Here is a 288,358-nt window from a genome sequence, read left to right on the forward strand (position 1 = left end):
CATCGGAATTAAATATAAGAGACACATTGCCGACTTAAGTACAGGAAGAATGAGTCTTCCTACTGTCTATGTGTTGAGCGTTTCCTGTGTCATCAGTTTTACATTCTGATGCACCTCTGCAGGTTTACTGTATCCCTTGGACCTTCCCATTGACGATGAAAAACAGAAATTGCATAGGAATTAAAAATATAAGAGACACAATGCCCACTGAAGTATAGGAAGACTAAGTCTTCCTACTGTCTATGTTTTGAGCGTATCCTGTGTCATCAGTTTTACTTTCCGATGCACCTCTGCAGGATTACTATATCCCTTGGACCTTCCCATTCACGATGAAACACAGAAATTTCATCGGAATTAAATACAAGAGACACAATGCCGACTTAAGTACAGGAAGACTGAGTCTTCCCACTGTCTATGATTTGAGCGTTTCCTGTGTCACCAGTTTTACATTCCGATGCACCTCTGCAGGTTTACTGTTTCCCTTGGACCTTCCCATTGACGATGAAACACAGAAATTGCATTGGAATTAAATATAAGAGACACAATGCCGACTTAAGTACAGGAAGACTGACTCTTCCTACTATCTATGTTTTAAGCGTTTCCTGTGTCACTAGTTTTACATTCCGATGCACCTCTGCAGGATTACTGAATTCCTTGGACCTTCCCATTGACGATGAAACACAGAAATTGCATCGGAATTAAATATAAGAGACACAATGCCGACTTAAGTACTGGAAGAATGAGTCTTCCTACTGTCTATGTGTTGAGCGTTTCCTGTGTCACCAGTTTTACATTCTGATGCACCTCTGCAGGTTTACTGTATTCCTTGGACCTTCCCATTGACGATGAAACATAGAAATTTCACGGAAATAAATATAAAAGACACAATGCCGACTTAAGTACAGGAAGACTGAGTCTTCCTACTGTCTATGTTTCGAGCGTTTCCTGTGTCACCAGTTTTACATTCCGATGCACCTCTGCAGGTTTTCTGTATCCCTTGGACCTTCCCATTGACGATGAAACACAGAAATTGCATCGGAATTAAATATAAAAGACACAATGCCGACTTAAGTACAGGAAGACAGAGTCTTCCTACTGTCTATGTTTTGAGCGTTTCCTGTGTCACTAGTTTTACATTCCGATGCACCTCTGCAGGTTTACTGTATCCCTTGGACCTTCCCATTGACGTTGAAACATAGAAATTTCACGGAAATAAATATAAAAGACACAATGCCGACTTAAGTACAGGAAGACTGAGTCTTCCTACTGTCTATGTTTCGAGCGTTTCCTGTGTCACCAGTTTTACATTCCGATGCACGTCTGCAGCTTTACTGTTTCCCTTGGACCTTCCCATTGACGATGAAACACAGAAATTGCATCGGAATTAAATATAAAAGACACAATGTCGACTTAAGTACAGGAAGACAGAGTCTTCCTACTGTCTATGTTTTGAGCGTTTCCTGTGTCACTAGTTTTACATTCTGATGCACCTCTGCAGGTTAACTGTATTCCTTGGGCCTTCCCATTGACGATGAAACACAGAAATTGCATCGGAATTAAATATAAGAGACACAATGCCGACTTAAGTACAGGAAGAATGAGTCTTCCTACTGTCTATGTGTTGAGCGTATCCTTTGTCAACAGTTTTACATTCTGATTCACCTCTGCAGGTTTACTGTATCCCTTGGACCTTCCCATTGACGATGAAACATAGAAATTTCATCGGAAATAAATATAACAGACACAATGCCGACTTAAGTACAGGAAGACTCAGTCTTCCTACTGTCTATGTTTTGAGCGTTTCCTGTGTCACCAGTTTTACATTCCGATGCACCTCTGCAGGTTTACTGTTTCCCTTGGACCTTCCCATTGACGATGAAAAACAGAAATTGCAGCGGAATTAAATATAAGAGACACAATGCCGACTTAAGTACAGGAAGACAGAGTCTTCCTACTGTCTATGTTTTGAGCGTTTCCTGTGTCACTAGTTTTACATTCCGATGCACCTCTGCAGGTTTACTGTATCCCTTGGACCTTCCCATTGACGATGAAACACAGAAATTGCATCGGAATTAAATATAAGAGACACAATGCCGACTGAAGTACAGGAAGACTGAGTCTTCCTACACTCTATGCTTTGAGCGTTTCCTGTGTCACCAGTTTTACATTCTGATGCACCTCTGCAGGCTTACTGTATCCCTTGGCCCTTCCCATTGACGATGAAACACAGAAATTGCATCGGAATTAAATATAAGAGACACAATGCCGACTTAAGTACAGGAAGACAGAGTCTTCCTACTGTCTATGTTTTGAGCGTTTCCTGTGTCACTAGTTTTACATTCCGATGCACCTCTGCAGGTTTACTGTATTCCTTGGACCTTCCCATTGACGATGAAACACAGAAATTGCATCGGAATTAAATATAAGAGACACAATGCCGACTTAAGTACAGGAAGACTGAGTCTTCCGACTGTCTATGTGTTGAGCGTATCCTGTGTCAACAGTTTTACATTCTGATGCACCTCTGCAGGTTTACTGTATCCCTTGGACCATCCCATTGACGATGAAACATAGAAATTTCATCGGAAATAAATATAAGAGACACAATGCCGACTTAAGTACAGGAAGACTGAGTCTCCCTACTGTCTATGTTTTGAGCGTTTCCAGTGTCACCAGTTTTACATTCCGATGCACCGCTGCAGGTTTACTGTTTCCCTTGGACCTTCCCATTGACGATGAAACACAGAAATTGCATGGAACTTAAATTTAAGAGACACAATTCCGACTTACGTACAGGAAGACTAAGTCTTCCTACTGGCTATGTTTTGAGCGTTTCCTGTGTCATCAGTTTTACTTTCCGATGCACCTCTGCAGGTTTCCTATATCCCTTGGACCTTCCCATTCACGATGAAACACTGAAATTTCATCGGAATTAAATACAAGAGACACAATGCCGACTTAAGTACAGGAAGACTGAGTCTTCCTACTGTCTATGTTATGAGCGTTTCCTGTGTCACCAGTTTTACATTCCGATGCACCTCTGCAGGTTTACTGTTTCCCTTGGATCTTCCCATTGACGATGAAACAAAGAAATTGCATCGGAATTAAATATAAGAGACACAATGCCGACTTAAGTACAGGAAGACTGAATCTTCCTACTGTCTATGTGTTGAGCGTTTCCTGTGTCACCAGTTTTACATTCCGATGCACCTCTGCAGGTTTACTTTTTCCCTTCGACCTTCCCATTGACGATGAAAAACAGAAATTGCATCGGAATTAAAAATAAGAGACACAATCCCGACTTAAGTACAGGAAGACAGAGTCTTCCTACTGTCTATGTTTTGAGCGTTACCTGTGTCACTAGTTTTACATTCCGATGCACCTCTGCAGGTTTACTGTATCCCTTGGACCTTCCCATTGACGATGAAACACAGAAATTGTATCGGAATTAAATATAAGAGACACAATGCCGACTGAAGTACAGGAAGACTGAGTCTTCCTACACTCTCTGCTTTGAGCGTTTCCTGTGTCACCAGTTTTACATTCTGATGCACCTCTGCAGGCTTACTGTATCCCTTGTACCTTCCCATTGACGATGAAACACAGAAATTGCATCGGAATTAAATATAAGAGACACAATGCCGACTTAAGTACAGGAAGACAGAGTCTTCCTACTGTCAATGTTTTGAGCCTTTCCTGTGTCACTAGTTATACATTCCGATGCACCTCTGCAGGTTTACTGTATTCCTTGGACCTTCCCATTGACGATGAAACACAGAAATTGCATCGGAATTAAATATAAGAGACACATTGCCGACTTAAGTACAGGAAGTCTAAGTCTTCCTACTGTATATGTTTTGACCGTTTCCTGTGTCATCAGTTTTACTTTCCGATGCACTTCTGCAGGATTACTATATCCCATGGACCTAACCCATTCACGATGAAACATAGAAATTTCATGGGAAATAAATATAAGAGACACAATGCCGACTTAAGTACAGGAAGACTGAGTCTTCCTACTGTCTATGTTTTGGGCGTTTCCTGTGTCACTAGTTTTACATTCCGATGCACCTCTGCAGGTTTACTGTATCCCTTGGACCTTCCCATTGACGATGAAACACAGAAATTGCATCGGAATTAAATATAAGAGACACAATGCCAACTGAAGTACAGGAAGACTGAGTCTTCCTACACTCTATGCTTTGAGCGTTTCCTGTGTCTCCAGTTTTACATTCTGATGCACCTCTGCAGGCTTACTGTATCCCTTGGACCTTCCCATTGACGATGAAACACAGAAATTGCATCGGAATTAAATATAAGAGACACAATGCCGACTTAAGTACAGGAAGACTAAGTCCTCCTACTGTTTATGTTTTGAGCGTTTCCTGTGTCATCAGTTTAACTTTCTGACGCACCTCTGCAGGTTTACTATATCCCTTGGACCTTCCCATTCACGATGAAACACAGACATTTCATCGGAAATAAATATAAGAGACACTATGCCGACTTAAGTGTGGGAAGACTGAGTCTTCCTCTGTCTATGTTTTGAGCGTTTAATGTGTCACCAGTTTTACATTCCGATGCAACTCTGCAGGTTTACTGTATCCCTTGGATCTTCCCATTGACGATGAAACACAGAAATTGCATCGGAATTAAATATAAGAGTCACAATACCAACATAAGTACAGGAAGACTGAGTCTTCGTACTCTCTATGTTTTCAGCGTTTCCTGTGTTACCAGGTTGACATTCCGATGCACCTCTGCAGGTTTCCTTTATCCCTTGGACCTTCCCATTGACGATGAAACACAGAAATTGCATCGGAATTAAATATAAGAGACACAATGCCGACTTAAGTACAGGAAGAATGAGTCTTCCTACTGTCTATGTGTTGAGCGTTTCCTGTGTCACCAGTTTTACATTCCGATGCATCTCTGCCGGTTTACTGTATCCCTTGGACCTTCCCATTGTCGATGAAACACAGAAATCGCATCGGAATTAAATATAAGAAACACAATGCCGACTTAAGTACAGGAAGACTGAGTCTTCCTACTGTCTATGTTTTGAGCGTTTCCTGTGTCACCAGTTTTACATTCTGATGCAATTCTGCAGGTTTTCTGTATCCATTGGACCTTCCCATTGACGATGAAACACAGAAATTGCATCGGAATTAAATATAAGAAACACAATGCCGACTTAAGTACAGGAAGACTGAGTCTTTCTACTGTCTATGCTTTGAGCGTTTCCTGTGTCAGCAGTTTTACATTCTGATGCACCTCTGCAGGATAACTGTATCCCTTGGACCTTCCCATTGACGATGAAAAACAGAAATTGCATCGGAATTAAATATAAGAGACACAATGCCGACTTAAGTACTGGAAGACTGAGTCTTCCTACTGTCTATGTTTTGAGCGTTTTCTGTGTCATCAGTTTTACATTCAGATGCACCTCTGCAGGTTTACTGTATCCCTTGGACCATCCCATTGACGATGAAAAACAAAAATTGCATCGGAATGAAATATAAGAGACACGATGCCGACTGAAGTACAGGAAGACTAAGTCTTCCTACTGTCTATGTTTTGAGCGTTTCCTGTGCCATCACTTTTACTTTCCGATGCACCTCTGCAGGATTACTATATCCCTTGGACCTTCCCATTCACGATGAAACACAGAAATTGCATCGGAATTAAATATAAGAGACACAATGCCGACCTAAGTACAGGAAGACAAAGTCTTCCTACTGTCTATGTTTTGAGCGTTACCTGTGTCACTAGTTTTACATTCCGATGCACCTCTGCAGGTTTACTGTATCCCTTGGACCTTCCCATTGACGATGAAACACAGAAATTGTATCGGAATTAAATATAAGAGACACAATGCCGACTGAAGTACAGGAAGACTGAGTCTTCCTACACTCTCTGCTTTGAGCGTTTCCTGTGTCACCAGTTTTACATTCTGATGCACCTCTGCAGGCTTACTGTATCCCTTGTACCTTCCCATTGACGATGAAACACAGAAATTGCATCGGAATTAAATATAAGAGACACAATGCCGACTTAAGTACAGGAAGACAGAGTCTTCCTACTGTCAATGTTTTGAGCCTTTCCTGTGTCACTAGTTATACATTCCGATGCACCTCTGCAGGTTTACTGTATTCCTTGGACCTTCCCATTGACGATGAAACACAGAAATTGCATCGGAATTAAATATAAGAGACACATTGCCGACTTAAGTACAGGAAGTCTAAGTCTTCCTACTGTATATGTTTTGACCGTTTCCTGTGTCATCAGTTTTACTTTCCGATGCACTTCTGCAGGATTACTATATCCCATGGACCTAACCCATTCACGATGAAACATAGAAATTTCATGGGAAATAAATATAAGAGACACAATGCCGACTTAAGTACAGGAAGACTGAGTCTTCCTACTGTCTATGTTTTGGGCGTTTCCTGTGTCACTAGTTTTACATTCCGATGCACCTCTGCAGGTTTACTGTATCCCTTGGACCTTCCCATTGACGATGAAACACAGAAATTGCATCGGAATTAAATATAAGAGACACAATGCCAACTGAAGTACAGGAAGACTGAGTCTTCCTACACTCTATGATTTGAGCGTTTCCTGTGTCTCCAGTTTTACATTCTGATGCACCTCTGCAGGCTTACTGTATCCCTTGGACCTTCCCATTGACGATGAAACACAGAAATTGCATCGGAATTAAATATAAGAGACACAATGCCGACTTAAGTACAGGAAGACTAAGTCCTCCTACTGTTTATGTTTTGAGCGTTTCCTGTGTCATCAGTTTAACTTTCTGACGCACCTCTGCAGGTTTACTATATCCCTTGGACCTTCCCATTCACGATGAAACACAGACATTTCATCGGAAATAAATATAAGAGACACTATGCCGACTTAAGTGTGGGAAGACTGAGTCTTCCTCTGTCTATGTTTTGAGCGTTTAATGTGTCACCAGTTTTACATTCCGATGCAACTCTGCAGGTTTACTGTATCCCTTGGATCTTCCCATTGACGATGAAACACAGAAATTGCATCGGAATTAAATATAAGAGTCACAATACCAACATAAGTACAGGAAGACTGAGTCTTCGTACTCTCTATGTTTTCAGCGTTTCCTGTGTTACCAGGTTGACATTCCGATGCACCTCTGCAGGTTTCCTTTATCCCTTGGACCTTCCCATTGACGATGAAACACAGAAATTGCATCGGAATTAAATATAAGAGACACAATGCCGACTTAAGTACAGGAAGAATGAGTCTTCCTACTGTCTATGTGTTGAGCGTTTCCTGTGTCACCAGTTTTACATTCCGATGCATCTCTGCCGGTTTACTGTATCCCTTGGACCTTCCCATTGTCGATGAAACACAGAAATCGCATCGGAATTAAATATAAGAAACACAATGCCGACTTAAGTACAGGAAGACTGAGTCTTCCTACTGTCTATGTTTTGAGCGTTTCCTGTGTCACCAGTTTTACATTCTGATGCAATTCTGCAGGTTTTCTGTATCCATTGGACCTTCCCATTGACGATGAAACACAGAAATTGCATCGGAATTAAATATAAGAAACACAATGCCGACTTAAGTACAGGAAGACTGAGTCTTTCTACTGTCTATGCTTTGAGCGTTTCCTGTGTCAGCAGTTTTACATTCTGATGCACCTCTGCAGGATAACTGTATCCCTTGGACCTTCCCATTGACGATGAAAAACAGAAATTGCATCGGAATTAAATATAAGAGACACAATGCCGACTTAAGTACTGGAAGACTGAGTCTTCCTACTGTCTATGTTTTGAGCGTTTTCTGTGTCATCAGTTTTACATTCAGATGCACCTCTGCAGGTTTACTGTATCCCTTGGACCATCCCATTGACGATGAAAAACAAAAATTGCATCGGAATGAAATATAAGAGACACGATGCCGACTGAAGTACAGGAAGACTAAGTCTTCCTACTGTCTATGTTTTGAGCGTTTCCTGTGCCATCACTTTTACTTTCCGATGCACCTCTGCAGGATTACTATATCCCTTGGACCTTCCCATTCACGATGAAACACAGAAATTGCATCGGAATTAAATATAAGAGACACAATGCCGACCTAAGTACAGGAAGACAAAGTCTTCCTACTGTCTATGTTTTGAGCGTTTCCTGGGTCACTAGTTTTACATTCCGATGCACCTCTGCAGGTTTACTGTATTCCTTGGACCTTCCCGTTGACGATGAAACACAGAAATTGCATCGGAATTAAATATAAGAGACACAATGCCGACTTAAGTACTGGAAGAATGAGTCTTCCTACTGTCTATGTTTTGAGCGTTTCCTGTGTCACCAGTTTTACATTCCGATGCACCTCTGCAGGTTTACTGTTTCCCTTGGACCTCTTCCCATTGACGATGAAACACAGAAATTGCATCGGAATTAAATATCAGAGACACACTGCCGACTGAAGTACAGGCAGACTGAGTCTTCCTACACTCTATGCTTTGAGCGTTTCCTGTGTCACCAGTTTTACATTCTGATGCACCTCTGCAGGCTTTCTGTATCCCTTGGACCTTCCCATTGACGATGAAACACAGAAATTGCATCGGAATTAAATATAAGAGACACAATGCCGACCTAAGTACAGGAAGAGAGAATCTTCCTACTGTCTATGTTTTGAGCGTTTCCTGTGTCATTAGTTTTACATTCCGATGCACCTCTGCAGGTTTACTGTATTCCTTGGACCTTCCCATTGACGATGAAACACAGAAATTGCATCGGAATTAAATATAAGAGACACAATGCCGACTTAAGTACAGGAAGAATGAGTCTTCCTACTGTCTATGAGTTGAGCGTTTCCTGTGTCAACAGTTTTACATTCTGATGCACCTCTGCAGGTTTACTGTATCCCTTGGACCTTCCCATTGACGATGAAAAACAGAAATTGCATCGGAATTAAATATAAGAGACACAATGCCGACTGAAGTACAGGAGGACTGTCTTCCTACTGTCTATGTTTTGAGCGTTTCCTGTGTCATCAGTTTTACTTTCCGATGCACCTCTGCAGGATTACTATATCCCTTGGACCTTCCCATTCACAATGAAACACAGAAATTTCATCGGAATTAAATACAAGAGACACAATGCCGACTTAAGTACAGGAGGACTGAGTCTTCCTACTGTCTATGATTTGAGCGTTTCCTGTGTCACCAGTTTTACATTCCGATGCACCTCTGCAGGTTTACTGTTTCCCTTGGACCTTCCCATTGACGATGAAACACAGAAATTGCATCGGAATTAAATATAAGAGACACAATGCCGGCTTAAGTACAGGAAGACTGAGTCTTCCTACTGTCTATGTTTTAAGCGTTTCCTGTGTCACTAGTTTTACATTCCGATGCACCACTGCTGGTTAACTGTATTCCTTGGACCTTCCCATTGACGATGAAACACAGAAATTGCATCGAAATTAAATATAAGAGACACAATGCCGACTTAAGTACTGGAAGAATGAGTCTTCCTACTGTCTATGTTTTGAGCGTTTCCTGTGTCACCAGTTTTACATTCCGATGCACCTCTGCAGGTTTACTGTTTCCCTTGGACCTTCCCATTGACGATGAAACACAGAAATTGCATCGGAATTAAATATAAGAGACACACTGGCGACTTAAGTACAGGAAGACTGAGTCTTCCTACACTCTATGCTTTGAGCGTTTCCTGTGTCACCAGTTTTACATTCTGATGCACCTCTGCAGGCCTACTGTATCCCTTGGACCTTCCCATTGACGATGAAACACAGAAATTGCATCGGAATTAAATATAAAAGACACAATGCCGACTTAAGTACAGGAAGACTGAGTCTTCCTACTGTCTATGTTTGAGCGTTTCCTGTGTTACCAGTTTTACATTCTGATGCACCTCAGCAGGTTTACTGTATCCTTTGGACCTTCCCGTTGACGATGAAACACAGGAATTGCATCGGAATTAAATATAAGAGACACAATGCCGACTTAAGGACAGGAAGACTGAGCCTTCCTACTGTCTATAATTTGAGCGTTTCCTGTGTCACCAGTTTTATTTTCCGATGCACCTCTACGGGTTTACTATATCCCTTGGTCCTTCCCATTCACGATGAAAAACAGAAATTTCATCGGAAATAAATATAAGAGACACAATGCCGACTTAAGTATAGGAAGAATGAGTCTTCTTACTGTCTATGTTTTGAGCGTTTCCTGTGTCACCAGTTTTACATTCCGATGCACCTCTGCAGGTTTACTGTATCCCTTGGACCTTCCCATTGACGATGAAACACAGAAATTGCATCGGAATTAAATATAAGAGACACAATGCCGACTTAAGTACAGGAAGACTGAGTCTTCCTACTCTCTATGCTTTGAGCGTTTCCTGTGTTAAAAGTTTGACATTCCGATGCACCTCTGCAGGTTTCCTGTATCCCTTGGACCTTCCCATTGACGATGAAACACACAAATTGCATCGAAATTAAATATAAGAGACACAATGCCGACTTAAGTACTGGAAGAATGAGTCTTCCTACTGTCTATGTGTTGAGCGTTTCCTGTGTCACCAGTTTTACATTCTGATGCACCTCTGCAGGTTTACTGTATCCCTTGGACCTTCCCATTGACGATGAAACATAGAACTTTCACGGAAATAAATATAAAAGACACAATGCCGACTTAAGTACAGGAAGACTGAGTCTTCCTACTGTCTATGTTTCGAGCGTTTCCTGTGTCACCAGTTTTACATTCCGATGCACCTCTGCAGGTTTACTGTTTCCCTTGGACCTTCCCATTGACGATGAAACACAGAAATTGCATCGGAATTAAATATAAGAGACACACTGCCGACTGAAGTACAGGAAGACTGAGTCTTCCTACACTCTATGCTTTGAGCGTTTCCTGTGTCACCAGTTTTACATTCTGAAGCACCTCTGCAGGCTTACTGTATCCCTTGGACCTTCCCATTGACGATGAAACACAGAAATTGCATCGGAATTAAATATAAAGGCACAAAGCCGACTTAAGTACAGGAAGACAGAGTCTTCCTACTGTCTATGTTTTGAGCGTTTCCTGTGTCACTAGTTTTACATTCCGATGCACCTCTGCAGGTTTACTGTATTCCTTGGACCTTCCCATTGACGATGAAACACAGAAATTGCATCGGAATTAAATATAAGAGACACGATGCCGACTTAAGTACAGGAAGAATGAGTCTTCCTACTGTCTATGTGTCGAGCGTTTCCTTTGTCAACAGTTTTACATTCTGATTCACCTCTGCAGGTTTACTGTATCCCTTGGACCTTCCCATTGACGATGAAACATAGAAATTTCATCGGAAATAAATATAAGAGACACAATGCCGACTTAAGTACAGGAAGACTGAGTCTTCCTACTGTCTATGTTTTGAGCGTTTCCTGTGTCACCAGTTTTACATTCCGATGCACCTCTGCAGGTTTACTGTTTCCCTTGGCCCTTCCAATTGACGATGAAAAACAGAAATTGCATCGGAATTAAATATAATAGATACAATGCCGACTTAAGTACAGGAAGACAGAGTCTTCCTTCTGTCTATGTTTTGAGCGTTTCCTGTGTCACTAGTTTTACATTCCGATGCACCTCTGCAGGTTTACTATATCCCTTGGACCTTCCCATTGACGATGAAACACAGAAATTGCATCGGAATTAAATATAAGAGACACAATGCCGACTGAAGTAAAGGAAGACTGAGTCTTCCTACACTCTATGCTTTGAGCGTTTCCTGTGTCACCAGTTTTACATTCTGATGCACCTCTGCAGGCTTACTGTATCCCTTGGACGTTCCCATTGACGATGAAACACAGAAATTGCATCGGAATTAAATGTAAGAGACACAATGCCGACTTAAGTACAGGAAGACAGAGTCTTCCTACTGTCTATGTTTTGATTGTTTCCTGTGTCACTAGTTTTACATTCCGATGCACCTCTGCAGATTTACTGTATTCCTTGGACCTTCCAATTGACGATGAAACACAGAAATTGCATCGGAATTAAATATAAGAGACACAATGCCGACTTAAGTACAGGAAGAATGAGTCTTCCTACTGTCTATGTGTTGAGCGTGTCCTGTGTCAACAGTTTTACATTCTGATGCACCTCTGCAGGTTTACTGTATCCCTTGGACCTTCCCACTGACGATGAAAAACAGAAATTGCATAGGAATTAAAAATATAAGAGACACAATGCCCACTGAAGTATAGGAAGGCTAAGTCTTCCTACTGTCTATGTTTTGAGCGTTTCCTGTGTCATCAGTTTTACTTTCCGATGCACCTCTGCAGGATTACTATATCCCTTGGACCTTCCCATTGACGATGAAACATTGAAATTTCATCGGAAATAAATATAAGAGACACAATGCCGACTTAAGTACAGGAAGACTGAGACTTCCCACTGTCTATGTTTACAGCGTTTCCTGTGTCACCAGTTTTACATTCCGATGCACCTCTGCAGGTTTACTGTTTCCCTTGGACCTTCCCATTGACGATGAAACACAGAAATTGCATGGAACTTAAATTTAAGGGACACAATGCCGACTTACGTACAGGAAGACTAAGTCTTCCTACTGTCAATATTTGAGCGTTTCATGTGTCATCAGTTTTACTTTCCGATGCACCTCTGCAGGTTTACTATATCCCTTGGACCTTCCCATTCACGATGAAACACTGAAATTTCATCGGAATTAAATACAAGAGACACAATGCCGACTTAAGTACAGGAAGACTGAGTCTTCCTACTGTCTATGTTATGAGCGTTTCCTGTGTCACCAGTTTTACATTCCGATGCACCTCTGCAGGTTTACTGTTTCCCTTGGACCTTCCCATTGACGATGAAACACAGAAATTGCATCGGAATTAAATATAAGAGACACAATGCCGACTTAAGTACAGGAAGACTGAGTCTTCCTACTGTCTATGTTTTGAGCGTTTCCTGGGTCACTAGTTTTACATTCCGATGCACCTCTGCTGGTTTACTGTATTCCTTGGTCCTCTTCATTGACGATGAAACACAGAAATTGCATCGGAATTAAATATAAGAGACACAATGCCGACTTAAGTACAGGAAGAATGAGTCTTCCTACTGTCTATGTGTTCAGCGTTTCCTGTGTCACCAGTTTTACATTCTGATGCACCTCTGCAGGTTTACTGTATCCCTTGGACCTTCCCATTGACGATGAAACATAGAAATTTCACGGAAATAAATATAAGAGACACAATGCCGACTTAAGTACAGGAAGACTGAGTCTTCCTACTGTCTATGTTTCGAGCGTTTCCTGTGTCACCAGTTTTACATTCCGATGCACCTCTGCAGGTTTACTGTTTCCCTTGGACCTTCCCATTGACGATGAAACACAGAAATTGCATCGGAATTAAATATAAGAGACACACTGCCGACTGAAGTACAGGAAGACTGAGTCTTCCTACACTCTATGCTTTGACCGTTTCCTGTGTCACCAGTTTTACATTCTGATGCACCTCTGCAGGCTTTCTGTATCCCTTGGACCTTCCCATTGACGATGAAACACAGAAATTGCATCGGAATTAAATATAAAAGACACAATGTCGACTTAAGTACAGGAAGACAGAGTCTTCCTACTGTCTATGTTTTGAGCGTTTCCTGTGTCACTAGTTTTACATTCCGATGCACCTCTGCAGGTATACTGTATTCCTTGGACCTTCCCATTGACGATGAAACACAGAAATTGCATCGGAATTAAATATAAGAGACACAATGCCGACTTAAGTACAGGAAGAATGAGTCTTCCTACTGTCTATGTGTTGAGCGTTTCCTTTGTCAACAGTTTTACATTCTGATTCACCTCTGCAGGTTTACTGTATCCCTTGGACCTTCCCATTGACGATGAAACATAGAAATTTCATCGGAAATAAATATAAGAGACACAATGCCGACTTAAGTACAGGAAGACTGAGTCTTCCTACTGTCTATGTTTTGAGCGTTTCCTGTGTCACCAGTTTTACATTCCGATGCACCTCTGCAGGTTTACTGTTTCCCTTGGACCTTCCCATTGACGATGAGAAACAGAAATTGCATCGGAATTAAATATAAGAGACACAATGCCGACTTAAGTACAGGAAGACAGAGTCTTCCTACTGTCTATGTTTTGAGCGTTTCCTGTGTCACTAGTTTTACATTCCGATGCACCTCTGCAGGTTTACTGTATCCCTTGGACCTTCCCATTGATGATGAAACACAGAAATTGCATCGGAATTAAATATAAGAGACAGAATGCCGACTGAAGTACAGGAAGACTGAGTCTTCCTACACTCTATGCTTTGAGCGTTTCCTGTGTCATCAGTATTACATTCCGATGCACCTCTGCAGGTTTACTGTATTCCTTGGACCTTCCCATTGACGATGAAACACAGAAATTAAATCGGAATTAAATATAAGAGACACAATGCCGACTTAAGTACTGGAAGAATGAGTCTTCCTACTGTCTATGTGTTGAGCGTTTCCTGTGTCACCAGTTTTACATTCTCATGCACCTCTGCAGGTTTACTGTATCCCTTGGACCTTCCCATTGACGATGAAACATGGAAATTTCACGGAAATAAATATAAGAGACACAATGCCGACTTAAGTACAGGAAGAGAGAGTCTTCCTACTGTCTATGTTTTGAGCGTTTCCTGTGTCACCAGTTTTACATTCCGATGCACCTCTGCAGGTTTACTGTTTCCCTTGGACCTTCCCACTGACGATGAAACACAGAAATTGCATCGGAATTAAATATAAGAGACACAATGCCGACTTAAGTACAGGAAGACAGAGTCTTCCTACTGTCTATGTTTTGAGCGTTTCCTGTGTCACTAGTTTTACATTCCGATGCACCTCTGCAGGTTTACTGTATCCCTTGGACCTTCCCATTGACGATGAAACACAGAAATTGCATCGGAATTAAATATAAGAGAGACAATGCCGACTGAAGTACATAAAGACTGAGTCTTCCTACACTCTATGCTTTGAGCGTTTCCTGTGTCACCAGTTTTACATTCTGATGCACCTCTGCAGGCTTACTGTATCCCTTGGTCCTTCCCATTGACGATGAAACACAGAAATTGCATCGGAATTAAATATAAGAGACACAATGCCGACTTAAGTACAGGAAGACAGAGTCTTCCTACTGTCTATGTGTTGAGCGTTTCCTTTGTCAACAGTTTTACATTCTGATGCACCTCTGCAGGTTTACTGTATCCATTGGACCTTCCCATTGACGATGAAACATTGAAATTTCATCGGAAATAAATATAAGAGACACAATGCCGACTTAAGTACAGGAAGACTGAGTCTTCCTACTGTCTATGTTTTGAGCGTTTCCTGTGTCACCAGTTTTACATTCCGATGCACCTCTGCAGGTTTACTGTTTCCCTTGGACCTTCCCATTGACGATGAAACTCAGAAATCGCATCGGAATTAAATATAAGAGACACAATGCCGACTTAAGTACAGGAAGACTGAGTCTTCCGACTGTCTATGTTTTGAGCGTTTCCTGTGTCACTAGTTTTACATTCCGATGCACCTCTGCAGGTTTACTGTATTCCTTGGACCTTCCCATTGACGATGAAACACAGAAATTGCATCGGAATTAAATATAAGAGACACAATGCCGACTTAAGTACTGGAAGAATGAGTCCTCCTACTGTCTATGTGTTGAGCGTTTCGTGTGTCACCAGTTTTACATTCTGATGCACCTCTGCAGGTTTACTGTATCCCTTGGACCTTCCCATTGACGATGAAACATAGAAATTTCACGGAAATAAATATAAGAGACACAATGCCGACTTAAGTACAGGAAGACTGAGTCTTCCTACTGTCTATGTTTTGAGCGTTTCCTGTGTCACCAGTTTTACATTCCGATGCACCTCTGCAGGTTTACTGTTTCCCTTGGACCTTCCCATTGACGATGAAACACAGAAATTGCATCGGAATTAAATATAAGAGACACAATGCCGACTTAAGTACAGGAAGACAGAGTCTTCCTACTGTCTATGTTTTGAGCGTTTCCTGTGTCACTAGTTTTACATTCCGATGCACCTCTGCAGGTTTACTGTATCCCTTGGACCTTCCCATTGACGATGAAACACAGAAATTGCATCGGAATTAAATATAAGAGACACAATGCCGACTGAAGTACAGGAAGACTGAGTCTTCCTACACTCTATGCTTTGAGCGTTTCCTGTGTCACCAGTATTACATTCTGATGCACCTCTGCAGGCTTACTATATCCCTTGAACCTTCCCATTGACGATGAAACACAGAAATTGCATCGGAATTAAATATAAGAGACACAATGAAGACTTAAGTACAGGAAGACAGAGTCTTCCTATTGTCTATGTTTGAGCGTTTCCTATGTCACTAGTTTTACATTCCGATGCAACTCTGCAGGTTCACTGTATTCCTTGGACCTTCCCATTGACGATGAAACACAGAAATTGCATCGGAATTAAATATAAGAGACACAATGCCGACTTAAGTACAGGAAGAATGAGTATTCCTACTGCCTATGTGTTGAGCGTCTCCTGTGTCAACAGTTTTACATTCTGATGCACCTCTGCAGGTTTACTGTATCCCTTGGACCTTCCCATTGACGATGAAACATAGAAATTTCATCGGAAATAAATATAAGAGACAGAATGCCGACTTAAGTACAGGAAGACTGAGTCTTCCTACTGTCTATGTTTTGAGCGTTTCCTGTGTCACCAGTTTTACATTCCGATGCACCTCTGCAGGTTTACTGTTTCCCTTGGACCTTCCCATTGACGATGAAACACAGAAATTGCATCGGACTTAAATTTAAGAGACACAATGCCGACTTAAGAACAGGAAGACTAAGTCTTCCTACTGTCTATGTTTTGAGCGTTTCCTGTGTCATCAGTTTTACTTTCCGATGCACCTCTGCATGTTTACTATATCCCTTCGACCTTCCCATTCACGATGAAACACTGAAATTTCATCGGAATTAAATATAAGAGACACAATGCCGACTTAAGTACAGGAAGACTGAGTCTTCCTACTGTCCTTGTTTTGAGCGTTTCCTGTGTCACCAGTTTTACATTCCGATGCACCTCTGCAGGTTTACTGTATCCTTTGGACCTTCCCATTGACGATGAAACACAGAAATTGCATCGGAATAAAATATAAGAGACACAATGACGACTTAGGTACAGGAAGACTGAGTCATCCTACTGTCTATGTTTTGAGCGTTTCCTGTGTCACTAGTTTTACATTCCGATGCAAATCTGCAGGTTTACTGTATCCCTTGGACCTTCCCATTGACGATGAAACACAGAAATTGCATCGGAATTAAATATAAGAGACACAATGCCGTCTTAAGTACAGGAAGACTGAGTCTTCCTACAGTCTATGTTTTGAACGTCTGCTGTGTCAACAGTTTTACATTCTGATGCACCTCTGCAGGTTTACTGTATCCCTTGGACCTTCCCATTGACGATGAAACACAGAAATTGCATCGGAATTAAATATAAGAGACACAATGCCGACTTAGGTACAAGAAAACAGTCTTCGTACGGTCAATGTCTTGAGCGTTTCCTGTGTCACCAGTTTTATATTCCGATGCACCTCTGCCGGTTTACTGTATCCCTTGGACCTTCCCCTTGTCGATGAAACACAAAAATCGCATCGGAATTAAATATAAGAGACACAATGCCGACTTAGGTACAAGAAAACAGTCTTCGTACGGTCAATGTCTTGAGCGTTTCCTGTGTCACCAGTTTTACATTACGATGCACCTCTGCAGGTTTACTGTATCCCTTGGACCTTCCCATTGACGATGAAACACAGAAATTGCATCGGAATAAAATATAAGAGACACAATGCCGACTTAAGTACAGCAAGACTGAGTCTTCCTACTGTCTATGTTTTGAGCGTTTCCTGTGTCACTAGTTTTACATTCCGATGCAAATCTGCAGGTTTACTGTATCCCTTGGACCTTCCCATTGACGATGAAACACAGAAATTGCATCGGAATTAAATATAAGAGACACAATGCCGTCTTAAGTACAGGAAGACTGAGTCTTCCTACAGTCTATGTTTTGAGCGTTTCCTGTGTCACCAATTTTACATTCTGAAGCCACTCTGCAGGTTTACTGTATCCCTTGGACCTTCCCATTGACGATGAAACACAGAAATTGCATCGGAATTAAATATAAGAGACACAATGCCGACTTAAGTACAGGAAAACTGAGTCTTCCTAGTGTCTGTAATGTGAGCGTTTCCTGTGTCACCAGTTTTACATTCCGATGCACCTCTACAGGTTTACTGTATCCCTTGGACCTTCACAGTGACGATGAAACACAGAAATTGCATCGGAATTAAATATAAGAGACACAATGCCGACTTAAGTACAGGAAGACTAAGTCCTCCTACTGTCTATGTTTTGAGCGTTTCCTGTGTCATAAGTTTTACTTTCTGACGCACCTCTGCAGGTTTACTATATCCCTTGGACCTTCCCATTCACGATGAAACACAGACATTTCATCGGAAATAAATATAAGACACACAATGCCGACTTAAGTATGGGAAGACTGAGTCTTCCTCTGTCTATGTTTTGAGCGTTTCCTGTGTCACCAGTTTTACATTCCGATGCAACTCTGCAGGTTTGCTGTTTCCCTTGGACCTTCCCATTGACGATGAACACAGAAATTGCATCGGAATTAAATATAAGAGTCACAATGCCAACTTAAGTACAGGAAGACAGAGTCTTCCTACTCTCTATGTTTTGAGCGTTTCCTGTGTCACCAGTTTTACATTCCGATGCACCTCTGCAGGTTTACTGTATCCCTTGGACCTTCCCATTGACGATGAAACACAGAAATTGCATCGAAATTAAATATAAGAGACACAATGCCGACTTAAGTACAAGAAAACAGTCTTCGTACGGTCAATGTTTTGAGCGTTTCCTGTGTCACCAGTTTTACATTCCGATGCACCTCTGCCGGTTTACTGTATCCCTTGGACCTTCCCCTTGTCGATGAAACACAGAAATCGCATCGGAATTAAATATAAGAGACACAATGCCGACTTAAGTATAGGAAGACTGAGTCTTCCTACTGTCTATGTTTTGAGCGTTTCCTGTGTCACCAGTTTTACATTCTGATGCTCCTCTGCAGGTCTTCTGTATCCATTGGACCTTCCCATGGACGATGAAACACAGATATTGCAACGGAATTAAATATAAGAGACACAATGCCGTCTTAAGTACAGGAAGACTGAGTCTTCCTACTGTCTATGTTTTGAGCGTTTCCTGTGTCAGCAGTTTTACATTCTGATGCACCTCTGCAGGACTACTGTATCCCTTGGACCTTCCCATTGACGATGAAACACAGAAATTGCATCGGAATTAAATATAAGAGACACAATGCCGACTTAAGTACAGGAAGACTGAGTCTTCCTAGTGTCTATAATTTGAGCGTTCCCTGTGTCACCAGTTTTACATTCCGATGCACCTCTACAGGTTTACTGTATCCCTTGGACCTTCACAGTGACGATGAAACACAGAAATTGCATCGGAATTAAATATAAGAGAGACAATGCCGACTTAAGTACAGGAAGACTAAGTCCTCCTACTGTCTGTGTTTTGAGCGTTTCCTGTGTTACCAGTTTGACATTCCGATGCACCTCTGCAGGTTTCCTGTATCCCTTGGACCTTCCCATTGACGATGAAACACAGAAATTGCATCGAAATTAAATATAAGAGACACAATGCCGACTTAAGTACAAGAAAACAGTCTTCGTACGGTCAATGTTTTGAGCGTTTCCTGTGTCACCAGTTTTACATTCCGATGCACCTCTGCCGATTTACTGTATCCCTTGGACCTTCCCCTTGTCGATGAGACACAGAAATCGCATTGGAATTAAATATAAGAGACACAATGCCGACTTAAGTATAGGAAGACTGAGTCTTCCTACTCTCTATGATTTGAGCGTTTCCTGTGTCACCAGTTTTACATTCTGATGCTCCTCTGCAGGTCTCCTGTATCCATTGGACCTTCCCATGGACGATGAAACACAGATATTGCATCGAAATTAAATATAAGAGACACAATGGCGTCTTAAGTACAGGAAAACTGAGTCTTCCTACTGTCTATGTTTTGAGCGTTTCCTGTGTCACCAGTTTTACATTCTGATGCACCTCTGCAGGTTTTCTGTATCCATTGGACCTTCCCATTGACGATGAAAAACAGAAATTGCATCGGAATTAAATATAAGAGACACAATGCCGACTTAAGTACAGGAAGACTGAGTCTTCCTACTGTCTATGATTTGAGCGTTTCCTGTGTCATCAGTTTTACTTTCCGATGCACCTCTGCAGGATTACTATATCCCTTGGACCTTCCCATTCACGATGAAACACAGAAATTTCATCGGAAATAAATATAAGAGACACAATGAAAACTTAAGTACAGGAAGACTGAGTCTTCCTACTGTCTATGTTTTGAGCGTTTCCTGTGTCACCAGTTTTACATACCGATGCACCTCCGCAGGTTTACTGTTTCCCTTGGACATTCCCATTGACGATGAAACACAGAAATTGCATCGGAATTAAATATAAGAGACACAATGCCGACTTAAGTACAGGGAGACAGAGTCTTCCTACTGTCTATGTTTTGAGCGTATCCTGTGTCACTAGTTTTACATTCCGATGCACCACTGCAGGTTTACTGTATCCCTTGGACCTTCCCATTGACGATGAAACACAGAAATTGCATCGGAATTAAATATAAGAGACACAATGCCGACTTAATTACAGGAAGACTGAGTCTTCCTACTGTCTATGTTTTGAGCGTTTCCTGTGTCAGCAGTTTTACATTCTGATGCACCTCTGCAGGATTACTGTATCTCTTGGACCTTCCCATTGACGATGAAACACAGAAATTGCATCTGAATTAAATATAAGAGACACAATGCCGACTTTAGTACAGGAAGACTGAGTCTTCCTACTGGCTATGCTTTGAGCGTTTTCTGTGTCATCAGTTTTACATTCAGATGCACCTCTGCAGGTTTACTGTTTCCCTTGGACCTTCCCATTGACGATGAAACACAGAAATTGCATCGGAATTAAATATAAGAGACACAATGCCGACTTAAGTACAGGAAGACTGAGTCTTCCTACTGTCTATGTTTTGAGCGTTTCCTGTGTCACTAGTTTTACATTCCGATGCACCTCTGCAGGTTTACTGTATCCCTTGGACCTTCCCATTGACGATGAAACACAGAAATTGCATCGGAATTAAATATAAGAGACACAATGCCGACTTAAGTACAGGAAGAATGAGTCTTCCTACTGTCTATGTGTTTAGCGTTTCCTGTGTCACCAATATTACATTCTGATGCACCTCTACAGGTTTACTGTATCCCTTGGACCTTCCCATTGACGATGAAAAACAGAAATTGCATCGGAATTAAATATAAGAGACACAATGCCGACTTAAGTACAGGAAGACTGAGTCTTCCTACTGTCTATGATTTGAGCGTTTCCTGTGTCACCAGTTTTACTTTCCGATGCACCTCTGCAGGATTACTATATCCCTTGGACCTTCCCATTCACGATGAAACACAGAAATTTCATCGGAAATAAATATAAGAGACACAATGAAGACTTAAGTACAGGAAGACTGAGTCATCCTACTGTCTATGTTTTGAGCGTTTCATGTGTCACCAGTTTTACATTCCGATGCACCTCTGCAGGTTTACTGTTTCCCTTGGACCTTCCCATTGACGATGAAACACAGAAATTGCATCGGAATTAAAAATAAGAGACACAATGCCGACTTAAGTACAGGAAGACTGAGTCTTCCTACTGTCTATGCTTTGAGCGTTTTCTGTGTCATCAGTTTTACATTCAGATGCACCTCTGCAGGTTTACTGTATCCCTTGGACCTTCCCATTGACGATGAAAAACAGAAATTGCATCGGAATTAAATATAAGAGACACAATGCCGACTTAAGTACAGGAAGACTAAGTCTTCCTACTGTCTATGTTTTGAGCGTTTCCTGTGTCATCAGTTTTACTTTCCGCTGCACCTCTGCAGGATTACTATATCCCTTGGACCTTCCCATTCACGATGAAACACAGAAATTTCATCGGAAATAAATATAAGAGACACAATGCCGACTTAGGTACAGGATGACTGAGTCTTCCTACTGTCTATGTTTTGAGCGTTTCCTGTGTCACCAGTTTTACATTCTGATGCTCCTCTGCAGGTCTTCTGTATCCATTGGACCTTCCCATGGACGATGAAACACAGATATTGCAACGGAATTAAATATAAGAGACACAATGCCGTCTTAAGTACAGGAAGACTGAGTCTTCCTACTGTCTATGTTTTGAGCGTTTCCTGTGTCACCAATTTTACATTCTGAAGCCACTCTGCAGGTTTACTGTATCCCTTGGACCTTCCCATTGACGATGAAAAACAGAAATTGCATCGGAATTAAATATAAGAGACACAATGCCGACTTAAGTACAGGAAGACTAAGTCTTCCTACTGTCTATGTTTTGAGCGTTTCCTGTGTCATCAGTTTTACTTTCCGCTGCACCTCTGCAGGATTACTATATCCCTTGGACCTTCCCATTGACGATGAAACACAGAAATTGCATCGGAATTAAATATAAGAGACACAATGCCGACTTAAGTACAGGAAAACTGAGTCTTCCTAGTGTCTGTAATGTGAGCGTTTCCTGTGTCACCAGTTTTACATTCCGATGCACCTCTACAGGTTTACTGTATCCCTTGGACCTTCACAGTGACGATGAAACACAGAAATTGCATCGGAATTAAATATAAGAGACACAATGCCGACTTAAGTACAGGAAGACTAAGTCCTCCTACTGTCTATGTTTTGAGCGTTTCCTGTGTCATAAGTTTTACTTTCTGACGCACCTCTGCAGGTTTACTATATCCCTTGGACCTTCCCATTCACGATGAAACACAGACATTTCATCGGAAATAAATATAAGACACACAATGCCGACTTAAGTATGGGAAGACTGAGTCTTCCTCTGTCTATGTTTTGAGCGTTTCCTGTGTCACCAGTTTTACATTCCGATGCAACTCTGCAGGTTTGCTGTTTCCCTTGGACCTTCCCATTGACGATGAACACAGAAATTGCATCGGAATTAAATATAAGAGTCACAATGCCAACTTAAGTACAGGAAGACAGAGTCTTCCTACTCTCTATGTTTTGAGCGTTTCCTGTGTCACCAGTTTTACATTCCGATGCACCTCTGCAGGTTTACTGTATCCCTTGGACCTTCCCATTGACGATGAAACACAGAAATTGCATCGAAATTAAATATAAGAGACACAATGCCGACTTAAGTACAAGAAAACAGTCTTCGTACGGTCAATGTTTTGAGCGTTTCCTGTGTCACCAGTTTTACATTCCGATGCACCTCTGCCGGTTTACTGTATCCCTTGGACCTTCCCATTGACGATGAAAAACAGAAATTGCATCGGAATTAAATATAAGAGACACAATGCCGACTTAAGTACAGGAAGACTAAGTCTTCCTACTGTCTATGTTTTGAGCGTTTCCTGTGTCATCAGTTTTACTTTCCGCTGCACCTCTGCAGGATTACTATATCCCTTGGACCTTCCCATTGACGATGAAACACAGAAATTGCATCGGAATTAAATATAAGAGACACAATGCCGACTTAAGTACAGGAAAACTGAGTCTTCCTAGTGTCTGTAATGTGAGCGTTTCCTGTGTCACCAGTTTTACATTCCGATGCACCTCTACAGGTTTACTGTATCCCTTGGACCTTCACAGTGACGATGAAACACAGAAATTGCATCGGAATTAAATATAAGAGACACAATGCCGACTTAAGTACAGGAAGACTAAGTCCTCCTACTGTCTATGTTTTGAGCGTTTCCTGTGTCATAAGTTTTACTTTCTGACGCACCTCTGCAGGTTTACTATATCCCTTGGACCTTCCCATTCACGATGAAACACAGACATTTCATCGGAAATAAATATAAGACACACAATGCCGACTTAAGTATGGGAAGACTGAGTCTTCCTCTGTCTATGTTTTGAGCGTTTCCTGTGTCACCAGTTTTACATTCCGATGCAACTCTGCAGGTTTGCTGTTTCCCTTGGACCTTCCCATTGACGATGAACACAGAAATTGCATCGGAATTAAATATAAGAGTCACAATGCCAACTTAAGTACAGGAAGACAGAGTCTTCCTACTCTCTATGTTTTGAGCGTTTCCTGTGTCACCAGTTTTACATTCCGATGCACCTCTGCAGGTTTACTGTATCCCTTGGACCTTCCCATTGACGATGAAACACAGAAATTGCATCGAAATTAAATATAAGAGACACAATGCCGACTTAAGTACAAGAAAACAGTCTTCGTACGGTCAATGTTTTGAGCGTTTCCTGTGTCACCAGTTTTACATTCCGATGCACCTCTGCCGGTTTACTGTATCCCTTGGACCTTCCCCTTGTCGATGAAACACAGAAATCGCATCGGAATTAAATATAAGAGACACAATGCCGACTTAAGTATAGGAAGACTGAGTCTTCCTACTGTCTATGTTTTGAGCGTTTCCTGTGTCACCAGTTTTACATTCTGATGCTCCTCTGCAGGTCTTCTGTATCCATTGGACCTTCCCATGGACGATGAAACACAGATATTGCAACGGAATTAAATATAAGAGACACAATGCCGTCTTAAGTACAGGAAGACTGAGTCTTCCTACTGTCTATGTTTTGAGCGTTTCCTGTGTCAGCAGTTTTACATTCTGATGCACCTCTGCAGGACTACTGTATCCCTTGGACCTTCCCATTGACGATGAAACACAGAAATTGCATCGGAATTAAATATAAGAGACACAATGCCGACTTAAGTACAGGAAGACTGAGTCTTCCTAGTGTCTATAATTTGAGCGTTCCCTGTGTCACCAGTTTTACATTCCGATGCACCTCTACAGGTTTACTGTATCCCTTGGACCTTCACAGTGACGATGAAACACAGAAATTGCATCGGAATTAAATATAAGAGAGACAATGCCGACTTAAGTACAGGAAGACTAAGTCCTCCTACTGTCTGTGTTTTGAGCGTTTCCTGTGTTACCAGTTTGACATTCCGATGCACCTCTGCAGGTTTCCTGTATCCCTTGGACCTTCCCATTGACGATGAAACACAGAAATTGCATCGAAATTAAATATAAGAGACACAATGCCGACTTAAGTACAAGAAAACAGTCTTCGTACGGTCAATGTTTTGAGCGTTTCCTGTGTCACCAGTTTTACATTCCGATGCACCTCTGCCGATTTACTGTATCCCTTGGACCTTCCCCTTGTCGATGAGACACAGAAATCGCATTGGAATTAAATATAAGAGACACAATGCCGACTTAAGTATAGGAAGACTGAGTCTTCCTACTCTCTATGATTTGAGCGTTTCCTGTGTCACCAGTTTTACATTCTGATGCTCCTCTGCAGGTCTCCTGTATCCATTGGACCTTCCCATGGACGATGAAACACAGATATTGCATCGAAATTAAATATAAGAGACACAATGGCGTCTTAAGTACAGGAAAACTGAGTCTTCCTACTGTCTATGTTTTGAGCGTTTCCTGTGTCACCAGTTTTACATTCTGATGCACCTCTGCAGGTTTTCTGTATCCATTGGACCTTCCCATTGACGATGAAAAACAGAAATTGCATCGGAATTAAATATAAGAGACACAATGCCGACTTAAGTACAGGAAGACTGAGTCTTCCTACTGTCTATGATTTGAGCGTTTCCTGTGTCATCAGTTTTACTTTCCGATGCACCTCTGCAGGATTACTATATCCCTTGGACCTTCCCATTCACGATGAAACACAGAAATTTCATCGGAAATAAATATAAGAGACACAATGAAAACTTAAGTACAGGAAGACTGAGTCTTCCTACTGTCTATGTTTTGAGCGTTTCCTGTGTCACCAGTTTTACATACCGATGCACCTCCGCAGGTTTACTGTTTCCCTTGGACATTCCCATTGACGATGAAACACAGAAATTGCATCGGAATTAAATATAAGAGACACAATGCCGACTTAAGTACAGGGAGACAGAGTCTTCCTACTGTCTATGTTTTGAGCGTATCCTGTGTCACTAGTTTTACATTCCGATGCACCACTGCAGGTTTACTGTATCCCTTGGACCTTCCCATTGACGATGAAACACAGAAATTGCATCGGAATTAAATATAAGAGACACAATGCCGACTTAATTACAGGAAGACTGAGTCTTCCTACTGTCTATGTTTTGAGCGTTTCCTGTGTCAGCAGTTTTACATTCTGATGCACCTCTGCAGGATTACTGTATCTCTTGGACCTTCCCATTGACGATGAAACACAGAAATTGCATCTGAATTAAATATAAGAGACACAATGCCGACTTTAGTACAGGAAGACTGAGTCTTCCTACTGGCTATGCTTTGAGCGTTTTCTGTGTCATCAGTTTTACATTCAGATGCACCTCTGCAGGTTTACTGTTTCCCTTGGACCTTCCCATTGACGATGAAACACAGAAATTGCATCGGAATTAAATATAAGAGACACAATGCCGACTTAAGTACAGGAAGACTGAGTCTTCCTACTGTCTATGTTTTGAGCGTTTCCTGTGTCACTAGTTTTACATTCCGATGCACCTCTGCAGGTTTACTGTATCCCTTGGACCTTCCCATTGACGATGAAACACAGAAATTGCATCGGAATTAAATATAAGAGACACAATGCCGACTTAAGTACAGGAAGAATGAGTCTTCCTACTGTCTATGTGTTTAGCGTTTCCTGTGTCACCAATATTACATTCTGATGCACCTCTACAGGTTTACTGTATCCCTTGGACCTTCCCATTGACGATGAAAAACAGAAATTGCATCGGAATTAAATATAAGAGACACAATGCCGACTTAAGTACAGGAAGACTGAGTCTTCCTACTGTCTATGATTTGAGCGTTTCCTGTGTCACCAGTTTTACTTTCCGATGCACCTCTGCAGGATTACTATATCCCTTGGACCTTCCCATTCACGATGAAACACAGAAATTTCATCGGAAATAAATATAAGAGACACAATGAAGACTTAAGTACAGGAAGACTGAGTCATCCTACTGTCTATGTTTTGAGCGTTTCATGTGTCACCAGTTTTACATTCCGATGCACCTCTGCAGGTTTACTGTTTCCCTTGGACCTTCCCATTGACGATGAAACACAGAAATTGCATCGGAATTAAAAATAAGAGACACAATGCCGACTTAAGTACAGGAAGACTGAGTCTTCCTACTGTCTATGCTTTGAGCGTTTTCTGTGTCATCAGTTTTACATTCAGATGCACCTCTGCAGGTTTACTGTATCCCTTGGACCTTCCCATTGACGATGAAAAACAGAAATTGCATCGGAATTAAATATAAGAGACACAATGCCGACTTAAGTACAGGAAGACTAAGTCTTCCTACTGTCTATGTTTTGAGCGTTTCCTGTGTCATCAGTTTTACTTTCCGCTGCACCTCTGCAGGATTACTATATCCCTTGGACCTTCCCATTCACGATGAAACACAGAAATTTCATCGGAAATAAATATAAGAGACACAATGCCGACTTAGGTACAGGATGACTGAGTCTTCCTACTGTCTATGTTTTGAGCGTTTCCTGTGTCACCAGTTTTACATTCCGATGCACCTCTGCAGGTTTACTGTTTCCCTTGGACCTTCCCATTGACGATGAAACACAGAAATTGCATCGGAATTAAATATAAGAGACACAATGCCGACTTAAGTACAGGAAGACTGAGTCTTCCTACTGTCTATGATTTGAGCGTTTCCTGTGTCACTAGTTTTACATTCCGATGCACCTCTGCAGGTTTACTGTATCCCTTGGGCCTTCCCATTGACGATGAAACACAGAAATTGCATCGGAATTAAATATAAGAGACACAATGCCGACTTAAGTACAGGAAGAATGAGTCTTCCTCCTGTCTATGTGTTGAGCGTTTCCTGTGTCACCAATTTTACATTCTGATGCACCTCTGCAGGTTTACTGTATCCCTTGGACCTTCCCATTGACGCTGAAAAACAGAAATTGCATCGGAATTAAATATAAGAGACACAATGCCGACTTAAGTACAGGAAGACTGAGTCTTCCTACTGTCTATGATTTGAGCGTTTCCTGTGTCATCAGTTTTACTTTCCGATGCACCTCTGCAGGATTACTATATCCCTTGGACCTTCCCATTCACGATGAAACACAGAAATTTCATCGGAAATAAATATAAGAGACACAATGAAGACTTAAGTACAGGAAGACTGAGTCTTCCTACTGTCTATGATTGGAGCGTTTCCTGTGTCACCAGTTTTACATTCCGATGCACCTCTGCAGGTTTACTGTTTCCCTTGGACCTTCCCATTGACGATGAAACACAGAAATTGCATCGGAATTAAATATAAGAGACACAATGTCGACTTAAGTACAGGGAGACAGAGTCTTCCTACTGTCTATGTTTTGAGCGTTTCCTGTGTCACTAGTTTTACATTCCGATGCACCACTGCAGGTTTACTGTGTCCCTTGGACCTTCCCATTGACGATGAAACACAGAAATTGCATCGGAATTAAATATAAGAGACACAATGCCGACTTAAGTACAGGAAGAATGAGTCTTCCTACTGTCTATGTGTTGAGCGTTTCCTGTGTCACCAGTTTTACATTCTGATGCACCTCTGCAGGTTTACTGTATCACTTGGACATTCCCATTGACGATGAAACACAGAAATTGCATCGGAATTAAATGTAAGAGACACAAAGCCGACTTAAGTACAGGAAGACTGAGTCTTCCTACTGTCTATGTTTTGAGCGTTTCCTGTGTCACCAGTTTTACATTACGAAGAACCTCTGCAGGTTTACTGTATCCCTTGGACCTTCCCATTGACGCGAAACACAGAAATTGCATCGGAATTAAATATAAGAGACACAATGCCGACTTAAGTACAGGAAGACTGAGTCTTCCTACTGTCTATAATTTGAGCGTTTCCTGTGTCACCAGTTTTACATTCCGATGCACCTCTACAGGTTTACTGTATCCGTTGGACCTTCACAGTGACGATGAAACACATAAATTGCATCGGAATTAAATATAAGAGACACAATGCCGACTTAAGTACAGGAAGACTAAGTCTTCCTACTGTCTATGTTTTGAGCGTTTCCTGTGTCATCAGTTTTACTTTCCGATGCACCTCTGCTGGTTTACTATATCCCTTGGACCTTCCCATTCACGATGAAACACAGAAATTTCATCGGAAATAAATATAAGAGACACAATGCCGACTTAAGTATAGGAAGACAGAGTCTTCCTACTGTCTATGTTTTGAGCGTTTCCTGTGTCACTAGTGTAAAGGATGAGCCAGACAATAAGGGATTTTACTTTATTATATGAGCCTCCAACCGGTAACTTCATTTTTCCATTACGGCCAAGCCACGGCCGGCAGTGTTAGCTGCCTGTAAATTCTTTCGTCCCACGGTCTAGTAACAGGAAGTCTGCACCGAGGAAGGGCACCTTGTTCACGCGCCTCTCTCGTGTGCTGACGAGGTAACGCCGTCCCAGGCGTCGCTTAGCAGGCAACGCTCTGGAAAGTTCCTTGCCGCCCGCACGGTTTGCTCGGTCCTGACCAATCAGGAAGCCGCGTGGTGCGTCGAATATACCCGGCCGCCCGTCGCCGGGCCCGCTCTCTTGTATTCTTGCTCACCCGCGAGTCGGATGCGCGCCCTGTAGCATTGAACATCTCCCGCTTCTCCCGGTGCTACGGCACTGCGGACTTAGTTTTGGCAGACAACCACTTTCGGTAGCTTCGCGAACAATGTTCGCCAAATTGCAAGCTCTGGCTCACCCTCACCTCCCTAGGCCTATGTAGCCCCGTTCAACATGCTTTAGCCAATAAATGGCCTTTCTCTAAAAATTACTCTATTATTCCATAACGCCCACCGCCTGCCCATACCCGCCATCCTGTACAAATTGGTGTCAGAAGTGGGATTCCGTTCCCGTAGTGACTTTGTCGCTACACTAAATTTCTCCCGGCAAGACGCCGTACACTTCGCGCATGGAATGCGCCAACCGGCCGCCACGTTTGCTCCACGTGGGCCGTGGCTGCTCCACTAAACACGCACAGGGCGCGCGCTGCAGCGAGGCAGCCCACGCTAGTCAGCCACGTGAGCCGGGCGCCGCCGCGCTGCCCGCTGCCTGAGTTCGAGGGGCCAGCGGTGCGCTGCGCGACCGGCCGGGCCGCCGTCATCCGCCGCCGCGCCAGCCGCCGCCGCGCCAGCCGCCGCCGCCGCGCCGCCCACCGTCGCCCGCCGCCAACACATCTGCCGCCGCCCGAGGGTCCGGACGCCGCCGCCGCCGCCCGCTGCCGCCCACCGACCACCGACCACCGCCGCCGCAGCCACTGCTCCACGCCGTCGCCGCCACCACTGCGTCGCACCGCGTCCATCGCCATGTAAGTCGCCGCGATGCTTACAACTATAGCTTCGACGATCTTCCGCCGCTGGATTGAGAATCTTTGTGGCCGTCCTTTTTTTGTAACAATCATTACTTTTTTCTGGTCACTAGCGTCCCATAAAATTGTAAACATGCCGATAGGGACACGAGCGACGGAACGGGATACCCCCGTAGAGGCACCTGTCGCACAAGACCCGCTCGAGGCCATAAATGCACAAACGCGCCAGTTATTCGCACAAAATCAGGAGCTACTTGAGCAAAACCGCGTCTTGAAACAGACGCTGGAAGCTAGTGCGCGAACTTCCATACCTGTGGCTAGCTCCGCCCCTGTAACAAATGCTCAAACAGAGACAACTAACACTAATTCTGTCTCTAATACAAACGCCACAATTTCTGCTAACATGGCGACTGTAAGCAATTTTCCTGCGGCTGATTTCATTCCCACATTTTCTGGGAAGTCCCACGAAAATGTGGCTATGTTTTTAGAAAATATTCGTGATGTGGGTCGCACGTGTGCCTGGCCGGATGATCTACTGGTCAATGTAGCTAGACTGAAGTTGACAGGGGAAGCCCGAATGTTCATAGAAACGGTGGACGAATTGCGTGACACGCACGAATTTGAAGTATTGGCCTGCGGATTGACTACGCGTTATTCCGATACCAGAGGTACTGCCTATTACAGAGATCAATTATCAACCCTTAGGCAGAAGCCTAACGAGGATTTTGATGCCTTTGCAGATCGCATACGAGCAGTATCCTGTCGTACATATAAGCTAGGTGAAAATGCCAGTGAAAACAGAATTTTGCGCTCAGAAGCGGAAGCGCGTGCAATTGATGCATTTGTTCGCGGTATTGACCCCCGCATCGGAGGAGAAGTCAAAGCAGCCTCCCCCACTTCTCTGTTTGAAGCTGTTCGTTTGGCAATGCTTCGCGAAGAGGTGTTGCGCTTTTGCGCTGCCGCACCGCGCCCGCCGGACCCAGTACCGGTCCCAGGAAAAGAAGTATTTTGTCAGCGTTGTGGGAAGCCCAACCATACGGCAATGCGCTGTCGCGCGCCGTATTGCACCATTTGCCAGACAGTAGGTCATCCTAATAATGTTTGCCCCACAAAGTCACCATTTTCAAATCAGATGCGCGGCCACCGCCGCAACGCGGGGTCGAATCAGGGAAACGCTTGGGGGGCAGGTTCCGCCACCCACCCGCGCCCCCGACAAAAGTAATACACCCGGTTAGGACCGAAAAATGTAAAGAGGTGGAACACGTTAGTCTATTTGGCGTACTCGGGAACAAATTAGTTAGAATTTTAGTTGATACTGGTGCTGAAGTTAGTGTACTGTTTGTGGAGAAAAATGATCGAAGGGTGTTACAGCCACCCCGGTACCATATCAGTGGCCTTGGAGAGGAAGTAATTGTCCCTGCAGGTTCGTGTGTAGTGAATCTGCAAATCGACGAGGGTAAATACAGTCAGAGGATGGAGGTAGTAAGGCTAAAGAAGGGTGAATTTGACATCATACTAGGGAATGACTTCCTGCACCGTTATCAGGGGATAGTGGATTATCGAACGCGAACTGTGCAGTTCGGCGAAGCAATTCATCGATTTGGCAGTGCGCACCCCCGTCAGACGCGAGGGAGCTGCGAAAGGCGCCGTTCGCAGTCTCCCATAAAACCGCAGATGGGGGCGATAAAAACCACTGACCCTGTGAGGATAAAAGGCGGAAGTGGAATGATTCTCTGGATAGATGTCAAAAATCAAGAACAGCCCAAGACAGACATTCTGGTTGACCCGCTCACCCAGAATGATGTTTTAGATCGTCAGTCAGTACTTATAAAGAGAAGTATCTGCCGACCGGAAAGGAGACAGAAGGGTTTTGCGATACCAGTGAGTATAGATGATTTTGGTGTAGAAGATGTTGTGATACCGAAGGGTACTATTGTTGCCAGTGGTCAGGAAATTTTTGAGGAAATAAGAGGAGCTGAGAAGCAGCGAGATAAAGATGAGAAAGGAAGGAAAGGAAAGAAATGTTCAGTTAGGGAAGTGCGATATGTCGCGTCGACGTTAAGGAGTAAGTTAGCAGAGAAGTTAGGTCATTTAAACAGTGAGGAGAAAAGAATGTTGCAGCCAGTATTAGAGGAATTTTCGTGGTTGTTTGAAGAGAGGCAGTTTCTACCGGCTACGGATTTGGTTCAGCACGAAATTCCGACCGGAGAAGCTCGGCCAATTGCACAAAAACCTTACCGTATACCATATCATTTGCAGTCTGTAGTTGAAGATACGATTCAGCAGCAATTAGCTGCAGGAATCATACAACCCTCCTCGAGTGCGTGGGCGTCCCCCGTGGTCGTTGTGCCAAAGAAATCAGTAAATGGGGAGAAAGCCTATCGCCTATGTGTCGATATGCGGGCAGTAAATCGGGTAACGACACCAGACACATATCCGTTACCGCGCATTGATGAAACATTGGACCGATTGGGCAACTGTAAGTATTTTACCACCCTTGATTTGCGTTCTGGGTACCATCAAATCCCTGTTGCACCCCAGGACCGCCATAAAACTGCTTTTGTTGTACCTACAGGATTGTATGAATTTGTAAGGATGCCGTTTGGATTGAGAAACGCCCCTGCCACTTTTCAAAGATTTGCAGACTTGCTGCTGCGTGGGTTGAAACCTACAACATGCTTGGTGTATTTAGATGACATTATTATTTTTTCTAAAACGATAAAAGAACATGCAGAAAGACTGAGGGATGTTTTGCAAAGGTTAAAAGGAGCTCATTTGAGTGTAAAATTAGAAAAGTGTGCTTTCGCCCAGTCACAAGTACAATATTTAGGTCATATAATAAGTGGAGAAGGTGTCAAACCGGACCCCCGTTTGACCACCGCAGTAAAGGAATTTCCAACACCGACAAATGTCAAGGAACTACAGTCATTTTTAGGCCTTGCAAACTACTACAGACGTTTTGTGAATAAATATGCCACCCTTGCTAAGCCCCTGACTAATTTATTGAAAAAAGGAGTTAGTTTTATTTGGACCAAAGAATGTGATAAAGCTATGCAACAAATTCAACATGTTTTAACTAGAGCCCCTGTACTAGCGTACCCGGATTTTGAAAAACCATTCATACTGTCAGTGGACGCCTCAGATTATGCTGTAGGAGCCATCCTGTCACAAGAGATAGATGGCGAAGAACGACCAATTGGTTATGCGTCTCGACAGCTAAATAAAGCAGAGTCAAATTACAGCACAACTGAGAAGGAACTACTAGCACTCATGTTTGGTGTAACTTATTTCCGATGTTATTTGTATGGGAGAAAATTCACTGTCATCACTGATCACGCCGCGTTACAGTGGATGTTGAGCTTAAAAGACCCTAGTAGTAGGCTAACTCGTTGGGCTTTGAAATTGAGCGAATTTGAGTATGAGGTGAAACACAAACCGGGCAAGTTACATCAAAACGCCGACGCATTAAGCCGAAAAGTCAGAGTGATCGTAGCTAATGACGTTTCTATTGAAGAATTAAGGGAGGCACAGCAAAGAGACGTCGAATGTCAGAAATATGTGGCTTTGCCTGAATTTTCCGTTGAAGATGGAATTTTATATCGAAAGACCCACTTGGGTAAACAGGCAGTAATCCCGAAAGAATTACGTTCCAAGATTATCGCACAGTGTCACGATAGCCTGCAGGCATGTCATAACGGCCTTCGCGCCACAAATTGCCGAATAGCCGCCCGTTATTTCTGGGCAGGAAGACGGAAAGACGTGCAAAAGTATATACAAAATTGTCTACCTTGCGTTAAGAGGTCATTACCACCTCGAACGAAAGTGCCTTTACAGCAGGTACCAGAAGCCACTTATCCCTGGGCAGTAGTAGCAGCAGATATTGTCGGTCCTTTCCCTGTGAGCCCCCAAAATAATCGGTATATTCTGTCCCTTATAGATCATTTCTCTAGGTTCTTGATTCTCATTCCTATACCAGATATGTCCGCTGAAACAGTAGCGCGTGCTTTTGTCACCCATTTGGTGTTACCATACGGAAGCCCTGAAGCTGTACTCACAGACCAGGGTACGAATTTCATGTCTGCGGTATTTACCGAAGTTTGTCGGTTATTGCGAATTAAAAAGTGGCGAACGACGCCGTTCCACCCAAAAGCAAACGGTCGCCTGGAGCGAGTCCACCGCACCGTTATGCGCATGCTGTCTTACTATGTTAATGAACATCACTCTGACTGGGATAAGTATGTTCAATACGTTACGTCAGCATATAACAGCCGTGTCCATGAAGCTACAGGGTACTCACCTTATGAAGCAGTATATGGCCGCCCTATGAATTCGCCTTTTGAAATTGACAAACTGCCCCCTGGAATTAAATCCAAAGATGTGAAAGGTCTAGCTCGACGTCTAAAATCCATTTGGAAAAAAGTAAGAGGGAACAATGCCCGAGCCACCGCCCAACAGTTAAAGAGAAGTAATCAAAAAGCAAAAATGCCAGAGTACAAAGTAGGAGACCTAGTTATGTTGAGCAATCCAGTCGTAAAAAAGGGAAGAACCAAAAAGTTTACACCTACTTACGAAGGACCGTACCGTATCATCCGGCTTACTTCACCAGTAAATGCGGAAATTCAGTTAGCGGAACGGACAGTGATCGTTCATTTTGACAGATTGAAACTGTATAAAGGACCCGAGCCACCCCCACCTAATAGTGAAACCGGGCCTATTAAGCCAGTAGTTCCACCCAAAAAAGCAAGAAAGAAGGTAATACAACCGCCTAGACAGCAACGTAGATATGCTCTAAGGTCAAACCCCTATGATTTGCGTTCCTGAAAGTAGGTCTGGAATGGTATGTAAACAGTTGGAAAAGTCCTGCATGCAGCAAGAGAATTAATTGACGGAAAACACCGTAGTTACTATACATTTAATTAAATTGTGCATGTTAGTTATAAGTAGACATAAGAATTGGCAACCATTGGTAACTGGTAATAGAATTTATGATGTCACATGTTAATGGAAGAGATGAAAGTTATGTAATCATTTTGTCTTGTCATTTAACGTCTCCAGTAACGTTATCGTAGCAGTCGAGAATTAAAAACACAAACATTCTTTAATCATGGAAGTAAGGGGACAGTTGTCCTTGTCAAAAGAACACGTAGAGAAAGAATCAGTTAATCTTGTATATTTCAAAGGGATTCACATTTCACTTGTTGATTTAGTGTATAGTGAACAAAAACAGCTATTAAAGCTTTACCATAAAAGCATGATAGTAACACGCCTTCGTAACTACCAGTAGATCAGTGACTACATGCTGCCGTCTACCTGTCCCTTGAAATACGCCCAATTACATGTATGTTTTGCTAAATGATCACACAACGATAATAACAAGAATAAATACGTCCAAGTTAAACAACAAATAGGCTACTCTAAAGTAAAAGGAGTCTTCCTCAAGTGCTATTTTATTGTTTTCATGATGCGATGTGAACAGACAAGGTAAGTTTTCTTGGTACCACGTATTTCTGTATATTAAATGCCACGGAAGGAGTCGCGTAAATACCGCCGCTGTTGTCTACAGCTGTTTACATGCGCCGAGTCCCGCCCCTCCCTGTCAGCTGGCGACGCGGCCCCCTTCCCTTCCCTCTCACCGGCCTGCCGAGAGAGCGGCCATTGCAGTTCCCACTCCCCCACCCACCGCCTCTGTCTTTGGCGCATACAGCATCTGCACCTCTCCCCTCGCCCCTCCTCTTCACCCATCCTTCGCCCTGCACGCCACGTGCGTCAGCCACGCTACACCTTCGTACATTCGTACGTTGCAGCTTAAATAGCAAACCTAAATGGATAGTTATAGAAATAAATTCACCAGCTTAATATTGTCCAACAGATTTTACTAGTCCGATCTAACGATGGAAATCTATTTGTTTTGTCGGAGAGAGAACTTTTTCCTGGTATGTATTGTCTAAACCATCAGGATTAGCAAACGTTGGAATTTCAGATCGATCTCCGGCTATGTTGTATCACCACCATGGTTAATAAACGGATGTATATGGTGTCAAGGAAGCCGGCACTTGCCGCTATATCTATCCTGTAAACGACCGCTGTGTGGGAAACGCGTTAGCCAAGGAGTTGGGTTTGGAATGCCATCGCAAAAATACAGTTTATCTAGAAGCCTAACACCTGCCAGTTACCTAAATTTTAGAAGAACAGAGTGTTTAAGTAAAATAATTGGAACCCGATAGTTTTGTGACCTCTAGCGATTTAAGTTATTAGAGTCCATTAGAAAAAAACATCCTCCATGCAGAACTGTCGTGAACAACATAAGATAACTCTGGAAGGAAATTTTGTGACTGTACCGAGAGATTAACTCCACGCGTAACAAGAGGACGGACCGAGCGTGAGCGCCAGTTATGCTGCCGAGCCAGTGAAACCGGACGCAGCCGTACTGTCAGCTGTACTGTCAGCAACTTACAATCTCACGAGCGCGACGCGTGTCGCACCTTAGCACCTCAAGCTGCACTGAATCTCAACACAAAAATACTTAACCATTGTATAACGAACCCTTTGAATAACTTTATGCACATTCTCAATAGTCAGGAACTTACTTTGCTCCCTACACACTTTTTATATGACACATGAACTTTAATTTTATTAAAAACCAAAGCACCGACAGGTAAGTCATATCGACGTCTTCGAGATGCAGCCAGCTTCGTCGAGCCGCCAATATTGATTATATGGAAGCAGGTAAGTGAGAGAATTAACAAAAGGAAGAACCAATACACACCGGAACGATTGACTGGGTGACTGATAATCACAAATATTTGCAAAAGCAAATCAACACAGGAAACGGTTTATCACACGTTTAATAATTATTGGTCTGTCCATTGAAGGAGACATAAAATCATTTTTCATCAGAGTCTTGTTAAAGGGAGTATTAACGTGACATCACACTACTCCACAGCATTACACACAACATTGCCATTACTTAATGACAGTTTTCTTGTGGGTAGAAGTACCAAAGATCAGTTGGTATGGAGATGCAAACGAGAGCATAAAGGAATACCAAGGGATGCTTACATTCATTTTGCTACGAAATGTAACTGGAGGATAAGGAAGTTTTGTTTGAAAGAAATAATATTTTAAACTTTTGCTTTGTTGCGGTTTTGCCATGTCTTGTAGTATCACTATGACGAGTTGCCAATTACTTATGTCTAATTACTTGTGTCCAATTACTTAAGTCCATGTATTATTGTTGTTCATTTTGACTGTTTTATTACTATCTATTTAGAGAATTTTGCTAAAGTTTTGCCAGCACCAGTAATTTAGTATTTGTATCAACCTAGTGTTTCCATGTGTCGCTGTGTTACTATACTGATGAGGATAATCATTTTGTAGGATTTCAAGTATGCTAGAGTAAGTTCCCGAGTACTGCCAATTATTTGTGTAATAATAATGATGTCTTAGGTGATAAATTGTTTTGGAAGAGTAGTTTAGGATGTAACCATGCTTTATTTTGATTTGTATTTGAATGTTTATCTGGATGAACAAGAGAACCACACCCGCAGGGGCACGTACCTGACGTGACGCGAATGGCGATCGCGCGGAACCCTAGCTGTCTATGCCGTTTCTTCACTTTTCATCTTCGCGGCATAGTCTGTTCTAACCACTTTCATCTGTCAACTTTCAACAGACACAAAACTATTCAGCCCAGACTTTGATCTTCCATGTCGAAGAAGAGTTCACGAGAACAGTGTTCCGTGCTCTCTGACGACAGCTGATCAGGCAACGTCAGACGCGAACCGCGTCTAGCCCGCAGCTAAACGCCAGTAAGCGGAAATCTCTGTTCAAAACCTTGAGCCTTCTTTGTTTCCCCATTGTATTTTCCGAAGGAATACCGATTATTGAAGTAGTAGCATTTAACTGTATGACGTGTCCCAGGACACTGCGATACAAGCAAGGATAGACGGAGTTTTAAGCAACCAGTTGGGCCCGAGGAGGCCAGCACTACGGAGTTATGAAGACGGCGAATTTGGCCGCAAAGTAAAGTTTAGTCGCAATATGTTCAGAGGATAAAGACGACGAATTTTGTCGCGCAGTAAAGTTTTGTTTTAGGTGAGAGAAGTCGAGTTTGAAGAAGAAGTATGAAGTAGCTATCTTGGAATCGCAGAATTGTCATATACACAGTTAAGTAGGCGAAAACGTCGTGTCAACGATGCGCCATGCACTGTATCTTCATAAAGGGAAAGTCCTTCAGAAATTACGCTCAACTTAGTCTTTTCTTATCCAATTCCTTACGCTTTCTGTTTCCACTATGGAAATCTCTAGATTCTTGTCGAGTTTTGTTTCCCCCCTCTCGTTAGCAACAGCCTTGACTTCCAACGACACAATCTACGCCCCACCTGCACCAAACTGGTGTCATTTTTCTTGGTCAGTCTCCATTTATGGTGTTCAGCAAATATATTGAGTTACGAGAAATTTCTTCTCAAAATGTGAATGTTATTACACTTGGATGGTTAGCCCAAGGAGACATTTAACTTTTTTGTTTGTTATTGATATGGCATTTGCAACAATTTGATATGATACTTGTGTGCCTCATTTCTACATTTATGTATGTTTATGTAATTTTAAACAGAACCTACGGTAACAACGCGTCTAGCGTGATGACACGCGTAATCCCACTTCTATTTTGTTTGTCGTCAGTGAATAAACCATATCGATTACGCATATCTATTTCCCTTTGGAGAGAATGTAAAATACAGACAGCGCAGTGAACAGCGTCGGTAGGCTTCATCGCTCTCTCTCGCTCTTACATCTGACGCATGCTTCCTGCGCCGCGCACGTGCGCACTTCGCTTCTCAGCTGCCGCGTGCAGCTCTGACGCGGCGCTGCCTTTTGAAGTTATCTGCCGCGCGCCTTTCTGACGTAGCGCGAGATTGGCCTTGCAGTCAGCTGCCACTCTGACGTAGCCTCCGCGCAGATCTTCAGCAAACGGTTCCTGTTGGAACACCATTAATAACCTTTCATGCCACTATGGCTTACTCAATTACTATTCGCGCCCCTTTAATTATGTTTTTTTATACCTGAAAGCCATTTCATGATTCCTCTGTCAGCTAACTTGCCAGCTTTATCTAATCAATCAAATGATCACCTATCGTCAATTGATGATTTGCTAAAAAATGAAAAAGGGACAAATTTCTTACGTTCGCCTGTTAGCACACCTAAATTAATGGCAAACCGCCACTGAATGCCATACAACCATCATACCCAGTACCAAGATAACGCCGGTCACTATTATTCTTCTTCTTATTATTATTATACTAATATGGACCTAAAAAAAAAGAGAAAACAAAAACCTATCAGGCATGTGCCCTCCCTTAGTTTTAAGAGTGAAACTGAGATATCAATTAATGTGGAAAAACTAGTGTAGTGTAGTGAAGTGTTCCCTTAGTGATAACTCCCTTTTCAACTGTGTTTTGAAACATGTGGACCTCCCCTCATACCCCCCCCTGCGCTGAGTTGCAGTGCACGGACCTGGCCACGGCCACGCCCCCTTCCCGCCGGCAGCCTGCGCGCTGCCCGCTGAGGACAACACACCACGCCGCCTCGTGCCACTCGCCCTCGCCGTGACTCATCAGTGGTGATATGTTTATATTTTCAACTTATTCTAACAAAAGAAAAAAAAATATTTTTACTTCAACTTAGCAACAAGAACACTTGACATGTTTACCTAACTCACACAGTATGTTTTGTTCTAATTTTGTGATATTTTATGATGTTCAGATGTTTTACTATGTTTTGATGTTTTAAGATGATTCTTGTATACACACAATATTGTTGACATGTGTAAGTCCCCTTGCGACCCTTAGGAGGTCTTTAGAGTCTCTATACCGTCCCATAGATTAAGACCCCTGCCGTCTTCCGTGAGAGCCAATGTTCACTTTCTTTTGCAAGATAAATTTCTTTACATTCAAATAATAATTACATTGAGCGAATTCACGTACGTTCTCCGCTCCCACGGAAGGGGGAGGAATGTAAAGGATGAGCCAGACAATAAGGGATTTTACTTTATTATATGAGCCTCCAACCGGTAACTTCATTTTTCCATTACGGCCAAGCCACGGCCGGCAGTGTTAGCTGCCTGTAAATTCTTTCGTCCCACGGTCTAGTAACAGGAAGTCAGCACCGAGGAAGGGCACCTTGTTCACGCGCCTCTCTCGTGTGCTGACGAGGTAACGCCGTCACAGGCGTCGCTTAGCAGGCAACGCTCTGGAAAGTTCCTTGCCGCCCGCACGGTTTGCTCGGTCCTGACCAATCAGGAAGCCGCGTGGTGCGTCGAATATACCCGGCCGCCCGTCGCGGGCCCGCTCTCTTGTATTCTTGCTCACCCGCGAGTCGGATGCGCGCCCTGTAGCATTGAACATCTCCCGCTTCTCCTGGTGCTACGGCACTGCGGACTTAGTTTTGGCAGACAACCACTTTCGGTAGCTTCGCGAACAATGTTCGCCAAATTGCAAGCTCTGGCTCACCCTCACCTCCCTAGGCCTATGTAGCCCCGTTCAACATGCTTTAGCCAATAAATGGCCTTTCTCTAAAAATTACTCTATTATTCCATAACGCCCACCGCCTGCCCATACCCGCCATCCTGTACACTAGTTTTACATTCCGATGCACCACTGCAGGTTTACTGTATCCCTTGGACCTTCCCATTGACGATGAAACACAGAAATTGCATCGGAATTAAATATAAGACACACAATGCCGACTTAAGTACAGGAAGACTCAGTCTTCCTACTCTCTATGTTTTGAGCGTTTCCTGTGTCACCAGTTTTACATTCTGATGCACCTCTGCAGGCTTACTGTATTCCTTTGGACATTCCCACTGACGCGAAACACAGAAATTGCATCGGAATTAAATATAAGAGACACAATGCCGACTTAAGTACAGGAAGACTGAGTCTTCCTACTGTCTATAATTTGAGCGTTTCCTGTGTCACCAGTTTTACATTCCGATGCACCTCTACAGGTTTACTGTATCCGTTGGACCTTCACAGTGACGATGAAACACAGAAATTGCATCGGAATTAAATATAAGAGACACAATGCCGACTTAAGTACAGGAAGACTAAGTCTTCCTACTGTCTATGTTTTTAGCGTTTCCTGTGTCACCAGTTTTACATTCTGATGCACCTCTGCAGGCTTACTGTATTCCTTTGGACATTCCCACTGACGCGAAACACAGAAATTGCATCGGAATTAAATATAAGAGACACAATGCCGACTTAAGTACAGGAAGACTAAGTCTTCCTACTGTCTATGTTTTTAGCGTTTCCTGTGTCATCAGTTTTACTTTCCGATGCACCACTGCAGGTTTACTATATCCCTTGGACCTTCCCATTCACGATGAAACACAGAAATTTCATCGGAAAGAAATAGACACAATGATGTCTCAAGTATAGGAAGACTGAGTCTTCCTACTGTCTATGTTTTGAGCGTTTCCTGGGTCACCAGTTTTACATTCTGATGCTCCTCTGCAGGTCTTCTGTATCCATTGGACCTTCCCATTGACGATGAAACACAGAAGTTGCATCGGAATTAAATATAAGAGACACAATGCCGACATAAGTACAGGAAGAGTTAGTCTTCCTACTGTCTATGTTTTGAGCGTTTCCTGTGTCAGCAGTTTTACATTCTGATGCACCTCTGCAGGATTACTGTATCCCTTGCACCTTCCCATTGACGATGAAACACAGAAATTGCATCGGAATTAAATATAAGAGACACAATGCCGACTTAAGTACAGGAAGACTGAGTCTTCCTACTGTCTATGTTTTGAGCGTTTTCTGTGTCATCAGTTTTTCATTCAGATGCACCTCTGCAGGTTTACTGTATCCCTTGGACCTTCCCATTGACGATGAAAAACAGAAATTGCATCGGAAATAAATATAAGAGACACAATGCCGACTTAAGTACAGGAAGACTGAGTCTTCCTACTGTCTATGTTTTGAGCGTTTCCTGTGTCACTAGTTTTACATTCCGATGCACCTCTGCAGGTTTACTGTATCCCTTGGACCTTCCCATTGACGATAAAAACACAGAAATTGCATCGGAATTAAATATAAGGGACACAATGCCGACTTAAGTACAGTAAGACTGAGTCTTCCTACTGTCTATGTTTTGAGCGTTTCCTGTGTCACTAGTTTTACATTCCGATGCACCACTGCAGGTTTACTGTATCCCTTGGACCTTCCCATTGACGATTAAAAACACAGAAATTACATCGGAATTCAATATAAGAGACACAATGCCGACTTAAGTACCAGAAAACATTCTTCTTACGGTCTATACTTTGAGCGTTTCCTGTTTCACCAGTTTTACATTCCGATGCACCTCTGCAGGATTACTATATCCCTTGGACCTTCCCATTCACGATGAAACACAGAAATTGCATCAGAAATAAGTATAAGAGACACAATGCCGACTTAAGTACAGGAAGACTGAGTCTTCCTACTGTCTATGTTTTGAGCGTTTCCTGTGTCACCAGTTTTACATTCGATGCACCTCTGCAGGTTTACTGTTTCCCTTGGACCTTCCCATTGACGATGAAACACAGAAATTGCATCGGAATTAAATATAAGAGACACAATGCCGACTTAAGCACAGGAAGACAGAGTCTTCCTACTGTCTATGTTTTGAGCGTTTCCTGTGTCAGCAGTTTTACATTCTGATGCACCTCTGCAGGATTACTGTATCCCTTGGACCTTCCCATTGACGATGAAAGACAGAAATTGCATCGGAATTAAATATAAGAGACACAATGCCGACTTAAGTACAGGAAGACTGAGACTTCCTACTGTCTATGTTTTGAGCGTTTTCTGTGTCATCAGTTTTTCATTCAGATGCACCTCTGCAGGTTTACTGTATCCCTTGGACCTTCCCATTGACGATGAAACACAGAAATTGCATCGGAATTCAATATAAGAGACACAATGCCGACTTAAGTACCAGAAAACATTCTTCTTACGGTCTATATTTTGAGCGTTTCCTGTTTCACCAGTTTTACTTTCCGATGCACCTCTGCAGGATTACTATATCCCTTGGACCTTCCCATTCACGATGAAACACAGAAATTGCATTGGAAATAAGTATAAGAGACACAATGCCGACTTACGTACAGGAAGACTGAGTCTTCCTACTGTCTATGTTTTGAGCGTTTCCTGTGTCACCAGTTTTACATTCGATGCACCTCTGCAGGTTTACTGTTTCCCTTGGACCTTCCCATTGACGATGAAACACAGAAATTGCATCGGAATTAAATATAAGAGACACAATGCCGACTTATGCACAGGAAGACAGAGTCTTCCTACTGTCTATGTTTTGAGCGTTCCCTGTGTCACTAGTTTTACATTCCGATGCATCACTGCAGGGTTACCTTATCCCTTGGACCTTCCCATTGACGATGAAACACAGAAATTGCATCGGAATTAAATATAAGAGACACAATGCCGACTTAAGTACAGGAAGAAAATGTCTTCCTACTGTCTATGTGTTGAGCGTTTCCTGTGTCACCAGTTTTACATTCTGATGCACCTCTGCAGGTTTACTGTATACCTTGGACCTTCCCATTGACGATGAAACATAGAAAATGCATCGGAATTGAATATAAGAGACACAATGCAGACTTAAGTACAGGAAGAATGGGTCTTCCTACTGTCTATGTGTTGAGCGTTTCCTGTGTCACCAGTTTTACATTGTGATGCACCTCTGCAGGTTTACTGTATCCCTTGGACCTTCCCATTGACGATGAAACACAGAAAATTCATCGGAATTAAATATAAGAGACACAATGCCGACTTAAGTACAGGAAGACTGAGTCTTCCTACTGTCTATGTTTTGAGCGTTTCCTGTGACACTAGTTTTACATTCCGATGCACCTCTGCAGGTTTAGTGTATCCCTTGGACCTTCCCATTGACGATGAAACACAGAAATTGCATCGGAATGAAATATAAGAGACACAATGCCGACTTAAGTACAGGAAGACTGAGTCTTCCTATGATTTGAGAGTTTCCTGTGTCACCAGTTTTACATTCCGATGCACCTCTACAGGTTTACTGTATCCGTTGGACCTTCACAGTGACGATGAAACACAGAAATTGCATCGGAATTCAATATAAGAGACACAATGCCGACTTAAGTACCAGAAAACATTCTTCTTACGGTCTATATTTTGAGCGTTTCCTGTTTCACCAGTTTTACATTCCGATGCACCTCTGCAGGATTACTATATCCCTTGGACCTTCCCATTCACGATGAAACACAGAAATTGCATCGGAAATAAGTATAAGAGACACAATGCCGACTTAAGTACAGGAAGACTGAGTCTTCCTACTGTCTATGTTTTGAGCGTTTCCTGTGTCACCAGTTTTACATTCGATGCACCTCTGCAGGTTTACTGTTTCCCTTGGACCTTCCCATTGACGATGAAACACAGAAATTGCATCGGAATTAAATATAAGAGACACAATGCCGACTTAAGCACAGGAAGACAGAGTCTTCCTACTGTCTATGTTTTGAGCGTTTCCTGTGTCAGCAGTTTTACATTCTGATGCACCTCTGCAGGATAACTGTATCCCTTGGACCTTCCCATTGACGATGAAACATAGAAATTGCATCGGAATTAAATATAAGAGACACAATGCCGACTTAAGTACAGGAAGACTGAGTCTTCCTACTGTCTATGTTTTGAGCGTTTTCTGTGTCATCAGTTTTTCATTCAGATGCACCTCTGCAGGTTTACTGTATCCCTTGGACCTTCCCATTGACGATGAAACACAGAAATTGCATCGGAATTCAATATAAGAGACACAATGCCGACTTAAGTACCAGCAAACATTCTTCTTACGGTCTATATTTTGAGCGTTTCCTGTTTCACCAGTTTTACATTCCGATGCACCTCTGCAGGATTACTATATCCCTTGGACCTTCCCATTCACGATGAAACACAGAAATTGCATCGGAAATAAGTATAAGAGACACTATGCCGACTTACGTACAGGAAGACTGAGTCATCCTACTGTCTATGTTTTGAGCGTTTCCTGTGTCACCAGTTTTACATTCGATGCACCTCTGCAGGTTTACTGTTTCCCTTGGACCTTCCCATTGACGATGAAACACAGAAATTGCATCGGAATTAAATATAAGAGACACAATGCCGACTTAAGCACAGGAAGACAGAGTCTTCCTACTGTCTATGTTTTGAGCGTTTCCTGTGTCACTAGTTTCACATTCCGATGCATCACTGCAGGTTTACCTTATCTCTTGGACCTTCCCATTGACGATGAAACACAGAAATTGCATCGGAATTAAATATAAGAGACACAATGCCGACTTAAGTACAGGAAGAATGAGTCTTCCTACTGTCTATGTGTTGAGCGTTTCCTGTGTCACCAGTTTTACATTCTGATGCACCTCTGCAGGTTTACTGTATACCATGGACCTTCCCATTGACGATGAAACACAGAAAATGCATCGGAATTAAATATAAGAGACACAATGCAGACTTAAGTACAGGAAGACTGAGTCTTCCTACTGTCTATGTTTTGAGCGTTTCCTGTGACACTAGTTTTACATTCCGATGCACCTCTGCAGGTTTACTGTATCCCTTGGACCTTCCCATTGACGATGAAACACAGAAATTGCATCGGAATGAAATATAAGAGACACAATGACGACTTAAGTACAGGAAGACTGAGTCTTCCTACAATTTGAGCGTTTCCTGTGTCACCAGATTTACATTCCGATGCACCTCTACAGGTTTACTGTATCTGTTGGTCCTTCACAGTGACGACGAAACACAGAAATTGCATTGGAATTAAATATAAGAGACACAATGCCGACTTAAGTACAGGAAGACTAAGTCTTCATACTGTCTATGTTTTGAGCGTTTCCTGTGTCATCAGTTTTACTTTCAGATGCACCTCTGCAGGTTTACTATATCCCTTGGACCTTCCCATTCACGATGAAACACAGAAATTTCATCGGAAATAAATATAAGAGACACAATGCCGACTTAAGTATAGGAAGACTGAGTCTCCCTACTGTCTATGTTTTGAGCGTTTCCTGTGTCACCAGTTTTACATTCTGATGCTCCTCTGCAGGTCTTTTGTATCCATTGGACCTTCCCATTGACGATGAAACACAGAAATTGCATCGGAATTAAATATAAGAGACACAATGCAGACTTAAGTACAGGAAGACTGAGTCTTCCTACTGTCTATGATTTGAGCGTTTCCTGTGTCACTAGTTTTACATTCCGATGCACTTCTGCAGGTTTACTGCATCCCTTGGAACTTCCCATTGACGATTAAACACAGAAATTGCATCGGAATTAAATATAAGAGACACAATGCCGACTTCAGTACAGGAAGAATGAGTCTTCCTACTGTCTATGTGTTGAGCGTTTCCTGTGTCACCAGTTTTACCTTCTGATGATCCTCTGCTGGTTTACTGTATCCCTTGGACCTTCCCATTGACGATGAAAAACAGAAATTGCATCGGAATTGAATATAAGAGACACAATGCCGACTTAAGTACAGGAAGACTGAGTCTTCCTACTGTCTATGTTTAGAGCGTTTCCTGTGTCATCAGTTTTACTTTCCGATGCACCTCTGCAGGATTACTATATCCCTTGGACCTTCCCATTCACGATGAAACACAGAAATTTCATCGGAAATAAATATAAGAGACACAATGCCGACTTAAGTACAGGAAGACTGAGTCTTCCTACTGTCTATGTTTTGAGCGTTTCCTGTGTCACCAGTTTTACATTCAGATGCACCTCTGCAGGTTCACTGTTTCCCTTGGACATTCCCATTGACGATGAAACACAGAAATTGCATCGGAATTAAATATAAGAGACACAATGCCGACTTAAGTACAGGAAGACTGAGTCTTCCTACTGTCTATGTTTTGAGCGTTTTCTGTGTCATCAGTTTTTCATTCAGATGCACCTCTGCAGGTTTACTGTATCCCTTGGACCTTCCCATTGACGATGAAAAACAGAAATTGCATCGGAAATAAATATAAGAGACACAATGCCGACTTAAGTAAAGGAAGACTGAGTCTTCCTACTGTCTATGTTTTGAGCGTTTCCTGTGTCACTAGTTTTACATTCCGATGCACCTCTGCAGGTTTACTGTATCCCTTGGACCTTCCCATTGACGATAAAAACACAGAAATTGCATGGGAATTAAATATAAGGGACACAAAGCCGACTTAAGTACAGTAAGACTGAGTCTTCCTACTGTCTATGTTTTGAGCGTATCCTGTGTCACTAGTTTTACATTCCGATGCACCACTGCAGGTTTACTGTATCCCTTGGACCTTCCCATTGACGATGAAACACAGAAATTACATCGGAATTCAATATAAGAGACACAATGCGACTTAAGTACCAGAAAACATTCTTCTTACGGTCTATACTTTGAGCGTTTCCTGTTTCACCAGTTTTACATTCCGATGCACCTCTGCAGGATTACTATATCCCTTGGACCTTCCCATTCACGATGAAACACAGAAATTGCATCAGAAATAAGTATAAGAGACACAATGCCGACTTAAGTACAGGAAGACTGAGTCTTCCTACTGTCTATGTTTTGAGCGTTTCCTGTGTCACCAGTTTTACATTCGATGCACCTCTGCAGGTTTACTGTTTCCCTTGGACCTTCCCATTGACGATGAAACACAGAAATTGCATCGGAATTAAATATAAGAGACACAATGCCGACTTAAGCACAGGAAGACAGAGTCTTCCTACTGTCTATGTTTTGAGCGTTTCCTGTGTCAGCAGTTTTACATTCTGATGCACCTCTGCAGGATTACTGTATCCCTTGGACCTTCCCATTGACGATGAAAGACAGAAATTGCATCGGAATTAAATATAAGAGACACAATGCCGACTTAAGTACAGGAAGACTGAGTCTTCCTACTGTCTATGTTTTGAGCGTTTTCTGTGTCATCAGTTTTTCATTCAGATGCACCTCTGCAGGTTTACTGTACCCCTTGGACCTTCCCATTGACGATGAAACACAGAAATTGCATCGGAATTCAATATAAGAGACACAATGCCGACTTAAGTACCAGAAAACATTCTTCTTACGGTCTATATTTTGAGCGTTTCCTGTTTCACCAGTTTTACATTCCGATGCACCTCTGCAGGATTACTATATCCCTTGGACCTTCCCATTCACGATGAAACACAGAAATTGCATTGGAAATAAGTATAAGAGACACAATGCCGACTTAAGTACAGGTAGACTGAGTCTTCCTACTGTCTATGTTTTGTGCGTTTCCTGTGTCACCAGTTTTACATTCGATGCACCTCTGCAGGTTTACTGTTTCCCTTGGACCTTCCCATTGACGATGAAACACAGAAATTGCATCGGAATTAAATATAAGAGACACAATGCCGACTTAAGCACAGGAAGACAGAGTCTTCCTACTGTCTATGTTTTGAGCGTTTCCTGTGTCACTAGTTTTACATTCCGATGCATCACTGCAGGTTTACCTTATCCCTTGGACCTTCCCATTGACGATGAAACACAGAAATTGCATCGGAATTAAATGTAAGAGACACAATGCCGACTTAAGTACAGGAAGAATGAGTCTTCCTACTGTCTATGTGTTGAGCGTTTCCTGTGTCACCAGTTTTACATTCTGATGCACCTCTGCAGGTTTACTGTATCCCTTGGACCTTCCCATTGACGATGAAAAACAGAAATTGCATCGGAATTGAATATAAGAGACACAATGCCGACTTAAGTACAGGAAGACTGAGTCTTCCTACTGTCTATGTTTAGAGCGTTTCCTGTGTCATCAGTTTTACTTTCCGAAGCACCTCTGCAGGATTACTATATCCCTTGGACCTTCCCATTCACGATGAAACACAGAAATTTCATCGGAAATAAATATAAGAGACACAATGCCGACTTAAGTACAGGAAGACTGAGTCTTCCTACTGTCTATGTTTTGAGCGTTTCCTGTGTCACCAGTTTTACATTCCGTTGCACCTCTGCAGGTTTACTGTATCCCTTGGACCTTCCGATTGACGATGAAAAACAGAAATTGCATCGGAAATAAATATAAGAGACACAATGCCGACTTAAGTACAGGAAGACTGAGTCTTCCTACTGTCTATGTTTTGAGCGTTTCCTGTGTCACTAGTTTTACATTCCGATGCACCTCTGCAGGTTTACTGTATCCCTTGGACCTTCCCATTGACGATAAAAACACAGAAATTGCATCGGAATTAAATATAAGGGACACAATGCCGACTTAAGTACAGTAAGACTGAGTCTTCCTACTGTCTATGTTTTGAGCGTTTCCTGTGTCACTAGTTTTACATTCCGATGCACCACTGCAGGTTTACTGTATCCCTTGGACCTTCCCATTGACGATGAAACACAGAAATTACATCGGAATTCAATATAAGAGACACAATGCCGACTTAAGTACCAGAAAACATTCTTCATACGGTCTATACTTTGAGCGTTTCCTGTTTCACCAGTTTTACATTCCGATGCACCTCTGCAGGATTACTATATCCCTTGGACCTTCCCATTCACGATGAAACACAGAAATTGCATCAGAAATAAGTATAAGAGACACAATGCCGACTTAAGTACAGTAAGACTGAGTCTTCCTACTGTCTATGTTTTGAGCGTTTCCTGTGTCACCAGTTTTACATTCGATGCACCTCTGCAGGTTTACTGTTTCCCTTGGACCTTCCCATTGACGATGAAACACAGAAATTGCATCGGAATTAAATATAAGAGACACAATGCCGACTTAAGCACAGGAAGACAGAGTCTTCCTACTGTCTATGTTTTGAGCGTTTCCTGTGTCAGCAGTTTTACATTCTGATGCACCTCTGCAGGATTACTGTATCCCTTGGACCTTCCCATTGACGATGAAACACAGAAATTGCATCGGAATTAAATATAAGAGACACAATGCCGACTTAAGTACAGGAAGACTGAGTCTTCCTACTGTCTATGTTTTGAGCGTTTTCTGTGTCATCAGTTTTTCATTCAGATGCACCTCTGCAGGTTTACTGTATCCCTTGGACCTTCCCATTGACGATGAAACACAGAAATTGCATCGGAATTCAATATAAGAGACACAATGCCGACTTAAGTACCAGAAAACATTCTTCTTACGGTCTATATTTTGAGCGTTTCCTGTTTCACCAGTTTTACATTCCGATGCACCTCTGCAGGATTACTATATCCCTTGGACCTTCCCATTCACGATGAAACACAGAAATTGCATTGGAAATAAGTATAAGAGACACAATGCCGACTTAAGTACAGGTAGACTGAGTCTTCCTACTGTCTATGTTTTGAGCGTTTCCTGTGTCACTAGTTTTACATTCCGATGCATCACTGCAGGTTTACCTTATCCCTTGGACCTTCCCATTGACGATGAAACACAGAAATTGCATCGGAATTAAATATAAGAGACACAATGCCGACTTAAGTACAGGAAGAATGAGTCTTCCTACTGTCTATGTGTTGAGCGTTTCCTGTGTCACCAGTTTTACATTCTGATGCACCTCTGCAGGTTTACTGTATACCTTGGACCTTCCCATTGACGATGAAACACAGAAAATGCATCGGAATTAAATATAAGAGACACAATGCAGACTTAAGTACAGGAAGAATGGGTCTTCCTACTGTCTATATGTTGAGCGTTTCCTGTGTCACCAGTTTTACATTGTGATGCACCTCTGCAGGTTTACTGTATCCCTTGGACCTTCCCATTGACGATGAAACACAGAAAATGCATCGGAATTAAATATAAGAGACACAATGCCGACTTAAGTACAGGAAGACTGAGTCTTCCTACTGTCTATGTTTTGAGCGTTTCCTGTGACACTAGTTTTACATTCCGATGCACCTCTGCAGGTTTAGTGTATCCCTTGGACCTTCCCATTGACGATGAAACACAGAAATTGCATCGGAATGAAATATAAGAGACACAATGCCGACTTAAGTACAGGAAGACTGAGTCTTCCTATAATTTGAGAGTTTCCTGTGTCACCAGTTTTACATTCCGATGCACCTCTACAGGTTTACTGTATCCGTTGGACCTTCACAGTGACGATGAAACACAGAAATTGCATCGGAATTCAATATAAGAGACACAATGCCGACTTAAGTACCAGAAAACATTCTTCTTACGGTCTATATTTTGAGCGTTTCCTGTTTCACCAGTTTTACATTCCGATGCACCTCTGCAGGATTACTATATCCCTTGGACCTTCCCATTCACGATGAAACACAGAAATTGCATCGGAAATAAGTATAAGAGACACAATGCCGACTTAAGTACAGGAAGACCTAGTCTTCCTACTGTCTATGTTTTGAGCGTTTCCTGTGTCACCAGTTTTTCATTCGATGCACCTCTGCAGGTTTACTGTTTCCCTTGGACCTTCCCATTGACGATGAAACACAGAAATTGCATCGGAATTAAATATAAGAGACACAATGCCGACTTAAGCACAGGAAGACAGAGTCTTCCTACTGTCTATGTTTTGAGCGTTTCCTGTGTCAGCAGTTTTACATTCTGATGCACCTCTGCAGGATTACTGTATCCCTTGGACCTTCCCATTGACGATCAAACATAGAAATTGCATCGGAATTAAATATAAGAGACACAATGCCGACTTAAGTACAGGAAGACTGAGTCTTCCTACTGTCTATGTTTTGAGCGTTTTCTGTGTCATCAGTTTTTCATTCAGATGCACCTCTGCAGGTTTACTGTATCCCTTGGACCTTCCCATTGACGATGAAACACAGAAATTGCATCGGAATTCAATATAAGAGACACAATGCCGACTTAAGTACCAGAAAACATTCTTCTTACGGTCTATATTTTGAGCGTTTCCTGTTTCACCAGTTTTACATTCCGATGCACCTCTGCAGGATTACTATATCCCTTGGACCTTCCCATTGACGATGAAACACAGAAATTGCATCGGAATTAAATATAAGAGACACAATGCCGACTTAAGTACAGGAAGAATGAGTCTTCCTACTGTCTATGTGTTGAGCGTTTCCTGTGTCACCAGTTTTACATTCTGATGCACCTCTGCAGGTTTACTGTATACCTTGGACCTTCCCATTGACGATGAAACACAGAAAATGCATCGGAATTAAATATAAGAGACACAATGCAGACTTAAGTACAGGAAGACTGAGTCTTCCTACTGTCTATGTTTTGAGCGTTTCCTGTGACACTAGTTTTACATTCCGATGCACCTCTGCAGGTTTACTGTATCCCTTGGACCTTCCCATTGACGATGAAACACAGAAATTGCATCGGAATGAAATATAATAGACACAATGACGACTTAAGTACAGGAAGACTGAGTCTTCCTACAATTTGAGCGTTTCCTGTGTCACCAGTTTTACATTCCGATGCACCTCTACTGGTTTACTGTATCTGTTGGTCCTTCACAGTGACGACGAAACACAGAAATTGCATTGGAATTAAATATAAGAGACACAATGCCGACTTAAGTACAGGAAGACTAAGTCTTCATACTGTCTATGTTTTGAGCGTTTCCTGTGTCATCAGTTTTACTTTCAGATGCACCTCTGCAGGTTTACTATATCCCTTGGACCTTCCCATTCACGATGAAACACAGAAATTTCATCGGAAATAAATATAAGAGACACAATGCCGACTTAAGTATAGGAAGACTGAGTCTCCCTACTGTCTATGTTTGAGCGTTTCCTGTGTCACCAGTTTTACATTCTGATGCTCCTCTGCAGGTCTTTTGTTTCCATTGGACCTTCCCATTGACGATGAAACACAGAATTGCATCGGAATTAAATATAAGAGACACAATGCAGACATAAGTACAGGAAGACTGAGTCTTCCTACTGTCTATGTTTTGAGCGTTTCCTGTGTCACTAGTTTTACATTCCGATGCACTTCTGCAGGTTTACTGCATCCCTTGGACCTTCCCATTGACGATTAAACACAGAAATTGCATCGGAATTAAATATAAGAGACACAATGCCGACTTCAGTACAGGAAGAATGAGTCTTCCTACTGTCTATGTGTTGAGCGTTTCCTGTGTCACCAGTTTTACATTCTGATGATCCTCTGCTGGTTTACTGTATCCCTTGGACATTCCCATTGACGATGAAAAACAGAAATTGCATCGGAATTGAATATAAGAGACACAATGCCGACTTAAGTACAGGAAGACTGAGTCTTCCTACTGTCTATGTTTAGAGCGTTTCCTGTGTCATCAGTTTTACTTTCCGATGCACCTCTGCAGGATTACTATATCCCTTGGACCTTCCCATTCACGATGAAACACAGGAATTTCATCGGAAATAAATATAAGAGACACAATGCCGACTTAAGTACAGGAAGACTGAGTCTTCCTACTGTCTATGTTTTGAGCGTTTCCTGTGTCACCAGTTTTACATTCAGATGCACCTCTGCAGGTTCACTGTTTCCCTTGGACCTTCCCATTGACGATGAAACACAGAAATTGCATCGGAATTAAATATAAGAGACACAATGCCGACTTAAGTACAGGATGACAGAGTCTTCCTACTGTCTATGTTTTGAGCGTTTCCTGTGTCACTAGATTTACCTTAAGATGCACCACTGCAGGTTTAGTGTATCCCTTGGACCATCCCATTGACGATGAAACACAGAAATTGTATCGGAATTAAATATAAGAGACACAATGCCGACTTAAAAACAGGAAGAATGAGTCTTCCTACTGTCTATGTGTTGAGCGTTTCCTGTGTCACCAGTTTTACATTCTGATGCACCTCTGCAGGTTTACTGTATCCCTTGGACCTTCCCATTGACGATGAAACACAGAAATTGCATCGGAATTATATATAAGAGACACAATGGAGACTTAAGTACAGGAAGACTGAGTCTTCCTACTGTCTATATTTGAGCGTTTCCTGTGACACTAGTTTTACATTCCGATGCACCTCTGCAGGTTTACTGTATCCCTTGGACCTTCCCACTGACGATGAAACACAGAAATTGCATCGGAGTTAAATATAAGGGACACAATGCCGACTTAAGTACAGGAAGACTGAGTCTTCCTACTCTGTATGTTTTGAGCGTTTCCTGTGTCACCAGTTTTACATTCTGATGCACCTCTGCAGGCTTACTGTATCCCTTGGACCTTCCCATTGACGATGAAACACAGAAATTGCATCGGAATTAAATATAAGAGACACAATGCCGACTTAAGTACAGGAAGACTGAGTCTTCCTATAATTTGAGCGTTTCCTGTGTCACCAGTTTTACATTCCGATGCACCTCTACATGTTTACTGTATCCGTTGGACCTTCACAGTGACGATGAAACACAGAAATTGCATCGGAACTAAATATAAGAGACACAATGCCGACTTAAGTACTGGAAGAATGAGTCTTCCTACTGTCTATGTGTTGAGCGTTTCCTGTGTCATAAGTTTTACATTCTGATGCACCTCTGCAGGTTTACTGTATCCCTTGGACCTTCCCATTGACGATGAAACACAGAAAATGCATCGGAATTAAATATAAGAGACTCAATGCCGACTTAAGTACAGGAAGACTGAGATTTCCTACTGTCTATGTTTTGAGCGTTTCCTGTGACACTAGTTTTACATTTCGATGCACCTCTGCAGGTTTACTGTATCCCTTGGACCTTCCCATTGACGATGAAACACAGAAAATGCATCGGAATTAAATATAAGAGACACAATGCCGACTTAAGTACAGGAAGACTGAGTCTTCCTACCCTCTATGTTTTGAGCGTTTCCTGTGTTACCAGTTTGACATTCCGATGCACCTCTGCAGGACTGAGTCTTCCTCTGTCTATGTTTTGAGCGTTTCCTGTGTCACCAGTTTTACATTCCGATGCAACTTTGCAGGTTTACTGTATCCCTTGGACCTTCCCATTGACGATGAAACACAGAAATTGCATCGGAATTAAATATAAGAGACACAATGCCGACTTAAGTACTGGAAGAATGAGTCTTCCTACTGTCTATGTTTTGAGCGTTTCCTGTGTCACCAGTTTTACATTCTGATGCACCTCTGCAGGCTTACTGTATCCCTTGGACCTTCCCATTGACGATGAAACACAGAAATTGCATCGGAATTAAATATAAAAGACACAATGACGACTTACGTACAGGAAGACTGAGTCTTCCTACTGTCTATGTTTTGAGCGTTTCCTGTGTTACCAGTTTTACATTCTGATGCACCTCTGCAGGTTTACTGTATCCCTTGGACCTTCCCGTTGACGATGAAACACAGAAATTGCATCGGAATTAAATATAAGAGACACAATGCCGGCTTAAGTACAGGAAGACTGAGTCTTCCTACTGTCTATAATTTGAGCGTTTCCTGTGTCACCAGTTTTATTTTCCGATGCACCTCTACAGGTTTACTATATCCCTTGGACCTTCCCATTCACGATGAAAAACAGAAATTTCATCGGAAATAAAGAGACACAATGCCGACTTAAGTATAGGAAGACTGAGTCTTCCTACTCTATATGCTTTGAGCGTTTCCTGTGTTAAAAGTTTGACATTCCGATGCACCTCTGCAGGTTTCCTCTATCCCTTGGACCTTCCCATTGACGATGAAACACACAAATTGCATCGAAATTAAATATAAGAGACACAATGCCGACTTAAGTACAAGAAAACAGTCTTCGTACGGTCAATGTTTTGAGCGTTTCCTGTGTCACCAGTTTTACATTCCGATGCATCTCTGCCGGTTTACTGTATCCCTTGGACCTTCCCATTGTCGATGAAACACAGAAATCGCATCGGAATTAAATATAAGAAACACATTGCCGACTTAAGTACTGGAAGACTGAGTCTTCCTACTGTCTATGTTTTGAGCGTTTTCTGTGTCACCAGTTTTACATTCCGATGCACCTCTACATGTTTACTGTATCCGTTGGACCTTCACAGTGACGATGAAACACAGAAATTGCATCGGAATTAAATATAAGAGACACAATGCCGACTTAAGTACAGGAAGACTGAGTCTTCCTATAATTTGAGCGTTTCCTGTGTCACCAGTTTTACATTCCGATGCACCTCTACATGTTTGCTGTATCCGTTGGACCTTCACAGTGACGATGAAACACAGAAATTGCATCGGAATTAAATATAAGAGACACAATGCCGACTTAAGTACAGGAAGACTGAGTCTTCCTACTGTCTATGATTTGAGCGTTTCCTGTGTCACCAGTTTTACATTCCGATGCACCTCTGCAGGTTTACTGTTTCCCTTGGACCTTCCCATTGACGATGAAACACAGAAATTTCATCGGAATTAAATATAAGAGACCCAATGCCGACTTAAGTACAGGAAGACTGAGTCTTCCTACTGTCTATGTTTTAAGCGTTTCCTGTGTCACTAGTTTTACATTCCGATGCACCTCTGCTGGTTTACTGTATTCCTTGGACCTTCCCATTGACGATGAAACACAGAAGTTGCATCGGAATTAAATATAAGAGACACAATGCCGACTTAAGTACTGGAAGAATGAGTCTTCCTACTGTCTATTTTTTGAGCGTTTCCTGTGTCACCAGTTTAACATTCCGATGCACCTCTGCAGGTTTACTGTTTCCCTTGGACCTTCCCATTGACGATGAAACACAGAAATTGCATCGGAATTATATATAAGAGACACACTGGCGACTGAAGTACAGGAAGACTGAGTCTTCCTACACTCTATGCTTTGAGCGTTTCCAGTGTCACCAGTTTTACATTCTGATTCACCTCTGCAGGCTTACTGTATCCCTTGGACCTTCCCATTGACGATGAAACACAGAAATTGCATCGGAATTAAATATAAAAGACACAATGCCGACTTAAGTACAGGAAGACTGAGTCTTCCTACTGTCTATGTTTTGAGCGTTTCCTGTGTTACCAGTTTTACATTCTGATGCACCTCTGCAGGTTTACTGTATCCCTTGGACATTCCCGTTGACGATCAAACGCAGAAATTGCATCGGAATTAAATATAAGAGACACAATGCCGACTTAAGTACAGGAAGACTGAGTCTTCCTACTGTCTATAATTTGAGCGTTTCCTGTGTCACCAGTTTTATTTTCCGATGCACCTCTACAGGTTTACTGTATTCCTTGGACCTTCCCATTGACGATGAAACACAGAAATTGCATCGGAATTAAATATAAGAGACACAATGCCGACTTAAGTACAGGAAGAATGAGTCTTCCTACTGTCTATGTGTTGAGCGTTTCCTTTGTCAACAGTTTTACATTCTGATTCACCTCTGCAGGTTTACTGTATCCCTTGGACCTTCCCATTGAAGATGAAACATAGAAATTTCATCGGAAATAAATATAAGAGGCACAATGCCGACTTAAGTACAGGAAGACTGAGTCTTCCTACTGTCTATGTTTTGAGCGTTTCCTGTGTCACCAGTTTTACATTCCGATGCACCTCTGCAGGTTTACTGTTTCCCTTGGACCTTCCCATTGACGATGAAAAACAGAAATTGCATCGGAATTAAATATAAGAGACACAATGCCGACTTAAGTACAGGAAGACAGAGTCTTCCTACTGTCTATGTTTTGAGCGTTTCCTGTGTAACTAGTTTTACATTCCGATGCACCTCTGCAGGTTTACTGTATCCCTTGGACCTTCCCATTGACGATGAAACACAGAAATTGAATCGGAATTAAATATAAGAGACACAATGCCGACTGAAGTACAGGAAGACTGAGTCTTCCTACACTCTACGCTTTGAGCGTTTCCTGTGTCACCAGTGTTACATTCTGATGCACCTCTGCAGGCTTACTGTATCCCTTGGACCTTCCCATTGACGATGAAACACAGAAATTGCATCGGAATTAAATATAAGAGACACAATGCCGACTTAAGTACAGGAAGACAGAGTCTTCCTACTGTCTATGTTTTGAGCGTTTCCTGTGTCACTAGTTTTACATTCCGATGCACCTCTGCAGGTTTACTGTATTCCTTGGAACTTCCCATTGACGATGAAACACAGAAATTGCATCGGAATTAAATATAAGAGACACAATGCCGACTTAAGTACAGGAAGAATGAGTCTTCCGACTGTCTATGTGTTGAGCGTCTCCTGTGTCAACAGTTTTACATTCTGATGCACCTCTGAAGGTTTACTGTATCCCTTGGACCTTCCCATTGACGATGAAACATAGAAATTTCATCGGAAATAAATATAAGAGACACAATGCCGACTTAAGTACAGGAAGACTGAGTCTTCCTACTGTCTATGTTTTGAGCGTTTCCAGTGTCACCAGTTTTACATTCCGAAGCACCTCTGCAGGTTTACTGTTTCCGTTGGACCTTCCCATTGACGATGAAACACAGAAATTGCATGGAACTTAAATTTAAGAGACACAATGCCGACTTACGTACAGGAAGACTAAGTCTTCCTACTGTCTATGTTTTGAGCGTTTCCTGTGTCATCAGTTTTACTTTCCGATGCACCTCTGCAGGTTTACTATATCCCTTGGACCTTCCCATTCACGATGAAACACTGAAATTTCATCGGAATTATATCCAAGAGACACAATGCCGACTTAAGTACAGGAAGGCTGAGTCTTCCTACGGTCTATGTTATGAGCGTTTCCTGTGTCACCAGTTTTACATTCCGATGCACCTCTGCAGGTCTACTGTTTCCCTTGGACCTTCCCATTGACGATGAAACACAGAAATTGCATCGGAATTAAATATAAGAGACACAATGCCGACTTAAGTACAGGAAGACAGAGTCTTCCTACTGTCTATGTTTTGAGCGTTTCCTGTGTCACTAGTTTTACATTCCGATGCACCTCTGCGGGTTTACTGTATTCTTTCGACCTTCCCATTGACGATGAAACACAGAAATTGCATCGGAATTAAATATAAGAGACACAATGCCGACTTAAGTACAGGAAGACTGAGTCTTCCTACTCTCTATGCTTTGAGCGTTTCCTGTGTTAAAAGTTTGACATTCCGATGCACCTCTGCAGGTTTCCTGTATCCCTTGGACCTTCCCATTGACGATGAAACACAGAAATTGCATCGAAATTAAATATAAGAGACACAATGCCGACTTAAGTACAAGAAAACAGTCTTCGTACGGTCAATGTTTTGAGCGTTTCCTGTGTCACCAGTTTTACATTCCGATGCACCTCTGCCGGTTTACTGTATCCCTTGGACCTTCCCATTGTCGATGAAACACAGAAATTGCATCGGAATTAAATATAAGAAACACAATGCCGACTTAGGTACTGGAAGACTGAGTCTTTCTACTGTCTATGTTTTGAGCGTTTCCTGTGTCAGCAGTTTTACATTCTGATGCACCTCTGCAGGATAACTGTATCTCTTGGACCTTCCCATTGACGATGAAAAACAGAAATTGTATCGGAATTAAATATAAGAGACACAATGCCGACTTAAGTACAGGAAGACTGAGTCTTCCTACTGTCTATGTTTTGAGCGTTTTCTGTGTCATCAGTTTTACATTCAGATGCACCTCTGCAGGTTTACTGTATCCCTTGGACCTTCCCATTGACGATGAAAAACAAAAATTGCATCGGAATTAAATATAAGAGACACAATGCCGACTGAAGTACAGGAAGTCTAAGTCTTCCTACTGTATATGTTTTGAGCGTTTCCTGTGTCATCAGTTTTACTTTCCGATGCACCTCTGCAGGATTACTATATCCCATGGACCTTCCCATTGACGATGAAACACAGAAATTGCATCGGATTTAAATATAAGAGACACAATGCCGACTTAAGTACAGGAAGAATGAGTCTTCCTACTGTCTATGTGTTGAGCGTTTCCTGTGTCACCAGTTTTACATTCCGATGCACCTCTGCAGGCTTACTGTATCCCTTGGACCTTCCCATTGACGATGAAACACAGAAATTGCATCGGAATTAAATATAAGAGACACAATGCCGACTTAAGTACAGGAAGACAGAATCTTCCAACTGTCTATGTTTTGAGCGTTTCCTGTGTCACTAGTTTTACATTCCGATGCACCACTGCAGGTTTACTGTATCCCTTGGACCTTCCCATTGACGATGAAACACAGAAATTGCATCGGATTTAAATATAAGAGACACAATGCCGACTTAAGTACAGGAAGAATGAGTCTTCCTACTGTCTATGTGTTGAGCGTTTCCTGTGTCAACAGTTTTACATTCTGATGCACCTCTGCAGGTTTACTGTATCCCTTGGACCTTCCCATTGACGATGAAAAACAGAAATTGCATAGGAATTAAAAATATAAGAGACACAATGCCCACTGAAGTACATGAAGACTAAGTCTTCCTACTCTCTATGTTTTGAGCGTTTCCTGTGTCATCAGTTTTACTTTCCGATGCACCTCTGCAGGATTACTATATCCCTTGGACCTTCCCATTCACGATGAAACACAGAAATTTCATCGGAATTAAATACAAGAGACACAATGCCGACTTAAGAACAGGAAGACTGAGTCTTCCTACTGTCTATGATTTGAGCGTTTCCTGTGTCACCAGTTTTACATTCCGATGCACCTCCGCAGGTTTACTGTTTCCCTTGGACCTTCCCATTGACGATGAAACACAGAAATTGCATCGGAATTAAATATAAGAGACACAATGCCGACTCAAGTACAGGAAGACTGAGTCTTCCTACTGTCTATGTTTTAAGCGTTTCCTGTGTCACTAGTTTTACATTCCGATGCACCTCTGCAGGTTTACTGTATTCCTTGGACCTTCCCATTGACGATGAAACACAGAAATTGCATCGGAATTAAATATAAGAGACACAATGTCGACTTAAGTAATAGAAGAATGAGTCTTCCTACTGTCTATGTGTTGAGAGTTTCCTGTGTCACCAGTTTTACATTCTGATGCACCTCTGCAGGTTTACTGTATCCCTTGGACCTTGCCATTGACGATGAAACACAGAAATTGCATCGGAATTAAATATAAAAGACACAATGCCGACTTAAGTACAGGAAGACAGAGTCTTCCTACTGTCTATGTTTTGAGCGTTTCCTGTGTCACTAGTTTTACATTCCGATGCACCTCTGCAGGTTTACTGTATTCCTTGGACCTTCCCATTGACGATGAAACACAGAAATTGCATCGGAATTAAATATAAGAGACACAATGCCGACTTAAGTACAGGAAGAATGAGTCTTCCTACTGTCTATGTGTTGAGCGTTTCCTTTGTCAACAGTTTTACATTCTGATTCACCTCTGCAGGTTTACTGTATCCCTTGGACCTTCCCATTGACGATGAAACATAGAAATTTCATCGGAAATAAATATAAGAGGCACAATGCCGACTTAAGTACAGGAAGACTGAGTCTTCCTACTGTCTATGTTTTGAGCGTTTCCTGTGTCACCAGTTTTACATTCCGATGCACCTCTGCAAGTTTACTGTTTCCCTTGGACCTTCCCATTGACGATGAAACACAGAAATTGCATCGGAATTAAATATAAGAGACACAATGCCGACTTAAGTACAGGAAGACAGAGTCTTCCTACGGTCTATGTTTTGAGCGTTTCCTGTGTCACTAGTTTTACATTCCGATGCACCTCTGCAGGTTTACTGTATCCCTTGGACCTTCCCATTGACGATGAAACACAGAAATTGCATCGGAATTAAATATAAGAGACACAATACCGACTGAAGTACAGGAAGACTGAGTCTTCCTACACTCTATGCTTTGAGCGTTTCCTGTGTCACCAGTTTTACATTCTGATGCACCTCTGCAGGCTTACTGTATCCCTTGGACCTTCCCATTGACGATGAAACACAGAAATTGCATCGGAATTAAATATAAGAGACACAATGCCGACTTAAGTACAGGAAGACAGAGTCTTCCTACTGTCTATGTTTTGAGCGTTTCCTGTGTCACTAGTTTTACATTCCGATGCACCTCTGCAGGTTTACTGTATTCCTTGGAACTTCCCATTGACGATGAACCACAGAAATTGCATCGGAATTAAATATAAGAGACACAATGCCGACTTAAGTACAGGAAGAATGAGTCTTCCGACTGTCTATGTGTTGAGCGTCTCCTGTGTCAACAGTTTTACATTCTGATGCACCTCTGAAGGTTTACTGTATCCCTTGGACCTTCCCATTGACGATGAAACATAGAAATTTCATCGGAAATAAATATAAGAGACACAATGCCGACTTAAGTACAGGAAGACTGAGTCTTCCTACTGTCTATGTTTTGAGCGTTTCCAGTGTCACCAGTTTTACATTCCGAAGCACCTCTGCAGGTTTACTGTTTCCCTTGGACCTTCCCATTGACGATGAAACACAGAAATTGCATGGAACTTAAATTTAAGAGACACAATGCCGGCTTACGTACAGGAAGACTAAGTCTTCCTACTGTCTATGTTTTGAGCGTTTCCTGTGTCATCAGTTTTACTTTCCGATGCACCTCTGCAGGTTTACTATATCCCTTGGACCTTCCCATTCACGATGAAACACTGAAATTTCATCGGAATTAAATACAAGAGACACAATGCCGACTTAAGTACAGGAAGACTGAGTCTTCCTACTGTCTATGTTATGAGCGTTTCCTGTGGCACCAGTTTTACATTCCGATGCACCTCTGCAGGTTTACTGTTTCCCTTGGACCTTCCCATTGACGATGAAACACAGAAATTGCATCGGAATTAAATACAAGAGACACAATGCTGACTTAAGTACAGGAAGACAGAGTCTTCCTACTGTCTATGATTTGAGCGTTTCCTGTGTCACTAGTTTTACATTCCGATGCACCTCTGCAGGTTTACTGTATTCTTTCGACCTTCCCATTGACGATGAAACACAGAAATTGCATCGGAATTAAATATAACACTCACAATGCCGACTTAAGTACAGGAAGACTGAGTCTTCCTACTCTCTATGCTTTGAGCGTTTCCTGTGTTAAAAGTTTGACATTCCGATGCACCTCTGCAGGTTTCCTGTATCCCTTGGACCTTCCCATTGACGATGAAACACAGAAATTGCATCGAAATTAAATATAAGAGACACAATGCCGACTTAAGTACAAGAAAACAGTCTTCGTACGGTCAATGTTTTGAGCGTTTCCTGTGTCACCAGTTTTACATTCCGATGCATCTCTGCCGGTTTACTGTATCCCTTGGACCTTCCCATTGTCGATGAAACACAGAAATTGCATCGGAATTAAATATAAGAAACACAATGCCGACTTAGGTACAGGAAGACTGAGTCTTTCTACTGTCTATGTTTTGAGCGTTTCCTGTGTCAGCAGTTTTACATTCTGATGCACCTCTGCAGGATAACTGTATCCCTTGGACCTTCCCATTGACGATGAAAAACAGAAATTGTATCGGAATTAAATATAAGAGACACAATGCCGACTTAAGTACAGGAAGACTGAGTCTTCCTACTGTCTATGTTTTGAGCGTTTTCTGTGTCATCAGTTTTACATTCAGATGCACCTCTGCAGGTTTACTGTATCCCTTGGACCTTCCCATTGACGATGAAAAACAAAAATTGCATCGGAATTAAATATAAAAGACACAATGCCGACTGAAGTACAGGAAGTCTAAGTCTTCCTACTGTATATGTTTTGAGCGTTTCCTGTGTCATCAGTTTTACTTTCCGATGCACCTCTGCAGGATTACTATATCCCTTGGACCTTCCCATTCACGATGAAACACAGAAATTTCATCGGAATTAAATACAAGAGACACAATGCCCACATAAGTACAGGAAGACTGAGTCTTCCTACTGTCTATGATTTGAGCGTTTCCTGTGTCACCAGTTTTACATTCCGATGCACCTCCGCAGGTTTACTGTTTCCCTTGGACCTTCCCATTGACGATGAAACACAGAAATTGCATCGGAATTAAATATAAGAGACACAATGCCGACTCAAGTACAAGAAGACTGAGTCTTCCTACTGTCTATGTTTTAAGCGTTTCCTGTGTCACTAGTTTTACATTCCGATGCACCTCTGCAGGTTTACTGTATTCCTTGGACCTTCCCATTGACGATGAAACACAGAAATTGCATCGGAATTAAATATAAGAGACACAATGCCGACTTAAGTAAATGAAGAATGAGTCTTCCTACTGTCTATGTGTTGAGCGTTTCCTGTGTCACCAGTTTTACATTCTGATGCACCTCTGCAGGTTTACTGTATCCCTTGGACCTTGCCATTGACGATGAAACACAGAAATTGCATCGGAATTAAATATAAAAGACACAATGTCGACTTAAGTACAGGAAGACAGAGTCTTCCTACTGTCTATGTTTTTAGCGTTTCCTGTGTCACTAGTTTTACATTCCGATGCACCTCTGCAGGTTTACTGTATTCCTTGGACCTTCCCATTGACGATGAAACACAGAAATTGCATCGGAATGAAATATAAGAGACACAATGCCGACTTAAGTACAGGAAGAATGAGTCTTCCTACTGTCTATGTGTTGAGCGTTTTCTTTGTCAACAGTTTTACATTCTGATTCACCTCTGCAGGTTTACTGTATCCCTTGGACCTTCCCATTGACGATGAAACATAGAAATTTCATCGGAAATAAATATAAGAGACACAATGCCGACTTAAGTACAGGAAGACAGAGTCTTCCTACTGTCTATGTTTTGAGCGTTTCCTGTGTCACCAGTTTTACATTCCGATGCACCTCTGCAGGTTTACTGTTTCCCTTGGACCTTCCAATTGACGATGAAAAACAGAAATTGCATCGGAATTAAATATAAGAGACACAATGCCGACTTAAGTACAGGAAGACAGAGTCTTCCTTCTGTCTATGTTTTGAGCGTTTCCTGTGTCACTAGTTTTACATTCCGATGCACATCTGCAGGTATACTGTATCCCTTGGACCTTCCCATTGACGATGAAACACAGAAATTGCATCGGAATTAAATATAAGAGACACAATGCCGACTGAAGTACAGGAAGACTGAGTCTTCCTACACTCTATGCTTTGAGCGTTTCCTGTGTCACCAGTTTTACATTCTGATGCACCTCTGCAGGCTTACTGTATCCCTTGGACCTTCCCATTGACGATGAAACACAGAAATTGCATCGGAATTAAATATAAGAGACACAATGCCGACTTAAGTACAGGAAGACAGAGTCTTCCTACTGTCTATGTTTTGAGCGTTTCCTGTGTCACTAGTTTTACATTCCGATGCACCTCTGCAGGTTTACTGTATTCCTTGGACCTTCCCATTGACGATGAAACACAGAAATTGCATCGGAATTAAATATAAGTGACACAATGCCGACTTAAGTACAGGAAGAATGAGTCTTCCTACTGTCTATGTGTTGAGCGTTTCCTGTGTCAACAGTTTTACATTCTGAAGCACCTCTGCAGGTTTACTGTATCCCTTGCACCTTCCCATTGACGATGAAAAACAGAAATTACATAGGAATTAAAAATATAAGAGACACAATGCCCACTGAAGTATAGGAAGACCAAGTCTTCCTACTGTCTATGTTTTGAGCGTTTCCTGTGTCATCAGTTTTACTTTCCGATGCACCTCTGCAGGATTACTATATCCCTTGGACCTTCCCATTCACGATGAAACACAGAAATTTCATCGGAATTAAATACAAGAGACACAATGCCGACTTAAGTACAATAAGACTGAGTCTTCCTACTGTCTATGATTTGAGCGTCTCCTGTGTCACCAGTTTTACATTCCGATGCACCTCTGCAGGTTTACTGTTTCCCTTGGACCTTCCCATTGACGATGAAACACAGAAATTGCATCGGAATAAAATATAAGAGACACAATGCCGACTTAAGTACAGGAAGACTGGGTCTTCCTACTGTCTATGTTTTAAGCGTTTCCTGTGTCACTAGTTTTACATTCCGATGCACCTCTGTAGGATTACTGTATTCCTTGGACCTTCCCATTGACGATGAAACACAGAAATTGCATCGGAATTAAATATAAGAGACACAATGCCGACTTAAGTACTGGAAGAATGAGTCTTCCTACTGTCTATGTGTTGAGCGTTTCCTGTGTCACCAGTTTTACATTCTGATGCACCTCTGCAGGTTTACTGTATCCCTTGGACCTTCCCATTGACGATGAAACATAGAAATTTCACGGAAATAAATATAAAAGACACAATGCCGACTTAAGTACAGGAAGACTGAGTCTTCCTACTGTCTATGTTTCGAGCGTTTCCTGTGTCACCAGATTTACATTCCGATGCACCTCTGCAGGTTTACTGTATCCCTTGGTCCTTCCCATTGACGATGAAACACAGAAATTGCATCGGAATTAAATATAAAAGACACAATACCGACTTAAGTACAGGAAGACAGAGTCTTCCTACTGTCTATGTTTTGAGCGTTTCCTGTGTCACTAGTTTTACATTCCGATGCACCTCTGCAGGTTTACTGTATCCCTTGGACCTTCCCATTGACGATGAAACACAGAAATTGCATCGGAATTAAATATAAGAGACACAATGCCGACTTAAGTACAGGAAGACAGAGTCTTCCTACTGTCTATGTTTTGAGCGATTCCCGTGTCACTAGTTTTACATTCCGATGCACCTCTGCAGGTTTACTGTTTCCCTTGGACCTTGCCATTGACGATGAAACACAGAAATTGCATCGGAATTAAATATAAAAGACACAATGCCGACTTATGTACAGGAAGACAGAGTCTTCCTACTGTCTATGTTTTGAGCGTTTCCTGTGTCACTAGTTTTACATTCCGATGCACCTCTGCAGGTTTACTGTATTCCTTGGACCTTCCCATTGACGATGAAACACAGAAATTGCATCGGAATTAAATATAAGAGACACAATGCCGACTCAAGTACAGGAAGACTGAGTCTTCCTACTGTCTATGTTTTAAGCGTTTCCTGTGTCACTAGTTTTACATTCCGATGCACCTCTGCAGGTTTACTGTATTCCTTGGACCTTCCCATTGACGATGAAGCACAGAAATTGCATCGGAATTAAATATAAGAGACACAATGCCGACTCAAGTACAGGAAGACTGAGTCTTTATACTGTCTATGTTTTAAGCGTTTCCTGTGTCACTAGTTTTACATTCCGATGCACATCTGCAGGTTTACTGTATTCCTTGGACCTTCCCATTGACGATGAAACACAGAAATTGCATCGGAATTAAATATAAGAGACACAATGCCGACTTAAGTAATAGAAGAATGAGTATTCCTACTGTCTATGTGTTGAGCGTTTCCTGTGTCACCAGTTTTACATTCTGATGCACCTCTGCAGGTTTACTGTATCCCTTGGACCTTGCCATTGACGATGAAACACAGAAATTGCATCGGAATTAAATATAAAAGACACAATGCCGACTTAAGTACAGGAAGACAGAGTCTTCCTACTGTCTATGTTTTGAGCGTTTCCTGTGTCACTAGTTTTACATTCCGATGCACCTCTGCAGGTTTACTGTATTCCTTGGACCTTCCCATTGACGATGAAGCACAGAAATTGCATCGGAATTAAATATAAGAGACACAATGCCGACTTAAGTACAGGAAGAATGAGTCTTCCTACTGTCTATGTGTTGAGCGTTTCGTTTGTCAACAGTTTTACATTCTGATTCACCTCTGCAGGTTTACTGTATCCCTTGGACCTTCCCATTGACGATGAAACATAGAAATTTCATCGGAAATAAATATAAGAGACACAATGCCGACTTAAGTACAGGAAGACTGAGTCTTCCTACTGTCTATGTTTTGAGCGTTTCCTGTGTCACCAGTTTTACATTCCGATGCACCTCTGCAGGTTTACTGTTTCCCTTGGACCTTCCAATTGACGATGAAAAACAGAAATTGCATCGGAATTAAATATAAGAGACACAATGCCGACTTAAGTACAGGAAGACAGAGTCTTCCTTCTGTCTATGTTTTGAGCGTTTCCTGTGTCACTAGTTTTACATTCCGATGCACCTCTGCAGGTATACTGTATCCCTTGGACCTTCCCATTGACGATGAAACACAGAAATTGCATCGGAATTAAATATAAGAGACACAATGCCGACTGAAGTACAGGAAGACTGAGTCTTCCTACACTCTATGCTTTGAGCGTTTCCTGTGTCACCAGTTTTACATTCTGATGCACCTCTGCAGGCTTACTGTATCCCTTGGACCTTCCCATTGACGATGAAACATAGAAATTTCACGGAAATAAATATAAAAGACACAATGCCGACTTAAGTACAGGAAGACTGAGTCTTCCTACTGTCTATGTTTCGAGCGTTTCCTGTGTCACCAGATTTACATTCCGATGCACCTCTGCAGGTTTACTGTATCCCTTGGTCCTTCCCATTGACGATGAAACACAGAAATTGCATCGGAATTAAATATAAAAGACACAATACCGACTTAAGTACAGGAAGACAGAGTCTTCCTACTGTCTATGATTTGAGCGTTTCCTGTGTCACTAGTTTTACATTCCGATGCACCTCTGCAGGTTTACTGTATCCCTTGGACCTTCCCATTGACGATGAAACACAGAAATTGCATCGGAATTAAATATAAAAGACACAATACCGACTTAAGTACAGGAAGACAGAGTCTTCCTACTGTCTATGTTTTGAGCGTTTCCTGTGTCACTAGTTTTACATTCCGATGCACCTCTGCAGGTTTACTGTATCCCTTGGACCTTCCCATTGACGATGAAACACAGAAATTGCATCGGAATTAAATATAAGAGACACAATGCCGACTTAAGTACAGGAAGACAGAGTCTTCCTACTGTCTATGTTTTGAGCGATTCCCGTGTCACTAGTTTTACATTCCGATGCACCTCTGCAGGTTTACTGTTTCCCTTGGACCTTGCCATTGACGATGAAACACAGAAATTGCATCGGAATTAAATATAAAAGACACAATGCCGACTTAAGTACAGGAAGACAGAGTCTTCCTACTGTCTATGTTTTGAGCGTTTCCTGTGTCACTAGTTTTACATTCCGATGCACCTCTGCAGGTTTACTGTATTCCTTGGACCTTCCCATTGACGATGAAACACAGAAATTGCATCGGAATTAAATATAAGAGACACAATGCCGACTCAAGTACAGGAAGACTGAGTCTTCCTACTGTCTATGTTTTAAGCGTTTCCTGTGTCACTAGTTTTACATTCCGATGCACCTCTGCAGGTTTACTGTATTCCTTGGACCTTCCCATTGACGATGAAGCACAGAAATTGCATCGGAATTAAATATAAGAGACACAATGCCGACTCAAGTACAGGAAGACTGAGTCTTTATACTGTCTATGTTTTAAGCGTTTCCTGTGTCACTAGTTTTACATTCCGATGCACCTATGCAGGTTTACTGTATTCCTTGGACCTTCCCATTGACGATGAAACACAGAAATTGCATCGGAATTAAATATAAGAGACACAATGCCGACTTAAGTAATAGAAGAATGAGTATTCCTACTGTCTATGTGTTGAGCGTTTCCTGTGTCACCAGTTTTACATTCTGATGCACTTCTGCAGGTTTACTGTATCCCTTGGACCTTGCCATTGACGATGAAACACAGAAATTGCATCGGAATTAAATATAAAAGACACAATGCCGACTTAAGTACAGGAAGACAGAGTCTTCCTACTGTCTATGTTTTGAGCGTTTCCTGTGTCACTAGTTTTACATTCCGATGCACCTCTGCAGGTTTACTGTATTCCTTGGACCTTCCCATTGACGATGAAGCACAGAAATTGCATCGGAATTAAATATAAGAGACACAATGCCGACTTAAGTACAGGAAGAATGAGTCTTCCTACTGTCTATGTGTTGAGCGTTTCGTTTGTCAACAGTTTTACATTCTGATTCACCTCTGCAGGTTTACTGTATCCCTTGGACCTTCCCATTGACGATGAAACATAGAAATTTCATCGGAAATAAATATAAGAGACACAATGCCGACTTAAGTACAGGAAGACTGAGTCTTCCTACTGTCTATGTTTTGAGCGTTTCCTGTGTCACCAGTTTTACATTCCGATGCACCTCTGCAGGTTTACTGTTTCCCTTGGACCTTCCAATTGACGATGAAAAACAGAAATTGCATCGGAATTAAATATAAGAGACACAATGCCGACTTAAGTACAGGAAGACAGAGTCTTCCTTCTGTCTATGTTTTGAGCGTTTCCTGTGTCACTAGTTTTACATTCCGATGCACCTCTGCAGGTATACTGTATCCCTTGGACCTTCCCATTGACGATGAAACACAGAAATTGCATCGGAATTAAATATAAGAGACACAATGCCGACTGAAGTACAGGAAGACTGAGTCTTCCTACACTCTATGCTTTGAGCGTTTCCTGTGTCACCAGTTTTACATTCTGATGCACCTCTGCAGGCTTACTGTATCCCTTGGACCTTCCCATTGACGATGAAACACAGAAATTGCATCGGAATTAAATATAAGAGACACAATGCCGACTTAAGTACAGGAAGACAGAGTCTTCCTACTGTCTATGTTTTGAGCGTTTCCTGTGTCACTAGTTTTACATTCCGATGCACCTCTGCAGGTTTACTGTATTCCTTGGACCTTCCCATTGACGATGAAACACAGAAATTGCATCGGAATTAAATATAAGAGACACAATGCCGACTTAAGTACAGGAAGAATGAGTCTTCCTACTGTCTATGTGTTGAGCGTTTCCTGTGTCAACAGTTTTACATTCTGATGCACCTCTGCAGGTTTACTGTATCCCTTGCACCTTCCCATTGACGATGAAAAACAGAAATTACATAGGAATTAAAAATATAAGAGACACAATGCCCACTGAAGTATAGGAAGACTAAGTCTTCCTACTGTCTATGTTTTGAGCGTTTCCTGTGTCATCAGTTTTACTTTCCGATGCACCTCTGCAGGATTACTATATCCCTTGGACCTTCCCATTCACGATGAAACACAGAAATTTCATCGGAATTAAATACAAGAGACACAATGCCGACTTAAGTACAGGAAGACTGAGTCTTCCTACTGTCTATGATTTGAGCGTTTCCTGTGTCACCAGTTTTACATTCCGATGCACCTCTGCAGGTTTACTGTTTCCCTTGGACCTTCCCATTGACGATGAAACACAGAAATTGCATCGGAATTAAATATAAGAGACACAATGCCGACTTAAGTACTGGAAGAATGAGTCTTCCTACTGTCTATGTGTTGAGCGTTTCCTGTGTCACAAGTTTTACATTCTGATGCACCTCTGCAAGTTTACTGTATCCCTTGGACCTTCCCATTGACGATGAAACATAGAAATTTCACGGAAATAAATATAAAAGACACAATGCCGACTTAAGTACAGGAAGACTGAGTCTTCCTACTGTCTATGTTTCGAGCGTTTCCTGTGTCACCAGATTTACATTCCGATGCACCTCTGCAGGTTTACTGTATCCCTTGGACCTTCCCATTGACGATGAAACACAGAAATTGCATCGGAATTAAATATAAAAGACATAATGCCGACTTCAGTACAGGAAGACAGAGTCTTCCTACTGTCTATGTTTTGAGCGTTTCCTGTGTCACTAGTTTTACATTCCGATGCACCTCTGCAGGTTTACTGTATCCCTTGGACCTTCCCATTGACGATGAAACACAGAAATTTCACGGAAATAAATATAAAAGACACAATGCCGACTTAAGTAGAGGAAGACTGAGTCTTCCTACTGTCTATGTTTCGAGCGTTTCCTGTGTCACCAGTTTTACATTCCGATGCACCTCTGCAGGTTTACTGTTTCCCTTGGACCATCCCATTGACGATGAAACACAGAAATTGCATCGGAATTAAATATAAGAGACACAGTGCCGACTGAAGTACAGGAAGACTGAGTCTTCCTACACTCTATGCTTTGAGCGTTTCCTGTGTCACCAGTTTTACATTCTGATGCACCTCTGCAGGCTTACTGTATCCCTTGGACCTTCCCATTGACGATGAAACACAGAAATTGCATCGGAATTAAATATAAAAGACACAATGTCGACTTAAGTACAGGAAGACAGAGTCTTCCTACTGTCTATGTTTTGAGCGTTTCCTGTGTCACCAGTTTTACATTCCGATGCACCTCTGCAGGTTTACTGTGTCCCTTGGACCTTCCCATTGACGATGAAAAACAGAAATTGCATCGGAATTAAATATAAGAGACACAATGCCGACTTAAGTACAGGAAGACAGAGTCTTCCTACTGTCTATGTTTTGAGCGTTTCCTGTGTCACTAGTTTTACATTCCGATGCACCTCTGCAGGTTTACTGTATTCCTTGGACCTTCCCATTGACGATGAAACACAGAAATTGCATCGGAATTAAATATAAGAGACACAATGCCGACTTAAGTACAGGAAGAATGAGTCTTCCGACTGTCTATGTGTTGAGCGTCTCCTGTGTCAACAGTTTTACATTCTGATGCACCTCTGCAAGTTTACTGTATCCCTTGGACCTTCCCATTGACGATGAAACATAGAAATTTCATCGGAAATAAATATAAGAGACACAATGCCGACTTAAGTACAGGAAGACTGAGTCTCCCTACTGTCTATGTTTTGAGCGTTTCCAGTGTCACCAGTTTTACATTCCGATGCACCTCTGCAGGTTTACTGTTTCCCTTGGACCTTCCCATTGACGATGAAACACAGAAATTGCATGGAACTTAAATTTAAGAGACACAATGCCGACTTACGTACAGGAAGACTAAGTCTTCCTACTGTCTATATTTGAGCGTTTCCTGTGTCATCAGTTTTACTTTCCGATGCACCTCTGCAGGTTTACTATATCCCTTGGACCTTCCCATTCACGATGAAACACTGAAATTTCATCGGAATTAAATACAAGAGACACAATGCCGACTTAAGTACAGGAAGACTGAGTCTTCCTACTGTCTATGTTTTGAGCGTTTCCTGTGTCACTAGTCTTACATTCCGATGCACCTCTGCAGGTTTACTGGTTCCCTTGGACCTTCCCATTCACGATGAAACACAGAAATTGCATCGGAATTAAATATAAGAGACACAATGCCGACTTAAGTACAGGAAGAATGAGTCTTCCTACTGTCTATGTTTCGAGCGTTTCCTGTGTCACCAGTTTTACATTCCGATGCACCTCTGCAGGTTTACTGTTTCCCTTGGACCTTCCCATTGACGATGAAACACAGAAATTGCATCGGAATTAAATATATGAGACACACTGCCGACTGAAGTACAGGAAGACTGAGTCTTCCTACACTCTATGCTTTGAGCGTTTCCTGTGTCACCAGTTTTACATTCTGATGCACCTCTGCAGGCTTTCTGTATCCCTTGGACCTTCCCATTGACGATGAAAAACAGAAATAGCATCGGAATTAAATATAAAAGACACAATGTCGACTTAAGTACAGGAAGACAGAGTCTTCTTACTGTCTATGTTTTGAGCGTTTCCTGTGTCACTAGTTTTACATTCCGATGCACCTCTGCAGGTTTACTGTATTCCTTGGACCTTCCCATTGACGATGAAACACAGAAATTGCATCGGAATTAAATATAAGAGACACAATGCCGACTTAAGTACAGGAAGAATGAGTCTTCCTACTGTCTATGTGTTGAGCGTTTCCTTTGTCAACAGTTTTACATTCTGATTCACCTCTGCAGGTTTACTGTATCCCTTGGACCTTCCCATTGACGATGAAACATAGAAATTTCATCGGAAATAAATATAAGAGGCACAATGCCGACTTAAGTACAGGAAGACTGAGTCTTCCTACTGTCTATGTTTTGAGCGTTTCCTGTGTCACCAGTTTTTCATTCCGATGCACCTCTGCAGGTTTACTGTTTCCCTTGGACCTTCCCATTGACGATGAAGAAGAGAAATTGCATCCGAATTAAATATAAGAGACACAATGCCGACTTAAGTACAGGAAGACAGAGTCTTCCTACTGTCTATGTTTTGAGCGTTTCCTGTGTCACTAGTTTTACATTCCGATGCACCTCTGCAGGTTTACTGTATCCCTTGGACCTTCCCATTGACGATGAAACACAGAAATTGCATCGGAATTAAATATAAGAGACACAATGCCGACTGAAGTACAGGAAGACTGAGTCTTCCTACACTCTATGCTTTGAGCGTTTCCTGTGTCACCAGTTTTACATTCTGATGCACCTCTGCAGGCTTACTGTATCCCTTGGACCTTCCCATTGACGATGAAACACAGATATTGCATCGGAATTAAATATAAGAGACACAATGCCGACTTAAGTACAGGAAGACAGTGTCTTCCTACTGTCTATGTTTTGAGCGTTTCCTGTGTCACTAGTTTTACATTCCGATGCATCTCTGCAGGTTTACTGTATTCCTTGGAACTTCCCATTGACGATGAAACACAGAAATTGCATCGGAATTAAATATAAGAGACACAATGCCGACTTAAGTACAGGAAGAATGAGTCTTCCGACTGTCTATGTGTTGAGCGTCTCCTGTGTCAATAGTTTTACATTCTGATGCACCTCTGAAGGTTTACTGTATCCCTTGGACCTTCCCATTGACGATGAAACATAGAAATTTCATCGGAAATAAATATAAGAGACACAATGCCGACTTAAGTACAGGAAGACTGAGTCTTCCTACTGTCTATATTTTGAGCGTTTCCAGTGTCACCAGTTTTACATTCCGAAGCACCTCTGCAGGTTTACTGTTTCCCTTGGACCTTCCCATTGACGATGAAATAACAGAAATTGCATGGAACTTAAATTTAAGATACACAATGCCGACTTACGTACAGGAAGACTAAGTCTTCCTACTGTCTATGTTTTGAGCGTTTCCTGTGTCATCAGTTTTACTTTCCGATGCACCTCTGCAGGTTTACTATATCCCTTGGACCTTCCCATTCACGATGAAACACTGAAATTTCATCGGAATTAAATACAAGAGACACAATGCCGACTTAAGTACAGGAAGACTGAGTCTTCCTACTGTCTATGTTATGAGCGTTTCCTGTGTCACCAGTTTTACATTCCGATGCACCTCTGCAGGTTTACTGTTTCCCTTGGACCTTCCCATTGACGATGAAACACAGAAATTGCATCGGAATTAAATATAAGAGACACAATGCTGACTTAAGTACAGGAACACTGAGTCTTCCTACTGTCTATGTTTTGAGCGTTTCTTGGGTCACTAGTTTTATATTCCGATGCACCTCTGCTGGTTTACTCTATTCCTTGGACCTTCCCATTGACGATGAAACACAGAAATTGCATCGGAATTAAATATAAGAGACACAATGCCGACTTAAGTACAGGAAGAATGAGTCTTCCTACTGTCTATGTTTCGAGCGTTTCCTGTGTCACCAGTTTTACATTCCGATGCACCTCTGCAGGTTTACTGTTTCCCTTGGACCTTCCCATTGACGTTGAAACACAGAAATTGCATCGGAATTAAATATATGAGACACACTGCCGACTGAAGTACAGGAAGACTGAGTCTTCCTACACTCTATGCTTTGAGCGTTTCCTGTGTCACCAGTTTTACATTCTGATGCACCTCTGCAGGCTTTCTGTATCCCTTGGACCTTCCCATTGACGATGAAAAACAGAAATTGCATCGGAATTAAATATAAAAGACACAATGTCGACTTAAGTACAGGAAGACAGAGTCTTCTTACTGTCTATGTTTTGAGCGTTTCCTGTGTCACTAGTTTTACATTCCGATGCACCTCTGCAGGTTTACTGTATTCCTTGGACCTTCCCATTGACGATGAAACACAGAAATTGCATCGGAATTAAATATAAGAGACACAATGCCGACTTAAGTACAGGAAGAATGAGTCTTCCTACTGTCTATGTGTTGAGCGTTTCCTTTGTCAACAGTTTTACATTCTGATTCACCTCTGCAGGTTTACTGTATTCCTTGGACAATCCCATTGACGATGAAACATAGAAATTTCATCGGAAATAAATATAAGAGGCACAATGCCGACTTAAGTACAGGAAGACTGAGTCTTCCTACTGTCTATGTTTTGAGCGTTTCCTGTGTCACCAGTTTTTCATTCCGATGCACCTCTGCAGGTTTACTGTTTCCCTTGGACCTTCCCATTGACGATGAAGAAGAGAAATTGCATCCGAATTAAATATAAGAGACACAATGCCGACTTAAGTACAGGAAGACAGAGTCTTCCTACTGTCTATGTTTTGAGCGTTTCCTGTGTCACTAGTTTTACATTCCGATGCACCTCTGCAGGTTTACTGTATTCCTTGGAACTTCCCATTGACGATGAAACACAGAAATTGCATCGGAATTAAATATAAGAGACACAATGCCGACTTAAGTACAGGAAGAATGAGTCTTCCGACTGTCTATGTGTTGAGCGTCTCCTGTGTCAATAGTTTTACATTCTGATGCACCTCTGAAGGTTTACTGTATCCCTTGGACCTTCCCATTGACGATGAAACATAGAAATTTCATCGGAAATAAATATAAGAGACACAATGCCGACTTAAGTACAGGAAGACTGAGTCTTCCTACTGTCTATATTTTGAGCGTTTCCAGTGTCACCAGTTTTACATTCCGAAGCACCTCTGCAGGTTTACTGTTTCCCTTGGACCTTCCCATTGACGATGAAACACAGAAATTGCATCGGAATTAAATATAAGAGACACAATGCTGACTTAAGTACAGGAACACTGAGTCTTCCTACTGTCTATGTTTTGAGCGTTTCCTGGGTCACTAGTTTTATATTCCGATGCACCTCTGCTGGTTTACTCTATTCCTTGGACCTTCCCATTGACGATGAAACACAGAAATTGCATCGGAATTAAATATAAGAGACACAATGCCGACTTAAGTACAGGAAGAATGAGTCTTCCTACTGTCTATGTGTTGAGCGTTTCCTGTGTCACCAGTTTTACATTCTGATGCACCTCTGCAGGTTTACTGTATCCCTTGGACCTTCCCATTGACGATGAAACACAGAAATTTCACGGAAATAAATATAAGAGACACAATGCCGACTTAAGTACAGGAAGACTGAGTCTTCCTACTGTCTACGTTTTGAGCGTTTCCTGTGTCACCAGTTTTACATTCCGATGCACCTCTGCAGGTTTACTGTTTCCCTTGGACCTTCCCATTGACGATGAAACACAGAAATTGCATCGGAATTAAATATAAGAGACATACTGCTGACTGAAGTACAGGAAGACTGAGTCTTCCTACACTGTATGCTTTGAGCGTTTCCTGTGTCACCAGTTTTTCATTCTGATGCACCTCTGCAGGCTTACTGTATCCCTTGGAACTTCCCATTGACGATGAAACACAGAAATTGCATCGGAATTAAATATAAAAGACACAATGCCGACTTAAGTACAGGAAGACAGAGTCTTCCTACTGTCTATGTTTTGAGCGTTTCCTGTGTCACTAGTTTTACATTCCGAAGCACCTCTGCAGGTTTACTCTTTCCCTTGGACCTTCCCATTGACGATGAAACACAGAAATTGCATTGAACTTAAATTTAAGAGACACAATGCCGACTTACGTACAGGAAGACTAAGTCTTCCTACTGTCTATGTTTTGAGCGTTTCCTGTGTCATCAGTTTTACTTTCCTATGCACCTCTGCAGGTTTACTATATCCCCTGGACCTTCCCATTCACGATGAAACACTGAAATTTCATCGGAATTAAATACAAGAGACACAATGCCGACTTAAGTACAGGAAGACTGAGTCTTCCTACCGTCTATGTTATGAGCGTTTCCTTGTCACCAGTTTTCATTCCGATGCACCTCTGCAGGTTTACTGTTTACCTTGGACCTTCCCATTGACGATGAAACACAGAAATTGCATCGGAATTAAATATAAGAGACACAATGCCGACTTAAGTACAGGAACACTGAGTCTTCCTACTGTCTATGTTTTGTGCGTTTCCTGGGTCACTAGTTTTACATTCCGATGCACCTCTGCTGGTTTACTGTATTCCTTGGACCTTCCCATTGACGATGAAACACAGAAATTGCATCGGAATTAAATATAAGAGACACAATGCCGACTTAAGTACAGGAAGAATGAGTCTTCCTACTGTCTATGTGTTGAGCGTTTCCTGTGTCACCAGTTTTACATTCTGATGCACCTCTGCAGGTTTACTGTATCCCTTGAACCTTCCCATTGACGATGAAACACAGAAATTTCACGGAAATAAATATAAGAGACACAATGCCGACTTAAGTACAGGAAGACTGAGTCTTCCTACTGTCTATGTTTTGAGCGTTTCCTGTGTCACCAGTTTTACATTCCGATGCACCTCTGCAGGTTTACTGTTTCCCTTGGACCTTCCCATTGACGATGAAACACAGAAATTGCATCGGAATTAAATATAAGAGACATACTGCTGACTGAAGTACAGGAAGACTGAGTCTTCCTACACTCTATGTTTTGAGCGTTTCCTGTGTCACCAGTTTTACATTCTGATGCACCTCTGCAGGCTTACTGTATCCCTTGGATCTTCCCATTGACGATGAAACACAGAAATTGCATCGGAATTGAATATAAAAGACACAATGCCGACTTAAGTACAGGAAGATAGAGTCTTCCTACTGTACAAAATTGTTGAGGCTTTCGTGGCCACTTGTTGACAAACTGCCTATTGGCTTCTGTCTCGGGTTCTTCGGCCGACGTTCATCTAATGATTTTTCTGACGTTTCGCCAGCACGAGTGGCTGGCATTGTCAAAGCTTCACCCTCCATTGCCGGTGGTAAACTGGAGCCGAGCTCGCGGGCGCAGGCTATATGTACCTGGCGCGCCAACGTCCGAGGGCTTCTCCGCGGTCATTTCCGGTGCGGTTCTCCTCTTGCTACCTGCGACGGTCGTTCGCTGCAGTACGGGAAGCCAGGATCCGTTGACCTTAAGGCTTTCCTCTTTCTTGTTCAAACTGTTCGCGTGTTTTTGTATTTCTACAGCTTCTCTGAACAAGCGCGTGTGATAGTGCTTCTCTACAGCCAGAACTTCCGTGTCGGCGAATTTTATTACATGGTCGGTCTCATTCAGTGCGTGCTCTGCCACGGCCGATTTCTCCACCTGCCCCAACCTGCAATGTCGCTTATGCTCTTTGATCCTGGTGTTAATGGATCGTCCAGTCATTCCGACATAAACTTTTCCGCATGAGCATGGTATGCGGTATATTCCCGACATTGCAAGTGGATCTCTTTTCTCCTTCGCCGATCTAAGACACTCTTTGATCTTCCTTGTCGGTTTGAAAATAGTCTTTACGCCATGTTTGCGCAATATACGGCCGATTCTGTCCGTCACTCTGGGAATGTATGGCAGAAAGGCCGTACCCGACAATTCTTTTTCCGGTTCCTTACTTCGCCGAGGGTTGGGCTCTGTTACACTTCTAATATAATTTGTGGAGTAACCATTGCTCCTCAGGACAGTTTCCAGGTGTTGCATTTCTCGTTTGAGGTGTTGCGGCTCACATATTCGTCCTGCTCTCGTTACGAGCGTACTAATCATGCCTCTTTTCTGGCTCGGGTGGTGGTTTGACAGTTTGTGCAGGTATCGGTCCGTGTGAGTCGGTTTTCGATACACGCTGTGTCCCAGATCTTCGCCGTCCCTTGTGACCAGAACATCTAGAAATGGCAGTTTCTTGTCCTTTTCTACTTCCATGGTAAATGTTATGTTGGCATGGAGGCTGTTCAAGTGTCTTAGGAAGTCACTGAGCTGTTCTTCACCATGGCTCCACACCACGAAAGTATCATCGACGTACCTGTACCACACCTTAGGTTTGCAAGTCGCCGAGTCCAGTGCCTGTGCTTCGAATTGTTCCATGAAGAAGTTGGCCACCACTGGACTGAGAGGACTACCCATGGCGACGCCTTCCAGCTGTTCGTAGAAATCGCCATTCCACGTGAAATAGCTCGTGGTGAGACATGCATGGAAGAGCTTTCTGATGTCTAGCGGAAAAATGGAACCGATGCGCTCCAGAGCGTCACTGAGTGGCACTTTCGTAAATAACGAAACAACATCAAAGCTGACCAGGATGTCGTTTGGTGCAAGTTTCAGTTTCTTCAGCTTCTCAATGAAATGTCCTGAGACCGACCATGTAATAAAATTCGCCGACACGGAAGTTCTGGCTGTAGAGAAGCACTATCACACGCGCTTGTTCAGAGAAGCTGTAGAAATACAAAAACACGCGAACAGTTTGAACAAGAAAGAGGAAAGCCTTAAGGTCAACGGATCCTGGCTTCCCGTACTGCAGCGAACGACCGTCGCAGGTAGCAAGAGGAGAACCGCACCGGAAATGACCGCGGAGAAGCCCTCGGACGTTGGCGCGCCAGGTACATATAGCCTGCGCCCGCGAGCTCGGCTCCAGTTTACCACCGGCAATGGAGGGTGAAGCTTTGACAATGCCAGCCACTCGTGCTGGCGAAACGTCAGAAAAATCATTAGATGAACGTCTTCCTACTGTCTATGTTTTGAGCGTTTCCTGTGTCACTAGTTTTACATTCCGATGCACCTCTGCAGGTTTACTGTATTCTTTCGACCTTCCCATTGACGATGAAACACAGAAATTGCATCGGAGTTATATATAAGAGACACAATGCCGACTTAAGTACAGGAGGAATGAGTCTTCCTACTGTCTATGTGTTGAGCGTTTCCTTTGTCAACAGTTTTACATTCTGATGCACCTCTGCAGGTTTACTGTATCCCTTGGACCTTCCCATTGACGATGAAACATAGAAATTTCACGGAAATAAATATAAGAGACACAATGCCGAGTTAAGTACAGGAAGACTGAGTCTTCCTACTGTCTATGTTTTGAGCGATTCCTGTGTCACCAGTTTTATATTCCGATGCACCTCTGCAGGTTTACTGTTTCCCTTGGACCTTCCCACTGACGAAGAAACACAGAAATTGCATCGGAATTAAATATAAGAGACACAATGCCGACTTAAGTACAGGAAGACAGAGTCTTCCTACTGTCTATGTTTTGAGCGTTTCCTGTGTCACTAGTTTTACATTCCGATGCACCTCTGCAGGTTTACTGTATCCCTTGGACCTTCCCATTGACGATGAAACACAGATATTGCATCGGAATTAAATATAAGAGACACAATGCCGACTGAAGTACAGGAAGACTGAGTCTTCCTACACTCTATGCTTTGAGCGTTTCCTGTGTCACCAGTTTTACATTCTGATGCACCTCTGCAGGCTTACTGTATCCCTTGGTCCTTCCCATTGACGATGAAACACAGAAATTGCATCGGAATTAAATATAAGAGACACAATGCCGACTTAAGTACAGGAAGACAGAGTCTTCCTACTGTCTATGTGTTGAGCGTTTCCTTTGTCACCAGTTTTACATTCAGATGCACCTCTGCAGGTTTACTGTTTACCTTGGACCTTCCCAGTGACGATGAAACACAGAAATTGCATCGGAATTAAATATAAGAGACACAATGCCGACTTAAGTACAGGAACACTGAGTCTTCCTACTGTCTATGTTTTGAGCGTTTCCTGGGTCACTAGTTTTACATTCCGATGCACCTCTGCTGGTTTACTGTATTCCTTGGACCTTCCCATTGACGATGAAACACAGAAATTGCATCGGAATTAAATATAAGAGACACAATGCCGACTTAAGTACAGGAAGAATGAGTCTTCCTACTGTCTATGTGTTGAGCGTTTCCTGTGTCACCAGTTTTACATTCTGATGCACCTCTGCAGGTTTACTGTATCCCTTGGACCTTCCCATTGACGATGAAACACAGACATTTCACGGAAATAAATATAAAAGACACAATGCCGACTTCAGTACAAAAAGACTGAGTCTTCCTACTGTCTATGTTTTGAGCGTTTCCTGTGTCACCAGTTTTACATTCCGATGCACCTCTGCAGGTTTACTGTTTCCCTTGGACCTTCCCATTGACGATGAAACACAGAAATTGCATCGGAATTAAATATAAGAGACATACTGCTGACTGAAGTACAGGAAGACTGAGTCTTCCTACACTCTATGTTTTGAGCGTTTCCTGTGTCACCAGTTTTACATTCTGATGCACCTCTGCAGGATTACTGTATCCCTTGGATCTTCCCATTGACGATGAAACACAGAAATTGCATCGGAATTGAATATAAAAGACACAATGCCGACTTAAGTACAGGAAGACAGAGTCTTCCTACTGTCTATGTTTTGAGCGTTTCCTGTGTCACTAGTTTTACATTCCGATGCACCTCTGCAGGTTTACTGTATTCTTTCGACCTTCCCATTGACGATGAAACACAGAAATTGCATCGGAATTAAATATAAGAGACACAATGCCGACTTAAGTACAGGAGGAATGAGTCTTCCTACTGTCTATGTGTTGAGCGTTTCCTTTGTCAACAGTTTTACATTCTGATGCACCTCTGCAGGTTTACTGTATCCCTTGGACCTTCCCATTGACGATGAAACATTGGAATTTCATCGGAAATAAATATAAGAGACACAATGCCGACTTAAGTACAGCAAGACTGAGTCTTCCTACTGTCTATGTTTTGAGCGTTTCCTGTGTCACCAGTTTTACATTCCGATGCACCTCTGCAGGTTTACTGTTTCCCTTGGACCTTCCCATTGACGATGAAACACAGAAATCGCATCGGAATTAAATATAAGAGACACAATGCCGACTTAAGTACTGGAAGAATGAGTCTTCCAACTGTCTATGTGTTGAGCGTTTCCTGTGTCACCAGTTTTACATTCTCATGCACCTCTGCAGGTTTACTGTATCCCTTGGACCTTCCCATAGACGATGAAACATAGAAATTTCACTGAAATAAATATAAGAGACACAATGCCGACTTAATAACAGGAAGACTGAGTCTTCCTACTGTCTATGTTTTGAGCGTTTCCTGTGTCACCAGTTTTACATTCCGATGCACCTCTGCAGGTTTACTGTTTCCCTTGGACCTTCCCACTGACGATTAAACACAGAAATTGCATCGGAATTAAATATAAGAGACACAATGCCGACTGAAGTACAGGAAGACTGAGTCTTCCTACACTCTATGCTTTGAGCGTTTCCTGTGTCACCAGTTTTACATTCTGATGCACCTCTGCAGGCTTACTGTATCCCTTGGTCCTTCCCATTGACGATGAAACACAGATATTGCATCGGAATTAAATATAAGAGACACAATGCCGACTTAAGTACAGGAAGACAGAGTCTTCCTACTGTCTATGTGTTGAGCGTTTCCTTTGTCAACAGTTTTACATTCCGATGCACCTCTGCAGGTTTAATGTTTCCCTTGGACCTTCCCATTGACGATGAAACACAGAAATCGCATCGGAATGAAATGTAAGAGACACAATGCCGACTTAAGTACAGGAAGACTGAGTCTTCCTACTGTCTATGTTTTGAGCGTTTCCTGTGTCACTAGTTTTACATTCCGATGCACCTCTGCAGGTTTACTGTATTCCTTGGACCTTCGCATTGACGATGAAACACAGAAATTGCATCGGAATTAAATATAAGAGACACAATGCCGACTTAAGTACTGGAAGAATGAGTCTTCCTACTGTCTATGTTTTGAGCGTTTCCTGTGTCACCAGTTTTACATTCTGATGCACCTCTGCAGGTTTACTGTATCCCTTGGACCTTCCCATTGACGATGAAACATAGAAATTTCACGGAAATAAATATAAGAGACACAATGCCGACTTAAGTACAGGAAGACTGAGTCTTCCTACTGTCTATGTTTTGAGCGTTTCCTGTGTCACCAGTTTTACATTCCGATGCACCTCTGCAGGTTTACTGTTTCCCTTGGACCTTCCCATTGACGATGAAACACAGAAATTGCATCGGAATTAAATATAAGAGACACAATGCCGACTTAAGTACAGGAAGACAGAGTCTTCCTACTGTCTATGTTTTGAGCGTTTCCTGTGTGACTAGTTTTACATTCCGATGCACCTCTGCAGGTTTACTGTATCCCTTGGACCTTCCCATTGACGATGAAACACAGAAATTGCATCGGAATTGAATATAAGAGACACAATGCCGACTTAAGTACAGGAAGACAGAGTCTTCCTACTGTCTATGTTTTGAGCGTTTCCTGTGTGACTAGTTTTACATTCAGATGCACCTCTGCAGGTTTACTGTATCCCTTGGACCTTCCCATTGACGATGAAACACAGAAATTGCATCGGAATTAAATATAAGAGACACAATGCCGACTGAAGTACAGGAAGACTGAGTCTTCCTACACTCTATGCTTTGAGCGTTTCCTGTGTCACCAGTTTTACATTCTGATGCACCTCTGCAGGCTTACTGTATCCCTTGAACCTTCCCATTGACGATGAAACACAGAAATTGCATCGGAATTAAATATAAGAGACACAATGCCGACTTAAGTACAGGAAGACAGAGTCTTCCTATTGTCTATGTTTTGAGCGTTTCCTATGTCACTAGTTTTACATTCCGATGCACCTCTGCAGGTTTACTGTATTCCTTGGACCTTCCCATTGACGATGAAACACAGAAATTCCATCGGAATTAAATATAAGAGACACAATGCCGACTTAAGTACAGGAAGAATGAGTCTTCCTAATGCCTATGTGTTGAGCGTCTCCTGTGTCAACAGTTTTACATTCTGATGCACCTCTGCAGGTTTACTGTATCCCTTGGACCTTCCCATTGACGATGAAACATAGAAATTTCATCGGAAATAAATATAAGAGACACAATGCCGACTTAAGTACAGGAAGACTGAGTCTTCCTACTGTCTATGTTTTGAGCGTTTCCTGTGTCACCAGTTTTACATTCCGATGCACCTCTGCAGGTTTACTGTTTCCCTTGGACCTTCCCATTGACGATGAAACACAGAAATTGCATCGGACTTAAATTTAAGAGACACAATGCCGACTTAAGTACAGGAAGACTAAGTCTTCCTACTGTCTATGTTTTGAGCGTTTCCTGTGTCATCAGTTTTACTTTCCGATGCACCTCTGCAGGTTTACTATATCCCTTGGACCTTCCCATTCACGATGAAACACTGAAATTTCATCGGAATTAAATATAAGAGACACAATGCCGACTTAAGTACAGGAAGACTGAGTCTTCCTACTGTCTTTGTTTTGAGCGTTTCCTGTGTCACCAGTTTTACATTCCGATGCACCTCTGCAGGTTTACTGTATCCTTTGGACCTTCCCATTGACGATGAAACACAGAAATCGCATCGGAATAAAATATAAGAGACAAAATGCCGACTTAGGTACAGGAAGACTGAGTCTTCCTACTGTCTATGTTTTGAGCGTCTCCTGTGTCAACAGTTTTACATTCTGATGCACCTCTGAAGGTTTACTGTATCCCTTGGACCTTCCCATTGACGATGAAACATAGAAATTTCATCGGAAATAAATATAAAAGACACAATGCCGACTTAAGTACAGGAAGACTGAGTCTTCCTACTGTCTATGTTTTGAGCGTTTCCAGTGTCACCAGTTTTACATTCCGAAGCACCTCTGCAGGTTTACTGTTTCCCTTGGACCTTCCCATTGACGATTGAACACAGAAATTGCATGGAACTTAAATTTAAGAGACACAATGCCGACTTACGTACAGGAAGACTAAGTCTTCCTACTGTCTATGTTTTGAGCGTTTCCTGTGTCATCAGTTTTACTTTCCGATGCACCTCTGCAGGTTTACTATATCCCTTGGACCTTCCCATTCACGATGAAACACTGAATTTTCATCGGAATTAAATACAAGAGACACAATGCCGACTTAAGTACAGGAAGACTGAGTCTTCCTACTGTCTATGTTATGAGCGTTTCCTGTGTCACCAGTTTTACATTCCGATGCACCTCTGCAGGTTTACTGTTTCCCTCGGACCTTCCCATTGACGATGAAACACAGAAATTGCATCGGAATTAAATATAAGAGACACAATGCCGACTTAAGTACAGGAAGACTGAGTCTTCCTACTGTCTATGTTTTGAGCGTTTCCTGGGTCACTAGTTTTACATTCCGATGCACCTCTGCTGGTTTACTGTATTCCTTGGACCTTCCCATTGACGATGAAACACAGAAATTGCATCGGAATTAAATATAAGAGACACAATGCCGACTTAAGTACAGGAAGAATGAGTCTTCCTACTGTCTATGTGTTGAGCGTTTCCTGTGTCACCAGTTTTACATTCTGATGCACCTCTGCAGGTTTACTGTATCCCTTGGACCTTCCCATTGACGATGAAACACAGACATTTCACGGAAATAAATATAAAAGACACAATGCCGACTTCAGTACAAAAAGACTGAGTCTTCCTACTGTCTATGTTTTGAGCGTTTCCTGTGTCACCAGTTTTACATTCCGATGCACCTCTGCAGGTTTACTGTTTCCCTTGGACCTTCCCATTGACGATGAAACACAGAAATTGCATCGGAATTAAATATAAGAGACATACTGCTGACTGAAGTACAGGAAGACTGAGTCTTCCTACACTCTATGTTTTGAGCGTTTCCTGTGTCACCAGTTTTACATTCTGATGCACCTCTGCAGGATTACTGTATCCCTTGGATCTTCCCATTGACGATGAAACACAGAAATTGCATCGGAATTGAATATAAAAGACACAATGCCGACTTAAGTACAGGAAGACAGAGTCTTCCTACTGTCTATGTTTTGAGCGTTTCCTGTGTCACTAGTTTTACATTCCGATGCACCTCTGCAGGTTTACTGTATTCTTTCGACCTTCCCATTGACGATGAAACACAGAAATTGCATCGGAATTAAATATAAGAGACACAATGCCGACTTAAGTACAGGAGGAATGAGTCTTCCTACTGTCTATGTGTTGAGCGTTTCCTTTGTCAACAGTTTTACATTCTGATGCACCTCTGCAGGTTTACTGTATCCCTTGGACCTTCCCATTGACGATGAAACATTGGAATTTCATCGGAAATAAATATAAGAGACACAATGCCGACTTAAGTACAGCAAGACTGAGTCTTCCTACTGTCTATGTTTTGAGCGTTTCCTGTGTCACCAGTTTTACATTCCGATGCACCTCTGCAGGTTTACTGTTTCCCTTGGACCTTCCCATTGACGATGAAACACAGAAATCGCATCGGAATTAAATATAAGAGACACAATGCCGACTTAAGTACTGGAAGAATGAGTCTTCCAACTGTCTATGTGTTGAGCGTTTCCTGTGTCACCAGTTTTACATTCTCATGCACCTCTGCAGGTTTACTGTATCCCTTGGACCTTCCCATAGACGATGAAACATAGAAATTTCACTGAAATAAATATAAGAGACACAATGCCGACTTAATAACAGGAAGACTGAGTCTTCCTACTGTCTATGTTTTGAGCGTTTCCTGTGTCACCAGTTTTACATTCCGATGCACCTCTGCAGGTTTACTGTTTCCCTTGGACCTTCCCACTGACGATTAAACACAGAAATTGCATCGGAATTAAATATAAGAGACACAATGCCGACTGAAGTACAGGAAGACTGAGTCTTCCTACACTCTATGCTTTGAGCGTTTCCTGTGTCACCAGTTTTACATTCTGATGCACCTCTGCAGGCTTACTGTATCCCTTGGTCCTTCCCATTGACGATGAAACACAGATATTGCATCGGAATTAAATATAAGAGACACAATGCCGACTTAAGTACAGGAAGACAGAGTCTTCCTACTGTCTATGTGTTGAGCGTTTCCTTTGTCAACAGTTTTACATTCCGATGCACCTCTGCAGGTTTAATGTTTCCCTTGGACCTTCCCATTGACGATGAAACACAGAAATCGCATCGGAATGAAATGTAAGAGACACAATGCCGACTTAAGTACAGGAAGACTGAGTCTTCCTACTGTCTATGTTTTGAGCGTTTCCTGTGTCACTAGTTTTACATTCCGATGCACCTCTGCAGGTTTACTGTATTCCTTGGACCTTCGCATTGACGATGAAACACAGAAATTGCATCGGAATTAAATATAAGAGACACAATGCCGACTTAAGTACTGGAAGAATGAGTCTTCCTACTGTCTATGTTTTGAGCGTTTCCTGTGTCACCAGTTTTACATTCTGATGCACCTCTGCAGGTTTACTGTATCCCTTGGACCTTCCCATTGACGATGAAACATAGAAATTTCACGGAAATAAATATAAGAGACACAATGCCGACTTAAGTACAGGAAGACTGAGTCTTCCTACTGTCTATGTTTTGAGCGTTTCCTGTGTCACCAGTTTTACATTCCGATGCACCTCTGCAGGTTTACTGTTTCCCTTGGACCTTCCCATTGACGATGAAACACAGAAATTGCATCGGAATTAAATATAAGAGACACAATGCCGACTTAAGTACAGGAAGACAGAGTCTTCCTACTGTCTATGTTTTGAGCGTTTCCTGTGTGACTAGTTTTACATTCCGATGCACCTCTGCAGGTTTACTGTATCCCTTGGACCTTCCCATTGACGATGAAACACAGAAATTGCATCGGAATTGAATATAAGAGACACAATGCCGACTTAAGTACAGGAAGACAGAGTCTTCCTACTGTCTATGTTTTGAGCGTTTCCTGTGTGACTAGTTTTACATTCAGATGCACCTCTGCAGGTTTACTGTATCCCTTGGACCTTCCCATTGACGATGAAACACAGAAATTGCATCGGAATTAAATATAAGAGACACAATGCCGACTGAAGTACAGGAAGACTGAGTCTTCCTACACTCTATGCTTTGAGCGTTTCCTGTGTCACCAGTTTTACATTCTGATGCACCTCTGCAGGCTTACTGTATCCCTTGAACCTTCCCATTGACGATGAAACACAGAAATTGCATCGGAATTAAATATAAGAGACACAATGCCGACTTAAGTACAGGAAGACAGAGTCTTCCTATTGTCTATGTTTTGAGCGTTTCCTATGTCACTAGTTTTACATTCCGATGCACCTCTGCAGGTTTACTGTATTCCTTGGACCTTCCCATTGACGATGAAACACAGAAATTCCATCGGAATTAAATATAAGAGACACAATGCCGACTTAAGTACAGGAAGAATGAGTCTTCCTAATGCCTATGTGTTGAGCGTCTCCTGTGTCAACAGTTTTACATTCTGATGCACCTCTGCAGGTTTACTGTATCCCTTGGACCTTCCCATTGACGATGAAACATAGAAATTTCATCGGAAATAAATATAAGAGACACAATGCCGACTTAAGTACAGGAAGACTGAGTCTTCCTACTGTCTATGTTTTGAGCGTTTCCTGTGTCACCAGTTTTACATTCCGATGCACCTCTGCAGGTTTACTGTTTCCCTTGGACCTTCCCATTGACGATGAAACACAGAAATTGCATCGGACTTAAATTTAAGAGACACAATGCCGACTTAAGTACAGGAAGACTAAGTCTTCCTACTGTCTATGTTTTGAGCGTTTCCTGTGTCATCAGTTTTACTTTCCGATGCACCTCTGCAGGTTTACTATATCCCTTGGACCTTCCCATTCACGATGAAACACTGAAATTTCATCGGAATTAAATATAAGAGACACAATGCCGACTTAAGTACAGGAAGACTGAGTCTTCCTACTGTCTTTGTTTTGAGCGTTTCCTGTGTCACCAGTTTTACATTCCGATGCACCTCTGCAGGTTTACTGTATCCTTTGGACCTTCCCATTGACGATGAAACACAGAAATCGCATCGGAATAAAATATAAGAGACAAAATGCCGACTTAGGTACAGGAAGACTGAGTCTTCCTACTGTCTATGTTTTGAGCGTCTCCTGTGTCAACAGTTTTACATTCTGATGCACCTCTGAAGGTTTACTGTATCCCTTGGACCTTCCCATTGACGATGAAACATAGAAATTTCATCGGAAATAAATATAAAAGACACAATGCCGACTTAAGTACAGGAAGACTGAGTCTTCCTACTGTCTATGTTTTGAGCGTTTCCAGTGTCACCAGTTTTACATTCCGAAGCACCTCTGCAGGTTTACTGTTTCCCTTGGACCTTCCCATTGACGATTGAACACAGAAATTGCATGGAACTTAAATTTAAGAGACACAATGCCGACTTACGTACAGGAAGACTAAGTCTTCCTACTGTCTATGTTTTGAGCGTTTCCTGTGTCATCAGTTTTACTTTCCGATGCACCTCTGCAGGTTTACTATATCCCTTGGACCTTCCCATTCACGATGAAACACTGAATTTTCATCGGAATTAAATACAAGAGACACAATGCCGACTTAAGTACAGGAAGACTGAGTCTTCCTACTGTCTATGTTATGAGCGTTTCCTGTGTCACCAGTTTTACATTCCGATGCACCTCTGCAGGTTTACTGTTTCCCTCGGACCTTCCCATTGACGATGAAACACAGAAATTGCATCGGAATTAAATATAAGAGACACAATGCCGACTTAACTACAGGAAGACTGAGTCTTCCTACTGTCTATGTTTTGAGCGTTTCCTGGGTCACTAGTTTTACATTCCGATGCACCTCTGCTGGTTTACTGTATTCCTTGGACCTTCCCATTGACGATGAAACACAGAAATTGCATCGGAATTAAATATAAGAGACACAATGCCGACTTAAGTACAGGAAGAATGAGTCTTCCTACTGTCTATGTGTTGAGCGTTTCCTGTGTCACCAGTTTTACATTCCGATGCACCTCTGCAGGTTTACTGTATCCCTTGGACCTTCCCATTGACGATGAAACACAGAAATATCACGGAAATAAATATAAGAGACACAATGCCGACTTAAGTACAGGAAGACTGAGTCTTCCTACTGTCTATGTTTTGAGCGTTTCCTGTGTCACCAGTTTTACATTCCGATGCACCTCTCCAGGTTTACTGTTTCCCTTGGACCTTCCCATTGACGATGAAACACAGAAATTGCATCGGAATTAAATATAAGAGACACAATGCGGACTTAAGTACAGGAAGACTGAGTCTTCCTACTGTCTATGTTTTGAGCGTTTCCTGTGTCACCAGTTTTACATTCCGATGCACCTCTGCAGGTTTACTGTATTCCTTGGACCTTCCCATTGACGATGAAACACAGAAATTGCATCGGAATTAAATATAAGAGACACAATGCCGACTTAAGTACTGGAAGAATGAGTCTTCCTACTGTCTATGTGTTGAGCGTTTCCTGTGTCACCAGTTTTACATTCTCATGCACCTCTGCAGGTTTACTGTATCCCTTGGACCTTCCCATTGACGATGAAACATAGAAATTTCACGGAAATAAATATAAGAGACACAATGCCGACTTAAGTACAGGAAGACTGAGTCTTCCTACTGTCTATGTTTTGAGCGTTTCCTGTGTCACCAGTTTTACATTCTGAAGCCACTCTGCAGGTTTACTGTATCCCTTGGACCTTCCCATTGACGATGAAACACAGAAATTGCATCGGAATTAAATATAATAGACACAATGCCGACTTAAGTACAGGAAAACTGAGTCTTCCTAGTGTCTGTAATTTGAGCGTTTCCTGTGTCACCAGTTTTACATTCCGATGCACCTCTGCAGGTTTACTGTATCCCTTGGACTTTCACAGTGACGATGAAGCACAGAAATTGCATCGGAATTAAATATAAGAGACACAATGCCGACTTAAGTACAGGAAGACTAAGTCCTCCTACTGTCTCTGTTTTGAGCGTTTCCTGTGTCATAAGTTTTACTTTCTGACGCACCTCTGCAGGTTTACTATATCCCTTGGACCTTCCCATTCACGATGAAACACAGAGATTTCATCGGAAATAAATATAAGACACACAATGCCGACTTAAGTATGGGAAGACTGAGTCTTCCTCTGTCTATGTTTTGAGCGTTTCCTGTGTCACCAGTTTTACATTCCGATGCAACTCTGCAGGTTTACTGTTTCCCTTGGACCTTCCCATTGACGATGAACACAGAAATTGCATCGGAATTAAATATAAGAGTCACAATGCCAACTTAAGTACAGGAAGACAGAGTCTTCCTACTCTCTATGTTTTGATCGTTTCCTGTGTCACCAGTTTTACATTCCGATGCACCTCTGCAGGTTTGCTGTATCCCTTGGATCTTCCCATTGACGATGAAACACAGAAATTGCATCGGAATTGAATATAAAAGACACAATGCCGACTTAAGTACAGGAAGACAGAGTCTTCCTACTGTCTATGTTTTGAGCGTTTCCTATGTCACTAGTTTTACATTCCGATGCACCTCTGCAGGTTTACTGTATTCTTTCGACCTTCCCATTGACGATGAAACACAGAAATTGCATCGGAATTAAATATAAGAGACACAATGCCGACTTAAGTACAGGAGGAATGAGTCTTCCTACTGTCTATGTGTTGAGCGTTTCCTTTGTCAACAGTTTTACATTCTGATGCACCTCTGCAGGTTTACTGTATCCCTTGGATCTTCCCATTGACGATGAAACACAGAAATTGCATCGGAATTGAATATAAAAGACACAATGCCGACTTAAGTACAGGAAGACAGAGTCTTCCTACTGTCTATGTTTTGAGCGTTTCCTGTGTCACCAGTTTTATATTCCGATGCACCTCTGCAGGTTTACTGTTTCCCTTGGACCTTCCCACCGACGAAGAAACACAGAAATTGCATCGGAATTAAATATAAGAGACACAATGCCGACTTAAGTACAGGAAGACAGAGTCTTCCTACTGTCTATGTTTTGAGCGTTTCCTGTGTCACTAGTTTTACATTCCGATGCACCTCTGCAGGTTTACTGTATCCCTTGGACCTTCCCATTGACGATGAAACACAGATATTGCATCGGAATTAAATATAAGAGACACAATGCCGACTGAAGTACAGGAAGACTGAGTCTTCCTACACTCTATGCTTTGAGCGTTTCCTGTGTCACCAGTTTTACATTCTGATGCACCTCTGCAGGCTTACTGTATCCCTTGGTCCTTCCCATTGACGATGAAACACAGAAATTGCATCGGAATTAAATATAAGAGACACAATGCCGACTTAAGTACAGGAAGACAGAGTCTTCCTACTGTCTATGTGTTGAGCGTTTCCTTTGTCAACAGTTTTACATTCTGATGCACCTCTGCAGCTTTACTGTTTACCTTGGACCTTCCCAGTGACGATGAAACACAGAAATTGCATCGGAATCAAATATAAGAGACACAATGCCGACTTAAGTACAGGAACACTGAGTCTTCCTACTGTCTATGTTTTGAGCGTTTCCTGGGTCACTAGTTTTACATTCCGATGCACCTCTGCTGGTTTACTGTATTCCTTGGACCTTCCCATTGACGATGAAACACAGAAATTGCATCGGAATTAAATATAAGAGACACAATGCCGACTTAAGTACAGGAAGAATGAGTCTTCCTACTGTCTATGTGTTGAGCGTTTCCTGTGTCACCAGTTTTACATTCTGATGCACCTCTGCAGGTTTACTGTATCCCTTGGACCTTCCCATAGACGATGAAACATAGAAATTTCACGGAAATAAATATAAGAGACACAATGCCGACTTAAGTACAGGAAGACTGAGTCTTCCTACTGTCTATGTTTTGAGCGTTTCCTGTGTCACCAGTTTTACATTCCGATGCACCTCTGCAGGTTTACTGTTTCCCTTGGACCTTCCCACTGACGATTAAACACAGAAATTGCATCGGAATTAAATATAAGAGACACAATGCCGACTGAAGTACAGGAAGACTGAGTCTTCCTACACTCTATGCTTTGAGCGTTTCCTGTGTCACCAGTTTTACATTCTGATGCACCTCTGCAGGCTTACTGTATCCCTTGGTCCTTCCCATTGACGATGAAACTCAGATATTGCATCGGAATTAAATATAAGAGACACAATGCCGACTTAAGTACAGGAAGACAGAGTCTTCCTACTGTCTATGTGTTGAGCGTTTCCTTTGTCAACAGTTTTACATTCTGATGCACCTCTGCAGGTTTACTGTATCCCTTGGACCTTCCCATTGACGATGAAACATTGAAATTTCATCGGAAATAAATATAAGAGACACAATGCCGACTTAAGTACAGGAAGACTGAGTATTCCTACTGTCTATGTTTTGAGCGTCTCCTGTGTCATTAGTTTTACATTCCGATGCACCTCTGCAGGTTTAATGTTTCCCTTGGACCTTCCCATTGACGATGAAACACAGAAATCGCATCGGAATGAAATGTAAGAGACACAATGCCGACTTAAGTACAGGAAGACTGAGTCTTCCTACTGTCTATGTTTTGAGCGTTTCCTGTGTCACTAGTTTTACATTCCGATGCACCTCTGCAGGTTTACTGTATTCCTTGGACCTTCGCATTGACGATGAAACACAGAAATTGCATCGGAATTAAATATAAGAGACACAATGCCGACTTAAGTACTGGAAGAATGAGTCTTCCTACTGTCTATGTGTTGAGCGTTTCCTGTGTCACCAGTTTTACATTCTGATGCACCTCTGCAGGTTTACTGTATCCCTTGGACCTTCCCATTGACGATGAAACATAGAAATTTCACGGAAATAAATGTAAGAGACACAATGCCGACTTAAGTACAGGAAGACTGAGTCTTCCTACTGTCTATGTTTTGAGCGTTTCCTGTGTCACCAGTTTTACATTCCGATGCACCTCTGCAGGTTTACTGTATCCCTTGGACCTTCCCATTGACGATGAAACACAGAAATTGCATCGGAATTAAATATAAGAGACACAATGCCGACTGAAGTACAGGAAGACTGAGTCTTCCTACACTCTATGCTTTGAGCGTTTCCTGTGTCACCAGTTTTACATTCTGATGCACCTCTGCAGGCTTACTGTATCCCTTGAACCTTCCCATTGACGATGAAACACAGAAATTGCATCGGAATTAAATATAAGAGACACAATGCCGACTTAAGTACAGGAAGAATGAGTCTTCCTAATGCCTATGTGTTGAGCGTCTCCTGTGTCAACAGTTTTACATTCTGATGCACCTCTGCAGGTTTACTGTATCCCTTGGACTTTCCCATTGACGATGAAACATAGAAATTTCAACGGAAATAAATATAAGAGACACAATGCCGACTTAAGTACAGGAAGACTGAGTCTTCCTACTGTCTATGTTTTGAGCGTTTCCTGTGTCACCAGTTTTACATTCCGATGCACCTCTGCAGGTTTACTGTTTCCCTTGGACCTTCCCATTGACGATGAAACACAGAAATTGCATCGGACTTAAATTTAAGAGACACAATGCCGACTTAAGTACAGGAAGACTAAGTCTTCCTACTGTCTATGTTTTGAGCGTTTCCTGTGTCATCAGTTTTACTTTCCGATGCACCTCTGCAGGTTTACTATATCCCTTGGACCTTCCCATTCACGATGAAACACTGAAATTTCATCGGAATTAAATATAAGAGACACAATGCCGACTTAAGTACAGGAAGACTGAGTCTTCCTACTGTCTTTGTTTTGAGCGTTTCCTGTGTCACCAGTTTTACATTCCGATGCACCTCTGCAGGTTTACTGTATCCTTTGGACCTTCCCATTGACGATGAAACACAGAAATCGCATCGGAATAAAATATAAGAGACAAAATGCCGACTTAGGTACAGGAAGACTGAGTCTTCCTACTGTCTATGTTTTGAGCGTCTCCTGTGTCAACAGTTTTACATTCTGATGCACCTCTGAAGGTTTACTGTATCCCTTGGACCCTCCCATTGACGATGAAACATAGAAATTTCATCGGAAATAAATATAAGAGACACAATGCCGACTTAAGTACAGGAAGACTGAGTCTTCCTACTGTCTATGTTTTGAGCGTTTCCAGTGTCACCAGTTTTACATTCCGAAGCACCTCTGCAGGTTTACTGTTTCCCTTGGACCTTCCCATTGACGATTGGACACAGAAATTGCATGGAACTTAAATTTAAGAGACACAATGCCGACTTACGTACAGGAAGACTAAGTCTTCCTACTGTCTATGTTTTGAGCGTTTCCTGTGTCATCAGTTTTACTTTCCGATGCACCTCTGCAGGTTTACTATATCCCTTGGACCTTCCCATTCACGATGAAACACTGAAATTTCATCGGAATTAAATACAAGAGACACAATGCCGACTTAAGTACAGGAAGACTGAGTCTTCCTACTGTCTATGTTATGAGCGTTTCCTGTGTCACCAGTTTTACATTCCGATGCACCTCTGCAGGTTTACTGTTTCCCTCGGACCTTCCCATTGACGATGAAACACAGAAATTGCATCGGAATTAAATATAAGAGACACAATGCCGACATAACTACAGGAAGACTGAGTCTTCCTACTGTCTATGTTTTGAGCGTTTCCTGGGTCACTAGTTTTACATTCCGATGCACCTCTGCTGGTTTACTGTATTCCTTGGACCTTCCCATTGACGATGAAACACAGAAATTGCATCGGAATTAAATATAAGAGACACAATGCCGACTTAAGTACAGGAAGAATGAGTCTTCCTACTGTCTATGTGTTGAGCGTTTCCTGTGTCACCAGTTTTACATTCCGATGCACCTCTGCAGGTTTACTGTATCCCTTGGACCTTCCCATTGACGATGAAACACAGAAATTTCACGGAAATAAATATAAGAGACACAATGCCGACTTAAGTACAGGAAGACTGAGTCTTCCTACTGTCTATGTTTTGAGCGTTTCCTGTGTCACCAGTTTTACATTCCGATGCACCTCTCCAGGTTTACTGTTTCCCTTGGACCTTCCCATTGACGATGAAACACAGAAATTGCATCGAAATTAAATATAAGAGACACAATGCCGACTTAAGTACAAGAAAACAGTCTTCGTACGGTCAATGTTTTGAGCGTTTCCTGTGTCACCAGTTTTACATTCCGATGCACCTCTGCAGGTTTACTGTTTCCCTTGGACCTTCCCATTGACGATGAAACACGGAAATCGCATCGGAATTAAATATAAGAGACACAATGCCGACTTAAGTACAGGAAGACTGAGTCTTCCTACTGTCTATGTGTTGAGCGTTTCCTGTGTCACCAGTTTTACATTCTCATGCACCTCTGCAGGTTTACTGTATCCCTTGGACCTTCCCATTGACGATGAAACATAGAAATTTCACGGAAATAAATATAAGAGACACAATGCCGACTTAAGTACAGGAAGACTGAGTCTTCCTACTGTCTATGTTTTGAGCGTTTCCTGTGTCACCAGTTTTACATTCTGAAGCCACTCTGCAGGTTTACTGTATCCCTTGGACCTTCCCATTGACGATGAAACACAGAAATTGCATCGGAATTAAATATAATAGACACAATGCCGACTTAAGTACAGGAAAACTGAGTCTTCCTAGTGTCTGTAATTTGAGCGTTTCCTGTGTCACCAGTTTTACATTCCGATGCACCTCTGCAGGTTTACTGTATCCCTTGGACCTTCACAGTGACGATGAAGCACAGAAATTGCATCGGAATTAAATATAAGAGACACAATGCCGACTTAAGTACAGGAAGACTAAGTCCTCCTACTGTCTATGTTTTGAGCGTTTCCTGTGTCATAAGTTTTACTTTCTGACGCACCTCTGCAGGTTTACTATATCCCTTGGACCTTCCCATTCACGATGAAACACAGAGATTTCATCGGAAATAAATATAAGACACACAATGCCGACTTAAGTATGGGAAGACTGAGTCTTCCTCTGTCTATGTTTTGAGCGTTTCCTGTGTCACCAGTTTTACATTCCGATGCAACTCTGCAGGTTTACTGTTTCCCTTGGACCTTCCCATTGACGATGAACACAGAAATTGCATCGGAATTAAATATAAGAGTCACAATGCCAACTTAAGTACAGGAAGACAGAGTCTTCCTACTCTCTATGTTTTGATCGTTTCCTGTGTCACCAGTTTTACATTCCGATGCACCTCTGCAGGTTTACTGTATCCCTTGGACCTTCCCATTGACGATGAAACACAGAAATTGCATCGGAATTAAATATAAGAGACACAATGCCGACTTAAGTACAGGAAGAATGAGTCTTCCTACTGCCTATGTGTTGAGCGTCTCCTGTGTCAACAGTTTTACATTCTGATGCACCTCTGCAGGTTTACCGTATCCCTTGGACCTTCCCATTGACGATGAAACATAGAAATTTCATCGGAAATAAATATAAGAGACACAATGCCGACTTAAGTACAGGAAGACTGAGTCTTCCTAATGTCTATGTTTTGAGCGTTTCCTGTGTCACCAGTTTTACATTCCGATGCACCTCTGCAGGTTTACTGTTTCCCTTGGACCTTCCCATTGACGATGAAACACAGAAATTGCATCGGACTTAAATTTAAGAGACACAATGCCGACTTAAGTACAGGAAGACTAAGTCTTCCTACTGTCTATGTTTTGAGCGTTTCCTGTGTCATCAGTTTTACTTTCCGATGCACCTCTGCAGGTTTACTATATCCCTTGGACCTTCCCATTCACGATGAAACACTGAAATTTCATCGGAATTAAATATAAGAGACACAATGCCGACTTAAGTACAGGAAGACTGAGTCTTCCTACTGTCTATGTTTTGAGCGTTTCCTGTGTCATCAGTTTTACTTTCTGACGCTTCTCTGCAGGTTTACTATATCCCTTGGACCTTCCCATTCACGATGAAACACAGACATTTCATCGGAAATAAATATAAGAGACACAATGCCGACTTAAGTATGGGAAGACTGAGTGTTCCTCTGTCTATGATTTGAGCGTTTCCTGTGTCACCAGTTTTACATTCCGATGCAACTCTGCAGGTTTACTGTATCCCTTGGACCTTCCCATTGACGATGAAACACAGAAATTGCATCGGAATTAAATATAAGAGTCACAATGCCAACTTAAGTACAGGAAGACTGAGTCTTCCTACTCTCTATGTTTAAGCGTTTCCTGTCTTACCAGTTTGACATTCCGATGCACCTCTGCAGGACTGAGTCTTCCTCTGTCTATGTTTTGAGCGTTTCCTGTGTCACCAGTTTTACATTCCGATGCAACTCTGCAGGTTTACTGTATCCCTTGGACCTTCCCATTGACGATGAAACACAGAAATTGCATCGGAATTAAATATAAGAGACACAATGCCGACTTAGGTACAAGAAAACAGTCTTCGTACGGTCAATGTCTTGAGCGTTTCCTGTGTCACCAGTTTTATATTCCGATGCACCTATGCCGGTTTACTGTATCCCTTGGACCTTCCCATTGACGATGAAACACAGAAATTGCATCGGAATAAAATAAAAGAGACACAATGCCGACTTAAGTACAGCAAGACTAAGTCTTCCTACTGTCTATGTTTTGAGCGTTTCCTGTGTCACTAGTTTTACATTCCGATGCAAATCTGCAGGTTTACTATATCCCTTGGACCTTCCCATTGACGATGAAAGACAGAAATTGCATCGGAATTAAATATAAGAGACACAATGCCGTCTTAAGTACAGGAAGACTAAGTCTTCCTACAGTCTATGTTTTGAGCGTTTCCTGTGTCACCAGTTTTACATTCTGAAGCCACTCTGCAGGTTTACTGTATCCCTTGGACCTTCCCATTGACGATGAAACACAGAAATTGCATCGGAATTAAATATAATAGACACAATGCCGACTTAAGTACAGGAAAACTGAGTCTTCCTAGTGTCTGTAATTTGAGCGTTTCCTGTGTCACCAGTTTTACATTCCGATGCACCTCTGCAGGTTTACTGTATCCCTTGGACCTTCACAGTGACGATGAAGCACAGAAATTGCATCGGAATTAAATATAAGAGACACAATGCCGACTTAAGTACAGGAAGATTAAGTCCTCCTACTGTCTATGTTTTGAGCGTTTCCTGTGTCATAAGTTTTACTTTCTGACGCACCTCTGCAGGTTTACTATATCCCTTGGACCTTCCCATTCACGATGAAACACAGAGATTTCATCGGAAATAAATATAAGACACACAATGCCGACTTAAGTATGGGAAGACTGAGTCTTCCTCTGTCTATGTTTTGAGCGTTTCCTGTGTCACCAGTTTTACATTCCGATGCAACTCTGCAGGTTTACTGTATCCCTTGGACCTTCCCATTGACGATGAAACACAGAAATTGCATCGGAATTAAATATAAGAGACACAATGCCGACTTAAGTACAGGAAGACTAAGTCCTCCTACTGTCTATGTTTTGAGCGTTTCCTTTGTCATAAGTTTTACTTTCTGACGCGCCTCTGCAGCTTTACTATATCCCTTGGACCTTCCCATTCACGATGAAACACAGACATTTCATCGGAAATAAATATAAGACACACAATGCCGACTTAAGTATGGGAAGACTGAGTCTTCCTCTGTCTATGTTTTGAGCGTTTCCTGTGTCACCAGTTTTAAATTCCGATGCACCTCTACAGGTTTACTGTATCCCTTGGACCTTCACAGTGACGATGAAACACAGAAATTGCATCGGAATTAAATATAAGAGACACAATGCCGACTTAAGTACAGGAAGACTAAGTCCTCCTACTGTCTATGTTTTGAGCGTTTCCTGTGTCATAAGTTTTACTTTCTGACGCGCCTCTGCAGGTTTACTATATCCCTTGGACCTTCCCATTCACGATGAAACACAGACATTTCATCGGAAATAAATATAAGACACACAATGCCGACTTAAGTATGGGAAGACTGAGTCTTCCTCTGTCTATGTTTTGAGCGTTTCCTGTGTCACCAGTTTTACATTCCGATGCGCCTCTGCAGGTTTACTGTATCCCTTGGACCTTCCCATTGACGATGAAACACAGAAATTGCATCGAAATTAAATATAAGAGACACAATGCCGACTTAAGTACAAGAAAACAGTCTTCGTACGGTCAATGTTTTGAGCGTTTCCTGTGTCACCAGTTTTACATTCCGATGCACCTCTGCCGGTTTACTGTATCCCTTGGACCTTCCCCTTGTCGATGAAACACAGAAATCGCATCGGAATTAAATATAAGAGACACAATGCCGACTTAAGTATAGGAAGACTGAGTCTTCCTACTGTCTACGTTTTGAGCGTTTCCTGTGTCACCAGTTTTACATTCTGATGCTCCTCTGCAGGTCTTCTGTATCCATTGGACCTTCCCATGGACGATGAAACACAGATATTGCATCGGAATTAAATATAAGAGACACAATGCCGTCTTAAGTACAGGAAGACTGAGTCTTCCTACTGTCTATGTTTTGAGCGTTTCCTGTGTCAGAAGTTTTACATTCTGATGCACCTCTGCAGGATTACTGTATCCCTTGGACCTTCCCATTGACGATGAAACATAGAAATTGCATCGGAATTAAATATAAGAGACACAATGCCAACTTAAGTACAGGAAGACTGAGTCTTCCTACTGTCTATGCTTTGAGCGTTTTCTGTGTCATCAGTTTTACATTCAGATGCACCTCTGCAGGTTTACTGTAACCCTTGGACCTTCCCATTGACGTTGAAACACAGAAATTGCATCGGAATTAAATATAAGAGTCACAATGCCAACTTAAGCACAGGAAGACAGAGTCTTCCTACTCTCTATGTTTTGAGCGTTTCCTGTGTTACCAGTTTGAAATTCCGATGCACCTCTGCAGGTTTCCCGTATCCCTTGGACCTTCCCATTGACGATGAAACACAGAAATTGCATCGAAATTAAATATAAGAGACACAATGCCGACTTAAATACAAGAAAACAGTCTTCGTATGGTCAATGTTTTGAGCGTTTCCTGTGTCACCAGTTTTACATTCCGATGCACCTCTGCCGGTTTACTGTACCCCTTGGACCTTCCCCTTGTCGATGAAACACAGAAATCGCATCGGAATTAAATATAAGAGACACAATGCCGACTTAAGTATAGGAAGACTGAGTCTTCCTACTGTCTATGTTTTGAGCGTTTCCTGTGTCACGAGTTTTACATTGTGATGCTCCTCTGCAGGTCTTCTGTATCCATTGGACCTTCCCATGGACGATGAAACACAGATATTGCATCGGAATTAAATATAAGAGACACAATGCCGTCTTAAGTACAGGAAGACTGAGTCTTCCTACTGTCTATGTTTTGAGCGTTTCCTGTGTCACCAGTTTTACATTCCGATGCAAATCTGCAGGTTTACTGTATCCCTTGGACCTTCCCATTGACGATGAAACACAGAAATTGCATCGGAATTAAATATAAGAGACACAATGCCGTCTTAAGTACACGAAGACTGAGTCTTCCTACAGTCTATGTTTTGAGCGTTTCCTGTGTCACCAGTTTTACATTCTGATGCCACTCTGCAGGTTTACTGTATCCCTGGGACCTTCCCATTGACGATGAAACACAGAAATTGCATCGGAATTAAATATGAGAGACACAATGCCGACTTAAGTACAGGAAGACTGAGTCTTCCTAGTGTCTATAATTTGAGCGTTTCCTGTGTCACCAGTTTTACATTCCGATGCACCTCTACAGGTTTACTGTATCCCTTGGACCTTCACAGAGACGATGAAACACAGAAATTGCATCGGAATTAAATATAAGAGAGACAATGCCGACTTAAGTACAGGAAGACTAAGTCCTCCTACTGTCTGTGTTTTGAGCGTTCCAATGTTACCAGTTTGACATTCCTATGCACCTCTGCAGGTTTCCTGTATCCCTTGGACCTTCCCATTGACGATGAAACACAGAAATTGCATCGAAATTAAATATAAGAGACACAATGCCGACTTAAGTACAAGAAAACAGTCTTCGTACGGTCAATGTTTTGAGCGTTTCCTGTGTCACCAGTTTTACATTCTGATGCACCTCTGCAGGTTTTCTGTATACATTGGACCTTCCCATTGACGATGAAACACAGAAATCGCATCGGAATTAAATATAAGAAACACAATGCCGATTTAAGTACAGGAAGACTGAGTCTTCCTACTGTCTATGTTTTGAGCGTTTCCGGTGTCAGCAGTTTTACATTCTGATGCACCTCTGCAGGATTACTGTATCCCTTGGACCTTCTTATTGACGATTAAACACAGAAATTGCATCTGAATTAAATATAAGAGACACAATGCCGACTTAAGTACAGGAAGACTGAGTCTTCCTACTGTCTATGCTTTGAACGTTTTCTGTGTCATCAGTTTTACATTCAGATGCACCTCTGCAGGTTTACTGTATCCCTTGGACCTTCCCATTGACGATGAAAAACAGAAATTGCATCGGAATTAAATATAAGAGACACAATGCCGACTTAAGTACAGGAAGACTAAGTCTTCCTACTGTCTATGATTTGAGCGTCTCCTGTGTCATCAGTTTTACTTTCCGCTGCACCTCTGCAGGATTACTATATCCCTTGGACCTTCCCATTCACGATGAAACACAGAAATTTCATCGGAAATAAATATAAGAGACACAATGCCGACTTAGGTACAGGAGGACTGAGTCTTCCTACTGTCAATAATTTGAGCGTTTCCTGTGTCACCAGTTTTACATTCCGATGCACCTCTGCAGGTTTACTGTTTCCCTTGGACCTTCCCATTGACTATGAAACACAGAAATTACATCGGAATTAAATATAAGAGACACAATGCCGACTTAAGTATACGAAGACTGAGTCTTCCTACAGTCTATGTTTTGAGCGTTTTCTGTGTCACCAGTTTTACATTCTGATGCCACTCTGCAGGTTTACTGTATCCCTTGGACCTTCCCATTGACGATGAAACACAGAAATTGCATCGGAATTAAATATAAGAGACACAATGCCGACTTAAGTACAGGAAGACTGAGTCTTCCTAGTGTCTATAATTTGAGCGTTTCCTGTGTCACCAGTTTTACATTCCGATGCACCTCTACAGGTTTACTGTATCCCTTGGACCTTCACAGAGACGATGAAACACAGAAATTGCATCGGAATAAAATATAAGAGAGACAATGCCGACTTAAGTACAGGAAGACTAAGTCCTCCTACTGTCTGTGTTTTGAGCGTTTCCTGTGTTACCAGTTTGACATTCCGATGCACCTCTGCAGGTTTCCTGTATCCCTTGGACCTTCCCATTGACGATGAAACACAGAAATTGCATCGAAATTAAATATAAGAGACACAATGCCGACTTAAGTACAAGAAAACAGTCTTCTAACGGTCAATGTTTTGAGCGTTTCCTGTGTCACCTGTTTTACATTCCGATGCACCTCTGCCGATTTACTGTATCCCTTGGACCTTCCCCTTGTCGATGAAACACAGAAATCGCATCGGAATTAAATATAAGAGACACAATGCCGACTTAAGTACAGGAAGACTGAGTCTTCCTACTGTCTATGTTTTGAGCGTTTCCTGTGTCAGCAGTTTTACATTCTGATGCACCTCTGCAGGATTACTGTATCCCTTGGACCTTCTTATTGACGATGAAACACAGAAATTGCATCTGCATTAAATATAAGAGACACAATAACGTCTTAGGTACAGGAAAACTGAGTCTTCCTACTGTCTATGTTTTGAGCGTTTCCTGTGTCACCAGTTTTACATTGTGATGCACCTCTGCAGGTTTTCTGTATCCATTGGACCTTGCCATTGACGATGAAACACAGAAATGGCATCGGAATTAAATATAAGAGACACAATGCCGACTTAAGTACAGGAAGACTGAGTCTTCCTACTGTCTATGTTTTGAGCGTTTCCTGTGTCAGCAGTTTTACATTCTGATGCACCTCTGCAGGATTACTGTATCCCTTGGACCTCCTTATTGACGATGAAACACAGAAATTGCATCTGAATTAAATATAAGAGACACAATGCCGACTTAAGTACAGGAAGACTGAGTCTTCCTACTGTCTATGCTTTGAGCGTTTTCTGTGTCATCAGTTTTACATTCAGATGCACCTCTGCAGGTTTACTGTATCCCTTGGACCTTCCCATTGACGATGAAAAACAGAAATTGCATCGGAATAAAATATAAGAGACACAATGCCGACTTAAGAACAGGAAGACTAAGTCTTCCTACTGTCTATGATTTGAGCGTCTCCTGTGTCATCAGTTTTACTTTCCGCTGCACCTCCGCAGGATTACTATATCCCTTGGACCTTCCCATTCACGATGAAACACAGAAATTTCATCGGAAATAAATATAAGAGACACAATGCCGACTTAGGTACAGGAGGACTGAGTCTTCCTACTGTCAATAATTTGAGCGTTTCCTGTGTCACCAGTTTTACTTTCCGATGCACCTCTGCAGGTTTACTGTTTCCCTTGGACCTTCCCATTGACTATGAAACACAGAAATTGCATCGGAATTAAATATAAGAGACACAATGCCGACTTAAGTACAGGAAGACTGAGTCTTCCTACTGTCTATGTTTTGAGCGTTTCCTGTGTCAGCAGTTTTACATTCTGATGCACCTCTGCAGGATTACTGTATCCCTTGGACCTTCCCATTGACGATGAAAAACAGAAATTGCATCGGAATTAAATATAAGAGACACAATGCCGACTTAAGTACAGGAAGACTGAGTCTTCCTACTGTCTATGATTTGAGCGTTTCCTGTGTCATCAGTTTTACTTTCCGATGCTCCTCTGCAGGATTACTATATCCCTTGGACCTTCCCATTCACGATGAAACACAGAAATTCCATCGGAAATAAATATAAGAGACACAATGAAAACTTAAGTACAGGAAGACTGAGTCTTCCTACTGTCTATGTTTTGAGCGTTTCCTGTGTCACCAGTTTTACATTCCGATGCACCAACGCAGGTTTACTGTTTCCCTTGGACCTTCCCATTGACGATGAAACACAGAAATTGCATCGGAATTAAATATAAGAGACACAATGCCGACTTAAGTACAGGGAGACAGAGTCTTCCTACTGTCTATGTTTTGTGCGTTTCGTGTGTCACTAGTTTTACATTCCGATGCACCACTGCAGGTTTACTGTATCCCTTGGACCTTCCCATTGACGATGAAACACAGAAATTGCATCGGAATTAAATATAAGAGACACAATGCCGACTTAAGTACAGGAAGACTGAGTCTTCCTACTGTCTGTTTTGAGCGTTTCCTGTGTCAGCAGTTTTACATTCTGATGCACCTCTGCAGGATTACTGTATCCCTTGGACCTTCCCATTGACGATGAAACACAGAAATTGCATCTGAATTAAATATAAGAGACACAATGCCGACTTAAGTACAGGAAGACTGAGTCTTCCTACTGTCTGTGCTTTGAGCGTTTTCTGTGTCATCAGTTTTACATTCAGATGCACCTCTGCAGGTTTACTGTATCCCTTGGACCTTCCCAATGACGATGAAAAACAGAAATTGCATCTGAATTAAATATAAGAGACACAATGCCGACTTAAGTACAGGAAGACTGAGTCTTCCTACTGTCTATGCTTTGAGCGTTTTCTGTGTCATCAGTTTTACATTCAGATGCACCTCTGCAGGTTTACTGTATCCCTTGGACCTTCCCATTGACGATGAAAAACAGAAATTGCATCGGAATTAAATATAAGAGACACAATGCCGACTTAAGTACAGGAAGACTAAGTCTTCCTACTGTCTATGTTTTGAGCGTTTCCTGTGTCACTAGTTTTACATTCCGATGCACCTCTGCAGGTTTACTGTATCCCTTGGACCTTCCCATTGACGATGAAACACAGAAATTGCATCGGAATTAAATATAAGAGACACAATGAAAACTTAAGTACAGGAAGACTGAGTCTTCCTACTGTCTATGTTTTGAGCGTTTCCTGTGTCACCAGTTTTACATTCCGATGCACCAATGCAGGTTTACTGTTTCCCTTGGACCTTCCCATTGACGATGAAACACAGAAATTGCATCGGAATTAAATATAAGAGACACAATGCCGACTTAAGTACAGGGAGACAGAGTCTTCCTACTGTCTATGTTTTGAGCGTTTCCTGTGTCACTAGTTTTACATTCCGATGCACCACTGCAGGTTTACTGTATCCCTTGGACCTTCCCATTGACGATGAAACACAGAAATTGCATCGGAATTAAATATAAGAGACACAATGCCGACTTAAGTACAGGAAGACTGAGTCTTCCTACTGTCTATGTTTTGAGCGTTTCCTGTGTCAGCAGTTTTACATTCTGATGCACCTCTGCAGGATTACTGTATCCCTTGGACCTTCCCATTGACGATGAAAAACAGAAATTGCATCGGAATTAAATATAAGAGACACAATGCCGACTTAAGTACAGGAAGACTGAGTCTTCCTACTGTCTATGATTTGAGCGTTTCCTGTGTCATCAGTTTTACTTTCCGATGCTCCTCTGCAGGATTACTATATCCCTTGGACCTTCCCATTCACGATGAAACACAGAAATTTCATCGGAAATAAATATAAGAGACACAATGAAAACTTAAGTACAGGAAGACTGAGTCTTCCTACTGTCTATGTTTTGAGCGTTTCCTGTGTCACCAGTTTTACATTCCGATGCACCAATGCAGGTTTACTGTTTCCCTTGGACCTTCCCATTGACGATGAAACACAGAAATTGCATCGGAATTAAATATAAGAGACACAATGCCGACTTAAGTACAGGGAGACAGAGTCTTCCTACTGTCTATGTTTTGAGCGTTTCGTGTGTCACTAGTTTTACATTCCGATGCACCACTGCAGGTTTACTGTATCCCTTGGACCTTCCCATTGACGATGAAACACAGAAATTGCATCGGAATTAAATATAAGAGACACAATGCCGACTTAAGTACAGGAAGACTGAGTCTTCCTACTGTCTGTTTTGAGCGTTTCCTGTGTCAGCAGTTTTACATTCTGATGCACCTCTGCAGGATTACTGTATCCCTTGGACCTTCCCATTGACGATGAAACACAGAAATTGCATCTGAATTAAATATAAGAGACACAATGCCGACTTAAGTACAGGAAGACTGAGTCTTCCTACTGTCTGTGCTTTGAGCGTTTTCTGTGTCATCAGTTTTACATTCAGATGCACCTCTGCAGGTTTACTGTATCCCTTGGACCTTCCCAATGACGATGAAAAACAGAAATTGCATCGGAATTAAATATAAGAGACACAATGCCGACTTAAGTACAGGAAGACTAAGTCTTCCTACTGTCTATGTTTTGAGCGTTTCCTGTGTCATCAGTTTTACTTTCCGCTGCACCTCTGCAGGATTACTATATCCCTTGGACCTTCCCATTCACGATTAAACACAGAAATTTAATCGGAAATAAATATAAGAGACACAATGCCGACTTAGGTACAGGAAGACTGAGTCTTCCTACTGTCTATGTTTTGAGCGTTTCCTGTGTCACCAGTTTTACATTCCGATGCACCTCTGCAGGTTTACTGTTTCCCTTGGGCCTTCCCATTGACGATGAAACACAGAAATTGCATCGGAATTAAATATAAGAGACACAATGCCGACTTAAGTACAGGAAGACTGATTCTTCCTACTGTCTATGTTTTGAGCGTTTCCTGTGTCACTAGTTTTACATTCCGATGCACCTCTGCAGGTTTACTGTATCCCTTGGACCTTCCCATTGACGATGAAACACAGAAATTGCATCGGAATTAAATATAAGAGACACAATGCCGACTTAAGTACAGGAAGAATGAGTCTTCCTACTGTCTATGTGTTGAGCGTTTCCTGTGTCACCAATTTTACATTCTGATGCACCTCTACAGGTTTACTGTATCCCTTGGACCTTCCCATTGACGATGAAAAACAGAAACTGCATCGGAATTAAATATAAGAGACACAATGCCGACTTAAGTACAGGAAGACTGAGTCTTCCTACTGTCTATGATTTGAGCGTTTCCTGTGTCATCAGTTTTACTTCCCGATGCACCTCTGCAGGATTACTATATCCCTGGGACCTTCCCATTCACGATGAAACACAGAAATTTCATCGGAAATAAATATAAGAGACACAATGAAGACTTAAGTACAGGAAGACTGAGTCTTCCTACTGTCTATGTTTTGAGCGTTTCATGTGTCACCAGTTTTACATTCCGATGCACCTCTGCAGGTTTACTGTTTCCCTTGGACCTTCCCATTGACGATGAACACAGAAATTGCATCGGAATTAAAAATAAGAGACACAATGCCGACTTAAGTACAGGAAGACTGAGTCTTCCTACTGTCTATGTTTTGAGCGTTTCCTGTGTCACTAGTTTTACATTCCGATGCACCACTGCAGGTTTACTGTATCCCTTAGACCTTCCCATTGACGATGAAACACAGAAATTGCATCGGAATTAAATATAAGAGACACAATGCCGACTTAAGTACTGGAAGACTGAGTCTTCCTACTGTTTATGTTTTGAGCGTTTCCTGTGTCAGCAGTTTTACATTCTGATGCACCTCTGCAGGATTACTGTATCCCTTGGACCTTCCCATTGACGATGAAACACAGAAATTGCATCTGAATTAAATATAAGAGACACAATGCCGACTTAAGTACAGGAAGACTGAGTCTTCCTACTGTCTATGCTTTGAGCGTTTCTGTGTCATCAGTTTTACATTCAGATGCACCTCTGCAGGTTTACTGTATCCCTTGGACCTTCCCATTGACGATGAAAAACAGAAATTGCATCGGAATTAAATATAAGAGACACAATGCCGACTTAAGTACAGGAAGACTAAGTCTTCCTGCTGTCTATGTTTTGAGCGTTTCCTGTGATATCAGTTTTACTTTCCGCTGCACCTCTGCAGGATTACTATATCCCTTGGACCTTCCCATTCACGATGAAACACAGAAATTTCATTGGAAATAAATATAAGAGACACAATGCCGACTTAGGTACAGGATGACTGAGTCTCCCTACTGTCTATGTTTTGAGCGTTTCCTGTGTCACCAGTTTTACATTCCGATGCACCTCTGCAGGTTTACTGTTTCCCTTGGACATTCCCATTGACGATGAAACACAGAAATTGCATCGGAATTAAATATAAGAGGCACAATGCCGACTTAAGTACAGGAAGACTGAGTCTTCCTACTGTCTATGATTTGAGCGTTTCCTGTGTCACTAGTTTTACATTCCGATGCACCTCTGCAGGTTTACTGTATCCCTCGGACCTTCCCATTGACGATGAAACACAGAAATTGCATCGGAATTAAATATAAGAGACACAATGCCGACTTAAATACAGGAAGAATGAGTCTTCCTACTGTCTATGTGTTGAGCGTTTCCTGTGTCACCAATTTTACATTCTGATGCACCTCTGCAGGTTTACTGTATCCCTTGGACCTTCCCATTGACGATGAAAAACAGAAATTGCATCGGACTTAAATATAAGAGACACAATGCCGACTTAAGTACAGGAAGACTGAGTCTTCCTACTGTCTATGATTTGAGCGTTTCCTGTGTCATCAGTTTTACTTTCCGATGCACCTCTGCAGGATTACTATATCCCTTGGACCTTCCCATTCACGATGAAACACAGAAATTTCATCGGAAATAAATATAAGAGACACAATGAAGACCTAAGTACAGGAAGACTGAGTCTTCCTACTGTCTATGTTTTGAGCGTTTCCTGTGTCACAAGTTTTACATTCCGATGCACCTCTGCAGGTATACTGTGTCCCTTGGACCTTCCCATTGACGATGAAACACAGAAATTGCATCGGAATTAAATATAAGAGACACAATGCCGACTTAAGTACAGGGAGAAAGAGTCTTCCTACTGTCTATGTTTTGAGCAATTCCTGTGTCACTAGTTTTACATTTCGATGCACCACTGCAGGTATACTGTGTCCCTTGGACCTTCCCATTGACGATGAAACACAGAAATTGCATCGGAATTAAATATAAGAGACACAATGCCGACTTAAGTACAGGAAGAATGAGCCTTCCTACTGTCTATGTGTTGAGCGTTTCCTGTGTCACCAGTTTTACATTCTGATGCACCTCTGCAGGTTTACGGTATCCCTTGGACATTCCCATTGACGATGAAACACAGAAATTGCATCGGAATTAAATATAAGAGACACAAAGCCGACTTAAGTACAGGAAGACTGAGTCTTCCTACTGTCTATGTTTTGAGCGTTTCCTGTGTCACCAGTTTTACATTCCGAAGCACCTCTGCAGGTTTACTGTATCCCTTGGACCTTCCCATTGACGCGAAACACAGAAATTGCATCGGAATTAAATATAAGAGACACAATGCCGACTTAGGTACAGGAAGACTGAGTCTTCCTACTGTCTATGTGTTGAGCGTTTCCTGTGTCACCAGTTTTACATTCTGATGCACCTCTGCAGGTTTACTGTATCCCTTGGACATTCCCATTGACGATGAAACACAGAAATTGCATCGGAATTAAATATAAGAGACACAAAGCCGACTTAAGTACAGGAAGACTGAGTCTTCCTACTGTCTATGTTTTGAGCGTTTCCTGTGTCACCAGTTTTACATTCCGATGCACCTCTACAGGTTTACTGTATCCGTTGGACCTTCACAGTGACGATGAAACACAGAAATTGCATCGGAATTAAATATAAGAGACACAATGCCGACTTAAGTACAGGAAGACTAAGTCTTCCTACTGTCTATGTTTTGAGCGTTTCCTGTGTCAACAGTTTTACTTTCCGATGCACCTCTGCTGGTTTACTATATACCTTGGACCTTCCCATTCACGATGAAACACAGAAATTTCATCGGAAATAAATATAAGAGACACAATGCCGACTTAAGTATAGGAAGACAGAGTCTTCCTACTGTCTATGTTTTGAGCGTTTCCTGTGTCACTAGTGTAAAGGATGAGCCAGACAATAAGGGATTTTACTTTATTATATGAGCCTCCAACCGGTAACTTCATTTTTCCATTACGGCCAAGCCACGGCCGGCAGTGTTAGCTGCCTGTAAATTCTTTCGTCCCACGGTCTAGTAACAGGAAGTCAGCACCGAGGAAGGGCACCTTGTTCACGCGCCTCTCTCGTGTGCTGACGAGGTAACGCCGTCCCAGGCGTCGCTTAGCAGGCAACGCTCTGGAAAGTTCCTTGCCGCCCGCACGGTTTGCTCGGTCCTGACCAATCAGGAAGCCGCGAGGTGCGTCGAATATACCCGGCCGCCCGTCGCGGGCCCGCTCTCTTGTATTCTTGCTCACCCGCGAGTCGGATGCGCGCCCTGTAGCATTGAACATCTCCCGCTTCTCCTGGTGCTACGGCACTGCGGACTTAGTTTTGGCAGACAACCACTTTCGGTAGCTTCGCGAACAATGTTCGCCAAATTGCAAGCTCTGGCTCACCCTCACCTCCCTAGGCCTATGTAGCCCCGTTCAACATGCTTTAGCCAATAAATGGCCTTTCTCTAAAAATTACTCTATTATTCCATAACGCCCACCGCCTGCCCATACCCGCCATCCTGTACAAATTGGTGTCAGAAGTGGGATTCCGTTCCCGTAGTGACTTTGTCGCTACACTAAATTTCTCCCGGCAAGACGCCGTACACTTCGCGCATGGAATGCGCCAACCGGCCGCCACGTTTGCTCCACGTGGGCCGTGGCTGCTCCACTAAACACGCACAGGGCGCGCGCTGCAGCGAGGCAGCCCACGCTAGTCAGCCACGTGAGCCGGACGCCGCCGCGCTGCCCGCTGCCTGAGTTCGAGGGGCCAGCGCTGCGCTGCGCGACCGGCCGGGCCGCCGTCATCCGCCGCCGCGCCAGCCGCCGCCGCGCCAGCTGCCGCCGCCGCGCCGCCCACCGTCGCCCGCCGCCAACACATCTGCCGCCGCCCGAGGGTCCGGACGCCGCCGCCGCCGCCCGCTGCCGCCCACCGACCACCGACCACCGCCGCCGCAGCCACTGCTCCACGCCGTCGCCGCACCACTGCGTCGCACCGCGTCCATCGCCATGTAAGTCGCCGCGATGCTTACAACTATAGCTTCGACGATCTTCCGCCGCTGGATTGAGAATCTTTGTGGCCGTCCTTTTTTTGTAACAATCATTACTTTTTTCTGGTCACTAGCGTCCCATAAAATTGTAAACATGCCGATAGGGACACGAGCGACGGAACGGGATACCCCCGTAGAGGCACCTGTCGCACAAGACCCGCTCGAGGCCATAAATGCACAAACGCGCCAGTTATTCGCACAAAATCAGGAGCTACTTGAGCAAAACCGCGTCTTGAAACAGACGCTGGAAGCTAGTGCGCGAACTTCCATACCTGTGGCTAGCTCCGCCCCTGTAACAAATGCTCAAACAGAGACAACTAACACTAATTCTGTCTCTAATACAAACGCCACAATTTCTGCTAACATGGCGACTGTAAGCAATTTTCCTGCGGCTGATTTCATTCCCACATTTTCTGGGAAGTCCCACGAAAATGTGGCTATGTTTTTAGAAAATATTCGTGATGTGGGTCGCACGTGTGCCTGGCCGGATGATCTACTGGTCAATGTAGCCAGACTGAAGTTGACAGGGGAAGCCCGAATGTTCATAGAAACGGTGGACGAATTGCGTGACACGCACGAATTTGAAGTATTGGCCCGCGGATTGACTACGCGTTATTCCGATACCAGAGGTACCGCATATTACAGAGATCAATTATCAACCCTTAGGCAGAAGCCTAACGAGGATTTTGATGCCTTTGCAGATCGCATACGAGCAGTATCCTGTCGTACATATAAGCTAGGTGAAAATGCCAGTGAAAACAGAATTTTGCGCTCAGAAGCGGAAGCGCGTGCAATTGATGCATTTGTTCGCGGTATTGACCCCCGCATCGGAGGAGAAGTCAAAGCAGCCTCCCCCACTTCTCTGTTTGAAGCTGTTCGTTTGGCAATGCTTCGCGAAGAGGTGTTGCGCTTTTGCGCTGCCGCACCGCGCCCGCCGGACCCAGTACCGGTCCCAGGAAAAGAAGTATTTTGTCAGCGTTGTGGGAAGCCCAACCATACGGCAATGCGCTGTCGCGCGCCGTATTGCACCATTTGCCAGACAGTAGGTCATCCTAATAATGTTTGCCCCACAAAGTCACCATTTTCAAATCAGATGCGCGGCCACCGCCGCAACGCGGGGTCGAATCAGGGAAACGCTTGGGGGGCAGGTTCCGCCACCCACCCGCGCCCCCGACAAAAGTAATACACCCGGTTAGGACCGAAAAATGTAAAGAGGTGGAACACGTTAGTCTATTTGGCGTACTCGGGAACAAATTAGTTAGAATTTTAGTTGATACTGGTGCTGAAGTTAGTGTACTGTTTGTGGAGAAAAATGATCGAAGGGTGTTACAGCCACCCCGGTACCATATCAGTGGCCTTGGAGAGGAAGTAATTGTCCCTGCAGGTTCGTGTGTAGTGAATCTGCAAATCGACGAGGGTAAATACAGTCAGAGGATGGAGGTAGTAAGGCTAAAGAAGGGTGAATTTGACATCATACTAGGGAATGACTTCCTGCACCGTTATCAGGGGATAGTGGATTATCGAACGCGAACTGTGCAGTTCGGCGAAGCAATTCATCGATTTGGCAGTGCGCACCCCCGTCAGACGCGAGGGAGCTGCGAAAGGCGCCGTTCGCAGTCTCCCATAAAACCGCAGATGGGGGCGATAAAAACCACTGACCCTGTGAGGATAAAAGGCGGAAGTGGAAAGATTCTCTGGATAGATGTCAAAAATCAAGAACAGCCCAAGACAGACATTCTGGTTGACCCGCTCACCCAGAATGATGTTTTAGATCGTCAGTCAGTACTTATAAAGAGAAGTATCTGCCGACCGGAAAGGAGACAGAAGGGTTTTGCGATACCAGTGAGTATAGATGATTTTGGTGTAGAAGATGTTGTGATACCGAAGGGTACTATTGTTGCCAGTGGTCAGGAAATTTTTGAGGAAATAAGAGGAGCTGAGAAGCAGCGAGATAAAGATGAGAAAGGAAGGAAAGGAAAGAAATGTTCAGTTAGGGAAGTGCGATATGTCGCGTCGACGTTAAGGAGTAAGTTAGCAGAGAAGTTAGGTCATTTAAACAGTGAGGAGAAAAGAATGTTGCAGCCAGTATTAGAGGAATTTTCGTGGTTGTTTGAAGAGAGGCAGTTTCTACCGGCTACGGATTTGGTTCAGCACGAAATTCCGACCGGAGAAGCTCGGCCAATTGCACAAAAACCTTACCGTATACCATATCATTTGCAGTCTGTAGTTGAAGATACGATTCAGCAGCAATTAGCTGCAGGAATCATACAACCCTCCTCGAGTGCGTGGGCGTCCCCCGTGGTCGTTGTGCCAAAGAAATCAGTAAATGGGGAGAAAGCCTATCGCCTATGTGTCGATATGCGGGCAGTAAATCGGGTAACGACACCAGACACATATCCGTTACCGCGCATTGATGAAACATTGGACCGATTGGGCAACTGTAAGTATTTTACCACCCTTGATTTGCGTTCTGGGTACCATCAAATCCCTGTTGCACCCCAGGACCGCCATAAAACTGCTTTTGTTGTACCTACAGGATTGTATGAATTTGTAAGGATGCCGTTTGGATTGAGAAACGCCCCTGCCACTTTTCAAAGATTTGCAGACTTGCTGCTGCGTGGGTTGAAACCTACAACATGCTTGGTGTATTTAGATGACATTATTATTTTTTCTAAAACGATAAAAGAACATGCAGAAAGACTGAGGGATGTTTTGCAAAGGTTAAAAGGAGCTCATTTGAGTGTAAAATTAGAAAAGTGTGCTTTCGCCCAGTCACAAGTACAATATTTAGGTCATATAATAAGTGGAGAAGGTGTCAAACCGGACCCCCGTTTGACCACCGCAGTAAAGGAATTTCCAACACCGACAAATGTCAAGGAACTACAGTCATTTTTAGGCCTTGCAAACTACTACAGACGTTTTGTGAATAAATATGCCACCCTTGCTAAGCCCCTGACTAATTTATTGAAAAAAGGAGTTAGTTTTATTTGGACCAAAGAATGTGATAAAGCTATGCAACAAATTCAACATGTTTTAACTAGAGCCCCTGTACTAGCGTACCCGGATTTTGAAAAACCATTCATACTGTCAGTGGACGCCTCAGATTATGCTGTAGGAGCCATCCTGTCACAAGAGATAGATGGCGAAGAACGACCAATTGGTTATGCGTCTCGACAGCTAAATAAAGCAGAGTCAAATTACAGCACAACTGAGAAGGAACTACTAGCACTCATGTTTGGTGTAACTTATTTCCGATGTTATTTGTATGGGAGAAAATTCACTGTCATCACTGATCACGCCGCGTTACAGTGGATGTTGAGCTTAAAAGACCCTAGTAGTAGGCTAACTCGTTGGGCTTTGAAATTGAGCGAATTTGAGTATGAGGTGAAACACAAACCGGGCAAGTTACATCAAAACGCCGACGCATTAAGCCGAAAAGTCAGAGTGATCGTAGCTAATGACGTTTCTATTGAAGAATTAAGGGAGGCACAGCAAAGAGACGTCGAATGTCAGAAATATGTGGCTTTGCCTGAATTTTCCGTTGAAGATGGAATTTTATATCGAAAGACCCACTTGGGTAAACAGGCAGTAATCCCGAAAGAATTACGTTCCAAGATTATCGCACAGTGTCACGATAGCCTGCAGGCATGTCATAACGGCCTTCGCGCCACAAATTGCCGAATAGCCGCCCGTTATTTCTGGGCAGGAAGACGGAAAGACGTGCAAAAGTATATACAAAATTGTCTACCTTGCGTTAAGAGGTCATTACCACCTCGAACGAAAGTGCCTTTACAGCAGGTACCAGAAGCCACTTATCCCTGGGCAGTAGTAGCAGCAGATATTGTCGGTCCTTTCCCTGTGAGCCCCCAAAATAATCGGTATATTCTGTCCCTTATAGATCATTTCTCTAGGTTCTTGATTCTCATTCCTATACCAGATATGTCCGCTGAAACAGTAGCGCGTGCTTTTGTCACCCATTTGGTGTTACCATACGGAAGCCCTGAAGCTGTACTCACAGACCAGGGTACGAATTTCATGTCTGCGGTATTTACCGAAGTTTGTCGGTTATTGCGAATTAAAAAGTGGCGAACGACGCCGTTCCACCCAAAAGCAAACGGTCGCCTGGAGCGAGTCCACCGCACCGTTATGCGCATGCTGTCTTACTATGTTAATGAACATCACTCTGACTGGGATAAGTATGTTCAATACGTTACGTCAGCATATAACAGCCGTGTCCATGAAGCTACAGGGTACTCACCTTATGAAGCAGTATATGGCCGCCCTATGAATTCGCCTTTTGAAATTGACAAACTGCCCCCTGGAATTAAATCCAAAGATGTGAAAGGTCTAGCTCGACGTCTAAAATCCATTTGGAAAAAAGTAAGAGGGAACAATGCCCGAGCCACCGCCCAACAGTTAAAGAGAAGTAATCAAAAAGCAAAAATGCCAGAGTACAAAGTAGGAGACCTAGTTATGTTGAGCAATCCAGTCGTAAAAAAGGGAAGAACCAAAAAGTTTACACCTACTTACGAAGGACCGTACCGTATCATCCGGCTTACTTCACCAGTAAATGCGGAAATTCAGTTAGCGGAACGGACAGTGATCGTTCATTTTGACAGATTGAAACTGTATAAAGGACCCGAGCCACCCCCACCTAATAGTGAAACCGGGCCTATTAAGCCAGTAGTTCCACCCAAAAAAGCAAGAAAGAAGGTAATACAACCGCCTAGACAGCAACGTAGATATGCTCTAAGGTCAAACCCCTATGATTTGCGTTCCTGAAAGTAGGTCTGGAATGGTATGTAAACAGTTGGAAAAGTCCTGCATGCAGCAAGAGAATTAATTGACGGAAAACACCGTAGTTACTATACATTTAATTAAATTGTGCATGTTAGTTATAAGTAGACATAAGAATTGGCAACCATTGGTAACTGGTAATAGAATTTATGATGTCACATGTTAATGGAAGAGATGAAAGTTATGTAATCATTTTGTCTTGTCATTTAACGTCTCCAGTAACGTTATCGTAGCAGTCGAGAATTAAAAACACAAACATTCTTTAATCATGGAAGTAAGGGGACAGTTGTCCTTGTCAAAAGAACACGTAGAGAAAGAATCAGTTAATCTTGTATATTTCAAAGGGATTCACATTTCACTTGTTGATTTAGTGTATAGTGAACAAAAACAGCTATTAAAGCTTTACCATAAAAGCATGATAGTAACACGCCTTCGTAACTACCAGTAGATCAGTGACTACATGCTGCCGTCTACCTGTCCCTTGAAATACGCCCAATTACATGTATGTTTTGCTAAATGATCACACAACGATAATAACAAGAATAAATACGTCCAAGTTAAACAACAAATAGGCTACTCTAAAGTAAAAGGAGTCTTCCTCAAGTGCTATTTTATTGTTTTCATGATGCGATGTGAACAGACAAGGTAAGTTTTCTTGGTACCACGTATTTCTGTATATTAAATGCCACGGAAGGAGTCGCGTAAATACCGCCGCTGTTGTCTACAGCTGTTTACATGCGCCGAGTCCCGCCCCTCCCTGTCAGCTGGCGACGCGGCCCCCTTCCCTTCCCTCTCACCGGCCTGCCGAGAGAGCGGCCATTGCAGTTCCCACTCCCCCACCCACCGCCTCTGTCTTTGGCGCATACAGCATCTGCACCTCTCCCCTCGCCCCTCCTCTTCACCCATCCTTCGCCCTGCACGCCACGTGCGTCAGCCACGCTACACCTTCGTACATTCGTACGTTGCAGCTTAAATAGCAAACCTAAATGGATAGTTATAGAAATAAATTCACCAGCTTAATATTGTCCTACAGATTTTACTAGTCCGATCTAACGATGGAAATCTATTTGTTTTGTCGGAGAGAGAACTTTTTCCTGGTACGTATTGTCTAAACCATCAGGATTAGCAAACGTTGGAATTTCAGATCGATCTCCGGCTATGTTGTATCACCACCACGGTTAATAAACGGATGTATATGGTGTCAAGGAAGCCGGCACTTGCCGCTATATCTGTCCTGTAAACGACCGCTGTGTGGGAAACGCGTTAGCCAAGGAGTTGGGTTTGGAATGCCATCGCAAAAATACAGTTTATCTAGAAGCCTAACACCTGCCAGTTACCTAAATTTTAGAAGAACAGAGTGTTTAAGTAAAATAATTGGAACCCGATAGTTTTGTGACCTCTAGCGATTTAAGTTATTAGAGTCCATTAGAAAAAAACATCCTCCATGCAGAACTGTCGTGAACAACATAAGATAACTCTGGAAGGAAATTTTGTGACTGTACCGAGAGATTAACTCCACGCGTAACAAGAGGACAGACCGAGCGTGAGCGCCAGTTATGCTGCCGAGCCAGTGAAACCGGACGCAGCCGTACTGTCAGCTGTACTGTCAGCAACTTACAATCTCACGAGCGCGACGCGTGTCGCACCTTAGCACCTCAAGCTGCACTGAATCTCAACACAAAAATACTTAACCATTGTATAACGAACCCTTTGAATAACTTTATGCACATTCTCAATAGTCAGGAACTTACTTTGCTCCCTACACACTTTTTATATGACACATGAACTTTAATTTTATTAAAAACCAAAGCACCGACAGGTAAGTCATATCGACGTCTTCGAGATGCAGCCAGCTTCGTCGAGCCGCCAATATTGATTATATGGAAGCAGGTAAGTGAGAGAATTAACAAAAGGAAGAACCAATACACACCGGAACGATTGACTGGGTGACTGATAATCACAAATATTTGCAAAAGCAAATCAACACAGGAAACGGTTTATCACACGTTTAATAATTATTGGTCTGTCCATTGAAGGAGACATAAAATCATTTTTCATCAGAGTCTTGTTAAAGGGAGTATTAACGTGACATCACACTACTCCACAGCATTACACACAACATTGCCATTACTTAATGACAGTTTTCTTGTGGGTAGAAGTACCAAAGATCAGTTGGTATGGAGATGCAAACGAGAGCATAAAGGAATACCAAGGGATGCTTACATTCATTTTGCTACGAAATGTAACTGGAGGATAAGGAAGTTTTGTTTGAAAGAAATAATATTTTAAACTTTTGCTTTGTTGCGGTTTTGCCATGTCTTGTAGTATCACTATGACGAGTTGCCAATTACTTATGTCTAATTACTTGTGTCCAATTACTTAAGTCCATGTATTATTGTTGTTCATTTTGACTGTTTTATTACTATCTATTTAGAGAATTTTGCTAAAGTTTTGCCAGCACCAGTAATTTAGTATTTGTATCAACCTAGTGTTTCCATGTGTCGCTGTGTTACTATACTGATGAGGATAATCATTTTGTAGGATTTCAAGTATGCTAGAGTAAGTTCCCGAGTACTGCCAATTATTTGTGTAATAATAATGATGTCTTAGGTGATAAATTGTTTTGGAAGAGTAGTTTAGGATGTAACCATGCTTTATTTTGATTTGTATTTGAATGTTTATCTGGATGAACAAGAGAACCACACCCGCAGGGGCACGTACCTGACGTGACGCGAATGGCGATCGCGCGGAACCCTAGCTGTCTATGCCGTTTCTTCACTTTTCATCTTCGCGGCATAGTCTGTTCTAACCACTTTCATCTGTCAACTTTCAACAGACACAAAACTATTCAGCCCAGACTTTGATCTTCCATGTCGAAGAAGAGTTCACGAGAACAGTGTTCCGTGCTCTCTGACGACAGCTGATCAGGCAACGTCAGACGCGAACCGCGTCTAGCCCGCAGCTAAACGCCAGTAAGCGGAAATCTCTGTTCAAAACCTTGAGCCTTCTTTGTTTCCCCATTGTATTTTCCGAAGGAATACCGATTATTGAAGTAGTAGCATTTAACTGTATGACGTGTCCCAGGACACTGCGATACAAGCAAGGATAGACGGAGTTTTAAGCAACCAGTTGGGCCCGAGGAGGCCAGCACTATGGAGTTATGAAGACGGCGAATTTGGCCGCAAAGTAAAGTTTAGTCGCAATATGTTCAGAGGATAAAGACGACGAATTTTGTCGCGCAGTAAAGTTTTGTTTTAGGTGAGAGAAGTCGAGTTTGAAGAAGAAGTATGAAGTAGCTATCTTGGAATCGCAGAATTGTCATATACACAGTTAAGTAGGCGAAAACGTCGTGTCAACGATGCGCCATGCACTGTATCTTCATAAAGGGAAAGTCCTTCAGAAATTACGCTCAACTTAGTCTTTTCTTATCCAATTCCTTACGCTTTCTGTTTCCACTATGGAAATCTCTAGATTCTTGTCGAGTTTTGTTTCCCCCCTCTCGTTAGCAACAGCCTTGACTTCCAACGACACAATCTACGCCACACCTGCACCAAACTGGTGTCATTTTTCTTGGTCAGTCTCCATTTATGGTGTTCAGCAAATATATTGAGTTACGAGAAATTTCTTCTCAAAATGTGAATGTTATTACACTTGGATGGTTAGCCCAAGGAGACATTTAACTTTTTTGTTTGTTATTGATATGGCATTTGCAACAATTTGATATGATACTTGTGTGCCTCATTTCTACATTTATGTATGTTTATGTAATTTTAAACAGAACCTACGGTAACAACGCGTCTAGCGTGATGACACGCGTAATCCCACTTCTATTTTGTTTGTCGTCAGTGAATAAACCATATCGATTACGCATATCTATTTCCCTTTGGAGAGAATGTAAAATACAGACAGCGCAGTGAACAGCGTCGGTAGGCTTCATCGCTCTCTCTCGCTCTTACATCTGACGCATGCTTCCTGCGCCGCGCACGTGCGCACTTCGCTTCTCAGCTGCCGCGTGCAGCTCTGACGCGGCGCTGCCTTTTGAAGTTATCTGCCGCGCGCCTTTCTGACGTAGCGCGAGATTGGCCTTGCAGTCAGCTGCCACTCTGACGTAGCCTCCGCGCAGATCTTCAGCAAACGGTTCCTGTTGGAACACCATTAATAACCTTTCATGCCACTATGGCTTACTCAATTACTATTCGCGCCCCTTTAATTATGTTTTTTTATACCTGAAAGCCATTTCATGATTCCTCTGTCAGCTAACTTGCCAGCTTTATCTAATCAATCAAATGATCACCTATCGTCAATTGATGATTTGCTAAAAAATGAAAAAGGGACAAATTTCTTACGTTCGCCTGTTAGCACACCTAAATTAATGGCAAACCGCCACTGAATGCCATACAACCATCATACCCAGTACCAAGATAACGCCGGTCACTATTATTCTTCTTCTTATTATTATTATACTAATATGGACCTAAAAAAAAGAGAAAACAAAAACCTATCAGGCATGTGCCCTCCCTTAGTTTTAAGAGTGAAACTGAGATATCAATTAATGTGGAAAAACTAGTGTAGTGTAGTGAAGTGTTCCCTTAGTGATAACTCCCTTTTCAACTGTGTTTTGAAACATGTGGACCTCCCCTCATACCCCCCCTGCGCTGAGTTGCAGTGCACGGACCTGGCCACGGCCACGCCCCCTTCCCGCCGGCAGCCTGCGCGCTGCCCGCTGAGGACAACACACCACGCCGCCTCGTGCCACTCGCCCTCGCTGTGACTCATCAGTGGTGATATGTTTATATTTTCAACTTATTCTAACAAAAGAAAAAAAAATTTTTTTACTTCAACTTAGCAACAAGAACACTTGACATGTTTACCTAACTCACACTGTATGTTTTGTTCTAATTTTGTGATATTTTATGATGTTCAGATGTTTTACTATGTTTTGATGTTTTAAGATGATTCTTGTATACACACAATATTGTTGACATGTGTAAGTCCCCTTGCGACCCTTAGGAGGTCTTTAGAGTCGCTATACCATCCCATAGATTAAGACCCCTGCCGTCTTCCGTGAGAGCCAATGTTCACTTTCTTTTGCAAGATAAATTTCTTTACATTCAAATAATAATTACATTGAGCGAATTCACGTACGTTCTCCGCTCCCACGGAAGGGGGAGAAATGTAAAGGATGAGCCAGACAATAAGGGATTTTACTTTATTATATGAGCCTCCAACCGGTAACTTCATTTTTCCATTACGGCCAAGCCACGGCCGGCAGTGTTAGCTGCCTGTAAATTCTTTCGTCCCACGGTCTAGTAACAGGAAGTCAGCACCGAGGAAGGGCACCTTGTTCACGCGCCTCTCTCGTGTGCTGACGAGGTAACGCCGTCCCAGGCGTCGCTTAGCAGGCAACGCTCTGGAAAGTTCCTTGCCGCCCGCACGGTTTGCTCGGTCCTGACCAATCAGGAAGCCGCGAGGTGCGTCGAATATACCCGGCCGCCCGTCGCGGGCCCGCTCTCTTGTATTCTTGCTCACCCGCGAGTCGGATGCGCGCCCTGTAGCATTGAACATCTCCCGCTTCTCCTGGTGCTACGGCACTGCGGACTTAGTTTTGGCAGACAACCACTTTCGGTAGCTTCGCGAACAATGTTCGCCAAATTGCAAGCTCTGGCTCACCCTCACCTCCCTAGGCCTATGTAGCCCCGTTCAACATGCTTTAGCCAATAAATGGCCTTTCTCTAAAAATTACTCTATTATTCCATAACGCCCACCGCCTGCCCATACCCGCCATCCTGTACACTAGTTTTACATTCCGATGCACCACTGTAGGTTTACTGTATCCCTTGGACCTTCCCATTGACGATGAAACACAGAAATTGCATCGGAATTAAATATAAGACACACAATGCCGACTTAAGTACAGGAAGACTCAGTCTTCCTACTCTCTATGTTTTGAGCGTTTCCTGTGTCACCAGTTTTACATTCTGATGCACCTCTGCAGGCTTACTGTATTCCTTTGGACATTCCCACTGACGCGAAACACAGAAATTGCATCGGAATTAAATATAAGAGACACAATGCCGACTTAAGTACAGGAAGACTGAGTCTTCCTACTGTCTATAATTTGAGCGTTTCCTGTGTCACCAGTTTTACATTCCGATGCACCTCTACAGGTTTACTGTATCCGTTGGACCTTCACAGTGACGATGAAACACAGAAATTGCATCGGAATTAAATATAAGAGACACAATGCCGACTTAAGTACAGGAAGACTAAGTCTTCCTACTGTCTATGTTTTGAGCGTTTCCTGTGTCATCAGTTTTACTTTCCGATGCACCACTGCAGGTTTACTATATCCCTTGGACCTTCCCATTCACGATGAAACACAGAAATTTCATCGGAAAGAAATATAAGAGACACAATGATGACTTAAGTATAGGAAGACTGAGTCTTCCTACTGTCTATGTTTTGAGCGTTTCCTGGGTCACCAGTTTTACATTCTGATGCTCCTCTGCAGGTCTTCTGTAGCCATTGGACCTTCCCATTGACGATGAAACACAGAAATTGCATCGGAATTAAATATAAGAGACACAATGCCGACTTAAGTACAGGAAGAGTTAGTCTTCCTACTGTCTATGTTTTGAGCGTTTCCTGTGTAAGCAGTTTTACATTCTGATGCACCTCTGCAGGATTACTGTATCCCTTGCACCTTCCCATTGACGATGAAACACAGAAATTGCATCGGAATTAAATATAAGAGACACAATGCCGACTTAAGTACAGGAAGACTGAGTCTTCCTACTGTCTATGTTTTGAGCGTTTTCTGTGTCATCAGTTTTTCATTCAGATGCACCTCTGCAAGTTTACTGTATCCCTTGGACCTTCCCACTGACGATGAAAAACAGAAATTGCATTGGAATTAAATATAAGAGACACAATGCCGACTTAAGTACAGGAAGACTGAGTCTTCCTACTGTCTATGTTATCAGCGTTTCCTGTGTCACTAGTTTTACATTCCGATGCACCTCTGCAGGTTTACTGTATCCCTTGGACCTTCCCATTGACGATAAAAACACAGAAATTGCATCGGAATTAAATATAAGAGACACAATGCCGACTTAAGTACAGTAAGACTGAGTCTTCCTACTGTCTATGTTTTGAGCGTTTCCTGTGTCACTAGTTTTACATTCCGATGCACCACTGCAGGTTTACTGTATCCCTTGGACCTTCCCATTGACGATGAAACACAGAAATTACATCGGAATTCAATATAAGAGACACAATGCCGACTTAAGTACCAGAAAACATTCTTCTTACGGTCTCTATTTTGAGCGTTTCCTGTTTCACCAGTTTTACATTCCGATGCACCTCTGCAGGATTACTATATCCCTTGGACCTTCCCATTCACGATGAAACACAGAAATTGCATCAGAAATAAGTATAAGAGACACAATGCCGACTTAAGTACAGGAAGACTGAGTCTTCCTACTGTCTATGTTTTGAGCGTTTCCTGTGTCACCAGTTTTACATTCGATGCACCTCTGCAGGTTTACTGTTTCCCTTGGACCTTCCCATTGACGATGAAACACAGAAATTGCATCGGAATTAAATATAAGAGACACAATGCCGACTTAAGCACAGGAAGACAGAGTCTTCCTACTGTCTATGTTTTGAGCGTTTCCTGTGTCACTAGTTTTACATTCCGATGCATCACTGCAGGTTTACCTTATCCCTTGGACCTTCCCATTGACGATGAAACACAGAAATTGCATCGGAATTAAATATAAGAGACACAATGCCGACTTAAGTACAGGATTCTGAGTCTTCCTACTGTTTATGTTTTGAGCGTTTCCTGTGACACTAGTTTTACATTCCGATGCACCTCTGCAGGTTTAGTGTATCCCTTGGACCTTCTCATTGACGATGAAACACAGAAATTGCATCGGAATGAAATATAAGAGACACAATGCCGACTTAAGTACCAGAAAACATTCTTCTTACGGTCTATATTTTGAGCGTTTCCTGTTTCACCAGTTTTACATTCCGATGCACCACTGCAGGATTACTATATCCCTTGGACCTTCCCATTCACGATGAAACACAGAAATTGCATTGGAAATAAGTATAAGAGACACAATGCCGACTTACGTACAGGAAGACTGAGTCTTCCTACTGTCTATGTTTTGAGCGTTTCCTGTGTCACCAGTTTTACATTCGATGCACCTCTGCAGGTTTACTGTTTCCCTTGGACCTTCCCATTGACGATGAAACACAGAAATTGCATCGGAATTAAATATAAGAGACACAATGCCTACTTAAGCACAGGAAGACAGAGTCGTCCTACTGTCTATGTTTGAGCGTTTCCTGTGTCACTAGTTTTACATTCCGATGCATCACTGCAGGTTTACCTTATCCCTTGGACCTTCCCATTGACGTTGAAACACAGAAATTGCATCGGAATTAAATATAAGAGACACAATGCCGACTTAAGTACAGGAAGAATGAGTCTTCCTACTGTCTATGTGTTGAGCGTTTCCTGTGTCACCAGTTCTACATTCTGATGCACCTCTGCAGGTTTACTGTATACCTTGGACTTTCCCATTGACGATGAAACACAGAAAATGCATCGGAATTAAATATAAGAGACACAATGCAGACTTAAGTACAGGAAGAATGGGTCTTCCTACTGTCTATATGTTGAGCGTTTCCTGTGTCACCAGTTTTACATTCTGATGCACCTCTGCAGGTTTACTGTATCCCTTGGACCTTCCCATTGACGATGAAACACAGAAAATGCATCGGAATTAAATATAAGAGACACAATGCCGACTTAAGTACAGGAAGACTGAGTCTTCCTACTGTCTATGTTTTGAGCGTTTCCTGTGACACTAGTTTTACATTTCGATGCACCTCTGCAGGTTTAGTGTATCCCTTGGACCTTCCCATTGACGATGAAACACAGAAATTGCATCGGAATGAAATATAAGAGACACAATGCCGACTTAAGTACAGGAAGACTGAGTCTTCCTATAATTTGAGAGTTTCCTGTGTCACCAGTTTTACATTCCGATGCACCTCTACAGGTTTACTGTATCCGTTGGACCTTCACAGTGACGATGAAACACAGAAATTGCATCGGAATTCAATATAAGAGACACAATGCCGACTTAAGTACCAGAAAACATTCTTCTTACGGTCTATATTTTGAGCGTTTCCTGATTCACCAGTTTTACATTCCGATGCACCTCTGCAGGATTACTATATCCCTTGGACCTTCCCATTCACGATGAAACACAGAAATTGCATCGGAAATAAGTATAAGAGACACAATGCCGACTTAAGTACAGGAAGACTGAGTCTTCCTACTGTCTATGTTTTGAGCGTTTCCTGTGTCACCAGTTTTACATTCGATGCACCTCTGCAGGTTTACTGTTTCCCTTGGACCTTCCCATTGACGATGAAACACAGAAATTGCATCGGAATTAAATATAAGAGACACAATGCCGACTTAAGCACAGGAAGACAGAGTCTTCCTACTGTCTATGTTTTGAGCGTTTCCTGTGTCAGCAGTTTTACATTCTGATGCACGTCTGCACGATTACTGTATCCCTTGGACCTTCCCATTGACGATGAAACATAGAAATTGCATCGGAATTAAATATAAGAGACACAATGCCGACTTAAGTACAGGAAGACTGAGTCTTCCTACTGTCTATGTTTTGAGCGTTTTCTGTGTCATCAGTTTTTCATTCAGATGCACCTCTGCAGGTTTACTGGTTCCCTTGGACCTTCCCATTGACGATGAAACACAGAAATTGCATCGGAATTCAATATAAGAGACACAATGCCGACTTAAGTACCAGAAAACATTCTTCTTACGGTCTATATTTTGAGCGTTTCCTGTTTCACCAGTTTTACATTCCGATGCACCTCTGCAGGATTACTATATCCCTTGGACCTTCCCATTCACGATGAAACACAGAAATTGCATCGGAAATAAGTATAAGAGACACAATGCCGACTTACGTACAGGAAGACTGAGTCTTCCTACTGTCTATGTTTTGAGCGTTTCCTGTGTCACCAGTTTTACATTCGATGCACCTCTGCAGGTTTACTGTTTCCCTTGGACCTTCCCATTGCCGATGAAACACAGAAATTGCATCGGAATTAAATATAAGAGACACAATGCCGACTTAAGCACAGGAAGACAGAGTCTTCCTACTATCTATGTTTTGAGCGTTTCCTGTGTCACTAGTTTTACATTCCGATGCATCACTGCAGGTTTACCTTATCCCTTGGACCTTCCCATTGACGATGAAACACAGAAATTGCATCGGAATTAAATATAAGAGACACAATGCCGACTTAAGTACAGGAAGAATGAGTCTTCCTACTGTCTATGTGTTGAGCGTTTCCTGTGTCACCAGTTTTACATTCTGATGCACCACTGCAGGTTTACTGTATACCTTGGACCTTCCCATTGACGATGAAACACAGAAAATGCATCGGAATTAAATATAAGAGACACAATGCAGACTTAAGTACAGGAAGACTGAGTCTTCCTACTGTCTATGTTTTGAGCTTTTTTTGTGACACTAGTTTTACATTCCGATGCACCTCTGCAGGTTTACTGTATCCCTTGGACCTTCCCATTGACGATGAAATACAGAAATTGCATCGGAATTAAATATAAGAGACACAATGCCGACTTAAGTACAGGAAGACTGAGTCTACCTACAATTTGAGCGTTTCCTGTGTCACCAGTTTTACATTCCGATGCACCTCTACAGGTTTACTGTATCTGTTGGTCCTTCACAGTGACGACGAAACACAGAAATTGCATTGGAATTAAATATAAGAGACACAATGCCGACTTAAGTACAGGAAGACTAAGTCTTCATACTGTCTATGTTTTGAGCGTTTCCTGTGTCATCAGTTTTACTTTCAGATGCACTTCTGCAGGTTTACTATATCCCTTGGACCTTCCGATTCACGATGAAACACAGAAATTTCATCGGAAATAAATATAAGAGACACAATGCCGACTTAAGTATAGGAAGACTGAGTCTTCCTACTGTCTATGTTTTGAGCGTTTCCTGTGTCACCAGTTTTACATTCTGATGCTCCTCTGCAGGTCTTTTGTATCCATTGGACCTTCCCATTGACGATGAAACACAGAAATTGCATCGGAATTAAATATAAGAGACACAATGCCGACTTAAGTACTGGAAGACTGAGTCGTCCTACTGTCTATGTTTTGAGCGTTTCCTGTGTCACTAGTTTTACATTCCGATGCACTTCTGCAGGTTTACTGCATCCCTAGGACCTACCCATTCACGATTAAACACAGAAATTGCATCGGAATTAAATATAAGAGACACAATGCCGACTTAAAAACAGGAAGAATGAGTCTTCCTACTGTCCATGAGTTGAGCGTTTCCTGTGTCACCAGTTTAACATTCTGATGCACCTCTGCAGGTTTACTGTATCCCTTGGACCTTCCCATTGACGATGAAACACAGAAATTGCATCGGAATTAAGTATAAGAGACACAATGGAGACTTAAGTACAGGAAGACTGAGTCTTCCTACTGTCTATATTTGAGCGTTTCCTGTGACACTAGTTTTACATTCCGATGCACCTCTGCAAGTTTACTGTATCCCTTGGACCTTCCCATTGACGATGAAACACAGAAATTGCATCGGAGTTAAATATAAGGGACACAATGCCGACTTAAGTACAGGAAGACTGAGTCTTCCTACTCTGTATGTTTTGAGCGTTTCCTGTGTCACCAGTTTTACATTCTGATGCACCTCTGCAGGCTTACTGTATCCCTTGGACCTTCCCATTGACGATGAAACACAGAAATTGCATCGGAATTAAATATAAGAGACACAATTCCGACTTAAGTACAGGAAGACTGAGTCTTCCTATAATTTGAGCGTTTCCTGTTTCACCAGTTTTACATTCCGATGCACCTCTACATGTTTACTGTATCCGTTGGACCTTCACAGTGACGATGAAACACAGAAATTGCATCGGAACTAAATACAAGATGACACAATGCCGACATAAGTACAGGAAGAATGAGTCTTCCTACTGTCTATGTGTTGAGCGTTTCCTGTGTCATAAGTTTTACATTCTGATGCACCTCTGAAGGTTTACTGTATCCCTTGGACCTTCCCATTGACGATGAAACACAGAAAATGCATCGGATTTAAATATAAGAGACTCAATGCCGACTTAAGTACAGGAAGACTGAGTCTTCCTACTGTCTATGTTTTGAGCGTTCCCTGTGACACTAGTTTTACATTTCGATGCACCTCTGCAGGTTTACTATATCCCTTGGACCTTCCCATTGACGATGAAACACAGAAAATGCATCGGAATTAAATATAAGAGACACAATGCCGACTTAAGTACAGGAAGACTGAGTCTTCCTTCTCTCTATGTTTTGAGCATTTCCTGTGTCACCAGTTTTACATTCTGATGCACCCCTGCAGGCTTACTGTATCCCATGGACCTTCCCATTGACGATGAAACACAGAAATTGCATCGGAATGAAATATAAGAGACACAATGCCGACTTAAGTACAGGAAGACTGAGTCTTCCTACTGTCTATAATTTGAGCGTTTCCTGTGTCACCAGTTTTACATTCCGATGCACCTCTACAGGTTTACTGTATCCCTTGGACCTTCCCATTGACGATGAAACACAGAAATTTCATCGGAATTAAATACAAGAGACACAATGCCGACTTAAGTACAGGAGGACTGAGTCTTCCTACTGTCTATGATTTGAGCGTTTCCTGTGTCACCAGTTTTACATTCCGATGCACCTCTGCAGGTTTACTGTTTCCCTTGGACCTTCCCATTCACGATGAAACACAGAAATTGCATCGGAATTAAATATAAGAGACACAATGCCGACTTAAGTACAGGAAGACTGAGTCTTCCTACTGTCTATGTTTTAAGCGTTTCCTGTGTCACTAGTTTTACATTCCGATGCACCTCTGCAGGTTTACTGTATTCCTTGGACCTTCCCATTGACGATGAAACACAGAAATTGCATCGGAATTAAATATAAGAGACACAATGCCGACTTAAGTACTGGAAGAATGAGTCTTCCTACTGTCTATGTGTTGAGCGTTTCCTGTGTCACCAGTTTTACATTCCGATGCACCTCTGCAGGTTTACTGTTTCCCTTGGACCTTCCCATTGACGTTGAAACACAGAAATTGCATCGGAATTAAATATAAGAGACACACTGGCGACTGAAGTACAGGAAGACTGAGTCTTCCTACACTCTATGCTTTGAGCGTTTCCTGTGTCACCAGTTTTACATTCTGATGCACCTCTGCAGGCTTACTGTATCCCTTGGACCTTCCCATTGACGATGAAACACAGAAATTGCATCGGAATTAAATATAAAAGACACAATGCCGACTTAAGTACAGGAAGACTGAGTCTTCCTACTGTCTATGTTTTGAGCGTTTCCGGTGTTACCAGTTTTACATTCTGATGCACCTCTGCAGGTTTACTGTATCCCTTGGACCTTCCCGTTGACGATGAAACACAGAAATTGCATCGGAATTAAATATAAGAGACACAATGCCGACTTAAGTACAGGAAGACTGAGTCTTCCTACTGTCTATAATTTGAGCGTTTCCTGTGTCACCAGTTTTACTTTCCGATGCACCTCTACAGGTTTACTATATCTCTTGGACCTTCCCATTCACGATGAAAAACAGAAATTTCATCGGAAATAAAGAGACACAATGCCGACTTAAGTATAGGAAGAATGAGTCTTCTTACCGTCTATGTTTTGAGCGTTTCCTGTGTCACCAGTTTTACATTCCGATGCACCTCTGCAGGTTTACTGCATCCCTTGGACCTTCCCATTGACGATGAAACACAGAAATTGCATCGGAATTAAATATAAGAGACACAATGCCGACTTAAGCACAGGAAGACAGAGTCTTCCTACTGTCTATGCTTTGAGCGTTTCCTGTGTCACTAGTTTTACATTCCGATGGATCACTGCAGGTTTACCTTATCCCTTGGACCTTCCCATTGACGATGAAACACAGAAATTGCATCGGAATTAAATATAAGAGACACAATGCCGACTTAAGTACAGGATTCTGAGTCTTCCTACTGTTTATGTTTTGAGCGTTTCCTGTGACACTAGTTTTACATTCCGATGCACCTCTGCAGGTTTAGTGTATCCCTTGGACCTTCCCATTGACGATGAAACACAGAAATTGCATCGGAATGAAATATAAGAGACACAATGCCGACTTAAGTACCAGAAAACATTCTTCTTACGGTCTATATTTTGAGCGTTTCCTGTTTCACCAGTTTTACATTCCGATGCACCTCTGCAGGATTACTATATCCCTTGGACCTTCCCATTCACGATGAAACACAGAAATTGCATTGGAAATAAGTATAAGAGACACAATGCCGACTTAAGTACAGGAAGACTGAGTCCTCCTACTGTCTATGTTTTGAGCGTTTCCTGTGTCACCAGTTTTACATTCGATGCACCTCTGCAGGTTTACTGTTTCCCTTGGACCTTCCCATTGACGATGAAACACAGAAATTGCATCGGAATTAAATATAAGAGACACAATGCCGACTTAAGCACAGGAAGACAGAGTCTTCCTACTGTCTATGTTTTGAGCGTTTCCTGTGTCACTAGTTTTACATTCCGATGCATCACTGCAGGTTTACCTTTGCCCTTGGACCTTCCCATTGACGTTGAAACACAGAAATTGCATCGGAATTAAATATAAGAGACACAATGCCGACTTAAGTACAGGAAGAATGAGTCTTCCTACTGTCTATGTGTTGAGCGTTTCCTGTGTCACCAGTTTTACATTCTGATGCACCTCTGCAGGTTTACTGTATACCTTGGACCTTCCCATTGACGATGAAACACAGAAAATGCATCGGAATTAAATATAAGAGACACAATGCAGACTTAAGTACAGGAAGAATGGGTCTTCCTACTGTCTATGTGTTGAGCGTTTCCTGTGTCACCAGTTTTACATTCTGAGGCACCTCTGCAGGTTTACTGTATCCCTTGGACCTTCCCATTGACGATGAAACACAGAAAATGCATCGGAATTAAATATAAGAGACACAATGCCGACTTAAGTACAGGAAGACTGAGTCTTCCTACTGTCTATGTTCTGAGCGTTTCCTGTGACACTAGTTTTACATTCCGATGCACCTCTGCAGGTTTAGTGTATCCCTTGGACCTTCCCATTGACGATGAAACACAGAAATTGCATCGGAATGAAGTATAAGAGACACAATGCCGACTTAAGTACAGGAAGACTGAGTCTTCCTATAATTTGAGAGTTTCCTGTGTCACCACTTTTACATTCCGATGCACCTCTACAGGTTTACTGTATCCGTTGGACCTTCACAGTGACGATGAAACACAGAAATTGCATCGGAATTCAATATAAGAGACACAATGCCGACTTAAGTACCAGAAAACATTCTTCTTACGGTCTATATTTTGAGCGTTTCCTGTTTCACCGGTTTTACATTCCGATGCACCTCTGCAGGATTACTATATCCCTTGGACCTTCCCATTCACGATGAAACACAGAAATTGCATCGGAAATAAGTATAAGAGACACAATGCCGACTTAAGTACAGGAAGACTGAGTCTTCCTACTGTCTATGTTTTGAGCGTTTCCTGTGTCACCAATTTTACATTCGATGCACCTCTGCAGGTTTACTGTTTCCCTTGGACCTTCCCATTGACGATGAAACACAGAAATTGCATCGGAATTAAATATAAGAGACACAATGCCGACTTAAGCACAGGAAGACAGAGTCTTCCTACTGTCTATGTTTTGAGCGTTTCCTGTGTCAGCAGTTTTACATTCTGATGCACCTCTGCAGGATTACTGTATCCCTTGGACCTTCCCATTGACGATGAAACATAGAAACTGCATCGGAATTAAATATAAGAGACACAATGCCGACTTAAGTACAGGAAGACTGAGTCTTCCTACTGTCTATGTTTTGAGCGTTTTCTGTGTCATCAGTTTTTCATTCAGATGCACCTCTGCAGGATTACTGGTTCCCTTGGACCTTCCCATTGACGATGAAACACAGAAATTGCATAGGAATTCAATATAAGAGACACAATGCCGACTTAAGTACCAGAAAACATTCTTCTTACGGTCTATATTTTGAGCGTTTCCTGTTTCACCAGTTTTACATTCCGATGCACCTCTGCAGGATTACTATATCCCTTGGACCTTCCCATTCACGATAAAACACAGAAATTGCATCGGAAATAAGTATAAGAGACACAATGCCGACTTACGTACAGGAAGACTGAGTCTTCCTACTGTCTACGTTTTGAGCGTTTCCTGTGTCACCAGTTTTACATTCGATGCACCTCTGCAGGTTTACTGTTTCCCTTGGACCTTCCCATTGACGAAGAAACACAGAAATTGCATCGGAATTAAATATAAGAGACACAATGCCGACTTAAGCACAGGAAGACAGAGTCTTCCTACTATCTATGTTTTGAGCGTTTCCTGTGTCACTAGTTTTACATTCCGATGCATCACTGCAGGTTTACCTTATCAATTGGACCTTCCCATTGACGATGAAACACAGAAATTGCATCGGAATTAAATATAAGAGACACAATGCCGACTTAAGTACAGGAAGAATGAGTCTTCCTACTGTCTATGTGTTGAGCGTTTCCTGTGTCACCAGTTTTACATTCTGATGCACCTCTGCAGGTTTACTGTATACCTTGGACCCTCCCATTGACGATGAAACACAGAAAATGCATCGGAATTAAATATAAGAGACACAATGCTGACTTAAGTACAGGAAGACTGAGTCTTCCTACTGTCTATGTTTTGAGCGTTTTTTGTGACACTAGTTTTACATTCCGATGCAACTCTGCAGGTTTACTGTATCCCTTGGACCTTCCCATTGACGATGAAACACAGAAATTGCATCGGAATGAAATATAAGAGACACAATGCCGACTTAAGTACAGGAAGACTGAGTCTTCCTACAATTTGAGCGTTTCCTGTGTCAGCAGTTTTACATTCTGATGCACCTCTGCAGGATTACTGTATCCCTTGCACCTTCCCATTGACGATGAAACACAGAAATTGCATCGGAATTAAATATAAGAGACACAATGCCGACTTAAGTACAGGAAGACTGAGTCTTCCTACTGTCTATGTTTTGAGCGTTTTCTGTGTCATCAGTTTTTCATTCAGATGCACCTCTGCAAGTTTACTGTATCCCTTGGACCTTCCCACTGACGATGAAAAACAGAAATTGCATCGGAATTAAATATAAGAGACACAATGCCGACTTAAGTACAGGAAGACTGAGTCTTCCTACTGTCTATGTTATCAGCGTTTCCTGTGTCACTAGTTTTACATTCCGATGCACCTCTGCAGGTTTACTGTATCCCTTGGACCTTCCCATTGACGATAAAAACACAGAAATTGCATCGTAATTAAATATAAGAGACACAATGCCGACTTAAGTACAGTAAGACTGAGTCTTCCTACTGTCTATGTTTTGAGCGTTTCCTGTGTCACTAGTTTTACATTCCGATGCACCACTGCAGGTTTACTGTATCCCTTGGACCTTCCCATTGACGATGAAACACAGAAATTACATCGGAATTCAATATAAGAGACACAACGCCGACTTAAGTACCAGAAAACATTCTTCATACGGTCTATATTTTGAGCGTTTCCTGTTTCACCAGTTTTACATTCCGATGCACCTCTGCAGGATTACTATATCCCTTGGACTTTCCCATTCACGATGAAACACAGAAATTGCATCAGAAATAAGTATAAGAGACACAATGCCGACTTAAGTACAGGAAGACTGAGTCTTCCTACTGTCTATGTTTTGAGCGTTTCCTGTGTCACCAGTTTTACATTCGATGCACCTCTGCAGGTTTACTGTTTCCCTTGGACCTTCCCATTGACGATGAAACACAGAAATTGCAGCGGAATTAAATATAAGAGACACAATGCCGACTTAAGCACAGGAAGACAGAGTCTTCCTACTGTCTATGTTTTGAGCGTTTCCTGTGTCACTAGTTTTACATTCCGATGCATCACTGCAGGTTTACCTTATCCCTTGGACCTTCCCATTGACGATGAAACACAGAAATTGCATCGGAATTAAATATAAGAGACACAATGCCGACTTAAGTACAGGATTCTGAGTCTTCCTACTGTTTATGTTTTGAGCGTTTCCTGTGACACTAGTTTTACATTCCGATTCACCTCTGCAGGTTTAGTGTATCCCTTGGACCTTCTCATTGACGATGAAACACAGAAATTGCATCGGAATGAAATATAAGAGACACAATGCCGACTTAAGTACCAGAAAACATTCTTCTTACGGTCTATATTTTGAGCGTTTCCTGTTTCACCAGTTTTACATTCCGATGCACCTCTGCAGGATTACTATATCCCTTGGACCTTCCCATTCACGATGAAACACAGAAATTGCATTGGAAATAAGTATAAGAGACACAATGCCGACTTACGTACAGGAAGACTGAGTCTTCCTACTGTCTATGTTTTGAGCGTTTCCTGTGTCACCAGTTCTACATTCGATGCACCTCTGCAGGTTTACTGTTTCCCTTGGACCTTCCGATTGACGATGAAACACAGAAATTGCATCGGAATTAAATATAAGAGACACAATGCCTACTTAAGCACAGGAAGACAGAGTCGTCCTACTGTCTATGTTTGAGCGTTTCCTGTGTCACTAGTTTTACATTCCGATGCATCACTGCAGGTTTACCTTATCCCTTGGACCTTCCCATTGACGTTGAAACACAGAAATTGCATCGGAATTAAATATAAGAGACACAATGCCGACTTAAGTACAGGAAGAATGAGTCTTCCTACTGTCTATGTGTAGAGCGTTTCCTGTGTCACCAGTTTTACATTCTGATGCACCTCTGCAGGTTTACTGTATACCTTGGACTTTCCCATTGACGATGAAACACAGAAAATGCATCGGAATTAAATATAAGAGACACAATGCAGACTTAAGTACAGGAAGAATGGGTCTTCCTACTGTCTATATGTTGAGCGTTTCCTGTGTCACCAGTTTTACATTCTGATGCACCTCTGCAGGTTTACTGTATCCCTTGGACCTTCCCATTGACGATGAAACACAGAAAATGCATCGGAATTAAATATAAGAGACACAATGCCGACTTAAGTACAGGAAGACTGAGTCTTCCTACTGTCTATGTTTTGAGCGTTTCCTGTGACACTAGTTTTACATTCCGATGCACCTCTGCAGGTTTAGTGTATCCCTTGGACCTTCCCATTGACGATGAAACACAGAAATTGCATCGGAATGAAATATAAGAGACACAATGCCGACTTAAGTACAGGAAGACTGAGTCTTCCTATAATTTGAGAGTTTCCTGTGTCACCAGTTTTACATTCCGATGCACCTCTACAGGTTTACTGTATCCGTTGGACCTTCACAGTGACGATGAAACACAGAAATTGCATCGGAATTAAATATAAGAGACACAATGCCGACTTAAGCACAGGAAGACAGAGTCTTCCTACTGTCTATGTTTTGAGCGTTTCCTGTGTCAGCAGTTTTACATTCTGATGCACCTCTGCACGATTACTGTATCCCTTGGACCTTCCCATTGACGATGAAACATAGAAATTGCATCGGAATTAAATATAAGAGACACAATGCCGACTTAAGAACAGGAAGACTGAGTCTTCCTACTGTCTATGTTTTGAGCGTTTTCTGTGTCATCAGTTTTTCATTCAGATGCACCTCTGCAGGTTTACTGGTTCCCTTGGACCTTCCCATTGACGATGAAACACAGAAATTGCATCGGAATTCAATATAAGAGACACAATGCCGACTTAAGTACCAGAAAACATTCTTCTTACGGTCTATATTTTGAGCGTTTCCTGTTTCACCAGTTTTACATTCCGATGCACATCTGCAGGATTACTATATCCCTTGGACCTTCCCATTCACGGTGAAACACAGAAATTGCATCGGAAATAAGTATAAGAGACACAATGCCGACTTACGTACAGGAAGACTGAGTCTTCCTACTGTCTATGTTTTGAGCGTTTCCTGTGTCACCAGTTTACATTCGATGCACCTCTGCAGGTTTACTGTTTCCCTTGGACCTTCCCATTGACGATGAAACACAGAAATTGCATCGGAATTAAATATAAGCGACACAATGCCGACTTAAGCACAGGAAGACAGAGTCTTCCTACTACCTATGTTTTGAGCGTTTCCTGTGTCACTAGTTTTACATTCCGATGCATCACTGCAGGTTTACCTTATCCCTTGGACCTTCCCATTGACGATGAAACACAGAAATTGCATCGGAATTAAATATAAGAGACACAATGCCGACTTAAGTACAGGAAGACTGAGTCTTCCTACTGTCTATGTTTTGAGCTTTTTTTGTGACACTAGTTTTACATTCCGATGCACCTCTGCAGGTTTACTGTATCCCTTGGACCTTCCCATTGACGATGAAACACAGAAATTGCATCGGAATTAAATATAAGAGACACAATGCCGATTTAAGTACAGGAAGACTGAGTCTTCCTACAATTTGAGCGTTTCCTGTGTCACCAGTTTTACATTCCGATGCACCTCTACAGGTTTACTGTATCTGTTGGTCCTTCACAGTGACGACGAAACACAGAAATTGCATTGGAATTAAATATAAGAGACACAATGCCGACGTAAGTACAGGAAGACTAAGTCTTCATACTGTCTATGTTTTGAGCGTTTCCTGTGTCATCAGTTTTACTTTCAGATGCACCTCTGCAGGTTTACTATATCCCTTGGACCTTCCGATTCACGATGAAACACAGAAATTTCATCGGAAATAAATATAAGAGACACAATGTAGACTTAAGTATAGGAAGACTGAGTCTTCCTACTCTCTATGTTTTGAGCGTTTCCTGTGTCACCAGTTTTACATTCTGATGCTCCTCTGCAGGTCTTTTGTATCCATTGGACCTTCCCATTGACGATGAAACACAGAAATTGCATCGGAATTAAATATAAGAGACACAATGCCGACTTAAGTACAGGAAGACTGAGTCTTCCTACTGTCTATGTTTTGAGCGTTTCCTGTGTCACTAGTTTTACATTCCGATGCACTTCTGCAGGTTTACTGCATCCCTTGGACCTTCCCATTGACGATTAAACACAGAAATTGCATCGGAATTAAATATAAGAGACACAATGCCGACTTCAGTACAGGAACAATGAGTCTTCCTACTGTCTATGTGTTGAGCGTTTCCTGTGTCACCAGTTTTGCATTCTGATGATCCTCTGCTGGTTTACTGTATCCCTTGGACCTTCCCATTGACGATGAAAAACAGAAATTGCATCGGAATTGAATATAAGAGACACAATGCCGACTTAAGTACAGGAAGACTGAGTCTTCCTACTGTCTATGTTTAGAGCGTTTCCTGTGTCATCAGTTATACTTTCCGATGCACCTCTGCAGGATTACTATATCCCTTGGACCTTCCCATTCACGATGAAACACAGAAATTTCATCGGAAATAAATATAAGAGACACAATGCCGACTTAAGTACTGGAAGACTGAGTCTTCCTACTGTCTATGTTTTGAGCGTTTCCTGTGTCACCAGTTTTACATTCAGATGCACCTCTGCAGGTTCACTGTTTCCCTTGGACCTCCCCATTGACGATGAAACACAGAAATTGCATCGGAATTAAATATAAGAGACACAATGCCGACTTAAGTACAGGAAGACAGAGTCTTCCTACTGTCTATGTTTTGAGCGTTTCCTGTGTCACTAGATTTACCTTAAAATGCACCACTGCAGGTTTAGTGTATCCCTTGGACCATCCCATTGACGATGAAACACAGAAATTGTATCGGAATTAAATATAAGAGACACAATGCCGACTTAAAAACAGGAAGAATGAGTCTTCCTACTGTCCATGTGTTGAGCGTTTCCTGTGTCACCAGTTTAACATTCTGATGCACCTCTGCAGGTTTACTGTATCCCTTGGACCTTCCCATTGACGATGAAACACAGAAATTGCATCGGAATTAAGTATAAGAGACACAATGGAGACTTAAGTACAGGAAGACTGAGTCTTCCTACTGTCTATATTTGATCGTTTCCTGTCACACTAGTTTTACATTCCGATGCACCTCTGCAAGTTTACTGTATCCCTTGGACCTTCCCATTGACGATGAAACACAGAAATTGCATCGGAGTTAAATATAAGGGACACAATGCCGACTTAAGTACAGGAAGACTGAGTCTTCCTACTCTGTATGTTTTGAGCGTTTCCTGTGTCACCAGTTTTACATTCTGATGCACCTCTGCAGGCTTACTGTATCCCTTGGACCTTCCCATTGACGATGAAACACAGAAATTGCATCGGAATTAAATATAAGAGACACAATTCCGACTTAAGTACAGGAAGACTGAGTCTTCCTATAATTTGAGCGTTTCCTGTGTGACCAGTTTTACATTCCGATGCACCTCTACATGTTTACTGTATCCGTTGGACCTTCACAGTGACGATGAAACACAGAAATTGCATCGGAACTAAATATAAGATGACACAATGCCGACATAAGTACAGGAAGAATGAGTCTTCCTACTGTCTATGTGTTGAGCGTTTCCTGTGTCATAAGTTTTACATTCTGATGCACCTCTGAAGGTTTACTGTATCCCTTGGACCTTCCCATTGACGATGAAACACAGAAAATGCATCGGATTTAAATATAAGAGACTCAATGCCGACTTAAGTACAGGAAGACTGAGTCTTCCTACTGTCTATGTTTTGAGCGTTCCCTGTGACACTAGTTTTACATTTCGATGCACCTCTGCAAGTTTACTATATCCCTTAGACCTTCCCATTGACGATGAAACACAGAAAATGCATCGGAATTAAATATAAGAGACACAATGCCGACTTAAGTACAGGAAGACTGAGTCTTCCTTCTCTCTATGTTTTGAGCATTTCCTGTGTCACCAGTTTTACATTCTGATGCACCCCTGCAGGCTTACTGTATCCCTTGGACCTTCCCATTGACGATGAAACACAGAAATTGCATCGGAATGAAATATAAGAGACACAATGCCGACTTAAGTACAGGAAGACTGAGTCTTCCTACTGTCTATAATTTGAGCGTTTCCTGTGTCACCAGTTTTACATTCCGATGCACCTCTACAGGTTTACTGTATCCCTTGGACCTTCCCATTGACGATGAAACACAGAAATTTCATCGGAATTAAATACAAGAGACACAATGCCGACTTAAGTACAGGAGGACTGAGTCTTCCTACTGTCTATGATTTGAGCGTTTCCTGTGTCACCAGTTTTACATTCCGATGCACCTCTGCAGGTTTACTGTTTCCCTTGGACCTTCCCATTCACGATGAAACACAGAAATTGCATCGGAATTAAATATAAGAGACACAATGCCGACTTAAGTACAGGAAGACTGAGTCTTCCTACTGTCTATGTTTTAAGCGTTTCCTGTGTCACTAGTTTTACATTCCGATGCACCTCTGCAGGTTTACTGTATTCCTTGGACCTTCCCATTGACGATGAAACACAGAAATTGCATCGGAATTAAATATAAGAGACACAATGCCGACTTAGGTACAGGAAGACTGAGTCTTCCTACTGTCTATGTTTTGAGCGTTTCCTGTGTCACCAGTTTTACATTCCGATGCACCTCTGCAGGTTTACTGTTTCCCTTGGACCTTCCCATTGACGTTGAAACACAGAAATTGCATCGGAATTAAATATAAGAGACACACTGGCGACTGAAGTACAGGAAGACTGAGTCTTCCTACACTCTATGCTTTGAGCGTTTCCTGTGTCACCAGTTTTACATTCTGATGCACCTCTGCAGGCTTACTGTATCCCTTGGACCTTCCCATTGACGATGAAACACAGAAATTGCATCGGAATTAAATATAAAAGACACAATGCCGACTTAAGTACAGGAAGACTGAGTCTTCCTACTGTCTATGTTTTGAGCGTTTCCTGTGTTACCAGTTTTACATTCTGATGCACCTCTGCAGGTTTACTGTATCCCTTGGACCTTCCCGTTGACGATGAAACACAGAAATTGCATCGGAATTAAATATAAGAGACACAATGCCGACTTAAGTACAGGAAGACTCAGTCTTCCTACTGTCTATAATTTGAGCGTTTCCTGTGTCACCAGTTTTACTTTCCGATGCACCTCTACAGGTTTACTATATCTCTTGGACCTTCCCATTCACGATGAAAAACAGAAATTTCATCGGAAATAAAGAGACACAATGCCGACTTAAGTATAGGAAGAATGAGTCTTCTTACTGTCTATGTTTTGAGCGTTTCCTGTGTCACCAGTTTTACATTCCGATGCACCTCTGCAGGTTTACTGCATCCCTTGGACCTTCCCATTGACGATGAAACACAGAAATTGCATCGGAATTAAATATAAGAGACACAATGCCGACTTAAGCACAGGAAGACAGAGTCTTCCTACTGTCTATGCTTTGAGCGTTTCCTGTGTCACTAGTTTTACATTCCGATGGATCACTGCAGGTTTACCTTATCCCTTGGACCTTCCCATTGACGATGAAACACAGAAATTGCATCGGAATTAAATATAAGAGACACAATGCCGACTTAAGTACAGGATTCTGAGTCTTCCTACTGTTTATGTTTTGAGCGTTTCCTGTGACACTAGTTTTACATTCCGATGCACCTCTGCAGGTTTAGTGTATCCCTTGGACCTTCCCATTGACGATGAAACACAGAAATTGCATCGGAATGAAATATAAGAGACACAATGCCGACTTAAGTACCAGAAAACATTCTTCTTACGGTCTATATTTTGAGCGTTTCCTGTTTCACCAGTTTTACATTCCGATGCACCTCTGCAGGATTACTATATCCCTTGGACCTTCCCATTCACGATGAAACACAGAAATTGCATTGGAAATAAGTATAAGAGACACAATGCCGACTTAAGTACAGGAAGACTGAGTCTTCCTACTGTCTATGTTTTGAGCGTTTCCTGTGTCACCAGTTTTACATTCGATGCACCTCTGCAGGTTTACTGTTTCCCTTGGACCTTCCCATTGACGGTGAAACACAGAAATTGCATCGGAATTAAATATAAGAGACACAATGCCGACTTAAGCACAGGAAGACAGAGTCTTCCTACTGTCTATGTTTTGAGCGTTTCCTGTGTCACTAGTTTTACATTCCGATGCATCACTGCGGGTTTACCTTTGCCCTTGGACCTTCCCATTGACGTTGAAACACAGAAATTGCATCGGAATTAAATATAAGAGACACAATGCCGACTTAAGTACAGGAAGAATGAGTCTTCCTACTGTCCATGTGTTGAGCGTTTCCTGTGTCACCAGTTTTACATTCTGATGCACCTCTGCAGGTTTACTGTATACCTTGGACCTTCCCATTGACGATGAAACACAGAAAATGCATCGGAATTAAATATAAGAGACACAATGCAGACTTAAGTACAGGAAGAATGGGTCTTCCTACTGTCTATGTGTTGAGCGTTTCCTGTGTCACCAGTTTTACATTCTGCTGCACCTCTGCAGGTTTACTGTATCCCTTGGACCTTCCCATTGACGATGAAACACAGAAAATGCATCGGAATTAAATATAAGAGACACAATGCCGACTTAAGTACAGGAAGACTGAGTCTTCCTACTGCCTATGTTTTGAGCGTTTCCTGTGACACTAGTTTTACATTCCGATGCACCTCTGCAGGTTTAGTGTATCCCTTGGACCTTCCCATTGACGATGAAACACAGAAATTGCATCGGAATGAAGTATAAGAGACACAATGCCGACTTAAGTACAGGAAGACTGAGTCTTCCTATAATTTGAGAGTTTCCTGTGTCACCACTTTTACATTCCGATGCACCTCTACAGGTTTACTGTATCCGTTGGACCTTCACAGTGACGATGAAACACAGAAATTGCATCGGAATTCAATATAAGAGACACAATGCCGACTTAAGTACCAGAAAACATTCTTCTTACGGTCTATATTTTGAGCGTTTCCTGTTTCACCGGTTTTACATTCCGATGCACCTCTGCAGGATTACTATATCCCTTGGACCTTCCCATTCACGATGAAACACAGAAATTGCATCGGAAATAAGTATAAGAGACACAATGCCGACTTAAGTACAGGAAGACTGAGTCTTCCTACTGTCTATGTTTTGAGCGTTTCCTGTGTCACCAGTTTTACATTCGATGCACCTCTGCAGGTTTACTGTTTCCCTTGGACCTTCCCATTGACGATGAAACACAGAAATTGCATCGGAATTAAATATAAGAGACACAATGCCGACTTAAGCACAGGAAGACAAAGTCTTCCTACTGTCTATGTTTTGAGCGTTTCCTGTGTCAGCAGTTTTACATTCTGATGCACCTCTGCAGGATTACTGTATCCCTTGGACCTTCCCATTGACGATGAAACATAGAAATTGCATCGGAATTAAATATAAGAGACACAATGCCGACTTAAGTACAGGAAGACTGAGTCTTCCTACTGTCTATGTTTTGAGCGTTTTCTGTGTCATCAGTTTTTCATTCAGATGCACCTCTGCAGGTTTACTGGTTCCCTTGGACCTTCCCATTGACGATGAAACACAGAAATTGCATAGGAATTCAATATAAGAGACACAATGCCGACTTAAGTACCAGAAAACATTCTTCTTACGGTCTATATTTTGAGCGTTTCCTGTTTCACCAGTTTTACATTCCGATGCACCTCTGCAGGATTACTATATCCCTTGGACCTTCCCATTCACGATAAAACACAGAAATTGCATCGGAAAGAAGTATAAGAGACACAATGCCGACTTACGTACAGGAAGACTGAGTCTTCCTACTGTCTACGTTTTGAGCGTTTCCTGTGTCACCAGTTTTACATTCGATGCACCTCTGCAGGTTTACTGTTTCCCTTGGACCTTCCCATTGACGAAGAAACACAGAAATTGCATCGGAATTAAATATAAGACACAATGCCGACTTAAGCACAGGAAGACAGAGTCTTCCTACTATCTATGTTTTGAGCGTTTCCTGTGTCACTAGTTTTACATTCCGATGCATCACTGCAGGTTTACCTTATCAATTGGACCTTCCCATTGACGATGAAACACAGAAATTGCATCGGAATTAAATATAAGAGACACAATGCCGACTTAAGTACAGGAAGAATGAGTCTTCCTACTGTCTATGTGTTGAGCGTTTCCTGTGTCACCAGTTTTACATTCTGATGCACCTCTGCAGGTTTACTGTATACCTTGGACCCTCCCATTGACGATGAAACACAGAAAATGCATCGGAATTAAATATAAGAGACACAATGCAGACTTAAGTACAGGAAGACTGAGTCTTCCTACTGTCTATGTTTTGAGCGTTTTTTGTGACACTAGTTTTACATTCCGATGCAACTCTGCAGGTTTACTGTATCCCTTGGACCTTCCCATTGACGATGAAACACAGAAATTGCATCGGAATGAAATATAAGAGACACAATGCCGACTTAAGTACAGGAAGACTGAGTCTTCCTACAATTTGAGCGTTTCCTGTGTCACCAGTTTTACATTCCGATGCACCTCTACAGGTTTACTGTATCCATTGGACCTTCCCATTGACGATGAAACACAGAAATTGCATCGGAATTAAATATAAGAGACACAATGAAGACTTAAGTACAGGAAGACTTTGTCTTCCTACTGTCTATGTTTTGACCGTTTCCTGTGTCACTAGTTTTACATTCCGATGCACTTCTGCAGGTTTACTGCATCCCTTGGACCTTCCCATTGACGATTAAACACAGAAATTGCATCGGAATTAAATATAAGAGACACAATGCCGACTTCAGTACAGGAAGAATGAGTCTTCCTACTGTCTATGTGTTGAGCGTTTCCTGTGTCACCAGTTTTACATTCTGATGATCCTCTGCTGGTTTACTGTATCCCTTGGACCTTCCCATTGACGATGAAAAACAGAAATTGCATCGGAATTGAATATAAGAGACACAATGCCGACTTAAGTACAGGAAGACTGAGTCTTCCTACTGTCTATGTTTAGAGCGCTTCCTGTGTCATCAGTTTTACTTTCCGATGCACCTCTGCAGGATTACTATATCCCTTGGACCTTCCCATTCACGATGAAACACAGAAATTTCATCGGAAATAAATATAAGAGACACAATGCCGACTTAAGTACAGGAAGACTGAGTCTTCCTACTGTCTATCTTTTGAGCGTTTCCTGTGTCACCAGTTTTACATTCAGATGCACCTCTGCAGGTTCACTGTTTCCCTTGGACCTTCCCATTGACGATGAAACACAGAAATTGCATCGGAATTAAATATAAGAGACACAATGCCGACTTAAGTACAGGAAGACAGAGTCTTCCTACTGTCTACGTTTTGAGCGTTTCCTGTGTCACTAGATTTACCTTAAGATGCACCACTGCAGGTTTAGTGTATCCCTTGGACCATCCCATTGACGATGAAACACAGAAATTGTATCGGAATTAAATATAAGAGACACAATGCCGACTTAAAAACAGGAAGAATGAGTCTTCCTACTGTCTATGTGTTCAGCGTTTCCTGTGTCACCAGTTTAACATTCTGATGTACCTCTGCAGGTTTACTGTATCCCTTGGACCTTCCCATTGACGATGAAACACAGAAATTGCATCGGAATTAAGTATAAGAGACACAATGGAGACTTAAGTACAGGAAGACTGAGTCTTCCTACTGTCTATATTTGAGCGTTTCCTGTGACACTAGTTTTACATTCCGATGCACCTCTGCAGGTTTACTGTATCCCTTGGACCTTCCCATTGACGATGAAACACAGAAATTGCATCGGAGTTAAATATAAGGGACACAATGCCGACTTAAGTACAGGAAGACTGAGTCTTCCTACTCTGTATGTTTTGAGCGTTTCCTGTGTCACCAGTTTTACATTCTGATGCACCTCTGCAGGCTTACTGTATCCCTTGGAACTTCCCATTGACGATGAAACACAGAAATTGCATCGGAATTAAATATAAGAGACACAATGCCGACTTAAGTACAGGAAGACTGAGTCTTCCTATAATTTGAGCGATTCCTGTGTCACCAGTTTTACATTCCGATGCACCTCTACATGTTTACTGTATCCGTTGGACCTTCACAGGGACGATGAAACACAGAAATTGCATCGGAACTAAATATAAGAGACACAATGCCGACTTAAGTACAGGAAGAATGAGTCTTCCTACTGTCTATGTGTTGAGCGTTTCCTGTGTCATACGTTTTACATTCTGATGCACCTCTGCAGGTTTACTGTATCCCTTGGACCTTCCCATTGACGATGAAACACAGAAAATGCATCGGAATTAAATATAAGGGACTCAATGCCGACTTAAGTACAGGAAGACTGAGTCTTCCTACTGTCTATGTTTTGAGCCTTTCCTGTGACACTAGTTTTACATTTCGATGCACCTCTGCAGGTTTACTGTATCCCTTGGACCTTCCCATTGACGATGAAACACAGAAAATGCATCGGAATTAAATATAAGAGACACAATGCCGACTTAAGTACAGGAAGACTGAGTCTTCCTTCTCTCTATGTTTTGAGCATTTCCTGTGTCACCAGTTTTACATTCTGATGCACCCCTGCAGGCTTACTGTATCCCTTGGACCTTCCCATTGACGATGAAACACAGAAATTGCATCGGAATTAAATATAAGAGACACAATGCCGACTTAAGTACAGGAAGACTGAGTCTTCCTACTGTCTATAATTTGAGCGTTTCCTGTGTCACCAGTTTTACATTCCGATGCACCTCTACAGGTTTACTGTATCCCTTGGACCTTCCCATTGACGATGAAACACAGAAATTTCATCGGAATTAAATACAAGAGACACAATGCCGACTTAAGTACAGGAGGACTGAGTCTTCCTACTGTCTATGATTTGAGCGTTTCCTGTGGCACCAGTTTTACATTCCGATGCACCTCTGCAAGTTTACTGTTTCCATTGGACCTTCCCATTCACGATAAACACAGAAATTGCATCGGAATTAAATATAAGAGACACAATGCCGACTTAAGTACAGGAAGACTGAGTCTTCCTACTGTCTATGTTTTAAGCGTTTCCTGTGTCACTAGTTTTACATTCCGATGCACCTCTGCAGGTTTACTGTATTCCTTGGACCTTCCCATTGACGATGAAACACAGAAATTGCATCGGAATTAAATATAAGAGACACAATGCCGACTTAAGTACAGGAAGAATGAGTCTTCCTACTGTCTATGTTTTGAGCGTTTCCTGTGTCACCAGTTTTACATTCCGATGCACCTCTGCAGGTTTACTGTTTCCCTTGGTCCTTCCCATTGACGTTGAAACACAGAAATTGCATCGGAATTAAATATAAGAGACACACTGGCGACTGAAGTACAGGAAGACTGAGTCTTCCTACACTCTATGCTTTGAGCGTTTCCTGTGTCACCAGTTTTACATTCTGATGCACCTCTGCAGGCTTACTGTATCACTTGGACCTTCCCATTGACGATAAAACACAGAAATTGCATCGGAATTAAATATAAAAGACACAATGCCGACTTAAGTACAGGAAGACTGAGTCTTCCTACTGTCTATGTTTTGAGCGTTTCCTGTGTTACCAGTTTTACATTCTGATGCACCTCTGCAGATTTACTGTATCCCTTGGACCTTCCCGTTGACGATGAAACACAGAAATTGCATCGGAATTAAATATAAGAGACACAATGCTGACTTAAGTACAGGAAGACTGAGTCTTCCTACTGTCTATAATTTGAGCGTTTCCTGTGTCACCAGTTTTATTTTCCGATGCACCTCTACAGGTTTACTATATCCCATTCACGATGAAAAACAGAAATTTCATCGGAAATAAAGAGACACAATGCCGACTTAAGTATAGGAAGAATGAGTCTTCTTACTGTCTATGTTTTGAGCGTTTCCTGTGTCACCAGTTTTACATTCCGATGCACCTCTTCAGGTTTACTGCATCCCTTGGACCTTCCCATTGACGATGAAACACAGAAATTGCATCGGAATTAAATATAAGAGACACAATGCCGACTTAAGTACAGGAAGACTGAGTCTTCCTATAATTTGAGCGTTTCCTGTGTCACCAGGTTTACATTCCGATGCAGCTCTACATGTTTACTGTATCCGTTGGACCTTCACAGTGACGATGAAACACAGAAATTGCATCGGAATTAAATATAAGAGACACAATGCCGACTTAAGTACAGGAAGACTTGAGTCTTCCTACTGTCTATGTTTTGAGCGTATCCTGTGTCATCAGTTTTCCTTTCCGATGCACCTCTGCAGGTTTACTATATCCCTTGGACCTTCCCATTCACGATGAAACACAGAAATTTCATCGGAAATAAATATAAGAGACACAATGCCGACTTAAGTATAGGAAGACTGAGTCTTCCTGCTGTCTATGTTTTGAGCGTTTCCTGCGTCACCAGTTTTACATTCTGATGCTCCTCTGCAGGTCTTCTGTATCCATTCGACCTTCCCATTGACGATAAAACACAGAAATTGCATCGGAACTAAATATAAGAGACACAATGCCGACTTAAGTACAGGAAGAATGAGTCTTCCTACTGTCTATGTGTTGAGCGTTTCCTGTGTCATAAGTTTTACATTCTGATGCACCTCTGCAGGTTTACTGTATCCCTTGGACCTTCCCATTGACGATGAAACACAGAAAATGCATTGGAATTAAATATAAGAGACTCAATGCCGACTTAAGTACAGGAAGACTGAGTCTTCCTACTGTCTATGTTTTGAGCGTTTCCTGTGACACTAGTTTTACATTTCGATGCTCCTCTGCAGGTTTACTGTATCCCTTGGACCTTCCCATTGACGATGAAACACAGAAAATGCATCGGAATTAAATATAAGAGACACAATGCCGACTTAAGTACAGGAAGACTGAGTCTTCCTTCTCTCTATGTTTTGAGCGTTTCCTGTGTCACCAGTTTTACATTCTGATGCACCTCTGCAGGCTTACTGTATCCCTTGGACCTTCCCATTGACGATGAAACACAGAAATTGCATCGGAATGAAATATAAGAGACACAATGCCGACTTAAGTACAGGAAGACTGAGTCTTCCTACTGTCTATAATTTGAGCTTTTCCTGTGTCACCAGTTTTACATTCCGATGCACCTCTACTGGTTTACTGTATCCCTTGGACCTTTCCATTGACGATGAAACACAGAAATTTCATCGGAATTAAATACAAGAGACACAATGCCGACTTAAGTACAGGAGGACTGAGTCTTCCTACTGTCTATGTTTTGAGCGTTTCCTGTGTCATCAGTTTTACTTTCCGATGTACCTCTGCAGGATTACTATATCCCTTGGACCTTCCCATTCACGATGAAACACAGAAATTTCATCGGAATTAAATACAAGAGACACAATGCCCACATAAGTACAGGAAGACTGAGTCTTCCTACTGTCTATGATTTGAGCGTTTCCTGTGTCACCAGTTTTACTTTCCGATGCACCTCTGCAGGATTACTATATCCCTTGGACCTTCCCATTCACGATGAAACACAGAAATTTCATCGCAATTAAATACAAGAGACACAATGCCCACATAAGTACAGGAAGACTGAGTCTTCCTACTGTCTATGATTTGAGCGTTTCCTGTGTCACCAGTTTTACATTCCGATGCACCTCCGCAGGTTTACTGTTTCCCTTGGACCTTCCCATTGACGATGAAACACGGAAATTGCATCGGAATTAAATATAAGAGACACAATGCCGACTCAAGTACAGGAAGACTGAGTCTTCCTACTGTCTATGTTTTAAGCGTTTCCTGTGTCACTAGTTTTACATTCCGATGCACCTCTGCAGGTTTACTGTATCCCTTGGACCTTCCCATTGACGATGAAACACAGAAATTGCATCCGAATTAAATATAAGAGACACAATGCCGACTTAAGTACTGGAAGAATGAGTCTTCCTACTGTCTATGTGTTGAGCGTTTCCTGTGTCACCAGTTTTACATTCTGATGCACCTCTGCAGGTTTACTGTATCCCTTGGACCTTGCCATTGACGATGAAACATAGAAATTTCACGGAAATAAATATAAAAGACACAATGCCGACTTAAGTACTGGAAGACTGAGTCTTCCTACTGTCTATGTTTCGAGCGTTTCCTGTGTCACCAGTTTTACATTCCGATGCACCTCTGCAGGTTTACTGTTTCCCTTGGACCTTCCCATTGACGATGAAACACAGAAATTGCATCGGAATTAAATATAAGAGACACACTGCCGACTGAAGTACAGGAAGACTGAGTCTTCCTACACTCTATGCTTTGAGCGTTTCCTGTGTCACCAGTTTTACATTCTGATGCACCTCTGCAGGCTTACTGTATCCCTTGGACCTTTCCATTGACGATGAAACACAGAAATTGCATCGGAATTAAATATAAAAGACACAATGCCGACTTAAGTACAGGAAGACAGAGTCTTCCTACTGTCTATGTTTTGAGCGTTTCCTGTGTCACTAGTTTTACATTCCGATGCACCTCTGCAGGTTTACTGTATTCCTTGTACCTTCCCATTGACGATGAAACACAGAAATTGCTTCGGAATTAAATATAAGAGACACAATGCCGACTTAAGTACAGGAAGAATGAGTCTTCCTACAGTCTATGTGTTGAGCGTTTCCTTTGTCAACAGTTTTACATTCTGATTCACCTCTGCAGGTTTACTGTATCCCTTGGACCTTCCCATTAACGATGAAACATAGAAATTTCATCGGAAATAAATATAAGAGACACAATGCCGACTTTAGTACAGGAAGACTGAGTCTTCCTACTGTCTATATTTTGAGCGTTTCCTGTGTCACCAGTTTTACATTCCGATGCACCTCTGCAGGTTTACTGTATCCCTTGGACCTTCCCATTGACGATGAAAAACAGAAATTACATAGGAATTAAATATAAGAGACACAATGCCGACTTAAGAACTGGAAGAATGAGTCTTCCTACTGTCTATGTGTTGAGCGTTTCCTGTGTCACCAGTTTTACATTCTGATGCACCTCTGCAGGTTTACTGTATCCCTTGGACCTTCCCATTGACGATGAAACATAGAAATTTCACGGAAATAAATATAAAAGACACAATGCCGACTTCAGTACAGGAAGACTGAGTCTTCCTACTGTCTATGTTTCGAGCGTTTCCTGTGTCACCAGATTTACAGTCCGATGCACCTCTGCAGGTTTACTGTATCCCTTGGACCTTCCCATTGACGATGAAACACAGAAATTGCATCGGAATTAAATATAAAAGACACAATGCCGACTTAAGTACAGGAAGACAGAGTCTTCCTACTGTCTATGTTTTGAGCGTTTCCTGTGTCACTAGTTTTACATTCCGATGCACTTCTGCAGGTTTACTGTATCCCTTCTACCTTCCCATTGACGATGAAACATAGAAATTTCACGGAAATAAATATAAAAGTCACAATGCCGACTTAAGTACAGGAAGACTGAGTCTTCCTACTGTCTATGTTTCGAACGTTTCCTGTGTCACCAGTTTTACATTCCGATGCACCTCCGCAGGTTTACTGTTTCCCTTGGACCTTCCAATTGACGATGAAAAACAGAAATTGCATCGGAATTAAATATAAGAGACACAATGCCGACTTAAGTACAGAAAGACAGAGTCTTCCTTCTGTCTATGTTTTGAGCGTTTCCTGTGTCACTAGTTTTACATTCCGATGCACCTCTGCAGGTATACTGTATCCCTTGGACCTTCCCATTGACGATGAAACACAGAAATTGCATCGGAATTAAATTTAAGAGACACAATGCCGACTGAAGTACAGGAAGACTGAGTCTTCCTACACTCTATGTTTTGAGCGTTTCCTGTGTCACCAGTTTTACATTCTGATGCACCTCTGCAGGCTTACTGTATCCCTTGGACCTTCCCATTGACGATGAAACACAGAAATTGCATCGGAATTAAATATAAGAGACACAATGCCGACTTAAGTACAGGAAGACTGAGTCTTCCTACTGTCTATGATTCGAGCGTTTCCTGTGTCACCAGATTTACAGTCCGATGCACCTCTGCAGGTTTACTGTATCCCTTGGACCTTCCCATTGACGATGAAACACAGAAATTGCATCGGAATTAAATATAAAAGACACAATGCCGACTTAAGTACAGGAAGAATGAGTCTTCCTACTGTCTATGTGTTGAGCGTTTCCTGTGTCAACAGTTTTACATACTGATGCACCTCTGCAGGTTTACTGTATCCCTTGGACCTTCCCATTGACGATGAAAAACAGAAATTGCATAGGAATTAAAAATATAAGAGACACAATGCCCACTGAAGTACATGAAGACTAAGTCTTCCTACTGTCTATGTTTTGAGCGTTTCCTGTGTCATCAGTTTTACTTTCCGATGCACCTCTGCAAGATTACTATATCCCTTGGACCTTCCCATTCACGATGAAACACAGAAATTTCATCGGAATTAAATACAAGAGACACAATGCCCACATAAGTACAGGAAGACTGAGTCTTCCTACTGTCTATGATTTGAGCGTTTCCTGTGTCACCAGTTTTACATTCCGATGCACCTCCGCAGGTTTACTGTTTCCTCTGGACCTTCCCATTGACGATGAAACACGGAAATTGCATCGGAATTAAATATAAGAGACACAATGCCGACTCAAGTACAGGAAGACTGAGTCTTCCTACTGTCTATGTTTTAAGCGTTTCCTGTGTCACTAGTTTTACATTCCGATGCACCTCTGCAGGTTTACTGTATTCCTTGGACCTTCCCATTGACGATGAAACACAGAAATTGCATCGGAATTAAATATAAGAGACACAATGCCGACTTAAGTACTGGAAGAATGAGTCTTCCTACTGTCTATGTGTTGAGCGTTTCCTGTGTCACCAGTTTTACATTCTGATGCACCTCTGCAGGTTTACTGTATCCCTTGGACCTTGCCATTGACGATGAAACATAGAAATTTCACGGAAATAAATATAAAAGACACAATGCCGACTTAAGTACAGGAAGACTGAGTCTTCCTACTGTCTATGTTTCGAGCGTTTCCTGTGTCACCAGTTTTACATTCCGATGCACCTCTGCAGGTTTACTGTTTCCCTTGGACCTTCCCATTGACGATGAAACACAGAAATTGCATCGGAATTAAATATAAGAGACACACTGCCGACTGAAGTACAGGAAGACTGAGTCTTCCTACACTCTATGCTTTGAGCGTTTCCTGTGTCACCAGTTTTACATTCTGATGCACCTCTGCAGGCTTACTGTATCCCTTGGACCATCCCATTGACGATGAAACACAGAAATTGCATCAGAATTAAATATAAAAGACACAATGCCGACTTAAGTACAGGAAGACAGAGTCTTCCTACTGTCTATGTTTTGAGCGTTTCCTTTGTCACTAGTTTTACATTCCGATGCACCTCTGCTGGTTTACTGTATTCCTTGGACCTTCCCATTGACGATGAAACACAGAAATTGCATCGGAATTAAATATAAGAGACACAATGCCGACTTAAGTACAGGAAGAATGAGTCTTCCTACAGTCTATGTGTTGAGCGTTTCCTTTGTCAACAGTTTTACATTCTGATTCACCTCTGCATGTTTACTGTATCCCTTGGACCTTCCCATTGACGATGAAACATAGAAATTTCATCGGAAATAAATATAAGAGACACAATGCCGACTTTAGTACAGGAAGACTGAGTCTTCCTACTGTCTATGTTTTGAGCGTTTCCTGTGTCACCAGTTTTACATTCCGATGCACCTCTGCAGGTTTACTGTTTCCCTTGGACCTTCCAATTGACGATGATAATCAGAAATTGCATCGGAATTAAATATAAGAGACACAATGCCGTCTTAAGTACAGGAAGACAGAGTCTTCCTTCTGTCTATGTTTTGAGCGTTTCCTGTGTCACTAGTTTTACATTCCGATGCACCTCTGCAGGGATACTGTATCCCTTGGGCCTTCCCATTGACGATGAAACATAGAAATTGCATCGGAATTAAATATAAGAGACACAATGCCGACTGAAGTACAGGAAGACTGAGTCTTCCTACACTCTATGCTTTGAGCGTTTCCTGTGTCACCAGTTTTACATTCTGATGCACCTCTGCAGGCTTACTGTATCCCTTGGACCTTCCCATTGACGATGAAACACAGAAATTGCATCGGAATTAAATATAAGAGACACAATGCCGACTTAAGTACAGGAAGAATGAGTCTTCCTACTGTCTATGAGTTGAGCGTTTCCTGTGTCAACAGTTTTACATTCTGATGCACCTCTGCAGGTTTACTGTATCCCTTGGACCTTCCCATTGACGATGAAAAACAGAAATTACATAGGAATTAAAAATGTAAGAGACACAATGCCCACTGAAGTATAGGAAGAGTAAGTCTTCCTACTGTCTATGTTTTGAGCGTTTCCTGTGTCATCAGTTTTACTTTCCGATGCACCTCTGCAGGATTACTATATCCCTTGGACCTTCCGATTCACGATGAAACACAGAAATTTCATCGGAATTAAATACAAGAGACACAATGCCGACTTAAGTACAGGAAGACTGAGTCTTCCTACTGTCTATGATTTGAGCGTTTCCTGTGTCACCAGTTTTACATTCCGATGCACCTCTGCAGGTTTACTGTTTCCCTTGGACCATCCCATTGACGATGAAACACAGAAATTGCATCGGAATAAAATATAAGAGACACAATGCCGACTTAAGTACAGGAAGACTGAGTCTTCCTACTGTCTATGTTTTAAGCGTTTCCTGTGTCACTAGTCTTGCATTCCGATGCACCTCTGCAGGATTACTGTATTCCTTGGACCTTCCCATTGACGATGAAACACAGAAAGTACATCGGAATTAAATATAAGAGACACAATGCCGACTTAAGAACTGGAAGAATGAGTCTTCCTACTGTCTATGTGTTGAGCGTTTCCTGTGTCACCAGTTTTACATTCTGATGCACATCTGCAGGTTTACTGTATCCCTTGGACCTTCCCATTGACGATGAAACATAGAAATTTCACGGAAATAAATATAAGAGACACAATGCCGACTTAAGTACAGGAAGACTGAGTCTTCCTACTGTCTATGTTTCGAGCGTTTCCTGTATCACCAGATTTACATTCCGATGCACCTCTGCAGGTTTACTGTATCCCTTGGACCTTCCCATTGACGATGAAACACAGAAATTGCATCGGAATTAAATATAAAAGACACAATGCCGACTTAAGTACAGGAAGACAGAGTCTTCCTACTGTCTATGTTTTGAGCGTTTCCTGTGTCACTAGTTTTACATTCCGATGCACCTCTGCAGGTTTACTGTATCCCTTGGACCTTCCCATTGACGATGAAACATAGAAATTTCACGGAAATAAATATAAAAGACACAATGCCGACTTAAGTACAGGAAGACTGAGTCTTCCTACTGTCTATGTTTCGAACGTTTCCTGTGTCACCAGTTTTACATTCCGATGCACCTCCGCAGGTTTACTGTTTCCCTTGGACCTTCCAATTGACGATGAAAAACAGAAATTGCATCGGAATTAAATATAAGAGACACAATGCCGACTTAAGTACAGGAAGACAGAGTCTTCCTTCTGTCTATGTTTTGAGCGTTTCCTGTGTCACTAGTTTTACATTCCGATGCACCTCTGCAGGTATACTGTATCCCTTGGACCTTCCCATTGACGATGAAACATAGAAATTGCATCGGAATTAAATGTAAGAGACACAATGCCGACTGAAGTACAGGAAGACTGAGTCTTCCTACACTCTATGCTTTGAGCGTTTCCTGTGTCACCAGTTTTACATTCTGATGCACCTCTGCAGGCTTACTGTATCCCTTGGACCTTCCCATTGACGATGAAACACAGAAATTGCATCGGAATTAAATATAAGAGACACAATGCCGACTTAAGTACAGGAAGACAGAGTCTTCCTACTGTCTATGTTTTGAGCGTTTCCTGTGTCACTAGTTTTACATTCCGATGCACCTCTGCAGGTTTACTGTATTCCTTGGACCTTCCCATTGACGATGAAACACAGAAATTGCATCGGAATTAAATATAAGAGACACAATGCCGACTTAAGTACAGGAAGAATGAGTCTTCCTACTGTCTATGTGTTGAGCGTTTCCTGTGTCAACAGTTTTACATTCTGATGCACCTCTGCAGGTTTACTGTATCAATTGGACCTTCCCATTGACGATGAAAAACAGAAATTACATAGGAATTAAAAATATAAGAGACACAATGCCCACTGAAGTATAGGAAGACTAAGTCTTCTTACTGTCTATGTTTTGAGCGTTTCCTGTGTCATCAGTTTTACTTTCCGATGCACCTCTGCAGGATTACTATATCCCTTGGACCTTCCCATTCACGATGAAACACAGATATTTCATCGGAATTAAATACAAGAGACACAATGGCGACTTAAGTACAGGAAGACTGAGTCTTCCTACTGTCTATGATTTGAGCGTTTCCTGTGTCACCAGTTTTACATTCCGATGCACCTCTGCAGGTTTACTGTTTCCCTTGGACCTTCCCATTGACGATGAAACACAGAAATTGCATCGGAATAAAATATAAGAGACACAATGCCAACTTAAGTACAGGAAGACTGAGTCTTCCTACTGTCTATGTTTTAAGCGTTTCCTGTGTCACTAGTTTTACATTCCGATGCACCTCTGCAGGATTACTGTATTCCTTGGACCTTCCCATTGACGATGAAACACAGAAATTGCATCGGAATTAAATATAAGAGACACAATGCCGACTTAAGTACTGGAAGAATGAGTCTTCCTACTGTCTATGTGTTAAGCGTTTCCTGTGTCACCAGTTTTACATTCTGATGCACCTCTGCAGGTTTACTGTATCCCTTGGACCTTCCCATTGACGATGAAACATAGAAATTTCACGGAAATAAATATAAAAGACACAATGCCGACTTAAGTACTGGAAGACTGAGTCTTCCTACTGTCTATGTTTCGAGCGTTTCCTGTGTCACCAGATTTACATCCCGATGCACCTCTGCAGGTTTACTGTATCCCTTGGACCTTCCCATTGACGATGAAACACAGAAATTGCATCGGAATTAAATATAAAAGACACAATGCCGACTTAAGTACAGGAAGACAGAGTCTTCCTACTGTCTATGTTTTGAGCGTTTCCTGTGTCACTAGTTTTACATTCCGATGCACCTCTGCAGGTTTACTGTATCCCTTGGACCTTCCCATTGACGATGAAACATAGAAATTTCACGGAAATAAATATAAAAGACACAATGCCGACATAAGTACAGGAAGACTGAGTCTTCCTACTGTCTTTGTTTCGAGCGTTTCCTGTGTCACCAGTTTTACATTCAGATGCACCTCTGCAGGTTTACTGTTTCACTTGGACCTTCCCATTGACGATGAAACACAGAAATTGCATCGGAATTAAATATAAGAGACACACTGCCAACTGAAGTACAGGAAGACTGAGTCTTCCTACACTCTATGCTTTGAGCGTTTCTTGTGTCACCAGTTTTACATTCTGATGCACCTCTGCAGGCTTACTGTATCCCTTGGACCTTCCCATTGACGATGAAACACAGAAATTGCATCGGAATTAAATATAGAAGACACAATGTCGACTTAAGTACAGGAAGACAGAGTCTTCCTACTGTCTATGTTTTGAGCGTTTCCTGTGTCACTAGTTTTACATTCCGATGCACCTCTGCAGGTTTACTGTATTCCTTGGACCTTCCCATTGACGATGAAACACAGAAATTGCATCGGAATTAAATATAAGAGACACAATATCGACTTAAGTACAGGAAGAATGAGTCTTCCTACTGTCTATGTGTTGAGCGTTTCCTTTGTCAACAGTTTTACATTCTGATTCACCTCTGCAGGTTTACTGTATCCCTTGGACCTTCCCATTGACGATGAAACATAGAAATATCATCGGAAATAAATATAAGAGACACAATGCCGACTTAAGTACATGAAGACTGAGTCTTCATACTGTCTATGTTTTGAGCGTTTCCTGTGTCACCAGTTTTACATTCCGATGCACCTCTGCAGGTTTACTGTTTCCCTTGGACCTTCCCATTGACGATGAAAAACAGAAATTGCATCGGAATTAAATATAAGAGACACAATGCCGACTTAAGTACAGGAAGACAGAGTCTTCCTACTGTCTATGTTTTGAGCGTTTCCTGTGTCACTAGTTTTACATTCCGATGCACCTCTGCAGGTTTACTGTATCCCTTGGACCTTCCCATTGACGATGAAACACAGAAATTGAATCGGAATTAAATATAAGAGACACAATGCCGACTGAAGTACAGGAAGACTTCCTACACTCTATGCTTTGAGCGTTTCCTGTGTCACCAGTATTACATTCTGATGCACCTCTGCAGGCTTACTGTATCCCTTGGACCTTCCCATTGACGATGAAACACAGAAATTGCATCGGAATTAAATATAAGAGACACAATGCCGACTTAAGTACAGGAAGACAGAGTCTTCCTACTGTCTATGTTTTGAGCGTTTCCTGTGTCACTAGTTTTACATTCCGATGCACCTCTGCAGGTTTACTGTATTCCTTGGACCTTCCCATTGACGATGAAACACAGAAATTGCATCGGAATTAAATATAAGAGACACAATGCCGACTTAAGTACAGGAAGAATGAGTCTTCCGACTGTCTATGTGTTGAGCGTCTCCTGTGTCAACGGTTTTACATTCTGATGCACCTCTGCAGGTTTACTGTATCCCTTGGACCTTCCCATTGACGATGAAACATAGAAATTTCATCGGAAATAAATATAAGAGACACAATGCCGACTTAAGTACAGGAAGACTGAGTCTCCCTACTGTCTATGTTTTGAGCGTTTCCAGTGTCACCAGTTTTACATTCCGATGCACCTCTGCAGGTTTACTGTTTCCCTTGGGCCTTCCCATTGACGATGAAACACAGAAATTGCATGGAACTTAAATTTAAGAGACACAATGACGACTTACGTACAGGAAGACTAAGTCTTCCTACTGTCTATATTTGAGCGTTTCCTGTGTCATCAGTTTTACTTTCCGATGCACCTCTGCAGGTTTACTATATCCCTTGGACCTTCCCATTCACGATGAAACACTGAAATTTCATCGGAATTAAATACAAGAGACACAATGCCGACTTAAGTACAGGAAGACTGAGTCTTCCTACTGTCTATGTTATGAGCGTTTCCTGTGTCACCAGTTTTACATTCCGATGCACCTCTGCAGGTTTACCGTTTCCCTTGGACCTTCCCATTGACGATGAAACACAGAAATTGCATCGGAATTAAATATAAGAGACACAATGCCGACTTACGTACAGGAAGAATGAGTCTTCCTACTGTCTATGTTTCGAGCGTTTCCTGTGTCACCAGTTTTACATTCCGATGCACCTCTGCAGGTTTACTGTTTCCCTTGGACCTTCCCATTGACGATGAAACACAGAAATTGCATCGGAATTAAATATATGAGACACACTGCCGACTGAGGTACAGGAAGACTGAGTCTTCCTACACTCTATGCTTTGAGCGTTTCCTGTGTCACCAGTTTTACATTCTGATGCACCTCTGCAGGCTTTCTGTATCCCTTGGACCTTCCCATTGACGATGAAAGACAGAAATTGCATCGGAATTAAATATAAAAGACACAATGTCGACTTAAGTACAGGAAGACATAGTCTTCCTACTGTCTATGTTTTGAGCGTTTCCTGTGTCACTAGTTTTACATTCCGATGCACCTCTGCAGGTTTACTGTATTCCTTGGACATTCCCATTGACGATGAAACACAGAAATTGCATCGGAATTAAATATAAGAGACACAATGCCGACTTAAGTACAGGAAGAATGAGTCTTCCTACTGTCTATGTGTTGAGCGTTTCCTTTGTCAACAGTTTTACATTCTGATTCACCTCTGCAGGTTTACTGTATCCCTTGGGCCTTCCCATAGACGATGAAACATAGAAATTTCATCGGAAATATATATAAGAGGCACAATGCCGACTTAAGTACAGGAAGACTGAGTCTTCCTACTGTCTATGTTTTGAGCGTTTCCTGTGTCACCAGTTTTACATTCCGATGCACCTCTGCAGGTTTACTGTTTCCCTTGGACCTTCCCATTGACGATGAAAAACAGAAATTGCATCGGAATTAAATATAAGAGACACAATGCCGACTTAAGTACAGGAAGACAGAGTCTTCCTACTGTCTATGTTTTGAGCGTTTCCTGTGTCACTAGTTTTACATTCCGATGCACCTCTGCAGGTTTACTGTATCCCTTGGACCTTCCCATTGACGATGAAACACAGAAATTGCATCGGAATTAAATATAAGAGACACAATGCCGACTGAAGTACAGGAAGACTGAGTCTTCCTACACTCTATGCTTTGAGCGTTTCCTGTGTCACCAGTTTTACATTCTGATGCACCTCTGCAGGCTTACTGTATCCCTTGGACCTTCCCATTGGCGATGAAACACAGAAATTGCATCGGAATTAAATATAAGAGACACAATGCCGACTTAAGTACAGGAAGACAGAGTCTTCCTACTGTCTATGTTTTGAGCGTTTCCTGTGTCACTAGTTTTACATTCCGATGCACCTCTGCAGGTTTACTGTATTCCTTGGAACTTCCCATTGACGATGAAACACAGAAATTGCTTCGGAATTAAATATAAGAGACACAATGCCGACTTAAGTACAGGAAGAATGAGTCTTCCGACTGTCTATGTGTTGAGCGTCTCCTGTGTCAACAGTTTTACATTCTGATGCACCTCTGAAGGTTTACTGTATCCCTTGGACCTTCCCATTGACGATGAAACATAGAAATTTCATCGGAAATAAATATAAGAGACACAATGCCGACTTAAGCACAGGAAGACTGAGTCTTCCTACTGTCTATGTTTTGAGCGTTTCCAGTGTCACCAGTTTTACATTCCGAAGCACCTCTGCAGGTTTACTGTTTCCCTTGGACCTTCCCATTGACGATGAAACACAGAAATTGCATGGAAATTAAATTTAAGAGACACAATGCCGACTTACGTACAGGAAGACTAAGTCTTCCTACTGTCTATGTTTTGAGCGTTTCCTGTGTCATCAGTTTTACTTTCCGATGCACCTCTGCAGGTTTACTATATCCCTTGGACCTTCCCATTCACGATGAAACACTGAAATTTCATCGGAATTAAATACAAGAGACACAATGCCGACTTAAGTACAGGAAGACTGAGTCTTCCTACTGTCTATGTTATGAGCGTTTCCTGTGTTACCAGTTTTACATTCCGATGCACCTCTGCAGGTTTACTGTTTCCCTTGGACCTTCCCATTGACGATGAAACACAGAAATTGCATCGGAATTAAATATAAGAGACACAATGCCGACTTAAGTACAGGAACACTGAGTCTTCCTACTGTCTATGTTTTGAGCGTTTCCTGGGTCACTAGTTTTACATTCCGATGCACCTCTGCTGGTTTACTCTATTCCTTGGACCTTCCCATTGACGATGAAACACAGAAATTGCATCGGAATTAAATATAAGAGACACAATGCAGACTTAAGTACAGGAAGAATGAGTCTTCCTACTGTCTATGTGTTGAGCGTTTCCTGTGTCACCAGTTTTACATTCTGATGCACCTCTGCAGGTTTACTGTATCCCTTGGACCTTCCCATTGACGATGAAACACAGAAATTTCACGGAAATAAATATAAGAGACACAATGCCGACTTAAGTACAGGAAGACTGAGTCTTCCTACTGTCTGTGTTTTGAGCGTTTCCTGTGTCACCAGTTTTACATTCCGATGCACCTCTGCAGGTTTACTGTTTCCCTTGGACCTTCCCATTGACGATGAAACACAGAAATTGCATCGGAAATAAATATAAGAGATACAATGCCGACCTAAGTACAGGGAGACTGAGTCTCCCTACTGTCTATGATTTTAGCGTTTCCAGTGTCACCAGTTTTACATTCCGAAGCACCTCTGCAGGTTTACTGTTTCCCTTGGACCTTCCCATTGACGATGAAAAACAGAAATTGCATGGAACTTAAATTTAAGAGACACAATGCCGACTTACGTACAGGAAGACTAAGTCTTCCTACTGTCTATGTTTTGAGCGTTTCCTGTGTCATCAGTTTTACTTTCCTATGCACCTCTGCAGATTTACTATATCCCTTGGACTTTCCCATTCACGATGAAACACTGAAAATTCATCGGAATTAAATACAAGAGACACAATGCCGACTTAAGTACAGGAAGACTGAGTCTTCCTACTGTCTATGTTATGAGCGTTTCCTGTGTCACCAGTTTTACATTCCGATGCACCTCTGCAGGTTTACTGTTTACTTTGGACCTTCCCATTGACGATGAAACACAGAAATTGCATCGGAATTAAATATAAGAGACACACTGCCGACTTAAGTACAGGAACACTGAGTCTTCCTACTGTCTATGTTTTGAGCGTTTCCTGGGTCACTAGTTTTACATTCCGATGCACCTCTGCTGGTTTACTGTACTCCTTGGACCTTCCCATTGACGATGAAACACAGAAATTGCATCGGAATTAAATATAAGAGACACAATGCCGACTTAAGTACAGGAAGAATGAGTCTTCCTACTGTCTATGTGTTGAGCGTTTCCTGTGTCACCAGTTTTACATTCTGATGCACCTCTGCAGGTTTACTGTATCCCTTGGACCTTCCCATTGACGATGAAACACAGAAATTTCACGGAAATAAATATAAGAGACACAATGCCGACTTAAGTACAGGAAGACTGAGTCTTCCTACTGTCTATGTTTTGAGCGTTTCGTGTCACCAGTTTTACATTCCGATGCACCTCTGCAGGTTTACTGTTTCCCTTGGACCTTCCCATTGACGATGAAACACAGAAATCGCATCGGAATGAAATATAAGAGACACAATGCCGACTTAAGTACAGGAAGACTGAGTCTTCCTACTGTCTATGTTTTGAGCGTTTCCTGTGTCACTACTTTTACATTCCGATGCACCTCTGCAGGTTTACTGTTTCCCTTGGACCATCCCATTGACGATGAAACACAGAAATTGCATCGGAATTAAATATAAGAGACACAATGCCGACTTAAGTACAGGAAGACAGAGTCTTCCTACTGTCTATGTTTTGAGCGTTTCCTGTGTCACTAGTTTTACATTCCGATGCACCTCTGCAGGTTAACTGTATCCCTTGGACCTTCCCATTGACGATGAAACACAGAAATTGCATCGGAATTAAATATATGAGACACAATGCCGACTGAAGTACAGGAAGACTGAGTCTTCCTACACTCTATGCTTTGAGCGTTTCCTGTGTCACCAGTTTTACATTCTGATGCACCTCTGCAGGCTTACTGTATCCCTTGAACCTTCCCATTGACGATGAAACACAGAAATTGCATCGGAATTAAATATAAGAGACACAATGCCGACTTAAGTACAGGAAGACAGAGTCTTCCTATTGTCTATGTTTTGAGCGTTTCCTATGTCACTAGTTTTACATTCCGATGCACCTCTGCAGGTTTACTGTATTCCTTGGACCTTCCCATTGACTATGAAACACAAAAATTGCATCGGAATTAAATATAAGAGACACAATGCCGACTTAAGTACAGGAAGAATGAGTCTTCCTACTGCCTATGTGTTGAGCGTCTCCTGTGTCAACAGTTTTACATTCTGATGCACCTCTGCAGGTTTACTGTATCCCTTGGACCTTCCCATTGACGATGAAACATAGAAATTTCATCGGAAATAAATATAAGAGACACAATGCCGACTTAAGTACAGGAAGACTGAGTCTTCCTACTGTCTATGTTTTGAGCGTTTCCTGTGTCACCAGTTTTACATTCCGATGCACCTCTGCAGGTTTAGTGTTTCCCTTGGACCTTCCCATTGACGATGAAACACAGAAATTGCATCGGACTTAAATTTAAGAGACACAATGCCGACTTAAGTACAGGAAGACAAAGTCTTCCTACTGTCTATGTTTTGAGCGTTTCCTGTGTCATCAGTTTTACTTTCCGATGCACCTCTGCAGGTTTACTATATCCCTTGGACCTTCCCATTCACGATGAAACACTGAAATTTCATCGGAATTAAATATAAGAGACACAATGCCGACTTAAGTACAGGAAGACTGAGTCTTCCTACTGTCTTTGTTTTGAGCGTTTCCTGTGTCACCAGTTTTACATTCCGATGCACCTCTGCAGGTTTACTGTATCCTTTGGACCTTCCCATTGACGATGAAACACAGAAATTGCATCGGAATAAAATATAAGAGACACAATGCCAACTTAGGTACAGGAAGACTGAGTCTTCCTACTGTCTATGTTTTGAGCGTCTCCTGTGTCAACAGTTTTACATTCTGATGCACCTCTGAAGGTTTACTGTATCCCTTGGACCTTCCCATTGACGATGAAACATAGAAATTTCATCGGAAATAAATATAAGAGACACAATGCCGACTTAAGTACAGGAAGACTGAGTCTTCCTACTGTCTATGTTTTGAGCGTTTCCAGTGTCACCAGTTTTACATTCCGAAGCACCTCTGCAGGTTTACTGTTTCCCTTGGACCTTCCCATTGACGATGAAACACAGAAATTGCATGGAACTTAAATTTAAGAGACACAATGCCGACTTACGTACAGGAAGACTAAGTGTTCCTACTGTCTATGTTTTGAGCGTTTCCTGTGTCATCAGTTTTACTTTCCGATGCACCTCTGCAGGTTTACTATATCCCTTGGACCTTCCCATTCACGATGAAACACTGAAATTTCATCGGAATTAAATACAAGAGACACAATGCCGACTTAAGTACAGGAAGACTGAGTCTTCCTACTGTCTATGTTATGAGCGTTTCCTGTGTCACCAGTTTTACATTCCGATGCACCTCTGCAGGTTTACTGTTTCCCTTGGACCTTCCCATTGACGATGAAACACAGTAATTGCATCGGAATTAAATATAAGAGACACAATGCCGACTTAAGTACAGGAAGACTGAGTCTTCCTACTGTCTATGTTTTGAGCGTTTCCTGGGTCACTAGTTTTACATTCCGATGCACCTCTGCTGGTTTACTGTATTCCTTGGACCTTCCCATTGACGATGAAACACAGAAATTGCATCGGAATTAAATATAACAGACACAATGCCGACATAAGTACAGGAAGAATGAGTCTTCCTACTGTCTATGTGTTGAGCGTTTCCTGTGTCACCAGTTTTACATTCTGATGCACCTCTGCAGATTTACTGTATCCCTTGGACCTTCCCATTGACGATGAAACACAGAAATTTCACGGAAATAAATATAAGAGACACAATGCCGACTTAAGTACAGGAAGACTGAGTCTTCCTACTGTCTATGTTTTGAGCGTTTCCTGTGTCACCAGTTTTACATTCCGATGCACCTCTCCAGGTTTACTGTTTCCCTTGGACCTTCCCATTGACGATGAAACACAGAAATTGCATCGGAATTAAATATAAGAGACACAATGCCAACTTAAGTACAGGAAGACTGAGTCTTCCTACTGTCTATGTTTTGAGCGTTTCCTGTGTCACCAGTTTTACATTCCGATGCACCTCTGCAGGTTTACTGTTTCCCTTGGACCTTCCCACTGACGAAGAAACACAGAAATCGCATCGGAATTAAATATAAGAGACACAATGCCGACTTAAGTACAGGAAGACTGAGTCTTCCTACTGTCTATGTTTTGAGCGTTTCCTGTGTCACTAGTTTTACATTCCGATGCACCTCTGCAGGTTTACTGTATTCCTTGGACCTTCCCATTGACGATGAAACACAGAAATTGCATCGGAATTAAATATAAGAGACACAATGCCGACTTAAGTACTGGAAGAATGAGTCTTCCTACTGTCTATGTGTTGAGCGTTTCCTGTGTCACCAGTTTTACATTCTCATGCACCTCTGCAGGTTTACTGTATCACTTGGACCTTCCCATTGACGATGAAACATAGAAATTTCACGGAAATAAATATAAGAGACACAATGACGACTTAAATACAGGAAGACTGAGTCTTCCTACTGTCTATGTTTTGAGCGTTTCCTGTGTCACCAGTTTTACATTCCGATGCACCTCTGCAGGTTTACTGTTTCCCTTAAACCTTCCCACTGACGATGAAACACAGAAATTGCATCGGAATTAAATATAAGAGACACAATGCCGACTTAAGTACAGGAAGAATGAGTCTTCCTACTGCCTATGTGTTGAGCGTCTCCTGTGTCAACAGTTTTACATTCTGATGCACCTCTGCAGGTTTACTGTATCCCTTGGACCTTCCCATTGACGATGAAACATAGAAATTTCATCGGAAATAAATATAAGAGACACAATGCCGACTTAAGTACAGGAAGACTGAGTCTTCCTAATGTCTATGTTTTGAGCGTTTCCTGTGTCACCAGTTTTACATTCCGATGCACCTCTGCAGGTTTACTGTTTCCCTTGGACCTTCCCATTGACGATGAAACACAGAAATTGCATCGGACTTAAATTTAAGAGACACAATTCCGACTTAAGTACAGGAAGACTAAGTCTTCCTACTGTCTATGTTTTGAGCGTTTCCTGTGTCATCAGTTTTACTTTCCGATGCACCTCTGCAGGTTTACTATATCCCTTGGACCTTCCCATTCACGATGAAACACTGAAATTTCATCGGAATTAAATATAAGAGACACAATGCCGACTTAAGTACAGGAAGACTGAGTCTTCCTACTGTCTATGTTTTGAGCGTTTCCTGTGTCATCAGTTTTACTTTCTGACGCTTCTCTGCAGGTTTACTATATCCCTTGGACCTTCCCATTCACGATGAAACACAGACATTTCATCGGAAATAAATATAAGGGACACAATGCCGACTTAAGTATGGGAAGACTGAGTGTTCCTCTGTCTATGCTTTGAGCGTTTCCTGTGTCACCAGTTTTACATTCCGACGCAACTCTGCAGGTTTACTGTATCCCTTGGACCTTCACATTGACGATGAAACACAGAAATTGCATCGGAATTAAATATAAGAGTCACAATCCCAAATTAAGTACAGGAAGACTGAGTCTTCCTACTCTCTATGTTTTGAGCGTTTCCTGTGTTACCAGTTTGACATTCCGATGCACCTCTGCAGGACTGAGTCTTCCTCTGTCTATGTTTTGAGCGTTTCCTGTGTCACCAGTTTTACATTCCGATGCAACTCTGCAGGTTTACTGTATCCCTTGGACCTTCCCATTGACGATGAAACACAGAAATTGCATCGGAATTAAATATAAGAGACACAATGCCGACTTAGGTACAAGAAAACAGTCTTCGTACGGTCAATGTCTTGAGCGTTTCCTGTGTCACCAGTTTTACATTACGATTCAACTCTGCAGGTTTACTGTATCCCTTGGACCTACCCATTGACGATGAAACACAGAAATTGCATCGAAATTAAATATAAGAGACACAATGCCGACTTAAGTACAAGAAGACTAAGTCCTCCTACTGTCTATGTTTTGAGCGTTTCCTGTGTCATCAGTTTTACTTTCTGACGCTTCTCTGCAGGTTTACTATATCCCTTGGACCTTCCCATTCACGATGAAACACAGACATTTCATCGGAAATAAATATAAGAGACACAATGCCGACTTAAGTATGGGAAGACTGAGTGTTCCTCTGTCTATGCTTTGAGCGATTCCTGTGTCACCAGTTTTACATTCCGATGCAACTCTGCAGGTTTACTGTATCCCTTGGACCTTCCCATTAACGATGAAACACAGAAATTGCATCGGAATTAAATATAAGAGTCACAATGCCAACTTAAGTACAGGAAGACTGAGTCTTCCTACTCTCTATGTTTTGAGCGTTTCCTGTGTTACCAGTTTGACATTCCGATGCACCTCTGCAGGACTGAGTCTTCCTCTGTCTATGTTTTGAGCGTTTCCTGTGTCACCAGTTTTCATTCCGATGCAACTCTGCAGGTTTACTGTTTCCCTTGGACCTTCCCATTCACGATGAAACACAGAAATTGCATCGGAATTAAATATAAGAGACACAATGCCGACTTAAGTACAGGAAGACTAAGTCCTCCTACTGTCTATGTTTTGAGCGTTTCCTGTGTCATAAGTTTTACTTTCTGACGCGCCTCTGCAGGTTTACTATATCCCTTGGACCTTCATATTCACGATGAAACACAGACATTTCATCGGAAATAAATATAAGACACACAATGCCGACTTAAGTATGGGAAGACTGAGTCTTCCTCTGTCTATGTTTTGAGCGTTTCCTGTGTCACCAGTTTTACATTCCGATGCACCTCTGCAGGTTTACTATATCCCTTGGACCTTCCCATTGACGATGAAACACAGAAATTGCATCGAAGTTAAATATAAGAGACACAATGCCGACTTAAGTACAAGAAAACAGTCTTCGTACGGTCAATGTTTTGAGCGTTTCCTGTGTCACCAGTTTTACATTCCGATGCACTGCCGGTTTACTGTATCCCTTGGACCTTCCCCTTGTCGATGAAACACAGAAATCGCATCGGAATTAAATATAAGAGACACAATGCCGACTTAAGTATAGGAGGACTGAGTCTTCCTACTGTCTATGTTTTGAGCGTTTCCTGTGTCACCAGTTTTCCATTCTGATGCTCCTCTGCAGGTCTTCTGTATCCATTGGACCTTCCCATGAACGATGAAACACAGATATTGCATCGGAATTAAATATAAGAGACACAATGCCGTCATAAGTACAGGAAGAATGAGTCTTCCTACTGTCTATGTGTTGAGCGTTTCCTGTGTCACCAGTTTTACATTCTGATGCACCTCTGCAGATTTACTGTATCCCTTGGACCTTCCCATTGACGATGAAACACAGAAATTTCACGGAAATAAATATAAGAGACACAATGCCGACTTAAGTACAGGAAGACTGAGTCTTCCTACTGTCTATGTTTTGAGCGTTTCCTGTGTCACCAGTTTTACATTCCGATGCACCTCTCCAGGTTTACTGTTTCCCTTGGACCTTCCCATTGACGATGAAACACAGAAATTGCATCGGAATTAAATATAAGAGACACAATGCCAACTTAAGTACAGGAAGACTGAGTCTTCCTACTGTCTATGTTTTGAGCGTTTCCTGTGTCACCAGTTTTACATTCCGATGCACCTCTGCAGGTTTACTGTTTCCCTTGGACCTTCCCACTGACGATGAAACACAGAAATCGCATCGGAATTAAATATAAGAGACACAATGCCGACTTAAGTACAGGAAGATTGAGTCTTCCTACTGTCTATGTTTTGAGCGTTTCCTGTGTCACTAGTTTTACATTCCGATGCACCTCTGCAGGTTTACTGTATTCCTTGGACCTTCCCATTGACGATGAAACACAGAAATTGCATCGGAATTAAATATAAGAGACACAATGCCGACTTAAGTACTGGAAGAATGAGTCTTCCTACTGTCTATGTGTTGAGCGTTTCCTGTGTCACCAGTTTTACATTCTATTGCACCTCTGCAGGTTTACTGTATCACTTGGACCTTCCCATTGACGATGAAACATAGAAATTTCACGGAAATAAATATAAGAGACACAATGACGACTTAAATACAGGAAGACTGAGTCTTCCTACTGTCTATGTTTTGAGCGTTTCCTGTGTCACCAGTTTTACATTCCGATGCACCTCTGCAGGTTTACTGTTTCCCTTAAACCTTCCCACTGACGATGAAACACGGAAATTGCATCGGAATTAAATATAAGAGACACAATGCCGACTTAAGTACAGGAAGACAGAGTCTTCCTACTGTCTATGTTTTGAGCGTTTCCTGTGTCACTAGTTTTACATTCCGATGCACCTCTGCAGGTTTACTGTATCCCTTGGACTTTCCCATTGACGATGAAACACAGAAATTGCATCGGAATTAAATATAAGAGACACAATGCCGACTGAAGTACAGGAAGACTGAGTCTTCCTACACTCTATGCTTTGAGCGTTTCCTGTGTCACCAGTTTTACATTCTGATGCACCTCTGCAGGCTTACTGTATCCCTTGGTCCTTCCCATTGACGATGAAACACAGAAATTGCATCGGAATTAAATATAAGAGACACAATGCCGACTTAAGTACAGGAAGACAGAGTCTTCCTACTGTCTATGTGTTGAGCGTTTCCTTTGTCAACAGTTTTACATTCTGATGCACCTCTGCAGGTTTACTGTATCCCTTGGACCTTCCCATTGACGATGAAACACAGAAATTGCATCGGACTTAAATTTAAGAGACACAATTCCGACTTAAGTACAGGAAGACTAAGTCTTCCTACTGTCTATGTTTTGAGCGTTTCCTGTGTCATCAGTTTTACTTTCCGATGCACCTCTGCAGGTTTACTATATCCCTTGGACCTTCCCATTCACGATGAAACACTGAAATTTCATCGGAATTAAATATAAGAGACACAATGCCGACTTAAGTACAGGAAGACTGAGTCTTCCTACTGTCTATGTTTTGAGCGTTTCCTGTGTCATCAGTTTTACTTTCTGACGCTTCTCTGCAGGTTTACTATATCCCTTGGACCTTCCCATTCACGATGAAACACAGACATTTCATCGGAAATAAATATAAGGGACACAATGCCGACTTAAGTATGGGAAGACTGAGTGTTCCTCTGTCTATGCTTTGAGCGTTTCCTGTGTCACCAGTTTTACATTCCGACGCAACTCTGCAGGTTTACTGTATCCCTTGGACCTTCACATTGACGATGAAACACAGAAATTGCATCGGAATTAAATATAAGAGTCACAATCCCAACTTAAGTACAGGAAGACTGAGTCTTCCTACTCTCTATGTTTTGAGCGTTTCCTGTGTTACCAGTTTGACATTCCGATGCACCTCTGCAGGACTGAGTCTTCCTCTGTCTATGTTTTGAGCGTTTCCTGTGTCACCAGTTTTACATTCCGATGCAACTCTGCAGGTTTACTGTATCCCTTGGACCTTCCCATTGACGATGAAACACAGAAATTGCATCGGAATTAAATATAAGAGACACAATGCCGACTTAGGTACAAGAAAACAGTCTTCGTACGGTCAATGTCTTGAGCGTTTCCTGTGTCACCAGTTTTACATTACGATTCAACTCTGCAGGTTTACTGTATCCCTTGGACCTTCCCATTGGCGATGAAACACAGAAATTGCATCGAAATTAAATATAAGAGACACAATGCCGACTTAAGTACAAGAAGACTAAGTCCTCCTACTGTCTATGTTTTGAGCGTTTCCTGTGTCATCAGTTTTACTTTCTGACGCTTCTCTGCAGGTTTACTATATCCCTTGGACCTTCCCATTCACGATGAAACACAGACATTTCATCGGAAATAAATATAAGAGACACAATGCCGACTTAAGTATGGGAAGACTGAGTGTTCCTCTGTCTATGCTTTGAGCGATTCCTGTGTCACCAGTTTTACATTCCGATGCAACTCTGCAGGTTTACTGTATCCCTTGGACCTTCCCATTAACGATGAAACACAGAAATTGCATCGGAATTAAATATAAGAGTCACAATGCCAACTTAAGTACAGGAAGACTGAGTCTTCCTACTCTCTATGTTTTGAGCGTTTCCTGTGTTACCAGTTTGACATTCCGATGCACCTCTGCAGGACTGAGTCTTCCTCTGTCTATGTTTTGAGCGTTTCCTGTGTCACCAGTTTTCATTCCGATGCAACTCTGCAGGTTTACTGTATCCCTTGGACCTTCCCATTGACGATGAAACACAGAAATTGCATCGGAATTAAATATAAGAGACACAATGCCGACTTAAGTACAGGAAGACTAAGTCCTCCTACTGTCTATGTTTTGAGCGTTTCCTGTGTCATAAGTTTTACTTTCTGACGCGCCTCTGCAGGTTTACTATATCCCTTGGACCTTCCCATTCACGATGAAACACAGACATTTCATCGGAAATAAATATAAGACACACAATGCCGACTTAAGTATGGGAAGACTGAGTCTTCCTCTGTCTATGTTTTGAGAATTTCCTGTGTCACCAGTTTTACATTCCGATGCACCTCTGCAGGTTTACTATATCCCTTGGACCTTCCCATTGACGATGAAACACAGAAATTGCATCGAAGTTAAATATAAGAGACACAATGCCGACTTAAGTACAAGAAAACAGTCTTCGTACGGTCAATGTTTTGAGCGTTTCCTGTGTCACCAGTTTTACATTCCGATGCACTGCCGGTTTACTGTATCCCTTGGACCTTCCCCTTGTCGATGAAACACAGAAATCGCATCGGAATTAAATATAAGAGACACAATGCCGACTTAAGTATAGGAGGACTGAGTCTTCCTACTGTCTATGTTTTGAGCGTTTCCTGTGTCACCAGTTTTACATTCTGATGCTCCTCTGCAGGTCTTCTGTATCCATTGGACCTTCCCATGAACGATGAAACACAGATATTGCATCGGAATTAAATATAAGAGACACAATGCCGTCTTAAGTACAGGAAGACTGAGTCTTCCTACTGTCTATGTTTTGAGCGTTTCCTGTGTCAGCAGTTTTACATTCTGATGCACCTCTGCAGGATTACTGTATCCCTTTGACCTTCCCATTGACGATGAAACACAGAAATTGCATCGGAATTAAATATAAGAGACACAATGCCGACTTAAGTACAGGAAGACTGAGTCTTCCTACTGTCTATGCTTTGAGCGTTTTCTGTGTCATCAGTTTTACATTCAGATGCACCTCTGCAGGTTTACTGTATCCCTTGGACCTTCCCATTGACGATGAAACACAGAAATTGCATCGGAATTAAATATAAGAGTCACAATGCCAACTTAAGCACAGGAAGACAGAGTCTTCCTACTCTCTATGTTTTGAGCGTTTCCTGTGTTACCAGTTTGACATTCCGATGCACCTCTGCAGGTTTCCCGTATCCCTTGGACCTTCCCATTGACGATGAAACACAGAAATTGCATCGAAATTAAATATAAGAGACACAATGCCGACTTAAATACAAGAAAACAGTCTTCGTACGGTCAATGTTTTGAGCGTTTCCTGTGTCACCAGTTTTACATTCCGATGCACCTCTGCCGGTTTCCTGTATCCCTTGGACCTTCCCCTTGTCGATGAAACACAGAAATCGCATCGGAATTAAATATAAGAGACACAATGCCGACTTAAGTATACGAAGACTGAGTCTTCCTACTGTCTATGTTTTGAGCGTTTCCTGTGTCACCAGTTTTACATTCCGATGCAAATCTGCAGGTTTTCTGTATCCCTTGGACCTTCCCATTGACGATGAAACACAGAAATTGCATCGGAATTTAATATAAGAGACACAATGCCGTCTTAAGTACACGAAGACTGAGTCTTCCTACAGTCTATGTTTTGAGCGTTTCCTGTGTCACCAGTCTTACATTCTGATGCCACTCTGCAGGTTTACTGTATCCCCTGGACCTTCCCATTGACGATGATACACAGAAATTGCATCGGAATTAAATATAAGAGACACAATGCCGACTTAAGTACAGGAAGACTGAGTCTTCCTAGTGTCTATAATTTGACCGTTTCCTGTGTCACCAGTTTTACATTCCGATGCACCTCTACAGGTTTACTGTATCCCTTGGACCTTCACAGAGACGATGAAACACAGAAATTGCATCGGAATTAAATATAAGAGAGACAATGCCGACTTAAGTACAGGAAGACTAAGTCCTCCTACTGTCTGTGTTTTGAGCGTTCCAATGTTACCAGTTTGACATTCCGATGCACCTCTGCAGGTTTCCTGTATCCCTTGGACCTTCCCATTTACGATGAAACACAGAAATTGCATCGAAATTAAATATAAGAGACACAATGCCGACTTGTTGTTGTTGTTGTGGTCTTCAGTCCTGAGACTGGTTTGATGCAGCTCTCCATGCTACTCTATCCTGTGCAAGCTTCTTCATCTCCCAGTACCTACTGCAACCTACATCCTTCTGAATCTGCTTAGTGTATTGATCTCTTGGTCTCCCTCTACGATTTTTACCCTCCACGCTGCCCTCCAATGCTAAATTTGTGATCCCTTGATCCCTCAAAACATGTCCTACCAACCGATCCCTTCTTCTAGTCAAGTTGTGCCACAAACTTCTCTTCTCCCCAATCCTATTCAATACCTCCTCATTAGTTACGTGATCTACCCACCTTATCTTCAGCATTCTTCTGTAGCACCACATTTCGAAAGCTTCTATTCTCTTCTTGTCCAAACTAGTTATCGTCCATGTCTCACTTCCATACATGGCTACACTCCATACAAATACTTTCAGAAACGACTTCCTGACACCTAAATCTATACTCGATGTTAACAAATTTCTCTTCTTCAGAAACGCTTTCCTTGCCATTGCCAGTCTACATTTTATGTCCTCTCTACTTCGACCATCATCGGTTATTTTACTCCCTAAATAGCAAAACTCCTTTACTACTTTAAGTATCTCATTTCCTAATCTAATTCCCTCAGCATCACCCGACTTAATTTGACTACATTCCATTATCCTCGTTTTGCTTTTGTTGATGTTCATCTTATATCCTCCTTTCAAGACACTGTCCATTCCGTTCAACTGCTCTTCCAAGTCCTTTGCTGTCTCTGAAAGAATTACAATGTCATCGGCGAACCTCAAAGTTTTTACTTCTTCTCCATGAATTTTAATACCTACTCCGAATTTTTCTTTTGTTTCCTTTACTGCTTGCTCAATATACAGATTGAATAACATCGGGGAGAGACTACAACCCTGTCTCACTCCTTTCCCAACCACTGCTTCCCTTTCATGCCCCTCGACTCTTATAACTGCCATCTGGTTTCTGTACAAATTGTAAATAGCCTTTCGCTCCCTGTATTTTACCCCTGCCACCTTCAGAATTTGAAAGAGAGTATTCCAGTCAACATTGTCAAAAGCTTTCTCTAAGTCTACAAATGCCAGAAACGTAGGTTTGCCTTTTCTTAATCTTTCTTCCAAGATAAGTCGTAAGGTCAGTATTGCCTCACGTGTTCCAACATTTCTACGGAATCCAAACTGATCTTCTCCGAGGTCGGCTTCTACCAGTTTTTCCATTCGTCTGTAAAGAATTCGCGTTAGTATTTTGCAGCTGTGACTTATTAAACTGACTGTTCGGTAATTTTCACATCTGTCAACACCTGCTTTCTTTGGGATTGGAATTATTATATTCTTCTTGAAGTCTGAGGGTATTTCGCCTGTCTCATACATCTTGGTCACCAGATGGTAGAGTTTTGTCATGACTGGCTCTCCCGAGGCCATCAGTAGTTCTAGTGGAATGTTGTCTACTCCCGGGGCCTTGTTTCGACTCAGGTCTTTCAGTGCTCTGTCAAACTCTTCACGCAGTATCTTATCTCCCATTTCGTCTTCATCTACATCCTCTTCCATTTCCATAATATTGTCCTCAAGTACATCTCCCTTGTATAAACCCTCTATATACTCCTTCCACCTTTCTGCCTTCCCTTCTTTGCTTAGAACTGGGTTTCCATCTGAGCTCTTGATATTCATACATGTGGTTCTCTTCTCTCCAAAGGTCTCTTTAATTTTCCTGTAGGCAGTATCTATCTTACCCCTAGTGAGACAAGCCTCTACATCCTTACATTTGTCCTCTAGCCATCCCTGCTTAGCCATTTTGCACTTCCTGTCGATTTCATTTTTGAGACGTTTGTATTCCTTTTTGCCTGCTTCATTTACTGCATTTTTATATTTTCTTCTTTCATCAATTAAATTCAATATTTCTTCTGTTACCCAAGGATTTCTATTAGCCCTCGTCTTTTTACCTACTTGATCATCTGCTGCCTTCACCACTTCATCCCTCAGAGCTACCCATTCTTCTTCTACTGTATTTATTTCACCCATTCCTGTCAATTGTTCCCTTATGCTCTCCCTGAAACTCTCTACAACCTCTGGTTCTTTCAGTTTATCCAGGTCCCATCTCCTTAAATTCCCACCTTTTTGCAGTTTCTTCAGTTTCAATCTGCAGTTCCTAACCAATAGATTGTGGTCAGAATCCACATCTGCCCCTGGAAATGTCTTACAATTTAAAACCTGGTTCCTAAATCTCTGTCTTACCATTATATAATCTATCTGAAACCTGTCAGTATCTCCAGGCTTCTTCCATGTATACAGCCTCCTTTCATGATTCTTGAACCAAGTGTTAGCTATGATTAAGTTATGCTCTGTGCAAAATTCTACAAGGCGGCTTCCTCTTTCATTCCTTCCCCCCAATCCATATTCACCTACTATGTTTCCTTCTCTCCCTTTTCCTACTGACGAATTCCAGTCACCCATGACTATTAAATTTTCGTCTCCCTTCACTACCTGAATAATTTCTTTTATCTCGTCATACATTTCATCTATTTCTTCATCATCTGCAGAGCTAGTTGGCATATAAACTTGTACTACTGTAGTAGGCATGGGCTTTGTGTCTATCTTGGCCACAATAATGCGTTCACCATGCTGTTTGTAGTAGCTAACCCGCACTCCTATTTTTTTACTCATTATTAAACCTACTCCTGCATTACCCCTATTTGATTTTGTATTTATAACCCTGTAATCACCTGACCAAAAGTCTTGTTCCTCCTGCCACCGAACTTCACTAATTCCCACTATATCTAACTTTAACCTATCCATTTCCCTTTTCAAATTTTCTAACCTACCTGCCCGATTAAGTGATCTGACATTCCACGCTCCGATCCGTAGAACGCCAGTTTTCTTTCTCCTGATAACGACGTCCTCTTGAGTAGTCCCCGCCCGGAGATCCGAATGGGGGACTATTTTACCTCCGGAATATTTTACCCAAGAGGACGCCATCATCATTTAATCATACAGTAGAGCTGCATGTCCTCGGGAAAAATTACGGCTGTAGTTTCCCCTTGCTTTCAGCCGTTCGCAGTACCAGCACAGCAAGGCCGTTTTGGTTAATGTTACAAGGCCAGATCAGTCAATCATCCAGACTGTTGCCCCTGCAACTACTGAAAAGGCTGCTGCCCCTCTTCAGGAACCACATGTTTGTCTGGCCTCTCAACAGATACCCCTCCGTTGTGGTTGCACCTACGGTACGGCCATCTGTATCGCTGAGGCACGCAAGCCTCCCCACCAACGGCAAGGTCCATGGTTCATGGGGGGGAATGCCGACTTAAGTACAAGAAAACAGTCTTCGTACGGTCAATGTTTTGAGCGTTTCCTGTGTCACCAGTTTTACATTCCGATGCACCTCTGCCGATTTACTGTATCCCTTGGACCTTCCCCTTGTCGATGAAACACAGAAATCGCATCGGAATTAAATATAAGAGACACAATGCGACTTAAGTACAGGAAGACTGAGTCTTCCTACTGTCTATGTTTTGAGCGTTTCCTGTGTCAGCAGTTTTACATTCTGATGCCCCTCTGCAGGATTACTGTATCCCTTGGACCTTCTTATTGACGATGAAACACAGAAATTGCATCTGAATTAAACATAAGAGACACAATAGCGTCTTAAGTACAGGAAAACTGAGTCTTCCTACTGTCTATGTTTTGAGCGTTTCCTGTGTCACCAGTTTTACATTCTGATGCACCTCTGCAGGTTTTCTGTATCCATTGGACCTTCCCATTGACGATGAAACACAGAAATGGCATCGGAATTAAATGTAAGAGACACAATGCCGACTTCAGTACAGGAAGACTGAGTCTTCCTACTGTCTATGTTTTGAGCGTTTCCTGTGTCAGCAGTTTTACATTCTGATGCACCTCTGCAGGATTACAGTATCCCTTGGACCTTCTTTTTGACGATGAAACACAGACATTGCATCTGAATTAAATATAAGAGACACAATGCCGACTTAAGTACAGTAAGACTGAGTCTTCCTACTGTCTATGCTTTGAGCGTTTTCTGTGTCATCAGTTTTACATTCAGATGCACCTCTGCAGGTTTACTGTATCCCTTGGACCTTCCCATTGACGACGAAAAACAGAAATTGCATCGGAATTAAATATAAGAGACACAATGCCGACTTAAGTACAGGAAGACTAAGTCTTCCTACTGTCTATGATTTGAGCGTCTCCTGTGTCATCAGTTTTACTTTCCGCTGCACCTCTGCAGGATTACTATATCCCTTGGACCTTCCCATTCACGATGAAACACAGAAATTTCATCGGAAATAAATATAAGAGACACAATGCCGACTTAGGTACAGGAGGACTGAGTCTTCCTACTGTCAATAATTTGAGCGCTTCCTGTGTCACCAGTTTTACATTCCGATGCACCTCTGCAGGTTTACTGTTTCCCTTGGACCTTCCCATTGACTATGAAACACAGAAATTACATCGGAATTAAATATAAGAGACACAATGCCGACTTAAGTATACGAAGACTGAGTCTTCCTACTGTCTATGTTTTGAGCGTTTCCTGTGTCACCAGTTTTACATTCTGATGCTCCTCTGCAGGTCTTCTGTATCCATTGGTCCTTCCCATGGACGATGAAACACAGATATTGCATCGGAATTAAATATAAGAGACACAATGCCGTCTTAAGTACAGGAAGACTGAGTCTTCCTACTGTCTATGTTTTGAGCGTTTCCTGTGTCAGCAGTTTTACATTCTGATGCACCTCTGCAGGATTACTGTATCCCTTGGACCTTCCCATTGACGATGAAACACAGAAATTGCATCGGAATTAAATATAAGAGACACAATGCCGACTTAAGTACAGGAAGACTGAGTCTTCCTACTGTCTATGCTTTGAGCGTTTTCTGTGTCATCAGTTTTACATTCAGATGCACCTCTGCAGGTTTTCTGTATCCCTTGGACCTTCCCATTGACGATGAAACACAGAAATTGCATCGGAATTAAATATAAGAGTCACTATGCCAACTTAAGCACAGGAAGACAGAGTCTTCCTACTCTCTATGTTTTGAGCGTTTCCTTTGTTACCAGTTTGACATTCCGATGCACCTCTGCCGGTTTCCCGTATCCCTTGGACCTTCCCATTGACGATGAAACACAGAAATTGCATCGAAATTAAATATAAGAGACACAATGCCGACTTAAATACAAGAAAACAGTCTTCGTACGGTCAATGTTTTGAGCGTTTCCTGTGTCACCAGTTTTACATTCCGATGCACCTCTGCCGGTTTACTGTATCCCTTGGACCTTCCCCTTGTCGATGAAACACAGAAATCGCATCGGAATTAAATATAAGAGACACAATGCCGACTTAAGTATACGAAGACTGAGTCTTCCTACTGTCTATGTTTTGAGCGTTTCCTGTGTCACCAGTTTTACATTCCGATGCAAATCTGCAGGTTTACTGTATCCCTTGGACCTTCCCATTGACGATGAAACACAGAAATTGCATCGGAATTAAATATAAGAGACACAATGCCGTCTTAAGTACACGAAGACTGAGTCTTCCTACAGTCTATGTTTTGAGCGTTTCCTGTGTCACCAGTTTTACATTCTGATGCCACTCTGCAGGTTTACTGTATCCCTTGGACCTTCCCATTGACGATGAAACACAGAAATTGCATCGGAATTAAATATAAGAGACACAATGCCGACCTAAGTACAGGAAGACTGAGTCTTCCTAGTGTCTATAATTTGACCGTTTCCTGTGTCACCAGTTTTACATTCCGATGCACCTCTACAGGTTTACTGTATCCCTTGGACCTTCACAGAGACGATGAAACACAGAAATTGCATCGGAATTAAATATAAGAGAGACAATGCCGACTTAAGTACAGGAAGACTAAGTCCTCATACTGTCTGTGTTTTGAGCGTTCCAATGTTACCAGTTTGACATTCCGATGCACCTCTGCAGGTTTCCTGTATCCCTTGGACCTTCCCATTGACGATGAAACACAGAAATTGCATCGAAATTAAATATAAGAGACACAATGCCGACTTAAGTTCAAGAAAACAGTCTTCGTACGGTCAATGTTTTGAGCGTTTCCTGTGTCACCAGTTTTACATTCCGATGCACCTCTGCCGATTTACTGTATCCCTTGGACCTTCCCCTTGTCGATGAAACACAGAAATCGCATCGGAATTAAATATAAGAGACACAATGCGACTTAAGTACAGGAAGACTGAGTCTTCCTACTGTCTATGTTTTGAGCGTTTCCTGTGTCAGCAGTTTTACATTCTGATGCACCTCTGCAGGATTACTGTATCCCTTGGACCTTCTTATTGACGATGAAACACAGAAATTGCATCTGAATTAAATATAAGAGACACAATAGCGTCTTAAGTACAGGAAAACTGAGTCTTCCTACTGTCTATGTTTTGAGCGTTTCCTGTGCCACCAGTTTTACATTCTGATGCACCTCTGCAGGTTTTCTGTATCCATTGGACCTTCCCATTGACGATGAAACACAGAAATGGCATCGGAACTAAATATAAGAGACACAATGCCGACTTAAGTACAGGAAGACTGAGTCTTCCTACTGTCTATGTTTTGAGCGTTTCCTGTGTCAGCAGTTTTACATTCTGATGCACCTCTGCAGGATTACTGTATCCCTTGGACCTTCTTATTGACGATGAAACACAGAAATTGCATCTGAATTAAATATAAGAGACACAATGCCGACTTAAGTACAGGAAGACTGAGTCTTCCTACTGTCTATGCTTTGAGCGTTTTCTGTGTCATCAGTTTTACATTCAGATGCACCTCTGCAGGTTTACTGTATCCCTTGGACCTCCCATTGACGATGAAAAACAGAAATTGCATCGGAATTAAATATAAGAGACACAATGCCGACTTAAGTACAGGAAGACTAAGTCTTCCTACTGTCTATGATTTGAGCGTCTCCTGTGTCATCAGTTTTACTTTCCGCTGCACCTCTGCAGGATTACTATATCCCTTGGACCTTCCCATTCACGATGAAACACAGAAATTTCATCGGAAATAAATATAAGAGACACAATGCCGACTTAGGTACAGGAGGACTGAGTCTTCCTACTGTCAATAATTTGAGCGTTTCCTGTGTCACCAGTTTTACATTCCGATGCACCTCTGCAGGTTTACTGTTTCCCTTGGACCTTCCCATTGACTATGAAACACAGAAATTACATCGGAATTAAATATAAGAGACACAATGCCGACTTAAGTATACGAAGACTGAGTCTTCCTACTGTCTATGTTTTGAGCGTTTCCTGTGTCACCAGTTTTACATTCCGATGCAAATCTGCAGGTTTACTGTATCCCTTGGACCTTCCCATTGACGATGAAACACAGAAATTGCATCGGAATTAAATATAAGAGACACAATGCCGACTTAAGTACAGGAAGACTGAGTCTTCCTAGTGTCTATAATTTGAGCGTTTCCTGTGTCACCAGTTTTACATTCCGATGAACCTCTACAGGTTTACTGTATCCCTTGGACCTGCACAGAGACGATGAAACACAGAAATTGCATCGGAATTAAATATAAGAGAGACAATGCCGACTTAAGTACAGGAAGACTACGTCCTCCTACTGTCTGTGTTTTGAGCGTTTCCTGTGTTACCAGTTTGACATTCCGATGCACCTCTGCAGGTTTCCTGTATCCCTTGGACCTTCCCATTGACGATGAAACACAGAAATTGCATCGAAATTAAATATAAGAGACACAATGCCGACTTAAGTACAAGAAAACAGTCTTCGTAGGGTCAATGTTTTGAGCGTTTCCTGTGTCACCAGTTTTACATTCCGATGCACCTCTGCCGATTTACTGTATCCCTTGGACCTTCCCCTTGTCGATGAAACACAGAAATCGCATCGGAATTAAATATAAGAGACACAATGCCGACTTAAGTACAGGAAGACTGAGTCTTCCTACTGTCTATGTTTTGAGCGTTTCCTGTGTCAGCAGTTTTACATTCTGATGCACCTCTGCAGGATTACTGTATCCCTTGGACCTTCTTATTGACGATGAGACACAGAAATTGCATCTGAATTAAATATAAGAGACACAATAGCGTCTTAAGTACAGGAAAACTGAGTCTTCCTACTGTCTATGTTTTGAGCGTTTCCTGTGTCACCAGTTTTACATTGTGATGCACCTCTGCAGGTTTTCTGTATCCATTGGACCTTCCCATTGACGATGAAACACAGAAATGGCATCGGAATTAAATATAAGAGACACAATGCCGACTTAAGTACAGGAAGACTGAGTCTTCCTACTGTCTATGTTTTGAGCGTTTCCTGTGTCAGCAGTTTTACATTCTGATGCACCTCTGCAGGATTACTGTATCCCTTGGACCTTCTTATTGACGATGAAACACAGAAATTGCATCGGAATTAAATATAAGAGACACAATGCCGACTTAAGTACAGGAAGACTAAGTCTTCCTACTGTCTATGATTTGAGCGTCTCCTGTGTCATCAGTTTTACTTTCCGCTGCACCTCTGCAGGATTACTATATCCCTTGGACCTTCCCATTCACGATGAAACACAGAAATTTCATCGGAAATAAATATAAGAGACACAATGCCGACTTAGGTACAGGTGGACTGAGTCTTCCTACTGTCAATAATTTGAGCGTTTCCTGTGTCACCAGTTTTACATTCCGATGCACCTCTGCAGGTTTACTGTTTCCCTTGGACCTTCCCATTGACTATGAAACACAGAAATTACATCGGAATTAAATATAAGAGACACAATGCCGACTTAAGTACAGGAAGACTGAGTCTTCCTACTGTCTATGTTTTGAGCGTTTCCTGTGTCACTAGTTTTACATTCCGATGCACCTCTGCAGGTTTACTGTTTCCCTTGGACCTTCCCATTGACTATGAAACTCAGAAATTACATCGGAATTAAATATAAGAGACACAATGAAAACTTAAGTACAGGAAGACTGAGTCTTCCTACTGTCTATGTTTTGAGCGTTTCCTGTGTCACCAGTTTTTCATTCCGATGCACCAATGCAGGTTTACTGTTTCCCTTGGACCTTCCCATTGACGATGAAACACAGAAATTGCATCGGAATTAAATATAAGAGACACAATGCCGACTTAAGTACAGGGAGACAGAGTCTTCCTACTGTCTATGTTTTGAGCGTTTCCTGTGTCACTAGTTTTACATTCCGATGCACCTCTGCAGGTTTACTGTTTCCCTTGGACCTTCCCATTGACTTGGAAACTCAGAAATTACATCGGAATTAAATATAAGAGACACAATGAAAACTTAAGTACAGGAAGACTGAGTCTTCCTACTGTCTATGTTTTGAGCGTTTCCTGTGTCACCAGTTTTTCATTCCGATGCACCAATGCAGGTTTACTGTTTCCCTTGGACCTTCCCATTGACGATGAAACACAGAAATTGCATCGGAATTAAATATAAGAGACACAATGCCGACTTAAGTACAGGGAGACAGAGTCTTCCTACTGTCTATGTTTTGAGCGTTTCCTGTGTCACTAGTTTTACATTCCGATGCACCACTGCAGGTTTACTGTATCCCTTGGACCTTCCCATTGACGATGAAACACAGAAATTGCATCGGAATTAAATATAAGAGACACAATGCCGACTTAAGTACAGGAAGACTGAGTCTTCCTACTGTCTATGTTTTGAGCGTTTCCTGTGTCAGCAGTTTTACATTCTGATGCACCTCTGCAGGATTACTGTATCCCTTGGACCTTCCCATTGACGATGAAACACAGATATTGCATCTGAATTAAATATAAGAGACACAATGCCGACTTAAGTACAGGAAGACTAAGTCCTCCTACTGTCTGTGTTTTGAGCGTTCCAGTGTTACGAGTTTGACATTCCGATGCACCTCTGCAGGTTTCCTGTATCCCTTGGACCTTCCCATTGACGATGAAACACAGACATTGCATCGAAATTAAATATAAGAGACACAATGCCGACTTAAGTACAAGAAAACAGTCTTCGTACGGTCAATGTTTTGAGCGTTTCCTGTGTCACCAGTTTTACATTCCGATGCACCTCTGCCGATTTACTGTATCCCTTGGACCTTCCCCTTGTCGATGAAACACAGAAATCGCATCGGAATTAAATATAAGAGACACAATGCGACTTAAGTACAGGAAGACTGAGTCTTCCTACTGTCTATGTTTTGAGCGTATCCTGTGTCAGCAGTTTTACATTCTGATGCACCTCTGCAGGATTACTGTATCCCTTGGACCTTCTTATTGACGATGAAACACAGAAATTGCATCTGAATTAAATATAAGAGACACAATAGCGTCTTAAGTACAGGAAAACTGAGTCTTCCTACTGTCTATGTTTTGAGCGTTTCCTGTGTCACCAGTTTTACATTCTGATGCACCTCTGCAGGTTTTCTGTATCCATTGGACCTTCCCATTGACGATGAAACACAGAAATGGCATCGGAATTAAATATAAGAGACACAATGCCGACTTAAGTACAGGAAGACTGAGTCTTCCTACTGTCTATGTTTGGAGCGTTTCCTGTGTCAGCAGTTTTACATTCTGATGCACCTCTGGAGGATTACTGTATCCCTTGGACCTTCTTATTGACGATGAAACACAGAAATTGCATCGGAATTAAATATAAGAGACACAATGCCGACTTAAGTACGGGAAGACTAAGTCTTCCTACTGTCTATGATTTGAGCGTCTCCTGTGTCATCAGTTTTACTTTCCGCTGCACCTCTGCAGGATTACTATATCCCTTGGACCTTCCCATTCACGATGAAACACAGAAATTTCATCGGAAATAAATATAAGAGACACAATGCCGACTTAGGTACAGGAGGACTGAGTCTTCCTACTGTCAATAATTTGAGCGTTTCCTGTGTCACCAGTTTTACATTCCGATGCACCTCTGCAGGTTTACTGTTTCCCTTGGACCTTCCCATTGACTATGAAACACAGAAATTACATCGGAATTAAATATAAGAGACACAATGCCGACTTAAGTATACGAAGACTGAGTCTTCCTACTGTCTATGTTTTGAGCGTTTCCTGTGTCACCAGTTTTACATTCCGATGCAAATCTGCAGGTTTACTGTATCCCTTGGACCTTCCCATTGACGATGAAACACAGAAATTGCATCGGAATTAAATATAAGAGACACAATGCCGTCTTAAGTACACGAAGACTGAGTCTTCCTACAGTCTATGTTTTGAGCGTTTCCTGTGTCACCAGTTTTACATTCTGATGCCACTCTGCAGGTTTACTGTATCCCTTGGACCTTCCCATTGACGATGAAACACAGAAATTGCATCGGAATTAAATATAAGAGACACAATGCCGACTTAAGTACAGGAAGACTGAGTCTTCCTAGTGTCTATAATTTGAGCGTTTCCTGTGTCACCAGTTTTACATTCCGATGCACCTCTACAGGTTTACTGTATCCCTTGGACCTTCACAGAGACGATGAAACACAGAAATTGCATCGGAATTAAATATAAGAGAGACAATGCCGACTTAAGTACAGGAAGACTACGTCCTCCTACTGTCTGTGTTTTGAGCGTTTCCTGTGTTACCAGTTTGACATTCCGATGCACCTCTGCAGGTTTCCTGTATCCCTTGGACCTTCCCATTGACGATGAAACACAGAAATTGCATCGAAATTAAATATAAGAGACACAATGCCGACTTAAGTACAAGAAAACAGTCTTCGTAAGGTCAATGTTTTGAGCGTTTCCTGTGTCACCAGTTTTACATTCCGATGCACCTCTGCCGATTTACTGTATCCCTTGGACCTTCCCCTTGTCGATGAAACACAGAAATCGCATCGGAATTAAATATAATAGACACAATGCCGACTTAAGTACAGGAAGACTGAGTCTTCCTACTGTCTATGTTTTGAGCGTTTCCTGTGTCAGCAGTTTTACATTCTGATGCACCTCTGCAGGATTACTGTATCCCTTGGACCTTCTTATTGACGATGAAACACAGAAATTGCATCTGAATTAAATATAAGAGACACAATGCCGACTTAAGTACAGGAAGACTGAGTCTTCCTACTGTCTATGCTTTGAGCGTTTTCTGTGTCATCAGTTTTACATTCAGATGCACCTCTGCAGGTTTACTGTATCCCTTGGACCTTCCCATTGACGATGAAAAACAGAAATTGCATCGGAATTAAATATAAGAGACACAATGCCGACTTAAGTACAGGAAGACTAAGTCTTCCTACTGTCTATGATTTGAGCGTCTCCTGTGTCATCAGTTTTACTTTCCGCTGCACCTCTGCAGGATTACTATATCCCTTGGACCTTCCCATTCACGATGATACACAGAAATTTCATCGGAAATAAATATAAGAGACACAATGCCGACTTAGGTACAGGAGGACTGAGTCTTCCTACTGTCAATAATTTGAGCGTTTCCTGTGTCACCAGTTTTACATTCCGATGCACCTCTGCAGGTTTACTGTTTCCCTTGGACCTTCCCATTGACTATGAAACACAGAAATTACATCGGAATTAAATATAAGAGACACAATGCCGACTTAAGTACAGGAAGACTGAGTCTTCCTACTGTCTATGTTTTGAGCGTTTCCTGTGTCACTAGTTCTACATTCCGATGCAGCTCTGCAGGTTTACTGTTTCCCTTGGACCTTCCCATTGACTATGAAACACAGAAATTACATCGGAATTAAATATAATAGACACAATGAAAACTTAAGTACAGGAAGACTGAGTCTTCCTACTGTCTATGTTTTGAGCGTTTCCTGTGTCACCAGTTTTACATTCCGATGCACCAATGCAGGTTTACTGTTTCCCTTGGACCTTCCCATTGACGATGAAACACAGAAATTGCATCGGAATTAAATATAAGAGACACAATGCCGACTTAAGTACAGGAAGACTGAGTCTTCCTACTGTCTATGTTTTGAGCGTTTCCTGTGTCAGCAGTTTTACATTCTGATGCACCTCTGCAGGATTACTGTATCCCTTGGACCTTCCCATTGACGATGAAACACAGAAATTGCATCTGAATTAAATATAAGAGACACAATGCCGACTTAAGTACAGGAAGACTGAGTCTTCCTACTGTCTATGCTTTGAGCGTTTTCTGTGTCATCAGTTTTACATTCAGATGCACATCTGCAGGTTTACTGTATCCCTTGGACCTTCCAATTGACGATGAAAAACAGAAATTGCATCGGAATTAAATATAAGAGACACAATGCCGACTTAAGTACAGGAAGACTAAGTCTTCCTACTGTCTATGTTTTGAGCGTTTCCTGTGTCATCAGTTTTACATTCTGATGCACCTCTGCAGGATTACTATATCCCTTGGACCTTCCCATTCACGATGAAACACAGAAATTTCATCGGAAATAAATATAAGAGACACAATGCCGACTTAGGTACAGGAAGACTGAGTCTTCCTACTGTCTATGTTTGAGCGTTTCCTGTGTCACCAGTTTTACATTCCGATGCACCTCTGCAGGTTTACTGTTTCCCTTGGACCTTCCCATTGACGATGAAACACAGAAATTGCATCGGAATTAAATATAAGAGACACAATGCCGACTTAAGTACAGGAAGACTGAGTCTTCCTACTGTCTATGCTTTGAGCGTTTCCTGTGTCACTAGTTTTACATTCCGATGCACCTCTGCAGGTTTACTGTATCCCTTGGACCTTCCCATTGACGATGAAACACAGAAATTGCATCGGAATTAAATATAAGAGACACAATGCCGACTTAAGTACAGGAAGAATGAGTCTTCCTACTGTCTATGTGTTGAGCGTTTCCTGTGTCACCAATTTTACATTCTGATGCATCTCTACAGGTTTACTGTATCCCTTGGACATTCCCATTGACGATGAAAAACAGAAATTGCATCGGAATTAAATATAAGAGACACAATGCCGACTTAAGTACAGGAAGACTGAGTCTTCCTACTGTCTATGATTTGAGCGTTTCCTGTGTCATCAGTTTTACTTTCCGATGCACCTCTGCAGGATTACTATATCCCTTGGACCTTCCCATTCACGATGAAACACAGAAATTTCATCGGAAATAAATATAAGAGACACAATGAAGACTTAAGTACAGGAAGACTGAGTCTTCCTACTGTCTATGTTTTGAGCGTTTCATGTGTCACCAGTTTTACATTCCGATGCACCTCTGCAGCTTAACTGTTTCCCTTGGACCTTCCCATTGACGATTAAACACAGAAATTGCATCGGAATTAAAAATAAGGGACACAATGCCGACTTAAGTACAGGGAGACAGAGTCTTCCTACTGTCTATGTTTTGAGCGTTTCCTGTGTCACTAGTTTTACATTCCGATGCACCACTGCAGGTTTACTGTATCCCTTGGACCGTCCCATTGACGATGAAACACAGAAATTGCATCGGAATTAAATATAAGAGACACAATGCCGTCTTAAGTACAGGAAGACTGAGTCTTCCTACTGTCTATGTTTTGAGCGTTTCCTGTGTCAGCAGTTTTACATTCTGATGCACCTCTGCAGGATTACTGTATCCCTTGGACCTTCCCATTGACGATGAAACACAGAAATTGCATCTGAATTAAATATAAGAGACACAATGCCGACTTAAGTACAGGAAGACTGAGTCTTCCTACTGTCTATGCTTTGAGCGTTTTCTGTGTCATCAGTTTTACATTCAGATGCACCTCTGCAGGTTTACTGTATCCCTTCGACCTTCCCATTGACGATGAAAAACAGAAATTGCATCGGAATTAAATATAAGAGACACAATGCCGACTTAAGTACAGGAAGACTAAGTCTTCCTACTGTCTATGTTTTGAGCGTTTCCTGTGTCATCAGTTTTACTTTGCGCTGCACCTCTGCAGGATTACTATATACCTTGGACCTTCCCATTCACGATGAAACACAGAAATTTCATCGGAAATAAATATAAGAGACACAATGCCGACTTAGGTACAGGATGACTGAGTCTCCCTACTGTCTATGTTTTGAGCGTTTCCTGTGTCACCAGTTTTACATTCCGATGCACCTCTGCAGGTTTACTGTTTCCCTTGGACCTTCCCATTGACGATGAAACACAGAAATTGCATCGGAATTAAATATAAGAGACACAATGCCGACTTAAGTACAGGAAGAATGAGTCTTCCTACTGTCTATGTGTTGAGCGTTTCCTGTGTCACCAATTTTACATTCTGATGCACCTCTGCAGGTTTACTGTATCCCTTGGACCTTCCCATTGACGATGAAAAACAGAAATTGCATCGGAATTAAATATAAGAGACACAATGCCGACTTAAGTACAGGAAGACTGAGTCTTCCTAGTGTCTATGATTCGAGCGTTTCCTGTGTCATCAGTTTTACTTTCCGATGCACCTCTGCAGGATTACTATATCCCTTGGACCTTCCCATTCACGATGAAACTCAGAAATTTCATCGGAAATAAATATAAGAGACACAATGAAGACTTAAGTACAGGAAGACTGAGTCTTCCTACTGTATATGTTTTGAGCGTTTCCTGTGTCACCAGTTTTACATTCCGATGCACCTCTGCAGGTTTACTGTTTCCCTTGGACCTTCCCATTGACGATGAAACACAGAAATTGCATGGGAATTAAATATAAGAGACACAATGCCGACTTAAGTACAGGGAGAAAGAGTCTTCCTACTGTCTATGTTTTGAGCGTTTCCTGTGTCACTAGTTTTACATTTCGATGCACCACTGCAGGTATACTGTGTCCCTTGGACCTTCCCATTGACGATGAAACACAGAAATTGCATCGGAATTAAATATAAGAGACACAATGCCGACTTAAGTACAGGAAGAATGAGTCTTCCTACTGTCTATGTGTTGAGCGTTTCCTGTGTCACCAGTTTTACATTCTGATGCACCTCTGCAGGTTTACTGTATCCCTTGGACATTCCCATTGACGATGAAACACAGAAATTGCATCGGAATTAAATATAAGAGACACAAAGCCGACTTAAGTACAGGAAGACTGAGTCTTCCTACTGTCTATGTTTTGAGCGTTTCCTGTGTTACCAGTTTTACATTCCGAAGCACCTCTGCAGGTTTACTGTATCCCTTGGACCTTCCCATTGACGCGAAACACAGAAATTGCATCGGAATTAAATATAAGAGACACAATGCCGACTTAAGTACAGGAAGACTGAGTCTTCCTACTGTCTATAATTTGAGCGTTTCCTGTGTCACCAGTTTTACATTCCGATGCACCTCTACAGGTTTACTGTATCCGTTGGACCTTCACAGTGACGATGAAACACAGAAATTGCATCGGAATTAAATATAAGAGACACAATGCCGACTTAAGTACAGGAAGACTAAGTCTTCCTACTGTCTATGTTTTGAGCGTTTCCTGTGTCAACAGTTTTACTTTCCGATGCACCTCTGCTGGTTTACTATATACCTTGGACCTTCCCATTCACGATGAAACACAGAAATTTCATCGGAAATAAATATAAGAGACACAATGCCGACTTAAGTATAGGAAGACAGAGTCTTCCTACTGTCTATGTTTTGAGCGTTTCCTGTGTCACTAGTGTAAAGGATGAGCCAGACAATAAGGGATTTTACTTTATTATATGAGCCTCCAACCGGTAACTTCATTTTTCCATTACGGCCAAGCCACGGCCGGCAGTGTTAGCTGCCTGTAAATTCTTTCGTCCCACGGTCTAGTAACAGGAAGTCAGCACCGAGGAAGGGCACCTTGTTCACGCGCCTCTCTCGTGTGCTGACGAGGTAACGCCGTCCCAGGCGTCGCTTGGCAGGCAACGCTCTGGAAAGTTCCTTGCCGCCCGCACGGTTTGCTCGGTCCTGACCAATCAGGAAGCCGCGTGGTGCGTCGAATATACCCGGCCGCCCGTCGCCGGGCCCGCTCTCTTGTATTCCTGCTCACCCGCGAGTCGGATGCGCGCCCTGTAGCATTGAACATCTCCCGCTTCTCCCGGTGCTACGGCACTGCGGACTTAGTTTTGGCAGACAACCACTTTCGGTAGCTTCGCGAACAATGTTCGCCAAATTGCAAGCTCTGGCTCACCCTCACCTCCCTAGGCCTATGTAGCCCCGTTCAACATGCTTTAGCCAATAAATGGCCTTTCTCTAAAAATTACTCTATTATTCCATAACGCCCACCGCCTGCCCATACCCGCCATCCTGTAAAAATTGGTGTCAGAAGTGGGATTCCGTTCCCGTAGTGACTTTTTCGCTACACTAAATTTCTCCCGGCAAGACGCCGTACACTTCGCGCATGGAATGCGCCAACCGGCCGCCACGTTTGCTCCACGTGGGCCGTGGCTGCTCCACTAAACACGCACAGGGCGCGCGCTGCAGCGAGGCAGCCCACGCTAGTCAGCCACGTGAGCCGGACGCCGCCGCGCTGCCCGCTGCCTGAGTTCGAGGGGCCAGCGCTGCGCTGCGCGACCGGCCGGGCCGCCGTCATCCGCCGCCGCGCCAGCCGCCGCCGCGCCAGCCGCCGCCGCCGCGCCGCCCACCGTCGCCCGCCGCCAACACATCTGCCGCCGCCCGAGGGTCCGGACGCCGCCGCCGCCGCCCGCTGCCGCCCACCGACCACCGACCACCGCCGCCGCAGCCACTGCTCCACGCCGTCGCCGCCACCACTGCGTCGCACCGCGTCCATCGCCATGTAAGTCGCCGCGATGCTTACAACTATAGCTTCGACGATCTTCCGCCGCTGGATTGAGAATCTTTGTGGCCGTCCTTTTTTTGTAACAATCATTACTTTTTTCTGGTCACTAGCGTCCCATAAAATTGTAAACATGCCGATAGGGACACGAGCGACGGAACGGGATACCCCCGTAGAGGCACCTGTCGCACAAGACCCGCTCGAGGCCATAAATGCACAAACGCGCCAGTTATTCGCACAAAATCAGGAGCTACTTGAGCAAAACCGCGTCTTGAAACAGACGCTGGAAGCTAGTGCGCGAACTTCCATACCTGTGGCTAGCTCCGCCCCTGTAACAAATGCTCAAACAGAGACAACTAACACTAATTCTGTCTCTAATACAAACGCCACAATTTCTGCTAACATGGCGACTGTAAGCAATTTTCCTGCGGCTGATTTCATTCCCACCTTTTCTGGGAAGTCCCACGAAAATGTGGCTATGTTTTTAGAAAATATTCGTGATGTGGGTCGCACGTCTGCCTGGCCGGATGATCTACTGGTCAATGTAGCTAGACTGAAGTTGACAGGGGAAGCCCGAATGTTCATAGAAACGGTGGACGAATTGCGTGACACGCACGAATTTGAAGTATTGGCCTGCGGATTGACTACGCGTTATTCCGATACCAGAGGTACCGCATATTACAGAGATCAATTATCAACCCTTAGGCAGAAGCCTAATGAGGATTTTGATGCCTTTGCAGATCGCATACGAGCAGTATCCTGTCGTACATATAAGCTAGGTGAAAATGCCAGTGAAAACAGAATTTTGCGCTCAGAAGCGGAAGCGCGTGCAATTGATGCATTTGTTCGCGGTATTGACCCCCGCATCGGAGGAGAAGTCAAAGCAGCCTCCCCCACTTCTCTGTTTGAAGCTGTTCGTTTGGCAATGCTTCGCGAAGAGGTGTTGCGCTTTTGCGCTGCCGCACCGCGCCCGCCGGACCCAGTACCGGTCCCAGGAAAAGAAGTATTTTGTCAGCGTTGTGGGAAGCCCAACCATACGGCAATGCGCTGTCGCGCGCCGTATTGCACCATTTGCCAGACAGTAGGTCATCCTAATAATGTTTGCCCCACAAAGTCACCATTTTCAAATCAGATGCGCGGCCACCGCCGCAACGCGGGGTCGAATCAGGGAAACGCTTGGGGGGCAGGTTCCGCCACCCACCCGCGCCCCCGACAAAAGTAATACACCCGGTTAGGACCGAAAAATGTAAAGAGGTGGAACACGTTAGTCTATTTGGCGTACTCGGGAACAAATTAGTTAGAATTTTAGTTGATACTGGTGCTGAAGTTAGTGTACTGTTTGTGGAGAAAAATGATCGAAGGGTGTTACAGCCACCCCGGTACCATATCAGTGGCCTTGGAGAGGAAGTAATTGTCCCTGCAGGTTCGTGTGTAGTGAATCTGCAAATCGACGAGGGTAAATACAGTCAGAGGATGGAGGTAGTAAGGCTAAAGAAGGGTGAATTTGACATCATACTAGGGAATGACTTCCTGCACCGTTATCAGGGGATAGTGGATTATCGAACGCGAACTGTGCAGTTCGGCGAAGCAATTCATCGATTTGGCAGTGCGCACCCCCGTCAGACGCGAGGGAGCTGCGAAAGGCGCCGTTCGCAGTCTCCCATAAAACCGCAGATGGGGGCGATAAAAACCACTGACCCTGTGAGGATAAAAGGCGGAAGTGGAAAGATTCTCTGGATAGAGGTCAAAAATCAAGAACAGCCCAAGACAGACATTCTGGTTGACCCGCTCACCCAGAATGATGTTTTAGATCGTCAGTCAGTACTTATAAAGAGAAGTATCTGCCGACCGGAAAGGAGACAGAAGGGTTTTGCGATACCAGTGAGTATAGATGATTTTGGTGTAGAAGATGTTGTGATACCGAAGGGTACTATTGTTGCCAGTGGTCAGGAAATTTTTGAGGAAATAAGAGGAGCTGAGAAGCAGCGAGATAAAGATGAGAAAGGAAGGAAAGGAAAGAAATGTTCAGTTAGGGAAGTGCGATATGTCGCGTCGACGTTAAGGAGTAAGTTAGCAGAGAAGTTAGGTCATTTAAACAGTGAGGAGAAAAGAATGTTGCAGCCAGTATTAGAGGAATTTTCGTGGTTGTTTGAAGAGAGGCAGTTTCTACCGGCTACGGATTTGGTTCAGCACGAAATTCCGACCGGAGAAGCTCGGCCAATTGCACAAAAACCTTACCGTATACCATATCATTTGCAGTCTGTAGTTGAAGATACGATTCAGCAGCAATTAGCTGCAGGAATCATACAACCCTCCTCGAGTGCGTGGGCGTCCCCCGTGGTCGTTGTGCCAAAGAAATCAGTAAATGGGGAGAAAGCCTATCGCCTATGTGTCGATTTGCGGGCAGTAAATCGGGTAACGACACCAGACACATATCGTTACCGCGCATTGATGAAACATTGGACCGATTGGGCAACTGTAAGTATTTTACCACCCTTGATTTGCGTTCTGGGTACCATCAAATCCCTGTTGCACCCCAGGACCGCCATAAAACTGCTTTTGTTGTACCTACAGGATTGTATGAATTTGTAAGGATGCCGTTTGGATTGAGAAACGCCCCTGCCACTTTTCAAAGATTTGCAGACTTGCTGCTGCGTGGGTTGAAACCTACAACATGCTTGGTGTATTTAGATGACATTATTATTTTTTCTAAAACGATAAAAGAACATGCAGAAAGACTGAGGGATGTTTTGCAAAGGTTAAAAGGAGCTCATTTGAGTGTAAAATTAGAAAAGTGTGCTTTCGCCCAGTCACAAGTACAATATTTAGGTCATATAATAAGTGGAGAAGGTGTCAAACCGGACCCCCGTTTGACCACCGCAGTAAAGGAATTTCCAACACCGACAAATGTCAAGGAACTACAGTCATTTTTAGGCCTTGCAAACTACTACAGACGTTTTGTGAATAAATATGCCACCCTTGCTAAGCCCCTGACTAATTTATTGAAAAAAGGAGTTAGTTTTATTTGGACCAAAGAATGTGATAAAGCTATGCAACAAATTCAACATGTTTTAACTAGAGCCCCTGTACTAGCGTACCCGGATTTTGAAAAACCATTCATACTGTCAGTGGACGCCTCAGATTATGCTGTAGGAGCCATCCTGTCACAAGAGATAGATGGCGAAGAACGACCAATTGGTTATGCGTCTCGACAGCTAAATAAAGCAGAGTCAAATTACAGCACAACTGAGAAGGAACTACTAGCACTCATGTTTGGTGTAACTTATTTCCGATGTTATTTGTATGGGAGAAAATTCACTGTCATCACTGATCACGCCGCGTTACAGTGGATGTTGAGCTTAAAAGACCCTAGTAGTAGGCTAACTCGTTGGGCTTTGAAATTGAGCGAATTTGAGTATGAGGTGAAACACAAACCGGGCAAGTTACATCAAAACGCCGACGCATTAAGCCGAAAAGTCAGAGTGATCGTAGCTAATGACGTTTCTATTGAAGAATTAAGGGAGGCACAGCAAAGAGACGTCGAATGTCAGAAATATGTGGCTTTGCCTGAATTTTCCGTTGAAGATGGAATTTTATATCGAAAGACCCACTTGGGTAAACAGGCAGTAATCCCGAAAGAATTACGTTCCAAGATTATCGCACAGTGTCACGATAGCCTGCAGGCATGTCATAACGGCCTTCGCGCCACAAATTGCCGAATAGCCGCCCGTTATTTCTGGGCAGGAAGACGGAAAGACGTGCAAAAGTATATACAAAATTGTCTACCTTGCGTTAAGAGGTCATTACCACCTCGAACGAAAGTGCCTTTACAGCAGGTACCAGAAGCCACTTATCCCTGGGCAGTAGTAGCAGCAGATATTGTCGGTCCTTTCCCTGTGAGCCCCCAAAATAATCGGTATATTCTGTCCCTTATAGATCATTTCTCTAGGTTCTTGATTCTCATTCCTATACCAGATATGTCCGCTGAAACAGTAGCGCGTGCTTTTGTCACCCATTTGGTGTTACCATACGGAAGCCCTGAAGCTGTACTCACAGACCAGGGTACGAATTTCATGTCTGCGGTATTTACCGAAGTTTGTCGGTTATTGCGAATTAAAAAGTGGCGAACGACGCCGTTCCACCCAAAAGCAAACGGTCGCCTGGAGCGAGTCCACCGCACCGTTATGCGCATGCTGTCTTACTATGTTAATGAACATCACTCTGACTGGGATAAGTATGTTCAATACGTTACGTCAGCATATAACAGCCGTGTCCATGAAGCTACAGGGTACTCACCTTATGAAGCAGTATATGGCCGCCCTATGAATTCGCCTTTTGAAATTGACAAACTGCCCCCTGGAATTAAATCCAAAGATGTGAAAGGTCTAGCTCGACGTCTAAAATCCATTTGGAAAAAAGTAAGAGGGAACAATGCCCGAGCCACCGCCCAACAGTTAAAGAGAAGTAATCAAAAAGCAAAAATGCCAGAGTACAAAGTAGGAGACCTAGTTATGTTGAGCAATCCAGTCGTAAAAAAGGGAAGAACCAAAAAGTTTACACCTACTTACGAAGGACCGTACCGTATCATCCGGCTTACTTCACCAGTAAATGCGGAAATTCAGTTAGCGGAACGGACAGTGATCGTTCATTTTGACAGATTGAAACTGTATAAAGGACCCGAGCCACCCCCACCTAATAGTGAAACCGGGCCTATTAAGCCAGTAGTTCCACCCAAAAAAGCAAGAAAGAAGGTAATACAACCGCCTAGACAGCAACGTAGATATGCTCTAAGGTCAAACCCCTATGATTTGCGTTCCTGAAAGTAGGTCTGGAATGGTATGTAAACAGTTGGAAAAGTCCTGCATGCAGCAAGAGAATTAATTGACGGAAAACACCGTAGTTACTATACATTTAATTAAATTGTGCATGTTAGTTATAAGTAGACATAAGAATTGGCAACCATTGGTAACTGGTAATAGAATTTATGATGTCACATGTTAATGGAAGAGATGAAAGTTATGTAATCATTTTGTCTTGTCATTTAACGTCTCCAGTAACGTTATCGTAGCAGTCGAGAATTAAAAACACAAACATTCTTTAATCATGGAAGTAAGGGGACAGTTGTCCTTGTCAAAAGAACACGTAGAGAAAGAATCAGTTAATCTTGTATATTTCAAAGGGATTCACATTTCACTTGTTGATTTAGTGTATAGTGAACAAAAACAGCTATTAAAGCTTTACCATAAAAGCATGATAGTAACACGCCTTCGTAACTACCAGTAGATCAGTGACTACATGCTGCCGTCTACCTGTCCTTTGAAATACGCCCAATTACATGTATGTTTTGCTAAATGATCACACAACGATAATAACAAGAATAAATACGTCCAAGTTAAACAACAAATAGGCTACTCTAAAGTAAAAGGAGTCTTCCTCAAGTGCTATTTTATTGTTTTCATGATGCGATGTGAACAGACAAGGTAAGTTTTCTTGGTACCACGTATTTCTGTATATTAAATGCCACGGAAGGAGTCGCGTAAATACCGCCGCTGTTGTCTACAGCTGTTTACATGCGCCGAGTCCCGCCCCTCCCTGTCAGCTGGCGACGCGGCCCCCTTCCCTTCCCTCTCACCGGCCTGCCGAGAGAGCGGCCATTGCAGTTCCCACTCCCCCACCCACCGCCTCTGTCTTTGGCGCATACAGCATCTGCACCTCTCCCCTCGCCCCTCCTCTTCACCCATCCTTCGCCCTGCACGCCACGTGCGTCAGCCACGCTACACCTTCGTACATTCGTACGTTGCAGCTTAAATAGCAAACCTAAATGGATAGTTATAGAAATAAATTCACCAGCTTAATATTGTCCTACAGATTTTACTAGTCCGATCTAACGATGGAAATCTATTTGTTTTGTCGGAGAGAGAACTTTTTCCTGGTACGTATTGTCTAAACCATCAGGATTAGCAAACGTTGGAATTTCAGATCGATCTCCGGCTATGTTGTATCACCACCACGGTTAATAAACGGATGTATATGGTGTCAAGGAAGCCGGCACTTGCCGCTATATCTGTCCTGTAAACGACCGCTGTGTGGGAAACGCGTTAGCCAAGGAGTTGGGTTTGGAATGCCATCGCAAAAATACAGTTTATCTAGAAGCCTAACACCTGCCAGTTACCTAAATTTTAGAAGAACAGAGTGTTTAAGTAAAATAATTGGAACCCGATAGTTTTGTGACCTCTAGCGATTTAAGTTATTAGAGTCCATTAGAAAAGAACATCCTCCATGCAGAACTGTCGTGAACAACATAAGATAACTCTGGAAGGAAATTTTGTGACTGTACCGAGAGATTAACTCCACGCGTAACAAGAGGACGGACCGAGCGTGAGCGCCAGTTATGCTGCCGAGCCAGTGAAACCGGACGCAGCCGTACTGTCAGCTGTACTGTCAGCAACTTACAATCTCACGAGCGCGACGCGTGTCGCACCTTAGCACCTCAAGCTGCACTGAATCTCAACACAAAAATACTTAACCATTGTATAACGAACCCTTTGAATAACTTTATGCACATTCTCAATAGTCAGGAACTTACTTTGCTCCCTACACACTTTTTATATGACACATGAACTTTAATTTTATTAAAAACCAAAGCACCGACAGGTAAGTCATATCGACGTCTTCGAGACGCAGCCAGCTTCGTCGAGCCGCCAATATTGATTATATGGAAGCAGGTAAGTGAGAGAATTAACAAAAGGAAGAACCAATACACACCGGAACGATTGACTGGGTGACTGATAATCACAAATATTTGCAAAAGCAAATCAACACAGGAAACGGTTTATCACACGTTTAATAATTATTGGTCTGTCCATTGAAGGAGACATAAAATCATTTTTCATCAGAGTCTTGTTAAAGGGAATATTAACGTGACATCACACTACTCCACAGCATTACACACAACATTGCCATTACTTAATGACAGTTTTCTTGTGGGTAGAAGTACCAAAGATCAGTTGGTATGGAGATGCAAACGAGAGCATAAAGGAATACCAAGGGATGCTTACATTCATTTTGCTACGAAATGTAACTGGAGGATAAGGAAGTTTTGTTTGAAAGAAATAATATTTTAAACTTTTGCTTTGTTGCGGTTTTGCCATGTCTTGTAGTATCACTATGACGAGTTGCCAATTACTTATGTCTAATTACTTGTGTCCAATTACTTAAGTCCATGTATTATTGTTGTTCATTTTGACTGTTTTATTACTATCTATTTAGAGAATTTTGCTAAAGTTTTGCCAGCACCAGTAATTTAGTATTTGTATCAACCTAGTGTTTCCATGTGTCGCTGTGTTACTATACTGATGAGGATAATCATTTTGTAGGATTTCAAGTATGCTAGAGTAAGTTCCCGAGTACTGCCAATTATTTGTGTAATAATAATGATGTCTTAGGTGATAAATTGTTTTGGAAGAGTAGTTTAGGATGTAACCATGCTTTATTTTGATTTGTATTTGAATGTTTATCTGGATGAACAAGAGAACCACACCCGCAGGGGCACGTACCTGACGTGACGCGAATGGCGATCGCGCGGAACCCTAGCTGTCTATGCCGTTTCTTCACTTTTCATCTTCGCGGCATAGTCTGTTCTAACCACTTTCATCTGTCAACTTTCAACAGACACAAAACTATTCAGCCCAGACTTTGATCTTCCATGTCGAAGAAGAGTTCACGAGAACAGTGTTCCGTGCTCTCTGACGACAGCTGATCAGGCAACGTCAGACGCGAACCGCGTCTAGCCCGCAGCTAAACGCCAGTAAGCGGAAATCTCTGTTCAAAACCTTGAGCCTTCTTTGTTTCCCCATTGTATTTTCCGAAGGAATACCGATTATTGAAGTAGTAGCATTTAACTGTATGACGTGTCCCAGGACACTGCGATACAAGCAAGGATAGACGGAGTTTTAAGCAACCAGTTGGGCCCGAGGAGGCCAGCACTACGGAGTTATGAAGACGGCGAATTTGGCCGCAAAGTAAAGTTTAGTCGCAATATGTTCAGAGGATAAAGACGACGAATTTTGTCGTGCAGTAAAGTTTTGTTTTAGGTGAGAGAAGTCGAGTTTGAAGAAGAAGTATGAAGTAGCTATCTTGGAATCGCAGAATTGTCATATACACAGTTAAGTAGGCGAAAACGTCGTGTCAACGATGCGCCATGCACTGTATCTTCATAAAGGGAAAGTCCTTCAGAAATTACGCTCAACTTAGTCTTTTCTTATCCAATTCCTTACGCTTTCTGTTTCCACTATGGAAATCTCTAGATTCTTGTCGAGTTTTGTTTCCCCCCTCTCGTTAGCAACAGCCTTGACTTCCAACGACACAATCTACGCCCCACCTGCACCAAACTGGTGTCATTTTTCTTGGTCAGTCTCCATTTATGGTGTTCAGCAAATATATTGAGTTACGAGAAATTTCTTCTCAAAATGTGAATGTTATTACACTTGGATGGTTAGCCCAAGGAGACATTTAACTTTTTTGTTTGTTATTGATATGGCATTTGCAACAATTTGATATGATACTTGTGTGCCTCATTTCTACATTTATGTATGTTTATGTAATTTTAAACAGAACCTACGGTAACAACGCGTCTAGCGTGATGACACGCGTAATCCCACTTCTATTTTGTTTGTCGTCAGTGAATAAACCATATCGATTACGCATATCTATTTCCCTTTGGAGAGAATGTAAAATACAGACAGCGCAGTGAACAGCGTCGGTAGGCTTCATCGCTCTCTCTCGCTCTTACATCTGACGCATGCTTCCTGCGCCGCGCACGTGCGCACTTCGCTTCTCAGCTGCCGCGTGCAGCTCTGACGCGGCGCTGCCTTTTGAAGTTATCTGCCGCGCGCCTTTCTGACGTAGCGCGAGATTGGCCTTGCAGTCAGCTGCCACTCTGACGTAGCCTCCGCGCAGATCTTCAGCAAACGGTTCCTGTTAGAACACCATTAATAACCTTTCATGCCACTATGGCTTACTCAATTACTATTCGCGCCCCTTTAATTATGTTTTTTTATACCTGAAAGCCATTTCATGATTCCTCTGTCAGCTAACTTGCCAGCTTTATCTAATCAATCAAATGATCACCTATCGTCAATTGATGATTTGCTAAAAAATGAAAAAGGGACAAATTTCTTACGTTCGCCTGTTAGCACACCTAAATTAATGGCAAACCGCCACTGAATGCCATACAACCATCATACCCAGTACCAAGATAACGCCGGTCACTATTATTCTTCTTCTTATTATTATTATACTAATATGGACCTAAAAAAAAAGAGAAAACAAAAACCTATCAGGCATGTGCCCTCCCTTAGTTTTAAGAGTGAAACTGAGATATCAATTAATGTGGAAAAACTAGTGTAGTGTAGTGAAGTGTTCCCTTAGTGATAACTCCCTTTTCAACTGTGTTTTGAAACATGTGGACCTCCCCTCATACCCCCCCTGCGCTGAGTTGCAGTGCACGGACCTGGCCACGGCCACGCCCCCTTCCCGCCGGCAGCCTGCGCGCTGCCCGCTGAGGACAACACACCACGCCGCCTCGTGCCACTCGCCCTCGCCGTGACTCATCAGTGGTGATATGTTTATATTTTCAACTTATTCTAACAAAAGAAAAAAAAATTTTTTTACTTCAACTTAGCAACAAGAACACTTGACATGTTTACCTAACTCACACTGTATGTTTTGTTCTAATTTTGTGATATTTTATGATGTTCAGATGTTTTACTATGTTTTGATGTTTTAAGATGATTCTTGTATACACACAATATTGTTGACATGTGTAAGTCCCCTTGCGACCCTTAGGAGGTCTTTAGAGTCTCTATACCGTCCCATAGATTAAGACCCCTGCCGTCTTCCGTGAGAGCCAATGTTCACTTTCTTTTGCAAGATAAATTTCTTTACATTCAAATAATAATTACATTGAGCGAATTCACGTACGTTCTCCGCTCCCACGGAAGGGGGAGGAATGTAAAGGATGAGCCAGACAATAAGGGATTTTACTTTATTATATGAGCCTCCAACCGGTAACTTCATTTTTCCATTACGGCCAAGCCAAGGCCGGCAGTGTTAGCTGCCTGTAAATTCTTTCGTCCCACGGTCTAGTAACAGGAAGTCAGCACCGAGGAAGGGCACCTTGTTCACGCGCCTCTCTCGTGTGCTGACGAGGTAACGCCGTCCCAGGCGTCGCTTGGCAGGCAACGCTCTGGAAAGTTCCTTGCCGCCCGCACGGTTTGCTCGGTCCTGACCAATCAGGAAGCCGCGTGGTGCGTCGAATATACCCGGCCGCCCGTCGCCGGGCCCGCTCTCTTGTATTCTTGCTCACCCGCGAGTCGGATGCGCGCCCTGTAGCATTGAACATCTCCCGCTTCTCCCGGTGCTACGGCACTGCGGACTTAGTTTTGGCAGACAACCACTTTCGGTAGCTTCGCGAACAATGTTCGCCAAATTGCAAGCTCTGGCTCACCCTCACGTCCCTAGGCCTATGTAGCCCCGTTCAATATGCTTTAGCCAATAAATGGCCTTTCTCTAAAAATTACTCTATTATTCCATAACGCCAACCGCCTGCCCATACCCGCCATCCTGTACACTAGTTTTACATTCCGATGCACCACTGCAGGTTTACTGTATCCCTTGGACCTTCCCATTGACGATGAAACACAGAAATTGCATCGGAATTAAATATAAGACACACAATGCCGACTTAAGTACAGGAGGACTCAGTCTTCCTACTCTCTATGTTTTGAGCGTTTCCTGTGTCACCAGTTTTACATTCTGATGCACCTCTGCAGGCTTACTGTATTCCTTTGGACATTCCCACAGACGCGAAACACGGAAATTGCATCGGAATTAAATATAAGAGACACAATGCCGACTTAAGTACAGGAAGACTGAGTCTTCCTACTGTATATAATTTGAGCGTTTCCTGTGTCACCAGTTTTACATTCCGATGCACCTCTACAGGTTTACTGTATCCGTTGGACCTTCACAGTGACGATGAAACACAGAAATTGCATCGGAATTAAAGATAAGAGACACAATGCCGACTTAAGTACAGGAAGAGTTAGTCTTCCTACTGTCTATGTTTTGAGCGTTTCCTGTGTCAGCAGTTTTACATTCTGATGCACCTCTGCAGGATTACTGTATCCCTTGCACCTTCCCATTGACGATGAAGCACAGAAATTGCATCGGAATTAAATATAAGAGACACAATGCCGACTTAAGTACAGGAAGACTCAGTCTTCCTACTGTCTATGTTTTGAGCATTTTCTGTGTCATCAGTTTTTTATTCAGATGCACCTCTGCAGGTTTACTGTATCCCTTGGACCTTCCCATTGACGATGAAAAACAGAAATTGCATCGGAATTAAATATAAGAGACACAATGCCGACTTAAGTACAGGAAGACTGAGTCTTCCTACTGTCTATGTTTTGAGCGTTTCCTGTGTCACTAGTTTTACATTCCGATGCACCTCCGCAGGTTTACTGTATCCCTTGGACCTTCCCATTGACGATGAAACACAGAAATTGCATCGGAATTAAATATAAGAGACACAATGCCGACTTAAGTACAGTAAGACTGAGTCTTCCTACTGTCTATGTTTTGAGCGTTTCCTGTGTCACTAGTTTTACATTCCGATGCACCACTGCAGGTTTACTGTATCCTTGGACTTTCCCATTGACGATGAAACACAGAAATTACATCGGAATTCAATATAAGAGACACAATGCCGACTTAAGTACCAGAAAACATTCTTCTTACGGTCTATATTTTGAGCGTTTCCTGTTTGACCAGTTTTACATTCCGATGCACCTCTGTAGGATTACTATATCCCTAGGACATTCCCATTCACGATGAAACACAGAAATTGCATCGGAAATAAGTATAAGAGACACAATGCCGACTTAAGTACAGGAAGACTGAGTCTTCCTACTGTCTATGTTTTGAGCGTTTCCTGTGTCACCAGTTTTACATTCGATGCACCTCTGCAGGTTTACTGTTTCCCTTGAACCTTCCCATTGACGATGAAACACAGAAATTGCATCGGAATTAAATATAAGAGACACAATGCCGACTTAAGCACAGGAAGACAGAGTCTTCCTACTGTCTATGTTTTGAGCGTTTCCTGTGTCACTAGATTTACATTCCGATGCATCACTGCAGGTTTACCTTATCCCTTGGACCTTCCCATTGACGATGAAACACAGAAATTGCATCGGAATTAAATATAAGAGACACAATGCCGACTTAAGTACAGGAAGAATGGGTCTTCCTACTGTCTATGTGTTGAGCGTTTCCTGTGTCACCAGTATTACATTCTGATGCACCTCTGCAGGTTTACTGTATCCCTTGGACCTTCCCATTGACGATGAAACACAGAAAATGCATCGGAATTAAATATAAGAGACACAATGCCGACTTAAGTACAGGAAGACTGAGTCTTCCTACTGTCTATGTTTTGAGCGTTTCCTGTGACACTAGTTTTACATTCCGATGCACCTCTGCAGGTTTAGTGTATCCCTTGGACCTTCCCATTGACGATGAAACACAGAAATTGCATCGGAATGAAATATAAGAGACACAGTGCCGACATAAGTACAGGAAGACTGAGTCTTCCTATAATTTGAGAGTTTCCTGTGTCACCAGTTTTACATTCCGATTCACCTTTACAGGTTTACTGTATCCGTTGGACCTTCACAGTGACGATGAAACACAGAAATTGCATCGGAATTCAATATAAGAGACACAATGCCGACTTAAGTACCAGAAAACATTCTTCTTACGGTCTATATTTTGAGCGTTTCCTGTTTCACCAGTTTTACATTCCGATGCACCTCTGCAGGAGTCCTATATCCCTTGGACCTTCCCATTCACGATGAAACACAGAAATTGCATCGGAAATAAGTATAAGAGACACAATGCCGACTTAAGTACAGGAAGACTGAGTCTTCCTACTGTCTATGTTTTGAGCGTTTCCAGTGTCACCAGTTTTACATTCGATGCACCTCTGTAGGTTTACTGTTTCCCTTGGACCTTCCCATTGACGATGAAACACAGAAATTGCATCGGAATTAAATATAAGAGACACAATGCCGACTTAAGCACAGGAAGACAGAGTCTTCCTACTGTCTATGATTTGAGCGTTTCCTGTGTCAGCAGTTTTACATTCTGATGCACCTCTGCAGGATTACTGTATCCCTTGGACCTTCCCATTGACGATGAAACACAGAAATTGCATCGGAATTAAATATAAGAGACACAATGCCGACTTAAGTACAGGAAGACAGAGTCTTCCTACTGTCTATGTTTTGAGCGTTTCCTGTGTCACTAGATTTACATTCCGATGCATCACTGCAGGTTTACCTTATCCCTTGGACCTTCCCATTGACGATGAAACACAGAAATTGCATCGGAATTAAATATAAGAGACACAATGCCGACTTAAGTACAGGAAGAATGGGTCTTCCTACTGTCTATGTGTTTAGCGTTTCCTGTGTCACCAGTTTTACATTCTGATGCACCTCTGCAGGTTTACTGTATCCCTTGGACCTTCCCATTGACGATGAAACACAGAAAATGCATCGGAATTAAATATAAGAGACACAATGCCGACTTAAGTACAGGAAGACTGAGTCTTCCTACTGTCTATGTTTTGAGCGTTTCCTGTGAAACTAGTTTTACATTCCGATGCACCTCTGCAGGTTTAGTGTATCCCTTGGACCTTCCCATTGACGATGAAACACAGAAATTGCATCGGAATGAAATATAAGAGACACAGTGCCGACTTAAGTACAGGAAGACTGAGTCTTCCTATAATTTGAGAGTTTCCTGTGTCACCAGTTTTACATTCCGATTCACCTTTACAGGTTTACTGTATCCGTTGGACCTTCACAGTGACGATGAAACACAGAAATTGCATCGGAATTCAATATAAGAGACACAATGCCGACTTAAGTACCAGAAAACATTCTTCTTACGGTCTATATTTTGAGCGTTTCCTGTTTCACCAGTTTTACATTCCGATGCACCTCTGCAGGAGTACTATATCCCTTGGACCTTCCCATTCACGATGAAACACAGAAATTGCATCGGAAATAAGTATAAGAGACACAATGCCGACTTAAGTACAGGAAGACTGAGTCTTCCTACTGTCTATGTTTTGAGCGTTTCCAGTGTCACCAGTTTTACATTCGATGCACCTCTGTAGGTTTACTGTTTCCCTTGGACCTTCCCATTGACGATGAAACACAGAAATTGCATCGGAATTAAATATAAGAGACACAATGCCGACTTAAGCACAGGAAGACAGAGTCTTCCTACTGTCTATGTTTTGAGCGTTTCCTGTGTCAGCAGTTTTACATTCTGATGCACCTCTGCAGGATTACTGTATCCCTTGGACCTTCCCATTGACGATGAAACACAGAAATTGCATCGGAATTAAATATAAGAGACACAATGCCGACTTAAGTACAGGAAGACTGAGTCTTCCTACTGTCTATGTTTTGAGCGTTTTCTGTGTCATCAGTTTTTCATTCAGATGCACCTCTGCAGGTTTACTGTATCCCTTGGACCTTCCCATTGACGATGAAACACAGAAATTGCATCGGAATTCAATATAAGAGACACAATGCCGACTTACGTATCAGAAAACATTCTTCTTACGGTCTATATTTTGAGCGTTTCCTGTTTCACCAGTTTTACATTCCGATGCACATCTGCAGGATTACTATATCCCTTGGACCTTCCCATTCACGATGAAACACAGAAATTGCATCGGAAATAAGTATAAGAGGCACAATGCCGACTTACGTACAGGAAGACTGAGTCTTCCTACTGTCTATGTTTTGAGCGTTTCCTGTGTCACCAGTTTTACATTCGATGCACCTCTGCAGGTTTACTGTTTCCCTTGGACCTTCCCATTGACGATGAAACACAGAAATTGCATCGGAATTAAATATAAGAGACACAATGCCGACTTAAGCACAGGAAGACAGAGTCTTCCTACTGTCTATGTTTTGAGCGTTTCCTGTGTCACTAGTTTTACATTCCAATGCATCACTGCAGGTTTACCTTATCCCTTGGACCATCCCATTGCCGATGAAACACAGAAATTGCATCGGAATTAAATATAAGAGACACAATGCCGACTTAAGTACAGGAAGAATGAGTCTTCCTACTGTCTATGTGTTGAGCGTTTCCTGTGTCACCAGTTTTACATTCTGATGCACCTCTGCAGGTTTACTGTATACCTTGGACCTTCCCATTGACGATGAAACACAGAAAATGCATCGGAATTAAATATATGATACACAATGCAGACTTAAGTACAGGAAGAATGGGTCTTCCTACTGTCTATGTGTTGAGCGTTTCCTGTGTCACCAGTTTTACATTCTGATGCACCTCTGCAGGTATACTGTATCCCTTGGACCTTCCCATTGACGATGAAACACAGAAAATGCATCGGAATTAAATATAAGAGACACAATGCCGACTTAAGTACAGGAAGACTGAGTCTTCCTACTGTCTATGTTGTGAGCGTTTCCTGTGACACTAGTTTTACATTCCGATGCACCTCTGCAGGTTTTGTGTATCCCTTGGACCTTCCCATTGACGATGAAACACAGAAATTGCATCGGAATGAAATATAAGAGACACAATGCCGACTTAAGTACAGGAAGACTGAGTCTTCCTATAATTTGAGTTTCCTGTGTCACCAGTTTTACATTCCGATGCCCTCTACAGGTTTACTGTATCCGTTGGACCTTCACAGTGACGATGAAACACAGAAATTGCATCGGAATTCAATATAAGAGACACAATGCCGACTTAAGTACCAGAAAACATTCTTCTTACGGTCTATATTTTGAGCGTTTCCTGTTTCACCAGTTTTACATTCCGATGCACCTCTGCAGGATTACTATATCCCTTGGACCTTCCCATTCACGATGAAACACAGAAATTGCATCGGAAATAAGTATAAGAGACACAATGCCGACTTAAGTACAGGAAGACTGAGTCTTCCTACTGTCTATGTTTTGAGCGTTTCCTGTGTCACCTGTTTTACATTCGATGCACCTCTGCAGGTTTACTGTTTCCCTTGGACCTTCCCATTGACGATGAAACACAGAAATTGCATCGGAATTAAATATAAGAGACACAATGCCGACTTAAGCACAGGAAGACAGAGTCTTCCTACTGTCTATGTTTTGAGTGTTTCCTGTGTCAGCAGTTTTACATTCTGATGCACCTCTGCAGGATTACTGTATCCCTTGGACCTTCCCATAGACGATGAAACACAGAAATTGCATCGGAATTAAATATAAGAGACACAATGCCGACTTAAGTACAGGAAGACTGAGTCTTCCTACTGTCTATGTTTTGAGCGTTTTTCTGTGTCATCAGTTTTTCATTCAGATGCACCTCTGCAGGTTTACTGTATCCCTTGGACCTTCCCATTGACGATGAAACACAGAAATTGCATCGGAAATCAATATAAGAGACATAATGCCGACTTAAGTACCAGAAAACATTCTTCTTACGGTCTATATTTTGAGCGTTTCCTGTTTCACCAGTTTTACATTCCGATGCACCTCTGCAGGATTACTATATCCCTTGGACCTTCCCATTCACGATGAAACAAGGAAATTGCATCGGATATAAGTATAAGAGACACAATGCCGACTTACATACAGGAAGACTGAGTCTTCCTACTGTCTATGTTTTGAGCGTTTCCTGTGTCACCAGTTTTACATTCGATGCACCTCTGCAGGTTTACTGTTTCCCTTGGACTTTCCCATTGACGATGAAACATAGAAATTGCATCGGAATTAAATATAAGAGACACAATGCCGACTTAAGCACAGGAAGACAGAGTCTTCCTACTGTCTATGTTTTGAGCGTTTCCTGTGTCACTAGTTTTACATTCCGATGCATCACTGCAGGTTTACCTTATCCCTTGGATCTTCCCATTGACGATGAAACACAGAAATTGCATCGGAATTAAATATAAGAGACACAATGCCGACTTAAGTACAGGAAGAATGAGTCTTCCTACTGTCTATGTGTTGGGCGTTTCCTGTGTCACCATTTTTACATTCTGATGCACCTCTGCAGGTTTACTGTATACCTTGGACCTTCCCATTCACGATGAAACACAGAAATTGCATCGGAATTAAATATAAGAGACGCAATGCAGACTTAAGTACAGGAAGACTGAGTCTTCCTACTGTCTATATTAAGAGCGTTTCCTGTGACACTAGTTTTACATTCTGATGCACCTCTGCAGGTTTACTGTATCCCTTGGACCTTCCCATTGACGATGAAACACAGAAATTGCATCGGAATGAAATATAAGAGACACAATGCCGACTTAAGTACAGGAAGACTGAGTCTTCCTACAATTTGAGCGTTTCCTGTGTCACCAGTTTTACATTCTGATGCACCTCTACAGGTTTACTGTATCCGTTGGTCCTTCACAGTGACGACGAAACACAGAAATTGCATTGGAATTAAATATAAGAGACACAATGCCGACTTAAGTACAGGAAGACTAAGTCTTCATACTGTCTATGTTTTATGCGTTTCCTGTGTCATCAGTTTTACTTTCAGATGCACCTCTGCAGGTTTACTATATCCCTTGGACCTTCCCATTCACGATGAAACACGGAAATTTCATCGGAAATAAATATAAGAGACACAATGCCGACTTAAGTATAGGAAGACTGAGTCTTCCTACTGTCTATGTTTTGAGCGTTTCCTGTGTCACCAGTTTTACATTCTGATGCTCCTCTGCAGGTCTTTTGTATCCATTGGACCTTCCCATTGACGATGAAACACAGAAAATGCATCGGAATTAAATATATGAGACACAATGCAGACTTAAGTACAGGAAGAATGGGTCTTCCTACTGTCTATGTGTTGAGCGTTTCCTGTGTCACCAGCTTTACATTCTGATGCACCTCTGCAGGTTTACTGTATCCCTTGGACCTTCCCATTGACGATGAAACACAGAAAATGCATCGGAATTAAATATAAGAGACACAATGCCGACTTAAGTACAGGAAGACTGAGTCTTCCTACTGTCTCTGTTTTGAGCGTTTCCTGTGACACTAGTTTTACATTCCGATGCACCTCTGCAGGTTTAGTGTATCCCTTGGACCTTCCCATTGACGATGAAACACAGAAATTGCATCGGAATGAAATATAAGAGACACAATGCCGACTTAAGTACAGGAAGACTGAGTCTTCCTACTGTCTATGTTTTGAGCGTTTCCTGTGTCACCAGCTTTACATTCCGATGCCCTCTACAGGTTTACTGTATCCGTTGGACCTTCACAGTGACGATGAAACACAGAAATTGCTTCGGAATTCAATATAAGAGACACAATGCCGACTTAAGTACAGGAAGACTGAGTCTTCCTACTGTCTATAATTTGAGCGTTTCCTGTGTCACCAGTTTTACATTCCGATGCACCTCTGCAGGATTACTATATCCCTTGGACCTTCCCATTCACGATGAAACACAGAAATTGCATCGGAAATAAGTATAAGAGACACAATGCCGACTTAAGTACAGGAAGACTGAGTCTTCCTACTGTCTATGTTTTGAGCGTTTCCTGTGTCACCAGTTTTACATTCGATGCACCTCTGCAGGTTTACTGTTTCCCTTGGACCTTCCCATTGACGATGAAACACAGAAATTGCATCGGAATTAAATATAAGAGACACAATGCCGACTTAAGCACAGTAAGACAGAGTCTTCCTACTGTCTATGTTTTGAGCGTTTCCTGTGTCAGCAGTTTTACATTCTGATGCACCTCTGCAGGATTACTGTATCCCTTGGACCTTCCCATTGACGATGAAACACAGAAATTGCATCGGAATTAAATATAAGAGACACAATGCCGACTTAAGTACAGGAAGACTGAGTCTTCCTACTGTCTATGTTTTGAGCGTTTTTCTGTGTCATCCGTTTTTCATTCAGATGCACCTCTGCAGGTTTACTGTATCCCTTGGACCTTCCCATTGACGATGAAACACAGAAATTGCATCGGAATTCAATATAAGAGACATAATGCCGACCTAAGTACCAGAAAACATTCTTCTTACGGTCTATATTTTGAGCGTTTCCTGTTTCACCAGTTTTACATTCCGATGCACCTCTGCAGGATTACTATATCCCTTGGACCTTCCCATTCACGATGAAACAAGGAAATTGGATCGGAAATAAGTATAAGAGACACAATGCCGACTTACGTACAGGAAGACTGAGTCTTCCTACTGTCTATGTTTTGAGCGTTACCTGTGTCACCAGTTTTACATTCGATGCACCTCTGCAGGTTTACTGTTTCCCTTGGACTTTCCCATTGACGATGAAACACAGAAATTGCATCGGAATTAAATATAAGAGACACAATGCCGACTTAAGCACAGGAAGACAGAGTCTTCCTACTGTCTATGTTTTGAGCGTTTCCTGTGTCAGCAGTTTTACATTCTGATGCACCTCTGCAGGATTACTGTATCCCTTGGACCTTCCCATTGACGATGAAACACAGAAATTGCATCGGAATTAAATATAAGGGACACAATGCGAACTTAAGTACAGGAAGACTGAGTCTTCCTACTGTCTATGTTTTGAGCGTTTTTCTGTGTCATCAGTTTTTCATTCAGATGCACCTCTGCAGGTTTACTGTATCCCTTGGACCTTCCCATTGACGATGAAACACAGAAATTGCATCGGAATTCAATATAAGAGACATAATGCCGACTTAAGTACCAGAAAACATTCTTCTTACGGTCTATATTTTGAGCGTTTCCTGTTTCACCAGTTTTACATTCCGATGCACCTCTGCAGGATTACTATATCCCTTGGATCTTCCCATTCACGATGAAACAAGGAAATTGCATCGGAAATAAGTATAAGAGACACAATGCCGACTTACGTACAGGAAGACTGAGTCTTCCTACTGTCTATGTTTTGAGCGTTTCCTGTGTCACCAGTTTTACATTCGATGCACCTCTGCAGGTTTACTGTTCCCCTTGGACTTTCCCATTGACGATGAAACACAGAAATTGCATCGGAATTAAATATAAGAGACACAATGCCGACTTAAGCACAGGAAGACAGAGTCTTCCTACTGTCTATATTTTGAGCGTTTCCTGTGTCACTAGTTTTACATTCCGATGCATCACTGCAGGTTTACCTTATCCCTTGGACCTTCCCATTGACGATGAAACACAGAAATTGCATCGGAATTAAATATAAGAGACACAATGCCGACTTAAGTACAGGAAGAATGAGTCTTCCTACTGTCTATGTGTTGAGCGTTTCCTGTGTCACAAGTTTTACATTCTGATGCACCTCTGCAGGTTTACAGTATACCTTGGACCTTCCCATTCACGATGAAACACAGATATTGCGTCGGAATTAAATATAAGAGACACAATGCAGACTTAAGTACAGGAAGACTGAGTCTTCCTACTGTCTATGTTAAGAGCGTTTCCTGTGACACTAGTTTTACATTCCGATGCACCTCTGCAGGTTTACTGTATCCCTTGGACCTTCCCATTGACGATGAAGCACAGAAATTGCATCGGAATGAAATATAAGAGACACAATGCCGACTTAAGTACAGGAAGACTGAGTCTTCCTACAATTTGAGCGTTTCCTGTGTCACCAGTTTTACATTCTGATGCACCTCTACAGGTTTACTGTATCCGTTGGTCCTTCACAGTGACGACGAAACACAGAAATTGCATTGGAATTAAATATAAGAGACACAATGCCGACTTAAGTACAGGAAGAAAGAGTCTTCCTACTGTCTATGTGTTGAGCGTTTCCTGTGTCACCAGTTTTACATTCTGATGATCCTCTGCTGGTTTACTGTGTCCATTGGACCTTCCCATTGACGATGAAAAACAGAAATTGCATTGGAATTGAATATAAGAGACACAATGCCGACTTAAGTACAGGAAGACTGAGTCTTCCTACTGTCTATGTTTTCAGCGTTTCCTCTGTCATCAGTTTTACTTTCCGATGCACCTCTGCAGGATTACTATTTCCTTTGGACCTTCCCATTTCACGATGAAACACAGAAATTTCATCGGAATTAAATATAAGAGACACAATGCCGACTTAAGTACAGGAAGACTGAGTCTTCCTACTGTCTATGTTTTGAGCGTTTCCTGTGTCACCAGTTTTACATTCAGATGCACCTCTGCAGGTCCACTGTTTCCCTTGGACCTTCCCATTGACGATGAAACACAGAAATTGCATCGGAATTAAATATATGAGACACAATGCCGACTTAAGTACAGGAAGACAGAGTCTCCCTACTGTCTATGTTTTGAGCGTTTCCTGTGTCACTAGATTTACCTTAAGATGCACCACTGCAGGTTTAGTGTATCCCTTGGACCATCCCATTGACGATGAAACACAGAAATTGTATCGGAATTAAATATAAGAGACACAATGCCGACTTAAAAACAGGAAGAATGAGTCTTCCTACTGTCTATGTGTTGAGCGTTTCCTGTGTCACCAGTTTTACATTCTGATGCACCTCTGCAGGTTTACTGTATCCCTTGCACCTTCCCATTGACGATGAAACACAGAAATTGCATCGGAATTAAGTATAAGAGACACAATGCATACTTAAGTACAGGAAGACTGAGTCTTCCTACTGTCTACGTTTTGAGCGTTTCCTGTGCCACCAGTTTTACATTCCGATGCAACTCTGCAGTTTTACTGTATCCCTTGGAACTTCCCATTGACGATGAAACACAGAAATTGCATTGGACTTTAATATAAGAGGCAGAATGCCGACTTAAGTACGGGAAGACTGAGTCTTCCTACTGTCTATGTTTGAGCGTTTCCTGTGACACTAGTTTTACATTCCGATGCACCTCTGCAGGTTTACTGTATCCCTTGGACCTTCCCATTGACGATGAAACACAGAAATTGCATCGGAGTTAAATATAAGGGACACAATGCCGACTTAAGTACAGGAAGACTGAGCCTTCCTACTCTGTATGTTTTGAGCGTTTCCTGTGTCATCAGTTTTACATTCTGATGCACCTCTGCAGGCTTACTGTATCCCTTGGACCTTCCCATTGACGATGAAACACAGAAATTGCATCGGAATTAAATATAAGAGACACAATGCCGAATTAAGTACAGGAAGACTGAGTCTTCCTATAATTTGAGCGTTTCCTGTGTCACCAGTTTTACATTCCGATGCACCTCTACATGTTTACTGTATCCGTTGGACCTTCACAGTGACGATGAAACACAGAATATGCATCGGAATTAAATATAAGAGACACAATGCCGACTTAAGTACAGGAAGACTGAGTCTTCCTACTGTCTATGTTTTGAGCGTTTTCTGTGTCATCAGTTTTTCATTCAGATGCACCTCTGCAGGTTTACTGTATCCCTTGGACCTTCCCATTGACGATGAAACACAGAAATTGCATCGGAATTCAATATAAGAGACATAATGCCGACTTAAGTACCAGGAAACATTCTTCTTACTGTCTATATTTTGAGCGTTTCCTGTTTCACCAGTTTTACATTCCGATGCACCTCTGCAGAATTACTATATCCCTCAGACCTTCCCATTGACGATGAAACACAGAAATTGCATCGGAATGAAATATAAGAGACACAATGCTGACTTAAGTACAGGAAGACTGAGTCTTCCTATAATTTGAGAGTTTCCTGTGTCACCAGTTTTACATTTCGATGCCCTCTACAGGTTTACTGTATCCGTTGGACCTTCACAGTGACGATTAAACACAGAAATTGCATCGGAATTCAATATAAGAGACACAAGTACCAGAAAACATTCTTCTTACGGTCTATATTTTGAGCGTTTCCTGTTTCACCAGTTTTACATTCCGATGCACCTCTGCAGGATTACTATATCCCTTGGACCTTCCCATTCACGATGAAACACAGAAATTGCATCGGAAATAAGTATAAGAGACACAATGCCGACTTAAGTACAGGAAGACTGAGTCTTCCTACTGTCTATGTTTTGAGCGTTTCCTGTGTCACCAGTTTTACATTCGATGCACCTCTGCAGGTTTACTGTTTCCCTTGGACCTTCCCATTGACGATGAAACACAGAAATTGCATCGGAATTAAATATAAGAGACACAATGCCGACTTAAGCACAGGAAGACAGAGTCTTCCTACTGTCTATGTTTTGAGCGTTTCCTGTGTCAGCAGTTTTACATTCTGATGCACCTCTGCAGGATTACTGTATCCCTTGGACCTTCCCATTGACGATGAAACACAGAAATTGCATCGGAATTAAATATAAGAGACACAATGCCGACTTAAGTACAGGAAGACTGAGTCTTCCTACTGTCTATGTTTTGAGCGTTTTTCTGTGTCATCAGTTTTTCATTCAGATGCACCTCTGCAGGTTTACTGTATCCCTTGGACCTTCCCATTGACGATGAAACACAGAAATTGCATCGGAATTCAATATAAGAGACATAATGCCGACTTAAGTACCAGAAAACATTCTTCTTACGGTCTATATTTTGAGCGTTTCCTGTTTCACCAGTTTTACATTCCGATGCACCTCTGCAGGGTTACTATATCCCTTGGACCTTCCCATTCACGATGAAACAAGGAAATTGCATCGGAAATAAGTATAAGAGACACAATGCCGTCTTACGTACAGGAAGACTGAGTCTTCCTACTGTCTATGTTTTGAGCGTTTCCTGTGTCACCAGTTTTACATTCGATGCACCTCTGCAGGTTTACTGTATCCGTTGGACCTTCCCATTGACGATGAAACACAGAAATTGCATCGGAATTAAATATAAGAGACTCAATGCCGACTTAAGTACATGAAGACTGAGTCTTCCTACTGTCTATGTTTTCAGCGTTTCCTGTGTCATCAGTTTTACTTTCCGATGCACCTCTGCAGGATTACTATTTCCTTTGGACCTTCCCATTCACGATGAAACACAGAAATTTCATCGGAATTAAATATAAGAGACACAATGCCGACTTAAGTACAGGAAGACTGAGTCTTCCTACTGTCTATGTTTTGAGCGTTTCCTGTGTCACCAGTTTTACATTCAGATGCACCTCTGCAGGTTCACTGTTTCCCTTGGACCTTCCCATTGACGATGAAACACAGAAATTGCATCGGAATTAAATATATGAGACACAATGCCGACTTAAGTACAGGAAGACAGAGTCTTCCTACTGTCTATGTTTTGAGCGTTTCCTGTGTCACTAGATTTACCTTAAGATGCACCACTGCAGGTTTAGTGTATCCCTTGGACCATCCCATTGACGATGAAACACAGAAATTGTATCGGAATTAAATATAAGAGACACAATGCCGACTTAAAAACAGGAAGACTGAGTCTTCCTACTGTCTATGTTTTGAGCGTTTCCTGTGTCACCAGTTTTACATTCGATGCACCTCTGCAGGTTTACTGTTTCCCTTGGACCTTCCCATTGACGATGAAACACAGAAATTGCATCGGAATTAAATATAAGAGACACAATGCCGACTTAAGCACAGGAAGACAGAGTCTTCCTACTGTCTATGTTTTGAGCGTTTCCTGTGTCAGCAGTTTTACATTCTGATGCACCTCTGCAGGATTACTGTATCCCTTGGACCTTCCCATTGACGATGAAACACAGAAATTGCATCGGAATTAAATATAAGAGACACAATGCCGACTTAAGTACAGGAAGACTGAGTCTTCCTACTGTCTATGTTTTGAGCGTTTTTCTGTGTCATCAGTTTTTCATTCAGATGCACCTCTGCAGGTTTACTGTATCCCTTGGACCTTCCCATTGACGATGAAACACAGAAATTGCATCGGAATTCAATATAAGAGACATAATGCCGACTTAAGTACCAGAAAACATTCTTCTTACGGTCTATATTTTGAGCGTTTCCTGTTTCACCAGTTTTACATTCCGATGCACCTCTGCAGGGTTACTATATCCCTTGGACCTTCCCATTCACGATGAAACAAGGAAATTGCATCGGAAATAAGTATAAGAGACACAATGCCGTCTTACGTACAGGAAGACTGAGTCTTCCTACTGTCTATGTTTTGAGCGTTTCCTGTGTCACCAGTTTTACATTCGATGCACCTCTGCAGGTTTACTGTATCCGTTGGACCTTCCCATTGACGATGAAACACAGAAATTGCATCGGAATTAAATATAAGAGACTCAATGCCGACTTAAGTACATGAAGACTGAGTCTTCCTACTGTCTATGTTTTCAGCGTTTCCTGTGTCATCAGTTTTACTTTCCGATGCACCTCTGCAGGATTACTATTTCCTTTGGACCTTCCCATTCACGATGAAACACAGAAATTTCATCGGAATTAAATATAAGAGACACAATGCCGACTTAAGTACAGGAAGACTGAGTCTTCCTACTGTCTATGTTTTGAGCGTTTCCTGTGTCACCAGTTTTACATTCAGATGCACCTCTGCAGGTTCACTGTTTCCCTTGGACCTTCCCATTGACGATGAAACACAGAAATTGCATCGGAATTAAATATATGAGACACAATGCCGACTTAAGTACAGGAAGACAGAGTCTTCCTACTGTCTATGTTTTGAGCGTTTCCTGTGTCACTAGATTTACCTTAAGATGCACCACTGCAGGTTTAGTGTATCCCTTGGACCATCCCATTGACGATGAAACACAGAAATTGTATCGGAATTAAATATAAGAGACACAATGCCGACTTAAAAACAGGAAGAATGAGTCTTCCTACTGTCTATGTGTTGAGTGTTTCCTGTGTCACCAGTTTTACATTCTGATGCACCTCTGCAGGTTTACTGTATCCCTTGGACCTTCCCATTGACGATGAAACACAGAAATTGCATCGGAATTAAATATAAGAGACACAATGCCGAATTAAGTACAGGAAGACTGAGTCTTCCTATAATTTGAGCGTTTCCTGTGTCACCAGTTTTACATTCCGATGCACCTCTACATGTTTACTGTAACCGTTGGACCTTCACAGTGAGATGAAACACAGAAATTGCATCGGAATTAAATATAAGAGACACAATGCCGACTTAAGTACAGGAAGACTGAGTCTTCCTACTGTCTATGTTTTGAGCGTTTTCTGTGTCATAAGTTTTTCGTTCAGATGCACCTCTGCAGGTTTACTGTATCCCTTGGACCTTCCCATTGACGATGAAACACAGAAATTGCATCGGAATTCAATATAAGAGACATAATGCCGACTTAAGTACCAGAAAACATTCTTCTTACTGTCTATATTTTGAGCGTTTCCTGTTTCACCAGTTTTACATTCCGATGCACCTCTGCAGAATTACTATATAAATTGGACCTTCCCATTCACGATGAAACACAGACATTGCATCGGAAATAAGTATAAGAGACACAATGCCGACATATGTACAGGAAGACTGAGTCTTCCTACTGTCTATGTTTTGAGCGTTTCCTGTGTCACCAGTTTTACATTCGATGCACCTCTGCAGGTTTACTGTTTCCCTTGGACCTTCCCATTGACGATGAAACACAGAAATTGCATCGGAATTAAATATAAGAGACACAATGCCGACTTAAGCACAGGAAGACAGAGTCTTCCTACTGTCTATGTTTTGAGCGTTTCCTTTGTCACTAGTTTTACATTCCGATGCATCACTGCAGGTTTACCTTATCCCTTGGACCTTCCCATTGACGATGAAACACAGAAATTGCATTGGAATTAAATATAAGAGACACAATGCCGACTTAAGTACAGGAAGAATGAGTCTTCCTGCTGTCTATGTGTTGAGCGTTTCCTGTGTCACCAGTTTTACATTCTGATGCACCTCTGCAGGTTTACTGTATACCTTGGACCTTCCCATTGACGATGAAACACAGAAAATGCATCGGAATTAAATATAAGAGACACAATGCAGACCTAAGTACAGGAAGACTGAGTCTTCCTACTGTCTATGTTAAGAGCGTTTCCTGTGACACTAGTTTTACATTCCGATGCACCTCTGCAGGTTTACTGTATCCCTTGGACCTTCCCATTGACGATGAAACACAGAAATTGCATCGGAATTCAATATAAGAGACATAATGCCGACTTAAGTACCAGAAAACATTCTTCTTACTGTCTATATTTTGAGCGTTTCCTGTTTCACCAGTTTTACATTCCGATGCACCTCTGCAGAATTACTATATCCCTTGGACCTTCCCATTCACGATGAAACACAGACATTGCATCGGAAATAAGTATAAGAGACACAATGCCGACATATGTACAGGAAGACTGAGTCTTCCTACTGTCTATGTTTTGAGCGTTTCCTGTGTCACCAGTTTTACATTCGATGCACCTCTGCAGGTTTACTGTTTCCCTTGGACCTTCCCATTGACGATGAAACACAGAAATTGCATCGGAATTAAATATAAGAGACACAATGCCGACTTAAGCACAGGAAGACAGAGTCTTCCTACTGTCTATGTTTTGAGCGTTTCCTTTGTCACTAGTTTTACATTCCGATGCATCACTGCAGGTTTACCTTATCCCTTGGACCTTCCCATTGACGATGAAACACAGAAATTGCATTGGAATTAAATATAAGAGACACAATGCCGACTTAAGTACAGGAAGAATGAGTCTTCCTGCTGTCTATGTGTTGAGCGTTTCCTGTGTCACCAGTTTTACATTCTGATGCACCTCTGCAGGTTTACTGTATACCTTGGACCTTCCCATTGACGATGAAACACAGAAAATGCATCGGAATTAAATATAAGAGACACAATGCAGACCTAAGTACAGGAAGACTGAGTCTTCCTACTGTCTATGTTAAGAGCGTTTCCTGTGACACTAGTTTTACATTCCGATGCACCTCTGCAGGTTTACTGTATCCCTTGGACCTTCCCATTCACGATGAAACACAGAAATTGCATCGGAATGAAAAATAAGAGACACAATGCCGACTTAAGTACAGGAAGACTGAGTCTTCCTACAATTTGAGCGTTTCCTGTGTCACCAGTTTTACATTCTGATGCACCTCTACAGGTTTACTGTATCCGTTGGTCCTTCACAGTGACGACGAAACACAGAAATTGCATTGGAATTAAATATAAGAGACACAATGCCGACTTAAGTACAGGAAGAATAAGTCTTCATACTGTCTATGTTTTGAGCGTTTCCTGTGTCATCAGTTTTACTTTCAGATGCACCTCTGCAGGTTTACTATATCCCTTGGACCTTCCCATTCACGATGAGACACAGATATTTCATCGGAAATAAATATAAGAGACACAATGCCGACTTAAGTACAGGAAGACTGAGTCTTCCTACTGTCTATGTTTTGAGCGTTTCCTGTGTCACCAATTTTACATTCTGATGCTCCTCTATAGGTCTTTTGTATCCATTGGACCTTCCCATTGACGATGAAACACAGAAATTGCATCGGAATTAAATATAAGAGACACAATGCCGACTTAAGTACAGGAAGACTGAGTCTTCCTACTGTCTATGTTTTGAGCGTTTCCTGTGTCACTAGTTTTACATTCCGATGCACTTCTGCAGGTTTACTGCATCCCTTGGACCTTCCCATTGACGATGAAACACAGAAATTGCATCGGAATTAAATATAAGAGACACAATGCCGACTTAAGTACAGGAAGAATGAGTCTTCCTACTGTCTATGTGTTGAGCGTTTCCTGTGTCACCAGTTTTACATTCTGATGATCCTCTGCTGGTTTACTGTATCCCTTGGACCTTCCCATTGACGATGAAAAACAGAAATTGCATCGGAATTGAATATAAGAGACACAATGCCGACTTAAGTACAGGAAGACTGAGTCTTCCTACTGTCTATGTTTTGAGCGTTTCCTGTGTCATCAGTTTTACTTTCCGATGCACCTCTGCAGGATTACTATATCCCTTGGACCTTCCCATTCACGATGAAACACAGAAATTTCATCGGAAATAAATATAAGAGACACAATGCCGACTTAAGTACAGGAAGACTGAGTCTTCCTACTGTCTATGTTTTGAGCGTTTCTGTGTCACCAGTTTTACATTCAGATGCACCTCTGCAGGTTCACTGTTTCCCTTGGACCTTCCCATTGACGATGAAACACAGAAATTGCATCGGAATTAAATATATGAGACACAATGCCGACTTAAGTACAGGAAGACAGAGTCTTCCTACTGTCTATGTTTTGAGCGTTTCCTGTGTCACTAGATTTACCTTAAGATGCACCACTGCAGGTTTAGTGTATTCCTTGGACCATCCCCTTGACGATGAAACACAGAAATTGTATCGGAATTAAATATAAGAGACACAATGCCGACTTAAAAACAGGATGAATGAGTCTTCCTACTGTCTATGTGTTGAGCGTTTCCTGTGTCACCAGTTTTACATTCTGATGCACCTCTGCAGGTTTACTGTATCCCTTGGACCTTCCCATTGACGATGAAACACAGAAATTGCATCGGAATTAAGTATAAGAGACACAATGCAGACTTAAGTACAGGAAGACAGAGTCTTCCTACTGTCTATGTTTTGAGCGTTTCCTGTGTCACTAGATTTACCTTAAGATGCACCACTGCAGGTTTAGTGTATTCCTTGGACCATCCCCTTGACGATGAAACACAGAAATTGCATCGGAAATAAATATAAGAGACACAATGCCGACTTAAGTACAGGAAGACTGAGTCTTCCTATAATTTGAGCGTTTCCTGTGTCACCAGTTTTACATTCCGATGCACCTCTACATGTTTACTGTATCCGTTGGACCTTCACAGTGACGATGAACCACAGAAATTGCATCGGAATTAAATATAAGAGACACAATGCCGACTTAAGTACAGGAAGACGGAGTCTTCCTACTGTCTATGTTTTGAGCGTTTTCTGTGTCATCAGTTTTTCATTCAGATGCACCTCTGCAGGTTTACTGTATCCCTTGGACCTTCCCATTGACGATGAAACACAGAAATTCCATCGGAATTCAATATAAGAGACATAATGCCGACTTAAGTACCAGAAAACATTCTTCTTACGGTCTATATTTTGAGCGTTTCCTGTGTCACCAGTTTTACATTCTGATGCACCTCTGCAGGTTTACTGTATCCCTTGGACCTTCCCATTCACGATGAAACACAGACATTGCATCGGAAATAAGTATAAGAGACACAATGCCGACATATGTACAGGAAGACTGAGTCTTCCTACTGTCTATGTTTTGAGCGTTTCCTGTGTCACCAGTTTTACACTCGATGCACCTCTGCAGGTTTACTGTTTCCCTTGGACCTTCCCATTGACGATGAAACACAGAAATTGCATCGGAATTAAATATAAGAGACACAATGCCGACTTAAGCACAGGAAGACAGAGTCTTCCTACTGTCTATGTTATGAGCGTTTCCTTTGTCACTAGTTTTACATTCCGATGCATCACTGCAGGTTTACCTTATCCCTTGGACCTTCCCATTGACGATGAAACACAGAAATTGCATTGGAATTAAATATAAGAGACACAATGCCGACTTAAGTACAGGAAGAATGAGTCTTCCTGCTGTCTATGTGTTGAGCGTTTCCTGTGTCACCAGTTTTACATTCTGATGCACCTCTGCAGGTTTACTGTATACCTTGGACCTTCCCATTGACGATGAAACACAGAAAATGCATCGGAATTAAATATAAGAGACACAATGCAGACCTAAGTACAGGAAGACTGAGTCTTCCTACTGTCTATGTTAAGAGCGTTTCCTGTGACACTAGTTTTACATTCCGATGCACCTCTGCAGGTTTACTGTATCCCTTGGACCTTCCCATTCACGATGAAACACAGAAATTGCATCGGAATGAAAAATAAGAGACACAATGCCGACTTAAGTACAGGAAGACTGAGTCTTCCTACAATTTGAGCGTTTCCTGTGTCACCAGTTTTACATTCTGATGCACCTCTACAGGTTTACTGTATCCGTTGGTCCTTCACAGTGACGACGAAACACAGAAATTGCATTGGAATTAAATATAAGAGACACAATGCCGACTTAAGTACAGGAAGAATAAGTCTTCATACTGTCTATGTTTTGAGCGTTTCCTGTGTCATCAGTTTTACTTTCAGATGCACCTCTGCAGGTTTACTATATCCCTTGGACCTTCCCATTCACGATGAAACACAGATATTTCATCGGAAATAAATATATGAGACACAATGCCGACTTAAGTACAGGAAGACTGAGTCTTCCTACTGTCTATGTTTTGAGCGTTTCCTGTGTCACCAGTTTTACATTCTGATGCTCCTCTATAGGTCTTTTGTATCCATTGGACCTTCCCATTGACGATGAAACACAGAAATTGCATCGGAATTAAATATAAGAGACACAATGCCGACTTAAGTACAGGAAGACTGAGTCTTCCTACTGTCTATGTTTTGAGCGTTTCCTGTGTCACTAGTTTTACATTCCGATGCACTTCTGCAGGTTTACTGCATCCCTTGGACCTTCCCATTGACGATGAAACACAGAAATTGCATCGGAATTAAATATAAGAGACACAATGCCGACTTAAGTACAGGAAGAATGAGTCTTCCTACTGTCTATGTGTTGAGCGTTTCCTGTGTCACCAGTTTTACATTCTGATGATCCTCTGCTGGTTTACTGTATCCCTTGGACCTTCCCATTGACGATAAAAAACAGAAATTGCATCGGAATTGAATATAAGAGACACAATGCCGACTTAAGTACAGGAAGACTGAGTCTTCCTACTGTCTATGTTTTGAGCGTTTCCTGTGTCATCAGTTTTACTTTCCGATGCACCTCTGCAGGATTACTATATCCCTTGGACCTTCCCATTCACGATGAAACACAGAAATTTCATCGGAAATAAATATAAGAGACACAATGCCGACTTAAGTACAGGAAGACTGAGTCTTCCTACTGTCTATGTTTTGAGCGTTTCTGTGTCACCAGTTTTACATTCAGATGCACCTCTGCAGGTTCACTGTTTCCCTTGGACCTTCCCATTGACGATGAAACACAGAAATTGCATCGGAATTAAATATATGAGACACAATGCCGACTTAAGTACAGGAAGACAGAGTCTTCCTACTGTCTATGTTTTGAGCGTTTCCTGTGTCACTAGATTTACCTTAAGATGCACCACTGCAGGTTTAGTGTATTCCTTGGACCATCCCCTTGACGATGAAACACAGAAATTGTATCGGAATTAAATATAAGAGACACAATGCCGACTTCAAAACAGGATGAATGAGTCTTCCTACTGTCTATGTGTTGAGTGTTTCCTGTGTCACCAGTTTTACATTCTGATGCACCTCTGCAGGTTTACTGTATCCCTTGGACCTTCCCATTGACGATGAAACACAGAAATTGCATCGGAATTAAGTATAAGAGACACAATGCAGACTTAAGTACAGGAAGACTGAGTCTTCCTACTGTCTACGTTTTGAGCGTTTCCTGTGCCACCAGTTTTACATTCCGATGCAACTCTGCAGTTTTACAGTATCCCTTGGACCTTCCCATTGACGATGAAACACAGAAATTGCATCGGAAATAAATATAAGAGACACAATGCCGACTTAAGTACAGGAAGACTGAGTCTTCCTATAATTTGAGCGTTTCCTGTGACACCAGTTTTACATTCCGATGCACCTCTACATGTTTACTGTATCCGTTGGACCTTCACAGTGACGATGAACCACAGAAATTGCATCGGAATTAAATATAAGAGACACAATGCCGACTTAAGTACAGGAAGACGGAGTCTTCCTACTGTCTATGTTTTGAGCGTTTTCTGTGTCATCAGTTTTTCATTCAGATGCACCTCTGCAGGTTTACTGTATCCCTTGGACCTTCCCATTGACGATGAAACACAGAAATTCCATCGGAATTCAATATAAGAGACATAATGCCGACTTAAGTACCAGAAAACATTCTTCTTACGGTCTATATTTTGAGCGTTTCCTGTTTCACCAGTTTTACATTCCGATGCACCTCTGCAGAATTACTATATCCCTTGGACCTTCCCATTCACGATGAAACACAGAAATAGCATCGGAAATAGGTATAAGAGACACAATGCCGACTTACGTACAGGAAGACTGAGTCTTCCTACTGTCTATGTTTTGAGCGTTTTCTGTGTCATCAGTTTTTCATTCAGATGCACCTCTGCAGGTAACTGTATCCCTTGGACCTTCCCATTGACGATGAAACACAGAAATTGCATCGGAATTAAATATAAGAGACTCAATGCCGACTTAAGCACAGGAAGACAGAGTCTTCCTACTGTCTATGTTTTGAGCGTTTCCTGTGTCACTAGTTTTACATTCCGATGCATCACTGCAGGTTTACCTTATCCCTTGGACCTTCCCATTGACGATGAAACACAGAAATTGCATCGGAATTAAATATAAGAGACACAATGCCGACTTAAGTACAGGAAGAATGAGTCTTCCTACTGTCTATGAGTTGAGCGTTTCCTGTGTCACCAGTTTTACATTCTGATGCACCTCTGCAGGTTTACTGTATACGTTGGACCTTCCCATTGACGATGAAACACAGAAAATGCATCGGAATTAAATATAAGAGACACAATGCAGACTTAAGTACAGGAAGACTGAGTCTTCCTACTGTCTATGTTTTGAGCGTTTCCTGTGGCACTAGTTTTACATTCCGATGCACCTCTGCAGGTTTACCGTATCCCTTGGACCTTCCCATTGACGATGAAACACAGAAATTGCATCGGAATGAAATATAAGAGACACAATGCCGACTTAAGTACAGGAAGACTGAGTCTTCCTACTGTCTATGTTTTGAGCGTATCCTGTGTCATCAGTTTTCCTTTCCGATGCACCTCTGCAGGTTTACTATATCCCTTGGACCTTCCCATTCACGATGAAACACAGAAATTTCATCGGAAATATGTATAAGAGACACAATGCCGACTTAAGTATAGGAAGACTGAGTCTTCCTGCTGTCTATGTTTTGAGCGTTTCCTGTGTCACCAGTTTTACATTCTGATGCTCCTCTGCAGGTCTTCTGTATCCATTCGACCTTCCCATTGACGATGAAACACAGAAATTGCATCGGAACTAAATATAAGAGACACAATGCCGACTTAAGTACAGGAAGAATGAGTATTCCTACTGTCTATGTGTTGAGCGTTTCCTGTGTCATAAGTTTTACATTCTGATGCACCTCTGCAGGTTTACTGTATCCCTTGGACCTTCCCATTGACGATGAAACACAGAAAATGCATCGGAATTAAATATAAGAGACTCAATGCCGACTTAAGTACAGGAAGACTGAGTCTTCCTACTGTCTATGTTTTGAGCGTTTCCTGTGACACTAGTTTTACATTTCGATGCACCTCTGCAGGTTTACTGTATCCCTTGGACCTTCCCATTGACGATGAAACACAGAAAATGCATCGGAATTAAATATAAGAGACACAATGCCGACTTAAGTACAGGAAGACTGAGTCTTCCTTCTCTCTATGTTTTGAGCGTTTCCTGTGTCACCAGTTTTACATTCTGATGCACCTCTGCAGGCTTACTGTATCCCTTGGACCTTCCCATTGACGATGAAACACAGAAATTGCATCGGAATGAAATATAAGAGACACAATGCCGACATAAGTACAGGAAGACTTAGTCTTCCTACTGTCTATAATTTGAGCGTTTCCTGTGTCACCAGCTTTACATTCCGATGCACCTCTACAGGTTTACTGTATCCCTTGGACCTTCCCATTGACGATGAAACACAGAAATTGCATCAGAATGAAATATGAGAGACACAATGCCGACTTAAGTACAGGAAGACTGAGTCTTCCTACTGTCTATAATTTGAGCGTTTCCTGTGTCACCAGTTTTACATTCCGATGCACCTCTACAGGTTTACTGTATCCGTTGGACCTTCACAGTGACGACGAAACACAGAAATTGCATTGGAATTAAATATAAGAGACACAATGCCGACTTAAGTACAGGAAGACTAAGTCTTCATACTGTCTATAATTTGAGCATTTCCTGTGTCATCAGTTTTACTTTCAGATGCACCTCTGCAGGTTTACTATATCCCTTGGACCTTCCCATTCAGGATGAAACACAGAAATTTCATCGGAAATAAATATAAGAGACACAATGCCGACTTAAGTATAGGAAGACTGAGTCTTCCTGCTGTCTATGATTTGAGCGTTTCCTGTGTCACCAGTTTTACATTCTGATGCTCCTCTGCAGGTCTTCTGTATCCATTGGACCTTCCCATTGACGATGAAACACAGAAATTGCATCGGAATTAAATATAAGAGACACAATGCCGACTTAAGTACAGGAAGACTTAGTCTTCCTACTGTCTGTGTTTTGAGCGTTTCCTGTGTCACTAGTTTTACATTCCGATGCACCTCTGCAGGTTCACTGCATACCTTGGACCTTCCCAATGACGATGAAACACAGAAATTGCATCGGAATTAAATATAAGAGACACAATGCCGACTTAAGTACAGGAAGAATGAGTCTTCCTACTGTCTATGTGTTGAGCGTTTCCTGTGTCACCAGTTTTACATTCTGATGCTCCTCTGCTGGTTTACTGTATCCCTTGGACCTCCCCATTGACGATGAAAAACAGAAATTGCATCGGAATTAAATATAAGAGACACAATGCCGACTTAAGTACAGGAAGACTGAGTCTTCTTACTGTCTATGTTTTGAGCGTTTCCAGTGTCATCAGTTTTACTTTCCGATGCACCTCTGTAGGATTACTATATCCCTTGGACCTTCCCATTCACGATGAAACACAGAAATTTCATCGGAAATAAATATAAGAGACACAATGCCGACTTAAGTACAGGAAGACTGAGTCTTCCTACTGTCTATGTTTTGAGCGTTTCCTGTGTTACCAGTTTTACATTCCGATGCACCTCTGCAGGTTCACTGTTTCCCTTGGACCTTCCCATTGTCGATGAAACACAGAAATTGCATCGGAATTAAATATAAGAGACACAATGCCGACTTAAGTACAGGAAGACAGAGTCTTCCTACTGTCTATGTTTTAAGCGTTTCCTGTGTCACTAGATTTACATTAAGATGCACCACTGCAGGTTTACTGTATCCCTTGTACCTTCACATTGATGATGAAACACAGAAATTGCATCGGAATTAAATATAAGAGACACAATGCCGACATAAATACAGGAAGAATGAGTCTTCCTACTGTCTATGTGTTGAGCGTATCCTGTGTCACCAGTTTTACATTCTGATGCACCTATGCAGGTTTACTGTATCCCTTGGACCTTCCCATTGACGATGAAACACAGAAAATGCATCGGAATTACGTATAAGAGACACAATGCAGACTTAAGCACAGGAAGACTGAGTCTTCCTACTGTCTACGTTTTGAGCGTTTCCTGTGTCACCAGTTTTACATTCCGATGCACCTCTGCAGGTTTACTGTATCCCTTGGACCTTCCCATTGACGATGAATCACAGAAATTGCATCGGAATTAAATATAAGAGACACAATGCCGACTTAAGTATAGGAAGACTGAGTCTTCCTACTCTCTATGTTTTGAGCGTTTCCTGTGTCACCAGTTTTACATTCTGATGCACCTCTGCAGGCTTACTGTATCCCTTGGACCTTCCCATTGACGATGAAACACAGAAATTGCATCGGAATTAAATATAAGAGACACAATACCGACTTAAGTACAGGAAGACTGAGTCTTCCTATAATTTGAGCGTTTCCTATCTCACCAGTTTTACATTCCGATGCACCTCTACATGTTTACTGTATCCGTTGGACCTTCACAGTGAAGATGAAACACAGAAATTTCATCGGAATTAAATATAAGATACACAATGCCGACTTAAGTACAGGAAGACTAAGTCTTCCTACTGTCTATGTTTTGAGCGTTTCCTGTGTCATCAGTTTTCCTTTCCGATGCACCTCTGCAGGTTTACTATATCCCTTGGACCTTCCCATTCACGATGAAACACAGAAATTTCATCGGTAATAAATATAAGACATACAATGCCGACTTAAGTATAGGAAGACTGAGTCTTCCTGCTGTCTATGCTTTGAGCGTTTCCTGTGTCACCAGTTTTACATTCTGATGCTCCTCTGTAGGTCTTCTGTATCCATTGGACCTTCCCATTGACGATGAAACACAGAAATTGCATCGGAATTAAATATAAGAGACACAATGCCGACTTAAGTACAGGAAAACTGAGTCTTCCTACTGTCTATGTTTTGAGCGTTTCCTGTGTCACCAGTTTTACATTCTGATGCACCTCTGCAGGTTTTCTGTATCCATTGGACCTTCCCATTGACGATGAAACACAGAAATTGAATCGGAATTAAATATAAGAGACACAATGCCGACTTACGTACGGGAAGACTAAGTCATCATACTGTCTATGATTTGAGCGTTTCCTGTGTCATCAGTTTTACTTTCCGATGCACCTCTGCAGGTATACTATATCCCTTGGACCTTCCCATTCACGATGAAACACAGAAATTTCATCGGAAATAAATATAAGAGACACAATGCCGACTTAAGTATAGGAAGACTGAGTCTTCCTACTGTCTATGATTTGAGCGTTTCCTGTGTCACCAGATTTACATTCCGATGCACCTCTGCAGGTTTACTGTATCCCGTGGAGCTTCCCATTGACGATGAAACACAGAAATTGCATCGGAATTAAATATAAGACACACAATGCCGACTTAAGTACAGAAAGGCGGAGTCTTCCTACTGTCTATGATTTGAGCGTTTCCTGTGTCACCAGTTTTACATTCCGATGCACCTCTGCAGGTTTCCTGTATCCCTTGGACCTTCCCAGTGACGATGAAACACAGAAATTGTATCGAAATTAAATATAAGAGACACAATGCCGACTTAAGTAAAGGATGACTGAGTCTTCCTACTGTCTATGTTTTGAGCGTTTCCTGTGTCATCAGTTTTACTTTCCGATGCACCTCTGCAGGATTACTATATCCCTTAGACCTTCCCATTCACGATAAAACACAGAAATTTCATCGGAAAAAAATATAAGAGACACAATGCCGACTTAAGTACAGGAAGACTGAGTCTTCCTACTGTCTATGTTTTGAGCGTCTCCTGTGTCACCAGTTTTACATTCCGATGCACCTCTGCAGGTTCACTGTTTCCCTTGGACCTTCCCATTGACGATGAAACACAGAAATTGCATCGGAATTAAATATAAGAGACACAATGCCGACTTAAGTACAGGAAGACAGTGTCTTCCTACTGTCTATGTTTTGAGCGTTTCCTGTGTCACTAGATTTACATTAAGATGCACTACTGCAGGTTTAGTGTATCCCTTGGACCTTCCCATTGACGATGAAACACAGAAATTGTATCGGAATTAAATATAAGAGACACAATGCCGACTTAAATACAGGAAGAATGAGTCTTCCTACTGTCTATGTGTTGAGCGTTTCCTGTGTCACCAGTTTTACATTCTGATGCAACTCTGCAGGTTTACTGTATCCCTTGGACCTTCCCATTGACGATGAAACACAGAAATTGCATCGGAATTAAGTATAAGAGACACAATGCAGACTTAAGTACAGGAAGACTTGGTCTTCCTACTGTCTATGTCTTGAGCGTTTCCTGTGTCACTAGTGTTACATTCCGATGCACCTATGCAGGTTCACTGCATACCTTGGACCTTCCCAATGACGATGAAACACAGAAATTGCATCGGAATTAAATATAAGAGACACAATGCCGACTTAAGTACAGGAGGAATGAGTCTTCCTACTGTCTATGTGTTGAGCGTTTCCTGTGTCACCAGTTTTACATTCTGATGCTCCTCTGCTGGTTTACTGTATCCCTTGGACCTTCCCATTGACGATGAAAAACAGAAATTGCATCGGAATTAAATATAAGAGACACAATGCCGACTTAAGTACAGGAAGACTGAGTCTTCCTACTGTCTATGTTTTGAGCGTTTCCAGTGTCATCAGTTTTTCTTTCCGATGCACCTCTGTAGGATTACTATATCCCTTGGACCTTCCCATTCACGATGAAACACAGAAATTTCATCGGAAATAAATATAAGAGACACAATGCCGACTTAAGTACAGGAAGACTGAGTCTTCCTACTGTCTATGTTTTGAGCGTTTCCTGTGTTACCAGTTTTACATTCCGATGCACCTCTGCAGGTTCACTGTTTCCCGTGGACCTTCCCATTGTCGATGAAACACAGAAATTGCATCGGAATTAAATATAAGAGACACAATGCCGACTTAAGTACAGGAAGACAGAGTCTTCCTACTGTCTATGTTTTAAGCGTTTCCTGTGTCACTAGATTTACATTAAGATGCACCACTGCAGGTTTACTGTATCCCTTGTACCTTCCCATTGATGATGAAACACAGAAATTGCATCGGAATTAAATATAAGAGACACAATGCCGACATAAATACAGCAAGAATGAGTCTTTCTACTGTCTATGTGTTGAGCGTATCCTGTGTCACCAGTTTTACATTCTGATGCACCTATGCAGGTTTACTGTATCCCTTGGACCTTGACATTGACGATGAAACACAGAAAATGCATCGGAATTAAGTATAAGAGACACAATGCAGACTTAAGCACAGGAAGACTGAGTCTTCCTACTGTCTACGTTTTGAGCGTTTCCTGTGTCACCAGTTTTACATTCCGATGCACCTCTGCAGTTTTACTGTATCCCTTGGACCTTCCCATTGACGATGAAACACAGAAATTGCATCGGAATTAAATATAAGAGACACAATGCCGACTTAAGTATAGGAAGACTGAGTCTTCCTACTCTCTATGTTTTGAGCGTTTCCTGTGTCACCAGTTTTACATTCCGATGCACCTCTGCAGGTTTACTGTATCCCTTGGACCTTCCCATTGACGATGAAACACAGAAATTGCATCGGAATTAAATATAAGAGACACAATACCGACTTAAGTACAGGAAGACTGTGTCTTCCTATAATTTGAGCGTTTCCTCTGTCACCAGTTTTACATTCCGATGCACCTCTACATGTTTACTGTATCCGTTGGACCTTCACAGTGACGATGAAACACAGACATTTCATCGGAATTAAATATAAGATACATAATGCCGACTTAAGTACAGGAAGACTAAGTCTTCCTACTGTCTATGTTTTGAGCGTTTCCTGTGTCATCAGTTTTCCTTTCCGATGCACCTCTGCAGGTTTACTATATCCCTTGGACCTTCCCATTCACGATGAAACACAGAAATTTCATCGGAAATAAATATAAGACATACATTGCCGACTTAAGTATAGGAAGACAGAGTCTTCCTGCTGTCTATGCTTTGAGCGTTTCCTGTGTCACCAGTTTTACATTCTGATGCTCCTCTGTAGGTCTTCTGTATCCATTGGACCTTCCCATTGACGATGAAACACAGAAATTGCATCGGAATTAAATATAAGAGACACAATGCCGACTTAAGTACAGGAAAACTGAGTCTTCCTACTGTCTATGTTTTGAGCGTTTCCTGTGTCACCAGTTTTACATTCTGATGCACCTCTGCAGGTTTTCTGTATCCATTGGACCTTCCCATTGACGATGAAACACAGAAGTTGAATCGGAATTAAATATAAGAGACACAATGCCGACTTACGTACGGGAAGACTAAGTCATCATACTGTCTATGCTTTGAGCGTTTCCTGTGTCATCAGTTTTACTTTCCGATGCACCTCTGCAGGTTTACTATATCCCTTGGACCTTCCCATTCACGATGAAACACAGAAATTTCTTCGGAAATAAATATAAGAGACACAATGCCGACTTAAGTATAGGAAGACTGAGTCTTCCTACTGTCTATGTTTTGAGCGTATCCTGTGTTACCAGATTTACATTCCGATGCACCTCTGCAGGTTTACTGTATCCCGTGGAGCTTCCCATTGACGATGAAACACAGAAATTGCATCGGAATTAAATATAAGACACACAATGCCGACTTAAGTACAGAAAGACGGAGTCTTCCTACTGTCTATGATTTGAGCGTTTCCTGTGTCACCAGTTTTACATTCCGATGCACCTCTGCAGGTTTACTGTATCCCGTGGAGCTTCCCATTGACGATGAAACACAGAAATTGCATCGGAATTAAATATAAGACACACAATGCCGACTTAAGTACAGAAAGACGGAGTCTTACTACTGTCTATGATTTGAGCGTTTCCTGTGTCACCAGTTTTACATTCCGATGCACCTCTGCCGGTTTATTGTATCCCTTGGACCTTCCCATTGTTGATGAAACACAGAATTCGCAACGGAATTAAATATAAGAAACACAATGCCGACTTAAGTATAGGAAGACTGAGTCTTCCTACTGTCTATGTTTTGAGCGTTTCATGTGTCATCAGTTTTACTTTCCGATGCACCTCTGCAGGATTACTATATCCCTTAGACCTTCCCATTCACGATAAAACACAGAAATTTCATCGGAAATAAATATAAGAGACACAATGCCGACCTAAGTACAGGAAGACTGAGTCTTTCTACTGTCTATGTTTGAGCGTTTCCTGTGTCACCAGTTTTACATTCCGATGCACCTCTGCAGGTTCACTGTTTCCCTTGGACCTTCCCATTGACGGTGAAACACAGAAATTGCATCGGAATTAAATATAAGAGACACAATGCCGACTTAAGTACAGGAAGACAGAGTCTTCCTACTGTCTATGTTTTGAGCGTTTCCTGTGTCACTAGATTTACATTAAGATACACTACTGCAGGTTTAGTGTATCCCTTGGACCTTCCCATTGACGATGAAACACAGAAATTGTATCGGAATTAAATATAAGAGACACAATGCCGACTTAAATACAGGAAGAATGAGTCTTCCTACTGTCTATGTGTTGAGCGTTTCCTGTGTCACCAGTTTTACATTCTGATGCAACTCTGCAGGTTTACTGTATCCCTTGGACCTTCCCATTGACGATGAAACACAGAAATTGCATCGGAATTAAGTATAAGAGACACAATGCAGACTTAAGTACAGGAAGACTGAGTCTTCCTACTGTCAACGTTTTGAGCGTTTCCTGTGTCATCAGTTTTACATTCCGATGCACCTCTGCGGGTTAAACTGTATCCCTTGGACCTTCCCATTGACGATGAAACACAGAAATTGCATCAGAATTAAATATAAGAGACACAATGCCGACTTAAGTATAGGAAGACTGAGTCTTCCTATTATTTGAGCGTTTCCTGTGTCACCAGTTTTATATTCCGATGCACCTCTACATGTTTACTGTATCCGTTGGAACTTCACAGTGACGATGAAACACAGAAATTGCATCGGAATTAAGTATAAGAGACACAATGCAGACTTAAGTACAGGAAGACTGAGTCTTCCTACTGTCTACGTTTTGAGCGTTTCCTGTGTCACCAGTTTTACATTCCGATGCACCTCTGCGGGTTAAACAGTATCCCTTGGACCTTCCCATTGACGATGAAACACAGAAATTGCATCGGAATTAAATATAAGAGACACAATGCCGACTTAAGTACAGGAAGACTGAGTCTTCCTACTGTCTATGTGTTGAGCGTCTCCTGTGTCATAAGTTTTACATTCTGATGCACCTCTGCAGGTTTACTGTATCCCTTGGACCTTCCCATTGACGTGAAACACAGAAAATGCATCGGAATTAAATATAAGAGACACAATGCCGACTTAAGTACAGGAAGACTGAGTCTTCCTACTGTCTATGTTTTGAGCGTTTCCTGTGACACTAGTTTTACATTCCGATGCACCTCTGCAGGTTTACTGTATCCCTTGGACCTTCACATTCACGATGAAACACAGAAATTGAATCGGAATTAAATATAAGACACACAACACCGACTTAAGTACAGGAAGACTGAGTCTTCCTACTCTCTATGTTTTGAGCGTTTCCTGTGTCACCAGTTTTACATTCTGATGCACCTCTGCAGGCTTACTGTATCCCTTGGACCTTCCCATTGACGATGAAACACAGAAATTGCATCGGAATGAAATATAAGAGACACAATGCCGACTTAAGTACAGGAAGACTGAGTCTTCCTACTGTCTATAATTTGGCGTTTCCTGTGTCACCAGTTTTACATTCCGATGCACCTCTACAGGTTTACTGTATCCCTTGGACCTTCCCATTGATGATGAAACACAGAAATTGCATCGGAATGAAATATAAGAGACACAATGCCGACTTAAGTACAGGAAGACTGAGTCTTCCTACTGTCTATAATTTGAGCGTTTCCTGTGTCACCATTTTTACATTCCGATGCACCTCTACAGGTTTACTGTATCCGTTGGACCTTCACAGTGACGACGAAACACAGAAATTGCATTGGAATTAAATATAAGAGACACAATGCCGACTTAAGTACAGGAAGACTAAGTCTTCATACTGTCTATGTTTTGAGCGTTTCCTGTGTCATCAGTTTTACTTTCAGATGCATCTCTGCAGGTTTACTATATCCCTTGGACCCTCCCATTCACGATGAAACACAGAAATTTCATCGGAAATAAATATAAGAGACACAATACCGACTGAAGTATAGGAAGACTGAGTCTTCCTTCTGTCTATGTTTTGAGCGTTTCCTGCGTCACCAGTTTTACATTCTGATGCTCCTCTGCAGGTCTTCTGTATCCATTGGACCTTCCCATTGACGATGAAACACAGAAATTGCATCGGAATTAAATATAAGAGACACAATGACGACTTAAGTACAGGAAGACTGAGTCTTCCTACTGTCTATGGTTTCAGCGTTTCCTGTGCACTAGTTTTACATTCCGGTGCATCTCTGCAGGTTTACTGCATCCCTTGGACCTTCCCATTGACGATGAAACACAGAAATTGCATCGGAATTAAATATAAGAGACACAATGCCGACTTAAGTACAGGAAGAGTGAGTCTTCCTACTGTCTATGTTTTCAGCGTTTCCTGTGTCATCAGTTTTACTTTCCGATGCACCTCTGCAGGATTACTATATCCCTTGGACCTTCCCATTCACGATGAAACACAGAAATTTCGTCGGAAATAAATATAAGAGACACAATGCCGACTTAAGTACAGGAAGACTGAGTCTTCCTACTGTCTATGTTTTGAGCGTTTCCTGTATCACCAGTTTTACATTCCGATGCACCTCTGCAGGTTCACTGTTTCCCTTGGACCTTCCCATTGACGATGAAACACAGAAACTGCATCGGAATTAAATATAAGAGACACAATGCCGACTTAAGTACAGGAAGACTAAGTCTTCATACTGTCTATGTGTTGAGCGTTTCCTGTGTCACCAGTTTTACATTCTGATGCACCTCTGCAGGTTTAATGTATCCCTTGGACCTTCCCATTGACGATGAAACACAGAAAATTCATCGGAATTAAGTATAAGAGACACAATGCAGACTTATGTACAGGAAGACTGAGTCTTCTACTGTCTACGTTTTGAGCGTTTCCTGTGTCACCAGTTTTACATTCCGATGCACCTCTGCAGGTTTACTGTATCCCTTGGACCTTCCCATTGACGATGAAACATAGAAATTGCATCGGAATTAAATATAAGAGACACAATGCCGACTTAAGTACAGGAAGACTGAGTCTTCCTACTCTCTATGTTTTGAGCGTTGCCTGTGTCACCAGTTATACATTCTGATGCACCTCTACAGGCTTACTGTATCCCTTGGACGTTCCCATTGACGATGAAACACAGAAATTGCATCGGAATTAAATATAAGAGACACAATGCCGACTTAAGTACAGGAAGACTGAGTCTTCCTATAATTTGAGCGTTTCCTGTGTCACCAGTTTTATATTCCGATGCACCTCTACATGTTTACTATATCCGTTGGACCTTCACAGTGACGATGAAACACAGAAATTGCATCGGAATTAAATATAAGAAACACAATGCCGACTTAAGTACAGGAAGACTAAGTCTTCCTACTGTCTATGTTTTGAGCGTTTCCTGTGTCATCAGTTTTCCTTTCCGATGCACCGCTGCAGGTTTACTATATCCTTTGGACCTTCCCATTCACGATGAAGCACAGAAATTTCATCGGAAATAAATATAAGAGACACAATGCCGACTTAAGTATAGGAAGACTGAGTCTTCCTGCTGTCTATGTTTTGAGCGTTTCCTGTGTCATCAGTTTTACTTTCTGATGCTCCTCTGCAGGTCTTCTGTATCCATTGGACCTTCCCATTGACGATGAAACACAGAATTTGCATCGGAATTAAATATAAGAGACTCAATGCCGACTTAAGTAAAGGAAGAATGAGTCTTCCTACTGTCTATGTGTTGAGCGTTTCCTGTGTCATAAGTTTTACATTCTGATGCACCCCCGCAGGTTTACTGTATCCCTTGGACCTTCCCATTGACGATGAAACACAGAAAATGCATCGGAATTAAATATAAGAGACACAATGCCGACTTAAGTACAGGAAGACTGAGTCTTCCTACTGTCTATGTTTTGAGCGTTTCCTGTGACACTAGTTTTACATTCCGATGCACCTCTGCAGGTTTACTGTATCCCTTGGTTCTTCCCATTGACGATGAAACACAGAAATTGCATCGGAATTAAATATAAGAGACACAATGCCGACTTAAGTACAGGAAGACAGAGTCTTCCTACTGTCTATGTTTTGAGCGTTTCCTGTGTCACTAGATTTACATTAAGATGCACCACTGCAGGTTTACTGTATCCCTTGGACCTGCCCATTGATGATGAAACACAGAAATTGCATCGGAATTAAATATAAGAGACACAATGCCGACTAAATTATAGGAAGACTGAGTCTTCCTGCTGTCTATGTTTTGAGTGTTTCCTGTGTCATCAGTTTTACATTCTGATGCTCCTCTGCAGGTCTTCTGTATCCATTGGACCTTCCCATTGACGATGAAACACTGAAATTGCATCGGAATTAAATATAAGAGACACAATGCCGACTTAAGTACAGGAAGAATGAGTCTTCCTACTGTCTATGTGTTGAACGTTTCCTGTGTCATACGTTTTACATTCTGATGCACCTCTGAAGGTTTACTGTATCCCTGGGACCTTCCCATTGACGATGAAACACAGAAAATGCATCGGAATTAAATATAAGAGACACAATGCCGACTTAAGTACAGGAAGACTGAGTCTTCCTACTGTCTATGTTTTGAGCGTTTCCTGTGACACTAGTTTTACATTCCGATGCACCTCTGCAGGTTTACTGTATCCCTTGGTTCTTCCCATTGACGATGAAACACAGAAATTGCATCGGAATTAAATATAAGAGACACAATGCCGACTTAAGTACAGGAAGACAGAGTCTTCCTACTGTCTATGTTTTAAGCGTTTCCTGTGTCACTAGATTTACATTAAGATGCACTACTGCCGGTTTACTGTATCCCTTGGACCTTCCCATTGATGATGAAACACAGAAATTGCATCGGAATTAAATATAAGAGACACAATGCCGACTTAAATACAGGAAGAATGAGTCTTCCTACTGTCTATGTGTTGAGCGTTTCCTGTGTCACCAGTTTTACATTCTGATGCACCTCTGCAGGTTTAATGTATCCCTTGGACCTTCCCATTGACGATGAAACACAGAAAATGCATCGGAATTAAGTATAACAGACACAATGCAGACTTAAGTACAGGAAGACTGAGTCTTCCTACTGTCTACGTTTTGAGCGTTTCCTGTGTCACCAGTTTTACATTCCGATGCACCTCTGCAGGTTTACTGTATCCCTTGGACCTTCCCATTGACGATGAAACATAGAAATTGCATCGGAATTAAATATAAGAGACACAATGCCGACTTAAGTACAGGAAGACTGAGTCTTCCTACTGTCTATGTTTGAGCGTTTCCTGTGACACTAGTTTTACATTCCGATGCACCTCTGCAGGTTTACTGTATCCCTTGGACCTTCCCATTGACGATGAAACACAGAAATTGCATCGGAATTAAATATAAGGGACACAATGACGACTTAAGTACAGGAAGACTGAGTCTTCCTACTCTCTATGTTTTGAGCGTTTCCTGTGTCACCAGTTATACATTCTGATGCACCTCTGCAGGCTTACTGTATCCCTTGGACGTTCCCATTGACGATGAAACACAGAAATTGCATCGGAATTAAATATAAGAGACACAATGCCGACTTAAGTACAGGAAGACCGAGTCTTCCTATAATTTGAGCGTTTCCTGTGTCACCAGTTTTATATTCCGATGCACCTCTACATGTTTACTATATCCGTTGGACCTTCACAGTGACGATGAAACACAGAAATTGCATCGGAATTAAATATAAGAAACACAATGCCGACTTAAGTACAGGAAGACTAAGTCTTCCTACTGTCTATGTTTTGAGCGTTTCCTGTGTCATCAGTTTTCCTTTCCGATGCACCGCTGCAGGTTTACTATATCCTTTGGACCTTCCCATTCACGATGAAGCACAGAAATTTCATCGGAAATAAATATAAGAGACACAATGCCGACTTAAGTATAGGAAGACTGAGTCTTCCTGCTGTCTATGTTTTGAGCGTTTCCTGTGTCATCAGTTTTACATTCTGATGCTCCTCTGCAGGTCTTCTGTATCCATTGGACCTTCCCATTGACGATGAAACACAGAAATTGCATCGGAATTAAATATAAGAGACACAATGCCGACTTAAGTAAAGGAAGAATGAGTCTTCCTACTGTCTATGTGTTGAGCGTTTCCTGTGTCATAAGTTTTACATTCTGATGCACCCCCGCAGGTTTACTGTATCCCTTGGACCTTCCCATTGACGATGAAACACAGAAAATGCATCGGAATTAAATATAAGAGACACAATGCCGACTTAAGTACAGGAAGACTGAGTCTTCCTACTGTCTATGTTTTAAGCGCTTCCTGTGACACTAGTTTTACATTCCGATGCACCTCTGCAGGTTTACTGTATCCCTTGGTTCTTCCCATTGACGATGAAACACAGAAATTGCATCGGAATTAAATGTAAGAGACACAATGCCGACTTAAGTACAGGAAGACTGAGTCTTCCTACTGTCTATGATTTGAGCGTTTCCTGTGTCACCAGTTTTACATTCCGATGCACCTCTGCAGGTTCACTGTTTCCCTTGGACCTTCCCATTGACGATGAAACACAGAAATTGCATCGGAATTAAATATAAGAGACACAATGCCGACTTAAGTACAGGAAGACAGAGTCTTCCTACTGTCTATGTTTTGAGCGTTTCCTGTGTCACTAGATTTACATTAAGATGCACCACTGCAGGTTTACTGTATCCCTTGGACCTTCCCATTGATGATGAAACACAGAAATTGCATCGGAATTAAATATAAGAGACACAATGCCGACTTAAATACAGGAAGAATGAGTCTTCCTACTGTCTATGTGTTGAGCGTTTCCTGTGTCACCAGTTTTACATTCCGATGCACCTCTGCAGGTTTACTGTATCCCTTGGACCTTCCCATTGACGATGAAACATAGAAATTGCATCGGAATTAAATATAAGAGACACAATGCCGACTTAAGTACAGGAAGACTGAGTCTTCCTACTGTCTATGTTTGAGCGTTTCCTGTGACACTAGTTTTACATTCCGATGCACCTCTGCAGGTTTACTGTATCCCTTGGACCTTCCCATTGACGATGAAACACAGAAATTGCATCGGAATTAAATATAAGAGACACAATGCCGACTTAAGTACAGGAAGACTGAGTCTTCCTATAATTTGAGCGTTTCCTGTGTCACCAGTTTTATATTCCGATGCACCTCTACATGTTTACTGTATCCGTTGGACCTTCACAGTGACGATGAAACACAGAAATTGCATCGGAATTAAATATAAGAGACACAATGCCGACTTAAGTACAGGAAGACTAAGTCTTCCTAATGTCTATGTTTTGAGCGTTTCCTTTGTCATCAGTTTTCCTTTCCGATGCACCGCTGCAGGTTTACTATATCCCTTGGACCTTCCCATTCACGATGAAACACAGAAATTTCATCGGAAATAAATATAAGAGACACAATGCCGACTTAAGTATAGGAAGACTGAGTCTTCCTGATGTCTATGTTTTGAGCGTTTCCTGTGTCATCAGTTTTACATTCTGATGCTCCTCTGCAGGTCTTCTGTATCCATTGGACTTTCCTATTGACGATGAAACACTGAAATTGCATCGGAATTAAATATAAGAGACACAATGCCGACTTAAGTACAGGAAGAATGAGTCTTCCTACTGTCTATGTGTTGAGCGTTTCCTGTGTCATTCGTTTTACATTCTGATGCACCTCTGCAGGTTTACTGTATCCCTGGGACCTTCCCATTGACGATGAAACACAGAAAATGAATCGGAATTAAATATAAGAGACACAATGCCGACTTAAGTACAGGAAGACTGGGTCTTCCTACTGTCTATGTTTTGAGCGTTTCCTGTGACACTAGTTTTACATTCCGATGCACCTCTGCAGGTTTACTGTATCCATTGGTTCTTCCCATTGACGATGAAACACAGAAATTGCATCGGAATTAAATATAAGAGACACAATGCCGACTTAAGTACAGGAGGACTGAGTCTTCCTACTCTCTATGTTTTGAGCGTTTCCTGTGTCACCAGTTTTACATTCTGATGCACCTCTGCAGGCTTACTGTATCCCTTGGACCTTCCCATTGACGATGAAACACAGAAATTGCATCGGAATTAAATATAAGAGACACAATGCCGACTTAAGTACAGGAAGACTGAGTCTTCCTACTGTCTATTATTTGAGCGTTTCCTGTGTCACCAGTTTTACATTCCGATGCACCTCTACAGGTTTACTGTATCCCTTGGACCTTCCCATTGACGATGAAACACAGAAATTGCATCGGAATTAAATATAAGAGATACAATGCCGACTTAAGTAAAGGAAGACTGAGTCTTCTACTGTCTATAATTTGAGCGTTTCCTGTGTCACCAGTTTTACATTCCGATGCACCTCTACAGGTTTACTGTTTCCGTTGGACCTTCACAGTGACGACGTAACACAGAAATTGCATTGTAATTAAATATAAGAGACACAATGCCGACTTAAATACAGGAAGAATGAGTCTTCCTACTGTCTATGTGTTGAGCGTTTCCTGTGTCACCAGTTTTACATTCTGATGCACCTCTGCAGGTTTAATGTATCCCTTGGACCTTCCCATTGACGATGAAGCACAGAAAATGCATCGGAATTAAGTAAAAGAGACACAATGAAGACTTATGTACAGGAAGACTGAGTCTTCCTACTGTCTACGTTTTGAGCGTTTCCTGTGTCACCAGTTTTACATTCCGATGCACCTCTGCAGGTTTACTGTATCCCTTGGACCTTCCCATTGACGATGAAACATAGAAATTGCATCGGAATTAAATATAAGAGACACAATGCCGACTTAAGTACAGGAAGACTGAGTCTTCCTACTGTCTATGTTTGAGCGTTTCCTGTGACACTAGTTTTACATTCCGATGCACCTCTGCAGGTTTACTGTATCCCTTGGACCTTCCCATTGACGATGAAACACAGAAATTGCATCGGAATTAAATATAAGAGACACAATGCCGACTTAAGTACAGGAAGACAGAGTCTTCCTACTGTCTATGTTTTGAGCGTTTCCTGTGTCACTAGATTTACATTAAGATGCACCACTGCAGGTTTACTGTATCCCTTGGACCTGCCCATTGATGATGAAACACAGAAATTGCATCGGAATTAAATATAAGAGACACAATGCCGACTTAAATACAAGAAGAATGAGTCTTCCTACTGTCTATGTGTTGAGCGTTTCCTGTGTCACCAGGTTTACATTCTGATGCACCTCTGCACGTTTAATGTATCCCTTGGACCTTCCCATTGACGATGAAACACAGAAAATGCATCGGAATTAAGTATAAGAGACACAATGCAGACTTAAGTACAGGAAGACTGAGTCTTCCTACTGTCTATGTTTGAGCGTTTCCTGTGACACTAGTTTTACATTCCGATGCACCTCTGCAGGTTTACTGTATCCTTGGACCTTCCCATTGACGATGAAACACAGAAATTGCATCGGAATTAAATATAAGGGACACAATGACGACTTAAGTACAGGAAGACTGAGTCTTCCTACTCTCTATGTTTTCAGCGTTTCCTGTGTCACCAGTTATACATTCTGATGCACCTCTGCAGGCTTACTGTATCCCATGGACCTTCCCATTGACGATGAAACACAGAAATTGCATCGGAATTATATATAAGAGACACAATGCCGACTTAAGTACAGGAAGACTGAGTCTTCCTATAATTTGAGCGTTTCCTGTGTCACCAGTTTTATATTCCGATGCACCTCTACATGTTTACTGTATCCGTTGGACCTACACAGTGACGATGAAACACAGAAATTGCATCGGAATTAAATATAAGAGACACAATGCCGACTTAAGTACAGGAAGACTAAGTCTTCCTACTGTCTATGTTTTGAGCGTTTCCTTTGTCATCAGTTTTCCTTTCCGATGCACCGCTGCAGGTTTACTATATCCCTCTGACCTTCCCATTCACGATGAAACACAGAAATTTCATCGGAAATAAATATAAGAGACACAATGCCGACTTAAGTATAGGAAGACTGAGTCTTCCTGCTGTCTATGTTTTGAGCGTTTCCTGTGTCATCAGTTTTACATTCTGATGCTCCTCTGCAGGTCTTCTGTATCCATTGGACCTTACCATTGACGATGAAACACTGAAATTGCATCGGAATTAAATATAAGAGACACAATGCCGACTTAAGTACAGGAAGAATGAGTCTTCCTACTGTCTATGTGTTGAGCGTTTCCTGTGTCATACGTTTTACATTCTGATGCACCTCTGAAGGTTTACTGTATCCCTGGGACCTTCCCATTGACGATGGAACACAGAAAATGCATCGGAATTAAATATAAGAGACACAATGCCGACTTAAGTACAGGAAGACTGAGTCTTCCTACTGTCTATGTTTTGAGCGTTTCCTGTGACACTAGTTTTACATTCCGATGCACCTCTGCAGGTTTACTGTATCCCTTGGTTCTTCCCATTGACGATGAAACACAGAAATTGCATCGGAATTAAATATAAGAGACATAATGCCGACTTAAGTACAGGAAGACAGAGTCTTCCTACTGTCTATGTTTTAAGCGTTTCCTGTGTCACTAGATTTACATTAAGATGCACCACTGCAGGTTTACTGTATCCCTTGGACCTTCCCATTGATGATGAAACACAGAAATTGCATCGGAATTAAATATAAGAGACACAATGCCGACTTAAATACAGGAAGAATGAGTCTTCCTACTGTCTATGTGTTGAGCGTTTCCTGTGTCACTAGTTTTACATTCTGATGCACCTCTGCAGGTTTACTGTATCCCTTGGACCTTCCCATTGACGATGAAACACAGAAAATGTATCGGAATTAAGTATAAGAGACACAATGCAGACTTAAGTACAGGAAGACTGAGTCCTCTTACTGTCTACGTTTTGAGCGTTTCCTGTGTCACCAGTTTTACATTCTGATGCACCTCTGCAGGTTTACTGTATCCCTTGGACCTTCCCATTGACGATGAAACACAGAAAATGCATCGGAATTAAATATAAGAGACACAATGCCGACTTAAGTACAAAAAGACTGAGTCTTCCTTCTGTCTATGCTTTGAGCGTTTCCTGTGTCATCAGTTTTACATTCCGATGCACCTCTGAGGGTTTACTGTATCCCTTGGACGTTCCCATTGACGATGAAAAACAGAAATTGCATCGGAATTAAATTTAAGGGACACAATGCCGACTTAAGTACAGGAAGACTAAGTCTTCATACTGTCTATGTTTTGAGCGTTTCCTGTGTCATCAGTTTTACTTTCAGATGCACCTCTGCAGGTTTACTATATCCCTTGGACCTTCCCATTCACGATGAAACACAGAAATTTCATCGTAAACAAATATAAGAGACACAATGCCAACTTAAGTATAGGAAGACTGAGTCTTCCTACTGTCTATGTTTTCAGCGTTTCCTGTGTCACTAGTTTTACATTCTGATGCTCCTCTGCAGGTCTTCTGTATCCATTGGACCTTACCATTGACGATGAAACACAGAAATTGCATCGGAATTAAATATAAGAGACACAATGCCGACTTAAGTACAGGAAGACTGAGTCTTCCTACTGTCAACGTTTTGAGCGTTTCCTGTGTCACTAGTTTTACATTCCGATGCACCTCTGCAGGTTTACTGCATCCCTTGGACCTTCCCATTGACGATGAAACACAGAAATTGCATCGGAATTAAATATAAGAGACACAATGCCGACTTAAGTACAGGAAGAATGAGTCTTCCTACTGTCTATGTGTTGAGCGTTTCCTGTGTCACCAGTTTTACATTCTGATGATCCTCTGCTGGTTTACTGTATCCGTTGGAATTTCCCATGGACGATGAAAAACAGAAATTGCATCGGAATTAAATATAAGAGACACAATGCCGACTTAAGTAAAGGAAGACTGAGTCTTCCTACTGTCTATGTTTTAAGCGTTTCCTGTGTCATCAGTTTTACTTTCCCATGCACCTCTGCAGGATTACTATATCCCTTGGACCTTCCCATTCACGATGAAACACAGAAATTTCATCGGAAATAAATATAAGAGACACAATGCCGACTTAAGTACAGGAAGACTGAGTCTTCCTACTGTCTATGTTTTGAGCGTTTCCTGTGTCACCAGTTTTACATTCCGATGCACCTCTGCAGGTTCACTGTTTCCCTTGGACCTTCCCACTGACGATGAAACACAGAAATTGCATCGGAATTAAATATAAGAGACACAATGCAGACTTAAGTACAGGAAGACAGAGTCTTCCTACTGTCTATGTTTTGAGCGTTTCCTGTGTCACTAGATTTACATTAAGATGCACTACTGCAGGTTTAGTGTATCCCTTGGACCTTCCCATTGACGATGAAACACAGAAATTGTATCGGAATTAAATATAAGAGACACAATGCTGACTTAAATACAGGAAGAATGAGTCTTCCTACTGTCTATGTGTTGAGTGTTTCCTGTGTCACCAGTTTTACATTCAGATGCACCTCTGCAGGTTTACTGTATCCCTTGGACCTTCCCATTGACGATGAAACACAGAAATTGCATCGGAATTAAGTATAAGAGACACAATGCAGACTTAAATACAGGAAGACTGAGTCTTCCTACTGTCTACGTTTTGAGCGTTTCCTGTGTCACCAGTTTTACATTCCGATGCACCTCTGCAGGTTTACTGTATCTCTTGGACCTTCCCATTGACGATGAAACACAGAAATTGCATCGGAAATAAATATAAGAGACACAATGCCGACTTAAGTACAGGAAGACTGAGTCTTCCTACTGTCTATGTTTGAGCGTTTCCTGTGACACTAGTTTTACATTCCGATGCACCCCTGCAGGTTTACGGTATCCCTTGGACCTTCCCATTGACGATGAAACACAGAAATTGCATCGGAATTAAATATAAGGGAAACAATGCCGACTTAAGTACTGGAAGACTGAGTCTTCCTACTCTCTATGTTTTGAGCGTTTCCTGTGTTACCAGTTTTACATTCTGATGCACCTCTGCAGGCTTACTGTATCCCTTAGACCTTCCCATTGACGATGAAACACAGAAATTGCATCGGAAATAAATATAAGAGACACAGTGCCGACTTAAGTACAGGAAGACTAAGTCTTCCTACTGTCTATGTTTTAAGCGTTTCCTGTGTCATCAGTTTTCCGTTCCCATGCACCTCGGCAGGTTTACTATATCCCTTGGACCTTCCCATTCACGATGAAACACAGAAATTTCATCGGAAATAAATATAAGAGACACAATGCCGACTTAAGTATAGGAAGACTGAGTCTTCCTGCTGTCTATGTTTTGAGCGTTTCCTGTGTCACCAGTTTTACATTCTGATGCTCCTCTGCAGGTCTTCTGTATCCATTGGACCTTCCCATTGACGATGAAACACAGAAATTGCATCGGAATTAAATATAAGATACACAATGCCGACTTAAGTACAGGAAGAATGAGTCTTCCTACTGTCTATGTGTTGAGCGTTTCCTGTGTCATAAGTTTTACATTCTGATGCACCTCTGCAGGTTTACTGTATCCCTTGGACCTTCCCATTGACGATGAAACACAGAAAATGCATCGGAATTAAATATAAGAGACACAATGCCGACTTAAGTACAGGAAGACTGAGTCTTCCTACTGTCCATGTTTTGAGCGCTTCCTGTGACACTAGTTTTACATTCCGATGCACCTCTGCAGGTTTACTGTATCCCTTGGACCTTCCCATTGACGATGAAACACAGAAATTGCATCGGAATTAAATATAAGAGACACAATGCCGACTTAAGTACAGGAAGATTGAGTCTTCCTACTGTCCATGTTTTGAGCGTTTCCTGTGACACTAGTTTTACATTCCGATGCACCTCTGCAGGTTTACTGTATCCCTTAGACCTTCCCATTGACGATGAAACACAGAAATTGCATCGGAATGAAATAAAGAGACACAATGCCGACTTAAGTACAGGAAGACTGAGTCTTCCTACTGTCTATAATTTGAGCGTTTCCTGTGTCACCAGTTTTACATTCCGATGCACCTCTACAGGTTTACTGTATCCCTTGGACCTTCCCATTGACGATGAAACTCAGAAATTGCATCGGAAAGAAATATAAGAGACACAATGCCGACTTAAGTACAGGAAGACTGAGTCTTCCTACTGTCTATAATTTGAGCGTTTCCTGTGTCACCAGTTTTACATTCCGATGCACCTCTACAGGTTTACTGTATCCGTTGGACCTTCACAGTGATGACGAAACACAGAAATTGCATTGTAATTAAATATAAGAGATACAATGCCGACTTAAGTACAGGAAGACTACGTCTTCATACTGTCTATGTTTTGAGCGTTTCCTGTGTCATCAGTTTTACTTTCAGATGCACCTCTGCAGGTTTACTATATCCCTTGGACCTTCCCATTCACGATGAAACTCAGAAATTTCATCGGAAATAAATATAAGAGACACAATGCCGACTTAAGTACAGGAAGATTGAGTCTTCCTACTGTCCATGTTTTGAGCGTTTCCTGTGACACTAGTTTTACATTCCGATGCACCTCTGCAGGTTTACTGTATCCCTTAGACCTTCCCATTGACGATGAAACACAGAAATTGCATCGGAATGAAATAAAGAGACACAATGCCGACTTAAGTACAGGAAGACTGAGTCTTCCCACTGTCTATAATTTGAGCGTTTCCTGTGTCACCAGTTTTACATTCCGATGCACCTCTACAGGTTTACTGTATCCCTTGGACCTTCCCATTGACGATGAAACTCAGAAATTGCATCGGAATGAAATATAAGAGACACAATGCCGACTTAAGTACAGGAAGACTGAGTCTTCCTACTGTCTATAATTTGAGCGTTTCCTGTGTCACCAGTTTTACATTCCGATGCACCTCTACAGGTTTACTGTATCCGTTGGACCTTCACAGTGATGACGAAACACAGAAATTGCATTGTAATTAAATATAAGAGATACAATGCCGACTTAAGTACAGGAAGACTACGTCTTCATACTGTCTATGTTTTGAGCGTTTCCTGTGTCATCAGTTTTACTTTCAGATGCACCTCTGCAGGTTTACTATATCCCTTGGACCTTCCCATTCACGATGAAACTCAGAAATTTCATGGGAAATAAATACAAGAGACACAATGCCGACTTAAGTATAGGAAGACTGAGTCTTCCTACTGTCTATGTTTGAGCGTTTCCTGTGTCACCAGTTTTACATTCTGATGCTCCTCTGCAGGTCTTCTGTATCCATTGGACCTTCCCATTGCCAATGAAACACAGAAATTGCATCGGAATTAAATATAAGAGACACAATGCCGACTTAAGTACAGGAAGAATGAGTCTTCCTACTGTCTATGTTTTGAGCGTTTCCTGTGTCATCAGTTTTACTTTCCGATGCACCTCTGCAGGATTACTATGTCCCTTGGACCTTCCCATTCACGATGAAACACAGAAATTTCATCGGAAATAAATATAAGAGACACAATGCCGACTTAAGTACAGGAAGACTGAGTCTTCCTACTGTCTATGTTTTGAGCGTTTCCTGTGTCACCAGTTTTACATTCCGATGCACCTCTGCAGGTTCACTGTTTCCCTTGGACCTTCCCATTGACGATGAAACACAGAAATTGCATCGGAATTAAATATAAGAGACACAATGCCGACTTAAGTACAGGAAGACAGAGTCTTCCTACTGTCTATGTTTTGAGCGTTTCCTGTGTCACTAGATTTACATTAAGATGCACCACTGCAGGTTTACTGTATCCCTTGGACCTTCCCATTGATGATGAAACACAGAAATTGCATCGGAATTAAATATAATAGACACAATGCAGACTTAAGTACAGGAAGACTGAGTCTTCCTACTGTCTACGTTTTGAGCGTTTCCTGTGTCACCAGTTTCACATTCCGATGCACCTCTGCAGGTTTACTGTATCCCTTGGACCTTCCCATTGACGATGAAACACAGAAATTGCATCGGAATTAAATATAAGAGAGACAATGCCGACTTAAGTACAGGAAGACTGAGTCTTCCTACTGTCTATGTTTGAGCGTTTCCTGTGACACTAGTTTTACATACCGATGCACCTCTGCAGGTTTACTGTATCCCTTGGACTTTCCCATTGACGATGAAACACAGAAATTGCATCGGAATTAAATATAAGGGAAACAATGCCGACTTAAGTACAGGAAGACTGAGTCTTCCTACTGTCTATGTGTTGAGCGTTTCCTGTGTCATAAGTTTTACATTCTGATGCACCTCTGCAGGTTTACTGTATCCCTTGGACCTTCCCATTGACAATGAAACACAGAAAATGCATCGGAATTAAATATAAGAGACACAATGCCGACTTAAGTACAGGAAGACTGAGTCTTCCTACTGTCCATGTTTTGAGCGCTTCCTGTGACACTAGTTTTACATTCCGATGCACCTCTGCAGGTTTACTGTATCCCTTGGACCTTCCCATTGACGATGAAACACAGAAATTGCATCGGAATTAAATATAAGAGACACAATGCCGACTTAAGTACAGGAAGACTGAGTCTTCCTACTGTCCATGTTTTGAGCGTTTCCTGTGACACTAGTTTTACATTCCGATGCACCTCTGCAGGTTTACTGTATCCCTTAGACCTTCCCATTGACGATGAAACACAGAAATTGCATCGGAATGAAATAAAGAGACACAATGCCGACTTAAGTACAGGAAGACTGAGTCTTCCTACTGTCTATAATTTGAGCGTTTCCTGTGTCACCAGTTTTACATTCCGATGCACCTCTACAGGTTTACTGTATCCCTTGGACCTTCCCATTGACGATGAAACTCAGAAATTGCATCGGAATGAAATATAAGAGACACAATGCCGACTTAAGTACAGGAAGACTGAGTCTTCCTACTGTCTATAATTTGAGCGTTTCCTGTGTCACCAGTTTTACATTCCGATGCACCTCTACAGGTTTACTGTATCCGTTGGACCTTCACAGTGATGACGAAACACAGAAATTGCATTGGAATTAAATATAAGAGATACAATGCCGACTTAAGTACAGGAAGACTACGTCTTCATACTGTCTATGTTTTGAGCGTTTCCTGTGTCATCAGTTTTACTTTCAGATGCACCTCTGCAGGTTTACTATATCCCTTGGACCTTCCCATTCACGATGAAACTCAGAAATTTCATCGGAAATAAATATAAGAGACACAATGCCGACTTAAGTATAGGAAGACTGAGTCTTCCTACTGTCTATGTTTGAGCGATTCCTGTGTCACCAGTTTTACATTCTGATGCTCCTCTGCAGGTCTTCTGTATCCATTGGACCTTCCCATTGACAATGAAACACAGAAATTGCATCGGAATTAAATATAAGAGACACAATGCCGACTTAAGTACAGGAAGAATGAGTCTTCCTACTGTCTATGTTTTGAGCGTTTCCTGTGTCATCAGTTTTACTTTCCGATGCACCTCTGCAGGATTACTATGTCCCTTGGACCTTCCCATTCACGATGAAACACAGAAATTTCATCGGAAATAAATATAAGAGACACAATGCCGACTTAAGTACAGGAAGACTGAGTCTTCCTACTGTCTATGTTTTGAGCGTTTCCTGTGTCACCAGTTTTGCATTCCGATGCACCTCTGCAGGTTCACTGTTTCCCTTGGACCTTCCCATTGACGAAGAAACACAGAAATTGCATCGGAATTAAATATAAGAGACACAATGCCGACTTAAGTACAGGAAGACAGAGTCTTCCTACTGTCTATGTTTTGAGCGTTTCCTGTGTCACTAGATTTACATTAAGATGCACCACTGCAGGTTTACTGTATCCCTTGGACCTTCCCATTGATGATGAAACACAGAAATTGCATCGGAATTAAATATAATAGACACAATGCAGACTTAAGTACAGGAAGACTGAGTCTTCCTACTGTCTACGTTTTGAGCGTTTCCTGTGTCACCAGTTTCACATTCCGATGCACCTCTGCAGGTTTACTGTATCCCTTGGACCTTCCCATTGACGATGAAACACAGAAATTGCATCGGAATTAAATATAAGAGAGACAATGCCGACTTAAGTACAGGAAGACTGAGTCTTACTACTAGCTATGTTTGTGCGTTCCCTGTGACACTAGTTTTACATACCGATGCACCTCTGCAGGTTTACTGTATCCCTTGGACTTTCCCATTGACGATGAAACACAGAAATTGCATCGGAATTAAATATAAGGGAAACAATGCCGACTTAAGTACAGGAAGACTGAGTCTTCCTACTCTCTATGTTTTGAGCGTTTCCTGTGTTACCAGTTTTACAGTCTGATGCACCTCTGCAGGCTTACTGTATCCCTTAGACCTTCCCATTGACGATGAAACACAGAAATTGCATTGGAATTAAATATAAGAGACACAATGCCGACTTAAGTACAGGAAGACTGAGTCTTCCTATAATTTGAGCGTTTCCTGTGTCACCAGTTTTACATTCCGATGCACCTCTACATGTTTACTGTATCTCTTGGACCTTCCCATTGACGACGAAACACAGAAATTGCATCGGAATTAAATATAAGAGACACAATGCCGACTTAAGTACAGGAAGACTAAGTCTTCCTACTGTCTATGTTTTGAGCGTTTCCTGTGTCATCAGTTTTCCTTTCCGATGCACCTCGGCAGGTTTACTATATCCCTTGGACCTTCCCATTCACGATGAAACACAGAAATTTCATCGGAAATAAATATAAGAGACACAATGCCGACTTAAGTATAGGAAGACTGAGTCTTCCTGCTGTCTATGCTTTGAGCGTTTCCTGTGTCACCAGTTTTACATTCTGATGCTCCTCTGCAGGTCTTCTGTATCCATTGGACCTTCCCATTGACGATGAAACACAGAAATTGCATCGGAATTAAATATAAGAGACACAATGCCGACTTAAGTACAGGAAGAATGAGTCTTCCTACTGTCTATGTGTTGAGCGTTTCCTGTGTCATAAGTTTTACATTCTGATGCACCTCTGCAGGTTTACTGTATCCCTTGGACCTTCCCATTGACGATGAAACACAGAAAATGCATCGGATTTAAATATAAGAGACACAATGCCGACTTAAGTACAGGAAGACTGAGTCTTCCTACTGTCCATGTTTTGAGCGCTTCCTGTGACACTAGTTTTACATTCCGATGCACCTCTGCAGGTTTACTGTATCCCTTGGACCTTCCCATTGACGATGAAACACAGAAATTGCATCGGAATTAAATATAAGAGACACAATGCCGACTTAAGTACAGGAAGACTGAGTCTTCCTACTGTCCATGTTTTGAGCGTTTCCTGTGACACTAGTTTTACATTCCGATGCACCTCTGCAGGTTTACTGTATCCCTTAGACCTTCCCATTGACGATGAAGCACAGAAATTGCATCGGAATGAAATAAAGAGACACAATGCCGACTTAAGTACAGGAAGACTGAGTCTTCCTACTGTCTATAATTTGAGCGTTTCCTGTGTCACCAGTTTTACATTCCGATGCACCTCTACAGGTTTACTGTATCCCTTGGACCTTCCCATTGACGATGAAACTCAGAAATTGCATCGGAATGAAATATAAGAGACACAATGCCGACTTAAGTACAGGAAGACTGAGTCTTCCTACTGTCTATAATTTGAGCGTTTCCTGTGTCACCAGTTTTACATTCCGATGCACCTCTACAGGTTTACTGTATCCGTTGGACCTTCACAGTGATGACGAAACACAGAAATTGCATTGGAATTAAATATAAGAGATACAATGCCGACTTAAGTACAGGAAGACTACGTCTTCATACTGTCTGTGTTTTGAGCGTTTCCTGTGTCATCAGTTTTACTTTCAGATGCACCTCTGCAGGTTTACTATATCCCTTGGACCTTCCCATTCACGATGAAACACATAAATTTCATCGGAAATAAATATAAGAGACACAATGCCGCATTAAGTATAGGAAGACTGAGTCTTCCTACTGTCTATGTTTGAGCGTTTCCTGTGTCACCAGTTTTACATTCTGATGCTCCTCTGCAGGTCTTCTGCATCCATTGGACCTTCCCATTGACAATGAAACACAGAAATTGCATCGGAATTAAATATAAGAGACACAATGCCGACTTAAGTACAGGAAGAATGAGTCTTCCTACTGTCTATGTTTTGAGCGTTTCCTGTGTCATCAGTTTTACTTTCCGATGCACCTCTGCAGGATTACTATGTCCCTTGGACCTTCCCATTCACGATGAAACACAGAAATTTCATCGGAAATAAATATAAGAGACACAATGCCGACTTAAGTACAGGAAGACTGAGTCTTCCTACTGTCTATGTTTTGAGCGTTTCCTGTGTCACCAGTTTTACATTCCGATGCACCTCTGCAGGTTCACTGTTTCCCTTGGACCTTCCCATTGACGATGAAACACAGAAATTGCATCGGAATTAAATATAAGAGACACAATGCCGACTTAAGTACAGGAAGACTGAGTCTTCCTACTGTCTATGTTTTGAGCGTTTCCTGTGTCACTAGATTTACATTAAGATGCACCACTGCAGGTTTACTGTATCCCTTGGACCTTCCCATTGATGATGAAACACAGAAATTGCATCGGAATTAAATATAATAGACACAATGCAGACTTAAGTACAGGAAGACTGAGTCTTCCTACTGTCTACGTTTTGAGCGTTTCCTGTGTCACCAGTTTCACATTCCGATGCACCTCTGCAGGTTTACTGTATCCCTTGGACCTTCCCATTGACGATGAAACACAGAAATTGCATCGGAATTAAATATAAGAGAGACAATGCCGACTTAAGTAGAGGAAGACTGAGTCTTCCTACTGTCTATGTTTGAGCGTTTCCTGTGACACTAGTTTTACATACCGATGCACCTCTGCAGGTTTACTGTATCCCTTGGACTTTCCCATTGACGATGAAACACAGAAATTGCATCGGAATTAAATATAAGGGACACAATGCCGACTTGAGTACAGGAAGACTGAGTCTTCCTACTCTCTATGTTTTGAGCGTTTCCTGTGTCTCCAGTTTTACATTATGATGCACCTCTGCAGGCTTACTGTATCCCTTCGAACTTCCCATTGACGATGAAACACAGAAATAGCATCGGAATTAAATATAAGAGACACAATGCCGACTTAAGTACAGGAAGACTGAGTCTTCCTATAATTTGAGCGTTTCCTGTGTCACCAGGTTTACATTCCGATGCACCTCTACTTGTTTACTGTATCCGTTGGACCTTCACAGTGACGATGGAACACAGAAATTGCATCGGAATTAAATATAAGAGACACAATGCCGACTTAAGTACAGGAAGATTAAGTCTTACTACTGTCTATGCTTTCAGCGTTTCCTGTATCATCCGTTTTCCTTTCCGATGCACCTCTGCAGGTTTACTATATCCCTTGGACCTTCCCATTCACGATGAAACACAGATATTTCATCGGAAATAAATATAAGAGACACAATGCCGACTTAAGTATAGGAAGACTGAGTCTTCCTGCTGTTTATGTTTTGAGCGTTTCCTGTGTCACCAGTTTTACATTCTGATGCTCCTCTGCAGGTCTTCTGTATCCATTGGACCTTCCCATTGACGATGAAACACAGAAATTGCATCGGAATTAAATATAAGAGACACAATGACGACATAAGTACAGGAAAACTGAGTCTTCCTACTGTCTATGTTTTGAGCGTTTCCTGTGTCACCGGTTTTACATTCCGATGCACCTCTGCAGGTTTACTGTATCCCTTGGACCTTCCCATTGATGATGAAACACAGAAATTGCATCGGAATTAAATATAAGAGACACAATGCCGACTTAAATACAGGAAGAATGAGTCTTCCTACTGTCTATGTGTTGAGCGTTTCCTGTGTCACCAGTTTTACATTCTGATGCACCTCTGCAGGTTTACTGTATCCCTTGGACCTTCCCCTTGACGATGAAACACAGAAATTGCATCGGAATTAAATTTAAGAGACACAATGCCGACTTAAGTACAGGAAGACTGAGTCTTCCTACTGTCTATGTTTGAGCGTTTCCTTTGACACTAGTTTTACATTCCGATGCACCTCTGCAGGTTTTCTGTATCCCTTGGACCTTCCCATTGACGATGAAACACAGAAATTGAATCGGAATTAAATATAAGAGACACAATGCCGACTTAAGTACAGGAAAACTGAGTCTTCCTACTGTCTATGCTTTTAGCGTTTCCTGTGTCACCAGTTTTACATTCTGATGCACCTCTGCAGGTTTTCTGTATCCATTGGACCTTCCCATTGACGATGAAACACAGAAATTGTATCGGAATTAAATATAAGACACACAATGCCGACTTAAGTACAGGAAGACGGAGTCTTCCTACTGTCTGTGATTTGAGCTTCTCCTGTGTCACCAGTTTTACATTCCTATGCACCTCTGCAGGTTTCCTGTATCCCTTGGACCTTCCCATTGACGATGAAGCACAGAAATAGTATGGAAATTAAATATAAGAGACACAATGCCGACTTAACTACAAGAAAACAGTCTTCGTACGGTCAATGATTTGAGCGTTTCGTGTGTCACTAGTTTTACATTCCGATGCACCTCTGCAGGTTTTCTGTATCCCTTGGACCTTCGCATTGACGATGAAACACAGAAATTGCATTGGAATTAAATATAAGAGACACAATGCCGACTTAAGTACAGAAAGACTGAGTCTTCCTTCTGTCTATGTTTTGAGCGTTTCCTGTGTCATCAGTTTTACATTCCGATGCACCTCTGAGGGTTTACTGTATCCCTTGGAGGTTCCCATTGACGATGAAAGACAGAAATTGCATCGGAATTAAATTTAAGGGACACAATGCCGACTTAAGTACAGGAAGACTAAGTCTTCCTACAGTTTATGTTTTGAGCGTTTCCTGTGTCATCAGTTTTACTTTCCGATGCACCTCTGCAGGTTTACTATATCCCTTGGACCTTCCCATTCACGATGAAACACAGAAATTGCATCGGAATTAAATATAAGAGACACAATGCCGACTTAAGTACAGGAAGACTGAGTCTTCCTACTGTCTATGTTTTGAGCGTTTCCTGTGTCATCAGTTTTACTTTGCGATGCACCTCTGCAGGATTACTATATCCCTTGGACCTTCCCATTCACGATGAAACACAGAAATTTCTTCGGAAATAAATATAAGAGACACAATGCCGACTTAAGTACAGGAAGACTGAGTCTTCCTACTGTCTATGTTTTGATCGTTTCCTGTGTCACCAGTTTTACATTCCGATGCACCTCTGCAGGTTCACTGTTTCCCTTGGACCTTCCCATTGACGATGAAACACAGAAATTGCATCGGAATTAAATTTAAGAGACACAATGCCGACTTAAGTACAGGAAGACTGAGTCTTCCCACTCTCTATGTTTTGAGCGTTTCCTGTGTCACCAGTTTTACATTCTGATGCACCTCTGCAGGCTTACTGTATCCCTTGGACCATCCCATTGACGATGAAACACAGAAATTGCATCGGAATTAAATATAAGAGACACAAAGCCGACTTAAGTACAGGAAGACTAAGTCTTCCTAATGTCTATGTTTTGAGCGTTTCCTGTGTCAGCAGTTTTCCTTTCCGATGTACCTCTGCAGGTTTACTGTATCCCTTGGACCTTCCCATTGAAGATGAAACACATAAATTGCAACGGAGTTAAATATAAGAGACACAATGCCGACTTAAGTACAGGAAGACTGAGTCTTCCTACTGTCTATGTTTTGAGCGATTCCTGTGTCACCAGTTTTTCATTCTGATGCACCTCTGCAGGTTTACTGTATCCCTTGGACCTTCGCATTGACGATGAGACACAGAAATTGCATTGGAATTAAATATAAGAGACACAATGCCGACTTAAGTACAAAAAGACTGAGTCTTCCTTCTGTCTATGTTTTGAGCGTTTCCTGTGTCATCAGTTTTACATTCCGATGCACATCTGAGGGTTTACTGTATCCCTTGGACGTTCCCATTGACGATGAAAAACAGAAATTGCATCGGAATTAAATTTAAGGGACACAATGACGACTTAAGCACAGGAAGACTAAGTCTTCCTACTGTCTATGTTTTGAGCGCTTCCTGTGTCATCAGTTTTAATTTCCGATGCACCTCTGCAGGTTTACTATATCTCTTGGACCTTCCCATTCACGATGAAACACAGAAATTGCATCGGAAATAAATGTAAGAGGCACAATGCCGACTTAAGTACAGGAAGACTGAGACTTCCTACTGTCTATGTTTTAACGTTTCCTGTGTCACTAGCTTTAAATTGAGATGCACCTCTGCAGGTTTACTGTATCCCTTGGACCTTCCCATTGACGATGAAACACAGAAATTGCATCGGAATTAAATATAAGACACACAATGCCGACTTAAGTACTGGAAGACGGAGTCTTCCTACTGTCTGTGATTTGAGCATTTCCTGTGTCACCAGTTTTACATTCCGATGCACCTCTGCAGGTTTCCTGTATCCCTTGGACCTTCCCATTGACGATGAAACACAGAAATTGTATCGAAATTAAATATAAGAGACACAATGCCGACTTAAGTACAAGAAAACAGTCTTCGTACGGTCAATGTTTTGAGCGTTTGCTGTGTCACCAGTTTTACATTCCGATGCACCTCTGCCGGTTTAAGGTATCCCTTGGACCTTCCCATTGTCGATGAAACACAGAATTCGCATCGGAATTAAATATCAGAGACACAATGCCGACTTATGTACAGAAAGACTGAGTCTTCCTACTGTCTATGTTTTGAGCGTTTCCTGTGTCACCAGTTTTACATTCTGATGCACCTCTGCAGGTTTACTGTAACCATTGGACCTTCCCATTGACGATGAAACACAGAAATTGCATCGGAATTAAATATAAGAGACACAATGCCGACTCAAGTACAGGAAGACTGAGTCTTCCTACTGTCTACGATTTGAGCGTTTCCTGTGTCACCAGTTTTACATTCCGATGTACCTCTGCAGGTTTACTGTATCCCTTGGACCTTCCCATTGACTATGAAACACAGAAATTGCATCGGAATTAAATATAAGAGACACAATGCCGACTTAAGTACAGGAAGACTGAGTCTTCCTACTGTCTATGCTTTGAGCGTTTCCTGTGACACTAGTTTTACATTCCGATGCACCTCTGCAGGTTTACTGTATCCCTTGGACCTTCCCATTGACGATGAAACACAGAAATTGCATCGAAATTAAATATAAGAGACACAATGCTGACTTAAGTGCAAGATAACAGTCTTCGTACGGTCAATGTTTTGAGCGTTTCCTGTGTCACCAGTTTTACATTCCGATGCACCTCTGCCGGTTTACTGTATCCCTTTGACCTTCCCTACCTCGATGAAACACAGAAATCGCATCGGAATTAAATATAAGAAACACAATGCCGACTTAAGTACAGGAAGACTGAGTCTTCCTACTGTCTATGTTTTGAGCGTTTCCTGTGTCACCAGTTTTACATTCTGATGCACCTCAGCAGGTTTTCTGTATCCATTGGACCTTCCCATTGACGATGAAACACAGAAATTGCATCGGAATTAAATATAAGAAACACAATGCCGACTTAAGTACAGGAAGACGGAGTCTTCCTACTGTCTGTGATTTGAGCTTTTCGTGTGTCACCAGTTTTACATTCCGATGCACCTCTGCAGGTTTCCTGTATCCCTTGGACCTTCCCATTGACGATGAAACACAGAAATTGCATCGGAATTAAATATAAGAGATACAATGCCGACTTAAGTACAGGAAGACTGAGACTTCCTACTGTCATGTTTTGAACGTTTTCTGTGTCATCAGTTTTACATTCAGATGCACCTCTGCAGGTTTACTGTATCCCTTGGACCTTCCCATTGACGATGAAAAACAGAAATTGCATCGGAATTAAATATAAGAGACACAATGCCGACTTAAGTACAGGAAGACTGAGTCTTCCTACTCTCTATGGTTTGAGCGTTTGTTGTGTCAGTAGTTTTACATTCCGATGCACCACTGCAAGTTTACTGTATCCCTTGGACCTTCCCATTGTCGATGAAACACAGAAATTGCATCGGAATTAAATATAAGAGACACAATGCCGACTTAAGTACAGGAAGACTGAGTCTTCCTACTGTCTACGTTTTGAGCGTTTCCTGTGTCACCAGTTTTACATTCCGATGCACCTCTGCAGGTTTACTGAATCCCTTGGATCTTCCCATTGACGATGAAACACAGAAATTGCATCGGAATTAAATATAAGAGACACAATGCCGACTTAAGTACAGGAAGACTGAGTCTTCCTACTGTCTATGTTTTGAGCGTTTCCTGTGACAGTAGTTTTACATTCCGATGCACCTCTGCAGATTTACTGTATCCCTTGGACCTTCCCATTGACGATGAAACACAGAAATTGCATCGAAATTAAATATAGGAGACACAATGCCGACTTAAGTACAGGAAGACTGAGTCTTCCTACTGTCTATGTTTTGAGCGTTTCCTGTGACACTAGTTTTACATTCCGATGCACCTCTGCAGATTTACTGTATCCCTTGGACCTTCCCATTGACGATGAAACACACAAGTTGCATCAAAATTAAATATAAGAGACACAATGCCGACTTAAGTACAAGAAAACAGTCTTCGTACGGTCAATGATTTGAGCGTTTCCTGTGTCACCAGCTTTACATTCCGATGCACCTCTGCCGGTTTACTGTATCCCTTTGACCTTCCCTTTCTCGATGAAACACAGAAATCGCATCGGAATTAAATATAAGAAACACAATGCCGACTTAAGTACAGGAAGACTGAGTCTTCCTACTGTCTATGTTTTGAGCGTTTCCGGGGTCAGCAGTTTTACATTCTGATGCACCTCTGCAGGATTACTGTATCCCTTGTACCTTCCTATTGACGATGAATCACAGAAATTGCATCGGAATTAAATATAAGAGACACAATGCCGACTTAAGTACAGGAAGTCTGAGTCTTCCTACTGTCTATGTTTTGAGCGTTTTCTGTGTCATCAGTTTTACATTCAGATGCACCTCTGCAGGTTTACTGTATCCCTAGTCCTTCCCATTGACGATGAAAAACAGAAATTGCATCGGAATTAAATATAAGAGACACAATGCCGACTTAAGTACAGGAAGACTAAGTCTTCCTACTGTCTATGTCTTGAGCTTTTCCTGTGTCATCAGTTTTACTTTCCGATGCACCTCTGCCGGATTACTATATCCCTTTGACCTTCCCATTCACGATGGAACACAGAAATTTCATCGGAAATAAATATAAGAGACACAATGCCGACTTAAGTACAGGAACACTGAGTCTTCCTACTGTCTATGTTTTCAGCGTTTCCTGTGTCACCAGTTTTACATTCTGATGCACCTCTGCAGGCTTACTGTATCCCTTGGACCATCCCATTGACGATGAAACACAGAAATTGCATCGGAATTAAATATAAGAGACACAATGCCGACTTAAGTACAGGAAGACTGAGTCTTCCTATAATTTGAGCGTTTCCTGTGTCACCAGTTTTGCATTCCGATGCACCTCTACATGTTTACTGTATCCGTTGGACCTTCACAGTGACGATGAAACACAGAAATTGCATCGGAATTAAATATAAGAGACACAATGCCGACTTAAGTACAGGAAGACTAAGTCTTCCTAATGTCTATGTTTTGAGCGTTTCCTGTGTCATCAGTTTTCCTTTCCGATGTACCTCTGCAGGTTTACTATATCCCTTGGACCTTCCCATTCACGATGAAACACAGAAATTTCATCGGAAATAAATATAAGACACACAATGCCGACTTAAGTATAGGAAGACTGAGTCTTCCTGCTGTCTTTGCTTTGAGCGTTTCCTGTGTCACCAGTTTTACATTCTGATGCTCCTCTGCAGGTCTTCTGTATCCATTCGACCTTCCCATTGACGATGAAACACAGAAATTGCATCGGAATTAAATATAAGAGACGCAATGCCGACTTAAGTACAGGAAAACTGAGTCTTCCTACTGTCTATGTTTGGGCGTTTCCTGTGTCACCAGTTTTAGATTCTGATGCACCTCTGCAGGTTTTCTGTATCCATTGGACCTTCCCATTGACGATGAAACACAGGAATTGAATCGGAATTAAATATAAGACACACAATGCCGACTTACGTACAGGAAGACTAAGTCATCATACTGTCTATGTTTTGAGCGCTTCCTGTGTCATCAGTTTTAATTTCCGATGCACCTCTGCAGGTTTACTATATCTCTTGGACCTTCCCATTCACGATGAAACACAGAAATTGCATCGGAAATAAATGTAAGAGGCACAATGCCGACTTAAGTACAGGAAGACTGAGTCTTCCTACTGTCTATGTTTTTAACGTTTCCTGTGTCACTAGCTTTAAATTGAGATGCACCTCTGCAGGTTTACTGTATCCCTTGGACCTTCCCATTGACGATGAAACACAGAAATTGCATCGGAATTAAATATAAGAGACACAATGCCGACTTAAGGACAGGAAGACTGAGTCTTCCTACTGTCTATAATTTGAGCGTTTCCTGTATCACCAGTTTTACATTCCGATGCACATCTACAGGTCTTATGTATCCATTGGACTTTCCCATTGACGATGAAACACAGAAATTGCATCGGAATTAAATATAAGAGACACAATGCTGACTTAAGTACAGGAAAACTGAGACTTCCTACTGTCTATGTTTTGAGCGTTTGCTGTGTCACCAGTTTAACATTCTGATGCACCTCTGCAGGTTTTCTGTATCCATTGGACCTTCCCATTGACGATGAAACACAGAAATTGAATCGAAATTAAATATGAGAGACACAATGCCGACTTACGTACAGGAAGACTAAGTCATCTCACTGTCTATGTTTTGAGCGTTTCCTGTGTCATCAGTTTTACTTTCCGATGCACCTCTGAGGGTTTACTATATCCCTTGGACCTTCCCATTCACGATGAAACACAGAAATGTCATCGGAAATAAATATAAGAGACACAATGCCGACTTAAGTATAGGAAGACTGAGTCTTCCTACTGTCTATGATTTGAGCGTTTCCTGTGTCACGAGATTTACATTCCGATGCACCTCTGCAGGTTTACTGTATCCCGTGGAGCTTCCCATTGACGATGAAACACAGAAATTGCATCGGAATTAAATATAAGACACACAATGCCGACTTAAGTACAGGAAGACGGAGTCTTCCTACTGTCTGTGATTTGAGCATTTCCTGTGTCACCAGTTTTACATTCCGATGCACCTCTGCAGGTTTCCTGTATCCCTTGGACCTTCCCATTGACGATGAAACACAGAAATTGTATCGAAATTAAATATAAGAGACACAATGCCGACTTAAGTACAAGAAAACAGTCTTCGTACGGTCAATGTTTTGAGCGTTTGCTGTGTCACCAGTTTTACATTCCGATGCACCTCTGCCGGTTTAAGGTATCCCTTGGACCTTCCCATTGTCGATGAAACACAGAATTCGCATCGGAATTAAATATCAGAGACACAATGCCGACTTATGTACAGAAAGACTGAGTCTTCCTACTGTCTATGTTTTGAGCGTTTCCTGTGTCACCAGTTTTACATTCTGATGCACCTCTGCCGGTTTACTGTATCCCTTTGACCTTCCCTACCTCGATGAAACACAGAAATCGCATCGGAATTAAATATAAGAAACACAATGCCGACTTAAGTACAGGAAGACTGAGTCTTCCTACTGTCTATGTTTTGAGCGTTTCCTGTGTCACCAGTTTAACATTCTGATGCACCTCTGCAGGTTTTCTGTATCCATTGGACCTTCCCATTGACGATGAAACACAGAAATTGCATCGGAATTAAATATAAGAAACACAATGCCGACTTAAGTACAGGAAGACGGAGTCTTCCTACTGTCTGTGATTTGAGCTTTTCGTGTGTCACCAGTTTTATATTCCGATGCACCTCTGCAGGTTTCCTGTATCCCTTGGACCTTCCCATTGACGATGAAACACAGAAATTGCATCGAAATTAAATATAAGAGACACAATGCTGACTTAAGTGCAAGATAACAGTCTTCGTACGGTCAATGTTTTGAGCGTTTCCTGTGTCACCAGTTTTACATTCCGATGCACCTCTGCCGGTTTACTGTATCCCTTTGACCTTCCCTACCTCGATGAAACACAGAAATCGCATCGGAATTAAATATAAGAAACACAATGCCGACTTAAGTACAGGAAGACTGAGTCTTCCTACTGTCTATGTTTTGAGCGTTTCCTGTGTCACCAGTTTTACATTCTGATGCACCTCTGCAGGTTTTCTGTATCCATTGGACCTTCCCATTGACGATGAAACACAGAAATTGCATCGGAATTAAATATAAGAAACACAATGCCGACTTAAGTACAGGAAGACGGAGTCTTCCTACTGTCTGTGATTTGAGCTTTTCGTGTGTCACCAGTTTTACATTCCGATGCACCTCTGCAGGTTTCCTGTATCCCTTGGACCTTCCCATTGACGATGAAACACAGAAATTGCATCGGAATTAAATATAAGAGATACAATGCCGACTTAAGTACAGGAAGACTGAGACTTCCTACTGTCATGTTTTGAGCGTTTTCTGTGTCATCAGTTTTACATTCAGATGCACCTCTGCAGGTTTACTGTATCCCTTGGACCTTCCCATTGACGATGAAAAACAGAAATTGCATCGGAATTAAATATAAGAGACACAATGCCGACTTAAGTACAGGAAGACTGAGTCTTCCTACTCTCTATGGTTTGAGCGTTTGTTGTGTCACTAGTTTTACATTCCGATGCACCACTGCAAGTTTACTGTATCCCTTGGACCTTCCCATTGTCGATGAAACACAGAAATTGCATCGGAATTAAATATAAGAGACACAATGCCGACTTAAGTACAGGAAGACTGAGTCTTCCTACTGTCTACGTTTTGAGCGTTTCCTGTGTCACCAGTTTTACATTCCGATGCACCTCTGCAGGTTTACTGAATCCCTTGGATCTTCCCATTGACGATGAAACACAGAAATTGCATCGGAATTAAATATAAGAGACACAATGCCGACTTAAGTACAGGAAGACTGAGTCTTCCTACTGTCTATGTTTTGAGCGTTTCCTGTGACAGTAGTTTTACATTCCGATGCACCTCTGCAGATTTACTGTATCCCTTGGACCTTCCCATTGACGATGAAACACAGAAATTGCATCGAAATTAAATATAGGAGACACAATGCCGTCTTAAGTACAGGAATACTGAGTGTTCCTACTGTCTATGTTTTGAGCGTTTCCTGTGACACTAGTTTTACATTCCGATGCACCTCTGCAGATTTACTGTATCCCTTGGACCTTCCCATTGACGATGAAACACACAAGTTGCATCAAAATTAAATATAAGAGACACAATGCCGACTTAAGTACAAGAAAACAGTCTTCGTACGGTCAATGATTTGAGCGTTTCCTGTGTCACCAGCTTTACATTCCGATGCACCTCTGCCGGTTTACTGTATCCCTTTGACCTTCCCTTTCTCGATGAAACACAGAAATCGCATCGGAATTAAATATAAGAAACACAATGCCGACTTAAGTACAGGAAGACTGAGTCTTCCTACTGTCTATGTTTTGAGCGTTTCCGGGGTCAGCAGTTTTACATTCTGATGCACCTCTGCAGGATTACTGTATCCCTTGTACCTTCCTATTGACGATGAAACACAGAAATTGCATCGGAATTAAATATAAGAGACACAATGCCGACTTAAGTACAGGAAGACTGAGTCTTCCTACTGTCTATGTTTTGAGCGTTTTCTGTGTCATCAGTTTTACATTCAGATGCACCTCTGCAGGTTTACTGTATCCCTAGTCCTTCCCATTGACGATGAAAAACAGAAATTGCATCGGAATTAAATATAAGAGACACAATGCCGACTTAAGTACAGGAAGACTAAGTCTTCCTACTGTCTATGTCTTGAGCTTTTCCTGTGTCATCAGTTTTACTTTCCGATGCACCTCTGCAGGATTACTATATCCCTTTGACCTTCCCATTCACGATGGAACACAGAAATTTCATCGGAAATAAATATAAGAGACACAATGCCGACTTAAGTACAGGAAGACTGAGTCTTCCTACTGTCTATGTTTTGAGCGTTTCCTGTGTCACTAGTTTTACATTCCGATTCACCACTGCAGGTTTACTGTATCCCTTGGACCTTCCCATTGACGATGAAACACAGAATTTGCATCGGAATTAAATGTAAGAGACACAATGACGACTTAAATACAGGAAGAATGAGTCTTCCTACTGTCTATGTGTTGAGCGTTTCCTTTGTCACCAGTTTTACATTCTGATGCACCTCTGCAGGTTTACTGTATCCCTTGGACCTTCCCATTGACGATGAAAAACAGAAATTGCATCGGAATTAAATACAAGAGACACAATGCCGACTTAAGTACAGGAAGACTGAGTCTTCCTACTGTCTACGTTTTGAGCGTTTCCTGTGTCACCAGTTTTACATTCCGATGCACCTCTGCAGGTTTACTGTATCCCTTGGACCTTCCCATTGACGATGAAACACAGAAATTGCATCGGAATTAAATATAAGAGACACAATGCCGACTTAAGTACAGGAAGACTGAGTCTTCCTTCTGTCTATGTTTTGAGCGTTTCCTGTGACACGCATATTACATTCCGATGCACCTCTGCAGGTTTACTGTATCCCTTGGACCTTCCCATTGACGATGAAACACAGAAATTGCATCGAAATTAAATATAAGAGACACAATGCTGACTTAAGTGCAAGAAAACAGTCTTCGTACGGTCAATGTTTTGAGCGTTTCCTGTGTCACCAGTTTTACATTCCGATGCACCTCTGCCGGTTTACTGTATCCCTTTGACCTTCCCTACCTCGATGAAACACAGAAATCGCATCGGAATTAAATATAAGAAACACAATGAAGACTTAAGTACAGGAAGACTGAGTCTTCCTACTGTCTATGTTTTGAGCGTTTCCTGTGTCACCAGTTTTACATTCTGATGCACCTCTGCAGGTTTTCTGTATCCATTGGACCTTCCCATTGACGATGAAACACAGAAATTGCATCGGAATTAAATATAAGAAACACAATGCCGACTTAAGTACAGGAAGACGGAGTCTTCCTACTGTCTGTGATTTGAGCTTTTCGTGTGTCACCAGTTTTACATTCCGATGCACCTCTGCAGGTTTCCTGTATCCCTTGGACCTTCCCATTGACGATGAAACACAGAAATTGCATCGGAATTAAATATAAGAGATACAATGCCGACTTAAGTACAGGAAGACTGAGACTTCCTACTGTCATGTTTTGAGCGTTTTCTGTGTCATCAGTTTTACATTCAGATGCACCTCTGCAGGTTTACTGTATCACTTGGACCTTCCCATTGACGGTGAAAAACAGAAATTGCATCGGAATTAAATATAAGAGACACAATGCCGACTTAAGTACAGGAAGACTGAGTCTTCCTACTCTCTATGGTTTGAGCGTTTGTTGTGTCACTAGTTTTACATTCCGATGCACCACTGCAAGTTTACTGTATCCCTTGGACCTTCCCATTGTCGATGAAACACAGAAATTGCATCGGAATTAAATATAAGAGACACAATGCCGACTTAAGTACAGGAAGACTGAGTCTTCCTACTGTCTACGTTTTGAGCGTTTCCTGTGTCACCAGTTTTACATTCCGATGCACCTCTGCAGGTTTACTGTATCCCTTGGATCTTCCCATTGAAAATGAAACACAGAAATTGCATCGGAATTAAATATAAGAGACACAATGCCGACTTAAGTACAGGAAGACTGAGTCTTCCTACTGTCTATGTTTTGAGCGTTTCCTGTGACAGTAGTTTTACATTCCGATGCACCTCTGCAGATTTACTGTATCCCTTGGACCTTCCCATTGACGATGAAACACAGAAATTGCATCGAAATTAAATATAGGAGACACAATGCCGACTTAAGTACAGGAAGACTGAGTCTTCCTACTGTCTATGCTTTGAGCGTTTCCTGTGACACTAGTTTTACATTCCGATGCACCTCTGCAGATTTACTGTATCCCTTGGACCTTCCCATTGACGATGAAACACAGAAGTTGCATCAAAATTAAATATAAGAGACACAATGCCGACTTAAGTGCAAGAAAACAGTCTTCGTACGGTCAATGTTTTGAGCGTTTCCTGTGTCACCAGCTTTACATTCCGATGCACCTCTGCCGGTTTACTGTATCCCTTTGACCTTCCCTTTCTCGATGAAACACAGTAATCGCATCGGAATTAAATATAAGAAACACAATGCCGACTTAAGTACAGGAAGACTGAGTCTTCCTACTGTCTATGTTTTGACCGTTTCCGGGGTCAGCAGTTTTACATTCTGATGCACCTCTGCAGGATTACTGTATCCCTTGTACCTTCCTATTGACGATGAAACACAGAAATTGCATCGGAATTAAATATAAGAGACACAATGCCGACTTAAGTACAGGAAGACTGAGTCTTCCTACTGTCTATGTTTTGAGCGTTTTCTGTGTCATCAGTTTTACATTCAGATGCACCTCTGCAGGTTTACTGTATCCCTAGTCCTTCCCATTGACGATGAAAAACAGAAATTGCATCGGAATTAAATATAAGAGACACAATGCCGACTTAAGTACAGGAAGACTAAGTCTTCCTACTGTCTATGCCTTGAGCTTTTCCTGTGTCATCAGTTTTACTTTCCGATGCACCTCTGCAGGATTACTATATCCCTTGGACCTTCCCATTCACGATGGAACACAGAAATTTCATCGGAAATAAATATAAGAGACACAATGCCGACTTAAGTACAGGAAGATTGAGTCTTCCTACTGTCTATGTTTTGAGCGTTTCCTGTGTCACTAGTTTTACATTCCGATTCACCACTGCAGGTTTACTGTATCCCTTGGACCTTCCCATTGACGATGAAACACAGAATTTGCATCGGAATTAAATGTAAGAGACACAATGACGACTTAAATACAGGAAGAATGAGTCTTCCTACTGTCTATGTGTTGAGCGTTTCCTGTGTCACCAGTTTTACATTCTGATGCACCTCTGCAGGTTTACTGTATCCCTTGGACCTTCCCATTGACGATGAAAAACATAAATTGCATCGGAATTAAATACAAGAGACACAATGCCGACTTCAGTACAGGAAGACTGAGTCTTCCTACTGTCTACGTTTTGAGCGTTTCCTGTGTCACCAGTTTTACATTCCGATGCACCTCTGCAGGTTTACTGTATCCCTTGGACCTTCCCATTGACGATGAAACACAGAAATTGCATCGGAATTAAATATAAGAGACACAATGCCGACTTAAGTACAGGAAGACTGAGTCTTCCTACTGTCTATGATTTGAGCGTTTCCTGTGACACTCATATTACATTCCGATGCACCTCTGCAGGTTTACTGTATCCCTTGGACCTTCCCATTGACGATGAAACACAGAAATTGCATCGGAATTAAATATAAGAGACACAAGGCCGACTTAAGTACAGGAAGACTGAGTCTTCCTACTGTCTATGTTTTGAGCGTGTCCTGTGTCACCAGTTTTACATTCCGATGCACCTCTGCAGGCTTACTGTATCCCTTGGACCTTCCCATTGACGATGAAACACAGAAATTGCATCGGAATTAAATATAAGAGACACAATGCCGACTTAAGTAGAAGAAGACTGAGTCTTCCTATAATTTGAGCGTTTCCTGTGTCACCAGTTTTACATTCCGATGGACCTCTACATGTTTACTGTATCCGTTGGACCTTCACAGTGACGATGAAACACAGAAATTGCATCGGAATTAAATATAAGAGACACAATGCCGACTTAAGTACAGGAAGACTGAGTCTTCCTACTGTCTATGTTTTGAGCGTTTCCTGTGACACTAGTATTATATTCCGATGCACCTCTGCAGGCTTACTGTATCCCTTGGACCTTCCCATTGACGATGAAACACAGAAATTTCATCGGAAATAAATATAAGAGACACAATGCCGACTTAAGTACAGCAAGACTGAGTCTTCCTACTCTCTATGTTTTGAGCGTTTCCTGTGTCACTAGTTTTACATTCCGATGCACCTCTGCAGGTTTACTGAATCCCTTGGAGCTTCCCATTGACGATGAAACACAGAAATTGCATCGGAAGTAAATGTAAGAGACACAATGCCGACTTAAGTACAGGAAGACTGAGTCTTCCTACTGTCTATGTTTTGAGCGTTTCCTGTGACACTAGTTTTACATTCCGATGCACCTCTGCAGATGTCCTGTACCCCTTGGACTTTCCCATTGACGATGAAACACAGAAATCGCATCGAAATTAAATATAAGAGACACAATGCCGACTTAAGTGCAAGAAAACAGTCTTCGTACGGTTTAATGTTTTGAGCGTTTCCTGTGTCACCAGTTTTACATTCCGATGCACCTCTGCCGGTTTACTGTATCCCTTTGACCTTCCCTTTCTCGATGAAACACAGAAATCGCATCGGCATTAAATATAAGAAACACAATGCCGACTTAAGTACAGGAAGACTCAGTCTTCCTACTGTCTATGTTTTGAGCGTGTCCTGTCTCACCAGTTTTACATTCCGATGCACCTCTGCAGATTTACTGTATCCCTTGGACCTTCCCATTGACGATGAAACACAGAAATTGCATCGAAATTAAATATAGGAGACACAATGCCGACTTAAGTACAGGAAGACTGAGTCTTCCTACTGTCTATGTTTTGAGCGTTTCCTGTGACACTAGTTTTACATTCCGATGCACCTCTGCAGATTTACTGTATCCCTTGGACGTTCCCATTGACGATGAAACACAGAAGTTGCATCAAAATTAAATATAAGAGACACAATGCCGACTTAAGTGCAAGAAAACAGTCTTCGTACGGTCAATGTTTTGAGCGTTTCCTGTGTCACCAGCTTTACATTCCGATGCACCTCTGCCGGTTTACTGTATCCCTTTGACCTTCCCTTTCTCGATGAAACACAGAAATCGCATCGGAATTAAATATAAGAAACACAATGCCGACTTAAGTACAGGAAGACTGAGTCTTCCTACTGTCTATGTTTTGACCGTTTCCGGGGTCAGCAGTTTTACATTCTGATGCACCTCTGCAGGATTACTGTATCCCTTGTACCTTCCTATTGACGATGAAACACAGAAATTGCATCGGAATTAAATATAAGAGACACAATGCCTACTTAAGTACAGGAAGACTGAGTCTTCCTACTGTCTATGTTTTGAGCGTTTTCTGTGTCATCAGTTTTACATTCAGATGCACCTCTGCAGGTTTACTGTATCCCTAGTCCTTCCCATTGACGATGAAAAACAGAAATTGCATAGGAATTAAATATAAGAGACACAATGCCGACTTAAGTACAGGAAGACTAAGTCTTCCTACTGTCTATGTCTTGAGCTTTTCCTGTGTCATCAGTTTTACTTTCCGATGCACCTCTGCAGGATTACTATATCCCTTGGACCTTCCCATTCACGATGGAACACAGAAATTTCATCGGAAATAAATATAAGAGACACAATGCCGACTTAAGTACAGGAAGACTGAGTCTTCCTACTGTCTATGTTTTGAGCGTTTCCTGTGTCACTAGTTTTACATTCCGATTCACCACTGCAGGTTTACTGTATCCCTTGGACCTTCCCATTGACGATGAAACACAGAATTTGCATCGGAATTAAATGTAAGAGACACAATGACGACTTAAATACAGGAAGAATGAGTCTTCCTACTGTCTATGGGTTGAGCGTTTCCTGTGTCACCAGTTTTACATTCTGATGCACCTCTGCAGGTTTACTGTATCCCTTGGACCTTCCCATTGACGATGAAAAACAGAAATTGCATCGGAATTAAATACAAGAGACACAATGCCGACTTCAGTACAGGAAGACTGAGTCTTCCTACTGTCTACGTTTTGAGCGTTTCCTGTGTCACCAGTTTTACATTCCGATGCACCTCTGCAGGTTTCCTGTATCCCTTGGACCTTCCCATTGACGATGAAACACAGAAATTGCATCGGAATTAAATATAAGAGATACAATGCCGACTTAAGTACAGGAAGACTGAGACTTCCTACTGTCATGTTTTGAGCGTTATCTGTGTCATCAGTTTTACATTCAGATGCACCTCTGCAGGTTTACTGTATCCCTTGGACCTTCCCATTGACGATGAAAAACAGAAATTGCATCGGAATTAAATATAAGAGACACAATGCCGACTTAAGTACAGGAAGACTGAGTCTTCCTACTCTCTATGGTTTGAGCGTTTGTTGTGTCACTAGTTTTGTATTCCGATGCACCACTGCAGGTTTACGGTATCCCTTGGACCTTCCCATTGTCGATGAAACACAGAAATTGCATCGGAATTAAATATAAGAGACACAATGCCGACTTAAGTACAGGAAGACTGAGTCTTCCTACTGTCTACGTTTTGAGCGTTTCCTGTGTCACCAGTTTTACATTCCGATGCACCTCTGCAGGTTTACTGTATCCCTTGGATCTTCCCATTGACGATGAAACACAGAAATTGCATCGGAATTAAATATAAGAGACACAATGCCGACTTAAGTACAGGAAGACTGAGTCTTCCTACTGTCTATGTTTTGAGCGTTTCCGGGGTCAGCAGTTTTACATTCTGATGCACCTCTGCAGGATTACTGTATCCCTTGGACCTTCCCATTGACGATGAAACACAGAAATTGCATCGGAATTAAATATAAGAGACACAATGCCGACTTAAGTACAGGAAGACTGAGTCTTCCTACTGTCTATGTTTTGAGCGTTTTCTGTGTCATCAGTTTTACATTCAGATGCACCTCTGCAGGTTTACTGTATCCCTTGGACCTTCCCATTGACGATGAAAAACAGAAATTGCATCGGAATTAAATATAAGAGACACAATGCCGACTTAAGTACAGGAAGACTAAGTCTTCCTACTGTCTATGTCTTGAGCTTTTCCTGTGTCATCAGTTTTACTTTCCGATGCACCTCTGCAGGATTACTATATCCCTTGGACCTTCCCATTCACGATGGAACACAGAAATTTCTTCGGAAATAAATATAAGAGACACAATGCCGACTTAAGTACAGGAAGACTGAGTCTTCCTACTGTCTATGTTTTGAGCTTTTCCTGTGTCACTAGTTTTACATTCCGATTCACCACTGCAGGTTTACTGTATCCCTTGGACCTTCCCATTGACGATGAAACACAGAATTTGCATCGGAGTTAAATATAAGAGACACAATGACGACTTAAATACAGGAAGAATGAGTCTTCCTACTGTCTACGTTTTGAGCGTTTCCTGTGACACTAGTATTACATTCCGATGCACCTCTGCAGGTTTACTGTATCCCTTGGACCTTCCCATTGACGATGAACCACAGAAATTGCATCGGAATTAAATATAAGAGACACAAGGCCGACTTAAGTACGGGAAGACTGAGTCTTCCTACTGTCTATGTTTTGAGCGTGTCCTGTGTCACCAGTTTTACATTCCGATGCACCTCTGCAGGCTTACTGTATCCCTTGGACCTTCCCATTGACGATGAAACACAGAAATTGCATCGGAATTAAATATAAGAGACACAATGCCGACTTAAGTGCAAGAAAACAGTCTTCGTACGGTTTAATGTTTTGAGCGTTTCCTGTGTCACCAGTTTTACATTCCGATGCACCTCTGCCGGTTTACTGTATCCCTTTGACCTTCCCTTTCTCGATGAAACACAGAAATCGCATCGGCATTAAATATAAGAAACACAATGCCGACTTAAGTACAGGAAGACTGAGTCTTCCTACTGTCTATGGTTCAAATGGCTCTGAGCACTATGGGACTCAACTGCTGAGGTCATAAGTCCCCTAGAACTTAGAACTACTTAAACCTAACTAACCTAAGGACAACACCCACATCCATGCCCGAGGCAGGATTCGAACCTGCGACCGTAGCGAACGCGCGGTTCCAGACTGTAGCGCCAGAACCGCTCGGCCACCAGCGGCTGGCTACTGTCTATGTTTTGAGCGTTTCCTGTGTCAGCAGTTTCACATTCTGATGCACCTCTGCAGGATTACTGTATCCCTTGGACCTTCCCATTGACGATCAAACACAGAAATTGCATCGGAATTAAATATAAGAGACACAATGCCGACTTATGTACAGGAAGACTGAGTCTTTCTACTGTCTATGTTTTGAGCGTTTTCTGTGTCATCAGTTTTACATTCAGATGCACCTCTGCAGGTTTACTGTATCCCTTGGACCTTCCCACTGACGATGAAAAACAGAAATTGCATCGGAATTAAATACAAGAGACACAATGCCGACTTAAGTACAGGAAGACTGAGTCTTCCTACTGTCTATGTTTTGAGCGTATCCTGTGTCACTAGTTTTACATTCCGATGCACCACTGCAGGTTTACTGTATCCCTTGGACCTTCCCATTGACGATGAAACACAGAATTTGCATCGGAATTAAATATAAGAGACACAATGCCGACTTAAATACAGGAAGAATGAGTCTTCCTACTGTCTATGTGTTGAGCGTTTCCTGTGTCACCAGTTTTACATTCTGATGCACCTCTGCAGGTTTACTGTATCCCTTGGACCATCTCGTTGACGATGAAACACAGAAATTGCATCGGAATTAAATATAAGAGACACAATGCCGACTTAAGTACAGGAAGACTGAGTCTTCCTACTGTCTACGTTTTGAGCGTTCCCTGTGTCACCAGTTTTACATTCCGATGCACATCTGCAGGTTTACTGTATCCCTTGGACCTTCCCATTGACGATGAAACACAGAAATTGCATCGGAATTAAATATAAGAGACACAATGCCGACTTAAGTACAGGAAGACTGAGTCTTCCTACTGTCTACGTTTGGAGCGTTTCCTGTGTCACCAGTTTTACATTCCGATGCACCTCTGCAGGTTTACTGTATCCCTTGGACCTTCCCATTGACGATGAAACAAAGAAATTGCATCGGAATTAAATATAAGAGACACAAAGCCGACTGAAGTACAGGAAGACTGAGTCTTCCTACTCTGTATGTTTTGAGCGTTTCCTGTGTCACTAGTTTTACATTCCGATGCACCACTGCAGGTTTACTGTATCCCTTGGACCTTCCCATTGTCGACGGAACACAGTAATTGCATCGGAATTAAATATAAGAGACACAATGCCGACTTAAATACAGGAAGAATGAGTCTTCCTACTGTCTATGTGTTGAGCGTTTCCTGTGTCACCAGTTTTAAATTCTGATGCACCTCTGCAGGTTTACTGTATCATTTGGACCTTCCCATTGACGATGAAACACAGAGATTGCATCGGAATTAAATATAAGAGACAGAATGCCGACTTAAGTACAGGAAGACTGAGTCTTCCTACTGTCTACGTTTTGAGCGTTTCCTGTGTCACCAGTTTTACATTCCGATGCACCTCTGCAGGTTTACTGTATCCCTTGGACCTTTCCATTGACGATGAAACTTAGAAATTGCATCGGAATTAAATATAAGAGACACAATGCCGACTTAAGTACAGGATGACTGAGTCTTCCTACTGTCTATGATTTGAGCGTTTCCTGTGACACTAGTTTTACATTCCGATGCACCTCTGCAGATTTACTGTATCCCTTGGACCTTCCCATTGACGATGAAACACAGTAATTGCATCGAATTTAAATATAAGAGACACAATGCCGACTTAAGTGCAAGAAAACAGTCTTCGTACGGTCAATGTTTTGAGCGTTTCCTGTGTCACCAGTTTTACATTCCGATGCACCTCTGCTGGTTTACTGTATCCCTTGGACCTTCCCATTGACGATGAAACACAGAATTTGCATCAGAATTAAATATAAGAGACACAATGCCGACTTAAGTACAGGAAGACTGAGTCTTCCTACTGTCTACGTTTTGAGCGTTCCCTGTGTCACCAGTTTTACATTCCGATGCACCTCTGCAGGTTTACTGTATCCCTTGGACCTTCCCATTGACGATGAAACACAGAAATTGCATCGGAATTAAATATAAGAGACACAATGCCGACTTATGTACAGGAAGACTAAGTCTTCCTACTGTCTATGTTTTGAGCTTTTCCTGTGTCATCTGTTTTACTTTCCGATGCACCTCTGCAGGATTACTATATCCATTGGACCTTCCCATTCACGATGGAACACAGAAATTTCATCGGAAATAAATATAAGAGACACAATGCCGACTTAAGTACAGGAAGACTGAGTCTTCCTACTCTCTATGTTTTGAGCGTTTCCTGTGTCACTAGTTTTACATTCCGATGCACCACTGCAGGTTTACTGTATCCCTTGGACCTTCCCATTGACGATGAAACACAGAATTTGCATCGGAATTAAATATAAGAGACACAATGCCGACTTAAATGCAGGAAGAATGACTCTTCCTACTGTCTATGTGTTGAGCGTTTCCTGTGTCACCAGTTTTACATTCTGATGCACCTCTGCAGGTTTACTGTATCCCTTGGACCTTCCCATTGACGATGAAACACAGAAATTGCATCGGAATTAAATATAAGAGACACAATGCCGACTTAAATACAGGAAGAATGAGTCTTCCTACTGTCTATGTGTTGAGCGTTTCCTGTGTCACCAGTTTTACATTCTGATGCACCTCTGCAGGTTTACTGTATCCCTTGGACCTTCCCATTGACGATGAAACACAGAGATTGCATCGGAAATAAATATAAGAGACACAATGCCGACTTAAGTACAGGAAGACTGAGTCTTCCTACTGTTTACGTTTTGAGCGTTTCCTGTGTCACCAGTTTTACATTCCGATGCACCTCTGCAGGTTTACTGTATCCCTTGGACCTTCCCATTGACGATGAAACACAGAGATTGCATCGGAATTAAATATAAGAGACACAATGCCGACTTAAGTACAGTAAGACTGAGTCTTCCTACTCTGTATGTTTTGAGCGTTTCCTGTGTCACTAGTTTTACATTCCGATGCACCACTGCAGGTTTACTGTATCCCTTGGACCTTCCCATTGACGATGAAGCTCAGAAATTGCATCGGAATTAAATATAAGAGACACAATGCCGACTTAAATACAGGAAAAATGAGTCTTCCTACTGTCTATGTGTTGAGCGTTTCCTGTGTCACCAGTTTTACATTCTGATGCACCTCTGCTGGTTTACTGTATCCCTTGGACCTTCCCATTGATGATGAAACACAGAGATTGCATCGGAATTAAATATAAGAGACACAATGCCGACTTAAGTACAGGAGGACTGAGTCTTCCTACTGTCTACGTTTTGAGCGTTTCCTGTGTCACCAGTTTTACATTCCGATGCACCTCTGCAGGTTTACTGTATCCCTCGGACCTTCCCACTGACGATGAAACACAGAAATTGCATCGGAATTAAATATAAGAGACACAATGCCGACTTAAGTACAGGAAGACTGAGTCTTCCTACTGTCTATGTTTTGAGCGTTTCCTGTGACACTAGTTTTACATTCCGATGCACCTCTGCAGATTTACTGTATCCCTTGGACCTTCCCATTGACGATGAAACACACAATTTGCATCGAAATTAAATATAAGAGACACAATGCCGACTTAAGTGCAAGAAAACAGTCTTCGTACGAACAATGTTTTGAGCGTTTCCTGTGTCACCAGTTTTACATTCCGATGCAACTCTGCCGGTTTACTGTATCCCTTTGACCTTCCCTTTCTCGATGAAACACAGAAATCGCATCGGAATTAAATATAAGAAACACAATGCCGACTTAAGTACAGGAAGACTGAGTCTTCCTACTGTCTATGTTTTGAGCGTTTCCTGTGTCACCAGTTTTACATTCTAATGCACCTCTGCAGGTTTTCTGTATCCATTGGACCTTCCCATTGACGATGAAGCACAGAAATTGCATCGGAATTAAATATAAGAAACACAATGCCGACTTAAGTACAGGAAGAGTGAGTCTTCCTACTGTCTATGTTTTCAGCGTTTCCGGTGTCAGCAGTTTTACATTCTGATGCACCTCTGCAGGATTACTGTATCCCTTGGACCTTCCCATTGACGATGAAAAACAGAAATTGCATCGGAATTAAATATAAGAGACACAATGCCGACTTAAGTACAGGGAGAGTAAGTCTTCCTACTGTCTATGTTTTGAGCTTTTCCTGTGTCATCAGTTTTACTTTCCGATGCACACCTGCAGGATTACTATATCCCTTGGACCTTCCCATTCACGATGGAACACAGAAATTTCATCGGAAATAAATATAAGAGACACAATGCCGACTTAAGTACAGGAAGACTGAGTCTTCCTACTGTCTATGTTTTGAGCGTTTCCTGTGTCACTAGTTTTACATTCCGATGCACCACTGCAGGTTTACTGTATCCCTTGGACCTTCCCATTGACGATGAAACACAGAATTTGCATCGGAATTAAATATAAGAGACACAATGCCGACTTAAATACAGGAAGAATGAGTCTTCCTACTGTCTATGTGTTGAGCGTTTCCTGTGTCACCAGTTTTACATTCTGATGCACCTCTGCAGGTGTACTGTATCCCGTGGACCTTCTCGTTGACGATGAAACACAGAAATTGCATCGGAATTAAATATAAGAGACACAATGCCGACTTAAGTACAGGAAGACTGAGTTTTCCTACTGTCTACGTTTTGAGCGTTTCCTGTGTCAGCAGTTTTACATTCCGATGCACCTGTGCAGGTTTACTGTATCCCTTGGACCTTCCCAATGACGATGAAACACAGAAATTGCATCGGAATTAAATATAAGAGACACAATGCCGACTTAAGTACAGGAAGACTGAGTCTTCCTACTGTCCATGTTTTGAGCGTTTCCTGTGACACTAGTTTTACATTCCGATGCACCTCTGCAGGTTTACTGTATCCCTTGGACCTTCCCATTGACGATGAAACACAGGAATTGCATCGGAATTAAATATAAGAGACACAATGCCGACTTAAATACTGGAAGAATGAGTCTTCCAACTGTCTATGTTTTGAGCGTTTCCTGTGTCACCAGTTTTACATTCTGATGCTCCTCTGCAGGTCTTCTGTATCCACTGGACCTTCCCATTGACGATGAAACACAGAAATTGCATCGGAATTAAATATAAGAGACACAATGCCGACTTAAGTACAGGAAAACTGAGTCTTCCTACTGTCTATGTTTTGAGCGTTTCCTGTGTCACCAGTTTTACATTCTGATGCACCTCTGCAAGTTTTCTGTATCCATTGGACCTTCCCATTGACGATGAAACACAGAAATTGAATCGGAATTAAATATGAGAGACGCAATGCCGACTTACGTACAGGAAGACTAAGTCATCATACTGTCTATGTTTTGAGCGTTTCCTGTGTCATCAGTTTTACTTTCCGATGCACCTCTGCAGGTTTACTATATCCCTTGGACCTTCCCATTCACGATGAAACACCGAAATTTCATCGGAAATAGATATAAGAGACACAATGCCGACTTAAGTATAGGAAGACTGAGTCTTCCTACTGTCTATGATTTGAGCGTTTCCTGTGTCACCAGATTTACATTCCGATGCACCTCTGCAGGTTTACTGTATCCCGTGGAGCTTCCCATTGACGATTAAACACAGAAATTGCATCGGAATTAAATATAAGTCACACAATGCCGACTTAAGTACAGGAAGACGGAGTCTTCCTACTGTCTGTGATTTGAGCTTTTCCTGTGTCACCAGTTTTACATTCCGATGCACCTCTGCAGGTTTCCTGTATCCCTTGGACCTTCCCATTGACGATGAAACACAGAAATTGTATCGAAATTAAATATAAGAGACACAATGCCGACTTAAGTACAAGAAAACAGTCTTCGTACGGTCAATGTTTTGAGCGTTTCGTGTGTCACCAATTTTACATTCCGATGCACCTCTGCCGGTTTATTGTATCCCTTGGACCTTCCCATTGTCGATGAAACACAGAATTCGCATCAAAATTGAATATCAGAGACACAATGCCGACTTATGTACAGAAAGACTGAGTCTTCCTACTGTCTATGTTTTGAGCGTCCTGTGTCACCAGTTTTACATTCCGATGCACCTCTGAGGGTTTACTGTATCCCTTGGACGTTCCCATTGACGATGAAAAACAGAAATTGCATCGGAATTAAATGTAAGGGACACAATGCCGACTTAAGTACAGGAAGACTAAGTCTTCCTACTGTCTATGTTTTGAGCGTTTCCTGTGTATCAGTTTTACTTTCCGATGCACCTCTGCAGGTTTACTATATCCCTTGGACCTTCCCATTCACGATGAAACACACAAATTTCATCGGAAATAAATATAAGAGGCACAATGCCGACTTAAGTACAGGAAGACTGAGTCTTCCTACTGTCTATGTTTTTAACGTTTCCTGTGTCACTAGCTTTACATTCCGATGCACCTCTGCAGGTTTACTGTATCCCTTGGACCTTCCCATTGACGATGAAACACAGAAATTGCATCGGAATTAAATATAAGAGACACAATGCCGACTTAAGTACAGGAAGACTGAGTCTTCCTACTGTCTATAATTTGAGCGTTTCCTGTGTCACCAGTTTTACATTCTGATGCTCCTCTGCAGGTCTTCTGTATCCACTGGACCTTCCCATTGACGATGAAACACAGAAATTGCATCGGAATTAAATATAAGAGACACAATGCCGACTTAAGTACAGGAAAACTGAGTCTTCCTACTGTCTATGTTTTGAGCGTTTCCTGTGTCACCAGTTTTACATTCTGATGCACCTCTGCAAGTTTTCTGTATCCATTGGACCTTCCCATTGACGATGAAACACAGAAATTGAATCGGAATTAAATATGAGAGACGCAATGCCGACTTACGTACAGGAAGACTAAGTCATCATACTGTCTATGTTTTGAGCGTTTCCTGTGTCATCAGTTTTACTTTCCGATGCACCTCTGCAGGTTTACTATATCCCTTGGACCTTCCCATTCACGATGAAACACCGAAATTTCATCGGAAATAAATATAAGAGACACAATGCCGACTTAAGTATAGGAAGACTGAGTCTTCCTACTGTCTATGATTTGAGCTTTTCCTGTGTCACCAGTTTTACTTTCCGATGCACATCTACAGGTTTTCTGTATCCATTGGACCTTCACAGTGACGATGAAACACAGAAATTGCATCGGAATTAAATATAAGAGACACAATGCCGACTTAAGTACAAGAAAACAGTCTTCTTACAGTCAATGTTTTGAGCGTTTCCTGTGTCACCAGTTTTACATTCCGATGCACCTTCTCAGGTTTACTGTATCCCTTGGATCTTCCCATTGGCGATGAAACACACAAATTGCATCGAATTTCAATATAAGAGGCACAATGCCGAAGACTGAGTCTTCCTACTCTCTATGCTTTGAGCGTTTCCTGTGTTACCAGTTTGACATTCCGATGCACCGCTGCAGGTTTCCTGTATCCCTTGGAGCTTCCCAATGACGATGAAACACAGAAATTGCATCGGAATTAAATATAAGAGACACAATGCCGACTTAAGTACAAGAAAAAAGTCTTCGTACGGTCAATGTTTTGAGCGTTTCCTGTGTCACCTGTTTTACATTCCGATGCACCTCTGCCGGTTTACTGTATCCGTTCGACCTTCCCTTTCTCGATGAAACACAGAAATCGCATCGGAATTAAATGTAAGAAACACAATGCCGACTTAAGTACAGGAAGACTGAGTCTTCCTACCGTCTATGTTTTGAGCGTTTCCTGTGTCACCAGTTTTTCATTCTGATGCACCTCTGCAGGTTTTCTGTATCCAGTGGACCTTCCCATTGACGATGAAACACAGAAATTGCATCGGAATTAAATATCAGAGACACAATGCCGACTTAAGTACAGGAAGACTGAGTCTTCCTACTCTCTATGTTTTGAGCGTTTCCTGTGTCACTAGTTTTACATTCCGATGCACCACTGCAGGTTTACTGTATCCCTTGGACCTTCCCATTGTCGATGAAACACAGAAATTGTATCGGAATTAAATATAAGAGACACAATGCCGACTTAAATACAGGAAGAATGAGTCTTCCTACTGTCTATGTTTTGAGCGTTTTCTGTGTCATCAGTTTTACATTCAGATGCACCTCTGCAGGTTTACTGTATCCCTTGGACCTTCCCATTGACGATGAAAAACAGAAATTGCATCGGAATTAAATATAAGAGACACAATGCCGACTTAAGTACAGGAAGACTAAGTCTTCCTACTGTCTATGTTTTGAGCGTTTCCTGTATCATCAGATTTACTTTCCGATGCACCTCTGCAGGATTACTGTATCCCTTGGACCTTCCCATTCACGATGGAACACAGAAATTTCATCGGAAATAAATATAAGAGACACAATGCCGACTTAAGTACAGGAAGACTGAGTCTTCCTACTCTCTATGTTTTGAGCGTTTCCTGTGTCACTAGTTTTACATTCCGATGCAATACTGCAGGTTTACTGTATCCCTTGGACCTTCCCATTGTCGATGAAACACAGAAATTGTATCGGAATTAAATATAAGAGACACAAATCCAACTTAAATACAGGAAGAATGAGTCTTCCTACTGTCTATGTGTTGAGCGTCTCCTGTGTCACCAGTTTTACATTCTGATGCACCTCTGCAGGTTTACTGTATCCCTTGGACCTTCCCATTGACGATGAAACACAGAAATTGCATCGGAATTAAATATAAGAGACACAATGCCGACTTAAGTACAGGAAGACTGAGTCTCCCTACTGTCTACGTATTGAGCGTTTCCTGTGTCACCAGTTTTACATTCCGATGCACCTCTGCAGGTTTACTGTATCCCTTGGACCTTCCCATTGACGATGAAACACAGAAATTGCATCGGAATTAAATATAAGATACACAATGCCGACTTAAGTACAGGAAGACTGAGTCTTCCTACTGTCTATGTTTTGAGCGTTTCCTGTGGCACTAGTTTTACATTCCGATACACCTCTGCAGGTTTACTGTATCCCTTGGACCTTCCCATTGACGATGAAACACAGAAATTTCATCGGAATTAAATATAAGAGACACAATGCCGACTTAAGTGCAAGAAAACAGTCTTCGTACGGTCAATGTTTTGAGCGTTACCTGTGTCACCAGTTTTACATTCAGATGCACCTCTGCCGGTTTACTGTATCCCTTTGACCTTCCCATTCACGATGGAACACAGAAATTTCATCGGAAATAAATATAAGAGACACAATGCCGACATAAGTACAGGAAGACTGAGTCTTCCTACTCTCTATGTTTTGAGCGTTTCCTGTGTCACTAGTTTTACATTCCCATGCACCACTGCAGGTTTACTGTATCCCTTGGACCTTCCCCTTGACGATGAAACACAGAAATTGCATCGGAATTAAATATAAGAGACACAATGCCGACTTAAGTACAGGAAGAATGAGTCTTCCTACTGTCTATGTGTTGAGCGTTTCATGTGTCACCAGTTTTACATTCTGATGCACCTCTGCAGGTTTACTGTATCCCTTGGACCTTCCCATTGACGATGAAACACAGAAATTGCATCGGAATTAAATATAAGAGACACAATGCCGACTTAAGTACAGGAAGACTGAGTCTTCCTACTGTCTATGATTTGAGCGTTTCCTGTGACACTAGTTTTACATTCCGATGCACCTCTGCAGGTTTGCTGTATCCCTTGGACCTTCCCATTGACGATGAAACACAGAAATTGCATCGAAATTAAATATAAGAGACACAATGCCGACTTAAGTGCAAGAAAACAGTCTTCGTACGGTCAATGTTTTGAGCGTTTCCTGTGTCACCAGTTTTACATTCCGACGCACCTCTGCTGGTTTACTGTATCCCTTTGACCTTCCCTTTCTCGATAAAACACAGAAATCGCATCGGAATTAAATATAAGAAACACAATGCCGATTTAAGTACAGGAAGACTGAGTCTTCCTACTGTCTATGTTTTGAGCGTTTCCTGTGTCACCAGTTTTACATTCTGATGCACCTCTGCAGGTTTTCTGTATCCATTGGACCTTCCCATTGACGATGAAACACAGAAATCGCATCGGAATTAAATATAAGAAACACAATGCCGATTTAAGTACAGGAAGACTGAGTCTTCCTACTGTCTATATTTTGAGCGTTTCCGGTGTCAGCAGTTTTACATTCTGATGCACCTCTGCAGGATTACTGTATCCCTTGGACCTTCCCATTGACGCTGAAACACAGAAATTGCATCGGAATTAAATATAAGAGATACAATGCCGACTTAAGTACAGGAAGACTGAGTCTTCCTACTCTCTATGTTTTGAGCGTTTCCTGTGTCACTAGTTTTACATTCCGATGCACCACTGCAGGTTTACTGTATCCCTTGGACCTTCCCATTGTCGATGAAACACAGAAATTGCATCGGAATTAAATGTAAGAGACACAATGCCGACTTAAATACAGGAAGAATGAGTCTTCCTACTGTCTATGTGTTGAGCGTTTCCTGTGTCACCAGTTTTACATTCTGATGCACCTCTGCAGGTTTACTGTATCCCTTGGACCTTCCCATTGACGAAGAAACACAGAAATTGCATCGGAATTAAATATAAGAGATACAATGCCGACTTAAGTACAGGAAGACTCAGTCTTCCTACCGTCTATGTTTTGAGCGTTTCCTGTGTCACCAGTTTTTCATTCTGATGCACCTCTGCAGGTTTTCTGTATCCATTGGACCTTCCCATTGACGATGAAACACAGAAATTGCATCGGAATTAAATATAGGAGACACAATGCCGACTTAAGTACAGGAAGACTGAGTCTTCCTACTCTCTATGTTTTGAGCGTTTCCTGTGTCACTAGTTTTACATTCCGATGCACCACAGCAGGTTTACTGTATCCCTTGGACCTTCCCATTGTCGATGAAACACAGAAATTGTATCGGAATTAAATATAAGAGACACAATGCCGACTTAAATACAGGAAGAATGAGTCTTCCTACTGTCTATGTTTTGAGCGTTTTCTGTGTCATCAGTTTTACATTCAGATGCACCTCTGCAGGTTTACTGTATTCCTTGGACCTTCCCATTGACGATGAAAAACAGAAATTGCATCGGAATAAAAATAAGAGACACAATGCCGACTTAAGTACAGGAAGACTAAGTCTTCCTACTGTCTATGTTTTGAGCGTTTCCTGTATCATCAGTTTTACTTTCCGATGCACCTCTGCAGGATTACTATATCCCTTGGACCTTCCCATTCACGATGGAACACAGAAATTTCATCGGAAATAAATATAAGAGACACAATGCCGACTTAAGTACAGGAAGACTGAGTCTTCCTACTCTCTATGTTTTGAGCGTTTCCTGTGTCACTAGTTTTACATTACGATGCAATACTGCAGGTTTACTGTATCCCTTGGACCTTCCCATTGTCGATGAAACACAGAAATTGTATCTTAATTAAATATAAGAGACACGATGCCGACTTCAATACAGGAAGAATGAGTCTTCCTACTGTCTATGTGTTGAGCGTTTCCTGTGTCACCAGTTTTACATTCTGATGCACCTCTGCAGGTCTACTGTATCCCTTGGACCTTCCCATTGACGATGAAACACAGAAATTGCATCGGAATTAAATATAAGAGACACAATGCCGACTTAAGTACAGGAAGACTGAGTCTTCCTACTGTCTACGTTTTGAGCGTATCCTGTGTCACCAGTTTTACATTCCGATGCACCTCTGCAGGTTTACTGTTTCCCTTGGACCTTCCCATTGACGAAGAAACACAGAAATTGCATCGGAATTAAATATAAGAGACACAATGCCGACTTAAGTACAGGAAGACTGAGTCTTCCTACTGTCTATGATTTGAGCGTTTCCTGTGACACTAGTTTTACATTCCGATGCACCTCTGCAGGTTTACTGTATCCCTTGGACCATCCCATTGACGATGAAACACAGAAATTGCATCGGAATTAAATATAAGAGACACAATGCCGACATAAGTGCAAGAAAACAGTCTTCGTACGGTCAATGTTTTGAGCGTTTCCTGTGTCACCAGTTTTACATTCCGATGCACCTCTGCCGGTTTACTGTATCCCTTTGACCTTCCCTTTCTCGATGAAACACTGAAATCGCATCGGAATTAAATATAAGAGACACAATGCCGACTTAAGTACTGGAAGACTGAGTCTTCCTACCGTCTATGTTTGAGCGTTTCCTGTGTCACCAGTTTTACATTCTGATGCACCTCTGCAGGTTTTCTTTATCCATTGGACCTTGCCATTGACGATGAAACACAGAAATTGCATCGGAATTAAATATAAGAAACACAATTCCGACTTAAGTAGAGGAAGACTGAGTCTTCCTACTGTCTATGTTTTGAGCGTTTCCTGTGTCAGCAGTTTTACATTCTGATGCACCTCTGCAGGATTACTGTATCCCTTGGACCTTCCCATTGACGATGAAACACAGAAATTGCATCGGAATTAAATGTAAGAGACACAATGCCGACTTAAGTACAGGAAGACTAAGTCTTCCTACAGTCTATGTTTTGAGCGTTTCCTGTATCATCAGTTTTCCTTTCCGATGCACCTCTGCAGGATTACTATATCCCTTGGACCTTCCCATTCACGATGGAACACAGATATTTCATCGGAAATAAATATAAGAGACACAATGCCGACTTAAGTACAGGAAGACTGAGTCTTCCTACTCTCTATGTTTTGAGCGTTTCCTGTGTCACTAGTTTTACATTCCGATGCACCACTGCAGGTTTACTGTATCCCTTGGACCTTCCCATTGTCGATGAAACACAGAAATTGTATCGGAATTAAATATAAGAAACACAATTCCGACTTAAGTAGAGGAAGACTGAGTCTTCCTACTGTCTATGTTTTGAGCGTTTCCTGTGTCAGCAGTTTTACATTCTGATGCACCTCTGCAGGATTACTGTATCCCTTGGACCTTCCCATTGACGATGAAAAACAGAAATTGCATCGGAATTAAATATAAGAGACACAATGCCGACTTAAATACTGGAAGAATGAGTCTTCCTACTGTCGATGTTTTGAGCGTTTCCGGTGTCAGCAGTTTTTCATTCTGATGCACCTCTGCAGGTTTTCTGTATCCATTGGACCTTCCCATTGACGATGAAACACAGAAATTGCATCGGAATTAAATATAAGAGACACAATGCCGACTTAAGTACAGGAAGACTGAGTCTTCCTACTGTCTACGTTTTGAGCGTTTCCTGTGTCACCAGTTTTACATTCCGATGCACCTCTGCAGGTTTACTGTATCCCTTGGACCTTCCCATTGACGATGAAACACAGAAATTGCATCGGAATTAAATATAAGAGACACAATGCCGACTTAAGTACAGGAAGACTGAGTCTTCCTACTGTCTATGATTTGAGCGTTTGCTGTGACACTAGTTTTATATTCCGATGCACCTCTGCAGGTTTACTGTATCTCTTGGACCATCCCATTGACGATGAAACACAGAAATTGCATCGAAATTAAAAATAAGAGACACAATGCCGACTTAAGTGCAAGAAAACAGTCTTCGTACGGTCAATGTTTTGAGCGTTTCCTGTGTCACCAGTTTTACATTCCGATGCACCTCTGCCGGTTTACTGTATCCCTTTGACCTTCCCTTTCTCGATGAAACACAGA

The sequence above is a fragment of the Schistocerca nitens genome, unplaced genomic scaffold (genome assembly GCF_023898315.1).
Source record: "Schistocerca nitens isolate TAMUIC-IGC-003100 unplaced genomic scaffold, iqSchNite1.1 HiC_scaffold_373, whole genome shotgun sequence".
NCBI classification, from domain to species: Eukaryota; Metazoa; Arthropoda; class Insecta; order Orthoptera; family Acrididae; genus Schistocerca; species Schistocerca nitens.